The 286,037-nt window shown below is 42.4% G+C and overlaps 17 protein-coding genes and 2 long non-coding RNA genes across 36 annotated transcripts in view; 10 read left to right on the top strand and 9 right to left on the bottom strand.

Annotated features, from left to right (window-relative positions):
- Positions 1-12: 12 nt before the first annotated feature.
- Positions 13-6,077, top strand: LOC109644451 (polypeptide N-acetylgalactosaminyltransferase 15). The gene is made up of 10 exons (XM_069516814.1): positions 13-1,712; positions 1,813-1,979; positions 2,319-2,523; positions 3,416-3,583; positions 3,787-3,904; positions 4,343-4,537; positions 4,637-4,768; positions 5,123-5,224; positions 5,306-5,449; positions 5,542-6,077. Exons 1-10 carry the CDS (start codon positions 1,183-1,185, stop codon positions 5,731-5,733), a joined length of 1,953 nt encoding a protein of 650 aa, XP_069372915.1. The 5' UTR covers positions 13-1,182; the 3' UTR covers positions 5,734-6,077.
- Positions 6,078-13,726: 7,649 nt separating this feature from the next.
- kcnh8 (potassium voltage-gated channel, subfamily H (eag-related), member 8) lies at positions 13,727-75,789 on the bottom strand. Of its 2 annotated transcripts, XM_069515806.1 has the most exons (17): positions 75,651-75,789; positions 70,803-70,901; positions 45,659-45,892; positions 42,230-42,361; positions 39,907-40,034; positions 38,990-39,227; positions 38,647-38,804; positions 34,786-34,990; positions 31,759-31,968; positions 29,937-30,136; positions 27,698-27,947; positions 24,499-24,713; positions 23,630-23,668; positions 22,247-22,518; positions 21,287-21,402; positions 21,021-21,100; positions 13,727-15,898 (listed from the first exon to the last, which is right to left on the bottom strand). In XM_069515806.1, the coding sequence occupies exons 3-17, from the start codon at positions 45,861-45,863 to the stop codon at positions 15,350-15,352; spliced, it is 2,997 nt and encodes a 998-aa protein (XP_069371907.1). In that variant the 5' UTR covers positions 45,864-45,892; positions 70,803-70,901; positions 75,651-75,789; the 3' UTR covers positions 13,727-15,349. The 2 variants fall into 2 exon arrangements, with proteins under 2 accessions (XP_069371907.1, XP_069371906.1); XM_069515805.1 differs by lacking the exons at positions 70,803-70,901; positions 75,651-75,789 and adding an exon at positions 58,356-58,834.
- satb1a (SATB homeobox 1a) lies at positions 65,500-80,072 on the top strand. 4 transcript variants are annotated; one of them, XM_069515810.1, is made up of 11 exons: positions 65,500-65,716; positions 67,634-67,863; positions 68,112-68,288; positions 68,370-68,496; positions 69,468-69,591; positions 70,770-70,881; positions 71,356-71,885; positions 73,225-73,422; positions 74,158-74,313; positions 75,685-75,888; positions 76,706-80,072. In XM_069515810.1, the coding sequence occupies exons 2-11, from the start codon at positions 67,647-67,649 to the stop codon at positions 77,609-77,611; spliced, it is 2,751 nt and encodes a 916-aa protein (XP_069371911.1). In that variant the 5' UTR covers positions 65,500-65,716; positions 67,634-67,646; the 3' UTR covers positions 77,612-80,072. The 4 variants fall into 4 exon arrangements, with proteins under 4 accessions (XP_069371911.1, XP_069371910.1, XP_019946234.2 ...); XM_069515809.1 differs by lacking the exon at positions 65,500-65,716 and adding an exon at positions 66,562-67,240; XM_020090675.2 differs by lacking the exon at positions 65,500-65,716 and adding an exon at positions 66,562-67,032.
- Positions 80,073-82,746: 2,674 nt separating this feature from the next.
- On the top strand, positions 82,747-100,880 carry tbc1d5 (TBC1 domain family, member 5). 2 transcript variants are annotated; one of them, XM_020090676.2, is made up of 23 exons: positions 82,747-82,888; positions 88,424-88,476; positions 88,799-88,917; positions 89,858-89,915; positions 90,075-90,183; positions 90,410-90,499; positions 90,776-90,850; positions 91,188-91,255; positions 91,349-91,451; positions 91,866-91,954; positions 92,123-92,173; positions 92,317-92,386; positions 93,097-93,269; positions 93,368-93,510; positions 94,221-94,327; positions 95,975-96,060; positions 96,362-96,669; positions 97,099-97,161; positions 98,084-98,292; positions 98,445-98,544; positions 98,803-98,882; positions 98,977-99,237; positions 99,612-100,880. In XM_020090676.2, the coding sequence occupies exons 3-23, from the start codon at positions 88,818-88,820 to the stop codon at positions 99,906-99,908; spliced, it is 2,640 nt and encodes an 879-aa protein (XP_019946235.2). In that variant the 5' UTR covers positions 82,747-82,888; positions 88,424-88,476; positions 88,799-88,817; the 3' UTR covers positions 99,909-100,880. The 2 variants fall into 2 exon arrangements, with proteins under 2 accessions (XP_019946235.2, XP_019946238.2); XM_020090679.2 differs by lacking the exon at positions 97,099-97,161.
- Positions 100,881-101,970: 1,090 nt separating this feature from the next.
- On the bottom strand, positions 101,971-128,508 carry LOC109645910 (inactive phospholipase C-like protein 2). The gene is made up of 12 exons (XM_069515804.1): positions 127,589-128,508; positions 118,100-118,201; positions 117,781-117,930; positions 117,431-117,591; positions 116,169-116,637; positions 114,595-115,800; positions 113,359-113,608; positions 112,913-113,199; positions 112,019-112,222; positions 109,201-109,276; positions 104,463-104,572; positions 101,971-104,240 (listed from the first exon to the last, which is right to left on the bottom strand). The coding sequence occupies exons 1-12, from the start codon at positions 127,835-127,837 to the stop codon at positions 104,058-104,060; spliced, it is 3,447 nt and encodes a 1,148-aa protein (XP_069371905.1). The 5' UTR covers positions 127,838-128,508; the 3' UTR covers positions 101,971-104,057.
- Positions 128,509-130,649: 2,141 nt separating this feature from the next.
- dnah3 (dynein axonemal heavy chain 3) lies at positions 130,650-155,732 on the bottom strand. The gene is made up of 63 exons (XM_020090856.2): positions 154,993-155,732; positions 154,045-154,232; positions 153,303-153,404; positions 153,000-153,207; positions 152,804-152,846; positions 152,592-152,718; positions 152,304-152,496; positions 151,991-152,186; positions 151,538-151,663; positions 150,542-150,737; positions 150,266-150,442; positions 150,027-150,157; positions 149,823-149,928; positions 149,542-149,720; positions 149,255-149,439; positions 148,943-149,066; positions 148,553-148,706; positions 148,205-148,349; positions 147,855-148,066; positions 147,615-147,706; positions 147,371-147,485; positions 147,080-147,196; positions 146,293-146,472; positions 146,066-146,202; positions 145,478-145,679; positions 145,239-145,331; positions 144,996-145,106; positions 144,759-144,873; positions 144,476-144,674; positions 144,274-144,382; positions 144,058-144,171; positions 143,055-143,231; positions 142,853-142,944; positions 142,523-142,742; positions 142,278-142,412; positions 142,059-142,170; positions 141,661-141,902; positions 141,409-141,509; positions 141,221-141,326; positions 140,981-141,110; positions 140,649-140,885; positions 140,453-140,556; positions 140,085-140,379; positions 139,801-139,980; positions 139,596-139,719; positions 139,352-139,508; positions 139,124-139,267; positions 138,061-138,727; positions 137,812-137,977; positions 137,508-137,724; positions 137,223-137,405; positions 136,924-137,122; positions 136,321-136,834; positions 134,585-136,212; positions 134,272-134,497; positions 133,936-134,180; positions 133,497-133,613; positions 132,985-133,142; positions 132,570-132,737; positions 132,316-132,458; positions 132,011-132,215; positions 131,599-131,736; positions 130,650-131,522 (listed from the first exon to the last, which is right to left on the bottom strand). Exons 2-63 carry the CDS (start codon positions 154,060-154,062, stop codon positions 131,169-131,171), a joined length of 12,090 nt encoding a protein of 4,029 aa, XP_019946415.2. The 5' UTR covers positions 154,063-154,232; positions 154,993-155,732; the 3' UTR covers positions 130,650-131,168.
- Positions 155,733-155,866: 134 nt separating this feature from the next.
- Positions 155,867-161,511, top strand: dazl (deleted in azoospermia-like). 4 transcript variants are annotated; one of them, XM_020090853.2, is made up of 10 exons: positions 155,867-156,037; positions 156,709-156,831; positions 157,473-157,564; positions 157,902-157,953; positions 158,039-158,105; positions 158,210-158,346; positions 158,453-158,536; positions 158,774-158,824; positions 159,743-159,813; positions 160,121-161,511. In XM_020090853.2, the coding sequence occupies exons 1-9, from the start codon at positions 156,035-156,037 to the stop codon at positions 159,785-159,787; spliced, it is 654 nt and encodes a 217-aa protein (XP_019946412.1). In that variant the 5' UTR covers positions 155,867-156,034; the 3' UTR covers positions 159,788-159,813; positions 160,121-161,511. The 4 variants fall into 4 exon arrangements, with proteins under 4 accessions (XP_019946412.1, XP_019946414.1, XP_019946411.1 ...); XM_020090852.2 differs by lacking the exon at positions 155,867-156,037 and adding an exon at positions 156,139-156,441; XM_020090855.2 differs by lacking the exon at positions 158,774-158,824 and having other exon boundaries at positions 155,908-156,037.
- Positions 161,512-161,646: 135 nt separating this feature from the next.
- On the top strand, positions 161,647-188,210 carry rftn1a (raftlin, lipid raft linker 1a). 3 transcript variants are annotated; one of them, XM_069516067.1, is made up of 11 exons: positions 161,647-162,042; positions 162,347-162,504; positions 170,506-170,657; positions 177,652-177,835; positions 179,557-179,665; positions 182,609-183,350; positions 183,435-183,638; positions 184,602-184,711; positions 184,948-185,051; positions 186,126-186,201; positions 188,071-188,210. In XM_069516067.1, the coding sequence occupies exons 3-11, from the start codon at positions 170,510-170,512 to the stop codon at positions 188,101-188,103; spliced, it is 1,710 nt and encodes a 569-aa protein (XP_069372168.1). In that variant the 5' UTR covers positions 161,647-162,042; positions 162,347-162,504; positions 170,506-170,509; the 3' UTR covers positions 188,104-188,210. The 3 variants fall into 3 exon arrangements, with proteins under 3 accessions (XP_069372168.1, XP_069372165.1, XP_069372166.1); XM_069516064.1 differs by lacking the exon at positions 188,071-188,210 and adding an exon at positions 186,514-188,016 and having other exon boundaries at positions 161,649-162,042; XM_069516065.1 differs by lacking the exons at positions 161,647-162,042; positions 162,347-162,504; positions 188,071-188,210 and adding exons at positions 169,113-170,187; positions 186,514-188,016.
- Positions 188,019-196,180, bottom strand: oxnad1 (oxidoreductase NAD-binding domain containing 1). 2 transcript variants are annotated; one of them, XM_020109213.2, is made up of 8 exons: positions 196,041-196,180; positions 195,450-195,565; positions 194,266-194,332; positions 194,049-194,152; positions 192,398-192,539; positions 190,848-191,093; positions 190,558-190,666; positions 188,019-190,372 (listed from the first exon to the last, which is right to left on the bottom strand). In XM_020109213.2, exons 2-8 carry the CDS (start codon positions 195,557-195,559, stop codon positions 190,215-190,217), a joined length of 936 nt encoding a protein of 311 aa, XP_019964772.2. In that variant the 5' UTR covers positions 195,560-195,565; positions 196,041-196,180; the 3' UTR covers positions 188,019-190,214. The 2 variants fall into 2 exon arrangements, with proteins under 2 accessions (XP_019964772.2, XP_069372174.1); XM_069516073.1 differs by having other exon boundaries at positions 196,006-196,142.
- A 1-nt stretch (position 196,181) lies between these two features.
- Positions 196,182-200,205, top strand: LOC109631679 (homeodomain-interacting protein kinase 2-like). 6 transcript variants are annotated; one of them, XM_069516070.1, is made up of 10 exons: positions 196,332-196,436; positions 197,760-197,797; positions 198,055-198,230; positions 198,384-198,569; positions 198,657-198,838; positions 198,962-199,085; positions 199,199-199,303; positions 199,417-199,497; positions 199,606-199,909; positions 200,023-200,205. In XM_069516070.1, exons 2-10 carry the CDS (start codon positions 197,764-197,766, stop codon positions 200,106-200,108), a joined length of 1,278 nt encoding a protein of 425 aa, XP_069372171.1. In that variant the 5' UTR covers positions 196,332-196,436; positions 197,760-197,763; the 3' UTR covers positions 200,109-200,205. The 6 variants fall into 6 exon arrangements, with proteins under 6 accessions (XP_069372173.1, XP_069372172.1, XP_069372171.1 ...); XM_069516069.1 differs by lacking the exon at positions 196,332-196,436 and adding an exon at positions 197,526-197,646; XM_069516072.1 differs by lacking the exons at positions 196,332-196,436; positions 197,760-197,797 and adding an exon at positions 196,182-196,307.
- A 968-nt stretch (positions 200,206-201,173) lies between these two features.
- LOC138405860 (uncharacterized) lies at positions 201,174-203,848 on the bottom strand. The gene is made up of 2 exons (XR_011239531.1): positions 202,862-203,848; positions 201,174-202,460 (listed from the first exon to the last, which is right to left on the bottom strand). It is a non-coding gene; the product is annotated as an uncharacterized lncRNA (long non-coding RNA).
- Positions 203,849-204,899: 1,051 nt separating this feature from the next.
- LOC109631644 (proline-rich protein 15-like) lies at positions 204,900-207,016 on the top strand. Its single transcript, XM_020090513.2, has 2 exons — positions 204,900-205,260; positions 205,729-207,016. Exon 2 carries the CDS (start codon positions 205,749-205,751, stop codon positions 206,136-206,138), a length of 390 nt encoding a protein of 129 aa, XP_019946072.1. The 5' UTR covers positions 204,900-205,260; positions 205,729-205,748; the 3' UTR covers positions 206,139-207,016.
- A 903-nt stretch (positions 207,017-207,919) lies between these two features.
- On the top strand, positions 207,920-215,098 carry wipf3 (WAS/WASL interacting protein family member 3). The gene is made up of 8 exons (XM_069516837.1): positions 207,920-208,214; positions 209,808-209,911; positions 210,958-211,093; positions 212,263-212,424; positions 212,721-213,425; positions 213,740-213,877; positions 213,974-214,084; positions 214,178-215,098. The coding sequence occupies exons 2-8, from the start codon at positions 209,828-209,830 to the stop codon at positions 214,216-214,218; spliced, it is 1,377 nt and encodes a 458-aa protein (XP_069372938.1). The 5' UTR covers positions 207,920-208,214; positions 209,808-209,827; the 3' UTR covers positions 214,219-215,098.
- A 548-nt stretch (positions 215,099-215,646) lies between these two features.
- LOC109631893 (peptidyl-prolyl cis-trans isomerase FKBP14-like) lies at positions 215,647-218,815 on the bottom strand. The gene is made up of 4 exons (XM_020090936.2): positions 218,526-218,815; positions 217,525-217,676; positions 216,928-217,055; positions 215,647-216,356 (listed from the first exon to the last, which is right to left on the bottom strand). The coding sequence occupies exons 1-4, from the start codon at positions 218,723-218,725 to the stop codon at positions 216,198-216,200; spliced, it is 639 nt and encodes a 212-aa protein (XP_019946495.1). The 5' UTR covers positions 218,726-218,815; the 3' UTR covers positions 215,647-216,197.
- Positions 218,814-224,546, top strand: LOC138405950 (uncharacterized). Its single transcript, XR_011239613.1, has 3 exons — positions 218,814-218,958; positions 222,598-222,730; positions 224,388-224,546. It is a non-coding gene; the product is annotated as an uncharacterized lncRNA (long non-coding RNA).
- On the bottom strand, positions 219,552-228,280 carry LOC109631892 (acetylcholinesterase collagenic tail peptide). 2 transcript variants are annotated; one of them, XM_020090935.2, is made up of 18 exons: positions 227,923-228,280; positions 227,069-227,222; positions 226,881-226,969; positions 226,639-226,758; positions 226,398-226,442; positions 226,225-226,251; positions 225,237-225,308; positions 225,027-225,089; positions 224,924-224,950; positions 224,792-224,836; positions 224,531-224,566; positions 224,368-224,448; positions 224,049-224,145; positions 223,830-223,969; positions 223,604-223,723; positions 221,977-222,106; positions 221,386-221,488; positions 219,552-220,407 (listed from the first exon to the last, which is right to left on the bottom strand). In XM_020090935.2, the coding sequence occupies exons 2-18, from the start codon at positions 227,169-227,171 to the stop codon at positions 220,338-220,340; spliced, it is 1,368 nt and encodes a 455-aa protein (XP_019946494.2). In that variant the 5' UTR covers positions 227,172-227,222; positions 227,923-228,280; the 3' UTR covers positions 219,552-220,337. The 2 variants fall into 2 exon arrangements, with proteins under 2 accessions (XP_019946494.2, XP_019946489.2); XM_020090930.2 differs by having other exon boundaries at positions 226,860-226,969; positions 227,923-228,279.
- A 934-nt stretch (positions 228,281-229,214) lies between these two features.
- On the bottom strand, positions 229,215-232,082 carry LOC109631651 (cytochrome c-a-like). Its single transcript, XM_020090523.2, has 3 exons — positions 231,933-232,082; positions 231,331-231,508; positions 229,215-230,132 (listed from the first exon to the last, which is right to left on the bottom strand). Exons 2-3 carry the CDS (start codon positions 231,497-231,499, stop codon positions 229,987-229,989), a joined length of 315 nt encoding a protein of 104 aa, XP_019946082.1. The 5' UTR covers positions 231,500-231,508; positions 231,933-232,082; the 3' UTR covers positions 229,215-229,986.
- A 161-nt stretch (positions 232,083-232,243) lies between these two features.
- On the bottom strand, positions 232,244-235,634 carry npvf (neuropeptide VF precursor). The gene is made up of 3 exons (XM_020090588.2): positions 235,459-235,634; positions 234,194-234,561; positions 232,244-234,061 (listed from the first exon to the last, which is right to left on the bottom strand). Exons 1-3 carry the CDS (start codon positions 235,612-235,614, stop codon positions 234,007-234,009), a joined length of 579 nt encoding a protein of 192 aa, XP_019946147.1. The 5' UTR covers positions 235,615-235,634; the 3' UTR covers positions 232,244-234,006.
- A 46,950-nt stretch (positions 235,635-282,584) lies between these two features.
- nfe2l3 (nfe2 like bZIP transcription factor 3) overlaps positions 282,585-286,037 on the top strand; it is a 6,769-nt gene continuing 3,316 nt past the window's right edge. Inside the window, exons 1-3 of the mRNA XM_020090659.2 lie at positions 282,585-283,478; positions 285,427-285,507; positions 285,953-286,037. The exon at positions 285,953-286,037 is cut by the window's right edge and continues 26 nt beyond it. Of these exons, the coding sequence (XP_019946218.1) occupies positions 282,975-283,478; positions 285,427-285,507; positions 285,953-286,037 (670 nt within the window). The 5' untranslated portion in view covers positions 282,585-282,974. The remainder of the gene's footprint in view (positions 283,479-285,426; positions 285,508-285,952) is intronic.

Here is a 286,037-nt window from a genome sequence, read left to right on the forward strand (position 1 = left end):
CCACCACCCAGGAAGGGGGGGGGGGGTCTTCATATAGGGATGGGATGAAAAAACATTGGAGAGGCTGCAGTCTGACCTCACATTGGCCACCAGCAGAAAACAATATAACCCTGGATCATGTTTTAGGAAAATATTAGACATTGAAACCCTGACTTGACTGTTGGGTGTTTCCCCTTGAACTCCTCGTTGACAGCGTCACATTTGCAGTGTGATATTCAAATTCACTACAAAACACAACTGTGGTGTTTTCCACTTCTCAAAAGACAGAAACCTCAGGCTGGGACGCACGGACCTCTTTGTCTCTATATACTCGGTTGAAAACAGGAGCCCTGGCTGCCAAGATCTCCTCCGGAGAACCAGGGGAGATCGAGGCTGTGAACCGCCCCGCTTCCAGGCACCGACAGACGGTCATGGGACCGCGGGGCCCGTCGCCAGCTGGCCGGAGAGCGCGTCTTTGATGTGTGACGCAAGGAGAGACGCCTGCACCACGCACACACCCTCTCTTCCTCACACATGCACACAAACTGGAGGAAATATAAAAAACACACTGTCTCATTCCACAGCAATGTGTTCTTATTTATAACCTACTGGTAGAAAACAATGAGACCTGTGTCCATTAAAAACACTTGGAATAACTTCGGGGATTTTGAGGATTCTGTGCATGTCATCGTAAAACCAACCACTGACTACGCTGCATCAAGTCCATAAAGAGATTTGTTGTTACAGGAATGCAACTTGAAACCAGTGCTTGTTTTGTGCGTTCCTGGGGAGTTGTGTGGCTGGTGCTTTAATCTTTTAGAAGCTGGTGCTTGTGAGATTCGGCTCCACGAAGAGCAGGTGTAGAGCAGGTGGATGTATCAGGTGCATTTCGCAGCTGTTATCTGTGATCCCATCTTTGCGCAGGCTTTAGGACCCGCGGGATGAGCTGGATGAAAGGTTAAAGTCTGCGCACCTCCAGCATCTAGAAGTGAAGGGTTGGTCCTGAACTTGCCTCGTCTTGTCCCTCTGGTGCTCCATGGATGCAGCTCCTCTCCTTACAGAGCTGGCGAATATGTGCGACGTGTTTCTTTTTCTTGGATAATCCCTCATCACCTTGGTGAAATGCAATCCACTTCAAAGTTCAAGCAATGCTCGGCAGCTATGCGGGGCTGAGTTCTGAGTTTCCGCTGTGCGCTCCCCAGTATGAGGCTGTGCAGAGCTACTGCCCGGAGGAGGATGCTCTGCCTCTGGCTGCTGCTCCTCGGTTTCGCGCTTGTCACTCTGGCGCTGTCGGACCTGTTGAGCCGCGACAGATTCTCCAGCCATCAGAATCCTGGTCCTCCTCGTCACCCCCTGCAGCGGTCCCCGAGTCCACCGGACCTGGAAGTCATCGTGGACTCCCGGGACCCTGCCTTGGAGCTCGGCGTCGACCTCTCCCCGCTAAAATCTTTTCAAGAGGACCAGCTCTTATTCGTGCCAATGCCATCCATACAAGGCACCAGGAGCGCGCCGCAGAAGAAGGGCAGCTACAAGGTGCTGCTGCCCGGAGCTAATAAGGACAACACCTTTCCTGCGGCTCCGACGCACGGGGAACCGGGCCAAGCGCTGCGGATACACCTGGAGGGTGTGGAGAGGGAGACGGAGGTGGCTGCTGTGATGAAGTACGGATTTAACGAGGTGGTCAGCGAGAGGATTTCACTGCATCGCGGGCTGACAGAGGCGCGCCATCCGGGGTGAAAACCGCAAAATAAACCACACATTTTTCTCTGCAAATCCATTTTGGAGTCAGTTAGTGAAGTTGTTGCCTTGACGGTGCGTCTTTGTCCCCAACAGGTGTCTGGGGGAACAGTACAGTAAGTCTCTGCCGTCTGCGAGTGTTGTTATATGTTTCCATGATGAAGCCTGGTCCACGCTCCTGCGCACTGTACACAGCGTCCTCACCACTGCGCCCAAACAGTACCTGCGTGAGGTTCTGCTGGTGGACGACCTGAGCATGCAGGGTATACCCAACACATCCATCATCCATCCATCATCCATCTATCAATCCTTCCATCCATTTATCTACATCATTCATCTATCAATCCTTCCATCGATTTATCTATCCTTTATCCATCCATCCATCCATCCATCCATTCATCATCCAGTTATCCTTCCATCCATCCATTTTTATTTGAATTGGATTTGATATGTTTAAGAAGTGATATAAAAATAAAGTTGGAATTATCCATCCATCCTTCCATCTATCCATTCATCCTTCCATCCATCCATCCATCCAATCAACCATCCATGCATTCACTCTAGCTGACCACACATTCTCGTCTACGCTGTGCACTCCTTAGGTCACCTGAAGACTGTGTTGAGTGAGTATGTGTCACATCTGGATGGGGTGCGTTTGATTCGCAGCACCAGGCGCCTAGGCGTCGGTGGGTGCCGCACCCTGGGTGCTGCCAGGGCTGCAGCGGAGGTGCTGGTGTTCATGGACTCCCACTGTGAGTGTCAGAAAGGCTGGCTGGAGCCACTCCTGGAGAGAGTGGCCCAGGACAGGTAACCATAACCCTACTCACTCTAATGATATCTACAATCTAATAAGTGCAAGATTCCTATTATTGGATTAACATCTGGTCAGGTACTATCCATCCAGCTGTTACCACTGTCTCCTATTTTCACCATTATTTTCTGCTTTTTGACAAGACAAGAAAGATGATGGAGGGCTCAGCGTTATCAGTTGTCTTAACCCATGAGTAAACAGGGGTCTACATGTGCTGTGTGTGTGTGTGTGTGTGTGTGTGTGTGTGTGTGTGTGTGTGTGTGTGTGTGTGTGTGTGTGTATCCAGCTCCCAGCTCCCATGATTGGGCTCCAGTCTCAGGCCGCCTGCAGCGTGGCTCTAATTAGTCTCAGTAATTAGGCTGAACTCCTCAGTCTGGAATCTGCAACCACTCAACTCTCTCTGCCACATATCTGACCCCTCTCCCATGTCTCGCTCTCTTTCTTCCCCCTATTTAATCTTTTCATTTCTTTTCCTCTGAGCATCACATCACACACATTTATGGCTTATTGGTGGAAATATTATAGCAGACATGAATGTGGCTATGTGAACCAGAGTAGAGCCCAACAGAGGACAGAGCACATGTTTGAACTTTGATTGTGATCTGAGACACACACACACACACACACACACACACACACACACACACACACACACACACACACACACACACACACACACATTGATGTGATTACGAAACATTTCTTTGGGACTGCAGTCTGACTTTGAATGATAAGTGAGGATCAGAAATGGTAAAGGAATCTAAATTCTTCCAAATGTCTGACTTTCAGCAGCACATTTACATTTCACACCATCAACCTCCTTCTAAGTCACTTTACTTCATTAAAAAAGTATTTGACTGTTTAGATAAAAGTGTTGTCTCTCTACAGGACCAGAGTGGTGTCCCCTATCATGGATGTGATAGACTGGCAGACCTTTCAGTACAACGCCACCCAGTGGCCGGTGAGGGGGGTGTTTGACTGGAAACTGGACTTTTTCTGGGAATCAAACCTTCTGCTGCAAGACAAGGATCCAGAGTCTGCTGTGCAACCTTTACGGTATGTTTATCAAGACAACCTAATCATGGCTGGCGCTTGAGAAAACCCCAAGGACAAGCAGCTACTTGATTTACTTTTGCAAGGTTATGTTTATAGATGGAGAATTGACCTCAAGCTTTTAAAAAATGGAGAAAGTATGTCTGTATGTGGTGGCCCTCAGAGGCCAGATGCTGTGAAATTTACCTTTTTGTTGATTGTGACAGGACTCCAGCATTAGGAGGAGGCGTTGTGGCTGTCGAAAGATATTTCTTCCAGAAGATAGGAGCCTACGACCCGGGGATGCTGTTGTGGGGAGCAGAGCAAATTGAGCTGTCAATCAGGGTAAATTAAAAATTATTGATGTTCAGTTTTCCAGCTTTAAGTCCTGTTCACACGCTCCAGCAGGAGAGAGAGATGAAGTCACATACTTTATTTCTGGGACTCTCACCCCCTGAGTGATTCAGTTGCCTTCTGTCAGGGCCTCAGGAATGTTGTGCTGGGACATGATGCCTTTTGCAAATGGAAATCTCAGGTTGAAGGTCTGGGAATGTCTTGGCCAGTCGGCAAATGCACAAGCGTGAGAGCAAAATGTTATGAAACCACTTACTTGACAAAGTGCAGATACTTGTAGAGAAAGTACAGCCTGTACTTTTCAATCTAATAATCATGACACAATTTTTCTACCAATACTTAAAGGTATTTAATGTAATGACAGTTTATTTTTCCAAAACAAATTAATACTACTGAGCAAAAAGGCTGTGTTTTTATTGTTCATGTTAGGTGTGGTCATGTGGGGGCTCCATGGAGGTGGTCCCCTGCTCACGTGTGGCCCACCTCATGCACCACCACCTGCCATATCGCTTCCCAGACCAGGAGCTGCTTCAGAGGAATAAGATCCGCATTGCAGACACATGGATGGACGCCTACAGGAAGATATTCTACAGGAGGGACACACTGGCTCATTTCATCAGGCAGGTGTGTGTGTGTTTGCGGTGGAGCATTTGCTCATAAAAACTGGTGCATGGGTGAGTGTGCTGAAAAGCTCATCACACACAATGTCTTTCTTTGGCACAGTCTGAGAGCCCCAACATCACCGAGCGTCTGCGGCTAAAGAGAAGTCTTGGCTGCAGGAACTTCCACTGGTACCTGACAGCAGTTTATCCACAGCTGTACATCCCACAGGACAGACCTGCACTGTCAGGCGAGGTAACACATACGCACACACACACACACGCACACGCACATCTCTAACTCTAACTCCAACCCTTACCCTAACCCTAACCCCCCTAACCCTAACCCTAACCCTAACCCAACCCTAACCCTAACCCCAACCCTAACCCTAACCCTAACCCTAACCCCTACCCTAAACCCAACCCTAATACTAACCCCAACCCTAGCCCTAACCCAACCCTAACCCTAACCCTAACCCCAACCCTAACCCTAACCCTACCCCCCTAACCCTAACCCTAACCCTGGCCCTCACAACTATAGATAGACATAGTATACACTCCTCAGTGGTGGCCTGACCAATTGACGTGTCATATTGGTGTGTGTTCGAAGCTATATAACGTCGGCACTGGCAGCTGTGCAGACTACCCTCGAGGGCAGGGGACACACGGTGGGCCCATGAAAACAGCACCGTGCAGTGGGACGGGCAGCCAGGTAACCATGACTACTGATTTGTTTTAGTGGTGAAAGTGTGAAAGAGACATGTGACACAGATGATGTCTCTTGCCATCGCAGCACTGTGATCTAAACTCTGAAGGTGAAGTGCGGTGGGGTCCGATGGGGGCTCTGTGCCTGGACTCAGAAGGGGAGAGGGTGGTTCTCTCTCCCTGCCCCACCCACAGGTCAACCACCAGCGGACTCCAGTGGAAGTTCATGAAGGCAAGGCAGTATTTTGTTGTGCACTTTATCTGATAACATTTACATTGCCATGCAGGTTGTTTGGCTGACGCGGTGTCTGTTTCCTGCTTCAGCTCAGCGGCCAACTCATCCACCAGCAGTCTCAGTTGTGTCTGGAGGCTGTAAAGGAGGGAGGACCACCGCAGAGCAGCCCCAGAGAGGTCAACACCCACACCAGCACAGGTAGTCTCCTCCTGCGCCCCTGCACCCATCACCCCAGACAACAGTGGCACTTTGAGCAACTGGTGGCACCTAAAGGTGAATGATACAGAAAGTGGCATAAAATGGCATCAGTGGGATGGTGTCGAAGAAGATACAAAATATAATCCTTTTATATGCCACTAAATGTCTATGTTCCTGTTTTAAGGATTGCAAATAGCATTTATTTTGTTAAATAATAAAAACAAATGATCTTTTAGTGATTTTCATTTTCATATCTTTTAATGTATCATGTATTTAATAATGTACAATGTTAAAAACTTGTGGAGAAAATTATCTAAAATCATCTATGTTTTTAATTCTTTTCTTTCATTAATTCAAGTTTAAATATTTTTTTGATAAGTTTTAACAGTTTGGAAGACAGAATCACATTAAAGACAATCCATTATAATGAACTGTGTACTGGATCATGGCCAGGTCCCCACAATTTAAGTCTGGACAGAGGATAATACAAAAAAAAATATTCACACCTAATCTGTTATCACCAGCAGAGGGAGCCATGTGCTTTCATAATCTACAGCCCCAGTGGATCACTTTGTTTCCCTTATGATGCTCTCCTGAGGATTTCCATAAAGATGTTCTTTATATGGCTATTCTACAGTCAGACTACCATGTGGCAGCGATAAACATCCAGAAGAAATGTTTTCTGTTAATCTATCTAATTCACAGCCCATAATAAAGGTGAAAGTGTTATTTGATCTTAAGGTGAACAGAAGACAGAAGAGGCCTTGAACCTGTGTTCAGTTACTCGACTGATGGGCCCCAGGCACCCAGCACTATAACTGCCTATACTCTGTCACACAGTAATGCTCTTCTTAACCCATGGTGCACTTAGCCCAGCCAAGTACACAGCACCTTTTCAATAAAACCCAGTCATACGTCTGCAGCTCCGAGGCATAGGTCAAAGACAACATGTGGTAGATTAGCATGTTTTTCTCCCGGTTACATAACCACCGGCTACTGAGCTGCTGTCAAAGACAGGAAGCATCTCTCTGCTGTGGGTCTTCAGCAGAAGACAAGAGGTCAGAGTCACTGCGCGGTCGTTTTCAATGTACACTCAACCAGATGGCTACAGATTGCAGGGGATACTGTAAGTGTCAAGTAAAAGAAAGAAAAGATAACCCTGGGCCTGATCATAAATCAATTTTAAAACTGATGGCCTGTTTCATAGTCCAACTAGAAAAATATATTTGCAGTGTGGGGTTTCACACTTCTGTAGAATCTGGTTAAAAACTAAGGATTTGTAATAATTGTGCCATTTTTTATTTAAAGAAAAGGGTATTTTATTTTGTCTATAAAAGCAAACAGGTCAGATATGAATTTAAATACGGCCTCTGCTCTACAAGTACAACTTGAATTGAAAAAGTGAGTAAACCTGCGACCACTTCAAAAAATTGTGATTTAAACAGGATTGACAAAAAAACTACAAATACTGCAACTCCAGTTTTGACCTGGGCTGTGTTTAATGCACATTTTATCTGAAAGAAGTCAGAGAGTGAAACTTAATCAATCTGGTAGAGGACACAAGATCATTGATTACTGAACATTAACTGAGGCACAGGAGGTGCAGGATGAACCATACTACAAATAACAGAAGCATTGCTTTGATTATATTAAAAAATAGACTTATAAAGGACTTTGATTCAGTGATTGATAAGATAAGATTTGACAGAAGACAAATAAGTAAATAAATCATCATTATTTATGTTAATTTCCATGTTTATTGTCATCTTGTCCCGTCTCCAGCCTCGTGGCAGCTTGTGGAAAGGGCTACAACTTCAGAACATATTGGAGTTTTTATAAGGTCCGACTGAAAAATAAAAGTACCAAGTTTTTCAAATTTCTTGTCTACATATGTAAGTGTTAAAAACTTTAAAATGGCCTGATGAAGCTAAAGTATAGCTGGATATGGTTAATGAAAGTCTTTCAGGCTGAGAGAGAAAGGTAAAGTGGGCCATTCTGGGAGCAATTAGATCCATGTGTCAGACGAGTGCATTTTCAATCTGAGATATTTCACCAGAGCACCATGACATGTTGAAACTCACTGAAGCAGTGGATACTCAGTGGATACTCAGATTTGCTTTTTTCTTTTCTCACAGTGAGACTACTAACTACCAAACTGAACCCTATAATGGAGCTTCATGTTCAGATTTATGACATTTATTCCATTCAGTCCAGCATCGTGAGTTCAAACTGCGGTAGTTATGTGTGGCAGAGGTGGCGACTCAATGGGACAGCACTGACTCATGCTTCATTGACTTCATCACCTCTCTCTATGTTAAAACTTGCTGCACCTGAGTGTGAGAAAGGACCTGAGAATGTTCCTGCTGTCCCGCCTGTCACCTTTCTACATGTTATATGACTCTGGTTTATGTGAGGATGAGAGGATGTGTGACATATTTCCTAAAAGAGGAAATGCACTGTCATTCACTGAAGTCTTTCACTAGTCAAGTCAAACACAGTGAAAAGCCAATTGCATTTTTCAGCATGTGTGTTCAAGTAAGAATACATTTCTACATGTTTGATAATAAACATACCGCTACCAATGCCCCAAAGTCCTCCTACATCCAATCAAGCTGCACCAAATTACACACACTCATAGATATACATTTCCTGAGTATGTCTGATTTTATTTCAAGATCTATGAATTATTTTCTGTAAAATCAATGAAAATGTTGGAAAATTGCCTCATCTCCTTAAGTTAAAGAAAGTGGAAAAAAACGTGATCCCTGTCGTATATGGATCCTCACAATGTTTTTTCCCTTTCCATCAAGTTTCCTGGTGATCAGTCTGTGTTTTTTTTCGCATAATAATGTTCACATACATACAAACCGACCAACAAACAAATGAACAGGGGTGAAACATTACCTCTTGGCAGAGGGCATACAAATTTAATCAAACAAATACCTTTGCAGTAGGAGCCAATACTTTTTTTTCAGTTTCTTTGAAGGCTGACATGTATTTAAGACTCAAAGTTTTAGTAACTGATTCTGTAATTTACTTAAAAAACGGAAGAAGAGCAGTGAGGGAGCAGCTTCAGAGATAAAGAGGAAATTTTAAGTGTCCTTGAGACATTTTGACTTTTTTTAAGGTTCAGTGTAAGATTTAAAAAGGGATCTATTGGCAGAATTAATTATATTTTTACTAGTGTTTCATCAAAATTGTACTAATTGTTGTTTAATTTACCCTTGAATGGGTCCCAGAAATGGGTCCTCTCTACAGCGGCAACCAACGCCTTTTGAGTTTTTATGACAACTAAAGGTACCACAGGTTCTCTTGCGTGAAGGGGAGGGTGAGGAGAGGGCTGCAACATGTAACTTCACCACTAGATGTCACTAAATTCTACACACTGAACCTTTAATCCACGTAGGTTATCTAAATATCTATTTGTTTTAATCTTCAACAAATGCTCTGAGATGAGATGCTGCTCCATCTCTATTTACTTTTGTTAGTTCCTGTCATTTTCCAAGAGCAAACAACTGTATTCATGTTTTTCCCTCATCCCTGTTCTTCCCCACAATCCCCTCCTGGATGTACACAAATAAAGACACACATCTTCCACAGAGCCCTGGTGACTCAGATGGATGTGAGCTGCTGCGGTGCAGGAAGCTGCCGCCTCTTTATAAAGATCCATGGGGCTATTCCACCCAGGACAGAGGTGGCTGTACTCTTACTCAAAGAGCCTCTGGTCTTACTCAGACACTGTTGTTTCTAGTGATTTGTAATGCGCTTGTTGTGCAATTAGGTCTGTGTGGATAGGCCTCAGGAGCCGGCGCTGACACTTAGCAGAGATTAAACACATTCAAATGTGACAACAACAAAAAAAAATACTTGGCTCACGGCAGCAATTAAGATAAGACACAAAAGCGGCTTTTGAACGTCTCATTTAGAAAGTTCCCGGTGACACAAACACTTTATCTTCCTTTAGAGGCTGTTTATTCTGTAACACATTATATTCTGTAGCTTAAAACTGCTCTTTCAGGTCAAAAAACACATTAAGGAATTTTCTCTTGAGGAAATGTATGATGGTATAGATGAAGAATCTTTATCTGATGTCAACATAAAGATTATAATGGTGTAAATGAGACTTAGCTATAAATGCTTGCCTTACATTTAAAAACTAAAATTAAACTGAGTAAATAAAGTCAAATTTTTAAAAGTTAATTAGATACATGTGAATCATTTTAATCTGCCCAGGACTCTTCATGAGTGCTGGACCTTTGGATGTTGCATCTGTAACGTTGAACTGCGGGACGATAGTAATGATAAGAATTTGTTTTGTGCTGGATGTGTGCAGCGTCGTGACCACAGCAGCTGCAGGTTAAGTGTTTACGCATCATGTGACCTGCATTTTAAACTTTGGCCTCTACATCAGCTAATAAAACCAGGCCAGTGCTTGTTGTGGTGACCTGGTTACATCCACAAACCTTTGAAACCACCCACTGTAACAGTAACATTCATGATAACGTCCTATTACATACAGCAATGGAAAGGATGCTTTAATTTGTTTTTCTGTTTTTTCTAAAAAATATCAGTGGCGTTTCTTTCCGATGGCTTTGTTCGATCCATTTCCGAGACCCTGGATTTTACTCAACTATGAACTACGAAAAAAAAATGTCCTGGATCCACAACACAATTTAAAAGGGGTGTTTTCTGACCCATACTTCATCCGTAAATTTACAATCAAACAAGCGGGGGGGGGAAACTTGCTTGTCATTTTAAAACAAACAGAACTAACACAGACCAGAAAGATTTTTGTGGTCATTATTGTGTCTAAGAGAGTCAAAACAAAAAAGAGGATTTAAAAACACAACACCTTCATCCCAATAAAAGTTGCATTAAAATAATTGATAATCCTTCAGTAAAAATGGGCCCATATTGGCTGGGCCTCTGGGTGAGAGTAAATACAGTTAAGATGATGCAGTCTCGCCCTCTGTTCACCACTCTGGACAAATGTTCACATGACATATGTTTAAATTATTCCTAAATATATAATATGTCTAAAGGGTGTGTATAAACCATGCAGCCATTAAGCGAGCTGGTAACCTGGGGCTCGTATTTGAGAGTTAAGCTTTCTTCGTCAAGCGATCGTTCAGACAAACTAATTGGGGCTAAATGGGAGGGAAACAGATGCTGCGACAGAGCCCCGCCGCTGTCTTACCACATAGTTGAACGCTTTTCAGGTTATGAGATGGTCCTTGATGAGATGGTTGAAAAGAAAAATCTGCAGAATGGAAAGTCATGTCCAGCTGTCTGACAGGTTTTTAAATGCTGTCAGGTGATCACAGAACAGCCCCCCCCCCCCCCCCTCACACCAACACAATGGGAGACAGCTATTCACCACGAGCTCTACATGGCGGCGACCCTCCTATGCTCAGAAACACCACGCTGCTCTCCGACAGGTGAGCAACAAAAGAGGTAACTCATCAGCCGCCGCAGAATCCTCACTTGATGAGCATAGCCTACACCTCCACCAAGCCACCATTAATCTCCACTTCTGACATGCGCATTGTTCTGCTTCCCCTCCCACCACCACTTGTACCACAGCACCCAGGGGAGAAGCCCACACTCATTTATCAAACACACAACATGTCCTGCAAGCTTCCCCTCCCTCGCTGCAATGCAAATACGACTGTTTGGATTTGCAACAACCACCGCCGTCTCCCCCAGAGTGGAACCGATTAATGTTAAGCCTCAGTGTGGAGAGGCTTTTTCCATATTTTAGTTCTTCTTACACGTGAATATAGGTACAGACACTGGGCACACACGGACATAGACATAACCAGACACCAACACACGTATTCAAACACAAACATAATGTGTCTTTGGTTCAGCACACAGCTCGGCCTCTTTCACTGGGGGGGGGGGCAGCCTATCAGAGCTCAGAAACGGGCTGAATGGAGGAACCACACCACAGCAAGCAGGTTTCACCATATCTCCATTATGTCCACAGGAGATAAAAAGAGAAATGGGCATATTTTCATTACCTGAGAAAGAAGTTCTGGGGTGAAGGACAAGTGGAGAGGCTCCTTTCACATGGGGCTAAAGTGCTCATTTGAATGGGAGAGCATGTGTGTGTGAGTGTGTGTGTGTGTGTGTGTTTGGATGAAAAGAGTGCAGGACGGGGGTTGAATAGTAGCTGTATTTGGGTCAGGGCCATCATCAAACAATGTGAATAGAGTGAATTAGGCACATGTATAGACCCACAGCAAGCAAGGGAATATGAAACGCAGACTTATGAGTATGTTAATCATAAAAGCGAATGCCCAGGTATCAAATCGGTCCACATCCCTGCTGCTTTTAGCATTTCTGTGGGATTCTCCCCCTTTCATTTGCTCTTCCCCCCTCCCCTGAGTCGGACTCAAAAATGTAATCGAAATATCCTAAGTGGAAAAGAAGAAAGCACAGGTTAAAAGGAGGGAGGCAGATGGGCCTCAGTTTGCTAATGACTGATAAAGTGGGAAAGTGAATAAAAGATGAGTTTGCTAGCAGGTGGATAAAAAGATGCATAAACAGCCAGGCTGGAATTGTCTGCACACCATTAAATATGGATGGGGTCCTCCAGACCCAGGGCTAAATAACAGCATTTCCACAGATGTGCTGGAGGTGCTGCTAAATACACAAATCATTCTCACACACCACCCACCTGTCATCTCAGTAAATACACAAGAAATGGTCAGATTTGGGTATATTTTCACTATGTTTTCTAAATTCATGAACACCACTGCCTCCTGTGGAAGCATTTACACACATGCATGCATTCAAAAACATCGACACAGTTGCACTGTCATCTACACCATGATCAAGAGAAACTCTGCAACTGTGTCACCTTCGACCCTGCTGAACCCCATGCATCTTAGTCACATCCGGTGTTCCCCTCATCCACACACACACACACACACACACACACACACACACACACACACACACACACACACACACACACACACACACACACACACACACACACGCTCACACAGGTGAGAGCAGCTGCCTGGACCTCTATGACAGATGCGTTGGTGTGATCCCCCGCATGCTTACTCAGTTTTCATCCCCCGGCCACGTCACCAATGGGACATGACGACAGCTGCACTTTCACCTCAGATGAAGCGTAGCAGCAGCCAAACAAAAGACACACGCCCACACATGAGAGCGTGCACACAACAAATACACATTGCTATTATAAACAAAGTATGTACAAGCCACGCTCTTGCATGACTGAGATCTGCAGATATTAAACGTGTATGCTTTTTGTTTTTTAGGGGGGGTGGATGTGAATATACAATAATAATGTAGAGTATGAAAATTTGAGTTCAGGAACAACTTAGTCACTAGACGTATCGGTTTCACATGAATATGAAGTTGTCTCCTGATGCATTGTCATGACAACAACGATACCCAATGTGCATGCCTGTGGAACAACTAGAGATGAATTCATTCTCTTTGTCAGCATTTATTTTTGATCGTATGAACTAAACAACCAGCAGTACTTAAACCTGCACCAGTGTCGATGTTGAAAGGTGTTTGTGTTTTTCTGTCAAAATATAAGTTATTATGAGTATGAGTTTTTGGCCATGCAACACAGCTCTAGTGATGGTAATGTCTGCAGATTTACCACTTTTCCATAAAAAAACTGCATACATGGTCAGGCCCCTCTCAGGTAAATTGTAATTTACTTTGGAGGTCTGGGAAAATTTGAAAAACGTTCAGGTCAAAAATTAAATAGTCATTTTTGTTGTTTATGTAAAAACACCTACAAAGCTGACCTGCCACAGTCCCCTTAGATTCACTCAAGCTGCACACACTCATATATCTGTCCCTTAAATGTGCCTGATATTTTTCATCAATATCCATGAAATTTAGATCGGTATAGGTATTCAATCGAAATTGACTTCCTTCTAAACCAAAATATTTGGTTTAGAAAGGGAAGTGTGCCATTGTGCTAAACTATCCACTGACAAACAAAATACAATACCTGAGTAACCTCTCCAGCATGAATCTGTCTGTGAACAAAAACAAAAAGTCGGCACGTAACAGTCTTATTTGTTGTTTATTAGCATAACAGGTCATCTTTGTATCTAATAAATATCAAAATGTCGAGGGAGAAAGAAGTTTGATTACAGTACATTCCATTTGCAGAGAAGCAGAGTCAAACCTACGTGAATTCAAAAGAGAGCAGTAGATCTGTCTGTCCGGGAGTCATGACCTTTGTCCTGGTCCAGGATTGCATCGGCCGAACACCACTGCCACAACCTCAGGAACAACAGCATCATTTACTGCCGCCCTGCACTCTTGCATTTGTTAAGGTAAAAAAATACATCTTTACTATTGATACATTCATAGAAATATAAAAGCATCTTCATTCCTTATTGTGCTTTTATGTGGGGATATTGCCTTTGCTCTGAACAGCTGAGAAAATGGATCTCAGGAGCTGGTAACCCAGGGTGACGATCAGGGGAAACGGGACTGCGTTGTGAATCGTGAAACCAATTTGTTATTGGCGGTTTACTCCAGGCCACATCGCAACATGGGGTAACTACCCTGCTCCTGAAATTACCCAGTTGTTTAAATCGAGCCCGTTCCCAATAAATATGCATCAGTAAATGCAGGATTCAGTCGCTAAAAGGGCAAACTGTGTTTTCCTCTAAATAGGTAAGATAAATGGCAAGCTGGATTACCACAGGGGTGACATGCAGCATGTTAATGTGTGTCTACAGGCACTACTTCAAAAGGCTCGGAAAGGCATGCAGAGAGAAGGAGGGAGAAGGAAGGAGAGGGAGAGAGAGAGAGAGAGAGAGAGAGAGAGAGAGAGAGAGAGAGAGAGGCAGGTATGGACAGAGAGACAGTGGAAAAGAGAAACAGTCCCCGTGCTCGGTGTGACAGACGACAGCAGGGGCTTCACTGCCCGAGGTCGTAACATGCCGCCACCCCACCCCCCGCCCCTACCACTTCCATAACCAACATCTTCCACCCCCCCCCTTTCCTGAGGGCCAGCGGTAAAGAGCACAATACGTCCCATCTCTCTCCTCACACCATCCTGTGCTGCCAGTACAACCAGTCGTAACCAGCCATGCATAGGTCCATGCAATCCAGTGCATCAGGTTGAGTGAGCAAGGAGAGATGGGTTAAAAGAAGATGAAATGGCAAGGATAAGGGGGTGGGAGGCTGTTAACTGCCTCCATCCCCTCCTTGTTTCCAAAGCCCAACGCCATCATCCACGATGCTTTCTCCTCCTCTGGCCAACCCAGTCGACCTCACACCATCTCAGGCCGGGAGTAAGAAATGAGACGACAGAAAGAGCTCTCTCCAGCGTGCCCCCCACTCCTACATTATGGCATGTTGCTCTCTTGAGGAGCCTCAAGGTGTGGGGGGGGGGGCAGGGGTTGGAAGTAAGCTGCACCAAGAGACGCTGAGCTCCGCAGCAGAACCAACACCGCTATATCCCATCAAACAACACTACGTTTCTATAAACGGTAAAGCTAACACACCTAATCCTTCTGTACTTGTTTTCATGCAACTGGATTTTTTAAGACGTGCCTTTAAAACAAAAGAAATCTTAGTTGCATCCCTGCAAATGTCCTGCAGTGATGTGAGAGGGACCCCAGTTGATCAGTTCAGGAACTTATCATAGAAAGTGTCTCCTGCAGAGTCCAGAGAGGGCTGCTACAAACCCCTGGTGGGCTTGTGATAGCCCCCCTCTAGTCCAGTTTGGGGAGAACACCCAGCGCTCTGATGGGGGCCCTCATCTCCTCCGTCCTGCAGAGGCGGACTGTGCACCCTTGACCTGATGGAGCCGCAATCTCCGTCTCTGAGGTTAGAAATCTCCGGCGAGCTGAGGGAGGAGGAAGGCAAGTGAGGCTGCAACTGAAGGATCGACGAGATGGGGGTCGGAGGCGGAGTTGAGCTGGGGATGGCCGAGTACCCAAGCTGGAGATCCTGGGGTCTGTGCGCGAGGGAGTCCATGTGGCACATCGCACTGTGTTGGTGGGGGATTGTGAGTGGAGAGGAAGGCAGGGACAGGGGCGTGTTTGTCCACATGGTCGCAGTCTGAGAGGGAGAAGGGTGAGGATGGTGAGGATGGGGCAGGTATGCGCAGTGCGTCAGGCAGTCGACTGAAGGTGGTGGCATGGATGACATGAGGGTTTCCATGAGCTGAGCCATCCTCTTCATGACTTGACCTAAGTCAGCTACTTCCTTCCCCAGGGAGCTCACCTGCAGACACAAACAGAAGGATCAGTAACTTTAAATAGGAAGAAAAGCCTCAACATGGATGATATGTGGCATAAAAAAACAAATTCAGACACAGAATAAAAGTAATCATCAAGACTATAGAGAAGTACGATATAAATTCTGACCATATACTACAAACTGCTGAATCATATTAACTTAAGGTAAACTCTGGCATGCATTTTCGTTTGGAACTAGAGATGTCGATTTTTTCCACATCACTCGAAAAGGAAATATTGCAAAATAATCTCTTCAATTATATTACACAAACACAAACAAGAGTGTTAAACCTTTCGTGGCTCCAGATGAAGCATCACGATAAACTGGTTGGATCTGAAGAATCAGACGTCTGTAACCCACCTCCTATCTTTTTCTGATGCTAGCGTCTTAGAGCCACATCAGCTGTTACAGCTGCCTCTGTATCTGCCGTGCTTCATTTGAAATAAACAAAACATTTTACAGGAGGGCAGCATGTTGAGGGGGAACTATAGCAGCAAGCTAAATCTGATACAGTGATGAAAACGGTTAAACTATCCTTTAATGTAATTGCAAGCTAGGCTCCATCCGACAGTAATTATTATGATGATCCACACTGTCCACCTGTTGTCTATTGGGGAAATCGGGTAAAGTTAAGTCCCTCGTCCAGGCCTGGGTGTGTTCCAGCTCTGAGACTGAAGCTCCTAAATGCCCCTCATTGCTTGAGGCACAGTCTGACTCTGACACCATCCACTGCATTCAAATCAATGTCCTCTATGTGCTCAGGGCGCAATTATGGTGGTGGGAGAATGGGGGGGCTTGTTCCACAGCTTATACCAACTCTGGACCCCCCAGACACCATATCTTACTAAATTTTAAACCTTTTGAAATAATATTATAAAATTAAAATATTAGTAAGTAAGTTACTTTCAGTGTCAGCATTCTGGACTTCTACACATTGACAGCAAAACATTAGGTTTCTGCTTCTTTGGGAAAACTAAGTCTAGTAAGGCATAAACTATATTAGTTCAGAAAATGGGTACTGCTCCTGTAAATAACTGCAGTGTATGTGTGTGTGTGTATTTGTCAGCCAACCAGGTCAGTTAAAATGGCAGGGAAGAAAACTGATGTGTGCAAAAACAGACATCCGAACATTTTTTTGAGCACCCGAAGCACCAATTAAGTATAAAGACCCCAGTAATACTGAAGGCAATTTAATAACATCTTCATTAAAAAGCAATGAATGAAGTGTTTCATAATGGTGCCGTTAGGGAAAAGCTGCACAGAGAACAGAGCTGGGCACAGAGCAGCAGATGCAGGTAAGAAAACGTATGAACCTGCTGGTACAACTCAAATGATAATTACTTACCAGTCATTAATCAGAAATTATGCAGTTTCTGCAAGTTTGAATAAGTTAAATTTAGGATATTTTCAAGACCTTCATAACACCATAATAAATTTAATTCAAGACCTATTTCAAGTAAGACATATGAAGGAATATCAAAGAAGTTCTTTCAAAAAAATGAGGGGAAGTAGCCGAGTAGAGAATAAGGACACAGTCAAACATACGATAATGTGAAGTTGCTCTTCACAGGAAGCCAATGTTTTATTTGCTTTCTGCTTGCAAAGATTGGAGGTGACTGGAAGGTGAAGGTTTGCCACTGATACATTTGCTGAAGTGTGTAGAATTTAGTAATTTTAGTAATTTAGTCGTGAATTTGCATGTTGCTGCTGAATCCCCCTCACATCACCCTCCCCTTCGAAACATGAAAGAGAACCCGTGGGAGCCTTCAGCTGACATAAAAACTCAAAAGGTTTAGTTTGTCCAGTCTGGACTAATGTAAACAATTCATACAATTTAGATGAAACACACTAGGAAAATTTTACATTAAATTTTGTGCCAATATATCCCTTTCACTTAAATCTTACACACTGGAACTTTAAATGAACATTAGGATAATTAAGACCCACCTAAGTAGGTTATAGTTCAATATACTTTAAACTTTTCAAGGGCTCAAATTCAATGATTTAATGTCTGACCCTGCAGAAACCCTGTAATTAGGACTACAACTCTCAACATGGAGCCACAGTTGTGTAGTTGTATTTTTCTGGTTATGTCATGAAGACAAACTTTCTAGGAAAGGCCCAGGGCTATACAGTACAGTACATCACTATGAATTTGTTATTTTCAGGTCAGTAAAAATTTTGGGTCACGGTCTTCTTGCCCTCCCCCTGCCGGCTGTTTAGCATGTAATATCGTGCTGCTATAATTGGTCATTACACTGATGAGGGGATGAGGGTGGGGGGGTGGTGTCTGGTGATTAGTGGCAATCTGCATGTGGCGTGTCCACAGAGGGCACGATCGTGGAGCCCTGCCAACGGTGCCATCTGCTTCTGCCAGTCAGGGCACTCATGACCATTCGTCACACATCACTGCTGCTGGATGCACATCAGCCCTCAGCAGGACACACAGCTCCAGGTGGGATCAAGTCCCATCGCTGCGTGATCCCGTCAAGAGGTGATCAGGCTCCGTGTAGAAATATACTACGATCACGATGGATCAAATCAGCCCGAGAGCTCCTGCTTGCTCACATGTACACAATGTACAGCATGTGACATACAAACAAGAGTGTGGGAATTTGCTTATCTGACAAATGTTCATATACAATAACAATAATTATCAATATAATATTTTTATTTCTACTAATTAACAATAACTAGAATAACTTCTGACACTGTTATTTATATTCTTTATTATATATTTGTTGCCATTATCATAACTGTTTTGTTGTTATAGACTATTAGACTTTAAACGAGCAGCAGCCATCACACGACTCTGACTTGGTATTTCATACTTAAGTCTGCCTGTCTGTCTGTCTGTCTGTCTATTTCCACCCTTGTCTATCTGTTTTCATGCATGCACTGAACACTGGAGATCCTCTGGAGATTTCTCTGGAGGATTTGTATATACATTTATTTGTACTTTATGTGATGTTGATCTTCCATACAGAGTTCCAAACAATAGTTTTAGGTGAGAAAAATGTTCTCTGGCCTCTTTCTCCCTTCTCTGAGGGGCTGATAAAAGCCTGGATGTAAACTCTGGCTCTGATAAAAATAGAACAGCTGAGAGCGACAGGACAGTCCAATCTGACACGCTGTCAACATGATTCCAGTACTCACACCTCAGAGAGGACCAGCGCACCAAACAGCAGCAGTGGATGACCACAACCCCTGCAGCCACAGGTACAAGGTGTCATTAACAAGCGCAGTGAATTTTGTAAGGATTATTCCAATAATTAATTTGCTTCGTACATTTTCCAGAACTTTTACCGTCAGCCCGCTCGGAAAATGTCCGGAAAATGTCTGGATAAGGAGAATACAGCATTTGATGCTTTAAAAACAGGGTGAAACGTCATGATTGACAGCTGTGACAGACTTGATTGGTCGAGGGTGTGTATCGACGGGACCTTGCTACAGCGGCTTTATCCCCCGATGATTAAGTACAAACAGTATATACAGTTTGTATAATATTAATTATACTCAGCTTGTAGTATTTGGTTTTGTTGATTACTTTTCAGTCCCTGAAGTCGGTCACTGCCGCTGTGCTCGGATGTGTGTATGCATGTTTCATTCTCAAGTGTGTCTGTGGTGCATCATGTTGTTGTGTTTCTTTAGCGTCTTCTCAGAATTATAAGAGCAATTACTCTCGCTGTACATTATGATTTCCATGACACAATACAGACGTCGCCATGTTACAGCCTCTCTTCAGTCCTGTTGATGCATTATTCATCTTTCACTATAATAAACCCTTTCACATGCACAGACGTCACCTCAGAGACAAAGGTCATAGGTAAGAGATCACAGGTCAGCTCCACATCATCGTGGGTATCAGGACTTTAAAAAGATTGTAAAAGAAAATGAGTCAATTCTGAAGAAAAAAAACACATATTTGAAGTCAATTGCCTCTTGAGTGCTGGAATAAATGTTTTGAAGTGGGTAACTGGAAGGTTGTCCTTGTTTAAGTATGGGTGTAAATCAAAGGGGAGTAATAGTTTCACAATGAGATTGGTTCAAGATATTGCATCCAGAAGTAGTAAAAATCTGGCAAACGTGGCTTCTACAGCTTCTTTTTTCCCTTTATTCTTGTAAAATTATGGTTGAGCAATTACAATTTATTCTTCATAATTTTGTATTCTAGTAATATCACAATTTTATTTCGCAATTTCAGGGTTCTTTTTCTCCTACATGGCCATAACACTCTGTCATACAAGTGACTCTTGATCTTTGATCTAAAAAGGATTAAAAAAAAGATTACCTTATAATGAAGTGCAACAGCAATCATAGGACACAGTGGATCATTGGCCTATTCTGCATTGCAGTACATGAAGCTGATGACTATAAATAACCGACAGTGTGTACGTCACAAGCTGAATACCAATCAAATGTCAACGCAAATTAAAATGAATTTATGAGTTTTCATTCACGATAAATCATTTTCACACGTTTGGTGAAAACGCTTTCATGTGCCGGGTAACATACAATGTCCTCATTTGTCAGTTGTGCATGTGTTCGTGGGGAGCAGATCGGGTTTAACCCCCCCTCTTCATCTCCTATGGTGATCGGAGTGGATGGATGCAAGTCAGGATTAACAATCTACAAGACCCCGCTGAGAGACTTCCTGTCAAACAGCGGCCGCCCACAGAGACAGAGAAAGGCCAGCGAGGCCAGCGTTTATAACCGTGAAGGTGCCATGCCACCATCTTTCACACTCCTCTCTTTTTATCCCTTCCTTTTTTATTGCCTTTTGTGACATCCGCCTTTTTCTCCTCTTCCCCTCTGGGTCGCTCTTTTTATTATCTTTTTATTTAACATCCTTGGGACTGTGGCTCAGTGGGAGGAAGCAAACACTCCATATATATTATACGCCGCTGACCAAGTACAGCACATCTGTTAAGTCCTGATATAGAAATAAAAAAGAAACAGTGGATTGTTTGAGTTTACATATTCATTTTTTCATGGTTCATTACTTCTCTCAATCCTATCACGACATGCTGACATCGCCATGTGTCCCAGCCCACCTGTCCGTCTCTCTCCCATCGCACACAAACCACATACACACAGATCGTTCTACCTGCTGGTCAAGATGTCGCAGTTGCCCTCTGGTCTCTTCGGCTTTTGCTGCTAATTCTGCTGTGCTGATCTGCAGCATATCTGTGACACAAATTAACGAGTTACAAATCACTTCCAGGCTTCGAACAAGAAGTACAAATTTGCACCTAGCAGTTATTGCATTGAGGCAGCTGATAAATCTTCTGAGCATCCACAGAAAATGGTGAAGGTAAATGTATTGGGTCATATTTGAGATGTAAACTGCTGTGTGGTGTTGGATGGGAGGACCTGTGGCAGACACTGAGGCACTGGTTGGTTCACTGACAGGAACGCCTTGGGTGGTGGAGAAAGAGAAAGCCAGGGAGCTCTCTGTCCCCTCATTGTCTTCTGTACCGTCTACGATCCTGCAGAAACACAGCAACATGGTGAGTGAGCTCTCTCCAAGGGTAAAATAAATCTTTACCACACCTTGTTGTTTCCACACTAGATCAGTTGTTGGCCCCTGTTACCAGTCCTAGACTTTATATAAAGATGGATGACACATTTTCACTTCCTCCAACTATCCGAAAGTGAAGCTAGAATATCCTGGATGCCGCCTTCTTAGCCATTTGGAGCCAGAGTCTAGTTTTAATATCAATTAACTAACTAACAACTAATTAAAAACAAAATTTACTGGGAAAATGCGCACTTAAACAAATATCAACGTGATAAGAACTACATAAAATGATAAAATAACATATTTTTGAAAATGTATTTGACATTTCCTTTATTACGTTTTAGTTTGGTCTATGTTCCATCCACTATCATGGAGGAGGTGGGATTTATGACTTATACTGCAGCCATTCACCAAGTAATTAAAAAATGTAAAGACATGCAAGTTCTAACTCAGCATTAGAACTTGCATGTCTTTACATTTTTAATAGAATATTGTCCAATCTAATCATTTGCTCCATCTCCAGATGAATTGGCTTGTGTGAGTGGCCAGTGGTGTAAATTGTGACCGAGCTGAAACCCTCAGAGCTGAACCCTGATCCGTTGAGCACAAAGAAACTCTAACCTCTGTTTCACTGTGACATGTTTAGTAAAGTAAACAATGAGAGGACTTACAAATATTGTTTCTCACTTTTGTCTCAGACCTAGTTTTGCACGACAGGCTCTGTGCCGAAGAATGACCAAAATAGACACAGTGGCCCACAGAGTCACAGGCCTACACAGGCTGACGGACAAATCAATGGTGATCGAACTCACCTGGGGCTGAGGTTGGAAGGGTCTAAAGTGGTGAGAGTAATTTCCTGGATCTTCCTCAGAGAGCACCTGGAGCCCTGTATCGTGGTCTTCTGGCTGGGTCCGCTCAGCAGAGACCTGGCACTGGCGTCCCTGAGGTTCACCGCTCGGTTCTGCTCCGATGACAAAGACACAGATGTGGCCCTGTCTTCCTCCTCATTGTCTTCATGTTCCTCCTGAGCCTCAATGATGGACGGATAACCCTGCACCACTTGGCCATTCCTTCTCACCCCTGACTGGAAAATACGAGAGGAATTGTTGACAGCAGCAAGAGACATTGTTCACCTGAGATTTCAGGACATTTTCAAACATGGCATTGGAGTGTGTAGAACTTTTGCAGATTATATAACTATGAAATAAAGCAGAGAGCTGGCAAAGAATTAAAATCCATTCATTTTGAGTTGAGTCATCTGAAGCATCAGCCTTGATGATGTCAATGGAAATTTGCTTGAATGCGACTTTTTCAAAAATAAAATAAAAAATCTCTGTATTGCGTCAAATGTTGCCCTCCTCCCTTTTTCCTGCTTTCTCTAAAGGTGCTGAAGATGTTTTTGTTCAGTCATGACCCTGGAACACACAGAGGGAGTATTAACACAAATATATGCACTAATGACTTGTAAGTGTAAGGAGCACAACACTCGGCTGGATTTAAGAGTGATAGCCCCAGGCATGGGCTGCGAATGTGACCTGCAGAATATGAACAAAATGAACTCTGACATGCGGTCATTTATACACAGAGGCCTGCACATGTCCTCATATGTCAAAGGTCTGCACTTGTGCTGAATTGCTGAACAGTTGATCAGCTGCAAGATTAGGATACAATGAGGTAATGGGTGAAATAATGTTGACAAAAAGGTATTGATCTGTGGCCTCTGACCCCCAGCAAAATAAAACCAGTGTGTGGTTAATGACTCCACTCAGCCTAATTGATTTTTCCGTAAAATACCTGACTACAGATTAAGATATCTAGGTAGATTCTCAAAAATGAAAGGATACTGAGCATTTCATCGCCCCTCCGTTCTTGTTTACCCGTGATTTAATGATTGTTAACTCATTTCTGTCTAGCATTGATCTCTCGCCTCTTCAACCTGCCTACCAAAGGAAAAAAAAAATCCCTCTTCATCAGTATCATTTAGTCTAAAAGAGGAATCGAGTCCATTATCAGTGACAGGCGTCTATTGCTCGGCCTAGCTCGGCAGATTTCTCATAGAATAGAATTTTTTTTTGAGGCTGATTAAAAGGAGTCTTTTGGGTAAACGGTGCACTTGCGTCTAAGTGTCACACTTTTCCTTTAGATTGTAAATGATCAAATCTGTGTGTGTGTGTTTGAGAAGTGTGGTTTGTTACCTGAGGATCAAGAGCTGTTGTAGACAGTTTGGCCTTAACCTGAAGCAGAGCCAGAGAGGAAACACAGCACAGTAAATGATCTGCAGGAGCGAGAGCAATCAAGATGTGGCCTTTCTTTCTTAGGTTATAATTTACAGAGGAGCCATTTCACAAGGCTCGGCAGTAAATTACAATCTGAAGTGGTTAAGAGAAAATAGCATGATTGTATGGCTTGCGGTGATGCAATGCTGCAAAATAATTCACCTTAATACAGTGATCCTCCTGTGCTTATATGCACAACAGAAAAGCCGAACGACATCCCAGCCACAAACACACCCTGAGCTGCTACCTTCCCTTTGTCTTCATCCCAACTCTGCTCAGACCTGTGATTTGGGCTGCTCCTCTGCACATTAGTGTCACCTTAAAGCCCTGCGGCAGGTAGTGTGTGTGTGTATGTGGGGCAGTGGTGTTTGGGCATGAGAGGCAGAAACACCTGACTGTAATTACAGCAGCAGTGCCATGGCTATTTTTTGCTTTCATTCTCTCTCTCTATCACACACACAGAATCACACTCTTCTATTGTCCTGCTGTGGTTCTGCTCACAATTATTGTTTCCCCCAATACAAACACAAAAAATTTGAAAGTTATAACTGATGCAAGGAGGACAATCGGGGGGGAAATGGTATCAATATTTTTGTGCACTGAGTAAGATTCTAGATCTATTTCATACAAACCCAGTTATTTTTGTTTTGTTTTGGCTACTTTTAAGACTTCTTGTGTAAATGTCTGCACATACACAGTATGAGTTTGCACAGTGAAGCTCAAACATCCAAACCTACCATAAACATTTTTAGTGGAGGGTGAATCTCAAATGACTTAGATGGACTTACGTGTGTCTCATGTCCCTCCCTCAGGTTGTATGTGAGGTCCTGCTGGATGTCCTGGACGAAGTGGTGGGAGTACTCAGGGTAAAGGTCCAACACATCATACAGGCCCTTCAGGTTAATACACTGCAGGTCACAGTAGGTCAGAGCTTTCACGTCCGCATTGGTTTTTATCACCCGGTCATCTAAGGACACGTTCGCCCCAATCAGGTCACCTTTACCTGCACAGACAAAGAGGGAGATATACATGTACGGAGGAGGTGAGAAACATCACAGCATAATGTTTACATGCTGGTAAAAGGGGTTGAAGTTGTCAACCCTGGTGAGTCTCTCTCTAATGCAAACTGTGAAGCATCAGATCTTCCATTTGCTGAGTAGTGTCTGAGAGGGAGTGCTCAGTTTGGAGAGAGTGAGAGATTTGGAGCAGTGCGGTGTTCAGGCAGTGGGACGGCCACCTGTGTGTTCAACACCACTTTTAAGGCCTCATTTCTGGAGGCATCTGAGCTGCTGATGTGTCTGTAAGTTAGACTGAATAAAGTTTTTTAATAACAGGAGGGAAATGTGTCCATCGATCCAATCAGAGTGGGTAGGTAATGTTATACCTGTTAAAGTAACCGTGAGCAACACACCCACAGCAGGGGCAGGGTTATCATCACTACACCTCGCTTGGTTGAGAAATCTTGACAGACTTGTTGCAGGATTCACTGCGAGGAGAAGATCTGAAGCTCAGCTCTTGCAATCCAAGTACAAGCAGAGTATATTTGAGTGCAAATGCAGGATTTTGAGTGAAAGCGTAACAAAAAAATCAGAACGTGAAATCCAGACCTCGCTCTTATAGCGAACAATCTCCATATAATCTTTTAACAATAATGTCTCCTGCTAATTAACACTTGTCAGGTGATGTTACAATTAAAACGTAAAAGAGCACGATTGGTTGAATGCATCGACCACAAAGAGAGGAAGATGTGACAAGTGGAAGTGAAATGTGAAAGAAGAAAGTTTTAAAAGACAAAGAGATTTGAACTGTTTACAGTCTGAGATTGTTATTTACGAAACATACTTTGTCTTTGTGTGAATACATTTTTAGTGATTGTGATGGCTGCTTCCTGTTGTCCTGATACATATACTGGACGGGGTTGAGCTCCCCTGTTAGTGTTAATGCCCACAGAGCTGTGATCAAACGTCCATGGTCATTGTGAATGCTGCTCAGTTAAAGCTGATGGAGGGCCAGTCGTGACCGTTCTTACTCTGTTTCTCTCAGTCCACTCCCCCTGCCACTCATCTCTTCTCACCCTCCCTCCCTCTTTCTGTTTTCTCCTCCCCTCTGTGCACATTTCCCTTCTTCCTTCCTGTTTGCATCCCTCTTCCATCCCTTGTTGACTCTTCTTCATTCCCTTCTTTTTGCTTTTTTTGTCCTCTCTTAGGTTCCTACTCCGTTTTCATTTTTCATTTTCATTTTATTTTCTTCCTGCATTAATTTCTTCTTTTCTACCTCCACTCCTTCATTCCTTTTCTTATTGTTATTTTTTCCGTCCTTTTCCTTCCCATTTTTTCCCATTCCCTTTCTTCTTCCCATTCTTCAAGTTTAACTTACTGCCTTCCCTTCTCCACCTTTGCCTTCTATTTCTACTACTGCTTTTCTCCTCAATTCTCTCTCTATCTTCTGTTCACTCCTTCACTCCTGCTGCTTCTGCATGTATTTTATTTCGTTCAGATATTCCACTACATACATCCTGTCTTTTTCCTCTCTGTCCATCAACCAAGCTTTCTCTTCAACCTCTCATTCTCTCGCCCCTCTTCCACTCTACCACTCTGCCACTCTCCATTATGTGGCACTGAGCCGTCACTGCACACTGGTGTTGTGACAAGGAAGAGGAGGATCGAGGGGAATGGACGCACACAGAAAGAGAAATGGAGCGAGAGAAGCTGTTCTCTCCTTCAGTCAGACACTGTCAGCCTGACCTTCTGCACAGTCAGCAGACGAGCATAGAGACAATGCTCGGCATCTGTCAAGCCCACCCACACCCACACACACACACACACACACACATGCACACACAGCATTTTGTGCACAGGTAAACAATTCCAGATACTTGATACGAACATGCACCAAAACATTCTTCAGCAGAAGCATTAGCATTAAGGTGCCGACAGACAACAGGCAGACACACACACACAGGTTTTAAGTGCCACACACAGAGACAAAGTCATGAATGTAGTTTCAAACTCAGATATATGAAGCATTGCGTTTAGTTGATGCAGGACACAGAATCATAGGAATGAATCCTTCAGCGCCAATCATAACATTTGCAACAAATGGGTAAATCATGACAAAGTGTTCCTGGCTGAATTAATTTACTTTCTCTCACACACACACACACACACACACACACACACACACACACACACACACACACACACACACACACACACTTCCTCCAATAGAAGAAAGTGATAAACCTTTTTCATTTAATTCTGTTTGTGTAGCAGAATAGTTGCAGCTGATATTATAATTAGCCATGAACCTGGCCTCAGGTAGCGTAACCAGATTATCTCCAGGTGACAGAGCTGGACAGCCTTGAAGTGCTGGAATAGATGGAACTGAAATGACCTGACTTTAGTGAATTGAACTGATGAAAAGGACTGGACTGAGCTGGACAACACAGATTAAACTGGACAGGACTGAATTACAATCTACGGGATAGACCTGACCATAGTTAGGCTGGACGTCTCTGGATTGAAGTGGTTTAACCTGGATGGAACTGGACGATCATGGATTGCTCTGAATGGATTACTGGTTCATAATATAAACCAGTCTGCAGGGGCTGAATGTTCGTTTCTATTGCCTCTGCTCACTTTTACTGGAACAGCCAAAACAAAAGCGGTTATTATAATAATTCTATCCCCCAACTTCAAGGAACCCATCTCCCTCACTTTGTCTGCACAGTTATAGATAAGTTCTTACTGCAGAACATATTGTTGAAAAAATGACATCTAACTGGAGTTGATTTAAGGGAATTATTACTAATAACAATGGGCTCTGAGGATGAGCGGTGGCCTTTAGGACACTGTATAGCTCCTTCCTCTAAACAATGAGCTAATTTACAGGACACAGCTTTATCACAATGAGCCACCTGGAGCTTATTATAAAACCATAACAGTGGCAAACCCAAGTCTAAACCCTGTCACCTTCCCTGTATCGTACCCAGGATGGCCAGCACCATGCCGTCCTTCAGCACCTCCATGGAACCCGAGCACACTAAGAAGATGGCCTGGAGAGCGTCGCCCTGACGGAGGAGGTACTCTCCCGGAGCGCAGAAGGAGGTCTTGATGTGCAGGGACAGGGAGCGCAGGCAGCCGCGGCTGGCGGAGGCAAACAGCGACAGCTCCAGGATCTCCTTGTTAAGGTGCATGGTGATGTCGGACCGCAGCTCGTCCGGGAAGTCCTTCAGAAGCTGTGGAGAAGATTAGAGAGGGAGTCAGGCAGGAAATGAGATGGAGGGAATGATGAAGAAGCAGGCGAGAGCGAGGAGAGCATGACAGCTGTGAAAATATCCCATGCTGCAACTCAGTGGTTAAACTATGCAGCTACTGTACAACAGGAAACATTAATATCAAGTTAAGTTTATTTAAGTGGACCAAAACCAATCGTTTGTCTCTGAGGGTTTTATAATCTGAGTGAAAACCACTTCCAAAAATCCGGGGCATTATTTTATTATTATTTTGGTTGTTAGTTGCAGAATTGTTGCAGATTGCTTGAATAACAGCTTGTCAACTACACACATAAGCCCAATCAGCAAGCGGTAGTGTCAACGTTTCCTCTTGTCTTCCATCTCAGTTTCTGCTCGTCCAGACTAAAACATTGGCCAGGAGTTTTCAAACTAAATCAGCAGCATTTCCAAACGCGTTTCCATGTGTTGCAGATGCATTTTCAAACAAAAACGTAGTAGTAGTGTGAATGTAGCCCTAGCGTTGATATTAACTGAATGATGGTCTCTCCAAAGAAAGACCTACCCAAAGCGAACGAAGAGATTATGAACTGTGCACAACATATGCAAACAAACTGTTTAGAAAAAAAAAATCAAAGCCCCACATGCCATTTATCCGCCTGTCTCCTTGTCAGAACAAAGATCTGGAGCTCACCGTCGCACTGAGCCGATCAATGAGTCATCAGGGCCAGGCTGACTTTAATCAACAGGCCCATCTATTATTCATCTGTCTGGGATTCATCACCATCATCGCTCCATCTAAGCTCTCATCTGGGTTCTGACAGCTGTCTCACAGGCATCCACAGCCTGGAGGGACGAGCTGCTATTAGACTACTGACTGACTGGCTTCCCTGGGCTTGTTAAGAAGAAGGTGCTGCTCACCCTCCTGCTCTGTTTGTGTTTTCTCTCAGCTGTTTTCACACCACTTTGGCAAATTGAGCCCCTTCTCTGCCCTTTTCAGTTTATAGAAATGTTTAAACCATCTTATTTTCTCATGACATAGCCTGCAATAAATGTCACCATAACATAAACAAAACTCCATGATCATCATCATTAACATGCACCACAATGTTTGTTAATAGAACGTGTATGAGCTAATGTCTACTTAAACAAACAGTGTCATACTCAGATTCTTTGTGTCTTTCATGTAAAAGTAGAGACATTGTAATAATACTGTTAATACAAAGTCTTGCATTTAATATATAAAAGAGCAGAGGCTGTTTTAAACCAGCCTTTTTGTAATGGGCTGTTAGTTTGGCCTGTGGTGATGCTGTTTGCAGATTTCTTTCTGAAACTGTAAAAGTGACCTGCAGTAATTGAGCCCCGTCCAGTAAAGACCAGCAGCAGGACTCAGTCCACAGAACCATGAAGCTGCTCCACTGCTGCTGCAAACAGAGCTGTTCACCTGTTTATTCTAAATTCAAGAAAGCACAAGTGCCATGCTGAAGTGAGTATACTCCAGTTTCACGTGTTGACATGGACCTACTTGCTCATGTCGCCTAAATTACCCACTTATCTCAAATTTCATACAAATTGTACAGGTAACGTGAGTTTGACAAATGCTACAAGCTGCATATAAAAGTGTCTGTAGGGGGTTTAAACCATTCTATCATGTCTTTAATTTGTCTGTTCTCGTCCTCCGTCCTGTCCTTGTCATTCAGCGCTGAGGAAAACCTCAGTTGTGGGGATCATTTGGTATCGATCATATTATCACTCTGATGATGACTTTAAATGTGACTGATCAGTGAGAAGTGAGAAGTAGGTGATTTTTAATGAAGTATTGATCTCTGTATATGGGTTAGGGGAGCTGCAGTGTCAAAATACAAGTTAAGTGAAAAAGGACAATAAGGATTTATACAGCAGGGGCCACTTTCCCCATGTGGATGTGCTTGTGGTGTGTGGAGGCACAAAAACACTTAGATGGCCCTCATTTCTTCTTCTTCTCCTTTTTATTACCTCGTTACAGTCGATGCCATTGTTGACCGACCAGGTTGTCTGAAAATACTCCAACATTCGCTGCTTGAGGCTCTGCGGCAGATGATGGACACGTATGAAGTCCTTGAGGTCTTTGGTTCTGGTGTGATACTGAGACCAGCGCGAGTACATCCTCTGGATGATGGCTGTCACATTACCGAAGACCAAGGCATGCATCAGTGCTGCGGGCGAGAGGAGGACGAGGAGTGAGGAAGGGATGAGGGACAGTAAGCCAGAGATGATGGGACATAACCATGAATGAAATAGAATTTGCCCAGACAAGAAAACAAAATAGAAAAAACAAGTGGATGATGTTTTAATAGCACCAAGAGATTCATAAATTTTGTTTCTCACTAACAGCAGGGGTCATTTCATTGACAGTGGAGAGCAGGTCGATATTAACGTGAGCTGGGATTTGAAAACTAACCATTGCCAAGGAGGCCATGTCTTCATCTGTATTTGTTTGTATGTTAGCAAAAGTTTGAAAAAAGACTACCAGAGGGATTACATTGAAAAATGGAGTTTGGATGCGGAATGCGTCAGGGAAGAATCTGATACATTTTGGTACAGATCCAGATCAGGTGGCAGAATCAGGACTCTTTTTTCACATCCTGTTACATTGTGAGATAGAAGGTTTTCATAATCATGTTTAGGGGACTGATATTTCTGAGTGTGTGCAATTTGGTGCAGATCCAAATAGAAATCTGGATGTGGTAAATTTAAATGTGGTTTCATAAAGGGACTGTTGGGCCTTGGTGGAGATACGTGCTCTAAGTTTTGTTCTAGTTCACACTGATTTTTACTGACTGATTAAATCCCTGCAGCACTGACAAAGAGCTCTGTAGTGGCAACCACAAACATGAATATGATGAAGCATACGTCTTATTGGAAGCTGTCAATTCATGTGAGCAAATGAACAGAGAAATAAAACAGTCAACAAGCAAATACTATATGTAAATTCACGTCTCGCTTTTCCGTACCTCCCAGACAGAAACACTGGTGTCAGGACTGAGAGGAGGAGGTTTGAGTGGAATGACAGATACCTGCCCTTTATACACCCACACAGATAATGCATTCTCCTAATCTCATTCTCCTGCGTCGCAGGTGTGTCGAGCATCTCGGGACACCAACGCGCCAAACACAGAATTCACGTTGATATACTGTAACCGTCGTGTCTGCTGACTCCTGTTTTCAGACACTGCTACCTTTCAGTCACTGCATTTAAAAGCTGTTTACAAAACTCTATTTCAATCTAATACTTCATCTCTACCGTATGGCAGGGTAAAGGGGGCTTTGCTGTTGAATTAATCATAATAAGGCAATAATCCAATTCCTTCCACAAATTTACCTGATTTGACCTGTGGTATGCTATAAATACGAACAGGTGCTGGGTGTTTGTTTTCATTTTGCGTTTAACACACGAGGGACAGTATGGATGTGTGTGTGTATGTGCAAGCATGTGTGTTAGTGGCGTGTGTGTATGTGTGGGACTGCTTTTGGCCCCGGGCAATCAGGGACATTTAACGTTGAGCTGAACCAGCATGAGAACTGTCCACAGGGGAAACCCCCCCCTCTCTTCATCCCCAAAAAACACACCTAGTGTGACGATCCAGTTTAAACTGGATCAGAGCATCCTGCAAGGACAGTTTCATCTACATTACACTTGCAACTGGATTATAATGAAACAGTGTTCATGTTAGAATGTGCATGTTTTCTTTGGAGACTCTGACTATAAATTGACCATAGTGGCCATAGATAACATACATGTGATCATTGATGTGAGTGCGTGCGTGTGTTTGTGTACCTCCTACTAGCATCACACAAATGGAGAATATCTTTTCGGCGTCTGTGTTGGCCGACACGTTGCCAAAGCCCACGCTGGTCAGGCTGCTGAGGGTGAAGTACAGCGAGGCGATGTAGACGCTCCGGATTGGCGGTCCGCTGCCGGTCCCGTTGACGCCTCCAATGGTGAAGTACGGTGACTCCAGGCGCTTCCCCAGCTCGTGAAGCCACCCTGGGTTTAAAATGGTGAGAGTGGGGATATTGATGAAATAGTTCCAAATAACTACCAAAATGCATTCATTCATTCATTCATTCATTCATTCATTGCGTTTTCCCAAGGTAGCAACACTGACTCTGTCTGTCACAACAGCACGGCCAATAAGATGGGAAAACAAATTTCATTAAACCCTTCTGATCTGAGGAGGCTCTACGGTCATCATTGAAAGAATAAAAAAAATAACTAAAGTAAAATTCACACCATTAGAATATTGACACATTTATTCTTATATTTTTAATCTTATTACCACCATTAATGCTTCAACGCTTGAATCCAAAGAGCTTCAGTAATGTGAGACTGTGCAGTGAAGTATGTCGAAAACAGCACCAGGCTCTGGAAACTTCATTAAGCAGCGGTCCCCTCCATGTAACTGCAAGAACAATGGATGTTACAGTAGAAACTGATCTTGTGCATGAGAACCAGAACTGATCTCTGGTCAGTACAGTGTGGAGACATGCGGCTGATCCCAGGAGAGGCTCCCACAGACACTGATGAATGGTAATTGGATGGAGGCCCCTCATAGCTGCACGACTTCAGCATCAGAAACGCATAATTAGGACACAACACATTAATCCTGTCTCCCGTATACCGACCTGTTATTTTATGACACTGAAATGCAGTAATTGGTGCAGGAGAAATCTGCATCATTCTCATGACCCCAGTCGATGCTGACCCAGAAGCAGTTATGAAGACGCAGAGGACCGAGGTAACGGCGAGCGACACGGCTCATCGATACCGACCAGAGATCAGCCCAGGGGGCCTCATTATATGTGGGACCTGGAGGCGGAGGGGATTCCTGTGGGGCTCCATCATACGGTATATTACAAGAAGATTCACGATATTGGCCAGCTCTCACACACACACACCCTGGAGCAGTCGTTCGTGTCACATTTTCCCTCCTAAATTTCTTAACAGACACAGGAATCAATAAATTGACAAGGAAATCATGAACTTAAATTAGCTGTTAAAACACACTGTTCACTGGAACATTAAGAGACCCAGACAAATATGCAGAAGTGCCTGTAGCGTGCAGACACCCCCTCCATTTACATGACAGCATGATGAATCTGTAACCCACCTGCATGTTTTCACTGATCTATGAGCATCGTTGTATCACTGTGGAGCTCTGACACCAAACACCGCATCAATACTCGTGTTTTAAGTTCTTCATTTATTGCCAGACAGTTTTTAATTTTGGTGAATGTATATATATACAGCATGTAGGAGAGCCATTATAAAAACAGATCGACACTGCAGCTTTCACACATAATATAAAGAGCAATGAAGGCCCAATGTGCCACGATACTGATAAGTCTTTGCTCCTCCGTAAATATATGTGGGATTTATTTGATCAGAAAAACGACTTCTTCATCAAAGCCTGGGGATCAATAAAGAATTTAACATTCTACATTTACAGCTACGAGCCATTCATTCCACAGATGTTTCAGTCCAGTGTTTCCTTTATACTGATTCAGTGCAGAGCTTGACAAAGCTGCAGAATGGCTCCCTCAGATAGAAAAATGAAGATGAAATGGCTTTGTCCTTTCTCGCTGTTCAAAAACACAAGCTATCAAAAAAAAATACATTAGCATCAACAGCACAACTGAACCGAACTGCAACACTTGTGTAACCCCACCTAGTCTCACCCAAACACCCACTATCCTACAGTTCCAGGTCCACGATTGGTGTTCGCTACCACTGCCCACATTCCATTAGCACCTCCAAACAAAGTTGACAACGACCAGCTGCGGACACACTTCACGTGCCACTCAACTCTCTCCACAGCAGCAGGTAGGAGTCATGTTCCCGTCATTTAGATTCACACTTTAAGCTTTAATGTCTCACTTCATCGAACACATCATGTGTGGCTGTTGTAACAGTTGACACGCTTTTAGGCTCTTTTTTTTGTTTTTTTTACTATTAAGAGAACTTGGTTCTATTTTCCTTGTGATTATTTATTTACAGCAACCTGATCCCTGTTAAAACCTTTTATTTATCACAGAGGGAGGATTTGTAGTTGTATTATTTGCAACGAATTTGGTGAGAAATTAAAATTCAACAGAGGTGACACAGTGGTTTACACTGTCTATCTGTGTGTTTGCATTTTCTCGTCCACGTGTGTTTTCTCCAAGTACTGCAGCTTCCTCCCACGGTCCAAAGACATGCAGACTGAGGTGAGATTAAAGAGACTCTAAATTGAGGTGTGAATATGAGAGTGAATAATTGTTTGACTCTGGCCACAGCCATCCTAATGCACAACAACGCTATTCTAAAACAAAAGACAAAGTGTTGGAACTGTTTCTGTAATTGTTTACCACAGTTTGTATTAACCGCTGGTAGTCAAGTTACTGATAAATACCAATCAGGAAGCACATTTGTCTTTGTCTCTCGGTATAATGGCTCCAGCTCCCCCTGCGAACCTCAAAGGATAAGCACTATGGATAATGGATGGATAAATTCAACAATCACCTGGGAGTTTTATTTGGTGAATGTCCACTGTGTTTTTAAGTGTTGTGTTTTGATTCATGCTAACAAAGCCAAAAGGAAATCACAAACATTCTATATACATTCTAGAGGAAATAAACCACAAATCATATTAAAATCCTTTAGTAACACTGATCCAAGCTGAAGATGCTCCACCTGCATTTGGCCGAGGGCCCAGTAGCACCCCCAGTGGACTGAAAAGGAATGGTGCCATCATGAACAGCAAGGGAGTTGGAGGGTGGTTTTGGATTTGAGGGCAACACTTGGCATCCCACTCCCTGCACTCACCGATATCCCAGTTGTAGGTGTTGGCCTCCATCTCCATCTTGCCGATGATGTACCAGATGCAGGCCATCCAGTGGGCCAGCAGAGCGAACATGGACATCAGCAGGGTGAGGACCACAGTGCTGTGCTGCGAGTAGCGGTCCATCTTCTGGAGCAGCCGCAGCAAGCGGAGCAGACGTACCGTTTTTAACAGGTGGACCACAGACACCTACGAGGACAGGGACGCAGGGAGAGATTTATTTTTAGGATTCAGATGAGGAGTTTTTCTTTAAATAAAGGGCATCTCCTCATGTGTTGGAACGACATTGGAACTGTCTCCATGCAAAAAAGCACACACCAATGTCATCACTATATATCAGCAGCGCACTGTAGACAACTACATCTCCTGAAGGCAACATGCTTCATCCCTCGTTAGATCACAACGACATAAACCAGCCTTTTATTTTTTTTATGTGTGGTGTTGTTCTGTGGGCACAGTCAGGCAGAAGCATAAACTGAGGCTCAGACTGTGCACGTCTCTTATTTCGATGATAAATTATTGGGAGGACTTCCATCTCGCAAACATTCTAATACACAACCCCACGTCAAGAGACAAAAAGCTCTTGAGCATGCTTCAGGTCCTTTCTGACGTAAAGGGCCACTCCAGAGCTCTTGTTTTCTATAATTACACATGCTCGTGAACACATCAACAGTATGATCTATATATGTGAATATTTCTTGATGAAGGATCCTTGAATATAAAACTGCCAATTAGAGCAATCAGGCGTTTGCCGGCAGGTGTTTGTTTTGTTTTTTCAATCCTCAACAACGCCGTACGAGATTTCACTGCAGCTTCCTTCATATGTCGTCTTCTCTCATGCCGTCTTTTGTACTTTTACTCTGTCAGTCCATGACAAATTTACTATTGTCACAACCCACTACCTCCCTTTACTGACTTACACACACGTTTGTACTTCTATCTTAGTGAGGACACTCATTGACATACATTTCCTGGCCTCTTACCCTAACCTTAACCATGGAAACTAAATGCCTAACCCTTATCCTAACCCTAACCCTAAAACCAAGTCTTAACCCTAAACAGCCCATTGAAAAAGTGAGGACTGGTCAAAATGTCCTCACTGTCCAAAAAATGTCCTCCCTCTGGGTTTATGCTTTAAATGGTCCTGAAAAAGATGTAAGTACAGGAATACACACACACATTTAAGTTCCCGTTCAAGCCTTTGACGCACTTGTAGATGTGAATGTCATCCATCGTGCACCTGCTCCTCCAGCAACAATCATTTGGGACTTGTATCCCCATTGGCAATACACAGACACACACACACGCACACGCACACGCACACACACACTAGATGTTATTTAGAGGGATGTAGGACAAGATATTTTGTTACCTTTCTGTGAGGATGTATGGTGTGTGTGTGTGTGTGTGTGTGTGTGTGTGTGTAGGGGACTGACAGCGGAATGGGTGGAGACTGAGAAAGTGGAACAGAAATTCCATAGAAAAGTACAGTATATGTAATAACTTAAACAAATAGACTGTGGAAGACAGAGGATGTGGAACATAAGAAACAAACAAATTATGAAAAACGATATTGTGTGTGTGTGTGTGTGTGTGTGTGTGTGTGAAAATGACAAGATCAGTGTGTTAAGTAAAAGGAGGATGTGTGTGTGTGGACACTACTTATCAGAGCTGCTCCTGCATGTGTCTCCAGTATGTTTTATGCTGGTCCTTCCACACTCTCGCTGTGAGAAATAGAGAACTGGTGCAAGCACAAGTGATAATGAAGCCTCCTACTGAGCCTTGGGGAGAAGCTCCATCTTCTCTCTGTCATCTATCACCACCCCACATCCCACCTATGGAGAGAGGAGGCTGCGCCACATCCCATTCTCCTTCACCGGCAGCACATCGTAAGCAGTAAGCAACATAATGTACTATACAATGCATTCACACCACATGCCACTTCCTCCCTTTAACTTCTGTCCCCTTCACTCCCATCTCACACCATCCATTCACATTTTCATTTCCTCTGGTCATCAGGTGTGAAATTTACATTTAGCCGCCTGATTGCTTACTTTCCCTCTGCTTTTTTTAAGGCAGCGCTTGTGCACACAATACTGTAACTTTCCAGGAATCCTCATTATTTCTCCCCCTGCAGCCATGACTTCAGCCCTACAAGCCAATCGCAACAGCACAACCGGCCACATTTATTTTTATTCATTTTATTGATGCAGCAGTATCAGGCCAATAAGCATGAATAATGTTGGTCTCCAGTAGGATCTGTGGCTTCAGGCCTTGGAAACATAGTGAATAAGACTTTTAATTATGAGTGTAGCAGTTGAGTTCAGCATAATTTACATATCATCAGTAAATTAGACGTGCAGGGATAGACAGTGACACCCTTGTGTTTAACATCAGGAACAAAACACAGGATTAACATTTGTGTTTTGGTTTGTCTTTTCATTGAATACATTTGTTCGGATTTCACATTCATTTCTGTAATGTTGGGAAATATGAAAGCATGACAGCTAGAGTCAAATAAAGTTACTCGACAATACAATATGACAGAAAATCTGATACAACATCATGTTGGTGAACAGTCTCTGCCGTCCTCGAAGGAGACACGAGTATGAATGGTCTGTCCTTAGAGGGGACATCATGCAGAACGCTCAGCAGTTACTAGCCATTTCCGCTCTCCCCGGCGGCAGCAGCAGGGGAACCTGTGGCCCAGTAGCCCCAACACCCTAATCCTGACCTACTGGGAGCACATGGTATTTCCATTAATAGCATCTGCAACCAAAAAGGCACCTTCACCTGGAGCTGCCTGGAGCTGTGCCCACCCCTCCACATACAACAACTCCCCTTCACAGTGTAAAAGGCACCGTTTATTGTTTTGCTTTCTTCACAAGGAAGATGTGTTTTTACCTGTTTCTATTAGTTAGTTTGTCAGAAGAATTGCGTAAAAAGTACTAAACTGAGAAGCCAATTTATTTTGCTGTGTAACAATTTAGGCTTTTATAGATATTATTCATTTGTAACCATTGAAAGTTCAATAAAAATGTATGTGACAAAAACTAGCCATCTTTTCTCCTCCATTATCTGTCACAGTCCACTGGGCCTCCAACCTGGATTGTGTACTGTACTTTACTGTGTCCTGGATCCTGGTAAGTGGTTGAGTGATGACAAACAGCATGAAGTCACAGCTTTCTCCAAATTGGAAGCCAGGAAGCATACACTTCCATAGGCAACCAATCAAAGCCTCCCTACAGTCTTAGTGCTGCCAATGGGTGATATCATTCAACCAGAGACGAGACAAGACGTTCTATCTAATTGCTCCAGATCTGTGCTTCCTCTTCCACTCAGCTATTCTTGAGGGGGTCATGTATTCGACTGGAGCTGAACAGGAAATGGTTTTAATGATACAGGTTTGATTGTTTTCTCAGCTAGAACACTATGTGGAATCAATACACGAATCAAAGAGGCACTGGAGCAGCGCTGGGAGCAATCTATGCGATCCATTCTTATGAAATGTTAAATGTGGAGGTGACAGGATTTCCGCCACTGGTTGATCCATCAATCATGAATATCTATCATTGATATCTATTTTGTCCATTCACGTTTATATCTCCTTATTGTTTTTCTGTATTTATTTTTACAATCTTACATTGTAGTACTATATACACTATATTAAATATATAAAATGGAGTTTGAACCTAATGCTTCATCTGACCATTAGAATCTATATTCTATATTATAAAAAGTAACAATTTATAATGACAATGTACAGTCGACCATTGATTGCGTTCTAGATTAAATCTCTGGGGGTGTGGTGGTGGCGGTGATGAATCGGTCCAAAGGCTACTCACCACGCTGACTTTGAAGGCATAGAGCAGGTCAAAGGGCAATGCGGCCACAAGATCGATGATGAACCATGTGGTCAGGTAGTGGATGCAGATCTGCCGAGCGTCAAAGATCACTTGGCCCGATTTGCTGACGTAGGTGGTGCGAAAATTGAAAACAATGTCTGAGAGGAAAGCAGAAAAACAAAGCAGAAACTGAGTTGTGAGTTTGGTGGTTGCAAATGCTGCTTCTGTATCTGAAGAACTGATTCACACACATACACATACATACAATCTTACTTAATCACAATCAGGTCAGAGTCATATAAAAATCGTATTTGCATCTGCTCCCATCTACCTTACAACGCACCTATGATGAACAGTATCTCCACTGCGATGTCACTGACAGTCGTGCTGCGAGTCAGGTCGTCGTCGTCACCGATGAAACACACGTTGTACGGCACCGTCACAGCGACGTAGAACGTGGCGAGCAGAATCAACCAATCCCACCCGGCCTTGAACGTGCTGTAGTGCAGTAAGATGAATTTGGACTTCTTGGCGTCTGCGACCTTGTACTCTGGCAGAGCAGGCAGATCGCCAAACACATTCTGGACAGGATGAGACAACGTGGAACCTCAGTGGTGAGGTCCCGCCAATACACATGCTTGACCAATCAGGAGTCAGTCTCAGCTGTCAAACGTGACGTTTAACCCGGTTTTTATAGCATCAACTAACTAAAACCACACTTATTGGAAAAGGAGCACTTTAACATACACAACTTTTTAGTTTGGTATATGTCCTATCCGCCAACATGGAGGAGGCAGGATTTATGACCTATATTGCAGCCAGGCCCCATCTTTAATACTAGAGAGAGCCAGGAACTTCACAGTAACACCAGCCAGCTCACTAACTAGACCCATTATACCTTTAACAGAGCACACATTTGTTCTGTTGTCTAAACTTGCATGTTCACAAAGCTTTTTGACAGAGTAGAATAATTGTGTTTAATTCAGACTAAATTTAGCTGCAAATAATTGATGCTCTTGCTCCTTCAAACTAATCTGTGGTACAGAGCGTCGGCTAATGCGACTGGAGAGTTTTGTTTACAGGAGAGCACCTCTCCACCCAGAGACAATTTGTCTATTCACCTGCCTTGTGATTTTATCTACTGTGTAACAGCAGTTGTCCCCTCACTCCCCAATGTTTTTACAGTCCGCCCCCACTCGCTCTTCAAAGAGCCTTTATCGTGTTACATCCTGTCCCGTTGTTTGATGTGTCAGATGATACCTTGTTGAGTTTAATCTTGCTCTTCTCTCTGCTGTGTAGGTGACCGGAGATGTGGTAGAGCACCGTGCTGCTCCGCAGACGCGTCGAGCTGAATTGAGAGCCTGTTTTCACCCTGCCGCGCCGTCGCTCTGCAAACACACATACACACAAAAGTAAGTACACACCCCACCTTACAACACTTTACCCCCCGTGGTTAAATCCTGATGACTGAATGTTTCATTATGCTTGATGAAATGCATAATATTCTGTCCTGAATCCCTATTCAGGACATGAATATGCAACAGGAACATTGTGTAATTTCTCTGCAAATTGCACAGTTTATGAGTGAAATGAAAAAAATTGAGTATTCACTCTCATTTTGCCTGTTTGTTGATGATGCCTTATTGTGTACACACCATCTCCAACAAAAGCCACAGCAGTTTTCAGCTTTGATAAGTCAGCACTGGGGCACAGAGCCAGTTAAGTATAGTGTGGTAGATTAGTTATGATGGATTGCTACTGGGGCTGGTTTTGTGTGTATGTGTGTGTGTGTGCGTGTGTGTGCGTGCCCTTCCAAGTGTATTGTAGAAGTAGATAAAGTAGCTGTGTAGGGCAGTGCGGGAGCGACCGAGAAGTTGGGTAATGGCAGAGGGCACTTTATTGCTCATGGGTTCTGAGCCCCATTCTCAGTGTTACGAACCCACAGGAAAAGATGCCGGCCAGATTGGCTCGGGGGCATATAACGGCAATAAGAGAGCTGAGGAATTGAAGTGATAACTGCGTATGAGCGTGCTTTGGAAAGTGTGTGCACTCGGTGGTGTGTGTGCTGCTGGTGTGTGCACGCAGACCCCAGATGAGGTCGAACAGACAGGGCCCATCCATAACACGGCGCAGCCTTGGGGGACGCGATAAGGCAGGAGCACCGAGACAGAGACACGCTTATTTTTAGATCTAACGAATTTCCCTCCGCGTTTATAGCCATTCATGTGAAGGTAGAGGTGTCGTGTTTAAAAGGGGGGAGGGCGAAGGCATGTAGGGCATATGGGGGAGATAGATAGGGTGGAAGATCAGGCAGAACAGATAGAGGTGATGGAGAGTGAGAGAGGGGGTGAGGAAAGGACACCAGAAAGCTAGAAGAAAAAATCGAGACAGAAAAAGATAAAACATAAAGAAAAGAGGACACGGAAGATGGAGAGAAGACGTCAGAGACGGGTTTCCCTCTTTTGCAGGCATTGGCCCGTTGCGTAGGACAGGAGGCTAACTAGGTCACATCTGAAGTGTCTGTCCGTCCCAGAAAGGCCTCCTCAGCATGGAGGGTGGAATACCCCACTGATGTCATACATACCCTCAAGGCATCTCCTGCTGTTACCTTCTTTCTTTTTAGTTCTTATCCATTCACTTGGTGTTAAACAAGCCAAGTTCGCTTCCAAATATGTTAAAGCATTAACTCTTAAACATGAGAAAACAAGTTCAGTCCTGTTACGTCTGCGCTGAGAATGGCAACAAAAAATGCAAATGCACTGTGAGACTTACCAGGCATATTCTCATTTAAATGAGCTTGTCAGACCTGCACCCATTATAGTTCCTGCGCTGCTGTCAGTCTACACCGCGTGCTGCATCAGCCTCTTTCCGTTTCTATGAAAAGCATTTACGTGGGCAAAAATAACTTTCTGCTTCCTGCTCTCACTCATTTACTGTGATGAGAGTAATTAAGCAATCCAGGGGAGGGGGGCCTTATAGGTGAGAAAAGTCTATTTGCTGACACACACACACACACACACACACACTGACCTTCTCTCTTGCTTTGTAGGTTGCTTCTGGCTTTTTGCTTAGATGTTGCCCTTAAGGTAATCCTTTGAGGAAATTGATTTTGAGTGCAATTTTTGCAACTTAATTTCCTTTAGTCGTCGTTTGTATTTACAGTTATGAATATCATTAAAATACTGGAAGGGCAAAGTTCTGACAAAGATATCTGACTCGTCATCATCAAAGTAGGTCTGTACTTTGCAGTGCAGTATCCGCCCTGACCACCTAAAGCACCTATGATGTGTGCAGTATGAAAACTCAGCACTTGCTCTAATTGCTAAAGGTTGAACATTTATGAGGCAGAAATTATGTTTTTCTTAAGAGGATATGAGGATATATGACTACTGTCCTTACTGTTCATTGATAAAAATAGTCTCACTCTACTGACCTGTTACTGTGTGAGTGAATTCATAGTGCTGCTTTCACACCGAATTCGGGAAGTGTGTGTGTGTGTGTGTGTGTGTGTGTGTGTGTGTGTGTGCACTCTGGTGGAATTTTGGTCTTCATAATTGTGGAATTTCACTGGTATCACACTGACCTTCCTTCTTGTCCTCTTGGATGGCTTTAGCTTTAGTGTCTGTGATGTCTTTAAATGAAGCCAGAAAGAGCACCACGTCTCCCTTCTCGTTCTTAATTGGCACAATGTCAAGCAGGCACCAGAACAGCACAGCTGCAAGGGGAAAAAAACACTTATTAATACAGTTATACTATATACAGCAGCTTTGGTTATAATATATTATCAGAATGTATTTACAATGTGTGTGTGTACACCAGTGTGTATGTGCACAAAGATCGACAGACAGACAGATCCCCAGACTTATTAGTGAGCCTATCTACAGCTGGAAGTCCCCTGGGAGAAGCAGAGCCTTTAAATAGAGCGAGTCATCGTTCCCCAAGCACAGCGAGAGATGAACCGATCTCTGAGGTCCCATCTCCTGCTAAATAGATAGTTTTTCAGAGGAACTGCAGGTCAGTATTTGTGAGGCTGCGTTTGTCTGCAGCAACATTGGTGTTCAAGTTTCCTTTATCCAAAAGATATAATGGTACATGGATTATTCGGCTTATGACAAACTCCTATTTCGTAAATATTTATGTACGTTGGGGAACCTCAAAATGTCATCTTTTCTCTATTTTTACCTGTGGATACATTTGGTGGAGATGAGCGTCTTCACAGCAGAGGTCATCCTCGAGCGCTCATTTTTGAATAAGCAGTGAATAGAAACGCTGATTAAGAGGGATTTCCCACGGAGTTCCCTCCCATCACGCCCCCTCACTAAATATTCCTGGCCTGGGGATGAGTCAATTACAGTGTTATTTGTCTGTGTCTGTGTGTTTGTGCGTGTGTGTGTGTGTGTGTGTGTGTGTGTGTGTGTGTGTGTGTGTGTGTGTGTGTGAATGTGTGTGTGTGAATGTGTATGATTGAATATCTGCATGCCTGCAAGACAAGGAAGTGCTATCGAGCACACACTGTGAGAAAAGAGAATTCCTGATTGCGAACACGCAGCTTTCTCTCTCTCTCTCAGGCAGACAAGCGGAGGACCGAGTCAATCAGCTAAGCATGGCGAGACAGACAGCCGGGCCAACTGGCACAAACAGTACCGTGAGGGAATAGTACAAGAGGCGGGAGGAAGAAAAAAAACAGTATCTCAAAGAGAGAGACACAGAGGAAAATGTAAAGTAACAAAGGTAAAGTAATGGAGAACAGGAGGGAAGAGGAGCAAGGGGACGTGTGCAAGGAAAAGACAATAAAGTGAGACACAGAGCGGTTTATAGTAGACAGTCACATCTGTGATGGTATTAGCAAAGCTGTTTCTACGCAAACTGCACTGAGCCTTCGGCTAAATCTGCTTCAGGAACCAATCAAGGAGAAACTATAGAAGTGTGGCACAACACCTGACACATGCACACACCATCATACCTGTATTGATCAGTTTAGAGCAGCGTACTGCATCATAATCAGTTGTTAAAACACTGGGCCTCATGCAGGTTTATACATGTTTATACTCTTATCCTCTTTTAATTGTTAGTATGGTGAGTTTGTTTGAACATACCAAATCAGATTTAACATGCTTCTATCTTCAGGAAAGTGTGTAAATGAGGTGCTTAAGCACGATGAATGCCACCTCAGCATTCACAAGGACAGTAAATTAGCATAATTAACGCAAATTAACATGAAATTTGGTGAATGTGACAAGTTCTCCTTAATCCTTTTTTTTTTACTTAAAAGCAAATCTGTTTGTACAAATGCTTCTTGAATGAGGCACAATGTCACCACATGGTGTATTTAATTCGAAGCAGCAAGTATATTCCAACTCAACATTTACTTTTAATCAATACAGAAAAGATTAATTCAGCTTCAAGCAACGGAATCAATCGGAAAATGGTTTCAGATGCATCAGTCATAAACAACTGGCAAAGGAAAAACAAACAGCTCTCTTTCCCAGATCACATCTCAAATCGCTCAATTGCCTAGCTGGCTGGTGCAACTTCTTCAACAACCTCAGAAACAAATGGAAATTTGGATGTCTGTATTTCCATGACAACTGGGAAAAACTCCATCTGCTCAGGAAGATTATGTAATAAAATCAAAAGCCGGAGAACAGCAGCTAAATGGACCTTGCAGTGAGAGCGTTTTGTCAACATGTTTCCACGCTCAAGAATGAATGTTTAATCTCACCCTCACACTCCACTGCTCTGCACAAATTACAACGTATGCAGAGCTGATAACAATTTTTTGTCATGGTGTAACTGCAGAGAAATTCACACCAAAAATCAAATGTTGTCGGACTTAATTCAAACAGTTTTGTTTCCTTTTATTTGATTTTTTTAGATTCACCAAAAATTGGATCTGCTGCAAGGAACGGCCAAAACAAGAAGTCGGGAAAACTGCAGTAAACATGGAGAGGGCACACGGCAACCGTCACACATCACAGCGAGCATGTTTCCAACTGATGCCGAGATGTGCTCATTAGTTTTGACTCCATTTTGTTCAGTGGCCAGCCGGGTAATCAGAGAGGGACACTCCAAACCGCACCATGCCACAGCCAGCTGCAGGGCTCGGTGCATTTCAAGGAGATGGGGTTAAAGAGTCACTGGCTGGCAGCTATGAAAGTTTAATGTGTCTCGCCATTAAATAACAACTGAAGGACTTTAGTGGCTGTTTAATCACCTTTTAATGGGAATGAGCCAATTACTAAAAAAGTTCCGTCCATTCCTCCAAGCATCACTTCATATATTCATGGTCCCATCTACGCTGATTTAAATGAAGCTCCTTCAGAAATAGCTGCGGAGAATGGTCATCTATTTATGGAAAAAATACAGGAAAAGTCAGACATGATAATCCCACTGTGCATGTGCTCTCTAATGGTTTTCTGTGCTTGTCAACTTGCCCTGGTTTCATGGTGACATGACTGAGCACAATCACAGAAGAGCTGAAAATTAACTTTAACTGAGAAGGAAGGGAAAAGGAAAGAAAGACAACCACCGAACCAGAAATAAAAACAAAATTCTGCGTCACTTCGGACATCTTCTGGAAATTTTTTGACCAGGCCCCAAATACAAGTTATGGGATACATATGATGCCATATTCCAAAACTGAAAAAAGGTTGAAATCTAATAGAAAAGGTTGTACCTGCTGTTTTGAAAAGCTGACGAAATTTAAATCTCTGCAAACATTATTTTCCTATTTCCTGCAAACCAAATCAATCAAATTGTTCTCCCAGTGCATCAGTTTGTTTCCCAGGTTTAAAACCTTGTTAATAAACTGGTATGTTGTAAGAAGGTTTTCAAACGTTGAAACTTGAGTTTTGAAAGAGTGAATCTTTATTTTGTAACTTTGCTGAAATACACCTGGACTCTTGTTGTCGTCTGTTATTTCTGGGGTGGAAACACCTCTGTTTCAAAGATTTGGGAAAAGAAAAAACTTCCCATTTGCAAAGTTTACGTCTGAAAATGGCTCAAGTCTCACCCGTCTTTTTATAGAACATGATCTCGTCCTTAAACTCCTTGCGCTCCTCCAAGGCTTCGTCGATGCTGAGGATGATGCTTTCGCTGGTCTCTGGCCCAAACAGGAACTTGCAGGCACAGCTCTTCTGCATGACCTCAGCCCTGGAAAACCCTGTGAGTTCGCAGAAGCCATCGGAGCAGTAGACGATGGGAAAGCCCTTCGACATCTGAGCGTTGGCCAGGATGAAGTTGCTATCTGCAGGAGAGAGGGGGAGAGGTGAGGAAGAAGGCAAGGAGATGAGGCGATGACACTTTAAAGGGAAGGTGGAGTTGTGGTACTACTTAAACTACTTTTCTCACGTACCCATCTTTAGACAAACTAGTGGATGTCTCTTTGCTCTTTTTGCTGATTCTCTATGGAAATACCAAGTTTATCCTGGCATAGCACAAATCTCAGGTCCTGCTGTTAAACTTCCCCAGAGGCAGTTTAACATATCTTCACACTGAATGCAATAAGTAAAAACAACATGCAGTGTATTTTTATGACTCAAGGCGAGAAGGAAAAATTGTAAAGCTCATCACAGACCAAACTACAGTTTTAAACTATTCATTACTTTTGCTCCTTTGAAAAACCCTGGAGGTTTGAAGACCAATCCCTCAGATTCACAGCACAGCAAAATGTAGAGTAAAGAAACTATTAATATATGTAAATATTATTAATTAACACTAGAAACATTAATTAACATTACCAATGTTTAATTTAAATTGACTAAGAATTCAATTCATGTAATTAGTATCTTTGTTTTAGCCATTTGCAGTATAACGAGCTGTAAACAGTGCACTAACATACAGTATATATTCTTCTACCTTACAGTTTAACTATAGTAATCAGGAGTCAGTTTTAGTCTCTACTTCTGCTGCTCAATCCTCCACTACGTTCATTATCTAGCTGCTAAATGTGCTTGTCTGCGTTAATGCAGAGCAGATACCATGCAGTTTAGCTTTTACTGAAACCATCTGTCTGACTTGGCTGAATATAATGAGAGGAGTGACAGCCACACTAACAGTGACTTTGTGAGCTAGTGAGCTGAGAGACGAGTGGAGGAGCAGTGAAAGGGTCATGAAATTTGTAAATTAAATGAAAATGAATCTTTTTTTATACTGATTTCGTCACATGAGAAACATATGGAACCCAAATTTTGTGAGTCTCAGATTCTTAATTAAGGGAGATATGGGATAACCAACCAAGCACTTATTGGGGAGAGACTTTCCCAATTTCTTCTTTTTCTGAATGGTATGATATACTCGATATAAGAAATAACAACACTATGAGTGATTATAAGTTTAATAATATTTTACTACTGATCAATTTTCACCAAAGTTAGTTGTCGTCAAGACCTCCAGAGTTTTGGTCTTTGGTTTTTGAGAATCATCATTTATCTGAAATAGCATTACCAACTCCTTACAATGTTACTGAACAGGAGTTAGTCATCAGTGCAAATAGTGGTACTCAATATTGATACTTTTAAATGATCCAGTAATCTAGAGATAGCCTGGGGGTAGAGAAAATAGCTCTTTATTGAGTTCATTTATAGATATGTAATAGTTCTGTGAGTGTAAGTAAAAGCATTTTGGTGTCTCCTCTTTTTGTTTTCACACATTTTGTATATATGGAATACTGGAAGAAGATCAATGTGTTTGTAAATTAGGGCTGTCTCATAAAGGCAAATTCATAGTTTCTGTGTCTGCCAGGTACCTAACCCCAGCCCTGTACGCATCGACCAAGCATGCTCCAAGTACAATACATCACTTACTGGAAGAGATACTGGAAGACCCATGCAGACCCTAACTTTCGCTTTTTGGAGTCAGTCGAGGACGTTGCCCCGCTACTCTCTGGTTGCGAGACCACCGCTTTAACCTCTCAGCGCCTGACCCCCACTGTTTGAAGCTTCAGGTAATAAAAGTGGAAACAAATCTGACTGGTAGAGGGGTGCCTCTCTCTGGGTGTTAAACTGAATCAAGCCACTGGCACTAAAGAGGAACTTTTAACACACCGATACAAAGGCTGATTGAATCCTCAGCACGGGCAGATGAAGGCCCATGTGGGCTGCAACATGAAGGTCATTTACCTTAATAAATGTCTTATCTGCAGAGTAATGGAATCCTGCTCTTGAAAGTCATTCCCTTGAGTGAAGAAACCAACCCTGAATTCACAATAAACTCTGTGGGAGCGGCAGTAAAGAGGAGGTTGTGTGTTCAGAGAGGGAAAGCAAGAGAGAAAAAGCAAAAGTGGAGGATCAATAGTGATTGTGCTCGAGTGATGACAGAGAATAAACAGGATCGCATTAATGCTGAAGTCTATCACAGTTAATTAGCCTATTTGTGTCTGGCTCTAAATACCCAGGTTTGAAGTCGACCAGCTGTTTATACCTGAATCCACAAGCACGCATGTACGCACACATGCACAGTGCCAGTGTAGTGCAAACGTGTAGAGCTCTGCTGAAAGACAGCTAATGTTTAGAGTACAATGCCCATTATACAAGACAGTGGACGACTGTGGTTTAGCAGATTCTATAATGTGTGTCTAAACAAGTGTGTGTGCTCTGTTGTAATTTGATAAGCAGTAGGACCTGTTCCAAGTTGCATAATAACTGTATGACTACACACAAAGTGTAGCATTAACAAATCACACCCAATATATCCTGAGACCATATTAAAATCACAGCAAAAACATGACACACACACACACACACACACACACACACACACACTCATATGCATAAACACATGCAGCAACATGAACTTGCTTATAATCACAGTATGAGATGTCCTGCAAAGAGACTTGTCCCACTTACATTTCATTTCAAAAATCAATTTTCTGCATCAATAATTCCTTCTTCCGCCGACCGCCGGTGTTTAATTGTTTTATGTTGTACATCAGGCTTTGCTGAGGGGAAGTACCTCTGATCTGAACTGGGAATACAATGACAGAGAAAAAAACCCTTGTATGTGTCCCTCAAGAGGAACGAGCAGCATGTTCATCTTTTATAATCCCATTCAGAAATCAATAGTCGCTTCTGCGAGCTCGCTGGCACAAAATGTGATTCTTGTCACTTTCAACTTTGAACAGGAGGGAAGGTACTCCAGGATTATGTAAAAGGAGGATCATGAATAATAATCTTTTTTTTCATTATATCTGTTGCACATACTCAGCAAATATATGTGTAATAGAAAAATGCAGAACATCACCAGATCTTATCTTGTAAAGGATAATTTCAGTTCATTACAACATTTTATTTTTTGGTATCTGCGAGCACGAGCACAGTGACATCCCAAATTCTGGTCTGACAAGTAAAAAAAACCTTGAATCATGTTATAAACAAGCCTTTTCCATAGTATAGCCAGAGATCCACTTATTTATTTACTGATTCATTACTGAGAAGAATCATTAGGATTTTCTAAATAAATGTTACTATCAACCCTGTCCGATCCACTCATGATTTCTATCTCATCAGATTTATTTTAGTTGATGTCACAGGGTTCCTGCAACTCTCAGTGTTCCTGCTACCAATAGGAATGATGAACTGATAGTCGGCATCGGAAAATAAAATGCAGTGATAGTGATACGAAGGAGAAAAACTCCTGGAGAACATCGCCTGTCAGCAGCAATACTCTGACTGCACGACCCAGACAGATGGTCAGAGAGAGTGTCAGCGTTGCGACCGGCTGTCAGATGTGAGACCCCTCAGGCTCGGGGAGTAAGCGAGAGAGAACGAGCGACAGGACCGCTGGCGTCTGAGGGACCTGCAGCAGAGGCCTGCAGCTCGTCTGGTGGCAGCTCCCAGAGCACGAGTGGATGGTGCTGACAGAAAACTAATGTTTATACCATGAAATACTCACTATACTGTCTGACAGTGGATTCAGTACGGTGGTTCAGTTCATAGAACAGACAGTTATGCAGATGACAGATAGCAAGTTTGTGTAACATAGAGGGGAGGTAAACTGATGTAAAGTTACTTAAATGATATCCGCACTCAGCTTTTATAGCTTGATTTATTTTCTGTTTTTATGCTTTTTTTCCTTTTATATTAAATATCATTTTAACTTTTACACTTTAACATGTTCTTACTGTTACTTAAAACGTGCACCACGACTCTTGCCTAAAATCAGCTGGGCCCCACTATGAGCCTAAAAGGATAAGCAGTATAGATAATGAATGGATGGATGTTTCAGCATGTGTGTTTTTGTATATTTAAAAAAAAAAGAGAGTCGATGTCAGATATTTCCAATCATCACCATATAGATAAATATGTTATGACAGATGTGCAGATGTTTATGTTGACACAGAGACCTTATGAAACTGAATTTAGTATATTAAGTTAAAAAAGAAAGTACTATAAACTTAAATAGGTGTTAGTATAATGTTCCACCCTTTGTTTGTTTTTTATAAATTAATTTTTCACATCAAATCTTGGCCACTGCCTCTGTAACTGGCTGACACAGAACATAATTACCATTTGCTTGACCTTTCTCCTGTCTCTTTTGCTTTGTCCTTTACACCAAATTCCCTCATTTTTCCTCTTCTCTCCATCTGTACTTCCCTCCTACTGTCCTACTTTCCCCGACCCCTTCCCCGCCTCCGTCTTTCCCTCCCTTGCCCCTGCACCAGCATCACACCCCTGTTCTTGCCTTTCCCCACCCTCCAGTTTTCCTGTCTTCCTTCCTTTCCTCTCAATCACTCCCACTGCCCTTTGCTCTATCCCTCCTTCCCTTCCCTGCCTCCGTATCAACCTTTTGCTCCCTCCATCATTCCCTTCCAGCTGTTCTGTTGGTCCCACCTACAGTTTTGGATCTCTCCACCTAATTACTCTTCATCCCCTCTCTGCCCTTGGAATTCCAACACATGATCCATCTTTCCCCTCCAATCCATTTATTTCCCTCTCTCTCTACACACATTCACCTTCTTCTCCATCACCTGTATGAGGACATCATCCACCTTCTGTTACTCTCTGCCCCCCCAAAATTCTACTGAAGGAAAAATCTGAATCATCTCCTCATCTCTAAATTCTTCATGTATTTCATCTCCCCTCCTCTCCTTTGTCTCTTTCTTTTTTCTAACACTAGATATTCTCTCCTCTGTCCCAGCCTCCTCCTCATCTTCCATTTCTCCTCCATTTCTCACTCTCCATTCTGAATTTCTTTTGGCTAATTGCTCCAGTGTAGAAGCCCATAGATCATCCCCCTTCATGCTCACAATATTGCATGAGAGCCGCTGGAGAAACCCCACAGCGACACGGATAGGAGAAAGATGAGGAAAGACGGAGACAAAGAAAGAGAGACAGGAAGGGCAAAAAGAGAAGAGGGCAGGGAGAGAAGGAGGACAGGAAGACGAGAGAGATGGTTACACAGACTTCTTACGCAACAGACATCAACTGTGTCTTGTAATTGCAGGTGAATGAAACATTTGTTAGGTCTGTGTGAGTTATTATCAAAAGATGCATGTGAGTGCAATCATACCATCAAAACACCAGCATGAGAAAGATATTCCCTCTGCTCAAAAAACATTTTACTGACAACTGACCCTGTGCCATTATGGAAATTATGTTTTCTGTGAGAAGCAGGAAGGTGGGAGTAGCATTGTTAGCAAAACAAAGTTGTGATTGCATCACGGCTGAAATGTTGTCCTCTACAGATAAAGACTGGTTTCTTTTATGAACACAATGTTTTCTTAACCTTAATCAAATTTAAACAAGCTGTCATTGCAGCTGGTTGAACTAAAATATCTCTAAAACTATTACTAGATTGCAATGAAATCCAGATACAGACATTCATGGTCCCCAGAGGATTGGTCCTATACATAAATATATATATATAAATTTTGGTGTTGCTTGAATATATTCAAGGGGACTGTTGTTCCTTGGTGGACGTGTCTGCTCTTCGGGGGCCAATCTAGTTTTGGGGACAGAAAACACTGACGTCAGTTGTTTTTGAGCACAAGGACCAGTTAGAATCTAGTTTCTCAACGTCAGTACTACATAAGTAGGTGGGTCAGAGAGAAATCCAGAGCAGCACAAACTATGCCATCAGGTGCATTCCTTCAGTACACTCACATAGGTTTTTCCCAGATTTCCAGGTCTTAAACAGACTCAAATGTTCTCCATATGTGTGTTCAACAGCTCCTCAACAGCCCTGTTCCAACACTTAGAGCAACCCCAGAGCTATTTCAGGCAGAACTATTATGATTGGTGAAAAAGGATGAGGAAGCAATGGAGAAGTGAGAGAGCAAGAGAAGCAGAAACAGAAACGCAGAATGCAGAAAAAGATGGATGACGAAGCAGGTGAGAAAATGAAAGAGCAAGGTGAGGGGACGGGAAGGGGAGGCTGAGATATACACCGAGGCAGACAGATGAGGGTGGTATAAGGGACGGAGGGCGAGGAGGTGACGTGAAAAGTTGAAAGTAAGTGCGATGGAGCTGTGAGGGGTGGAATGATGAAAGATGGAGATGGAATGTGGTTGGAAAAAATTGGTGAGTAAGTGGAGAGAAGGATGGAGAGACCTCACCTCTTCGCCAAACTCCACTCAGGCCTCTCAGAAACTGAGCAGTCACAATATAGTCGCTCCAGAGTTGCCATAGTTACCACTGACTCATACCTGGGCAACCAAGGTTACAACTGCACAATTTGCCTTAGTAATAGCTTCTGGATCTAGTCAACACATGAGATTATGGTATTTGTGTCATGATAATTTAATTCAGGTACAGGTTTCTGTTTGGGTATCAATTATGGGATAATTTCACTTAATGAGGTCAGAACACACACACGCACGCACGCACGCACGCACGCACACACACACACACACACACACACACACACACACACACACACACACACACACACACACACACACACACACACACACACACACACAGATAGACAGACACACACATCAGTGGTGGCAATCCTCTCACGCCATATAACTGAAGACAGAAAATCAGTGGACAAATCTACGGCCTTAATCACTTCTGTGTCTCTTTATCATACAGGCCCCCAGGCTCACACCAACTGAAACATTACACCAGTCATTACAATCCTGTAATTTCCCAGCCTGCCTCGCTACTTCTCCTTCTCTCTCTCATGGTCAATTTCTCTTTCACCCTCCATTGTCTGCCTCCCTGTCGTCTTGCTAAAAATAAATCTGCCGTAGTTTTTCTCTCTCTCTCTCTCTTTTGCCTTCGTACAAAAAAACCCAATCCTCGCATTTGAAAAATTAATTGAGTCTAAAAATGGCCGACTTGGCCCAGACTTCCGTTTGTGAAAACCCCATTTGTCGATCGTTTTGGACAGTCCATTAGAGACGGTGATTAGGGGAGGAATCTCACTCATTAGGTGGGTTAACAAGGCAGAACATCCGCGGTGACGGGGGAAGCTCTCACGCAGATGTCCCAAAAGTTTGGTGGAACAGGCCAGGTCGGCGTTCTAATCAAGGTCTAGTGACCTCACTGTGAGGACAGCGTTTGCCTGCTGAGTCTGTGCTGATGATGGTGGCTGTTTCCTCTTAACTGCATAATTTGTCAGAGCCTTGTTGAAGCCAGTGGATGCTATTCATTTGAAACACTAATTTAATGATTTTCACACTTGCGGATGCCATTAGTTATGATGGTTTGCAATGACTGAATTGTAAGCGCTTGACCAGTATAACTCAGCTGTCAATCATAATGTTTCACCCCGTTTTTATAGAATTAAATAATAAAAAACAAACTTAACGGAAACATAAGCAGTTAAACATGTGTGATAAGATCTACCTAAGATGTTTTAGTTTGCTCCCATCCACCAACATGGAGAAGGTGGAGTTTCTGACCTATTCTGCAGCCAATATAGACTGATTCACAACTAGTTGAGAACACAGGTGGGTGGGAACTTAATACCACGATCACTACTGCGAAGACTCTGCCTCCAAATTACGTCAAAAGTGAAAGATGGCGGCACCCGTACACTAGAAATTTAAGCTTCCGATTTTTGTTCATTGAAAACTGTTAGCATCACCTATACTTCACAAGAATAATACTTTCTAGTGTACTGCAATATGAATAAGGAAAATCTTTTTTTGTTACATTGTTGACTAGGATACAGCGCAGCACCATCCCTTCTCTTTATGTGGACCCTAAAATAAAACCGTCTCATTATTAAGTCGGCTTCGGAGAAAATGGGAACAGCAGTGCCAATCCACTGCCAGTAAGTGAGAGCCCCCCTGCACCCTGCAGCACTACAGTCAATGATGATTGATTACTTCTCCACAGTCTCATAACTGCACTCATTACTTCTTTTCACAGTCATTCTCTTGCCCAGGAAAACATCAGACCTGCCTTGTCAGGGGTTGGTATAATCATATTGTGAGAAATTAACATTAAACCAAGAGTCTATTAAGTGGAATTAAAAAGTAGCTGGTGTCCTCCACTTAAATAAACCTTGTTCAAACATATGTGTGTCTGTGGTCTTTCAAAATCAGTAATTAGCTCCCTGGGTCTTACTTCATCAGGTTGCTGGTGAGACTGAGCATTTGGGGACGGCTGTATCATATCCACTGTCTTCTTGGAGACAGCAGGATCTGATAGCAGCAGCTTTTGTATAATGTGTGTGATACTCTGATGAGGATTTAAACATTCACCTGGCATCTTTTTAACAGCTTAATTAGATGTACGGCAATTAAAGAAAGTTAATCAGTGGAGAGGAAACTTCAGCCCTCGTGTTCAAAGACGGAGACAGCTGAGCACACACACGCACAAACAGAGCTACTCACATTAAGTTCTGTGACACAAACCAGAAAAGTGCAGAAAACGCTCCACCTTTTTCTTCTCCTCTGTCTTCATCTCTCTTTTACACACATACATACTCTTTCCTCCGTCTCTTTTATTCACATACACACTTAAACATTACCCCCACCGCCGTGCACTTACTCAACGCACAGCTGTTCCAAGTCTTTGTGCCAGTGATTGTGACAGTAATTACCTGCCTGGCGTAGGTGGAACTCATGTGTGTGTGCAGAGAGCGAGAAAATACTGATCTAAAAGGAGTGGTGCAGGGACAAGGAGGACACAGCACACGTCAGGAGACTTTACACACCCCTCTGCCACAACTGTACCACCAAGACGTCGGCTGCTTGATTAGGCGGAAGGACAGCCCATTATGGTCTCAATCTCCCCAATGAAGGCCAATATTGGCTGACAGTCAGTCAAGTCAGCAAGTATTCTGTAGTGGTGACGAGGCTGCAGTAATGACCTGAGTTCACAGGTATTAACTGAAAGTTTCAGTTATGGAGAAAGTGACTTGCGCTGCACTTTTGTGACTTGACCATTTGAGTACCACACTGTAGGTGCCAAATAGAAAGCAACTGAATTCTAAATTTGGATTTACATATGTACAAAATAAGAACACATTTTCTCTTTAATTGTATCAAAAATAAAACAAGCATGTTAAATGATGTTTCTCAAAAACTATTTATAATATCTTCAAATGACTGCATTGTAGTACATTATGATTTACAATATTTTGGGCTTGTGTGAACCCTTAAGATTTGGCAAAATCAACTTAGGAGACACAGTGGCAGGATATTGCCTTATAGGCATTGACTGCACTTTCAGCGTTTCAGGTCTGATCCCACGTTCCATTTTTACATCAAACAACCATGTTCTTCATCTTCTATTCTCTTCTTTCAAACCAAACCATGAGGGCACCACCAGCTGGACTGGAGAGTGTTATACCTAGAGTATACGCAGCCACCACGTACAGTCAGCGTGGTCACAAATTTTGGGCTGCGCATGGATATCCACAAAGGAGTCTCATTGAATTCCCTATGGGTGGATGACGGCATTTACGTCGCAAGGACCATACTGGAGCTCAGTAGACTGGCTGATGGCAATTTATTAGCAGTTTAAGCGACCACGACTTTTGCTATTTTAGGGACCAGAAGAAATAAAATAGCTAGTAATTCAAACTGAGAAAAAAGGAGAAATACAGTGAAAAACAGTAACATGATTTTATGTGAAAAAATACTTATTCCTCGCTCACCCCTGTAATCTTCTTGTGGTTGCTCAAACTTATTGTATATTATGACTCTAAGCAGGATCTCTACCCAAAACTGAGACCCACTGCTGCAGTATAATGCAAGGTATAGAGCGAGTGACAATGTGTGAATCTGATGAGCAGCACACCATTAATACAGCGCCAGTGATGGACAGGTGATGAGATAGTCACCTGGTGTAGTGATGACACAAGGTGTCACAGCACTCTAACACAGCCATCACAGTGCAGAGCAACAGACCCATTCTGTTATTCTAGTAGCAGTGCAGGTAAATAGGGACACACTGAACCCAGCACAGTGATCGGGGGTGTTTGTATGTGTCAACCAGTAAGTTGACAAAGCACGCAGTGAAACACACAAACACCGTTGGTGTTTTGAAACAACAGGAACTGAGCTGGGAGCTGGGAGATGACTTTGTTTTAAAAAAAAAAATGGAGCAGCAATTTACCCTGAGTCCGCTGTAGGAATATTTCTGTTTATTTATATTTTCTCCCTCATCCTCCAAAGCTGCTGGTTCCTCCAAACATGGAGAAATGATTAAATGTCTGAAATACTTAACATCTAATATCTAAACAAACAAAATGTCAGTGTCTCCTATCGTCTGTTAATGGAATTAATGCTAAAAGTTTATAGTAATTAATTGAATCAGGAGACACCAGATTAAGTCTTAAACCCTAATTTATTCAAATAAGCCTGGGTCACAACATCTCTCTTTGTGAACACTGAAACGTTTAATGCATTTTAAAAGGCTACCAGCAAACCTACAAGGCCTTTTCTCTGAGTTTGAATCAGATCAAGTTAAATACTTTTTTACTTTCACTTTTCTCCATTAATCATGCAGTGTTTCCAGGTCCCAACAGCCTGACCAGGCTTTGCATGACGTCAGAGGGGATCACTCAACGCTGAACCCAGCACTTCCCCTTATATTTGCTCGCGGCCAGGCCATCAGACACGTTTTGTCCCGTCAGGCTCCACTGCCTCCAGTCTGCCCCATCTTGCAGTCCAAATCCAACATTAATTTCCTCCATCTCACCAACTCAAGGACGGCAGTTCATTCTCTGTGGCTTGACAAACCACTTGTGTTGGGTACAGTACCACTGAAATTCCCTTGAATTAGAACAGAGATCCTGCGGCGGGCAGCTGGATATTTGTTGCTACTCCACATACAGGCCTCTCTACCATATACAGTGGGTGCTCATACTGAAGATGGATGTCTCTGGTTACTGTTGTGTTTCTACTGAATAAAATGCTGCAGGAAATGTCCCAGAGAGACGGTTTGAGCGAGGTCAGGTGATGAGTCTGCGTTAGGTACAGCCACTAAGGGCATGATGTAATATGTTACCATTATGGAATTATAATAGAATGTGTCATGTATTAGCAGATTGAACAATAACATACAATAAAAGTGATTTAAAAGGATGTAGTGACAAAATAAGGCATATACAGTACTAGATATATGACCCAGTATTTGATACACTATGTCACACTGATATTGATTACAGCAAAAAGGGTCCTAGTTCAAAACCTGGTTTGGTCTGTTTGTGTGCATTTTACATTTTTTTCTCTGGTTTCCTCCCATAGTCTAAAAGATGCAGATTAGGGTTAGATTAATTGTCCTTTGCTATGAATGTGAGTGTGTAAGATTGTTTGTCTCTGTATGTTGGCCATGCAATACACTGTCAACCTGTCCTGGGTGTACCCTGCCTCTCACCCCACATCAGCTGGGACTGGCTCCAGCTCTCCGCATGAGCCTCAAAGGTTAAGCAGTGCAGATAAAGTATGGATATAATCTGAATTAAAGAACCTAGATATGAAACTCAGCAAAAGAGATAGGAGTGTCAGACGCTCAAACATGGAGCAAACCGCGGCTGTAAAACATTTCCTTCCAAAAATCCTCCAAGAGAAGTGAGGTGTTCATTATAAAAATATAAGACCACTGAGATGAGAGGCGAGAGTTCAAACAAAAGTTGTCTTTTAGAAATTCCTGTTAGTGCCTGAGCCCTGCAGGGAAAGACTCGCTGTAATGCCTCCACCGACCAATTAATTTTGATAAATGATATAGAACTTTCTGGTTTTCGGTCCGGCGGGAGGAGAGATCGCACCATAGCCGCAGGACAAAGAGCGAGGATAACAGAAGGTGAGATTCACAGACAACGAGTGGACAACTCAGAAGACTGGGGTTTGTGCAGGTGTGGTCATTCATATCAAACATGTCACAGGCTGCAACTTGTGAACAAGTCCGGAGGTGTGGAGCAGAGAGGCGGGATGTGTTAACCCTTCTGTCGCTGTCCGTGGTGCTGAGGCTGGAGCGGGTTTCAGCACCGCGGACAGCGACAGCCTCAGCGCAGTAATTGCTACATGAAGCTTTTTCCACAACTGTTCGAATCCCTGAGACATGAACCACCCTGGATTCACAGTGAAGTTCAGATCTGTCTCCGGAAAAAACACCTGGAACACCCAGATTTCACCTTTAATTCAAAGGCCACTTGCATCAAGGGAAATCATCTTTAAAACGAACCCTCCTTTCTTTGTTTTGTTGCGTGAAGGATCTCCAGGAAATAAGCGGCTCTCTGCTTTGTCAAAAACATGACATTTACATCAGAAACTAGAACAGCGATTAAGTGATTAAAATGGAACTTACGAGTGCCATCAAAGCGTGTGGCTATAGTGTCCAGAAACGTGTTCTGTGGCGCTAGTAATCCTTTCATCACAGGCATTTTCCCTGCTCAGTGTCGAAGTCCCCATCAAAGTTACTGACGAGAAGGTGCGCGTCGTCCCAATGTGTGCGCTGCTCCCATTCAAACGCCGCTCCACCCATATGCACTAGCAGCCATCCGGTCAACTCAGCACAATGCGATCCCCACGGTCTACAAGGGGTGGGGTGAGGGGGGGGAGGGGGGGATGCGCGCACCCGTGAGTCTGGACTGGATGGAGCTCGCGTTGCGTGCGTGAACGACAGGAGGAGATGAAGCCCCACAGGTGCAGCTCAGGTAATAGCCGGGCACGACCGAGGCTCTGTCAGCGGTGCCATTATTATGCAGCCCGGATTCAATGGTCGTCTCTCCTCAGCGCGCAATGGTGGGAGGCATCAATCACTCCCGACAACAACCAGCGCGGGGAGTTCCTCACAGCACAGAAGCGTCCCAACTTTTATTTTCACCTTTTCTGCATGTTCCTGCAGCTTCAATGGAGAAACCAGCGAGTCTTTGTCTTTTCAGCGCATCACGTCATTATTACTTTCTTAGGATGGAGGGTACAATTACGCAACAGAACAACAGAGGCCGATTAATAACTCAATCGACAGAGAAATCCAGGGAACATTATATTATTGTTCATATATAACTATATCTTTGACCCTGTTTTTATTGGGCTCAGTAAAGTTTTGCTCGTCTGCAACATACTGAACATTTTTCTGTTTCAATTGATTGAATTTGTTTTGAATTAAATTTTATGCACTGTATTTATTCTTACAATTTTTTACTGGTTCCTTTTTCGTTTTTTCTTAGTGTATTGGAATGTTTTGTTCATGTGCTCTACTGCAAATGTTTACCGAGTAAAAAATAAAACGTTGAGATTCCATACAGCACGGTATACATTGTAAAATGAGCTTAACGGCAGCTGACGAAACATTTCAGGTGTCAGGGATTCTCCGTGGGGCAAAAATATATAAATCCATTTAAAACAAATAAATAACAACTGAAAATAGAACATGTATTGTTTGCCCAGGTATTATGCAAAAGACAGAGTGATGGACAGAATTTGGGGGTGAGAAAGAGAGAGAGAAAGAGAGAGAGAGAGAGAGAGAGAGAGAGAGACAGACAGGTACACATTTCCAATAAATAGAAATGAAATCATTGCAGTACATATTGCAGAGTAATTGCTTCCTCAGACCCGTGCTTCATTTACATTGTCAGGCTGTCAACATGTCCACGTTGCTCTCTCTCTCTCCCTCCCTCTCTCTCTGTCCCTCTCCTTCTCTCTTCCTTTCTCCCTCTCTTTGCCTGGCACGCGGCTGGCAATATTAACAATAACAAATACTTTACACTAGTTTTTAGCGCCACCCGATGGCAGAAGACAGGCACGACACGCATGTGTGTCACGACCAAGGGGTCGAAATCGATCAACGGACCTATCAGTGGCACAATAGCGCCCTCGTGTGGACGGTGAAGTGAAATAAAGAGTTCAGACTCGACTTCAATGAGAGAAAAAAACAGTCAGAGATTTTTGAAAACAAACAGTGGAAGTTACAAATGCAAGTTCACTGATAAACAAAACCAACACTACATGTGCAATATACTATTCATATTATCACTTGTTTTCTTATTATATTATGTTCAATATCATGTGCAATAGTCCATACTACTTATTGGTATTATCATTAATACTTTCTGCCACTTTATTAGTTTATTGTCTCATGTAACTCACTATTTCAAGTGTCTTATTTCCTTTTAATTGTTGTTATTTCACTGGTTCTGCATTTACTCTGAATACACTTCATATTTTTACTTTTACTTATAATTTGTAGACTTAACACTATAGTTTTATTCTCTGCACTCTATTATATACTGTTATTTTAATAACAACTGCATTCACTGTGACCTCTGACCTCTGACTCTTCACCTCCTGAGCTGGGGCACTCGCTCATAAGATACAACAGCACAGACCAATCAAAAACTAGAGTAGCACTCAGAGAGCACATACCTCTTCTAAGGCCCAAAATATCCTCCTATTTAATCACATTTAAATTCAAGAGATCTGAATTTTTATTCTGCACCAAAATTGGACACATTCATAAACATCAGTCCTCTAAATGTGCCTGATTTTATTCACCATGATCCATAAATCATTCTCAGGAAAATCCCAAATATCTTGTTTAAAACAATGAGAAAGAAAGTCCTGGATCTCCCCTTGATTTAGATCTGCACCAACCAACACTGACTTTCAAGTTTCATAGTAATCCATTCAGTAGTTTCTGCATTATTCTGCTTAAAAAAACAAAATGCTTTGGACATACCAGTATCTCACAGTGGATGACTGATGTATCTGAGTTTGAGCTTTAGGGCAGCACACAGGAGTGTATGTAAGGAGACAAGCAGAGAGAATGATACCACAGTGTATTAAACTGACAGTGAAACATGGTGCTGGGAATATTACAGTCTGGAGTTGCATACTGACCAAAGAGAAGTACCACTCCACTCTTCAGAGCTGTACCCTCTGGTCCACGTCCTTGTGTAGACAGATTCACACTGCTTCAGGGTAATGACTCAGCACACACTCCTTTGCAAAAAACCCTCAAAAACCAAAGAGACCTGACTCCACTCAGTCACCTGACCTCATTGCACATTTATGGGGGCACTTGAAAACTAGAAAAACAAAGTATTCTGTGAAATCCAAGGAGGCTGTGAGAAGTGTTGTCAGCTCAGGATAATATGACTCTTCAGATTTGCAAACTTGTGGAGTCCATATTCCTGCTTGAATGCATGCTGTCGTTCAAGTAAAAGGGCAGAATACAAAACATATAATGAAACTCAAATACATTTTTCAACTTTTCTTTCAAATTGCGAAGCTGTTATAATCATTTGTCATGAAAAATCGCATATTGCATTTGAAATTAATGCACATAAGAATTATGTTGACGAATAGACTCAAATGTTTGGACTCAGCTGCCGATGAGTCCAATGGATGGATGGATGGATGGATGGATGGATGGATGATGGATGGATGGATGGATGGATGGATGGATGGATGGATGGATAAATAGAAAGATAGTTTATTTGACCGTCCTTTGCTTCAACACTCAAACTTCTGCCCCATGAAATCGTAGCTAATCATATAATCCTGATTTGCGCAGCCAAACTGTGATGTAAATCCATAAATGGGATTGTATCCAACAGTTATTCATATGATGAACTTGTGAAACACCTCCAGCGAACAACAGCAAACCTGGTGTACATTCACACACACACATGCACACAGATGCTGGCACGTATACCAGAAGCAAAGTTAACTCCAATCTAGGTCAATCCCATTAGGCCCACTAAGAGTGCTAAAGCATTCGTGGCACCAAACACCAAAAGTCAAGCTCTGTGCATCCTACTCACATTCTCAACTTAAGTGAAGCAGCTGTTTTATCACTTGGACAAAGTAAAGTCATCAGGTGCTGTGAGGCTGACTGCTATAAACCATATATCATCTCGGTGGCCTCAAACAAGCAAAGAAACGGGACTCACATAAGAATGAATAAAGAATATATATTCATAGAGAAAGAAATAATATCTCTGAGATGAGGCACTGTGAGGCAGTTAAGCACAGAGATACTTCCTTAATCATGTCACCTAATAAAAATAAACAGACAGCCACCACACAGTGATGCTCCACCTGAGTAATGAGCAGCTTAATGCATCATTACAGACTGATCACAACTGCACACACACATTCTGTGTGTATGTTTAAATGTGACATATTTAGCTTCACAGAGAAGTGACAGGTTTTTACCTCATCACAGGATCTATATCCAGTCATTGTCATGCTATAATCAATCACTTATTTATTAGACTGACGTTATGTCTCTGAGATCTTACCAGGAAAACCACTTGTCATTTCCCCCTTACTCAGTATCTACAATGCTTGAGATAAATGATTCCACAGAGAGCAGAGGTAGGTTATGGGTAGCAAGGCAGAGAAAGAGCGATCCTGGAAACAGACAGTGAACTGTTGTTTATAGTGAGTGACATGTTAGTGTGACTGATGGGATCATCTATGCGGGCGATGTGCTGACTGGCTCAGCTCAGGCATGAAAACAGGGTCAAAATTTGAGCTGGCAACTTGTAGCTTGTAATTTCAGTGTCACATGCACAGATAACAAATGTGTGTCTCCGTCTAAAGACTTTCTGAAACCTCACTGTTAAAAATATTCCTGCACATAGTGAATTATACATTCACATGCGCAAAATATTTATATAAGTGTAAAACTTAATTACACTTTGTATGAAACTTTGTGAAAAAATTTGTGAGACTTTTTAAAATTTTCAGATTAAGCTTCACGAATGCATTATTTTCACATTTAGACCTTACATTTTATTAAACGTGATTTATGACTGCATGTAACCTTTATTCTCTGGGTCTGATGTCTTTTTGGATGCAACCACTAGAGGTCGCCAGAGTTGCAAATGATTTAATCCTGCACAAAGGGGCTTAAGGCTTTAACACAATTCATAAATTGATCAGCACATTACAAACCTGTTTTAGATTTAATTTAATAAAAAAATATTAAAAGTGCTTAACTCCATATCTGCAAAAGTGCTTGGTTTACCTACAGTAGATGTGCAATAAGTTTTGGATGAGTGATGTCATTTCAACTCGTCCGTCTGTCTGCTTTGGTGTCATTATAAAGCATCCTTGTTAAACTCTAGTCGGATCTGGCCTTGTGTCTATATAACATACACTCCTGCATCTATGCTTTAAAACTCCCTCGCTGGGTTGCAGAAGCTACACTGTGCTGACATTTTAACTTAATGGTTTTTATGATGCCCACTGGTGCTATACAGGAAATGGGAATGGCTGTTAAAAGATACGGCATAAGTTCATTTTACATACACACTTTGACAAAGCTAATATATATATATATATATAACCACACAGCACAAGCCCTTCTATTAGCAGACAATATAGAAATGTCACATGATATCAGGCCCCTTCGCCCTCTACTAACCCAATTCTTCCACCCACTATCTTTTGTCCTTTATTCCATGTGGTCATCCGTATCTCCCCACCAAACAAAACCCATCCGTTTTTAAATCTAGTGGGGAGGGAGGGGGCATCACTTGAGCTCACAATCTTATCTGAAATCTTGAGGTCCTCTGCTTTCAAACTTGAACCTCTTCTGTCAGAGAGAAAGACTTTCTGACTTTTATTCATGCACCACCTCAACCTGAGGGCGTGTTTTTTTTTTCTTGATCAGTGTTTGATACCTGATCTGATTCTCATGCCGATGAGGCCGTACACACGGCAGATCAGGAGAAACCTGAGGAGGGGTGAAAGCTGCCTTCACACTCATCTCTGATGATTGGAAAATGTATATTGTAACAAGTATAACAAGGAGAATGGTGGGAAAGTAATTATTAAACCTACTATATTACACTACACTTTACTATACTTAGCTTAACTATACTAATACTGTACTGTGCTTATATCATATTTATAGATTATAGGTGTTACAGTAGCGTGGAACCGCATGGCGCATTATACTATGCAATACTACTATAATATGCACTGCTGTGCTGTGCTATACTATACTACACTATGGTATGTTTATGGTACCAAATCCATAACACTTGTGGTATACTATACTGTACTGTGGATTTGGTAAAATGCAATTTATTAATTACCTTAAGTCAACAATATAAAACACAACAATATAATAATACTCATTATTATTACTCCTTATTAAGTACAAACTGAATTCAAAATCCAATCTGAGCAAAAGCAGAGCATTATCAAACATTATAACATGTTAATGGTTCTGCAGAAGAAAATGAGCCTGTGCAACTGAAACAGACCAGATCATATTTTCTTTGTTATAACTTAATTTGTGAAGTTACTAGTAACTACAGCTGCCAGATCAATGTAGTGAGGGACAAAAAGAGAAATATGTACTGCAATAGATTCACAATATAAAGTAGCAATAAATGGAAATTCCAAACTAGAGTAAAAATTGCAAAATGGTACTTAAGTACAGTATTTGTAAATGTGTTACTAAGTAAATGTACTTTTGCCCAACTTGAACAAGAGATGAAAGTGTACATCTCGAGATGACAGATCATTCGAGGTGATGTGGTATAATGAACACAAACACATGCATGCATTAGTGAGTGTCAAGTGTGTGTTTGTGTATCTGCAAATGTACTTCAGATTGAAAAGTATGCATCAGCAAGAGAAACAGAGATGTGCGGCACAGAGTGTTGGCAATCCATTTCCCTTTAACGTGCCAATACGATGCCTCTCCCCCTCTAACAGCAGCAGACTCACTAACCATATCATGAGTTTATAATAACCACATCACATCCATGGCGAATGAGGTAGAATGAAAATCTAACCTAATTTGGAGAGATACACGACTATGTGAGTATCAGGGCGTCCCCTGAGATAAGGCTGCGATTGAGGGAGCCGTGTGCTGCACTGGTAGCATGCTCTGTGAGCGTGTAATGGTCTTAATTATCATTTAGCATGCCAGCCTCATTGACGACGTATCAAGCCACTGACAAAATAGTGGAGCAGAGGGTAACAGAGGGGGAGAGGGAGGGAGAGAGGGAAATCTGAGAATATAAACACTTGAATGCACTAACACAAAATCATAGGAGACATCACTAAACTACACACACACATAAACAAAACAGTGGACATATGGGAGTATGATGTAAACACACACACATGCACACAGACACTTGCACCCAGCTGAGTGACATCTCTCTCTTTGGATTAGTCACCATGAATGATGTGTAACCAGCCATGACTCGCTCTGGCTGGGGAGATAGCTAATTCACTTTGTTTAATTAGTCAAAAGTAGTAGAGCATGCTCTCCCTCCCCAAACATACGCTCCCACGGCACAGCATCGACCCAGCGACGTGGCTGCAGAAAAGACCTGTTACCACACCGGGGGTAACATTTCATGAGACAAGTCCTTGAATCTTATCTGTCTGCGTGAAGGATCTCTGACTCTTCCGGTCTCTCTCTCTCTAACAGTCACACAACACACACACATACACCTGTGTGTGTGTGTGTGTGTGTGTGTGAGTGTGTGTGTCTGTGAGTGTGTGTGTTGGGACACCTTCACTGAGATTTCATGCATGTTTGGGGGATCACAGCTCTGGAGGTGAAGTGCGTCTTGTCGGCAGTGGACTGGATGGGGGAGGTGAGCTGGTAGTTGGCTGTAACTTGAGGTCTCTGCGAAGAGGACGAGCTGTTGTCTGGCAATACTGATTCAGCTGGAGCAAAACTTTGAGGTACAGTGATGGATTTGTAAGCATTACAGTAGTGCAGCACTATACACCATACTATGCTACACTATACTATACTCCATGTTATGTTCCATAGTATGTTTATAGTATTATAGGCATTACAGTAGACCAGGTGGTATACTATACTATGTAAAAGTACTGTAATGTAGGAATAACACTATACTAAAATATGTTTATAATTCTATGGTCATAACAGTAGAACTGCATAGTATACTATACTATGCTAGATATATTTGCCTACTATATGCTACTATGTCTGTATAACATCATTATAGTAGAATAGCATGGTATTTAACACTATACTATTAGGCACAGTTATACTCCAGTCTTTTATCTGTATTTATAGAAGTCTGCTATGGGATGGATATGAATAATTTACTCTGGTCTGCGATATAATGTTGTAATGAGATACAGAACACATTATTGGCTGAATGGAGTAAAAATGTGATTATCTACGCATTAAACATGAGCCACACTGTTGTGACAATAACACATCACCGATCAAAAGTTAATATCAGTCAGCCGCTTCCACCTTTCTGTCCTGCTCCACTTTGTTACCATGGAGAGCTCCGCGATACCCTAAAGACAATAATAAGTGCGTGCACAGCATGCGGCAGAAAATAATAAATAGATTTATGCGCAATTGTCACATTTAATACATTTACGCAGCGCGCTAGTGAATTCATTATTACACCATATGCTAATGCAGCTGGGTCCGTGTAGCCTATTTATGAGTGTGTGTGTATATGTGTGTGTGTTGGGGGGGGTCTCTCTCTCTCTCTCTCTCTCTCTCTCTCTCTCTCTCTCTCTCTCTCTCTCTCTCTCTCTCTCCGCGTGCGCACAGGGCTTTGAAGTGTAACCAACAACAGCCGCTGCCCGGCGTCAGAGCTGCAGCCTCGTACATGACACGCAGAGAATAATGTGATCCTGGAGCTCAGAGCCGTGCATTGTTCTCCCCGTGCCGGGGCTTGATCCACGGCAGCAGCTGCAGCATGCCCCGGTGCTCGATCTGAACTTGCACTGAGGCCAGTAGATGCATCGTTAACGCCGGAAGATGATATAAAGCGTGGTGGGTGAACGGTGCAACAAGGAGGAATAGACGCAAAACTACTTGGACAGTAAACAGACGATCGGCGCGGTGAGGAGGACGCACGGGAGCGTACATGGTCGAGAGAAGCTGGGGATCAATGGAAGCGAGCGCGCGTGTGCCATATGGATCCGGCGGATGTCTGCGGGAATGGGCTGCTGATGCGTGATGGCAGGTCGGGGGACGCGCGCCGCCGGGTCTGTGGCTGAAACAGGTTTGTGGTTTCGCCTCCATCAAACTTCAGCAGAGCCGGACGTGGGACGATCAGCGCCGCTGAGGATGAACTGAATCACTGTCACTTTCAGCAGCGCGTCTGGAGATGACAGCGGGTTTATTATGAGGAAGAAAAACTGCGCTGTGTGCCATTCACTGGAGTTTAACTGGATTTAGAGGGTCGTCCTGATCGCTGCATCTGTGTGAAGGTCACCACCTAATACTGATCCGGATATCCTTCTGATCCGAGTGTGTGTTTGTGTACGTGCGCGTCAAAAATCTCATTCCCTTGTTTGACACAGACAGGTCTCATCACCACTTTTGTAATTCTTTATGTACTTTGTATGCTATTACTTAATTAGGCTACAGGCTGGAAATGATGGATGTATGTAACCTATTCTGTCCTGCATGATACAAACATTTTAATGTTCTTGTCTTGTCACTTTAAAACATATTGGAGCATAATAGTTCAAAACACCAAAGGGTGCACAATAAAACCACTGACCATTTGCAGATATACTATCAAGATAATGTGGATTGTTATTCTATGAAGCAACTTGGCACAGTCTTTGGATTTTTATGTGTCTGTGTCTCTGTATTAGTGTGATACCACAGATGGACACCCTGTGTAATGGAGCCAAGAAATCCGAGGGCAGTGATCCCGTTGTAGACCCCAGGCCCCCTCCTGCCAAGCTGGCTCGTCTGGAACAAAACGGAGCGGGACCCTCGGCCCAGGAGAGGAGCCGGCAGGGGAGTCCTGTGGCCAAAAACCCCTGTCTGGCACAGAATCCCACCGCAGGGAGGCCACAGGGCAAAAGCGGGCACAGCAGAGGTACGATGGCTGACATTGGAAAGGGGACTTAAATACTTATTTACAGATTGGGGTTTTTTGTACAGTGAATAGAGACTCCTGCACGTCATCTGCTATGTCAAATAACTGTCTTTGGTTGACTTTGAGGATGTCACACCATCACTATGTGTGATGACACAACAAACTCGATAATGAAATGAAGTGTTATGAATTAATGCTGTGTTTTTTCTTCTCAAATGTCCTGAAATGAGTTTTCTCCCTCACCTTAGGGAGCGTGCTGCCAGTGTTCTGTGTGGTGGAGCACAGAGAGAGCCAAATGGACGGAGAGAGGAAAGAAGAACATGCCGAGTTTGTGTTGGTCAAGAGAGATCTGCTGTTTAACCAGCTGATAGAGATGGCCTTGCTGACACTGGGCTACTCTCACAGCTCTGCTGCACAGGCTAAAGGTACACACACGCAAAGAGAGGCAGAGAAACAAAAGAGATCGTCTTTAAGTTCTCACAGTTTAAACTTGTGTGTGTGTTCAGGTCTGATCCAGGTTGGCAGGTGGAACCCTGTGCCTCTGTCCTGTGTAACCGATGCTCCAGACGCCACAGTGGCTGACATGCTGCAGGATGTTCACCATGTCATCACCCTGAAAATACAGCTGCACAGGTAGAGAGCAGACGTTACACCTATTCATCTAAGTTACTGTCAGGCTCTTCTTCTTCTGTCTGTGTGGAGTCTAACTGTGGTTGTGAGACTGTGTGGCTCCCTGTGTTTTTTCTGTGAGGGACTATCTTATTGATTTGTTTGGTATTTCCCAGCCTCTCAAAGCTTTTGGAAGACACCGCAGCAACCCACCATCTCTAATATGAGTAAAAATAACCAAAGGGCATGGACTGAATCGGCCCCATACAAAATTGGTTTTCCAAGACAAGTCTCCAACAGACTGACAAAACTATTAAGTCCCGGTAGGAGAAATCCTAACAGTACGACAGTGAACCATCGCGTATAATGCGGCCGAAATCAGCCATCATGGATTTTATAATTCAATCATCTGCACCTTTCTTACTGTGACAGGTTAAAACAACTTGTTTTGCTTCAGAGAAAGCACAACCTGTGTAAGATTTCTCTGTATCACATGAGTTTCCTTAAAGTATTTTCCTCCCACAGCCCAGACCCTCACACACACCCTTATTAAAGAGTGTGTTTCTTTAACACATGAGAGAGTGCAAGTATGTGATCTTGTATTTACACAGGAAGTCCTCAGTGTGGGTGCGAATGTGTGATTATTGGGGGTGGAGGACGAAGAGGAGGGGGCTCTGTAATGGGCAACATGTTCAAAAAAGAAGACGGCATCTGTGGCTCTGGAAGTTTCTTACATCACAGTACATTGCCAAACAGTCCCCTTACAAAACCACATTTAAATTCACTATATCTGGATTTTTATTTGCATCTGCAACAAATTGCACAAAATTAAATACTCCCAAAATTAACCCCTCTACAAAATGACATGGATATGGGCTCTGTGTTTTTTGTATAATCCTGCTGAATAGCAAACAATCAGACAAAAACAACCTCCTTAGCAGAGGTACATAATGGAATTATATATTTCAAGTCTTTCTACTGTGCTCTTTGTCCAGCTGCCCAAAACTGGAAGACTTGCCCGCCGAGCAGTGGAGTCACTCCACAGTGAGAAATGCTCTGAAGGAGCTCCTCAAGGACATGAACCAGAGCAGCCTGGCTAAGGAGTGTCCGCTGTCCCAGGTACAATACACACGTAGTGCAAAAGAAAAGAGAAAATAGAACTGACGTTCACCGTGTGCATTAGTAATGTCTTTGCCCTTCCATGTCCTGCACAAGTGTGTGTGTGCTTGTGCATTACACAGAGTGAGTGTGTGGTCCAATAGTTAGACAGGAAGTCCAGATGCGGAGGTAGATAAGGCGCGGGGGCAGAGCTCAGGAGCGAGAGGCAGATAACAAGAGATGCTTATCTCTTAAAAAGCCACGCTGCCTCGGCTGCTGTCTATCTTGATTCCGCCGACGGCCGACCTGTCTGCCTGTCGCCCCATCCGTCTGCCAGCCTCAGCCCCCGTCTCTCTCTCTGCCCATCACCCTCACTCTTCTTTTTGTATTTGGCTTTTCTTTTTCTGCTGTACCCATTACATTCAGCAATAACATCAGAATCTGGCTGGAAAATCTCCTTCAGCTCCTGTGCATTTAATTAAGCAAATACAGACGCAACTGCAGAAATAATTTTACATAAATCTTGCAGTATTTGGGGAAGGCCTCTTTATGAATAATCATAAGTATCAACTTGATCTATCTGTTATTTTGCCTGAGGGTGCTTAGGACATCTACAGTTGGATAAAGAGAATATTGCTCTATCTCCCTCTCCCTCTTCTTTGGATTCTTTCCTTCCTTTTCAGTGTTAAGATCAGATACAAATCAATCTGCCCCCCCCCCAGTCTCTCCTCCATCTCTCCATGTACCTACTCTAGTTTGGTAGAAGCAGATTAAAATAAATATGAGAAGATGAAAGGTGTAATCAGATGTAAAGATTGCACAGGATGGTCTTTGGGGAAAAACTGTGTGTGTTTTCATGTGTGTGTGTTTTCTTGTGTATATATGTATGCGAATAAGACACACTGAGGCATAGTCTCTGGTGACCTCTTGTGTTTTGTTTGATTACACAAACACACACACACACACACTCACTCACTCACTCACTCACTCACTCACACTCACACACACTCACACACACACTCACACACACTCACTCACTCACACACACTCATCTGTCTTTATTATCCTATTTACCTGGGGGTCTTTTTAATAACACAGATCTGAGATCATTAATATCAGATGTGTGAACAGCTGAGACACCCAGGCAGGAGCTCAGACGATGTAATGAATTTCCACTGTCTTTCCTCCCTATCTTTCAGAGTATGATATCATCTATTGTAAATAGCACTTACTATGCAAATGTCTCAGCTGCCAAGTGTCACGAGTTTGGTCGATGGTACAAGCACTTCAAGAAGACCAAATGCTTCAAAGGTGAGGGATTTCAATCCAGCCTGCAAAAGACAAGCGCCCATGATTAGTTTTACAGCATGTCTGAAGTCCACATACATATACTGACTCTACACTTAATATACTGCATACTAATTGTATGTTTTAGCCAGCAAATAAAACCCCTCTAGCATTTCATATCGACAGGTACTAATATAAAAAATGTGTTCTAGTCAAAATCAAAATTTCTCCCTTAAGATATAAAGCTGATTTTCTTTTATTTTCTAAGATTCTTTTAATAGTGTCTTGCCTCCCACAACTTGATTCACAGCACACATAAAATCAATCATATTTAGTAAGCAATTCATCCTGGCTTGAATATTTAATATGCTACATTTCCAACATGAACATGTCATACTCAGAACCTGCCTGGAATTAGTAAGTAGTATGGATTTCGGGTGCACTGTTAATATTACATGTGTGTATGATTACATCTTTGCTTTCCTTTTCCTTCACCAGAGATTGAAAGCTTCTCTGAGCAGTCTGCACATATCACCCTCACCCAGCAGCCAATCACAGGTACTGAGCAGAGCTCGACCCTTCTCTTCTCTCGAGGAGGAGTAGCCGGCATGTGTGCTCACCCACCCCTCGGCCTACGCCCTCCTGCGCTGGTGACCCAACCTCTCAGCCCCCAAATGGTTAACCAGCAGCTGGTGATGGCCCAGTTTCTCAACCAGCAGTATGCTGTTAGCCGCATGCTGGCCAGCCAGGGCCTCTCACCGTCCCCGCAACAGTATCTCAACCACCCCCCTGTGGTGAGAGCTCCTGCCAAGGTCTTCTCTAAAGCCTCAGAGTCCCAAGCTCCACAGCAGGGGCAGTGCTGCCCGGGGGGAGGCCCTGCTGCCGGGCCTCCGAACCAGGCACCGGCTGGCTCTTCGGTGGGGCAGTGCGACGTGCCGGGTGACATCTACCACTGTGTGAGGGAGGAGCTGAAAAGAGCAGGCATCTCCCAAGCCATCTTTGCCCGGGTGGCTTTTAACAGGACCCAGGTATGGAAAAGAGCGGCAGCCAAAGACTATGATCTGATGAAAATTAAAGAAGCTTTGTAGCAACAGTAAAAGCCTGTTTTCTGGTGATTATCTGCTGGAAGGGTTCTCTTGTGTTGCAGTGGTACGTAATTGTGTTCTATGTGAATATGTGTGTTTGGAGGTTGGCATGTTGGCATGGCCTTTGCCGCAGTGCACCCCCACAACAATGCACATGTGTGTATGTATGAATGTGTGTGTTTGTGCCAACTCTCTGCAGCACAAAAGCTGGTGCCAGCGATGAAGCAGCTGCTGGGCCAACTAATCACAAGCCCTTGGAGAAATTCTGTCTCCCTCTCTACCTCTTCCTCTATCTCACTATCCCTCCATCGTGCCACCTTTCACTCTGGCAGCCTTTTTTATTCATTTAAAATCTACCTCGTACTGCCAATCCATCTCTTTTCTAATCTTTCCCTTCTTCTGCCTCTCGTTCCCCTCATTTCGCATCCATTATCTCCCTCTACCATCGCCTCTAACACTAAAATGCAACGTTATCTGCGTCCATCATCGTACATTCACCAACACACTAATATAGCTGAAAGGACGGGCTAAGCCCATTGTTATTATTATTATTACTGTCATCAGTTATTATCCACCCCCATGTCTCCCAGTTGCCGGATCCAAGGTGCCAGGCATACAGGTTGGGCATGGTGCCAAGATGCCATCTAAAAGTGAGGGAGCCATTCGTCATTTGGCCATTCATGTAAAGCCTCTGTCTATTTGGAAGGCAGAGTTTGTTGGTTGGATTCTAAGATGATCCAGGATTTGAATAAGAAGGCTGTTTCCCTCTTATGTCATTTCATTGCCAGCATGAAATCTGATTTCTTTTCAGGAAGGAAGCCCTGCAATCTGCATGGGACGTTTGAAGGCTTTCCTGCACAGGCAGATACACCCAGAGTGATGCTAACACTAGAGACAAGTAGTGTGCTTAGCACCGACTGGGACCTGGCTCTGGATCTTCTGTAGCTGTGAAACACTGCAGGAGATCGAGCTGGATCTGAGTGTTTGACAAATTCCTTGGGGTGTATAAGAAACTTTACGTCTATGATCTTTACATAAAGATAAAGGGAAAAGAACTTAAATAAAAGTGGTTCCCTGTGAGATATTAAAGGTATCAATACACAAAATCAGTCGCTATTTGAATGATTATGTATTTATAGATTTTATTTTGATCATATAATTTGCTGGAAGCCAATATACAGACTGTATGAATTTTGTATGTGGCATTATTTATCCACGTACATGTTTGTACTTGCACTAATCAATGAGTGTTGATGTTTGTGCTTGTGCATGTTTTAACCAGGGCCTGCTGTCAGAGATCCTGCGTAAGGAGGAGGACCCCAAACACGCCTCCCAGTCTCTGCTGGTCAACCTGCGAGCCATGTACAGCTTCCTGCTGCTCCCCGAGGCAGAGAGGGAGCGCATCTACCAGGAGGAGAAAGAGAGGAGCCTGACCGGATTCACCCCCAGCTGCAACAACACGCCACCGAGATCTACGCAGGTCAGCCAGCAGACGCACGGAGAGACAGAGACATAAAATCCACCAACACCAACGCTCAGTTTTACTGAAGTTCATGATGTGAAACAAGCATGTTCGGCTGTGAAAGATTGATTTGATGAAGATGTGCAAGAATACTGAGATGATTAGGTTATTTTAAAAGACATTAAAATGGTGAAGGAAATTATAAACTATTAAAAATCACTATGGGAGTTTAAAAGTTGTTGATGTTGGTCATCCCCCAAAGATCTTGGATTTCCAAGCAGTGTCTCCTCCTACATTTAGTGTTCCCTTATAATCACCATCGTACTCGACTGAAAATTAATCAAAACATTAAAATTCACAAGATCCAGATCTTATTTGGATCTGCACTAAATTTCACAAACTGACAGATATCAGTTCCCTAAATATTACAGATTTTTCATCAAGATCCATTCAATTTTCTCTGAGAAATTAGAGAAAAAGTCAATAAACATCCGATCTTGCAATGTTAACAAATTCCTGGATTTTTTAAACTCTGCTGTTCATCCCCCATTTTCTTCCATTCTTTGTGGCCAAATTCAGGCATTTTCCACATTGCATAAAGGATAAAATCCCTCCCTGGCTTCCCTTTCTTCAAGACTTGGAACTGTGTTATTGAAAGTGTATTCCAACAAATGCTGGTTACTCAGTTTAACGTAGCTTGCATTTAAACCCACTCTCTCTGTCTTTCTGTCTTCCTGTCTGTCACTTTCTAAGGCGAGACTGTCCCCGGTCTCAGCAGACAGGGGGCTGAAGACCGAGAGCTGCGTTCTCAATGTCAGCTCCAACATCTACGAGGAGATCCAGCACGAGATGAAGAGAGCCAAGGTGTCTCAGGCCTTGTTTGCAAAGGTGGCTGCCTCCAAGAGTCAGGTATATCCGCATGAAGGTGTCCAATTTTAAACACACATATTGCTCCTAATCGTTGCACGGCTTGATTGCTCAAATTTAGCATTCCCGGTTGAGTCCGTCTCCCCAGTGAAAGCAAGGATGGTTACTGTGTGTGGAGGGAAGCCCAGATAATCAAGCAGCAGCTGTACTCTGCAGAGCACTATCAGTGCATCAGACTGCTATTGTGTCCTAAATTATCGCTTTAATAGCTGCCATACACACGTACACACCACTTATTTGTGCACATAGACATACTGTACATGCAATTGCACAAAAGCACACGCATGCACACAAATGCACTAATGCACATACACACAAGCATGATTTGAGTGTTTATTGTTCTCATTTTTATGGCGGCTGCATAAGCTTGTTATTGCCTTTTGTTTTGAGGATAATTTCCCTTCATGGAATGGGGGGAGTTTAGCTGTCTCGTGCATCTCTCCAGTTTCCAGCTCTCTCTTTCTTTCCTTCCTTCCTTTGTTTTTTACCGCATAACCTCTCTCTCGTCTCATCGCCATGATGTTTAGAGGTCATTCAGCGGTCATGCCAGTATAGACAGGTGGTCAAATGCCCTGAGGTTCTTTTTCTATCTCTTCACTGGCCTCAATTTCTACCATACTTTCTCTATGTACTCTGTTCCTCTCTCCTCCTCACTCGCTCGCTCTCTCTCTCTATTACCCGGTTGTTTGGCAGGCAGAACCATGCTGGATCTCTCTGTTCTATCTGTACTGTGCATCTGGATGGCATTGTGTGCTAGAGTTGGGCTTCAGCCAGGTGTGCGTGCATCTGCATGTGTGTTGGTGCACATTGGGCCAGTGTGTTTGTGTGAATCAAATGCGTGTGTATCAGCCTCCTCACGAACGTAATCATGCTCTAGTTCATGAATCTGAAACTAGTTTGGCTCCATGTTCCTCAATCTGCTGCTCACAAGTTTCCACTGGCGTGATTCAGAAACGATTCCAGCTAATAAGAAAATGCCATAAGAGCAGTTTGCTGCATGGTGAGGTTAGCTTCACTCAGCTTTATCATCAGCTGTGGGATCAAGTGACAGATTAAGATAGTAAGTTATTTTTGAGTTATATAAGATTAACTTGTTGAGATCGAAATATTCACTTCACAGTTTTATGTTCAGTGTTTTCCACTTGCTCTGTGGAGTTGTCAGATCAGGTCAGACAGATCTGCACCACAGGAACTAGCTGGACGTCACAGTCTTTTTAAGAACACCACAGGAAAACAAATGTGTACTGACAAAGCGTCTTGACCTGGGTGAAGGACAGAACATGTCTTCCCTATGTGCTTAGTCCAACACAGTGGGTTACCTGGTCAGCTCGTGTGTGTGTGTTCCTCCTCTAGGGCTGGCTGTGTGAGCTGCTGCGCTGGAAGGAGGATCCCAGTCCGGAGAACCGGACCCTGTGGGAGAACTTGTGCATGATCCGCCGATTCCTCAGCCTTTCCCAGACCGAGCGAGACTTCATCTACGAGCAGGAGAGCAGCAGCACAACGGCACAGCAGCACTGCGCTGACAGGCTCGCACTGCTTAGCAGTGACAATTCACTGGTGAGACGATAAAAAAGGAAGAAATGATTATACGTGGGCCACTGTTATAATCTCTTAGTCTCTGAGAGATGTTCCTGAGAATAAATCCCCAGTGTCACATACGTTTTTTTTATGTTACTACTGAAATAGCAGCCATGAATTGGAAAAGGTTTGTAATAAACAAGCGAGCAGATAAATAACTCTAAGCCTAGAATCAACATGTTGAGGGATGGCTGATCCTGAAGGCTTGAAGTGACCAGACTTTATTTCTGTAAAAATCTGAATATGCCATAGTAAAGAAACACAACAGCTAAATGCATTCAAAAAAATTTTAATTACACTTCCTTTTTCAGGAGTCACTTCCTCTATCTTTATTAATGATAAGAAATGGTAGCATGGAGGGTTTTAACTTGTTTTGTCTACTTTGACATGAGTTGCACATCTAAAATGTGAGCAACACACATTTTTTTAGCAACAATTCCTATTATTTAAGAAAATAGAATCAGGAAATTGTCAATAATTTTGCATAGTTCTTTAATCATACTTTTTAATCATTCTTTTTAATCATTCTAAATATCATCATTGTATGACATTTTTTTTAATTATTAGATAATTATATATGCACAAAAAACACTGTTCTTGTTTTTAAAACCTATCAAATCATACAGATACATTTCTGCTGTCTGCTGACTTCACATCACATAATCTCCTGTTTAAGGAGACAGTGAATATCTACATTAACACAGTGTAAATTAGTTGGTGTTTAAAATCTAAATTCTGTAAGACCCAGTATGGCTTGTTACTCTAATTACCTCTAATTTCTCTTTTCTGTCATCAGTACCAGCGCAACTCCCCTCTTCCACAGCAGCACCATCTGCAACCCCATCAACCCCTGCAGCCTGAGGCGGGACCTCACCTGTCTCCACGGCAACCGTGCACCGCATCGCCAGCCGAGTCCGAGGTTGGGGTTAACTGGGGGCACCTGAGAGTGCGTTTGCAGAGCAGAGGCAGCAGCAATGGCGAGAGAGGGGACATGAAGGACTGGGCTGAGGGAGGAACAGGAGAGAAGGGCAGTTTGGGAGGAGACTGGGGTGGTTCTGGGAGAGTGGGTGAATTGGAATGCAAGGAGCAGGCAATGGATGGAAGTGCGGGTGAAGAAGGCACAAATGAGATCACAAGAAATAGCAAAGAGGGCAAGGTGAAGGACAAGCTGTCTATGAAGTGGCCTAATGTGAAAAATGAGAGTCAAGGTAGGGCTGGGGTTTGTTCAGACGCAGATAATAATGAGGTCGAAGGTGGAGATGAGGTGCAAGGCGAGGGGCTAAAACTTTCCTGCGAAGCCCTGGGAATCCTACAGAGCTTCATCCAGGACGTGGGCCTCAACCCAGACGAGGAGGCGGTCCACACCCTGTCGGCTCAGCTGGGTCTGCCCAAACACATCATCCGAAGCTTCTTCAACAGCCAGGACCAAGGACAGGGTCAAGAACACGACCGGTGTCAGCACCAGAGACTGAGCCCGAAACACAGTCGAGACGACCCGCACGGCTGCACAGACACAAACCTCCCCCTGCTGGACAATTCTACAGAGGAACAGGAAAGTGATGGAAAGACTGAACCAGAACAAAAGGAGGATGAGAAGCAAAGGGGGGGAAATGAATCAAGCGATAAAAGTGCTTTGAAAGAACTGGATGCTGGCACTCAAACCATTCCCCCTCTGAAGGAAGAGTGGGAGAGCTACATCTAACCCAAATGCATCCATAAGCTTGGATGAGCCATAGCTTCTCTGTGAGCCTGGACATGCTCACAACACATCATTGGTCCCCTTACAACTCAGCCACTGTTCTATACTGTACAATTACTGACTCACAGTGTTTTGGTGTTAGAGTGTTATTTAGGCATTTGTCCTAAAAGACTGAGGGAAGGCATAGAGCAGAATAACTGTACCAGAGACCTTCATTACCCCAACTGTACCCTATTATTTACCCAAAATGCACTTGAGACAGAAAGTAACTGTGACTATACTGTATATACAGATAATGTTACTAAACAACTCAAGTGTGTATATACATATGTCTGGATTAATAAGAACCAATACAATGAGCCTCAGATAACATATCACTGTTTCAAAAGAATAATTGCAATTGGTTGACTGATGTAAATCTAGATATGTTTATACCAGAAATGCCTTGTCAAATGTGGCACTGCCAGTTTGCTTTTCTATGATCAATATCACCAGATTTCTGCTTGTTTTTTTGTTAGTATTTATTTTGTGTCTTGAATCAGAATTTGTCCATTTAAAGTTCAAGGAATTGAATCAGGAATCGCACTGCTATTACCTACACTGTTCTCATCCATGTTTGTCACACTGTTCATGTAGCCACACTGCACATACCTCTACTGAGGCAGTCCCCTTTGAATTCAATCAAGACACACCAAACTGCATTCACTCACAGATATCAGTCCTCTAAATATGCCGGATTCTTTCCATGTAGATCATTGAATTACTCTGTGGGAAATCTGTGAAAATGTAAAAACAAAATAAACATCAAAATGTAAAACGCCCTTTCTCACAATGTTAAAGAAAATAATCTGCAACAAAATCTTTCTACCAAGTTTCGTTGAAATCCATCAGGTTTGTTTTTGTGTATTTAACAGAAAAACAAACAAGGATGAAAACATCACCTCCTTAGCAGCAGTGAAAATCAGGTTTAGATTAAATGTTAAAGAAGAATCACATATAAAACAAGACGTCTTATGCTTGATGAATTAATAAATGAAGCAGTGTATGAGTTATCTGTTATCTAAAATGTCCCTTACAGCATAATCCTCTTCTGTTTATTCACAATATCAAGTTTTTGTTGTGTTTATCAAAGAATTTGTGTCTGAACACATCATGATTTACATAGAGTATTTCTATTGATGCATGAATTTGTCTCTCAAAATATAGCTGTAAGTGTTACATTTACACATCTTGTGTTCTTTGTGTTATTTATCATACAAAGCAAACGCAGACAATTCAAAGACAAAGAATAATGTTTGCTATTGCTCTCAGTTGTTCTCATAGTTCCCACACTCTGTGCTGTATGGAAGTGAAAGACTGTGGACTACAAACAGGACTTAGGTCATGCTGTGTACATAAAAGAGTTAAAAACAAAATGTCAGCATTTTTTATTTGCAAAATATAAGTCATTACAACTTTGTCCTAATTGTATGTTTGTGTTACTCTAATTTGTTCTGTCTATCTGATCTTCCAGTGGGAACAAACTGATTATCAGATTATCTGCGAAACAATCCGACATAATAAAGATTTATGTGTTTTGAGAGAACGCCTCCACGGATAACTTTTAACTTAAAACTAGAAAATTCCTCCCAATAAATTTTTAATGCCGGGTCCAGAGACTGTTTTAGTTTTAGTTTGAGAGAGAGAGAGACACTGACTGACTGATTTAAGAGAGAGAGAGACAGAGGGTAACAGAGAGAGGCTTTTATTTAACCTCCCACATGTCAATCAAGCTCTACCACTTCATCATGATCCAGGTTAGAGTGAGAGACAGAGAGACAGAGAGAGAGAGAGAGGACTCCTTATGTTTCTATTTAAAAGACAATAATAAAAATAAAAATATTTTTGACCAGAGTTAGTTTTGAACCAACAATCACTTAATCACTGTACAATCACTGATTGCTGCACCCTGTGAAGTGCATCAGCATTCTGTCTTCTTATCATCTTGGCACTTTTATTTCTAAAATCCAGCCTCTATTCATGCATCCTGGCAAGGGATGGGGGGGCTTTTACTTTGAAAATCCAAGCTCCTTTCGTGTCTCCTGGTAACATCTTGTAACTCTCTGGGGGCTTTTATTTTTGAAAATCCAGCCTCTATTCTGGCTTCCTGGTAACATCTTGTAACTAACTAAGGCGTTTTATTTTGAAAATCCAGCCTCTATTAGAGAGAAAGAGAGAGAGAGAGAGAGAGGACTCAATATGTTTCTATTTAGTAGCAGCAGTAAAAAGCAAAATAAAACTACTGCCCTCACTTGGTCTTGAATCCACAACCACTTAGACACTGCTCAAGAGTTTCATCTAACTGATCTAAACACAATGTTGATGAACATCTGGGAAAATTATTAGTTCAACTGTCCCCCTCTGACCCCCCCTCCTGCTCTGCCTGTGTATCACGTTGCCATGAAACGTGATACGAGCAATAACAATATGTAATGCCTGACAGTGGAGGCATCATTAATGGAGAGGGGCTCCGATAGATTTCATAGTGACATTTCAGCGAAGCCAAGAAGTTTTCCTATGTTTTGATCTAAAAATCTGGTATGACGACCTCCATTTGTGGCTTTGAGAGCAGTTTAAGCACAAAAAAGTACATGAAAAATCAGTCCTTTTCCAGTGATGCTTTTCACCAAGAAACTCAGGTTTGAAACCTTGTGACAGAATCTGCGGGAGCACCACAGCACGCAGGGGTAGCTGCAAGGGCATTGAGCTATTTCTGCATTCTCCCAAATAAAAGGATGGTTGTTTTCCTCCTTCTAGCATAATATCAGCAGATCACACTTGCACTTTAAATATATTTAATATGTGTTTGCAATGTATAGAAGCTGGATTTGACAGCCTGTGAGATCTGCCAGGCCAGAAAGACATTTTGGTTTAAAAGAAAAAAAGGCTGATGCTACTAATTTAAGACAAGCAGAGGACTGCAGTGACAGACACATAATCAATGGTTCTGACGTGGTGTTTACTGTCTGTATTAGTGTTATAGAATTAGTACTGGTGATTTCCTCTTATATAACTATGTCTATGTTGGTGAATTGTTGCCATTGTTTTCCAGCCGTCACACAGTATTCCTCTGTGCTGATCAGCAGGCCTCTCTGTACCAGTGGATCTGTGTCTCTCTACAATCACATGGTCCTCACTGTGTTTTCTACCTTATATCTCCTTTCTTTTTCTTTCTGTTCATCTCCACGGCTCTTTCTATCTGGGTTTCCTCCCCTCCCTCTTCACCCCTGATTCTCCTCTGCACGTCTCACATTGCCTGTCCCTCAGACGATGCAACATTCAAGCCCCATTTGGTCAGAATGGCTTCATAGAGTAATTCAATAAAGCTATGCTCTTTTCTGTCATCTGTTTCCATGACGATGCCTTAGTTAGGGCCAACAAGAGGCCACGAACACCTCATCATCAGTAATATTAGCTATAATAATGATGATAATGGCGCTCTTGAAATGCCATGCTTGCGATGATGATGGCGACAGTAATGGCAACGATGATCATTACGACTGCTTTGTGTTAACCCCCACCACCACAAAAACGCAATCACACAGTGCACACATTTGACTCATTAATGCTATTTAATGTCACCACCTGTACACTGTATATCTTCACATGGACTCCTGCCTTTTTCCCATCATGCCTGTCACGCTGCTCAGTTTTAGTTTCCATTGTTTAGTCTGTGTGAAGCCGTTCAGGGTGAATGTGTGCATTACAAGCTCTTTACAGATAAATCTGGCTTGTCTGACTTCAGAAATTGCTGCAACTAAGTCTCCATAAAAGATCTTGATTAACTCTCACGTTGAAGAGCTCCTGCGGTGTTCTTGTTTATTCAGGATGTATTTTATTTCTCCTTGGTGCCGTCGTCCACCACAACTTTGTGCTATAACAATGCACTTGTTGGAGAATAGTTTTCAAGCCCATTTATGCTCAGTTTCCACTACATTTCCTTAATTTCTCTCTGGATTCTTAATTTCCTCTCAATATAACCCTCCTTTGTTATTTTGGTTAAAGTAGGAAATGTCTCTCTTCTTTTATTATATAAATTAGGACACAATCCATGCAGTTGTATGAAGATACATTTTTAAATGACTTTGAACTCCCCTATGTTATTTTACCTGAGGTATAGGTTGGTAGTTCACAATCACAATTCCCATACATCTGACAATGAGGTACTATTTTTCAATGTTTTTAATATAAGTGTATTTCAAGAAAGGTGGAAGAAGTATTGAGATTCTTTACGTCTTCACAAATAATCCAGTGTTAAAATACTGGATTATTTATAAAAGTAAACATGCAGTATTATTAGTAATTTTATTTTTAAAAACAAGAATATAGATAGGGAGTACTGAACATTCTGACACCGGTATACAGACTAATATGATTGCATGTATGAAAAACTAAAATTGGCAATGATTCTTATGATGTTATCAAACCCTTTTTCCAAAGAAATGTAATAAACCTCATACTAAATTGCTATAACTATTGAGAAAACAACTCTTTTTTCAAATTAAATCTAAACAGAAATGCTCATTGTGTGTGTGTCCTATTATATTATTATGTATTTGTGTTTAGTTTATTGAAGTATTACTATGTAAACATTGAAGATGGCTGTGATGTAGCTAATATTTATCACTTTCAATGTTGTTGCATCTGTTGTTATATTTTATGTTTTGAAAAAAACCAAACTTATCTGCAAAGTAAGTGGTAAATAGCAGCCAGATACAAAAAACACAGTGGTACACAGTGGTAGCATACTTCAAAATAGTACTGAGGAAGTTACTTACTTCAAAAACTGTTAACTGCACCTTTGTAAAAGCCAAAAAGACAGGGAACAATACAAGCACAGAACATCTGAGAGAAATATAAATACAAATTCTAAAATGAATTAAATCGCACGGTGGAAAAGAGCCTCTGGGGCCGCGTCTACTACCTGGAGTGTGTGGGCCACAGTGGATGAAGCGCTACCTGCAGACGGAGGCCCCGTCACATGACCAGTCAGCTGGTGTTCAGCACATCCGCCTGACCCGCCACTGTTTACAAACCAGCGGAGAGAACCGACGCGGCAGAATGAGGAGTCCTGCGTGAACCGAGCAAAGTATCTGACCCACACCGGGAGTCTGGTCACCGCTGACGGGCTGTTGTTCCTCTGTGACACCGGTCACACTCCTCCAGCCTCCGGGGAGAGGGAGCTTTTCTCTGCTGCTGCAGCTGCTGCGCGTGTTATCGGAAGTAACGACAGGCCCGTGGGTGAGCAGCTCGCTAAACATCCAGGCGGCTAACGACACGTTAGCTCTACCTGCTGCAGGGTGTCTCCTGCGGGCGTCACTGTCACCGTGTGCCCGGGAGTTCATTCAGCTAAGTTAGCCTGCGTTCACTTCACTAGCTAACGTGACACAAGTTAGCTTAGCTGCTGTTTGGCCCCCTCCGCCTGCATCGATAATCCCTCTGTCTGTCACCGACCGTGGTGCATCGGACACTGTGTGCTTTTAGTCTGCAGGGACATGACATGAGCGGCACCATTTCCAAAACGTTCATGAAAAGTAAGGGTTGAATGTGATCTGGTGCAGAGTGTCGTTAGCTCAGCGCCTCCATGGCTAACAGGTTTGGTGATGGGTTTAAGAGCAGTGCGGATTGTTGGTAAAAGCTAACACTGTTTAATGCCTTTTCCCACAGCTCTCCACACTAGTTCACTGTAATTTAATAATAATAATAATCATGATTATAATAACTTAACGTTACACTTATTTGAGGGAGAATCACATATTTAAGGTGACTTGATTTTAAGTATCCCAGACTGCGTGACTGTCTGCAGCCTACAGAGAAGTAGAGGTTGTGTTGTCAACGTGCAGAGAGGAACACAATATTCACATTTGTGCATGCAGCACATAAGTAGTGACAGGAAGTTAAAAGTTGTAAATCAGTACTGAGGTTTATGTTGTTATAATTGCAGCTGTTGTACTTGCTGAACTTGAGTCTTCATGTTCCTGGTAGTTGGATAGTTTCTTCCTTGTTCTTCGTGCGCTGCAGGCCTCACTTTGGTGCAGTGATACCCAACATTACTGACTTGTGACCGGTTAAAACAAAGCTGTTTTCCATCTCTGTGCACAAGTTGAATTAGTTGGTAGGTTGTTGAGTGGTTGCACCCCACCCCCCTGCACTTTGTTTTATTAGGCCATCTCTGCACAACTAAATGTATTTCTACGCTCTGAATTTGATTTTACACAGTAAAATTGCACACAAGATGTCCTGTATTATATGTGTAAAAAAAAAAAACAACAGCATCTTATCCAAAGCTGGTTTGAGTTTATGTTTTCAACTGTGTTTGTTTGTTTGATTAAAAGCCATTTTCAGACATGTCCTCCAGGGGATCTAAAGAGAATTGGATCTGGACTTTCTCCACAGTTTGTTTACGTGAAACCTACAGATTTCCACAAAACTTGGCCGAAGGAAGAACCCATTGAATTTTGGGGCAGATTTACTTATTTTTATTGCAAAATAAAGCACTTTTAAAAAAAATATTTTCTTCCCAGGGAATCAATTCATTGATTTTGTTTAAAAAAAATATCAGGCACACTCAGGAAACTGATACCTTGAGTGTGTGAAATCTGGTGCAGCTTGATTGAATTTAAGGGCCTTGGCAGAGGTTTGCGCTCTTCTGCTCTCCATTTTAGTTTGAATAGTCTGGAGAGCCCTAAGGAGGTAATATCGTTGATTAATCCACAGGGAAAAAAAACCCGGATTAAAGGAAAAACATTCCATGCTTCACATTTATCTTGTGACACAGGCGCCCTCACCCCAACGGTTTTGCACCACTGCTCTGGTACTTGTATACAGACAGATTTCATTTCTAATCATGTATTTGAAATGTGAAACAGTCAACACCCTGCAAGTTCATAGTATTTTGCCAAGGTTGAGGTCCCTGAGCATGTTCTCAGCCTCATGGAGCATGTGACTACTGTGAAGGCTCCTGGGCTCTCACTGTGTGCAGAAGTAGAGACATGTGAGTTTGTTTAGCCGGGGTGTTTAACTTTGACTAAACAGCAATCTCTCACTGCTGGTTTGCTAATTCCTCTTTGAGCCATGTACCATTTCTTTTCCTGAATCTATTCTAGATTTGATTTCTCTGGTAATGGTTTAGCTGAAATAAATACAAGTAGACCGGTTCAGCTGTTGACTAATGTTATTATTAAAAGTCTGAGAAATGATTGAAGGCATTTTCTCGGGCTGAAAACAAGGCTGCAGTCTGTTCATTTCAAACGAGCTGCATTCATCTAGCTACATCTCTAAATGGAAATTCTACAGATCACTTCAGCAAAACATTTAATACACTTGACTTGACTAATCAGGGTTTAGTTTCTGAATAGTTTAGCCTTTGTGCCTTTAGGCAACGAGCGTTTTCTTGTTTTTTATTTCACCTCACAGTGAAAATGGGCTCTTTAGTGCCAATACGTGACCAAAACCTGCCTCTATGCTTTAAAGAGAGAGAACGACTTTTACTTTGTCAGCATGGCTGCCAAATTGAAAGTGGACATCTTGCTTTTGTTGCTTTGCAGAGAGGAAGCAACCCTAAAATATTCTCATGACACTGGAGAATGAGATGCTTCCTGCCTTTCGAAAAGAAACAAAGAAGTGGAGAAAGGTTTTAGACTGAGATCCAGTGATGTTTGTTGTCCCTCTTAAGATTGAATGTGTGCAGAAGGAAAGGGAGAGTGAGGTATTGTGTAGCATACATTGATAAGAATTATTGAAGGTATATTGTTGAAGCTAGGCCATCGGACCTTGTATGCGTTTAGAGAGCTTGATGTAGTCCTCAATGTTGACATTCTACCTTCATAGTCATACTTGAGGTGTTACCTTTAAAAAGAGTGTTAATGTATGTTACCAAATGATGTATTTGAATTTAGCTTCATGGGTTGTTAAGCTGTAAATCCCAGGAACAGATCCTCGACTTCAGAACAGATGGACGCGGTGTTATTTGTCTGCTGATTTATTTATGCATTTCATTATGTATTGATTTGATTATTTCATGAAAGATTCGTGATTTGAATTATTGAGGTGTCTCCAGGTGCTGCGGAGTAAATTATGCAGAAGCTAATTTGCCTTGATTATTATGTACTGTAGTAAAGTTGGGATGTCGTTGAGGAAGTAATGAAGGCAGCAGAAGGCTAAGAGAAGACTCTGCTCCAGGCGAGACTGTGCCAACGCAGCAAGGCCTCGAGTCTTTCACCTGCATCATCCTTCACTCACTCGCAAAGACTTTCACATAGACACAGGACGTACCTCCTCAAAGCACAGTGAGTGATCTGTGAACGCCCCCTCAGAGAGACTTTTTATTTTTAGAAAGAAGCGACAAAGCGCTGGATGTGTTTGCAGGCCTTCGGGAAAGAGAGAGTCTTAAAATATATTTTGATTCCTCTGTAGGTCAAAGTTAAGACAGATATAGTGATAATGTGAATTATCACTTCGTGAGAGAGGTGACTACTTTTGTATTTATGGTTGCTCACTTCTATATCGTTCAGGTCGATCTTTTACAGTCAAACTGAAAGACAGGCTCTTATTGGAGGTACACATTCACAACATTCCTCTGTTTTTTCCCTACGGTTGTGGATTAGTTCCGATTATTTAATGGTATAATGTGGTTTTTATGAGGGAAGGGAGGAAAAGCGCGCTGACTTAAGGAGAGCATTAGTCTTCGTGGAGAACAGATGTTTCCTAACAAAACAGGCACATACATTATGCATATAAAATCATTTCTATTTTGATGGCATGTGTAGCTGATTTATCGAGCCGTGTTCCATTCACATGGTTAATAGGTTTAAGAGATGCCTTTGTTGTGTTATTTCCACAATTTATAAGCAAAAAAAAATCATAATGCTCAGTGGAAGCGTGCTATTCTGTAGGCCTGTGTATTAGGCTAACCATATTCATAAACATATGAATAATCTCAAGCCGGATGAAGAACGCAGAACTGGTGGTTAACCCAAATTGTGATGTCTCAACAAAAAGTTAAACTTTTCTCAGAGCTGGGATCTGTTTTCTTGCATATACTTTAAACATTGGTATTTGTGTTGAGCGCATGATTTTTCACAATTATTAAAGACCCTGAGATTATTAAAATACTGATTTTTACATGGAGGCTGGGGGATTTTTTACCTCAAATGAAGTTCTTCCAGTACTAATTCAAGCAATAACTGTATTATTTAAACTACTTTTTTTATTAATCAATTAGGGCTGAAAGTAACAAATATTTAATTATCGATTGATCTGCAGATTGTGCTCTTCATGGCTTGATTAATACTTTTGACAATAAAAAAAATAAATCCCCAGAGGCAAATGTGGCACCTTCATTTGTCTTGCTTTGTCTGACCAACAGTTTGGAAGATATTAATACAATAATATAAAATAAAATAAAGTAGTAAATCAGTCCAGAACCAGACTGAAACAGATCAGCAGATTAATTGTCAATAAAAAAAATTCAATTCAGGGTTTCGTCTTAATGTTAGAAAATAAGGATATTTTATAAGGATAAAAAAAGACACAACAGGAGCTAAAACCAAAGATTGTTCTGTACTTTACTTAATATATTATATAACTAATGAAGAAATTCCTGAATAATTATCTGTTGATCAGTTAATCAATTGATGTCAATTTGTTTCTTCACTGCTCTCTAGACACTTTGGATTTTCTACACGAGCACATGGTTTCATTGCTGCAGTTGTTTGTTAAAAATGTTTACAGGGTTAAAATTTACAATCTCCTCATCTCTTCGAACTGAGCTGATTCGTCAGTTAGATGTTATTGGTTGTTGCAGCTATCGTGACTGTCTATGCAAAGGTCTTGTGGTAATGATTTAAAATTACTACCTGAGTAAATGTGCAGTATATTTGCGTTTTATAAGAAACAATGGATTCTCCTGAAATAGTTGATAGTTATTACAATATCCGATTCAGTGTTGTGTTTGTGTTATGAGAAGACAAGGCTGTTGACATCAGAATATTTAATTAACACACTAATTTGCAGACTTAATGACCTCATTAGTATTACTCCTTACGTTTAATATATCACAGTGAGCATGGTGGAGCATCAGGCACCTCAAGTGGCTCTTGTTATTTTAAGCCGTTCTTCACCGACTGTCGTCAGCGTCATGGTTTTATTTGATGCTGCAAAGTTCTGTTAAATGCAAAAAGTGGGAAAACTGTCACAATGTTACAAAAGCTTTTTGACATGTATTCTGTTATTAGTGCCAAGTCTGATATCTGTTACTATGTTGTACGTAATGAATGCATCCACTCATTATCTGTACCGCTTATCCTTTGAGGGTTATTGAAGTAGTTGGACACTGGGCGAGAGGCTTTCTGGACACGTCCCCAGTATATCACAGGGTCAACATTAGGAGACATTCAACCTTTCACGCTTTAACCAATTTACACCCAATCTGACGTCTCAGGACTGTGGGAGGAAGCAGGACTACCCAATGAAAACTCACACAGACACAGAGACAACATGCAAACTACACAGGGATAGACCCCCGAGCTGAGATTCAAACCAGGCACCTTCTTGTTGTGCAGCGTCAATGCTGACAGCAGTGCAAAGTGAATGTGATGTTTAAACGATGGATTTACTATCGATTAGCTCATTGATTCTAAAACTAAATTGTGTCGTCACTTTTATCACTGGCGTTCAGAACATTCAACAACTGTTTATTTCTGCTTACTAATGACATAAAGTTATTGAAGACCCTTGTCGCCCCCTAACTTTCGTAATTGTTTCTTTCTTTTGCAGAATCATCCTTTTCCTCTGAGTCTTGTGCCGTGGAGAATATTAAGGCTGTGACAGTAAGTGCTGAGATAACAGTTCAAGTGGGATTTCACTGTTGGATATTTTACTGATCACAGCGGGTTGTTGCGGAGAGGGTCAGGGGTTGGCTAGAGTTAGGCCATAGATCAGCAATCAACTTTGAAAAGATTTCAACGGGAAGGTAACTGTCAGCAAATTCTCTGACTGAAGGTCAGTCTCCTTATCAGTGGAGTCAGTGGTCGAAAGTCATGCATCGCATCACTGGAGATGTTCGTTTGTCTCTTCTTTATCTGTTATCTGTTTTGTTTTACTAATCTGTGATTTAATTCTGGGTTTCATTTATCTTTTCTCACTGTCAAGGTCCGGCTGGCTCGTGGCCATGCAGCATCCCAATTTTGAAACTCGCCATCCGCTCCAGACAGACGAGCAGCAGGAGACGGGGTTCGACCCGCTTCAAAATTTCAACAAGAACCACAGCAGTATGTCAGCCTTCATTTCACGTTTTCGTGCAGTGCGTTGAAAGACTTGCATTTTGAGAAACTTAACATGTTTTCAAACATGAACACCAGAGAAGGTCTGCGCTTTCTCCAGAGTATCCTTTCACTTACAGAAGAATGCAGTAGCAGCTTCTCCGGTCAGGCGTGATTAACACAACGCAGAAATCTCTGGAGCGTTAGGGTGGGGGGTGGTGCATGAGGCATGACTATAAATTCCACTGCTAAGATCCCAGGTTTTTGTTTACTGCACATTGACACTAGCACGTCTGCAGACACTGCTTCTGATATTTGCGTTCTAACACACAGCCCCTCCAGATAATGTCAGGTGGCCTATCACAGGCTCCTATCAGTAGACAAGCTACAGAGTGTAGCACAACAAGTTGAAGAAGTAGATATGAAAAGATAATGAAATCAATTTTGGAGCTGACTGTGAGTCACAGACATGGATGGCGACGCCCCCGGGCTGAGGTGTTTTTATGTTTACGCGTGAGAGAGAGATAATGTTGGGGGTTGACATGTCGTGGAACTGATGAATATTCATGCTGAGTGTCCCTGTGGAATGATCTACTCCTGTAACTAATGTTGATAGACAGCTCCATGACTTGGATGTGTGTTCACCTGCAGGCCAAATTAGACTTATTACCCACCAATAAAGACAAAGAGAATTACTTCGTGCTGTCACTTTTCCTGCTTCCGGCTCTTTCGCATCTCCTGCATGATTTGAAAAAGTAGCTCAGAAAATAAATCATGTGTTGTTAGGAAGCAGTAGACAGGCCAGTTTGTTATGATGGTTTTAAAAGGTTATGTTTTTGTATATGGGCCTGTGTTCACAAGCTTTGAAATTATTGATGTCAACTTTTACTCCCCATCACTGGTTGTTTATATCACCCCCTTGTGGTTGTGTCTGTGCCTGTTTTAACAGGAGGATCTCTTGACAGCAGCAGTTACTCACAGTCTCAGTCAACCTTCCTCTCATACAGGTGAGTGTTTTCCTGTAGTTTAGTGCGTGAGTGCTTTTCCTGGTCCAACACACAGCCCAGCCTTTACTGCTGGATGACACATCAGATGGAATACCGTACCCAATTTGGGTTGAGAAGCTCATAAATCTCCTGGTCCTCTGCCTCCCCTCCCTTGCACAGGAATGAATGGGACGACCTGTTCCTCAACAGTAATTACCTGGCCAGGATCCGGCAGGCAGGCATCAACGGTCGACTGAGGAGCAGCCGCTTTCGGAGCGTCTGCTGGAAGGTAACTGCCAAATGGATCAAGCCATCCTATCGAGTTAGATTAAAGGGGCTTTGCCAATTTCTCTGCCTCAGAAAAGTCTGCATTCCTGGCATCTTGCAGGGCTTTTATTTTATTTTTGAAAATGCAGCCTATAGTTTAGTTTTGAAGGTGTCAGTTTTCTACATGCTTGTGACTTCTGAGAGATAGAAATTCTTGTTGGTAGCATGAAATGACTGTGTGTCTGCAGCTGTACCTGGAGGCTCTTCCTGAAGACAAGGGGCAATGGATCAACAAGACCAAGGAGCTCCGAGCCCGGTATGAGAAGATCAAAGAGACGGTGAGAGCACCACTCTGTGGCCAATTCCTGCAGCATGATGGGAAAATAGGTTGCAGTAGCTTTTTGTGATTCTGCTGTAATTTGTGGAGCATTGAGGCGTTAATAACCAACTAAATTATTTTGTGGATATGGTGATAGTTTATATTTTAGATTTAAATTTTTGAAGACTGTCACCTGCCACAGATATTTTAAACTAAATAGAACTTTTTTCTTCTACACTGAAGGATAGTAAGGTCACAATATGTCACTGATCTGTTCTGCATTCTTCTGTCTCAGCACATCACTAACCCTCGCAAGGCTGCAGGCCAGCAGGACCTGGTGGTCAACAACCCTCTGTCTCAGGATGAGGGGGTAAGTTTTGCGTTTGTCTCCATTGCACTCAGATTTAAACTAATAACATAAAGACATGAGAACAATAAACAACAGGGCATTGGCTGAAAAAAAGTTGCTATAAATATAGAGAAAAGAGTGAGGCACCAACATTTAGTTTCTGTTAGTTACTAGTATTACTTTAAAATCCTTTTCGTCAGTTTACAGCAGGTCAACTTTAATCATCTTAAAAATGGAAATATTTCATATTTGTCTCTATACAAGCAGTTGCAGTTCAGTAAGTTTCTCAAGTACGTACTCAAGTATTATTCTGGTATTGCATTTTTGACGCTGTCTTATTTTCTCCTTCGATTTCCAGAGTCTGTGGAACAAGTTCTTCCAGGATAAAGAGCTGAAGGGGATGGTCAAACAGGATGTGTTAAGAACGTCAGTATCATCATCTTTCTATTTATTTGCTGTCAGAAAGATGTAAACACCTGCTCTCTTCATTGTATTCATTTATTTTACCATTTCCTTCAGGTTCCCTGAGATCCGTTACTTCCAGGATGAGGATGTGAGGACCAAGCTGACAGACATTCTCTTCTGTTATGCCAGAGAAAATGAACAGTTATTATATAAACAGGTACTTTGCCCTAACAATGATTGATTTAACTGAAAGGTTTGAAGTCTGAACATTGTTGTTTTTAGGAACAGCGATCCTTTAATGTCCCTGGATGCTGATACTGTGTGTGTCTCAGCACCCAGTGTGTTTAGACAAAAGAACAAAATGCCTTTGTAACCTAATCATTATCGGTGTCTGTAACAGGTGCCAGCGAATAAATAGTCTGCTAGAACAGCATCTTTTTTGCAAACTGGAAGTGACATATGGCCGGGCAGTGGCTAACAATATCTAAATTAAGGCTGTCATCATGGATTAGAAACCTCGTGCATCACCATTAAAGAAGGACTGACCACAAATGAACCATATTTTCTCCCTCCCCCTGCCCTCTCACGCCTTCCACTCCCTCTACCTCTGTCTCCTCCTGTCCGTCTGCAGGGGATGCATGAGTTGCTGGCTCCCATAGTGTTCGTGCTGCACTGTGATCATCAAGCCTTCCAGCATGCCAGCGAGACGGCCAGCCCCAGGTCAGCTCCTCACTGGTGAACCTGAAACTTTCACCCGTTTGTTGTCATAAACACCCTGAGACCCCTCTGGGCTTCAGTAGCTTGCGCTCTCTTCAGAAACCAAAATAGGTCTGTGTTTATCTGTGGAAGGATCAATCTAAGGGGTCTGTTGTTTGTTTTCCTCTACAGTGAGGAGATGAAGTGTCTGTTGGACCCAGAGTACCTGGAGCACGATGCATAGTGAGTACTGTCTGATAGGATGTGTATTTTTTCTTCTTTTCACCTCACAATATGTGACTTATTTGTTTTTTAGTCATTTTGTCTTACCCTCCACGCACAATACACACGTTCACACACTCACACTAATACACCTCTTTCTCTAGTGCCATGTTCTCACAGCTAATGGATACAGCAGAGCCGTGGTTCTCCAGCTTCGAGAGAGAAGTGAGGAAGGTCAGTGTGATCTGAAGATCTGCCATAATTGTTTGTGCATTACAACACAGTTTTAGCTCATTAATGTCATGTATTCAATACATGAATATTAATGTTTAATACGACATCAAACACAATAAATGGCATCACCTTCTCATTCTGGTACTCCCCTGTAAAATGTAAAACTGATCAGCTGTCAAAAAGAATCCTGCAAATGGCTGTCGTGTTGTTTTTTAGATTCACTGTTGCTGATAAACGACTGTTTTCATTCTCAACTTCAGTGACTAACACATTCAGTTTCAAAAGCCACTGTGTTTTTCCACTTGGATGCCTTTTAATTTGCACTTACAGCAGTGGTAAATGTTCAACTGTGAGGCTGGTATTAATAAGATAGAATTACTGCATTGTAATAGAGATATTCGTCATTGACAACAAAAACATTTATTGATTATTAAATCAGTAAATACATTACACTGCTATAATAGAAAAAAGCTGAATATTAATATCATTAGAAACAGACTTGATTTCAATAAATTCTTAGCATGACAAGCTCATAACATGGTCATACTTCTTAAACAGCAAAAACCTGCATAGAGTAAACTGTGGTCTACCCTCCCTAGAAGAATCATTTCATTGGTCCCTTTGTGTTAAATTGTTATAAATTGGCCGCAGATGCTGCAACTGTAGGTTTATATAATATATGCTAATTACATAATGATCTCCTCCTCAAGGGTAAGGAGGAGATGCTGACCAGCATCCCATTTGCTCGGCCCCAGGACTCAGGACCATCTGTTGCCATAGTGACCAAAGTTAACCGCATCCAGGACCAGCTGGTGAAGAAGCACGACGTGGAGCTGCACATGCACGTAAACCGGCTGGAGATAGCCCCACAAATTTATGGCATGTCAGTAGCCACACCTTTAGCTCAGTATGTCTGAACCTTTTCTTCTCCCTCGGCTTGTGCACAAACACACTCACCTTCTCCATCTTTATGTCTGTCAGCCGGTGGGTGCGCCTGCTGTTTGGTCGTGAGTTCCCTCTCCAGGACTTGCTGGTGGTGTGGGACGCCCTGTTTGCTGACAGCATCACTCTGGACCTGGTGGACTACATCTTTGTGGCCATGCTGCTCTACATCCGGGATGCTCGTATGCCCCATTTGTTACTGAAATAATCCAATAACGCCACGAGTTGTCTTTGCAGTATATCTAATAAGAAACACTTATTTCCTCCACCTCATTTAATCAGATGGGGTTATTTTGCTTTAAATAGAATACAGTAGATCCTTGCTGCCATATATAGATTCAAGCAGGATGTAGGTTTCAGCTTGAGGGCAAACATCGTCCCTGATTTGTCCTTTTTTAATCGGTCACTGAATTCTTGCTTTGCAATAAGCCTGTACTTTAAACTGCATGTCTAAGAATACTTTTGAGAGGAAAACAAAGAGGAAGCTGTTCATCAGAGAAGTGCTTCTCTGAAGGTTACTCTGAAAGGATGCTGGTAGAAGATATTCAAGGACTGATGGGAACTCTTAAAATATTTTTTGACACATTTGACTCAATTGTGTCCTAAAGGAAGAGATGCAGCTACCGTTGTTTTTGAAAGTAGTATATGCAATCATGTTTTGGAGGTCAGCGTACTAATACTATACATACTGTACGTTGCATAGGAAACTTTAATAGTGTTTGAGTGGTAGGTTTGTCCCCCATCCTGGAAAGAGCATGTCTAAGCCAGACAGCATATTTTAATCAAGATCAAACATTGACAAAGAAAATAAATGCTTCATTTGAATGCGTTCTTTAGTTAGATTGTTCATCAGGCTCCTCTAATGCTGCATTTGTTGATTTTCTTGTTTCAGTCATTGCTAGTAACTTCCAGACCTGCCTGGGCCTGCTAATGCACTACCCTCCGATAGGAGACATCAATGCTCTGCTTCAAAAGGCTCTGTTCCTTCGAGATCCCAAAGTAAGCAACCACACTAGTCTAATTACTGTAAACAAAAAAGTGGTATTCATGTATATTTTGTGTCCATGAGTAACAGTTGTATTGTTTGTTTGTTACACTTCAGTCTTCGCTGAAAGTTCCTGTGGTTTTATACTGTAGCACTTTCTTTATGCCCGAGCAGCCACAACTCTAAAAGGAGAAGGGAGAGGACATTTTAAATGGAAAACTTAGATACTTGAGCCATCTATATGTATATATCTATATCTTAGAAGAGCTTCACTGATCTGTAAAAAAAGGCCTCTAGATACAGTATAATATACTTGGTTAAAGGTAGATAAGACCTGAAACATTTAAATGTTATTGAATATCATAGTTTCGACATTAATTAACTGTGGTGGCCGGCCATGTTCTAATTTGTCCTCCCACAATTTCATAATGAAGCAAAACAAATTTACACTTCTCATAATAGCGTAAGAGATCTTAGTGTTTTGCTCCGTTGATTCTTTGAGCTGTCTGCAGCGCTATTGGCCTTGTGCTTGCTCTGTCTCCCCCCAAGCTATACAGGAACATTCAATGCAGCTCTCACACACAAGAACTTCTCATTCACTCTCTTATGTGCAGGTGCACCCTAGATACATCCACACACTAAATTAATTCTGCCACTTACGTGGTTTAACAAGATTTTTAAGAACCTGATACAATCCTCAGATACTGTAGCTCAGTGAAGCCAGCTGAAGGATTACGTCTTGCCACTTGTCTTTTACAGATTTGTTTCAGATGCTTAAATTCACATTTAGGTTAATTTTCAGTTGTGTGCAGGTAAGCTTGATAGTTCTTCGACCATATTACACCATCTTTGCACAAACATGACAAGATCGGAGAAAGATGCATTGTAGTGTTAGAGAAGAAAATCTTTTTCCCAATTATGTTAAAATAATAGTGATTTGTGGAGTCTGCTTCATTTTGCAATAATGGAATTATTATTTGTAAAGATGCTGCAACCTCAAAAAAGTGCAAAGCCATTGTTTGGGATGAAGCAACCTAAAAGAAGATTGCATATTTTTCCTTACACACACTTTTTTCACTGTCCCTCTCTCTTGCTTATCTCACACACACACACACACACACACAGCCAGATGGATTGTTCTGTCACTCTTACTTGTACTCATACTCAGATTCACATTTTTATATTAAGCAGTCGCTGACATGTGAGCGTTTAATCATTATATGTTCTTTGACCTTAGCTAACACCTGCCTGTCCCTGTATAAACCATATTGTGTTCATCCTCCCTATCCACTGACCCATAAACCCAAACACAACAACTCCCCACACTCCTGACCACTACGCTCCCTGGGATGAAACCCCAGGAAGGTGCTGATCCAACGTGACAGTGTGAACCTCAGGTGAATGGTCACGTCACACCACGTCCGCATCACAGTTACACCTGGGGGGTCGTCATCATTAATAACACGGAGGGTGGGGGCAGGAAAGTGGCTTGTTTACTCATGAGACATCAAGGCACACGTGTTGTTTACGTAGTCATGCATAGACACAGATTCTAGGCCGACTTGTTCACTCTCCTGTGTTATCACGCACAGCAGCAAGGATTGTAGATTTTTTTTGTGTTAACACAGAAAAAATAGTTTGCTCTGTTCTTCACTTTGTAGAACAACCCACGACCTGTCAACTACCAGTTTCAGCAGAACCTGGATTACTATAAAACAAGGGGAGCTGACCTGATGAACAAGACACGGTAAAATACACACAGTTGTTCTCCCAAACACACACAAACACTGTGTGAACCAAAGTTTTCCAACCAAAGAGTTTAACCAAAGGAATTTGAATTCAGTTTTTCACAGGTAGAAATTTCGATTTATAATCTGTTGTCACATTTGGAAAAAATTTAATTATCAACGTTATCAATGTTATTTTCTGAGATCTCACAATGTTAAAGAAATTTTAAAAAAATCTGGAAGGTAGGAAATAAATCCACACCTTGGAAAAACTAAGATTGATTGTAAAGTTTTGTTCTCTCTGTACGCCTCAACTTCCAGTTCCAGTACAAAAACTGCCCCCCTCAACATCAACAAGGTCTCCAGCAGCCTGCTGAGCTTTGGCAGGAAGCTGATTGCTCCGGCCATATTGGGTGGGTCCGGCGGGATCTCGCCAATCAACAGCGAAGTACACTCCTCCTCTTCCTCCTCCTCATCTACTTCCCCCGCCTCGGCCCCTGCACCCGTCCTGCCTCACCCACTCGCTGAGCCGCCGTCAGCACACGCTCCGACGCAGACCCAGAGCCACGTCCAGAATCAGCACTATCGCCTGCTCAAGTCAGAGAGCATGCCCGTCCAACTCAGCAAAGGTGAGTGACTGGACGCGCCAGGATCTTATTTCAGGACAGCTTTCGAGGAAGCAGCTACTCATCTGCTCAGTCTGGTTTGCTGTTGTTTATCTGGTAAATAAGCTGCATGTTCACGTTAACTCCATTGCAGTTGAGCTGAATATCAGTTAATAAAAGGACTGCACGATTAATCATCATTTTCATTCACGATCTCGATTCACACCCCTCTTCAATCTTTATTTTATATGACAACCATTCTGCTAAGTTTGCATTGGCAGGGAGATCCGCTCCCCTACCTGTTACACCATATGATGATCTATTGCTCACAAATTGATCTAGAATCTGATTTGAAAAAACAAAATCGTAATTCACCTATTATTCGTATTGTGCAGCTCTGGTCGGTCATTGGTTTGTTTGGCTTTGGCATCATCAGCCTCTCCTGTGTGTTAGATGCAGTTTCAGGTGAAGCGTCTCAGGTCTCCCTCCCAGCCCCGACTCACACTGACACACAAGGTAACTGCTGCCACGGCAACCGCTTGTGTGATTCACCAACCCCGTCCTCCGCCATTCGCTTGCGCTTGTTGCACGTCTGCATGGAAAGTTTGTCGTTGTTTGGTCAGCTGTTGTTGCTGCTGCTTTGTACAGTATTAGAGTAAATGAATATAGCATGTGATACTGAAGGGTGACCAGCAGAGGGAGATCACAGCTTGCCTCAACAGTGGAAATGAAGCCGATGGCACAGACACATCATGGACTTTTATGTCTTCTGCCTTTATTGCTTTTAAACTTGTGATCAGGCACCTATGTGCTTTGTTTTGAAAGTGGAAAAGGTTGCTGATGTCGTCTGTCACATCGTTTGCAAGTTTCCACATGTCCTTTTAATTACACAGAAACTCAAACACAGATTTTTTTTTTTTATCCTGTGCTTTGCCAATGGAATCCAGAATAATTATAGACCAGTAGTCTTTTAGTATAATTAGTTAATACATTAATAAATGGAAAATGGTATCAGATATTTGCATTTGCATGATGAGGACTAATTCAAAAATCAGCAGTGGCCAATCAGAGCTGCTGCTGCTGCTGCTCCATGGGTTTGACATAATTGAATCATCAGGTGACATAGTACTTACACATCTTTGCACTAGTTAAATGGAAATTCTAAAAGTCATTTAGTATTCTGTTTTAAAATAAATATATTCATCATTTGAGAGTCATTCATTTTCAATTTTAATTATCTATTTAATTAAACAATTTTTTTATTTGGATTAATAACTTTAAAAGTCTATATATTATGCCTCCAGGCTTCACATTCTTCTTGAACTCTTCCACTCTTTAATTTCAATTATTGGATATTAAAATGCTTTAGCTATAATATCAGTATTTCTTTAAACCAGTTTACCTCTTCCTCCTCTCTCTCTCTCTCTCTCTCTCTCAGGGCAAAGCTCCAGGACAGTCAGCTCCTCTCCGAGCATAGAAAGTCTCACTGGTGGGCGGGCTCAGTCCACCGCCTCTCCGCCCCTTCCTCCCTCCAGAGGCAGTGACGTCAGCACTTCCTCACCTCCACTTTCTGCCACCAAGAAAGACTCTTTCTTCCACATCACTCGCTCTCGCTCCCACAGCAAGACCATTGGCAAGAAGGAGTCGGTGAGCTGTTCGCTTTGTCAGACCCGTCGTTTTTTACTCGGCCTGTCAGAGTTGTGTGTCATCTTCCTCTCTCTGTCACTAAGCCCTTTTTGTCCCTCTCTAATCTGTTGTGTTTGTGTACTTAAGTGTTTACTTGTGTGTATTATCAATAGGAGGATGATCTGGAAGCCCAGGTATCTTTCCTCCAGGGACAGATCAACGACCTGGAAGCCATGAGCAAATACTGTGCCAAGATGATGAACGCACACATCTGTGAGTTTAGCTGTAGATCTGCTGCAATTATTAATCATAGTAATCTTTCATTTTGCTTCCCTGTTGGGAATCTTTTAATTTGATCCGTTGATTACAGACAGTTTAAGATACAATATACGTGTTGCATTCCATCGTATTGCTAAGTGGGCATAATGTTGGACAAAGATTTTCAGACTCCAAGTTGATCAGATTATAAATTCATCCGAATCTGAAGAATCACGTAGATGATGTCATAGCTCATTAACTATATGTCCACAGGTAAAATCCAGGAAGTGATTCTGCAAGAAAACCTGGAGAAAGAGGATGAGGTCCTGGTGTCACTAGCTGGTCTCAAACAGGTCAGTCCAATCTATGTGTGGGTACGGACAATGAGCATTAACGTTTGGTCTTAACGCTTGTAACATTTTCTGCTTTGTGCGTTGATCCTGTCAGATCAAAGACATTCTGAAGGGGGCGTTGCGCTTCAACCAAAGTCAGCTGGAGGCGGAGGAAAACGAGGAGATCACGATTGCCGATGATCACTACACCTCCACTGCAGCTGCTGAAACCGCTCTAGCTGCCATCAATCACCATGGCGACCGCAAACAGAAAGTTAGCAGCAGGCAGAGCCGGGACTCTGATCTGGAAGGCAGTGCGAGCACGGATGAGAAAGAGGAGCAGGAGGAGCAGGCCGTGACTCCACCTGAGCAACAGGTTAATAGTTGATCAGTCATCTTCAAAGCTTTCAAGTTAAGAGCCCCACACTTATTTTAGCTGTGTTACTATTAACTACATAACACTCAGTGTTTAAAGATTAGTTTGGGTTTTTCTAATTGTCTGAAGTTTTTGATTCAGTATTTAATACTTCTTTAAAATCTGATCTGATTGAATTTTTATGAAACATTTTTCCAATGGGCCAAATTTTGTATCACATGGTCTAATTCTGCAAAGAATACAGAATCACATCCTCCCTGATGTCAGATTTTTTTTTTTTTACCTTTGGATACTTTGTGCTTGAAGACTAAACAAGCAGCAGAGAGCAATTATGCAGCTTTTACTCATGCACACAATTTTTAACTTACGAGCAGGTGGCGTCTTTCCCCGGCTCAGAGGGTAAAAACTGGGACGACTATATCCTCGTGTCCCAGGATGGGGACCTGCAGGCTCCTGAGGGGGGAGGAGCAGAAGGAGGAAGAGCCGCAGCTGAGCAGACCCCTCCGATCAGGCGAGGGCGCGGCCTGGTACGTATGGAACCCGAGGGCGCAGCTGGGACCTTCCACGACCCGCTGATGGCCGGCATCACCTCAGGCTCCTCGAGCCCGGACGAGGGCTCCACCCACAGCAAGGACTCTGACTTCACCATCGTCAACCCGAACGACCTGTGAACAAGCAAATCCCGCCTCTCTTCCTCCTCTTTTTCTTCCTCTTCTTATTCCTGTATCATTTCCCCCTTTGAGGATGTGATCAAAGAAAACTGACTCTGGGTCAGAGAGGGGAACCTTGCAGTTTTGGGTGGATCACCACTGGAGCTGCGGTCAGCTAGAATATTGCACATGTGGACTGTGACACTTTAAGTCAAATACCTTATACTCCGTCTCTTTAACTGTCATCTGTGCCACTTCAGTCCTGTCTGAGCTAATGCTATGTTGATGCGATCTGCCTAATGCCCATCTCCTCATTCATTGTGTCCTGTCACTCATTTCATTGTAGTGCCCTGCTCCACAGAGAGAGGGAGCCACTGTTCTGCTTTTAACCGTGTCACTACATGATTACTCTGAAAAGCTGGACCTGAAACTGCAGTTTACTGTTAGGGAAGGACACTCTTCCCCTGAGCCTGCTGTACTGATAGAGTGTGATACTCTGTTTCTTCTCAATGTGGAGATCTGGCCTGTCTGTGTTTTTATGTTTGTCTACGTCCTCACAGAGGAAGCGCTCTCCTCTGACTCTGAAAACAACAGGATAACGTTTTCCTGTCAGTCGTCGAGAGCAGCTTTCTCCCCCTCCCAAACCAGTGCCTATGACCATTAATCTTCTCTCAACCAAACAAAACCTGACTCTGTGATCTTCTTCTTTTTTTGTTCGATTTTTTAAAAGAATATTTTTAACCCTTAAACATTTGGTTTCCTGGATAAAATGATTAAATTATGGAATACATCTGTTTTCCCCCCTTTTTGTTTTTAAAATCGATCCCAATGTGGACATTTTAATGTGGAAACTGACACTTCTCATTTCTCACATTACAACTAAGTTGTTCATCGTGGAAACCATGTAAAGCAGCGCACACAAAGAATGTCCCTCTAGCTGCTCGTTCAGCATAATTAACTCTAGACGAATAAAATGACATTGCTCTTGCTACACACTGAAGTTAACACGTTTGTTTGGGGAATGCTTTGCCTGCTTACGAGAGAATGACGCAAACCTTTATGTGTAAGCATCCAGGCTGAACAGTTGGTTTACGACCATATTTCATCAATACTCACATTATTGTTTTACTTTCTCACGAGAAACTGCAAAGAAAAGCTCAACACAAGATACAAAGCTGGTGACGAGCTTTCATGAATGTCACAGTTATTGTACCGCACCAGATATATGAGGAGTGTGGATAAACCTCACTTGTTTGCCTCTCGGTGATAGTGATGCTTTGGGTTTAATGCTAATATAAGCATGCTAACATCACTCACTTCACTTTTATAGATAACATTTGTTAATTAGCACCAAACCCAAAGGCTGTTGGAAGCGTCATTTGTTTTACAGGTAATTCTCCATAAACCCCAAATTAATATTTCGAGTTATAGTTTATCCTGACGGTGACACAAATATCTGCCAAATGATTGAAAGTTGTCCGATAGGTGTAGACGCTCCAAACCACAAAAATAACCCAGTGAATGCACAAATCTTCTAAGCAGTTCTTTCAATGGTTATTAAGAAATTTCAGTCTGGATCAAAGTGATGATCCGAACACTGAAACCGTTTAATCTCATCTCTGCCAAGGAGGATATGTTTTCACCTCTACGTTGCTTGGTTGGTTGGATGGTTTGTTTGTTTGTGAGCAAGATTACGTAAAAAGTATTAGGAGGATCAAAATAAAAATCTGGCTCTAGTTTATCAATGTGAACATTTACAATTTCATGACAACGTGGCAAACCCCTGCTGATGGAGACGATGTGATAAAATCAAAAGTTCAATAAGATATGAATTCTGGGATCATATGTCACAAAAAAGATCCAAATAATTCTCATGTCTGTTGGTCGAGATTGTGTCTTTAATCATCTGAAGCTTTCAATGGAGGCTTACTGGAGCTTTTATCTGCAGCACCATAGGTTTAATTTCCCATACACAGCAGATGAGTGTCCCCAGCTGTCATCAGGCCTCGTGACATGTGTCCGTATGAATGAATGCCCATCAGCGTGAAGCTCTTGCAGCAGAAACAGTAACACACACATTATGTCATTTGAAAACTAGTTTATTTCTAATATCTCCATCCTGACTGAAGAGGAAGGCGATCACCACAGCTGAACACGTTGAGCATCATCTTCTGCACCGATAACTTCTTTACTGGAATGTTTTCATTTAGCATCAATAACTTATGGTAAACTATGCTCCACAGCAAAAAATGAAAGAATATTACATAATAAAATACTGTACAGTGTTTTGCAAACAAATGAAGCACTTGGCAACAAAACAGCATTTTGTGTTCCCTAGAGGCATTTACATTTAGTTATGGAGATGTGGCAGGTAACATTTTTATTTTCTTATATTTACCAGGATCGCTTCAGGAAAATAGAAAAATATAGAATACTGTATGGAAGATGATATTTAAAGGGTGAAGTGGAGGATTTTTCTGGCAGGACAGAAAGGATGAGAGACATACAGGGGCTGCACTTGTCCGAGAGCTGCAATATTAAAACATCCTCCTTATCCTGATATTGCTGGAGACTGTAGCAGCTTAGTGAAATGAGGTTCAGCTCAAAGAGTTAGAATATTGTGAAAAAGTATTTTCATCAGGTATTTAAGAAAGTGAAAATTTTACATATTCTGAAAATAAAGTGAAAATAAATGATTCCCCTTTTTGCTGGTGGTCACTAGACCCGACTTTGAGAACTCCTGGCCAAAACTCATTAAACAAAAATTTTAATTTCAAAAATTACAGCCTACAACTAAAAATAAACATATCCCAAATTATAACAATATTTCAATTTGAGTGAGAGTACATTACTATTATATATATACAGTATAAATACTGTGTATCTCTCGGTGTAGTTAAGTTCACAGAACCACAATCATGGGAAACGGAAATGATCATTGATAGGGAGGAAAAGCTACAGGAGGTCATCGCTGGCTGTTCACAGAGAGCTGTATCAATGCAAGTTCATGGAAAGTTGGCTGGAAGGGAAAATGTGCTCAAGCAACAGGGATGACTGCAGCCTTGACAAGATTTTCAAGTTGAATCAAGAACTTGGGAGAGCCTCACAAGGAGCCTCATGGCTCTTCACACACAGACGTCTTCAGGAAACTGTTGCGTTCCTCTGATGGTTTTAGAACGTAAGACAAGATGGCTAACGTCCCTTATGTGTTTGAAGGTCTTCCTGCATTAGCTTGAAGTTAAGTTCCAACCACCAGCAGACGTAAGCAACCACGATGTTTTTGACATCTTCAGTTCTGTACCTTATTGGTTTTTTAACCACAAGACACCGTCTGATAAGGAAGGCCCCCCACAGGCTGATCAGACGACGGATGTTGCACCCTGCAGTCTACCTCCACTGGGCTGACTATTGCTTTCAGCCATGCTGTGGTGCTTCAGCTGTCATCTCTGCAACTCAGAGCCTCTTCCTCTCATTCCTGATCAAGAGACAACAGAACAAGCATCTTACCTGGGCCAAGGAAAAAGAACTAGTCTGCAGCTCAGTGGTCCAAAGTCCACTTTTCAGATGCAGTAATTCCTTTTTTGATGATCTTTGGAAATATTTGAATATTTTTCAAATGCTGGATGCTGTGATAATCAAAATTAAAACAAAGTAAGGCTTGAATATATGAAAGGTTTTCTATTAAAATTATATTTTTAAAAAATTACTTTTTCGCGATACTCTGGAGATATTCTTTGAGTTGCATCTGCACGAGCTGCCAACATTTGGAGGAGGCCGTTCTTCAAAAGGTTTTCCTAACATCTTCTGGCTCTTATTTCTACGTCTCAAATCTCAGAAACATTGCACATTAGAAGAGGATAATAATAATTTGGTGTATTTACAGTTTCATACAGTACTAACAGCTGAACCTTGGCTTTAAATCAAAATACATTCAACTCCTTCATTGTCATTCATCTTCCCGCCTCCTTACAGCGGCCTCTGACGTCTACAGCGACAGAAGCGTAGACAGCGTTTTTGAAGTATTACATTCATCAACTTGTCTGTTCCTTCTTTTTAAAAACAGGGTACTTGCTATTTAATCCCCGCAAAATTATAAATCCGAGACATTTGAAGGCTTTGTCACAGCAGCTACAGCTAAGGTGTGGTCATGTATCCTCTCTCCGTCACTTGCTATGCCGAGGCTCCTCCAGTACTTGTGGTGGCTTTGTCCTCCTGGCCTCTTCGCGTTTGGGACCGGACCCTCGTCACCCCCTGACTCTCTTTGCTGAGGTTTCCGGTCAGAGCCGCGTCGTGGACCTGCTTCGTGTTCTCCTGGACTTCAGCCTTGGCCCGCTTCAGCAGGTCGGACTGGCCCTGGGTGTGAGAAGGGAGAGGAAAAGGGGAGATCAGGAGGGAGGACACAATGAAGCAGGGAGCGACGGGGACAAAGGGTTGAAGTGGAGGGAGGGAGGTTGAAAGAGCAAAGAGATGAGCAAAACAGCTTCAGGCAAAAACAAGTTGTAATGGTCTAACTCCTGAGGCTGTTTGGGTTTATATGAGTGAGTATATGAGCGTGTGTGTGTGTGTGTTGCTGACCTTAAGGATGGTGATGTTCCAGCTGAAACTTTCCAGCGCTCGGGTGACCTTGCAACCTTTCAGCCCCTCCTTCACTGCCAGGCTCTGCAGCTTCTCGTGAAACTCCATCGCTAGAGTCGAACATGCACACACACACACACACACACACACACACACACACACACAGACGTCGGATTTACTTTATTCTTACTTTCACCTTAACGAGAGTAACTACTTGTCTAAACCTAACCCTTACCCTAAACTTAGCAATAACATAACCTTAACCTTAACCTTTACCTTTACCTTTACCTAAACCCAACCTTAAAACATGTCTTGTATGTAATGATTCATGTTTGTGTGTGTGTGTGTGTGTGTGTGTGATCACTAAAACTTACGCATAAACAAGAGTGAATCACTTTTGTATTCATGACTGATAGTAACACTAGTAGTGTTATTGCTTTGTGAAAGTATTTGAGATTCAGTAGGTGGTTCCCACACAGTACAGGACACACTCAGTAAACTCAATCTTTTCTATCCCTTTTTATCTTTTGTTCTCGCTCTTATCTCAACTGTCATTTTTCCTTTACCACGCTGTCAAGGTCCCAATAATCACATATTCTGATACCCCATATCTGATTATTGATCTGTCTGCCTGTGTTCCTCAAACCAATCATAGACTTTCCATTGTCCACCTGTAGGTTTTAATATACCACCACCAGGAGAGTCTCTTCTATCTCCCATCTTCATGGGCCTAATGCCACATCGAGTCTAATTGGTTCTTTCTCTTCTAATCTCAGTACATATTGTTATATGTGTCTAATTCATCTTAATCTTTACACTAGATGCCGACTGTGGAGCAACATGAGTGAACCAATGGGCTGCAAATGGCACTTTAAGTATCAGCCGTCACAGAGATGTGTGATGAAAAATTAAAAGGATGTAAAGTGGATGTAAAATCTGTGCGACAGATGAAGAAAGATACAGAGATAGAGAGAGAGAGAAAGAGAGAAAGAGAGAAAGCAGCATCAGAGTCAGGCCGCCGGCTAGCCAGTGTGTGTGCGCGTGTGTGTGTGCGCCATGGAGTTGTGTTGTGTGTCTGGCTTCCTCTGGCCGCCCAGGGCCACTGTCCCACTGTTACCATGGAAACCCGGAAGTGGGTTAACACAGGGCACACATCACTTTGAGCCATCGAGAGCCACAGACATTAAACATGCCAAGTTGGGGACCTCACACACACAGACACACACACAGACACACAGTAAACAGACTGAATGAGAGTATAATTTACCAGTTAATCAAGTTTATCCTGCTCTGTCATTAAATGTCTGCAAACATGAACACACACCTGCACACACACGCGTGCATGTTGTGTTATTACAGCTTCCCATCCACAAACACACACTTACAGAAGTTGCCTGAATAATAACCTTTACCATGTGTTGCTAGGCAACTCGAAGCCTACGTGCCAATATAGTGTGTGTGTGTGTGTGTCTATTTCACTGTGAAACCAAGCAAAGAAGATGGAGAGAACATTATTTCCAGGCCAATACTGGGACAGTTTGCACGCACACACCAAAAGACAAAGAGACAGGGGCCAATCAGGAAGAGTAGCAGGAAGGGCTTCACCTTCACTTTCACTCCTCTCTCCGAAACTTTGATGTGAAAGATGTGACTTCTGCCTTGAAACACTCTATATGAATATCTGATGAACTGTGAAATCTATATCGCCTGATGTAACTCTCACCACTGTACAGTTCAGGGCCCCGGAGGAGGAGCAGCTGCTCAGCTGAGGTTCTTAAAGGTTCAGTTCACCGAACAGACAAACATACCAGGAGGGAAGTCCCATTCTTCCACAAGATATCACCACATGCCGTCATACATTGCTCCAACATCTGCCCCAGGTCCTCTACCGAGCTGAGATGTGGTGGGTGTGAGGGTCAGAGCATATGACTCACATCAGTTTCTTACAAATCACAGAGCCCCTGTATGTAAGGTAGCAGCCCCATCTATGTTATTTTCCTCCTCTCAGTCATCACTGACATTTTCCACTGATAAAACATCCCTTTCAATACATATGTTAACTAGAATGTGACTCAGTAGAGCTAAGGCCCAACGTGCCCCTTATGAAAACACATTCATCTGGATCTGCACCAAATTGCACACATTCATAAATATCAGCCCCGAAACATGTCTGAATTTTTAGATTCTTTCATCTGCATTTGTCAGTAAGTTAGCAGGATTGCGCAAAAACAACTGAACAGTTTATCATGAAACTTGGGGGAAGGATGTGGTATGGGTCAGGGAAGAACCCCTTTAAAATCTTGATCAGGGCCACCCCCTGAGGGTTTTTCTTTATTTTAGATTGTGAGATGGTGAGCTTTTCAACATTTTGCGTTTCTCAGAGAATGATTCATGGATGTCTGTGAAAAAAATAAGGCATGTTTAGGTAGATTTTGCACAATCCTGCTAACAATCAAACAAACGCATATGAAAGCATAACCTCTTTGGTGGAAGTAACAATCACGGCTCTTTAACAGCTAATGTCACATGTCTAATTTTTAAACTCATTATCTCCCTAAAATAATCCACTATCCTATAAATCTTATTTATATATCTTAAAGTCTAGTGGACATCATATTATTTTCAAGATAACTGTCTCTAGGGTGAAGGTGAATGAATCTTATTTGTGATGATCATGTTACTGAAACATTCAGCAGCAACATGTCGCTCAATGTAATCCGTTTTGCGACTGAAATAAAACCATTGACAATGTTTCAACGTCATGAGTGATGAATGTTTGCAGGAAGAGTGTTGAGTGTTTCTGTGAAATGACTGCTCTTTCTTTTCTTTGCACACTGGTTAAACGTCTGATCTCGCAGCAGTGATGAAGAGGTGTGCTCCAGGGTGTGACATCACAACTGAGTGAGTGTGGTTTCAAGTGCAACAGAAGAGGGCACGTCTCACCACATCCAGCCACACTGATTCTGGGTGTGGTCTGGTGTGAAACACACTCCGACTTTGTTCCTCTTTAAAAACTTATTTTCACTGTAAATAGAGTTGAAAATCTCTAAACCTAGACGGTTATGTCCATGAGAAAGTGAGTGTTAACTGAGGAGAAGCAGCTCTTAAACACACCAGCACATAATGCTAACGAAGTTGATTCCCTCTCTCTTTTCTCCCTCTGTGTTCTTGTTTTCCTCTCAGCTTCGCCTCCAGCCATTCATCTTGCCACGGCTTTCTTCTCCCTCCCTGTTTCATCGCTCCAAGACTTCCATCCTCTGCCACCGGCCTCCCCCCTGAGACTCCCTCTTAGTGGCCTGTTTATGCTGTTCTTGTTGTACCCCCCCCCCCCACCCGACCTCTTCCCAGGCTGAGAGGTGGACCTCTTCACTTGGAATCACCTGATCGAAATCTTTTCTCTGTGCACACAGGAAGAGCTTTGTTCACGCAATCAGGCCTCGGGCTCTGCAGCTCTTTATCAGATGAAATGCAGCTGGTTGTAGGGCTTTCAAATCTCGCTCTGTTTACCAATAATACTACAAATGTGATCACATGGGAAATGAAAGATCCACAAGGGAATACAGGATGGAAAAATAAGTCAGTAGCAATATAAAATCCACCCCAACAATAAAGTTGCTCTATTTTCCAGCGCCTTCTTTTCATCTCTTGCACTTTTAATCATCTGTTTCATAATTCTTGCTTCCAACCTGTTTCTATACTTAATACAGCAAATTACTTATTTATTTTAAATGTTTTGTATGCTCCTGATATGGTTCTTTTATTTCTGTAAAGCACATTGTAGGACCACTTGTGAGTAATAATGCTCTATACAAGTATATGTGCTTGCTTTTATGTGATCAGCTGCAGCAACTCTCAATTTCATCTCAGCTTGGTTTTTATTTCTACTTAATTTCCTCTTTTCTCTTCCCATTTCTCTCAAGGGGACTGATTGAGCAGCTGACGCATGTTGCAACTCATAAAACTCACATGAAACACCCAGATGTTTAAATATAGGCCCCAAGACGACTTTTTAAAAATAAATAGTCGCTTCTTCCACCTAGAGAGCAACATAAAGTGCATAAATGTTTATTTTTGCACCAAGTTGCAGGTTAAAAAGTCCAAATGTCAATCATACTCTCTCCATGGGTGACGGCTGAAGACGCGATGTGATGTGTGTGTGTGTGTGTGTTGGTGTGTTTGTGAGGGGTTGTTTACTGTCACAGCGATGACAGTCTGAGGGACTAATGTCTCAGGACCCAAGGGCCGGGCTGAAATAAACAAACCTCGGCCAAAGATCACAGAAATGATATCAGCAGGTCAGAGACGGTGTCGTACGCTTGAGAGACTGAAGGGGGATCGGTGACGGGAGCTGTGCCAATTCAAACCCCCTCCGTCCAACACATACAGACGGGAAAAAAAAGACGTGTCTGGCCTCATGTGACACTGGCGATTAACCAGATGTTTGGGAGAGGGGAGGAGATAAGAGGAGGTGAAGGGAGAGCATGAGAGGAAAGGAAATTAAATGGAAGAGGAGAAGAGAAGAAAGGAAAGAAATGAGAAGAGGAATGGAATGACAAGCTTAATGTCAAAAGCAGCCACTGCAGTGTGGATAAGGAGGAGGCTGTGTGGGAGTTGTCACAAGGACTCGAAATATGGGCTCAGCCTTGTTTTTACTCATTACAAACACACATATCATATCACACACTCTACATAGCAGCGTCTGCTATACACCAACATACGCACACGCGCGCATACACACCCATTGTCTGTATGTGCAGGATCCTGTCGTAGATTCCATCGGAGAGATCCATCACTGCTCTGCTTGCCTGGACCATCTGCAAAGAGGCAAACATCTATTAGCACGAAACGCACACACAAAGCTTCATTCATTTTACCATCTTGTTTTTCGTGCATAAATTCCACTGTTGTGCACGTGCAGCATACAGTGTGTTTTATTGTCCGCTGTGACAACCCTGCATGCAAATCACACGGGTGGTGCAAGTTACAAATATAGAAAACACTGCGGTGAGGTTTTCTATGCATTCGTGGTTGTTAAAAATGACGAAGTCAATTGAGTTTGAACAGAATGAAGAATCACCTAATAAAATATGTGTGGATGTGTGGCAGTGTATAATGACGACTCCAAACACACACACACACATGCTTGTGCAACTATCCTTATGGACTTTGCAACTAACCTTACCGCTAACCTAAACCATAACCTAAACCTGAACTTGAACCTTAAATTAACCTTAACTTAACCTTACCTTAAAACATGTCTTTACATTTAATATTTTACATCAGAAGGACTTGCTTTTTGTCTCTACAACATACAGGACACACACATTCTTGTATTTCTGTATTCATGAGGACGCTCATTGGCATAACACATCCTCTAGACATACTAACCCTAACCGTCACACCTAAATGCCCAATCCTAATCCTAATCTAAACCCAATTCTAACCCAAATCCTAAACCTTGACCCTAAAACAGCCCTTTGAAAAGTGAAGTACAACCACAATGTCCTCACTGTCCCAAAACATCCTCACTCCATTGGGTCTATGCTCAAAATGGTCCTCAAATAGATTAAAGTGCAATTAAACACACACACAGGGATGAGTAGTTTCTGCCTGATAACTCTCACCCTGCGGGGACATGGCACTGCTGTTCAACAAACACAGAATTAACTACTGCCCTGATCCAATTCAACAAGACACACAAACACACACTGACACACTCCCCATCTCCTGTGTCTGTCGTTTGGGCGTCCCTCCAGGCACCAGGATTTAGGTGTGGAGCTGGTTCAGCCGAACCACATTCTAATCAATGCTAATGGTATTCTGCAGCAGTGTGAGCTTTTTCAACCCGGATCTGCTCGGCTTAACAAAAACAGGAAGTGGCCACACATGCAAGCACAGACATGAACACATACACGTTCTACCCACTAACGCCAATTCACGCGGCCACAAATGCTATTTGCATATCAGTGACAACAAGCTTAGTTAAATTAAAGCTTCACGGTTTATGTACCAGAGCCTTGATCATAATTTAATAAGGCTGGAGACATATTGATTCACCTCGGCTATAGAAACCTGGATGTCTGCCTCCCTCACGCACGCACAAAGCACATACACTCATACATATCCCATATGCTGGATGGCTAAATTGGCAATTCATAGCGCCTTTCCATCATCCTGCCCAAGAGACTGCTGGGGAATATCTAATATGAAACATGAAGAAGTACACTTTGAGCAAATACCAATTTAAAAAGACTATTGCTGCAGAGTGACAAATGACAAGTTCACCGCAGCAACAAGACAGAGGCTATATACAAGTGCAGGACCACAGCTATGTGGAAAACACACAGTCCAGCAAGACCCAGAGAGAGAGAGGAGGAAGGAACTGAGAGAGATGAATGATGGAGAAAAAGAGGAAAGAAGAGGCTGAAAGATGCAGACAAAGGGACTGTGTTGAAATCTACCGTCTGTATTTGGATTATATATCTCATGAACCGCTCATCTTATTGACTTCACACTTGGCATGTGTATCGTAAGTGGTCCATAGAAGTGCAGTGTTGAATTTGGTGAGATTTGGTCAGGTAAACTTCGGCAGCGGTCGCCAAAATCGCCTCCAGATAATTGCGATAATTTTATTTTTATTTCACCATATTGGACTGAGACCCACGACGGGGTCATGGCAAAAACATTCACAGAATCACTTCCTGTTTGGTCATTTGTCACCAAAGTAAAAGTACAGTGTTCGTTCTGCTGCTGTAAAACCTTATATCGAGCTGAACTGTCAAGCTTTTATTTTGGAAAGTTGTGAACTTGGGTCTGAGATTGTGTTGATTGCTTAACATAGAAAAAAATTGACAGTTCAGTAAACAATTCAAACTTAATATATAAACCACACATGGTTTGACTCACTAATGGCAAGGAATAATTCTGAAGTAGCTCCGGAGCATTAACACAGGACAAGAGAACACAGGTTTAGAACGGACACTACTGCTCTAAAACCTGAAAAACCTTTCAGCAGACCTGAGTAGCCTAAACCCACTCACAGTCACTGATTCACAGGCTTTATTGACTCGCTGATGAGGTAACTAATTGACCCCTCTCTAGTTCTTGTTCTCTCGCTGTGTTTGTTTCCACAGGGGAGTTTTCTTTTGTTTTTCACCGAGGGCCAGGTTAATTTTGAGATTAATTTTAATCTTTTACATAAACTGTCTCCTCGGTCGGGCTCCTCGGGGGGGAAACAAACTGTGGATTCAGGCCAAGGTGAGGATGTCGCTGATGTGTTTACGAGCCTCGTTGCAGCCGGGACAAACAGGGATGTCGTCTGTTACATAACAATGAGAGCTTGCTTCGTGTTTGAGAATGTATCGGCTGAAAAAGGAAGCTTTTGTCGGGGAAGGGGCGGTTTTCATTGTTGGGTCAAGTACACATGGGATGGGAGGTGGCTGACTTATTTCTGATCTAGTTCGCTTTTGTTTGGGCTTTCCTTCCTTTTGATGAATTGAGTTAGGCACCATGCTCCTTTTTACACGCGACCTGTGTTCAGTCTCTTCCATCCTCACCATTTCATAGGTGGAAACAACCCGGCGGAGGACGTCAGGCAGAGGCCCCCGGGCCTCCAGGGTGGGGTACTGGTCCCGGAGGTCAAACAGCAGCAGAGGCATCCCGTCTGGTCCGGACACTCTGGAGCTCAGAGCCAGGACACACTGCATGAGGTTTGCCACAGCGGACACTCCGCACAGCTCCCTGAACACTGCCACAGAGTTCTGTTCCAAAAAAACGGAAAAATGGACACATTAAATCTAGAGATTAAACATGAACACGTCTTTCCTCTTCTTTCTCTTTCTAATTTCCTGGTGCTGATGGAAAAACAGTACAAATGCAGTGAATGATATCCAAACCAAATCAACACAAAACCTGTGAAATCCCTTTTGCTCTCTGTCTCCGGCTTCAATTACTACTCTTTTCTCCATCTCTCACACACACACACACACAGGTAATCAAAAGCGAGCACTGCAACAGAGCTATTTGTCTTTCCCTTCAGCTGCTGATTTGTTCTCCTGCAGTTGTGCTGTGGTCGTAGTTTGGACTGAAATGGAACGAATCGAGAGATGTGGATGGCAGCAGTCTCACCACACTGACTGAACGTACATTATAATTACTGTTTAATTTCCACACAGTGACAGAAGCAGCCTCACACCAAACTGCTGCCTCGCTCATGGAGGTGAGCTGAGCTTTCAATATTTGGAGAAAGTGGAGATATTCGTGTAAATTCATCACAAATCCCATCATTGATGAATTATTCATCCACTGTGATAGTTGATGATCAACATTGTTGTTTATATATATATATAAATAAATATACTGAACTGCAAAATTGCCCCTGTAAGTGTGAATGGGTGGAAAAAACTGTACTGTAAAGCGCTTTGAGTGGTCATCAATATAAATACATTTACCTGCATGTTTTCCCTCAGGTCAGTAGCTTCCCTCAGCAGTGGAGCAACTATCTTGAAAACCTCGTCCACAGCCCGGACTCCCAAGTCCCTCAGAGCTGTGTAGTTCCTGCCCTTCCGGGCCTTCCTCACAGACAGGCCTCGCTTGTGAGGCTTTCCTCCTCCTCTACGATTGGTGAGGGCCACATGGACAAACAGCTTAGCATGGGGGAGTTCCTCCCCTGTCAGACACTGGAGTGGCACATGACGGTAGCCTGGCTGGAGACACTCTAAAGAGATGGTGTACTGCCCTGTGGTGGGAGGAAAATCACATTTCATTTCAAATATGTCAAAGGATTGAATGAAGGCAGGTGCGGTAATAACATGTAACAGTGGTACAAGCTTGAACTATAAAAGACCTTTCGTTTGAGTTGTGTATTTTAATCCCTTTACATGAAACTGACTCTGACCTATAAACTCGTCCCCTATGAAGTCATCATCCAGCACTACAAAGCGAACCATGGCGAGCTCCGGCAGATTGATCTGGAACTCAAAGCTCTCGTCAAAGATAGGGTTGTCCCCGTCCTGGATCACTGTCCTGGTGCGGCGCTCGGTGCAGTCGGCCGGGATGCCGTGGATCTCCACGTACACGTATGGGTCCACCACATCCCCTTTGGCCCCTGAACCTCTTGGCTTGGGCAGGTTCTGGCCACTTATCACCTGGAGGAATGACCATGTTGACAGTTACTGACACTTTGCTGACTATTGGAGCATAATCATAACTGTAGAGGAATTTTCCAATTCATTACATATTTGGTGGGTTTTTTCATGGTGTCGGCCATTATCTTTATCAATTAAGATAACACTATGCACATCCAAATAACTGATGTGGGTGACATTTCCACAGTGAAGTCCATCTTAATAAAAGCTGACAGGTTGTAAGAAAACCAAAGTTTTCAAATGGAGGTAAAAGTGCAAATGAGCAAAACCAAAATCAAATTTGCCCTTTGTCTTAACTTCTTAATAATAGTGGATAACCTGGTGGTTCATTTTACCCCTGTATGATCATATAGAAGAATACCAAGGTCAGGTTTATAGCTAGTTCCTGAAAAAACTAGCAAGACTACAGTCTGCAGGCTACACTTGTATAAATCCCAACCCCTCTCTTCAAAGCTACACCACATGAACGTGCACTGCCTCAAAACGGCTAGAAGCCGACTTTACCGTGACTCACTCGCTAACTTCTGACTCAGACCAAATTAAATTATTGGTCGTGTTCATCACTATCCTGCAAGGGCCGCAGACACAGGCTCTTTATTCAGACATTATATATTTATGGCAATCTGTACTGCTTCGGAATTACTTTTAGAAACAAGGTGTGGTAGTCAGCATAAGGTCTTTGAAGAGACACAGGAAGCTCAGTCAGTCCTCTAATTGGATTTGATTACCGGGAGGATGTATCTATATTCTGGAAATTTCTACTTCATTCACAACACACAACACAGTATTTCCACCTTATTCTCGAAATTAATTCTTCGACTTTCATTTTAACATTTTATCTTAACATTTTGATTTAATTCTCGAAATGAAAAAAGAAAAAAAACTAAAGGGCAATAATATGCTTCTTCTTGACCCTAGAGAATAATGTCCAAACTACAAATAAGATTGGCAGGATCACACATTATTCCACCTCCACACCATCCCACCTTCACATGAAGCAGCTGTGGAGACACACCAGGCACCGTCTCTCTGGTGTCGGCACTGAAATACGACACCTCCTGCCGCATGATGGCCGGGCGCAGGACGTAACCGCAGTTCCCGTTCTGCCGGAACCAAGCCGTGTTCAGGTCCATCATTAGTCCTGCTGTCTGAAAATTCATGGACACAATTTGGCACCCACACTTCCACAGGTCCTGAGGGTTCATGTTGCTCGAGTCAATGCGCATGGGGCTGGGGTACACCCGTGACAGAAAATGCTTGTTATGATTGACAAAGTCTCCGGGGCTTTCACTAGTGAGACGCACGGCCAGAGACTCGTGAAAGGAACACAGCTCCCAAGGTTTTTGGCTTTTGGATGATGTCGGGAAGTCAGTGAAGCTCACTGAGCGGCAAAGAGCCACAAGGTCGGAAAGCTCCTTCAAGAGCTGGAACTGTTTTGATGGAGGATGAGGAGGATGAGACTGAGTGACGCTTTTCTCCAACTCCTTCTCACTTCCTCCAGGCGTGGCCCCTCCGCTATTAGCTTCCTTCATCCTTTGACACGTCTCTGCCCCTTCATCCTCCTCACTTACCACGCCGTCCTCGCCATCAGAACCTGGACCCAACTTCTTACCCTTTAGTAGGATCCGATGGCGTAACACATGAGGTGACGGTAGGTAAGAGTCCTCTTCATCAGGCGGAGATATGTATAACTTATCCCCTAGTACTCCCATGAGGTGTTTCCACATTGTTTCCTGCTGATGAAGTGAACAGTGGTTCTCAACACATAAAATTAATGGATAATCTGATGCCGCAAATGCAAAACGTCCAATTGCTTCCAACACACAACGCAGGGACAGCGGTGGGGAAAGTGTGTGACCCGTGCACACCACTGGCTCCTCATCAGAGCCGTCCCAAACGTCCACTTCCACACATCGACAGCCCATCTTGAGGGCGCGGATGTAGCCGGAGATGTCGGAGGGGCCTTTGAACTGGTCCTCGATGAGGTAGGTGTTGTGGGAGGAGTTAATGTAGTAGTGGGACAAAGGCTGGGACATATCCTGGCAGACGGCGCCGTGCTCCCTGTCGAAGAGGTTGCACTCTGCTGAGGTGAGGTAGCTGGTGAAGCCATCCAGAGACAGGTATCCCTGCTGCCGGCCTTTCTCCGACGGCTCGTGGGACTGGATGAGCTTCAGACTAGTCTCCTCACTCACCTGGAGGACGCAGTGAGAGATGAATGGGAAGTCAGACTCTTCAAGAGGGATTAAAATTTTCCATGTACACCTAATCTCTATAAACAGGTTCTCCATGTGAAAATGCAGAATATTTATGTGAGCAGCAATATTCTGCAGAGATCTCGTGTTTTTGTTTACAGCACATTGAAACCTGCTCTTATCACCAAAAACTCTTAATCTTCGTCGCCATCTCTGGACTATATGGCTCTGCTTTTTCAAACTAAGATATTTGTATTCTTTTGGGTCATTTTCTGGTCTGTCACATGTAAGAAATGTCATCAAGAGGAGATTATCTGAAGTTCAGTGCATGTTGGAAAGCAGCTTATCTGCAAATAATTGTTACTCACTTGGGTCATGCCTTGCTCAGCCTCGAGGAACCTCATCAGGTCTTTGGTGTCAAGGAACTCCTTGTTGCTTGAAAACTGCACCAACAGAAAGTAGATCTCTGGACGTGTGCAAAAGTCGTGAAAGACCTCGATAAACTCCGGCTTGGTGACTCGCTCGTTTCTTCCCAGTGGTCTTTTGGTTTCGACGTGATCTTTAACACCGGATCCGTTATTCAACATGAGCCCAGACACCTTCTCCCTAACCCTTTGAAGCTCTTTAAACCTGTGCTCCACTTTCCCACTGCTCACACCAGGGTTCACGCTCTGTATCAGCTTGACGGCTGATCTCAAGCGGATCCCTTCGTCCTCATCTTCCAGTCCTTCTGAAACAGCGGTGGAGGAGAACAACTGCTCGAGCCAATCAAGACGAAGGCTGTCCTGGCTGCTGGCTAGCATGTCCAGGGCGTGTTTCCCATACTGCATCAGATACCTGGAGGCAGATAATCAAGGTTGATGTTACAGACAGAACGTTTTCCTTTACAATATTTCCATATTAACTGACTCTATATAAAGCACAATAACTGCAGCAAAAGAATATGTTTAAAGACAAATCACTTAACTTGCCTTTCATAACATAGAGTTTATCAGAGGGCCCTGCAGGATACCACTCTTCATCATAATACAATCAATACGTGAGAAAAAGCAAAGATCCTACAATTTACCGTTGGGCTGCCCTGCACAGCCACGCTGTCGTTCAACCACAAATTAAATTATTTTTGCTCTCTGTCAGTCAGACTGTATGTCCACAAAATACACAACACAGCTACTTATTTCAGTGGTGTACTCTGGTAATGCTGCTGAATGTTACATTAGAAATAGCTGTGAGATAATTTATATTGAAACAAATGTTGATTAAGTTTCTGGTAGATATACAAATTACATCCATCCATTATCTACACCACTTATCCTTAAAGGGTTGCCGCTGGAGCAGGAGCCAATCTCAGCTGACATTGGGCAAGAGGTAGTGTACACCCTGGACTGGTCACCAGCCAATCACAGGGACAAACAACCATTCATGCCCAGATTCACACCAACTGACTAGAGTCACCAGTCAACTCCGACCTGCATGTTTTTGGACTGTGGGAGGAAGCTGGAGTACCTGGAGAAAACCCTCTCAAACACTAGGAGAACATGCAGTCTCCACAAAGAAAGACCTCTGCTGAACCAGGGCTCGAACCTCTTGCTGTGAGGAGACAAATCACACAGTACCAACTGTCTCACACCTTAGTCCAGTCACCCAAATGTTTGCCACTTCAGCAGAGTTGGCCACCAGGTCCAGGTTTTCATACACGTCTCCATAGATGATGGAAAAGGCGCAGTCCTCTGATATCTGCTCATAAACTCCACTGGTGCGGAAGGTGTCCGTGTTACGACCTGTTCGTACCTGGAATTTGAGACCACAAGAGATACGGTCAAACCCACATCATATACATAAAAAGCAATATCTTGCCTTCCATATGGTTCAAGGCTGTAAATACTTTCTCCTTATCCGAAACAAATCACTGAGGTCCAGTCATGAAGCAAACAACCACAGAGGGTTGAACTTGAAAGCTTTCCCCCTCTGGAAACTTACCTCCCGTATGGAGGTGAGGGAGATGCGGGCTTTGTCTGATTCCTTCTTGGACGGTTCCCAGCACAGAGCCTGGAGCCCTGTGTCTAGCATGTAGTAGCGCTGGTAGACACGCGAATTAGGCCGGATCTTCTTCAGCTCGCTCCCCTCAACCTGGAAGCAAAGATATGAAATGAAGACAGAGCTCATTCCACTTTACTTTAACTGAGCGAGATCGCCAAGAAACCCTGTCTACGTATGCGCTTCACAATAAATATTTTGTGTGCAGTTATGTAAAGCTCAGGTTTTATATAAAGGGGTCACACTGTGCCTGATGACCCACCATGGAGTGGATACAGTCGGCGGCGCTGCTGATTTTCTTCTCTGACAGGCTGCTGCTGAAGGACACTGTCTTCTTCCTCTCACGACCCGCACGTGACCCATCCTGACGAGGAGGCAGAGGGGAGAGGATGAGACAGATAAAGAGACGAGGAGGAGGAAGAGAGTTAAAAAAATAAAAAAGAAAGAGAGAGAGACAGACAGCGATCCCTCTGACATGTATTCTTTGCTTAAGCATGACAAACATTTTTTTTCTCCCCGTCCAGAATGGATCTGAAAGGATTAAAAGGCATATCAGCTTATATAACCATACATAAACACAGATTATTTGGTCGACCACGCTGAGCCTCCTCCTCCCAATCTGTTATTGTTTTCCTGATACAACGCTAAAAGCTTCTGCGTGCCCTTGCCCTTCACCATTACACCATTAATCATACCTGCCTAGACAGAGGCGGCGGGCTTCGGCTTTCCGACTCAGCCCCCTCCGCAATGCCGCGCGCCAACCCCAATCAGTTTATCTGAGCGCACCATCATAGCTCCATCCTTCTGATTTATTGACCCATCAGATGTCACCCCCGCAGAGAACTTTTAGACTGATAGATAAGAGCATATATGTGGGCACAGTTATTTAATTAAGAATGTATTAGAGTCCCAGTGAAATTGAATCAAAGACTTCATAGAAGCTTATCTAAAGCAGGATAAGTATGTATGTGTAATTGTAGTTGATTCAATCCCGAGGAGAGTGATTGAAGATGCAAACACCCACATACTCAGCATACTTCCGTCTTAAATATACTCTGCATACGTATATGTCAAAAAGAAGGGGAATAGGAAAAACAAAATAAGAAAATAAATCAATAGGGCCGCATGTGATGATGTTATCTTTTTGTTAGTTAGTAGCATTACACAAAAACTGCAAAATGGAATACCATGAAACTATGCAGAGGGATGCGTCTGGGTTAGGGAAGATTCATTTAAATTTTGGTTTAGAACTGGGCCAGCAGTAAAACACTGATTGCTGAAGTGAACATTGATTATCTTGTTGTAATGGAACCTGTCTAGATGTTAAATATATTAGGCAGCAAGGGAACATTCTGTTCATAAAGCTAATGTGTTAGAAGCAGGAAAAATGGTGCAAAGGGACTTTGACAAGGACCAAATTGCAGTGGTTTAACAATTTGGGTCAGCGCATCTCAAAAACTGCAGTTGTCATAGGGTGCTATCAGTGTGCAGTGGTTAGTAAGCTCTACCTAAAAGTGTCAAAGGAAGGACAATCAGTGAAGCGGCAGCAGGATTATCGTCGCCCGAGGCTCATTGATGCGCGTGGGGAGCGACGGCCCATGTGTTCCCGGCCCACAGAGGAGCTACTGTAGCACAAACTGCTGAAAGGGTCGTTGATGCGACACGTGGCTGAATATGCGTTAAATAGTGTGAAGGAAATAAATCATGAATAATATCTCAGACAGAAAGATGAATTATTTTCCTGAGCGATGTTCTGAAATGATGATTCAATCAAAGACAATTTTAGAAAGATCTTTCAAATTATTTATCATCATTTCCTCACCAGTAGGCTGATCCACATTTTCACATTCACAGTGAACACGTAAAAAATGGTTATCAGTGGCTGATGAGTCCCGACACTCATCTGCATAACTCTGATTTCATTCAAAGACTTTTATAATCCTCAAGAGCACTTGGATCTTTCATATGGGGAACCCTCCATATGAAAGAAATGTGTGTGTGTGGGGGGGGGGGTGTAAGGCAAAAACACGAAAAGAAAGAGAAAGAGAGAGAAAAAGATGACCTAAGCTGTGTTTCATCTGAAGAACATGAATGAACACCAGAAAGAGGGGAAGGAATAATTCACGACGGGATGAAAAGGTTTCTCTCAGAAGGAGGGGACGGCTTCACAAATCCTCAATTGCCTCATTAGGACAGGGATGTGTTTTTTGTTTTTTTTGAGGTGACGGAGGGAGGCGGTGCTCCAAAAATACCCCTGGTGCCTTGGGGAAATGGAGTGGAGGTGGGGGGTGGAGATTGTTGACACAGGATGAGGAAAAGATAGGCCTTTCTTTTAAGACCCCCTTTATATCCTGACCCTGAAAAATGCAGGTAGAGAGATCTAACTAACTCAATTTTGGACAATTTAAAAAAAGGGCATTGGAATTGCATATGATCTATGAATAAGTAAAACCACTAACTTGTAAGTGAACTAATTGGTTGGGCGTTCCCATTAAAAACTCCAGGAGATCCAGGAAAACCTTTAAATTTAACTCTCAGGTGCAACTTTTATTTCCATACTTTAAGAAAGATAATATGGAAATAGAATCAGAATGCTCTCTATTTCTCTATTAAAAATAATTGATTTGGAAAGCAGCACTCAATTTGAAATGATTAAAAGCTCATTCTCCAGTGACCTGGGATGAGGCACCGCACCAGAGCTCATTGACTTGACTCAAAAATAAAGAAACTTTCCTTGTCCCTATGTCCATCCATCCATCCGTCCATCTATCCATCCATCCATCTATGCAGCCATCCATAGGATACACATAAGATTTGTCTCAATTAAGGGGCCACAGCCTTGGGAGGCTCCAGTTGAAGACTGATTGCAGCTGTGACCCAACCAAACAGCTAACAGTACAAATGATAAATACAACCAACTGCAGCTCTGTTGCTCGATGACAACAGTAGGGCAGGACAAGCTGGTGGCGCCGATCACAGAAATTCTATATAGACCAGACCCTTTCATTTCTAACAAACATGTCTTTGACCTCTTGAACATCAAGTCTGCTTCTCTGGGAGCTTTTCAAATTTTGACCAGTTTTTAACTGGACTCAAAGATTAACAGATTAGATTTCAGCAGTCAAAGGTCAAAGGTCAAAGGTTAAGGTGACAGACTGTGCTGGTTGGTGGAGGCATAGTAATTTGGAACATTAGGTCTTTATCTCTTTCTCTGTGTGTGACATTAGCAGTAATAGTCCCTCTGTGGCTGTACCGGCACTAATCACTGTGCACACGTTACCAAGTTAGGCAACTGAACCTAAATTGCATGACTACTAACAAACATCCCTTTCATGCCTGATTAGCAAACAAATAAGGACCAGGAGTCACAACGAAGCAAAGGGCCTCTTCTTTAAAAACTAATGAAGCTCACAAGGTGTGCTACTGTCACACTGTGTTTGTATCTGAGGAAACATCAGGAGTCTTCATGTGACCTTATCCACAGATTGGATCCAATTGTCCTGTGTCCTGCACATTCACCTGTGCAATCCTGACATCACACCTACACACAAAACAAGCTCCACCTCAATCCATACGTAAAATTCTGATTCCATTAAACTTCATTTTCGTGAGTCTGTAAAGCTCTGTTAAGTCTCACAAAGGCCCTATTTAGTTTTTCTCACAGAGACACAGATGAGTCTTCAAAACCGCCGTTATGCTTCAAAACAGGAAGCAGCCTGTCAGCCCATCGCAGAGAGCTTCCTGTGTCCTGGCTGAGAGGCGAGTGAAGTGACAGCGCTGAGAGAGAGAAAGTCTTGATACGTATACAGTATGAGTGAATGTGTCTGCTCAGGTGCGACTTTTCACACCTGACATTTTTTTCAGGTTTGACACATACTATATATACATATATCTTAAATATACATTTATGTTGATATGCAGTATATACTAAATATGCACATAGATGTTAATATACTGGGTGAAGATATAGGTTTGCTAAATGTATACATCGATATTCTAGATATAGATTGACCATTATCTGCCAGTTTTCATCTCTCATCATTGACTTTTAACTGATGATCCTGATTGGGCGTCTGCACCAATTAAACAGTCTAACATATCCGAGGACAGATAGAGGATGAGAGAAATGTGAGTGACTGGGTGGCAGAACAGATTAGGTGAATTTATCTGAGAAGGATGCACAAGATGACAGAGAGACATTAAAGAAAGTTGAAACTTTAGAAGTGGGAAAAGATAAACAAAATAGCAGGAAAAGGGGGATGAGTGAGAAGAAGGACGGAGAGAAATAAATAAAGAAGCTTGGCAGATTACTGCCATATCCTCATGTAGATAGTCATAGAGCCTCCTGGACTTTGCTTGCAGCCGCCAGCATGTCCTTATGCCTTCATTAGCCAGCTTACATGCATGCATGGTATGATGTACAAGAACATCTGTTTATGCGAATGCAACAAGCCCGGATGAAGATGTAGTTCATTCTGTGAGCATCGTTTTTGACACGCCAAGTTAGACAGACAGAAAATCGGAGAAAGAGGCTGTTAGGTGAAAGATAGAATAAAGAAAGGAGGAGTGAAGAAGGCTGAGCTGCCTGTGGCCTTGTGTGCTGGACAGAAGATGATGGACGATTGATCGTATTGGTTTATTCCAACAGCTTTTCCCCCTGGAGCACAACGCCACTTGTGGGGGGGGCGGTTGAGGGCGTTGAAAGGTGGAGGTGATTTACTGGGGTTTGTGAGATGATGTATGGAGAAAAGAGGAGAAAGGAAGGCACTGCTGTATGATGAGGGTTGACCAAAATTTTGCAGTGCAAGTAAAAATGTTTCATATCTTTGTCTCTAATTCAAGTTTCCCAAATGTGGTGGTTCACTGCTTCTTCTCTTTTTCCTGTCAGTGGATATAATATAGAAAAGTTACACCTCGAGGTATTTCACAGTTGGTTGGATAAAATTTTAAGACGACACCTTGAGCTCAGGAAACTGATGGAGTTACTATCTTTCTTCTTTTTTACTATATTTTTCTGACATTATCTTATTCAATTTAAGAAACTTTATAGAGAATAAATTATGAAACAGTTTGAACTTATTGAGTAATATTTATCTTGATTAATGTGTAATTGATTTATTTTGTTATTTGTGAAAAATAAATGCATGTTGTCTGTATTGATATGTTGCTTTTCTAGTCGTGATGTCCACTCAACCGTACAGTTTGTCCATTCAAACACATTAATACAGTGCATCTTTGTTCAGCATCTGGCCCTATAGCACTTGGCACACGGAATGGGGAGACTGGGATCAAACCGCCGATCCTGTGGTTAGTGGACAACCCGCTCTAACTCTTGAGCCACAACCAGATATCATAAAAAGGGATGGCCATCTGTATTTATGTTATGTGTAGGTGATAGAAGATTTCTCTTCTTCCTGCTTGTTTATTCATGCAATGCTTCTCAATGAACAGGTGTATTGTTTTATTTTGTGAAATTATTTTTGGATTACACTGAAATTAATGAAATAAACTAAAAATTAAACATCATCTGGACAATTAACTAATACAATCTGAGGGGAAAACAGTCAATATAATTGATAATAATAATACTATAATGTTCCTAATCAGGACATCTTCATGCATTATTACTCACTAAGTGTGTCATGGTTGCACACCGTGTGTTTCACAGAGGTTGCACGTGTGTATGATCTCTGCAGAATCCAGGACACTGGGGTTAAACAGGCCACAGGAAGCACTTTGTGGTCAATTCAATTCTCTGTAAGCTACTCAATGCATACAAATAACATTCAGAGAATATGGTGAGTATGTCTGTAAACCTCCGCCCTCGTGGCAAGAAGAGCAGCAGATGCGCTTTTACACTTGAACCCTTTGAAGTCCTGTGTGCACATAGGCACTCGCAAAACACACGATCAAACACACTCACACATACACAAACCACACAGACTGAAACAAGTAAAAGCTTGACTTGAAAAGGTGATCATGCTTTAACCGCAATTTTCATCTGAGACGTCACAGATGCATTTCCCGAAAATGGGAGGGCGCAGAAACCGTGAGCAAGTGGTGGCCTTGAGTCAGGCATCAACTGTGAGCGTGAATGTGTTGATCAATGTGCCGAGCGGGGTTTCAGAACATATCAGTAGTGAGGCTTTGGTGAAGCTAACAAACTGGTACAAACACTTATATCTCCCCCAGCACAACACATGCATGGCTCATTAATGTGGAGTGCATATGTGCCGCGACTCAATCACCAGAATTCCCTGCGTTTCCATCAGCGAGAGGGTTTGATTCGGCCTCTGAGACATGCAGGGCAGTGCTCATATGTCTAAAGTGGCTGAGGGCGGACTGAAGATGTTGATTTGAACTGCAGGGGGCGCTCAAGGCTTCTCTGACTCAAACAGCTCTACCATCCCCATTAGCTCCAGCTGTTCGCCAACACCTCTGGCTGAAGTTGCTCCCTCAGTCCGAACAACACACACAGACACACACACACACACAAAACTGCTAGACATGAATATAGACACACAAGATGTATGCATGTGCTGCACGTACACACTGAAACTCAAATTATAGAATATACATGTGTTTACAGTTGAAAACCCTAATGTCTCCAGATCAGGGCGTACACAAAGCCAACACACTACCCATGCAAACACACACACACACACACACACACACACACACACACCTACAAGACCTCATGTCACTATGTCCCTTGGAGAAATTTGACATTGTTTATTTCTTTCACTTCTACTGAGTACAAACATAAGAGAAACACTAGTCTAGATAGAGAAGATGTTTAGCTAAGCTTATCATAAACTGGACACATGGGGGAAGAGCTGTAATGGCTTGTCTTAAAATTAATTAATTATTATGAATGATTATTTTTAAACATATCCATTCTTTGGGCTAAGCCAAGGCAACTGGCTGCTGGCTGAAGCCCTCCACACTGAATGCACAGATGCAAGAGCGCTCATGTGACCCTCACTGAGAAATGCATGGACATTTGTACTTAAATGACTACGGAGCTAAAGTCTTGTTCATCAGCGGAGATGATTGCATTTCCGCTAACAGCATAAAAACCTCTTTAAAAAACAACTGGAATTTACAAACATTTACGTTATCTAGTGTGTTCTGCTTGGCCGAGGAACAGCTGATATTTCTTAGATAATGGGTTGAGGAAGACATGGACAGCATACACATACACACACACACACAAACACGCACACACAAATACAAATGCCAACTTTGTGTCTTATGTTGCCATACACAATTAAAGAACTGGGAAACAGATATTCATTGTGCTTAGCTGCATTTTAGAAGGCAGGTCTGTGCAAGTGTGTGTTTGTGTGTGTGTAAAGTTTAAACCCAAAACAGAGACAGAGAACGATGGTTATCTACATGAACTTCAAACACATGAACTGAGTGGGCACCTGATTCTGCAAATCCCTCATGCACACCAGAACAAGAGACGGAATAAATGAGAGGAGAACAGACGGCATGAAGTAGGCCTACATACTGATGAAATATAATTAAGGCTACTCTCATTAGCTTTGCGCGCACACACACAAACACACAGGACACAAATCCCCTGACTCCAGTTAAAATCAGTCTGGAATGTCATGTTTCCTGTTTATCTGCCTACCAGCCAGACTCCTATTGTGAGGAATCCTGAGTTTGACCATGGAGGTAGTTTAGCAAACAGTGGAACAAACTGCTCTGTTGACAGGTGGATCCAGAACTACAGAAGACTGAGCTCTATCCATCTAAAGCCTCAGGAGTTTATGATTCAAAACACAAGCACGTCTATGGTGAAAGCACAAATGCATGTGCGGTGCTGCAGCGCTGCTCGGTCCATTGATCACCGAGCGTTCACAGCATTAAACGTGCCCACTGAACATGTAACAGTCTAACACACCATCGTCATGCCACCGATGCATGCCACTTTCTGCTTCAATACATGGGGACGCACGTGCAGCATGTTTTCCCATGCTGCCCTGCACTATCACTCTTTGAAGTAAAGGCAGCACCCAAGGGAGAGGGAGAAGATCTGGGGCCATTAAGCTTCACACGGCGCTGCACAGGAGGAGATCTTTGATGCCATTTCTGATCCATGGTCAAGACGCCAGATCTTCACTGAAGCAAACAGAGGGTTTTTAAAATCCTCTGATGCTCGGCTGAAACCAACAGAGGAAAGACAAGAGCAGGCCTGTGTGTGGGCACGGAGGGGAGAAACATTTTTGTGTGTGTTACCCTGTAGGAGAAAGTGACGTGTCATCACCAACTGCTCGTGACTTCACAGCAATATTGCAACATGAAACGTTGGAGGAAATTGGCCAACTTCCTGTCTTGCCGTGTTTGGAAGCCAATTGCACACGGATGAAGCTACATGTTCAGAAAGTCATGTCTGTGCAGGCCTTCACTGTGGAGACGAGCAGCAACTGGAGATCAATATAAGACCTCATAAGCCTAAAGGCAGAACCCATAAAAGGGCAGGGGATGAGTTATTGATTAGACACTGGTGGTGTAACAGGTCTTTTTGGTTGGACGTAATCAGTGATTAGTTGTGATATTTCTATCGAGGGCTTTGTGCATGTACACACCTGACATTTTGTCAGATGGGTGGAGGCGGTGGGATTAATTGGACAGAGGTATTCAACTGTGAGCGACAGAGGGAAGAGGGAGGAAGAGTGAATGCATTTTTTCACTCTAATCAAAGACAGCAGGTGGCTTCAGTTATTAGTTCCTCCTCCTCCTCCTCCTCCTCCTCCTCCTCTCTGGTTAATGAAGTGCTAATATGTGACACGCCTGCTGGAGTCTGGCTGGAACAAAACCTTCCCTGCTCATATGTCTATATACACTTATTTATGGGTTTATGTGTGTATATAGCAAAAATGGTCGAAGGGTTCTAGGATTAATACGTCCACCAGGTTATGTTTTCAACCCTGTCCGTTTGTTTGTGAACAAAATCACAATAACTACTGAATGGATTACAAAACTGGATGTGGAATAGGTTCTTAAACATTGTGGAAGTATTTTTCAACATTTTCACCATTTTCCCAGGGAATAATTCATGGATCTTGAAAAACATGATGAAAAAAACAGGTTCAACTTGATTGACTTTAAGGGGACTGTTAGGCCTTGGTGCTCAACTATTCTAGTTCCAGTATGTTCAGGATAGGTCCCTATCATCATATCAATGTATCATCATATTCATTCCTCAACAGCATCATTGTGTGAGGTGAGATGAGGTGACAGACAATTCTCATACTTGGCACAGGTGGAGAGAGTCAGTGTGTGTGTTTGTGTGTGTGTATGATCCAGGTATTATTCATTGTGGGGACCTAAATTTGTTTAAACATTTACATTATGGGGACTTGTCTTCCTCATGGGGACATAAATCATGTCCACATATGGTTAAATGTTTTTTATGGTTAGGATTAGTTTAGGGTTAGGTTGAGTTTAGGTTTAGGTTATAATTGAGGTGTGTGTGTGTGTGTATGTATGTGTGTGTGGGGGGGGGGTCACATGATCTTGTAGTGATATGATTTTGACCCATTGCATCATCATTAGCATGTTTTAACCATATTCTACCACATTTAGTAGTTCTGATATAAGTAGAAGAATTTGGATTTTTGAGCTCTACTCTGCAGTTCCCACAGTTTGCATTCATTTAAACCTGACATTTAAAGTCTTTTCATCTTTCCAAGCTTGATATCATGTTTTCTTCTCCCTCAGGGGAACTGTGGCCTACCTTGATCAGACTGCTGCGTCGAGGGATCGCTTTGGATGCTGAGTCTGAGCCCGCGCTCTCCCACGTCGGGGACTCGCAGCTGGATTGCTTCTGGACCCTCCTCACCGGGTCCGAGGTAGCGCTGCAGTTCCCGTTGGACACCGGTTCCCCCCGGTCCACCAGATTCGCTCCGGCTCCTCCTGACGCAGCTTTCCAGTCCGCAACCGGTGAACCGACGGCGCATTGCTTCTTGTCCCTGAATTCAGCCATGGTGGGTGTTGACAGCACAGCCGGATCTCTTAGTTGATGTGACGGCAGCCTGGCTCCTGATGCCACGGAGCTGCTGCACACCGCGGACACACGCGTGCCATGGCGCGGAGTGAGCGATCTGAGACTGTGCGCCAAGAGCCGTGGAAACTTCTCTCTCTCTCTCTCTGTCTCTCTCTCTCTCACCCCCCTCTCCCCCCTCTCTTCTCTCCTCCCTGCACACACACACACGCTGAGGGGGGCGGGTGACAGGAGAGGACTGACACCTTCCAGACCTCCGTCGTCAACACTCCCATAGAAAGCTGGACGTGCGCCCTGTTGCGTTCAGGGTGGAAATTCAGATGAAGTCCTCTCCACACGCTGCGGCCACAGAATCACACAAACCGTAACGATGATGATTATGAACGTACATTTTCTCCCACATCCTGCTGTCGACACTCGCTCCCAGACTTTTCCTCCAGCGCCACGAGGTCTGTGAGCGCAGAGACAGCCGGGTGATAAAGTCATCATCTGTCACCATGATGTCCTCTGCAACAAAATTTAGATTGTTATACCATTTTGTAGTAAGGGACCATTACTATTCATTAGGCCTATTCATTGAATGCTTTTACTAACAAGAGCAATTTGACTCACTGAATGCATGTAAATTCATTAAAGGGGTATTTCAAAAATATGAAAATTCACTGATTATCTATTAACCACTATGCCGATGGAGGGGTGGGTCAAGCATTTGAGTCCACACACCTCTTTTGGAGTTTCAGGGGTAAACAATGTTGAAGCCAAATCCAATACAATTGAAGTCAAAGGTGACCACTTCTTTAAACGTAAAATGGCAGGCCTCCATACTGCTCCTGTGGTGTCATCCAAGTGTCTGTAAGCCCCAACATTCAAATTCGACTTGAAACATTGTCTCTTATACCATGGGTGGTAACTTGTTCCATTTCAAAATATACGATCCAGCATAGGGGGCTCACTGTCATCTTGACCTATTGCCTGTCGTTTTGACCAAGCAAAGCCGTCCTGAGATGTGGAAGTGTTTTGGCTTCTACACCTTAGATGGCAAAGTTCTCGATCGAAGGTGAGGCTGTTTGTTTACTTTGTACTGGCAACTACCTAATTTCTCATCTGTGAGCTCACCTGTTACATTCAAGTTAAGCAGCAAAGGAGGAACCACCGACAAGCACAGCAACATCAAGTGTTCATCCTTGACTTGTGTACTTCAAAAAAGCTTAGAAATGATAAATTCTGATAGTTTTGACCACATAAGAGATTGTCAACTTGTGATATTTATAGGGTATTTTGCTAGTCAGACTTACACTCCCTTTCATTCCTACAATGTACCATCCACAGTCTTTCTAAAATGCAATAGAAGGCAAGGTCACACATTTTGCTCGAGGATTCAGGGACAAATTATTGTGATGCATCGCTCAGGGATAAATGCCAAGATTCCTTGCTCAAGGGTAAATGCCAAATAAAAGGAATTAGTTCCCCTTTTTTTCAGTTGCAGTGTCTTCAGCGGCTCTGCAACAAGACAGGACAAGCAGCATGGTTTAAATAGTTGAAAAGACTTTGCTTGTTGACACAGTTATTCCAGTATACTTACACAAATCAAGGTCGGTGCAAAAGTCAGTGACACAAACGGATGAGCTGTGATATTTACACTGATCACCAATTTGTTTGGTCCATTTTCAGTGTAGTTCCTCCACAATAAAACACAGTGTCATATGGAGTATGACATGTGAAACACGTTGCACACCTTGCTCATAAACCTGAATTTTCTCTCATTAGGTTTTGGAAGATACAGTACGTCTCTGTCTTGCTCCTCTTGGCATGGAACCTTCAGTTTTGATTTTCATTAGAGGTCAAGTCTCTACTCCTGGCATCTGGCACGAGCTCCACACTCGGTCTCAATCACATTATCAGCAGCTCTACAAGAAACCTGTCTTCTCTCCGTTCATTGCCAGATTGTTCAGTCACCTCAGTGGTATTTACAGGTGTATGATACGTTATCAAGACTTTTACAGCCCTAAATCAGAGCAGAAATTGAATTAGAATTGTTTTTCATTGACAAATGAGGTCCGACAATTTGATGCAAATATCACAAATAAATGACTCAGTGGTCAAGATAAATTGGCAAAGTTTATGTTCATCAAAATGAAGACATTTATTTCCCATAAAAAATATTTATAGCTACACAAACATGCACGAAAACATTTTTCTAAGTTATCTAGATCTTTTTTTCAGCTCTTACTGAGGTATCATCCCCGGTCAACTATTCACTCTCACCTTTAAAGTGTTAAATTAATCTATAGATCTCTCACCTTTCTTTGTTTTCAGACTTTATTTCATATTAAGGTGTAATTAACACAAAGAAAGTCTTTTAATATTTGTTGGTCATCCACCACTCATATACTCTTCACCTCTGTCAAAGGATGAGATACGTGTGGAAAATACTGGTGTGTCTTTGCTGCTATCTAGTGTTTATGTTGAGAACACATTGCTGCTGGAACTGTGTCTCAATTCTGTGATTTGCATTGAGAAAATAGATTCAGATTTTAATTTCAACAGTGGTGGAGGAAGTATTAAGTAAAGGATGCTGCAGTAAATATTTTCAGGCTCTTCCGAATCCATTTTAGGAAAAATATACTGTTCAGCCAAGTAACATAAACACACAAATGGACATCACACATGGCTATCGACTATATGTTGACTATTAAATATCAAGTTATAAATCTTTATAATAGTCCACCACCCACTGTGAAAAAAATAGAACCTGTGATGGAAATCTGAAAATACAATAGGCTGGATTACCAAATTTGCCTTTGTGTATTTTATTAAGGGCTCTCTGCAGAAAGAATCAACACAGAGAGTCACAGGGATCTCAGAGTGTTGATGGAGCTAGACTGTTTGTCTAAGCCAGTTCAGACTGGTTCTGTAGGTGCAGTTTGAGACAGGAATTGAAACAGGAAACTTATTTGAATAAGTTTCCTTCAAAAATAAGTAATAGAAAGGTCATAAAGGTAATAGAAAAGTCATTGATTTTTCAGGTCTCAAATAATGAAGGTAATAAAAGTTATTTTTCAACTACAAACCATAAATAAACCTGTGGAGTAAAGTGCATCATAGTGCAAACACACAATACCACATGGTTTAATCATGCACTGCAACCAAGTACTAGAACTAGAGTCAGTTTTTTACAGTTTTAAACTAAATTATATCAATAGTACTATAGTACTAAAAGAATGTCTTGAATAAGACTTTTGCATCTTACTTTTACATGCAAACACAAAGGCTTCCCTTTGGCATATAGAAAGATTTGAGAATCAGCTGTATCTCAGTCATCCAGCTGGCAGAGGCATGCCACACCGCGGTTAATCCAATGTTTCTCTGGCTTGTCAGAGGGCAGCTCGATGGACATGACGTAGTTGGTAGAGTGGCCTGTGGTGGACAAGGTCCCTCTGCGAGCGCTGGTTTTGTACACGGGACAAACATAGTTGCCCTCATGTTGGAACTTGGCCATCTCACCGGGTTTAAGCTTGATGATGGGTAAAGAGTCAAAGAGGATCTTGGGGAGGGACTCTCCAATGACCATGTTCTCCCTGTCCCAGCGCGCACCCTCCATGAAGAGGCCCTTAACATAGGCTCCATCCTCTGGCTTCTCGTCCATGTGGGTCTCCTCTTTGGTTACCTGGGAAACGATGCAGAGTATTAGTCAAAAAATTCCTATGATTGGGAAAGTATTGAGGAGAGTAGAAATTTCATACCTCAAATTCAAAGCCAATGTAGTCTATGGGGATGGTGTACTTCCTGGCAAAATTCTGAGCCACTCCAGTTAGAAATGACTGCGGGAAGTAAAAACCAGAAAGCCAGAAGACCGTAGGTGGGCCGTTATCTATCCAGTCCTGTTGAAACACATTCAAGCACATCTATTGTTATGAGCATTTTGAAAACAAGCAATGTCATTCATGGTCTAGACTTTAGGTGCTGCGCCACCTAAATTTATAAAATTATCTAGTGCTATAATTAGAGAGGAATTTGTTCTTATACATGAAGATAATGAGGCTTGAATTTGGACTTTAACTACTTAGTATGTGTTTCGTCGATCTTTCCAGTCAGATTCTAAATGTGTTCCCATCATTCAAGGTCTGTGTGACCTGAAAGAACCATAATTCTTACTTGTAGGAACTGCAGTCTGGCTAAAAGATCGGCCACGTAGCTCCCCATTGGCTTGAGAGAGGGGTATGACTTGGCTGCCCATGCGACGGGCACCTTGCCCACCAGCATGCTGTTAAAGATGTTCTCGAGCTCGGCAGACATAACAATCTGGCCCTTCATAGCTTTCTGGATGTTCACCAGGCTGACCCGCACCACATGTGTGAGTCTGACAGGAAGAGAGAGTGATTCAGAAACAGGAGTATCCAGACACACAGAACATTTGAATTATGCAAGCTGAATTGTTGATTACATAGCAACACACGTACCTGTTGAAGCGGATTACTTCCTGCCTCAAAACTGTATTCATAGACTCCTCATACACGACAGGGTATTTATCTATCACCATCTCTATGTCAAAGTCAGCTGGCAGCTTCGACAGTATGTCCTCTGCAAGCTCATCCACAACCTCCTACAATATGAACAGAAGACAGATGAAGGTAGTGTATCAGACAAAATCTGTGACCTTGTATATTTCCTCTGGGAAATAAGCCAAAAATGTCTGTCTGCTTGCAGTGCAAACCTGAGGAGACTTAGCCCCGCCTCCCATCTGCCTGGGCAGAGTTAACAGAACGCCCTCCAGAAGCTGATTGGTCTCTTGATTATCCTTCGTGATGTCAGCATTGCTGTGAAGTCCAAACACGCAAGGATCGGCACAAATTGGCAGTTTGCGAATGTAGTCCACGTATGTCTGGAATAAAGAATTACATTAGATAAAATTAATTTCTTTATCAGCCAGGATGTTTATAGGATTACTTAATTTATAACGCTGGTCTTCAACAGTGGGATCCCTAACCCTAACTATATTTAATTTCTGACAAATACTGTACTGTGGGTGAAGTTAAATCCCCTGCTGCCGTGTTTTTTTCTTGTTTATTAATGGTGGATGTGGCAGCGGCACACTGTAACATTAATTAAGAATTTACAAGAGACAATACCTGATAGGGGCCATGAGCTGGGATGTGATAAAGATCTCCCTCACACAGGTGGTAGCCTTCCTGCTTTATCACCTCCCAACTGTAGAAGATGGAGAGGAGCGAGAGCAGCAGTCGTCTGTCTTTGTCATCTGTCACTCTGCCTCCATAGTTGCATTCACCTTTAAAAAGAATAAAAGCACTCATCAAAACCAGAGGAGAGGATATTCATGTGATGCTTACTGACAGGTTATAATTAAAGTTTTGAATCATAGATGTCATTGTAAAGAGAGAACAAAAGACAAATGTCACTGACCACATTGTATGAGCTCTAAGGGACTTTGAAACTTACGATGAGAATCTTTTCAGAAATGCAATAAATTCTAATAACATTACCTCTAAATGACCAAATCTAAAATAGGCATAGATATACATCAGCTCATATCGATCATTGATTCAAGGTTGACCTAACAACTGAGGATATCACTATACTGCCAATGTCACTGGTCCAAATAAATGACAGCTATGAAAGTCACCTGTAAGATATGTGAGGGCTGCCAGTGGAACCTCATCATACTCATCCAGGAACATCTGGATCTGCCTGATGCTGATCCTCAGGTCAGACTCATTGAACTCGTAGGGAATATTCCAACCTGAAGAGAGAATGGAGAAAATAGGGTTCGGGTTTATTTTTCTCAGTTATACTAATATAACTTAATACTTCATTTTCTCTTTCATACTAATATATAACCTACATTGAAGAATTTGTCTTGTTTTAATTTTGTATTGTATGTTTGGTTATATTTGGTTTCTACCACACCCCACACATTTTTTCAACATTTTATATATGCATTTTGTATTTATTACCAAAATTAAATTAAATTAAAAATTAGCAACAGGGTATTTAGAAAAAAAATGGATTACAGAAAAATACTTGAAGGCTTTAATTGCAGATAAATGTATTTTATGTCTTACCCAGAGGTCCAAAGTTCCTCCTTTCCTGTACCAGTGCATGGAAGAAAGTAAGACCAAACAGGAACTTCTGCCAGATGACTTGTTTCTTGGAGCTGCCAAAGAAGGTGGGGTCAGAGATGGGGTGACTCAGGTAAGAGCGCAGCAAGTTTGCTCTTATTCCTTTAGGGGGCTCATTGGTCATCTTCAGTCCATTCTGCAGGATACTGACTGGAAACTTGTCGGACGGATAACTAGTTAACCACAATCTGTGAAGAAAAGTAAAGAGGCTTGTCTTTATGATGTTCACCATGAAAGAAAGACTGTTGTCAGTGAAGTTTACTGTGTAGAATCTGTTACCTAAAGTTGGCGTGTGTGTTCTCTGGGGTGATATTTTCCTCACAGATCCTCTCCAGAGTGGGCATCCAGCTGGTGGCCAGATGGCAGTTCTGCAGTACCACCCAGGTCCCCTCTTTGATGGCTTTGGCGATCATCCCAGCTGCTATGGGTCCCTGTCCCTGCCCAAGCGAAATGGTTTCGGTCTTACTGCCCCCCATTTCTACGTCATCAGCAAACTTCAGCAGACCTGAAGAAACATAGCAAGGATACATTATTGACTTTTTCAAATCAAAAATAAATTCAGGAATGATTAGGAAAGTCTTTGGCTAATCACCTGCAGTTGGATCAGATCCTGGCGACAAAATAAAGATGAGAGGAGAGCAGCAGTTTGAGTCTTTGTAGCTTCCTGCCAGGTCAAAGGTTGGTGGTTCGATGTAAGCCTGTCCCATGTTGTCTACTATAAAATCCTGCACTGCTGGAACCAGCTTATCTGGCCTGAAGCATCTGATCACAACCATTCGGTCCATCCCCACCAACTCACTCCACTGGTCAGGCAACTGCTCTTTATGGGGCTGTCCTGAATCATAAAGCTTCTTCCATTTGGAGATGTGCTCTTGGACGTGTTCAAAGAAACTATCCAGGTTTGGAAGTTTAGAGGCCCTGACAATTTCAGACCAAGATTTGTCAGACATCCACTCTGTAGCAGGGTTGGGATAAGGGTTGTCTAATGCAATGCCACCTGTCAGGAGGAAGCGCCAGACTTGGTCATCAACCTGGCCCTTACCCTGCATTATGCCTACAGTGAGCAGCAGGGAGAAGAGCAGCTTATCCTTCTCAAAAAGTGAGCGGCACACGTTATTATAGATGCAGAGTGTAAAGTAATGAACAATGTTGTTGATTCTCTCAGGCACATCATCACTCTTTACGCTCTCCCTGATGGAATACAGATAGAGGTTGATGAACCAGGTCAGGGAGTACTGGTACATAGGCTCGATGTTGGCCAGTTCTGAGATGCAGAAAAACAGGATGGACGAGTGCTCAGCCACTGAACGGTAGCCCATGCGAGTGTCATCGATCTCTTTCTCAGTGACACTGGCAATTTTTTGCTTCTCAGATATCTCTTCTGAGAGAATCTTGGAAGAAGACAGGATCTTAATTGCTGTTTCATCCTCCAGAATATTCCCTTCAGAGGAAGAGAGCACTTGCAGGATCTTATCCTCGATATCCTTCAGCTGCTTGTTGTTGGCAGCACTCTCCAGAATGAGCTGGTTCTTCTTCTCTTCCAGCTCAGGTTTCTCTTGTGCCACTACAAGCCCTATAAGCTGGTCCTGTAACCCCTGGGGAGTGATCATAAAGTTCAGCAGACAGACTTTGACAGCCACCTCAGGGAGATAGTGAGGGTTCCTCATTCCAGTGGTCATGTAAAACATAAAGTCTTTAGAATATTCCACAATATTCTCTCCTATTTTCATGTACTCCACGCCCTGCTGTTTGAAGGTTTGCTTCAGCAGCAGAGGCTCAAGTACAGGATCAAGTTCCTCTCCAACATTCTCAAGAAGAACCGGAGTACCAGTCTGAATGCAGCTCTCCAAAACTTTCACATAGTTTTCATCTGACAGTTTGATGACAGTAAGATTATTTGTCTTCTCCATGTTCTTGATCCACTTGTTGGCCTGACCTTGAGGGTCAATAATCAGGGGCCAGCGACGGGAGTTAAACACAATGATACCATTGTCTGTTGAGAAGGAGTCGACTGGCAGCCCAGCGATCTGCCACGCCCTGACGGCCACCTGGTTACCCAGAGTGCTGTTGAGGGTGAAGTCTTCCGTGCAGGGGATTTTCTTCTCTTGGCAAAGGATGCGCCACCGTTCCTGACAGTTTATGCGGTAATCTACTGTAAAAGCCCCAAGGTAAGATACTGTTGCTGAAGAGAGGAGTATGTCACCTGTCAGGTTGGTGTATCTGCGGAGGGAAAATATTATCAATATGATTTGTGTTTAACTCCAGGAACACCACATCACACATCATAATTAATACATAAACATGCATGATAAGTATGTTTTGATTTACCTAATCCCTAGTTGTCTTGCAGCCTCGGTCCACCTGTCCTTCTCTCCTCCCAGTCCTCCAATCAGCTGCTCTGCCCTGATCAGCTTCTGAGAACACTGCTCAATGTTTTCTTCCAACTCATTCTTCTTGTTAACCATGGCTGTCAAGTCATCATTCAAGCTCTGCAGTCTCTCCTCTACTTCCTTCAGCTCAGCCCTCTTCACAGACAACATTTCCATCTGTACAGAAAGCTCTTCCTCCGCTAGCTTCAAACTCTCCTTCTTTGGGGCCACGATTTTAGATATGCGCTCATACACTTCCATCGCCCGCACCCATTTACAGAGGCCCTCACAAGCCGAGGAGACATTCTTAATAACAGATGGCTCGAATTCACTGTTGTTGATAAACTTATCTCTGATCTTCTTTATGTGAGCAGCAGGGATGTTGTCTTTGTCGTAGGTTTTGAGGCTTTCCAAAAATTTTAGGTCTCCCAGGAGTTTCTTGGAAGGGCCCCAGAAGTCATCAACCATCTTACCTGTAACACAAACACTTGATGTATTTAATCTTACAAACCTTACTACACGCTATGGATTACGAAGACTCTTTCAACTTAAAATATTTTACCTGAGCCACTAGGATCAGGTTTTCTCTCCGGTTTAATGCCCTTCATGATACAGATAGACTCCATGACTAGTTTGACTAGACCTGGTGGGTTCTGCATCGACTTAACTAATGTAATGTCGGAAGGTTTTACAGTGTCCAGGGCTGACAGGGCAGCTTCCAGTGCAGGCATTGCTTCTGCCAGGTCTCCCTCACATTCATCCTGAAAGAAAAGTGATGTATAAAAATCTCTAAATATGTAAATGGATACAAAAAACGTTATACTTTCTAACAAGCAAAATATGCCATTGCTCCTAAAATACCTTGATGGCTTTCGCAGCTGCTGCTGCTTCATTAGCCACTTTCTCATCTGCAGACACTAGTTCTTTCTTGGCGTCCACCTCCACTGTTTCTGCCTCGATCTTAACCATCATCTTATCTGTCTCAGCTGAGGTCTGGATGAGCTCTGGCTGCAAAGCTGTGAGCTCTTGCTGCATCACTGATACCTGTAAACATTATGAAATGATCATAGGGTGTATCAATACAATTCATTTAGTTGGACAAACAAGATAACATTTATGGTGAAAGTACTACAAAGGTTGAATCACCTGAGATGCAGCAAAGTCCAGTTTCTGAAGCCCAACGAGGTAGCGGTTCCTTACAGAGTCAACTTCATTCCTCTTGACTGTTAGCAGAGTCTTGAAGGTGAGGATGAGTTCAAGGTAGGAGGTGGGCGTGACATAGTTGTGTCTCCTCAATCTGGAGAAATACTTTTCAGACAGCTCTACAACACTCATCTGGAAGGTCTTGCACATCTCCACCACCCTGTGGCAATGACAAAAACAAAATGTAGGAAAACTGCACCGTGTTAAGCAGCTGGAAAAAGTAATATTTACTTATTTATGTCCTTACTCTAGTTTGATTTCACTCTCCATTTCCACATCTTCGAGGAACTTGTGGGCCACCATCTCCAGAGCATCATTTGGCCAATCGTGAAACCAGTCGATGGTGCAGCAGTTGATAAGGGAGGGGAAAATCCTAAGACGGTTTCTAAATGCGTCGCCGATGGGGCTCATGGCTGGTGAGCAAAATGATTCATAGTTACAACAACTTTGTAAAACTTGAAAAAACAACAACAACAAAAAACATGTTCCTACCTACCTAGTACAATATGAAGGTTGGCCTTCACACGGTCGATAAAGAAGTTGTACATTGAGATTGGGGTTGCGTCAATCTTTTTCCCTTCCATCCGAGCGATTCCCTGCATTTTCTCAAGGATTTCACCACGTTCATCAGCAGCAAAGATGTTCGGCACATCACCGGTGTTAAGCAGCATGTTGATGTCTTCCAACATGGCCTCATCCTTAATTTGGCTGTCGTTAAACAGGAACACTAAGCTCTTGCCCTCAATGCCTGCTTTAAGCATTATCTGCTTGAGGTCATCTCGCCAGTCTGACAAGCTGTAGTTTTTGGTCAGCTCAATCTGGAACAAGATGTAATCATTGATGAAGGTGCCCAGCTTGGTGGCGCTCTGACGCCCTGATCCACCAATACCAACAAGCAGAAGATGTCCGTTATCTTGTTTCAGCACACGGCAAATGCGTGAAATGTGCTCGATGGCAAACTTGAACATAACAAGAGACATGGGCGTCTTGCTGCAGTTGTTGTACTCATCCAGGTACGACTCCATCACTTCTTGCAAAGCGTTCAAGTCTTTGATTTCATCATAGACCTTAGTGTCCGAATCAGGTTTGGCATAGTCACCAAAGAGCAAGCTACGGATGCTCTCATCCACCACATTGCCATCTGGACTGAGATGACTCAGGAGCTGGATAAAGATAGATGAGATTTAGGATTAAACACAAGAGCTACAGTATTTAATCTGAACACTACTACATTACTCAAGGTAGCAGCTTCTCTAACCATTGTTTTGTGTTTTTTAAAAGCTTTGTTCCTGCAGTGCTGCTCAGTAGCTGACTTACTTTGACGTTTATTACATGTAGTTGTCAGGGACCATGTGTGAAATAAATCACATACAAAAAGAAAAAATATGTATTATTCCAGATTAAGCTCTTAACATCCCTTCCACTTAGAAGTCCTAAGATTAAAATTTTCCAACTAGGTGATAAATGCAGAAACTGTGGAAACTGATTCATAATCAGTTAGATTCACAAATTTGCCAGAATACGTATATGTGCATGTGTGTTTGTGTGTACCTACGCACCTTTTCAACACTCAGTTCAAAATACTTCATGGTTCTCTCTTTGACGATGCTAAAGAACATCTCTCTGTCGTGGCTGTCAATGAGTCGGTCGTAGAAAACACGGTAAACCTCGTGGATCCACAGGCGGATCAGTTTGTCTCCATCCTGGCATTAATGGACAAAATATATGAAGAGATGAACAATTCCTAACAATTAATCCATACATTTCTCTAATGTTTCTGCTCTTACCTGCATGTGTGTGTGTGGAGTCAGGAGTACACCACGTATGACTCGAGCAAAGTCTCGCAGGTTAAAGATGTAGTGGGATTTAGAGGGGGTGGGCAGGAAGCTGTCGATAGTGTCCTTATAGACTGCCATTGTGGCCTGGACCATGATCTTACCAAGCCTGGGACATAAAGCAAAATAAGCATTTGGAAAAAAGATAGTTCATAGCATTCCTCTATTGTACAATATTAAAAGATATATCAGTTACCTTTGGAAAGAGGCATCAAACCCTTTGCTGAAATGCCAGTCAGTGATGGAGCTGAAGATCGTTGTCAGTGTATTGTCATCAAAGCAGTCGATAGAAAGTATGTTGAAGTGACGAGTGAAGCGGCCTAGCATTTCCAAAAAATGTATTAATCAAAGTTAAATGCTGCTTCCTTCATCAAATTCCCTAACCTATTATTTCAACATACCTGTAATGTCATTCTTCCCACCACCAGGAGGCCCCATTGCAGACATTAACAGCACATCCACTAGGTTCTGTCTGGAGGTGTCCTTCTTGTCATACCAGTGGCGGTGGTCTATCCACTGCCTAAGCAGTTCAATTGGGGGCTGGGCACCATAGATTTCTTTAGCTGGCATGTTTAGGTCATCTGTGGAAAAGGGATAACTTTATCTGTAATCTGTACATTAAAATTACATTTACACACAGTCTCTTGTGTGATATCCTCTGTCAATAATAGTATTAAGTAATTACCGACATAGATGACACACTTCTTTCCCATAGGAGGTCCAAACACACCCTTCCGTCTTCGGTCCAGCTTTGCCATGATGATATCTTGGGTCTGATTTGCTGAGGTGCGGGCTGAGAAGTTGATACAATTAGGTGTGTACTTCTCCTTAGGCAGCGCTACCAAGAAGCTTTTGTTGATGACAGATTTGCCTGTGCCGGTCGGCCCCACGAATAGCATAGGTACTTCATGTGCAAGGTAGGTCCGCAGGAAAAAGAGCTGACGTGCTGTCTCCACAGTTGGAATGATGAGATCTGACACCTGGCAGAGAAAAAAATTGTTAAAGGAATCGTGGCATGCAGGAGAAACCTGCATGTGACCTAAAGATTCTCACATTGGCTCCAGCTGGGATGATGTTTTCTTCATTTGAGATTGAATCAGTCCATACATTCCACTGTCCTTGTCCATCTTTATCGAAGTAGAAGTCATAGACAGTGCCTACAAAAAATAAATAAACATCATGCACTAAAGTAAATATTTAAATTGAGATAACTATACATAATACATAATTATTTTGGAAATTTTCTGACCTCTCTCAGGAAAGATTTTGTTCTTTTTAAGTTTGATACTCTTCGGCCGAGGGTGTTGATCATCCAGGCCCATGACCAGATTGCGGTAGAAGATATCAAACTTCTTGCGACTGTCCCCAGTGATGGTTCCACCCAGAGTCCACACTACAGCAAACAGAAAGAGGCCCTGCAGCCACATGGTTAACTGCTGACTGGACAGACTCTGTGTGTCATCGGTTCCTGATGCAGACATTTCATCTAGCCATACAGAAGACATGAACGTCAAACAGCCACTCTGAGAAAAATGCATCGATTGTTCAATAAATTATCAATAAAATGTAATTATTACTAACTGATCAGGCAGGTATACAGCTTCATTAGACTACAAGCCATGTGGTTGGGAGATGCATGAATGACAAAGCGACACTCAATGTTTATGAAGTCCAGACACGGCTGAACTAGCCAATCAAACAGGTCCAATATCTGTGGGATGTCAAGACCAAACAAGCAGAAATGAGACACATCATCTGATATTATACCAAAAGAAATATAAAAGGCCTCAATGAGTCAATCGTGCATGTGTGTAATTTCACCAGCTCTCTGTGTTCAGTGCTCAGGCTTTCAGGCAGAGTGTTCATGTAAGAGTCTCTGAAAGGAGTCCAGCCCAGCTGCTGAGGTTCCATGTAGATCATCCCACACCTTCAGACATAAGGTTACATGTAAAAGGAAATACACTAACTTTATATAAAGGTTGCAGAATATATTTATTTGATTCACGTACCTACTAACTGTAGCTGGAGAGGCTTGCTCCAGATCAGCAGTTTCGAAGATCAGACTCATCTTGGGACTCATCTGGATGATCTCACCACTCATCAGACAAAGCTGGCGGTAAAACGAGAGAATAAGAGAGGATTCTCATTTGACTGTGCTAAATCAAAAGGTGAAGTCTAAACATACCATAAATATTCACACAATACCCACAATATCATGATAATCTGGTTATAAACGATGAAGGCAACAAAATGGATGATACCTTCTTGTTGTCATCCAGCACAGTGTTCATGTTCTCAATCCAGACAGCATCAATGGGCCCATCAAAGATGATCCACTGTCGCTTCTCTGAGGTGGAGATAGCCTGATCCCTGTAGGTAGTGGCCAGGACACCATCAGACCACTCGTGGCTGGTAGGATCAAAGCAGCCGTACAGTTGTCCCATGGTGATGGCCTTGGGGTTGATGATGCTGTAGTTCACAGCAAACTCATCCATCAGCTTGGCTAAATGATGAGAATTGGAGAGAATAAATAATTATACCAACTAATAACAAGTAATAGCTATAAATGTTATCATATCTATTAAAGAAAAGTTGTTTCAGTCAGAGTGTGTATTATTGGCTTGCTAGGAGCCAGCAGGTAAAAAAAGTAATACGCTACCTTTGTAAAGGTCTCCAAGGGCAGCAGCAAGGACCTGATAGGCACACGTTTTTCCTCCAAGAGGCTCTCCTACTATCATAAAGCCATGGCGTACCAACATCATCTCATACACCTACACAAAGTGAAAATCACAGTACATTTATTTGGATAGAGTATAGGAACTAGCTAATCAACGTTTATTATTGTTAAGCATTACACAGCAATGCTCCTCTTTAGTACCTGAATAATTTTGCCAATGAACCATGGGACAGCCTGGAGGTTGCGCTTAGCCATGTTGTCATTGACAGCCTTGAGGAGGAGATCATAGTCTGGCTTTGGAAGGACGACCCCGGGGAATAGATCAGAGATGATACCCTGTGGGCAGCAGATGAAGGTTTCAACCGAATAGTTAGTAAACCAACTGAGGCCCGAATAGAAAAAGTAAACAAACACACTGAAATTGGCTTTTGTATAAAATGTGTCACCTGAAACAGAGGCACATCCTGTGCGAGAAACTTGGCCATGTTGACGTCCATCAGTGCCCTGAGCAAAAGCACGCTCTCGTTCTCATCTGGGTACTTCAGCTTCAAATTTCCTGCTGCCGTCAGCACAGACTTCACAGCTCGCATACCATAGTCATAGTGGTGCTGGGAGGACAGCTGCTCGGAGCACAAACGGTAGGTGGCCACAATCTTCTGGGACAGACTGTCAATACAATTAGAGAGATTTGAGTTTGTTTCATGAACTAAATAGACCTTGCTCATAAAAAAAGCATGTGCAATAAATATTTCATAAAAGACATTTTCTATTCATACCTGCGAGATTCAATGAAGCCCATGGAGTATAGTGAGATCTCTCCAATGAGACCATAGTCTGGAACCATCATAGCCACCGTGCGGAAAAGAGCCTACAAGAGAGAATTGACAGGTGTATGTCCATTCTCAGCATTTTATTGTCTACAGCAGGATATTTACCTCTCAATTAGGGGTGGATCCATTTAGTGATAAAAGTATGTACCTTCAGGTTGTCAGGAAGCTCGGCCCTGCCAGCATAACCAGGGTTCATGGTGATGAAGACAGAGCAGGTTGGGTTTAGTGAGAGGGTTGTCCCCTCAAAATTGAAGGTCTTCAGGTCCTTGGCAATGGCATGTTGTATACAGAGGATTTGCTGTGCCACCACAGACAGCACCTCCACCTGTGACATATAAAAACATGTTGGGTAAAAGTGATTTTTGTGAATGTTTTGCAGTAAACTGTAATAAATAATCACAATGCATTCATAAAACATAGCTTTGAGTTTGAGTTGATAATTGCAATGTGACCAAATGTGACTGAAAACATCACAAGGACTTTTTCAGTCTCTGCTATTAGATCTCTTTCACCTGAATCTTTCACACTGAACCTTTAAGTGCTATAAACTAGTGTTGGCTGTAAAGTGTGTTTGTTGTTTACAGGGACTCCTCCATGTGTATTCAGTTTAACATAAATACTTTGGTGTGTAGTTTAATCCTTCCAAAGTTCAGATTAATATTATATCATTATTACAAAAGATAAAAAAGCAGACAAGTCAGCTCCAAAATTAAAGGCAGTTTCCTGTTTCTATGACGTGGATGATCTATGAGTGAGGCCTATTTTTTAAATAAATCTCAGTTTTTTTATTTTGTATGAGCTAAAATCTGTCAGTGACTATCTTTGTTCAGCCAGATTCACATTAAAGCAGAGGCTGCATCTCTACCGCCTGCTAAGCTGCAAATGATCCAAGTCTGGCTTCCTGCATTAGAGGAAAACTAATTTTGTCAATATGTAGAAATTAATTTGTGCCTCTAAAAACTATAATGACTAATAGAATAAACCTTATCCTTTACCCGAGGGGCCGAACTTAGCATATTTGTCTACAATACTAAACTTTATATTCATCAGATATTTATGTATAAATCTTACACTACCATCTATATATAACTTGTTTGCGTAAAATTGAGCAAATACACAGATTTGATTGCTGTAACAATGGTAGAGCTCACCTCAATCCGATTGAACTCATCAAAGCAGGCCCAGGCTCCAGACTGAGCAAGTCCTTTGAAGAACTTACTCATGGCCTTGTAGTCCAGCCCGTCAGAGCAGTTAAAAACCACACACTAGAACCAAACAACAGATGTAATGTCAGAACAGTGAAAAACTAAATAAAACACAGAAATAAAATGCAGATCAGTGTTTTACTGAAAACAGCTTCGGTATACCTGTTTAGCCAAAGCTTTAGCCAGATCTTTTGTGGTCTCAGTCTTGCCAGTTCCGGCAGGACCCTCAGGAGCTCCTCCTAAGTTCAACTTCAAAGCCCCCATCAGAGTTCTGTGGCATTTAACAAAATAAGAAGATAAAAATTATTAGAACTACCTTTATTTTTGCAGCTCTACATCCACAGATAAAAAGAACTAGCTATACCTGTAGCAGCGGTCTGTGAGTGGTGTGATGACCAGACGAGGGGAGTTTCCTAGATATTCATAGCCATATTTCAGGCATGTAGTGATCATGCGGATCATCACATCGCCACCCTCCCAGAAGTAACGAAGCTGAGAATTCCATGCAAAATCGTTCAGCGAGGAGATACGGTCCTCTCCCAGTTTCGCCACAACATCTCGAGCTTTGTCAAGAAAAGAGTTGGATTAGATAAATACACGATATCCTTTAAAATGTTTTGCCAGAATATTTGATATTTGGAAATTACCATGAACATCAATCACAGTAAGGGCACCAAGAGTCATTCTTGCTCCTCCCGGCAGCTTCCCACGTACTAGCTCCACAATGTCAGCAATCTGGTTGTTACACTTCTCTAGATAGGACTTTGGAATTTAAAGTCAGTAAACAGATTAGACTACAGTATAATAAATGCAATATATTGTAATTTTACAAGTTGTCTTTCTAAAGTGTTTGGAAGTTAAAATAAGTAGCTCTTAAGACTCACAGGCAGGGAGTTGTTCTGGATGGCTTCAGACACTTCAGTTGTCCAAAAGATGGAGGAAGCAGAAATGACTACTTGGCCCGGCCACTGCAACACCCACTCCTTTCTGGGCAACTACAGAAAAGAAAACATTAATTAAATTAAACAAATAGTCATGATAAACATTCATTTTTTTGTCACTCTACATATTAATTCTGCTCCAAAGAACTGATGGCTGGCTTCATAAGTGATACATAGAAATAATACCTCTGCATACTGCATTACTCCCTGATGGATGACATTTCGAACACTCTTGAGCATTAGCTTCTCAACCTGCAGGAGCCACTTCTCCACCATACCCTGAAAATAAAATGATAACAGTCGACCACATGCAGTTGTTCACGATGTTATCTCTTGAACATTTCTAACAAGATATATATAATATATGCATCCATTTAATATGAAAATATAGGAAACTATTGAGATAATTAACAAATCTTATTTACCTTGGCTTCGGCTGGATAAATCTTTTCTGTGAAGGGCACAGTCTCCTTCTCAGAGCTGATCATGCCAATGATCTCCATGTCCTCGTTGAACTCCAGCTTGGCAATGCCCTCGAAACACTTCTTCAGGTGAGGCTGCACACACAGGGGGTCTTTGGTCTGAGACAGAATCTCCAGCAGCTCGTCGTTTGACAGAAAGAAGAACCTGAGGAAAACGATGACGATGAAGAAGACAGAGGAAACTGACACAGACAAACAGGACCCTGAAAGTTGTCACCTATGTTTTAAATCAGTCTGTTTGGACATTCATCTCTTCTGCAATCATGAGTATGTAAACAATTTTGCAATTTTATCACAAACTAACACCTTGTTACTTTAACAATATGACAATGATGAGTATATATAATTTGAAAAGCTTTGAGTAGATTCGTAGCAATTTGGCTTTAAGGAAGAAAATACACATTTTGGGGTAGTGTAACTTCAACAATACCAATAAACTCACAAGGCTAGAGCAAATGTTCTTCAACAGCTTACAAACAAAATAGTGAAAATTATCATTAGTCGTGTTATTGTTTGTAATGGTTATAAAACCTTGGGAAATATAGCCTCTTCTTTTCCAGGTAGGTATTGAGACCTTTTTGGATTTCATCTAGGAACACATTGGACTCCTGCAGGCGTGCCAGCATGTTAGTCTGGCCTGTAGCCACCAGCACATGGGGATCTTTCATCTGGGATAGTGTGAACAAAGAAGTCAAAGTGAAATACATGAGATCCATTCAAGTGAACAACAACAAGAAACTGTGTCAAGAGGATCTTACGGCCTCTGCAATGATATCCTTCCAGGAGTTGTCCACAGTGGCAAACTTGCGTCCCTCCTCAGGCATCTGAGCAATGATGTCCTCCGAGCTGAAGATGGGCTCGAGGTAGAGCCAAGTAGCCTGACACTTAAGCATGGAGTCCAGGATATCCTGCATACTCAGCAGCTTATCTTCCCATTGCTGAGGAGAGTAACCACATTATAATAACTATCATTATATAGTTGTGTCTTTCTAAGGTAGAGTTTACAAAATGCTTCAATAATCAAACAAAAGCAAATATGATCAATGAACTGAACAAAAACACAAATATATAAAATAAGAGAAAAGAAAAAAATAGAGAAAGAAATGCAATACAAAAAAAAAGTATAATTAAACCCAATGAACGCAAATTTTAAAATGATAAAATGGATGTATTTCTGTGTGACTCTGTTGCTTCTATCTTACACAATTGTGTTGGAATGGCACAAATGAGGTTGTGTTCATTTAGATCAGGATATTTTATTACTTGTGGAATGAAATTATGCTTGGAGACTACCTCTCATTGAAAACACAAGTACAATGAAATATTTTATATTTTTATGTGGCAGAGCCCTACACAGAAAATGTTCCTTAAAATCACACAAACTGAATTTTATCCATTTGACTCATATCATGTTTGAATGATCATTTAGACAATAATGTCATCCACAGCTCCCTATAGGATGTATACAGTAAAACACCTGTATCCACCATAGAGTGTTACGCATAATTCATCTGCAGTGTCTAATTTGAAAGAATTATGTCTTACCTTGCATTCAGTCTCTATTGGCTTAATGAAAGGTGAACTTCGCATGGTCTGAGTCTTAATAATGTGGTCATCCAGAAGCACTTGGATCTCATCCACAGCTGATAGAATACTAGTACCCTATTATTAAAGAATAAAGTGAATTTAGTACAATGTCAATGTACAGTGTGAAAATTCATGGGCAGTTGACGACAACGTGACCAGCATAACAAGTCAATAGGTTGCAATAATTCAACATAAAAATGTAATTTGCAGAAGAAAATAACAATGACAATGTGTGTGTGCTTTTCTTACTGTATCTCTGTATGCAGAGAAAGAGAAGCAGAGGTCAGTCCATTCTTCTTTCTGCTTCTTCATTGATTTTTCTAGAGAATACTCTTTACTGGCTGCCGCTCCCATGTCTACCATCCTAGGGCAGAGGTAAGAAAAGAAAATCCATCACTTTTTCCTGACAGGGCCTGGTTTTTTAAATCTTCCTGACTTTGATTTGCTTTTTACATGTATTTGAAAACGCTACAATGAAAGTAATGGACATTACTTGTCAGAGAACTTGGACAGCCCCAGGTCCAACATATTCAGCAGGGAGCTGCTCACATCTGGTTTGACTTCAAAACCTACAATGCTGCTAATCTGTAGGAAGACCAAAGTGTCATGAATTATTCACAGTGATTTCATGGATCACAAGAGATGCAGGACACTTGGTCCTTACAAAGTGAACCTGACACTGGATTTCTATCAGCGTAAGAAGATCTAATGAAGCAGAAAACATGTACTCGACCTCCTCCCAGTGGCGGTCTTTGATACCAGGGTTACAGATCGTTGTCAGGATGGGTAGGTGCTGCCTGAACTTGTCTATCTTGCTTTTAAAGCTTTTGGCCACACGACAAGACCCAGGGAGACTAGAGAAAGTTTTGGTCATTTTATGCATCATCCTTTGCATGACATCCAGTTCATCAGAGATCTTCTCAGCATCCAGATGTAGGAAAGGACCTAGGAATGAAATGATGATAAAGTATGTTGAAGTGAACAACTGTGCATGTTGCAAGTACTAGCTGCATGCCACTAATCATAATTTGTTCCATCTAGAGCTTATAACATACAGTGGCTTTGGCAATTTTTTTTATCTACCATTCATCCACAGTTCAGACTTGGTCTGAAAGTTTAGGGCTGTGCCCCAGAGCTGTTCATATGGCTGTTTGTTGACTATCATGGTTTGCAGGATTGGGAATTGGCTGTTTTCTTTCTCCAGCAACGTTTCTTCCTTGTTGATATCCTGTAGAAATGACATTGGTGTTACTATTTTCAAGCTACTATCCTACTAGCTCTGAGTATGATTTCCACGATAAGTAAATACCTGCATTTTGTTTGGGTACAAAAGTTATCTATATTGTTATTGTGCTTTCAGAAGAAAAATAATCACACATGCACTAGTGGTATCTAAAACATCTGTGACTGTCATAGTGCAGTGTCTCTTACCTCTAGTTCAGTGACAGCAGACTCAAGGTTGGCAGTGATTTGAGAGAGAGTTTCCACATTGTTTTCTATTTCCATCATGATGATCACTTCTTTATTCTTGAAGGCCTGTATCTCTTTGTCCACCTCCTGCAGCCTCTGGTCAAACGCTGATATCCTGAGATAGTCAAAAGGCAATATAGCAGTTGTTTTAGTTGTCAACATTTAATAAATCAAGTATTTTGCTGTATACTATAAGAGGGAGGTGAGTAAAAAACAGGACATAGTGGATATGACATTGGCACCACAAAGTTCTTATGTTGAAGAAAGCTAGAGATGGAGAATTTGTGTCAAACACTACAATACAAATATGGTGGTTGCACGACAGGTGTGGAAAGTGTCCTTTGTATAAACCTCTTTTGAAGATAGTCCTTGGCCTGTTCTATCGTGGTGGCCAAACGAGTCTCGCTGTCATCAAGCTCAGTCAGGATCTGACTGGGCCACTGGAAAACACGGGAGTTCAGCCTCAAGTCCTCAGCTGGAAAAGTGGAAGAAAAGGAGACAGTTATATAAGCAATTGCTTTCTTGCACTTGTGATAAATACCATCATATGGATAGGGCTTCAGTCTAGCTACTGCATTGTATGTCATCTGTGGTAGTGTCTTTGTACATTATATGTCATTGCTTTCAACTTTAATTGCAGATATCATGAGAGGTTTAACATACATGGCAGAGTGGCATAGTCCAAGAGGAAGAGGAGGCGGTGTCGCGCTTCATCTATCTCATCCATCAGCTGGTGAATGGTCACTTCCCTGGTCTTTTTAATGTACTCGTTGAGTGACACCAACTCCTCTGTAGTTTCTGGGGTGCTTCTGACGGTCTCCATAATCCCCATATATTTTTGACAGATGCTGGAAGAGATCAATAACTCATACTTAAAATTGAATCTCTTTTTAAATGTATGCAAACAGGATAATGAATACAGTATGCTGAACCACAGAGTTCACTCTTACCCTTTGTTTAACTCTCGGTTCTGTTCCACTTCAGACGTGGCAATCTTGTCTTTCAGTTTCTTGGCAAGATCACACAGGTCTTCATTTAGCTTGCCAGTATACAGACAAAACATGGACAGATGCACCTTCACAGGCAGCGAGGCGCTCTCATCCCACAACTGATGGATGCTCTCAATTTTCTGAACATTGAAAGGGGGAGATAGGACATAACCGTAAATGCTTCTTGAAAGAGAAGAAAATGTTATAGGTAGATTTTAGAAGGAAAGAAAAGGTTTAATTACTCTGGTAGATCCTTCTAACGAGTGTTTCTCTTTGAGGAATACAGATATCTCCTGCTTCTCTGTATTGTCCAGTAGATTGCTGTATTTTTGATACACATTCAAATACCTAAAAAATTAAAAGTAGTTTAACTATTTATTTTTCACAAATAAAAATAATAGTATTCATAGTGCAAAGAAACATAAATACAGATGATGTTTCATTACTTTTTGGGTCCAACAGTGTTCCTGTTGAAAATATCCTCAACTTCATTGATTACATTTATAACCAACGATTCATCAGGGTTGACAGTGCGAAGGTACAAGTTCTTGATATCGGGAAAGAGGTAACATTCCACCTGGTCAAACAAACATGAGAAGCACATATTATAGTGTTGTATAAATTACAAAATATAGAAAACTTTGTGTAATATGTAGCAGTTTGTGGTGCTGAGGGAATACTGTACCCTTGGTAGCTTCTCAGCACTCTTAATGATTTCCATGAAGGCTCTATGAATGATCTCCCAACACTCCTGGAAGCTCGGACAAAAGTCAATGCCTGGCTCATCAACTTGTAGCTTAAGCAGCAGGACTGACTGAAGGTTCCTCTTCTCGTCAAAAACCTCCCCAAAGTCATTTCCCTCCTTAAAAACAAGGCAGACAATGATAAGTGAGGTCGGAATTCTTAGAAGCATCAACATGTTGCATATGCCCTGTATCATTTCAGAAACCATTCAACTGACCTGATGTCTTGTGAAGAAAGATAGCAGGTCTTGTAAAGATTCCGTGACGAGGCTTCGGAGCTCCAATGACATGAGAGCTGCCGCACAGTTGAAAAACTCCTGGACACAGACTGGAGCCTTCTGTTTATTCTTGGGTCTGAGCGACAACCACAGGTCCTTAGAGGTCTCAAACTGTGTTACACAGATGGGCAGCCACCTAGAAGATGGGTGCAGCTCAGTTATATACATATACAATTTAGGGTTGCAAGTTATATGCATTAAAAGATATCCACTAAATGATCTTATATTTATATGTTTCAAACATTTTACTAAAATACATTAATAACAAAAGGTTCAAGGTGGAAATCAGATTTAGAAAAAAACATTTGCAATGTAACATGTATATTAAACATTTCTTGTTTTCTACTTAAAGACACTACAGCTCACAGTCTGCTGCTCATTGTTTCATGTGTTTTTTCCTCATTTGTCATGGTGTTACATAACGTTATTGGAGGAGTATCTGAATTATAGCTGTTACAAGAGAGCTTTCACTCCGATAGAGATAAGGTCCCTTGAATTGAGTATGGTTGGCATGGGATAACCATTCTGCTGTGGAATAATGGTATCCAAGCAAGTAGAAATTCCAAACATGAAAATAAACAAATAGCAGCCAGTTTCAACAAATCAAAATGGTTCACATTTCAGTCACACAGTCAGACATTCTACAGGGCTGCTACATGGTCTAACAGGCTATACAACATGTTTTCAACAAAGGATGCAATGCAATCCTCAAGTGAGGTGCTATGGAAAGTAATCCCCTGAAAAGGCAGCCCGACACGGGGTAGGACTAAGTGGAAACTTGAGCCTGAACCTACAACAGGTTTAGCTGTATTGGTTGTGTACACATACTGCAGACCTATACACCAACGAGACAACACTTCACTAATTAAGTCTCACTTAGAGTCTTGCTGACAGACTGGCTGTTTCGAGACCACCTGGTGAGATGGCATAACTCACTTTTGGATCAGCTCCTCTCTGGTATTCTGGCACTGTCTCCGGACAAATTCTTCAAACTCAGATGGCAGGAGGGGGAGGCTGGTGGAGAAGAGGTCCTCAAGTCTGACAAATCTCAAAGATGAGAAGCTGTAATGAGAATGATTAGTTATTATTTGGACCGTCTTTGTTCAAGATATTTTTTACGTTTACAGTTTTTGTCTCATCAAATATGACAAACTAATACAGAAATTCAACATCACACCACCATGTTGATGCTATTTTGTTGTTTTATCTAACACCATATCTCTGGTGTCAAAGAGCAGCCAGAAGCTCTAGTGATTTAGCTCTAAAGCAATATGAGCAGTATCAGCTGGAGGAAATATACATTTCCTGTTTTCCTGTTTCAATCCCATTTACTCATTCAGTGAAATGTGGTATTCATTGAATGGACAGTGCATTACACGTCTGTATTACCTGTTTCGCCAGACATCTTGCAGTAGGACCATGAGGGGACTGACTCTAAAGAGATGCTGGCTTTGCCACGAGTGCGCTTCCCTGTAACTAGCTCCCCAGGGCACAGGTGCATGAATCACTCTGCATGGGAAGGGCTTGGGAATGTTGGATATTGACAGTCGCTGGCGTTCAGACGGGTCCATTAGAATGTAGTCCACTGAGAATAAACAAGAACAAATACATCAGTGTTAAAAATTCAAACTGTATGCTTTAAGTGTCTAGATAAAGCAACGCTGCCAATAACTGAAGAATCACTGGAGCTATTGTTTTATACCTATGCTCTTCTTGAGACCGAAGTCATAATCTGTTTTGATCTCCTCTATCAGGTTACTCCTCAAAGTCCGGATATTTTTACTTGTATCCTTAGTGTCAGGAGGCAGCGCGCGCAGGAATTTCATCATCTGTTGCTCTGGCTGTGGGGCCAGCACTGAACTGGCGACACCATTGGTGATGTAGTACATATACCTCTGTGTGAGTAAAGTCCAGTTCATCAATGCGTTAGAAAAACAAGACTCTGAATAATCAGCAAGTGTTGCTCTGAACTGAATTCGCTGATACTTGCTTGTAAGTCTTCCTCAGTAGGTTCAGTCTGTGTGGCCCTCATCTTCTCCTCTTGGCTGTGCATGATATCCAGCTGCTCCTCTGGACTCAAAGGCTGGCTGCTGGGGGTGTAAAGGTTTATTGTATCCCTGTGAAAGAAGGAAGAATTCCGATCAAGTGCTGGAAGATAAACATATTTATTAATGAACTTAGTTGTTATAAGGGCATAGTTACCTTCTTCTCGATCTAATTTCATTTCTCCTTTGTGGGAAAGATGCTAAATGCTTTATTAAGGTCAAAATCCATTATTAGAAGTTTCTAGGGCAATATTAAGTGATCACCAGAAAGCGAAGTAAAGACATATCCAATTTCAGACAGACCTCCCTTTGTCACCTATACAACAATGTGATATGAGAACTTTAAAGGATACAAGGCTCTGCTGATTTTGGCAACGACTGACGGTGCGTGCATCGTCTCTGCTGGAGCTTATTAATTTTCAGGTCCTGGGCACAGGGGCTGAAGTTGTTTGCAATAGACTCACTGGGAGTGCGGCTATGACGCTGCTCTTTCAAAGGAGCTGCCACAGTCATACAACTGGGCTGAAGGATGGGTGGGTAACTGCTGTGCCTCAAGTACATCTAAGGTGAAATAACAGAGTGAATGTTAAAGATTGTGGCACACAGGGGTTGACAACTTACATGTTCTTATGTAATAGAGTGATTGACATCCTTACTTGATGCATTTCTGAGGGTATTGCGCTACAAGATGCTGGGAAAGGTGGGGGTAAAAGAAATCCTCTGTTCTGACTCATATCACAGACAGAGTCATCCTCCATCTGTAGCTCACACAAGAACACAGAATGAAATATATCTTATGAGTTAATATTTTTTCTACACAAGGGACAGGTCAGTAAATGAATATTGACAACATCGCAATGTAATTTTCATCATTGGGAATATGACAAAGGTTCAATTTATATTTATAGAATACTTATGTTGTGGCAAGGATTTTTAACACATTGATCTGTCTACCTCAGATTGTAAAATGTTTTGCTGGTGTGTTATATGGTAATGTAATAATAAACTTTTATTATGTAGCACTTTTCTTAATATTACAAAGTTATTGTCATTTACTCAGGAGAAAAAAAATAGAAAATTAAACTTAAAAAATTAAAGTAATGTTTGACCATTACTACACAAGTCTTATTCATTCAACAGATGCACAACAGTCAGGTAAATGCCTTATTATGTATTTTTTTCATTGTAGTGTTTAAAATGAAATATTTAATCACGTGAGTGCAGTATAACATTCATACTTTTCATGCAGTATTGCAAGTGCACACAATTCTCTAATTGCAGAATTAATGTAATTCTGACCATCTAAACGTGGCTCCCTGGCCTCCTTGACACATTACATCCTGCTGATATTATTATTATTATATGGATCATTTTCACACATTAACGTGATGATGTCACCTTCGTCAGTCGCTCCATGTTGCTCAGCTTTTCAGCAGTAAGATCGATCAAATCGTGTCCGCGGTAACTCGTAGGGGCACTTCCGGTGTCAACGTAACCTGCCACAGTCTATGGTGTAAAGGCAGCTGTCTCTGATGTCACAGTGTTTAGGGGCAGCTGCCTTTGTTCTCACACTGTTTAAAGGCAGCCTGAAAAATGATAACAGATAGACATTCAAAATGTGTAAATATTTGCCTTTGATTTTTGATTTTTTTTTTGTATGTGTAATTTGTGCAAATGCAGATCATAATAAAAAACTAAATTAAATTATAGCATTGTCTTTGTTAATCCCATATTGTGTCAGTGATGGTAAATATTAATAATAGAACCTTAAAAAGCGCTACAGAGCTGCAATACCAGACACAAACAGCAGGTTTAGGACTGGATTAAAGTAAGTTCAATATTAAGAAATCTTTAAAGGCATGAACATTCATCAGCCAATGATACATTCATAACAGCTTCACACCATCAGCATTTCAGACACAGGAGTGAATGCATAGCACATTTGAGTCTTTTGTATGTAATTTATTGAAAATAAAGCAGTGTTCCAGTTTCAGTCATTAAGCATGTTCCATCGACATCACTGCCAAGTCCTACCACATTCGTGTGTACCAGATTGTTGTACATTGTTTTAACAGGAGCCCAACTCTCTCTCTCCATATATATATATATTATATATATATAATATATATACAAATGATGCCTGGCTAAAGGTCATTCCACAGAAAGACACAGTCAGTTTGAAGTTTGAAGTTGTGCTGACTCCACTCGTTGCTAAGCGGCGTTAGCTTAAATGTCTTCAGTCAAAGTTTCCGTGTAGAAGCTGCAGAGTGAGTGAGTATTACCGTGTTAACTGGACATTTACAGAACTAGTGTGAACACAGTCAGCTTAGTTTGCGCTCTTCATACCTGTGGCCATCGCTCTGACCGAGAGGGAACCATCACGTTGCCGTTCACACGCTGTTGTCAGGGCTCGCCACTGCCTCGTCGCTAGGGCGGACTGTTTTATCAGAGAGATGCTGTGGTGGGCGGGGCCCTGGGCGTCACTCCCGTACAGGTCACACATCCCCTCTGTGAAATACTCTCACAACTACATAGAACTACCATTATACTGTGATACTAGTACACTGGGTTGAATGAGAGTAGTTCCTTTACATGTCGGTGTGGGGGCAGAGCGGTGGGTGGAGTGGATCTGCTGTGTTGAGTGTTTACCTGAGAACAGTGTTCTGCCCTCCGCTGGCAGACAGGCTCTCTGCAGCTCCCTCACGATGGTTCGATATCACATAAATAGAAAAGTGGATGCAATGTGAAATTGCACAAAATTTCAAATATTCTATGCTCAAAATATTTCCTAGCGTGGATGGTTTAAGTTCTCATGCGTTTTGCACAAATAAAATACATAAATAGATAAATGAAGTGGGTGAGTGATTTATTTTTTTCTTACAAGTGGATTTATTAACATTATGTCCAAGCCTGGCATGAGAGAAGGAGGCAACTGGAAAGAACGATGATGTTAACATCATTAAGGGTCACTGTGCTCTCACAAGAATGTACATTTAAATCCTAATCAAACCAAATCTGTGCACTCAATGTCCATGAGCTTTTAAATGATGAATAACGACAGATAAGTGCCCAAGAGAAAGGACTGTGGTCTGATTGAAATGTCCCCCAGGAATATGAAATGCCCTGCAGAAACTATGGAAGTAAATTCTTAGCATGACAGTTTTACTGCTATATCTCCGTGTAATTATACACAGTGATTAGATCAGAACTTACCTGCAAAGTTAGATAAAACTTTAAATCATATATCTAGCATTTGATTGGACGGATTAGTCACGCGGTGTGGGCGTGGTCTCGATCGACGTGAGGTAGTTGTTGTCGGGCAGAAGAAGCGCCGCGCCATTCCCTTCCACCTTGATCGGCTAATTTATTCGTTTTAAAGATTTTAGAAATGGTAAGTTCCAGCCAGCGTGTCGCGTGTACATCGATGTGTTGTTACGCTGCCCGTCACGGAGTCACTTTGCTTGGCTGAAAGAATTCGCCGACTTGTCAATCAACACGTTAATTGCTGTGTCGGTTTTAGCTAACTTCGCCCTTAGCCACCAACTGAAAAAGGCGCACTAGCTGCTAGCCTAACGTTAGCCGGGGTGAGGCGGTTATGCTACATCAAAGTTAGGCAACAACTTTGATGTCAACTTGTTGCCGCAGTTTACCGCCAACTTTTTTGTCGATGCTATTTTCGTTACTTTGCAGCAGCATCTTTTCAGATCTGAGCTAGCTTTCCAAAAGCTAACTTTTTGCAGAATTGTTATGTCTGAAGATGTGCATTACGAGGAAGTAAAGGGAGCTCTTATAGATGTAAAGTTGATTTAATCCTATTCTTATTTTAATGGTTAGCCTGATCAGCACATGGAGATGTTAGCACCAGATTCATAAAATGCACAAGTCCAAGTTCATTCTCATGAGGTTGTTTAGCATTGCATCGGATCCTGAGAATTAATTGTGATTGATCAGTGATAGATCAGTGATAGATCAGTGATAGATGAGAGTAGAAAAGTGTGAACTTGCAGACTCTGTTTTACTTTCTTCATGTGACTCAAGAATTAAAATTGTATTGGATGTTAGGACGTGTACAAGCCCAGGGGCAGACGCCAAACTTCATCCTCCTCGAAGTTGTCCAATGGATACGTCCTGCCTGAGGGAAGACTGACTCCCAACGCACTGTTTGTCGGTGGGATAGACTTAAAGGTAAAAGTCTGACCTATTTAGTTAACACTTACACTGCTTCTTTATGTTGAGTATTTATCGCACACAAAATTGGGCCCAGATGTGTGAAATAAGATTTGATAGACTTCAAATTTCTGCTAGACTTCATTTAAATACTCACTTCACAAGTTTCCAGGCCATAGCTGACCCTACCTGCCTGTTTAGAAATACATACATTTAAAAGATGGATTAGTTTAGACTTTTAATGATTACTCACTAGAAATATTAGAAGGTGGGGGGTTGCACTGGTTGTGCCCACATGCTGCTAACTTAACCCACTAGCATTAACCGAGTGCTTTTAAGTATTTATCAGGTTCAAATACTGTACTTTCCTTCATGCTTGCTGCCCACACATTTAAAATTTATTCATTTCAAAGTTTTATACTACTTAATATCAAAGTTTCAATGTAATTGCATAGCGACACATTATAATATGTACACAAATTGGTCTCTGGGGTAATGAATAAAAGTTGAAAACCACTGTTTTGTTGTTTCTTGAACTGTACATAGAGACATTGCACAAGTGCAGGGCTTTGCTTTTCTTCTACACTTAATAATGGAGTGATTGTGATCAAGTCAGCTAATAAAATACAACCTTCACTTCAACTCCTTTTAACCTTCAGGTGGAGGAAAATGAAATACGCGACTTCTTTGCAAAATATGGCGTAGTCAAGGAAGTGAAAATTATCACATACCGTGGAGGAATCTGCAAAGGGTGAGTTTTACTGTGTAGAGATGTTCAGGTGAGGTTGCAAACTTTTGCCTTCGTTAAAATACTGATTTTGAGTTCATCTTAAACATTAAAGCAAATCTTTTAAACATAAGTAACATATCTGATTTATCTGCAATTGATTAATTTGACCTGAAGTTATTATTTAGAGTTTAGAATTTCCTTGTTATAGTGCTCATGTATGTGTTTGTTAATGTATCTGCAAGTGTATATGTGTAAACCTTTAGGTTATCTATAAATGAATTTGTGAATATTTTTTAACTTGTCCTGAGCTCTATTTCCATATTTAATAGAATATTATTGTTATTTTGTGTGTCCTTAGTTATGGCTTTGTGTACTTCAATGAGGAGGTCAACATTCCATCAATCATTGAGGTGAGTAGACATCCTTCTCTGAAATTCCCAACCTATTATTTTTTAGAGAGTAACGATTTTCCTGTTCATATTTTCTTTTCGTTAGGAACACATCAGTTTTAAGGGCCGGAAACTCAAGCTGGGCCCCGCAATCATGAAAGAAAGGAGTTTGCGTACGTTAATGTCATTTGGAACTTCATTTGAATGTTCGGTTCCCAGTGAAAATAAATATGTTTCCACTAAATACACATTTTATTTTTCTTCTTCTCCCATCCAGGGTCCATGCCATCCTGGTCTGGCGCAGCTCATTGGACGAGCCCCACCCAGTACTTCTACTGTGCTTGCTGCTCACCTGTAGGAGGTGGTGTGGCACAACCTTCACCCATCCTCAACGGAGGCAGCCCCTACCCTCCGGTAAAACACACACACACATATATATACTAGCTATCAAGACTTTTGGAACACTGTCTGCTACATAAACATCTCTGTTATGTGATTGAATGTGTTTTCACTTTTGCAGCCATACTCCTATTCCAACTTCGGAGGAGGTGTGATGGTCCCACAGATGCCAGTGAACTACCCACAGAATGTCTTTGCCTACCCGGTACATGCACTCACACCCATGCATTTATTTAACAGCATCCTACGTAGGGTCTACCAGACACTGCACATATGTTACTACATATGAAACAAAGGCCTCAGCCTGGTTTACTGCCTACCACCTGTAGGCCCGCCTACTCCAGACTACACACACACACACCCCCCAACATCCCTCTGTTTACCTGTCCGGGGTTCCCTGTTGCCCTCTGTTTGACCACTGGTCCTTCTCCCGCACACGCAGTACACTCCATCTCAATGGACGGCGGACCAGAGGACACAGCCTGTCAATCAGGTGACTCTATATTTACTGGGAATAAGAGTAGATGTCAGTGTAATTAAGTTTCAAAGCAGCTCAGATCACTTGTCATGTGAGAACCTCACATGACAAGGCCGTTGGCCTGAAAACACTGCATGCACCTGAGAGAATTTCAAAATCCACTTGATCAGGTTAAATTAATAATGTTGTATTAATCAATTGGTGAGTATCTTATTAAATTAAAGACTCCTAGGATGGTCACTGTTTCACCTAATACTTGTTTTTGGATTTTTCAGTAGTATTTGAAGGAAGAGTTCACAAACTGCAGTGTTTGATAATCCCACTAGATGGTGCTATCTGGCCAGTTTTTTTGGCTAGCTTTTAAAGTGGGAGGTGGGCCTCCCTAGAAGAGCTCCAAACTGTTTCTGGGGAGGCTCAATGAATGGAAGTGAAAAGTATTGCATTAATTAGTAAGAGGAGATCACATAGATTAAACTAAATGTATGTGATTTGGTTAAAGAGATAGTTCAACATACAATAGCAGATTTGATCTTTTTCTAATTTTCTGTGAGTCACAATCTAATAAATGCCTGAGAACAGATCTTTTCTTAACATGGCAAATCACTCAATTATTTAGTGTCAATTGGATTCAATATCTTAAGCATTGTCACATAGGCATCTATAAATTAAGCAAAAGTAAATGAGTAAACCAAGGTAAGGGTGAGGCTGCACCTTTTTCCAAGAAGGTCCATGCTTTCTTTATCTAAAAGTCAAAAATTAAAGTTCACTATCTAAAAGTATAAACTACATGATTCAACAGTGAATTCCTTTATTTCATCTGATGTACAGGACAATTAGTGGCACTTGCTATGTTTTTGGGAGCTTGTGTTATTGCAGCTTCTCTTTAAGGTTTCTGTTATGAAGCTCATTTTGTGATTTTACTCCCTTTTCTAGAGCTTTGTGGACTGTGGAGTCCAGACTATGTTGACTGTGCTGTAGTCTACAGATTCAGAGCCTACTGCCAGGTAAAACCCCAGCCAAACAAACAAAAGTGCTATCCTGCGAGGGATGCAGTAGCTATTGGTGTGTCAATGGAGGCGTCATCCCTTTATGGTGTAGTATTTAGATGTGGGGGCACTGCATATTGTTAGTTTCCATTTCACCTGGCAGTCAATGCCACTTTGCTCCTTCATCTATGTTGTTTTGCAGTCATGTCTAGCATTAATTAATCAATTTGTCTTCTTGTATCTACTGATAGATTAATACTGATTGTAGGAGGGAACGACCATGTGTATGCAACATGGTTATTTGTGTTTTGCTCCCTTTCTACAGGCTACAGTGCTGACAGGATGGACAGACAGACATGTTGATGTTCCGAACACCCAGGAGCATCTCCCCAGACCGATTTTCAATATGCCTTCCTTTCACCTCAATTTCTGAGACCCATTTTAGCACCAGACTGGGAACTCCCCACTTTAATGTACGCGTTTGATCACAGTCACTTTAACCACAATTGGTAAGGTTTTACCTGTGATCGGCGGCTTTTAATCCACTTGGATCACAGTAACAATTGCACAGGAAGAGCAAAACACCCTCACTGGACCAGCTAATATATGGGCTCAAGTTTGTCACTCTTTTTTGTGTTTTCTTTTTGTTATTTATCCCCAAACAAAAGGTACAAAAGACTTTTAAGTTCACAAATTGTGCCTATTTATATTTTATGTTGTATTTACTTTTTGCATTTTTTTGGTTTATTTATTTAAGCACCTGCAGTGGCTCGCAATCTAGTTGTTTGAGCATTGGAGTATGCTTCTATAACTCAATTTCAGGCCAATTGCTTCTCTGCATTCAAATTTCAATTAACTTGTCTAATATGGCATAACAGCACTTGGCCATTCCAATTAATTTGTCATTCATTTCAAGCACTCATGTTATCGTTATTTTCTGGGGGGCTGTTTTTATTCCATTGGGTGTCAGTCGAGGTGGTAAATGAAGGATGCCTGATCATTATTACTGAACCAAACTTTCCAGGGTTAGTTTCACAGAGCATGGCACACTGATCATCCTTTGTGACACATTTCAAACCATCTCCCACCCTGTGACCACACCCCATCCAACTTTACCAGGGGTTCACACTCAAAGACAATCACGGCATCAGTTTACAATTCCCATCACTTCATCAATCAACTTTTATAATGGGGGGGAGAAACGTGAAAAGCAGTTTTAATCCACTTTGAAAACAACTGTCACTATTTACATTAAGGTGATTTATTTCATCTGTTTGGGGCAAAACAGTCACAGTACAATGTTCACTTTATACTGAGGGAGATTCATAATAACATTTCTGGTTTTAATCCAGTCGCTGGTGATCTTACATAAATAATTTTACTGACATTGCAAGTGCGATCAATACTTGTTTTTTTTTTTTTTAATTCTTATTCATTATATGCACTTGGTATGTTTTAGATTTCATTTCAGGAGCAGCTTTGTTTGGTTGGAGATTCACATTTGGTGTTTGGTACACATCACCTGTTATCCTTTTAGATGGGCGTTGGCCTCAGGATCTCCTGTTTAGACATCTGGATTGAGTTATATTGTTTTGTTCAGAGAGCCTGGGCACCTCGTATGTTTGGGTAGTTAGTGTTATTTGTTAATGTTCATATTTGTGCAGGTTTGAATTTGTCTGAAAAAAAATAAAGTTGAAATGTTCTCATGTAAGCCTATGGAGGTCTTACTGGTTGCTGTTTTTTTCGCACCATTTTGAATACTGGCTATGTGTTTTTTTGGGGGGGGGAATATTTATTAAATGTTTTTTTACTTGATACTTAGAGTTGGCAGGTGATGATGCCGGAGTGTGGAGCATTCTGTCTGCTGCTGCCACCCCCCTCCATCCTCCATGAGCTGGCTGCTGGGTTTCAGTCAGGGTTGGATTGTCTTGTCTTCCCCTGGCAACAAGCCCCATCATCTCTTGGTCGTTTTGTTTTTGTCACAGTCTGGTGCTGTGACTGGGGTCCCCTGGGGTGTCCTGTCCAGGCCATGGCCACCCACCAGCCCCACCCACCTACCACCCAGTCAGACGTTTCTGAATTATGGATAAGTCTGGATAGCTACTTATGAAATATGAATTTTCCAGAGGAGACCTGAAAAACAAATGCCTCTAACCCTAATAAGATGGATGGAGGATACTTTAAACTTCCCACTGTGACCACTGGAGCAAACACATCAGGGAGCAGTTGAAGAAGCACATGCCCATGGTAATTTTTTTTTTTACTTATCCTCCTTCCTGGCAGCATTTTCAGTGATTCCTGATAATTTTACAGTAATCTGGTTATTTTTTTATTCTAAAATGATTCATATTGTTTTTCCAAAGTGTTTAGGAGGATCCAGCCTGGCGGGGGAGGAGAGAGGCTGTGAGTAAAGCCGTCCTCTCTCTCCCCTGCACACGCAACACAAGCTGCTGACAGACGAGGAGAGAGGTGCACGCAGTCTCATGAGCAGCAGTCACTCAGTGATAGTTTCTAAATGGAGCTTTCGTGTTTTCTTCCCATTGGATCACAGTATCAAGAGCTGCTGTGCGTCTTCCTGAAGCTGTGAAAGGGACAGAGAGAGCGTGAAGACATTAGGGAGGAGAGGAGGGACATACAGAAGACTGACTGAAGTGTGAGGGAGCTCTTGGTCCTGCACACACTTCACGCAGACTGGGAACAATTTCCTTGGTGAGTTAAACTCCTGATTATTCACTGTATGAGAAATGAAGAAAAAGCATGTCTACTTTGCAGAACTCAGTCTGAGACGGACTGAAACACAAGTGACCAGAACTAGTTTTAATATTTTCTCATTGTGAAATAGATTTGTATTGATTCAAAACTTTTTTTGCAGTCATAGATAAGTCTGAGGAAACAGTAGCGGATCAAGGATTTTTCTAAATGGGGCCATCAAGGGGCCCGGACTTTACACAGAGTAGGACTGTCACTTTTTATTCGAAATTTAAACATTCATACGAATGTGGGCGGAAACTCAAACTGTAATGATCTATTTGATTTAAAAATATACAGCCTTACAGCGCATCAGACCATCTGAAGCCGGTTGCTTTGTGATTCAGTTTATTTAAATATATTAAACTGAATTTTGTGTTGTGTAAAACTTAATTTATGGAAAAAGTGACAGCCCTAACTCAGAGGGGCCAACTAACACAATTCCTGATTCAGTTAGGTGCACATCTACATCACTCCTTGTTTACTGTTAGTTCTACAGCTTTCAAACAAAGCTACTTATCATTGAATATATTTTCAAAATTGTTTCCTGTTTAAGCAAATTTTGTGCTTCAAAAAACTTAGAAAAAGTCATATTTATTTATAGTAAGTGACTTGTTTATTTTGAAATAACTATTGACAGGCACTTTAGGGATCAATCAGATTTCAGCTGGGCCAAGTGCCCCCCTTGGCTCTGACCTTGGATCCGCCCCTGTGTGGAACTCTTTCCCAATAAAACACCCTGTGACAGAGAGAAATCCTTTTTGCTTTTTAGACTCTCCGCTCATTTGATATGTGTGATGTTGTGTATCATTTATTTCTTTATTCATGGAGGAACGGAATGAATAAGCCCTCTCTGCTCACTGTCATTGTGTTGAAGTGAAATCAAGATATGCGTGACTGGGTAAATGTGCAGAGCGTAGATGGAAGTGTGTGTGTGTGTGTGTGTGTGTGTGTGTGTGTGTGTGTGTGTGTGTGTGTGTGTGTGTGTGTGTGTGTGTGTGTGTGTGTGTGTGTGTGTGTGTGTGTGTGTGTGTGTGTGTGTGTGTGTGTGTGTGTGTGTGTGTGTCAGGACGAGACAGATTCAGTGCATAAGCCACCTGTCATGCATCATTTCCCGTTCACTAAACTACCCCCGTTAACGGGCAGCAACAGCTAGCCACGTGTGTGTTTGGAGAGAGGGGTTAAGGTTGAACGCACCAATGAGGGGAAAAAAGAAAAACCAGGAACATGTAATTTCAAGCTAGGCTGCACCCACTAAATGCATGTGGCATCAATTAGTTGCTCTGCATATATATGGGTGCTCTCCATATCGCTTGGAAATCTTTTTAAAAAACATTTGAAAGTAAAGCTCTCACTACTAGTGAGTGAGACCCAGTTTATCATACTGGCTGTGAAAGCACTACACTAAAAACTATTGCTTATTACTTAGGAACTGAGTTTACAATATTAAAGGATTGATTATAGTCCAGGGTTTTCCTCAATTCTTTCTTTGTTCATAAATTGTTCTCTTTAAAGCAAAATAGGTTGTGCATGGAGCTGCTCAACAGACCAATACATCAATGTCATGATTTGTTTTTATCCTCCACATGCAGCCTCATTAAAACATGCTTCGAGGTGACTATTTTGTTGCTTTGGGGGATCACACCTCCCTCAAGGCAACTTGACATGCTCCCAGTCTGCTCTGTGTCTGTCTGTGCCCACCCACCCACCCTACTCCTTTCTCTCTTCATTCTGTTCTTGAACTCCTTCTCTTTCCCTGTATCATCAGCATCCCCCTATCCCTGCATAGACAGAGAGGAGCTGCAACCCAGTGGGAGGGGAAGCCCACTCCTCAGGACTCAGTCTGTCACCTCTAATTGTGAAATGCAGCGGAACACATAGAATCTAACACAAGATGTTTATGATACCATCGTTTTCACAGACAAACACAACGCTTTTTTGTTGTCAGATGACCATACAACCATGAAACCAGAAAAAGCAGCTTGATTCAGATGAATTCTCAGTTAAAAGGTCAAACATTCCTTGCCTGTACAGTAGTTGAAATGCCACCCACTCACAAGCTGTGGGAATTATGGCCTCCAAGCAGGCCATAAAGTCCAATAATAAAGAAGCCCACACGCAATGAGTTTTATTTGTTAATACTTGCTGTCAGTCAGTTTAGTGCATCAGGTGCAAGCACCGATATTACATACTGCATAAATAACAACTTGTCTTGTCTTGTGCTGTACAGTAAAATTCTTTACCTTTGACAATGGCTGAGTTAAGACCCATGAAAGAGTTAACATCTGTAAATCCTGGACTCATCGATGTTTAAGACAATGTGTTCATATGAGAAAAATGTTCATGTTTGTGTGGTAACTGAACAGGTTAAGGTTTGGTAAAGAACGGTTACTTGAACTACTTGGTTTAGGTTAGGGAATCAATATGGTAATGGTTAAACAGTTAAAAAGCCTGTGCTGTTTGTTTGCAAACTTCAAATAAGCAAGTCCTTATGTACCTACTCAGTCTGACCCCCACTTAATGTTTTCAAAACAACTTCCTTAATGTTAATGCAAATGGTAATTTACTAAGAACATGATGCATAAATAAGTGATAGCAAAACGGGCAGAAGGACACTTTCTCTATACTGACTCCATTATTACTGGGACGATTCAAAGTACAATATTGTATTTATATCATAACCACAGAGTAAAGATTATATAAAGGGACTTGGGCTGTACTGTGATGTTATATTTGCTATTCTGACAATTAGCCTATATATTCTAGATATTAGATTTATAAATACTCTCAAATATCGATATCGGCATTGGCCTAGATAATCCATAGCTGTTTTTTACAGTTTAATTAAAGTTTAGTAGAGTTATATCTAGTTATTATTTCCATTATGGTCTTCTAGTTATTTAAAAAAAAAAATCCTCCTTAAATATCAAAAATGTGAATTACAATACGTGACAAATTGATTTCTCTTATTACCAATCAAAAGCCCAAAAATATTCATTTTAGATATATTAATATAATATATTTTCATCATGTTTAGTGTATAATATAAAACAGAAACTCAAAATTTACAGAGGAGAGAATCTTACACAGGGAATAAGTCTGTTTTCCAAGCAGGTATCATGTTTTGTGTGGTTTATTTTTCTGTTTTTGCAAGCAAACAAACAAAAGGGAATGACGTCTTCAGGAGACATGGCTGCCTATGCCCACCGACCCATATACATAAAATCACCTGGTGTTCAGTACCTTCAGAACAAAAACTACCAAAGCTAACTAAAAACTGAAACAATAATTTTTTTGGCATAATCTAACTGGGGAGGCAGTAGCTCAGTCCATAGCGACTTGGCTTGGGAACCGGAAGGTGGCCAGTTCAAGTCCAGCATGATATCTGCTCAGGTGAAGTAAAATGAGTGGATGTAAAATTAGCCCGAAGTTCAACCAAGCAGAGGCTGTGTCACCTGAGGTGTCTTGACTTGGATTGTAATGTCTTGCCTTGTTTCCTCATTTCCATAAACAACACAACAATCCAAATATACATTTTTGTGCACTAATTTCTCATCGTGTTAACCATTGCTACCTTAAGTTTGTCTGCCCAGTTATGGTCTATGATTGGTGGGTTAAGCAGCATATTTTTTTGCCCAACGCAGCTTTTTTTAATAAATAAATGCGAGGAAAATATAAAGTAGACATTAAAATGTGAATTTTAACTGTGGTACTATAGGAGAGGCTCCTCAGTGGTAATATCTATATTTACAGTGATTCTTCCTAAGCCTATGACTGTGACTCTGCTTAGATGAATACTACTTCTTGGAAAGCAGGCACCCCCCCTGAGTGGGAGCGAGCAGAGCAGTGGCATAGTGCAGACGGATTATGTTCTCGCGTAAATCTGCTGTCATTTCAAAACTCTCCGTTACAAGAGATTCTCTAATGAGAAGCCCTTTCCTGCTCTCTGTCTATCTGCCTCTTCACTCCGTTCTCTCTTTCTCACCTCTTTTATCTGTCTCTCTCTCCTGTCTCTCCCTGTTTAATGGATGTTTTTTTATTCTGTCAGGGCCCTTTTCTGCCTGTGTGTTTGTGTGAGAGCAAGCAAGAGATTCTGTTTGAAGTCAACGAGAACAGATAAAGGCCTCATATGAAGTGAAAAGGCCTCAAGCCTTGAACTAGTCTGAGTTCTGCGTTCTTTTTTCTTCATGTGACGTTGTGTCCAATTAGATCTGTTTTGAAACCTCACAGACATGAGTTCATCTTTTAAATCGAGGCCTTTGTTTTTGAAACAAAATTGTCAGTGTACAATGAAAAGGATGATGGCAAGTTGGATCAAACGGCAGAGCTGAAGGCTAGTCGAGACCAAGGCCAGAACCAATCATGTTTTCTTTGAGAGCAATAAAACCAACTGCTGAGAGCAATATAGTGAGGAAATTATTACAAATTGTCATGATGTCTTTAGAAGTGGGTAATGTACTGTGCAAAAAAAATAATAAGGACAGTGAATCAATTTTTTTCATTTTCTTTTTGAAAATTGACATAATCGGCATAGGGATATACTCAAGGCCAAGGGCAAGAAAGCTGAGAAGTAGATGATTAAAATCACTATAGACATTTCTCTCATTCTGTACACTAGTGCAGTGCTTGTTTGGAGTGGGCTGTTTGTCTGTGGTGATGCTGGTTGCAGCTTTTCTTTCTGAAACTGTAAAAGTGACCTGCAGTAATTGAGCCACGGCAAGCAAAGACTGACTGCAGGACTCCAGAACCCTGAAGCCACTGCTGCTGTACAAAGACCTTTCCACCTGTTTATTCAAAGTTCAGTGAAGCTTGATTCGGTATGCAGAACCCTTAAGTTGAGAATCCATTGTTGTTGCCATTGTTGTCTTAGCCCCCACCGCTACAGAGCTCTGGTCGCCTGTTTATTCAAAGTTTATTAATATTGCACATATCACGTGTCAAAATCAGCTGCACATTTGACACTGCACTTCTTTGGACCTTAAACAAATCATATGCCAAGCTGAACGGTCCTGGAGATATGCAGGTCACAGACAGACAGAGATTCCTGGAATTAATAGACAGTTGCTCCTCTTCGTGTCCTTGTCACCTTCATTATCATATTTTTACCACATCTACCTCATGCGTCACCCCTTGATGCTCTTTTCCATAACCGGCCAGAGTCGACGCCTTTTGAAGCGTCTTCACATTAACCCAACCTCTGCTCCTGCAGCACAGGAGACATATTTAAGCACAGGCCTGGGGGTAAAATGTTTGGGAGAAGATCTACATGCTCCAACGTAGACATAACCCAGGGCCTACTAGGCTGGCTGACTGTCTGTCTGGAGACATTATAATAGTTTTATGGGACTTAACAAGCTCAGCAGGGGAGCATTTCTGCTGTAAAAGCTCATTGAGGCTCTAGACAGAAGGGCCGAATGGACAGATGAGAGAATGGAGGATGGAGAGGGTTGCTAAAAGGAAATGTACTGTAGTGGGGGAGTGATGGAAAACAGCCGAGAAACAGTGTAGCATTATAATGTAATGACCATGAAGATGAAAGAAGGTAGCAATAGAGAAAGGATCTAAGGAGGGAATGTTGTGAAAGTGGAAGGATGGCGTGAAAGTAAAAGTCACGATGACCTAATAACGAGAGGGACAGTTGGGAATACTTGTAATCAGATGAACACAAAAAGAAAGCGACAAAAATGAATGGTTTTCTGTAAGACAATCAAAGGCCATTGTAGCAATAGAGAGACGGGAGTTGTCCTAATCAAGGGTGGTGGACAGAAGCAGAGAAGAGACTAAAGAGAAAAAGGGATGATTAAGGCCTGGGTCAAGACAAGCTGAAGAGCAAATGGTACAAAGAGTTTAAGAGGGGTAGTAGATGGGTTGAGAGGAGAGAGAAGTATGGAAGGAGGAAGAGAGGAAAGACAATCAGATAATGTTGTCTCGCTCATCATCTGTCTCCTCCCAGAGGGTCGTCTCTCGTTCGGTGTCATTACGAAAGAGCACGTCGTATTGAAAGAGTAATGACTCTTAATTGCTTGTTGTTTGTAGAATTCAATGATGGAGTGTACTGTCTCAAGATGGATGAGCTATGAAAACGTATCGAAGATGCTGCCCTATGCAACTTTCTGACCTTTGGAAATAGATGTACCATGCATTAAAAAAAGCTATAAGTCACCACCGACACACATTTTTTCCTACTATACCTGTGGGGACAAGTCATTGACATAATGCATACTCTATCCTCTTACCTAAATCTCTGAGCTTTGCGGTTATTGGCTGATGATGAGTTAGCCTCTGGGGGGGCATGGCCCCCTGTATTTTTGGGCTCCTGGTGTAGACAGTGGATATCCCAACTAAGACTCTGTCTTTCTTTTGCCATACACAGTTTACAGTCCAACGAGCAACAATAGTTGAATGTTTCTCCACACTAAACACAAACTGTGATACTAGGTCCAGACAACATTCTGGCTAATCTCAGTTAACTGCTATCTGCATATGAATGCAGATAAATCTTTTTAGAGCCTTTGTTCAATGTGTTTTGTCTAATTTAGTCTCCACACAGAATGTTTATCTGCAGGTAAAGGCTGCTCAAACGTGATTGGCCAAAGGAAACCAGAAGCTTTCTGGCACCAAAATCTTCATCGTCTACAGATTCTACATATTCAAATGCAGAATCTGTATTTAGAGCTTATTGTTAGTCTTAACATCACAAATAACCTTTATCTAACCTTAACCCGACTAATATAGCCTGAACCCTCAAACCAAGTCTTAAAAGCTGTCTCTGCCCATGGGGACCTCAATTTTGTCCCCATGAGAGACAAGAGTCCCCATGGGCTAGTGTGCGTTCAGTTTAAAGTCCCCAACGAGATATTTAAAAAAACGGGACACAGACACACTAGATTTAATGTAGTCTGTTAGGATCGTTAGCCGAGTTAACGTCCATGCACTTGGCCCATTGGGACTTGTGTCATTCTCTGTGCTCAGATACAGGGATACAGATATAGACCTGCCTTTGGGGACGGACACACACTCTCATGCAGATGCACACCTCAACGTGTGGCTCTTACAAGCCGTTCTATACAGGGATATTAATCGTTACTGTGGCGATGGTCTGAGGGGACAGACGCTGTCACATTAGATTAGCTTGATGACATTTGGCCACACCCTTCTCCTCTTGTCACTTACCCATCTCTGTTCTCTCTCTTCTCCCACCCTCTGCCAATTTGTCATTCTTCTGCTCTCCCTCCCCAGTCATTTGTCAGAAAAGCCACCTCTTGTTTTTCTTTTTATGCGACTTCGGGTCTAAATTGCCTGTTGAAATTCAGTATAGGAGGAATTTAAAAAGGGAAATGTAAGCCTCTTTCAAACTGTGTTTCCAATCCTTGAGTCTCTGCTGGTTTTGACACAATCTGGAGGGGTCTTAAAATAACATGGATTTCCTTGTGTTCCAAGACCACCCTTGGATCGACATGTATATTGGTTACAACATTTTTCTCTCCTCTCCTCTCCTCTCCTTGTCTGTCTCGTCTCATGTCGCTCTGCTTGACAGGGCAGGAAATCAGTCTCATTTCTGCTTTAATTCGTTCTGATCAAACATGTCGCTCCCAATCAGCCCTATTTGATTAGGAGATGCCCGTATCGCAGCCCACCAAGCAGGTAATGGCTGGCACTCATATTTCAGTGTTATTGAAATGTGTGTGTGAGATAGATTGCGTGTGTGTGTGTGTGCGTGTGTGTGCGTGTGCTTGTGTGAGAGAGAGTTGAATGCACACATTCTTTCCAACAGCTTGAGCTCGCATGTGAGAAAAGGCATTTCTATCACGCATGCTCTCCTCGAAGTGCTAATGTGTGCTGTATATTTAGAAACTCCATCTATTCAATGTCTCCCAGTCAAGTCTTTGTTAGCACCCTCCTTTTTTTCTCTTTTTATCTCTTATGATATGTTACTCTCCTCTCCTCTCCTCTCCATGACAGAAACATGGGGTGTAGGCTGCCTAAGCTGCGGAAGGCAGAGGAGAAGCGAAGCCCGGGTAATATCTACTCTACTCTCCGACGGCCTCAGGTGGAGACTAAAGTGGGTGTGTCGTACACCTACCATTTCCTGGATTTCCTGTTGGGGAAAGAAGGTTTGAATACTGAAACTAATATATACTGTCAATAGCCTCTGAGAGTTCTACTGTGTGCAGATGATATTGTGCATATTTCTTCTTTAAGTTTTTTCCTTGTCCTTCTCAAGACATTGTTCTCGGCCAATGAAACCATTGCAACATGTACTTTACTCCCTCACATACATGCTTGTTTTGTTATTTATTACTACTATCTTCATATTTTATCTCTTTATCAAAGATGGTAGACATATAGGTGACATTTACTTTTCTTTTTTTTTATTTTGTTGATCAAAGGTCAAGTTCACTGAATTCAAACCAAGTGTTTACTACATTTATTTTATGAATCTGGACAGACGTGGATTAAAACTGCAATTTCACTGGTTGGTAGAGGCATATAATCCCAAGCTGCCAATTATTTTCTGTCAATCGCCTTATTGATAATCGATTGCTTATTGCAGCTCTACAGTGGAGCAAGAGTCAGATAATTCCCTCAGGAGTTGGTGGAGACCATACCAGAGGTACAAGCAAGTGGAATATCTTTAAATTTGAAATATGATTTCAAATGAATGCTGCGTTAGCCAAATCAACATAAGTGACAAAAGGTTGTACAGAGGCCAAAACAAATGAGTAAATTCAGGTATATGCTAATTTTAAACTCAGTTACCCTCTGCACCCTCAGATATTCTTTTAGCTATTTCAAATTAGCTCCATAAGATTTGAGTTTTTTTTCCTTTTACCTTTAATAGGGGACACGGAAATGTTTAAATCCTGGTCCAAGTTAAAAATCACCTGATCATATTGTCACATTTCCATTTAAATCTTAATATCGTGTTCCGTTCATCTGTGGGATTAACGCTAACCCCCCTTGATTAAATGAAACCAAATGAGAGAACAAATTAGGTAATATTGACAGTGTGTACTAAAACCCTCTCAGTGCAGTGCTCATAAGCTGCTTTGCGTGACAAAAACTCTGTACTGTAAGGAAGCAGTGAATGAGGGACAGGGGACAAGGCTCAACCGAAAAGAATAAATATTGGCCATCAAATGCATCGGCTGAGCTCCATTCAGATATGATTCACATTTATTCCAGTCTGGAGGAGGGAACAGGCTTCAAGGAATGTTTCTCCACATTTGGGTAAAATCCAAAGCAATTCACTGGAATTCTTTTTACCCATCACCTTTTTCTGCACAATATGGTTGTTTGGTCAAGTTTTCTGCTCTGATCTCTGCTCTTCTTTGTCATCCCGAACCCTCGCTACACTGTTGTGTGTTCCTCTCATAAAATAGCCACAGATGCTGTTCCAACTTTTACCAGTTAAATGAAATGTTTAGGTCAGCAACTCTTCAGCAGTGTGTTTTCTTCATGTAAGTATCCCGAGGGCAGAAAGTGGCTTATAAGCTGAAGTTGTGTCTGTTAGCAGCTCCTGCTACAGGGAGTTCAAAGAGTTGACTAATTCTCAGATTCAGCTATATTGTCGATGGTGTAGTCATGCCCTCCAACTTCCCCCTGCCTCTCCCTCACACAATGACAATATAGTAAAGCTGATTTGTGTTTACGTGCTGTCTTGAGGACCGTGTGTGAGTGAATATAAAAAATTGTGGGTCTGTGTTTGTGTGAGTATGCTTGCAGTGTCTTGAGAATGTTTGATGAGAATCCTCTAGAGGCATCTGGTTTCTAAAAATACAAATTCTGCCATTGTGTTGGTGTGGATTGTGAGGAGAGAGAAGAGGAGAGGTGAGGAGAAGAAACAGATATTGTTAAGAAAAAAGAAAAAAAATCACCTCTTTTTCCTAATGGCTTAATGTTTCTACAAGCCGGCGCCATGCACTCCATCACCCGACAAGCTGAAGCAGGTGCAAAGTGACTCACTGAAGTCCCTTTTAGATGCATTTCCAATGTAACACTATAACAGACAGCAGGCACCGCACCACGGCCAAGTGGCAGCGGTCTGGTTGCCAGTCTGCTTCATTTTCAGCCAGCCCTGTCATGTTTGGCAAATGGGTTGGGCTACAGTGTTGGCACAGATAGATCTGGCAACCCAAAGTGGTTTTGGTGACCAAAACACACAATGGACACAAGGATTGCTCGTTTTTCTTGGTGCTGAAGGCAGTGGCAGATAAATGGTCCAATCGCATCGTTTGCCACAGTGGCAGGAGCACCATACATACAGGCATAGGGAGACCACACACACACACACTTGCAGTCAGGGAGGCTCACTCACACAAAACACTTTATAGCACTTAGTCAATAGAGTTTTTGTTATCTTGCAACAGGCAGGTAGGTCATTTATATGGTAAACTCAATGACACCACCTGAGCTGCCTTAAGATGGGTATACTCGTTTTTTAGGATAAACATGGCCACTAAGAATTGATTGTGTGTGTGTGGGTGTACGCCTGCCTCTCTCCATCTCTTTCCCTCTCTCCATTTGCGATAGAGAGACCAAGAGAAGTGAAGGATTCCTGAAGGATTATCTGATTGTTTGTGGAGATTGAGAGACCTCATTCCCAGCAAAGGGATTTATTTGTATTCGTGTGCATGTGCCTGCGAGTGTGTGTATGTAGGACGCAGATAGAGGAATCTGTATGTCAGTCCATGACATTGAGGAAACCCACGGTCAAATCCACGCTTTAATTCAATTTGGCTTCCATTAATATTATTATTTCCCTGCCAGCGTGACATGACGACTCCTACACAGTAATGAAAAACAAATGCTGCCCCTCCAAGGTATTCCAGACTAGATGGCTGTTTATTAAACTAAGTTGCGTTCTCAGGAAGAGGAGCTTAATGATGCGACTGAAGAGCAGCGTGGATTGGTTTCTAACTCGGCTTTTGACCGGCGAGTGATGAATCTCCCCAGAAACAATGTGGCTGATAAAATCATGTCAGCCTTTGTTTTTTCAGCTCCAGCAAAAGCTCCAGCTGAAAAAAGATATTTCCGTGTGACTAAGCCCAACTTGCTCACGCTGGGTCACAGCGACCCTGTGGTGAATTCAGGGGGAATGAGGAGAAACATGTTCAATGTTTCAGGCATTTGGCCTGCGATTCACACAAGGACAATTTATTTGATTCTTCATCTCATCATATGACCTGAAACCAATGTTATATCCCTCTGTGCAGTCTCGTTACTGTCAAGTCGATGTGCTGCACCTCTACACATCAGCCACCTTTATGAAAAGTGCCATGATCTCCATTATCCCCCATGTAACATTGATTGGTTACCTTGACATGTCAGCATGAATGTGGAGTATGAAATGCAACAGCCATGTGTGACATTTTAATCCAACCTCCTTTGTGTAGAGGCTGTGCGCAGATAATGAGCAGAGGAAAAGAGAGAGAGAGTGCAAGAGAACGTGAATAGGAAAAAGGGAGAGTGGAGAGAGAAAAGCAAAGTAGAGAGGAGAAAGAATAAAGTCAAGGAGGTGTAACTGAGAACTGCCGGTGAGGGAATGAACAGCACGTGAAAGCAAAAAAAAAAAAAGATACAGCGTCTGGGGAGGGTCGAGCGAGAGAAGAGAGTGAGAGGTGTGAGAATGAGCGAGCGGGAGTCAGGAATCTGCGGATGTGTGAGGAGGGAAGTTAGGTGTGGCGCTGTGTGACTAACGCTGGTCTCTGGAGCAGACAGCGAGGAGCTGAACTCTGCTGATGACTTTCTGCCACCCTACAGAGACGGGGACCCACACTCGTCTCATTAAAACGTACATGTGTCTGATGCTCACATGTGCGTGCCTGTGATTGTGTCAGTGTTTACGGTGGATTTGTACCTTAGGGAAAGTCAGTTTCTCTTGTGTGTGTGTGTACTGTATGTATTTGTGTATGTGTGTGGTGTCCAGGTATTACTCATGTTGTGGGGACATGAATTTGTTTACACAGTCACATTGTGGGGACTTGACAAAAAAAAAGTCCACCCAACATAAATTATTACATTTTAAGGTGAAGTCAGGTTTTAGGGTTAGCTCAAGGTTAGGTTTAGCAATCAATACAAGTTAATGTAATGACACCATGAAGTGTGTGTGTGTGTGTGTGTGTGTGTGTGTGTGTGTGTGTGTGTGTGTGTGTGTGTGTGTGTGTGTGTGTGTGTGTGTGTGTGTGTGTGTGTGTGTGCGCGTTCGTGCGTGCGTGATCTACACCTGGAATTTTATGATAGATATTTCCTCAGAAGTTAATATATATTCCTTCTACCCCACATGATATATGTTTGCTATCTGAATCCTTGTGATGTATTTACAGGCAAAGCACAAATCCGTCATTTTGTGGCATCTGCAGTCTTCTCTGCAGATTTCTCTTATGACAAATTGTTGAAAATGCTGATCTGACATCGCTCAAAATATTTTTTCTGGACATTTTTATTTAAGTGTTCCATTCCTTTTGGCATAGAGCCTCCAGAGTGTGCCAGCAAATATGGCAGAGAGCTGTTATGTGTCATAAGTGAGCGAGACTAGAATTCACACCATCACAAGTACATGGTACTGTGTGCGCCTTGAGCGCTGCACTCTGTTCTCACCACAGCAGACCTTTTTTTTCCAGCTTGTGTTTGTCAGCCGCTCCTTCTGAGACATTTCGTGTAAAGCGGGCGCTCTGTGGAGATCAGACCCCATTTGACAAAGCTCATATGCTGACCAACTACTGTCATAGCCGGTGGCTACATTCCCCAAACAGTGGGGAGCTCCTGACTCCAGGAAGTTGATTATTTTATAGTCGACTGTTTTGGCACATATCCTCACCTAAAACCTCTGCAAGTCATTAGAAGGCTATTTAAATAAACGTGAACCTCCACCAGGCAGAGGGATAAGCCTTGAGGGTGGCTGTGTGAGTAGTAATCCCCATGCATCACCTAGCAGGCTTAGTGCAAACTCTGTCTCATGTGCACGCACTCAGGCAACACTGGCAAAAAGATGGCCCATACACACTCACCGAGATAGCGTGGCACACATAACCCACAAAATCTGCTTTGCAGTCACACACAGAAAATGTAGGGATTGGTACAAGGAATTAATAAGCCCTTTGAAATCGCTATGGGAAGGGGATGACTCTGACACGCGCCCAAGCAGCTTGTGAAATCCTGGGGTCAAAAAGTGAGTGGTCGATCGCAGCACACAGTGGCTGTCATGTGGTCAGAGCTGCGGGTTGAGACGGAAATAGCAGGGGTGGGAATCAACAGCTGAACAGCCGCTATATGACGCTTCTTGTGCCCATCGAACAATGCACCCTTGGATGTATGCGTCTCTATTGCTAACACACACTCTCTCATCCATATCCTCACACACACATCACATGCACATACTTCACCATAGCACTCTCCCTCACCCTGAAGAAGGTGCACATACAGAAACACACAGCTACTCCATCACACACACTTCAAACTCATCAAATACATACATGCCTCTGCCCCCCACGCTCCTTTTTTTTTTTTTTACACGCTACACCTCCCTGCCCTCGCCATAAAACTCCACCCGCCTTTTTGTGCCCTGAGCCGTTCCCATTCTGAAGCAGCCTCCCTATTTAAATCCCACAGTGGCAGACAGTATAAATGAAGTTGCTTCCCCAGCCCGAAGCGCTGCACAACACCCTAATAACTTCTGTGCGCCTTGCCTGAATTAGCCGTGATGCCGGCGTTTTTTTCCGACGGTGGGTGAGTGCCAGCCGTGCAGAGCTAATGACGGCTAATGACTGTTTACGGTGACAGGAATCGTTGTTATCCCCACCAGCCCACCCCCGGTCTCCAGCTGTTATTATTATTATCACAGTACTGCTTTTGATAAGTCCCTGCAGACACCCGTTTAAGTGTTTGCTTGATGAAAGGCTCTCCTGGTTCCAAGCAGTTCATGCCAAGATGATGTGATGGTCGGAATTTCTCTGGAATTGTTTTAGTTTTATTTTCCTCTCATTGTTTAACTGAGTATGGAGTCAGGGGAGTGTGTGTTCATGTGGTGGTATCCATGTGTGTATGCGCCAGATGATGGAGAACAAATTGAAAATGAGATGGCTTGCACATCTCCTGCGTGTGTGTTTTGTTTTTGTGTGTGTGTGTGTGTGTGTGTCAAGTTAATTTATTCAGGTTATTTTCTTCTCCAGACCCATGCAAATGAGATTGAATGGGAAAGGATGACAAGCATTCAGGCACAGACAGCCTCATCTCTTTCTCTCTCCCTCTATTCCAACATTGCTATGCTAACTGCCTCTCTCTTAGTCTCCCTTCTCTTCACCTCTCATCTTTTATTCCCCATCCTCCTATTTCTCTTTCTCCCTCACACACAAACCCACCTGGCTTCACTCAGTGATACAGAAGTGCACACAGCCCATACATACATGTGTTCCCTTTAAAAACCTGTGAACAGAGAGAGAGAGAGGAAGCCTTGCCACAATGCACCGACCCCGAGAGGGCGGTTCTCGCCAAACATTGAGCCCACCCTGGTGGATTTGCTGTGACAGTTTCCCTCTATAAGATAAGCTCCACTAACCATTTCCAATGAAGTGAAGGGGTTTTCTTCCCATTGTGTTTGATAATAAGGCAACCAGCTCTGTGTTGGTGATTGCTGCTAATACCACATGCCAAAAGAGACACTTTGATAGCATTGTCTTCCAACCCTTTTGATGTGTGTGTCTGTGTGTGTACTGTGTGTACTGTGTTCGTTAGTGTAGGTGAAATGATATGTTCAAATGAGGACTTCCCAGCATGCATTGAAGTGCATGTGTGTGTTTTCCAAAATCCAGACTGCCAGGACAGAGGCTAATAGTCATGGTGTAATTAGTTTCAGATTTAGCGTGAAGATGCCATGTGTTGTTCCGTGGGGATAAGGATAAAGCAACATGCTCTCTGTCTTTGTTCCTTCACACCCTTTGTCTCTGTTTTCCTCTTTTTTCCCCCCCTCTTCCTCTTTGCTCCAGCTTTTATCCTCTTCCAAACACCTTGCCTTTTACTTCCCCTTTTCTCTCACATCCACATCATAACTAGTAGCCTCATCCCTTCCTGATGAAATTATTTTTCTCTCACCCGTTCTCCCCCCCACAGAGGTGCCAGTGTCATCGGTGCTATGCCTGTCCTCGGTCAGAGAGCTGCCGGTTCAGGTCAGGGAGCTCTATGCGCAGGGGTTCGTCCTGGTCTCGGTGCACCCATTCGTCCACCCCTCTGGCCCTAGCCACGCGCACATCCAGCGGCAGCTTCACCGGGCGGTGCTGGTCCGAGAGACGCCAAGGTACACAAGCTAAACACACCCTTGTCATCAGTGTCTCTCTACTGCAAACTGTTTTGACTTGAAAGATTTACACCGCAGAGTGATTTGATTAAGATAAATAAGATGATTTATTTGGAACCAGCTTCACGGAAAAGCTATTAGGTAGCAGCTTCTGCAACTTCATTGTTTGGAAGCCAATTGAAATCCCATTATCACAAGAACAATTCTGCGCTTCACCTTCTCTAGATTAAAATTAATTGCACACGAGACAGCCACAAAAAATGTCTAATTTTAGCTCATTGTCCCAGTTCTTTCACTTTTGGCTGTTCATGAAAATATACTGTTTGACATCCCATACTGCAAAGCTGTTCTTTAACTCAGTTCTTCACTTTTAACCCCTCTTCTGTAGTATCTTCTTCTGGTGACTTTAAAGACGGTCCGAGAGGCCCAACAGATCCGTTATGAAAACCACATTCACTAGATCCAGATTATTATTTGGGCCCTACCAAACTGCACAAACTCATAATTATCAGTCTTCTAATTTTTCTTTCTTGGGTCATGTCCCAACCCTCCATAACATTTCGCTGCTTATAGTCTCAGTTATTCAAATGTGAAAGTAATAATTACGAACCACAGGCACTTACCACATACCATTTCCCAACACATGGATATTTTGTGACATTTCCAAAACATGCAAGTGATCTATAATACATCAACTCTCTCCAGCGTATATCTGATTTCAGCTTCGTAGAACTTTATGATAATTTAGGTAAAGACAGTATCTGTGACTCTTGAGGATCAGTCTTTGTATTTTTTCACTCAGAGAACCAAAGTTACACATGTAGGCTTCCATTTGTTGTCACTTATTCTTTGCAATTAAAGGAACTACGCTGCTGACACTACAGTTTTAGGCATCCTCCTGAGTTCAATGTGCTCTTTCATTGTGAATTTAACGAATGGTGTGTTGCATGCGCACACACACACAAACGCAGTAATGCACGGGCAGGTGCTGGGCTGCTCCTTTGATGCCCCCCCTGCCAAGTGGTCCTGCTGCTTCTTGGCACCTGTCACCGTGGAGACGGCTGATTGCATCATCAGTGCTCGCCAGAGGGGAACGGCGCGCTGAATGAGAGAAACCCATCGCTCCATCCTTTCATCTCCTTTCTTCATTGATGGCTGTCCCCCCTTTCTTTTGTCCTCCTCGCGCCTCTTCGTCCCCTTTACTTCGCCTTTTATCTCCCCATCACCGCCTCCTCTTTCATCAAAAACCCTAAAAGTGGAAGAAGAGAAATCTGACAGATCTACTGTTTGAAATCTAGCCGGGAATGTCACTCATGCCTCAGAGCACAAGATATTGGCACGGCCTTCTCACTGACCTCAATCCGAATCTGAAGAGCCAAATCTGAATACTCCTTTTATGATGGTGTCTTGCAGCGAAGCAGAAAGAAATTCAGTCCTTTTTTTCTGTCTAATAAGTCTATTGTGATCATGTTGAATGTGTGCTCTCCTAAATGGAAAATTCATCCTGTTCCAGAATTGACATTATCTTTCTGCTGCGATCATTCTTGGCCAATGAGAGCACTTGAAGACGAGCATGTCAACCAGAATCTATACAGTCAAGGCTCATTTACACTGTAATGTTACTGTGTGCTGCATCTGCTTTGGCGATAATAAACAGAAAGCAAATGAAGCAAAGGAACATTTCATAAGAATGAATAGCTGTTTCATTTCTCACCCTGTAGTTCAGAGAAAAGCCAACTGAGGTGGGCACGACACCGTCTGGAGACGGATGTGTGTGTGGCGGGTCACCAGGCCGCAGACCCCGAAGTGATCCAGAGCTACGTCAAGAGGGTGAGTTCAACAAACAAACAAAGGTAGTCAGACTTCACACTGTTCATTTTGCATGGATTCGTCTTCAAATACTGTGGGTTGGGATAAAAATAATGATCTTTGTTGTGTTGTACAAACAAAGCACTTAGTATTCTTCTAATAGAATCTAGTGGCTGAGTTTCAAACTCTGTGAGACTGTAATTTTCAGGGTTGTTGGAATAGGAGTTCAGTAATGAGGCATCTCTTCGGGGTGCACAGGCTCCACATTGCTCGACTTATTTGAGGGAAAGGCCCTGCGGCGAACACACACGCGACGACAAATCTAACTGAAGCATACAAAATGCCTCAGTTACAAGAAGATGGGAATATTTTAAATCTGCACTTTTTTGCTTAATCCGGTGTGAGAGTATTAGGAACGCACTGATACATCTTTGGTACTCCTACCACTTATTATGCATCAGCTCAGTCAGTATGTTCAGATATAGAGTGCACAAACAGACACTACAGGGCTTTTTGTCCAAATTTAAAATACACATGGCATCATTTTATGTGAGGTAACACACAGGTAGGTTGATAAAATGTACCCATAAGCATATTTCAAATAAAATAAAGAGAACTGTTCCTAAAATCCAAACCTATAGAGGACCCAGTACCGCCTAACAAACTTACCACTGCTCCCCACATAAATATGAGGCTGGTCAATTGTAGGGGGAGTAAGGAGAATGGGACAATATTAACCAGAATGGCACTCAGTAGATTGCATATCTCCGCCCAAAGATCCTGAGCTAGTAAAATTCACTTGCTCAGGATCTTTATTTGGATCTGCACCAAATTACACACAATCATAAATATCAGTCACTTAAACATGTCTGATTTTCAAAATGTTAAAGAAAATGAAAACAAATCCAGGATCTACCCCCTGATCCAGATCCACACTATCATCTAATGAATTCTTTCTTAACCCATTACACATCCTTCTGGAAAATGTCCTCCTGCTAACTAACAAACAAGCAAACATAACAAACCTTGACGTAGGTAACAGATGAAATAAGAAAATGGTTAAGAATAAGAAAACAACCATCTAGTGATCGACATATTGAAGTTAGTCCAATGAGAGGGTTTAGAAGATACAGGTCATTGAAAGTTATGCAAGACTTGCAAATGGAAAGTCTTATCTCTTCTAATTTAATATGAAATATGTCTCTCACAAACTAGCATAACGGGATAAGGATTTTCATTCAGGCAAGATAAGGCAGCAAGCCAATTTGTAAGAGCAACAATGAGGCTACACCTCATCCCTACAGAGCGTCCACATCTAATTGTCCTGGAACTTTTTTAATCAGTAACACTGAAAATGCTGCTGGATTTATTTTCCTGAGTGTTCATCTCAGCACACTACAAGGTGGTAGAGTTAGTTTAGCACAGCGAGTGATTGGTCCAAATGACAAACATTTTCATACTAACTCAATGCAAAGACCAGTTTTGTATGTAAATGTGTTCATATAAAATTGTAACTTTAGTTCTTGGTACATTTTGATATTTTAAATGTCAGTCTCCCCCTCCTGCTGTACAGCACTAAACTGATGGAGTCTACACCCCTCCTGTCTGCGTACTTGTTGCACTGTGTGTTTCTGTGTGGCGCAGCACTGCTGTGCCAGTGAAGCAAACATTACGGGGCTCAAAAAGCTACAGGCAACTGCCTGTAATTGCCTGTGCATGCCATATGCTAACCCACAACCTGGCCCTGACACCCAGAGCCTCTCCAATTCAAATGGAGCAAATTAGATTTTCCTTTTTAGAAAATATTGTAAATTTACCTGACTGGAATGAGAGGAAAATAAACCAGCAACAGTGGATTCCAACTAGTTGCATCTGCTGCAACACTATTCAAGCTCCCGTGGCTGATAAACAAAAGGGAGGAGCTAGACAATGAGTGGAAGGTTACAGTATTTATGAGTGAACAATAGTGAGCGTTAACCCCGCGACACACTGCCAAACACAGCGTCATCGTTGGCATTTACCAGCTGTAAAACTCACTTTTAGTGTCCGCTCATGAATTTGCTAAAAGTCCTGTGATGGGAAATGAAAATGTGCTCTATTGAGTAGATTTGCATCTGAACACCCAGAGAGCACAAAGGGAAACCTGATTGGATGGAAATGCACATCACTGAGTATAATGTGATAGGCTCTGGCAACGTGACATGAATAACCAATCAGATCACAAGCAGCCAGAGTTCGAGATAAGAAACCAGGAGCGGTACCGGGCGGATGGAGTGCACTGGATTGTGTGTGTGGGTGTGTGTGGGAGTGTAGATGTGTGTGGGTGTGTATGTTTTAAGATTTTGTACCTCTATTTTTCTCGCTAGCTAACACACTCAATCAGTGTGTGGACATACTCATTTGATAAAACTGTGTGTGTGTGTGTGTGTATTGGATGTAATAGACACTGTTTATAAATATGATGTGTGTGTGTGTGTTTATAATAATAATGTGTGAGTGTCAGAAGATGTAAGAGATAGGGGAAGATGTGTCTCATTATTGTTATATTGCGATCTGATTTCTCTCCTGTAGAGTCTGTCTAAAACTGTCAGCCCAAATATCAACTGACAATTAACCACCAGAGCCTCCATGGGAGGGAGTGAGACACACACGCACACACACATACGCACACACGCAGATGTGTTGATATAATGAGGTCCTTTTGTCATTTGAATATTTGATCTTTGCAGATGATTAGGTAGGTTGTTATTTTGCAAAATATCTCCTCTGCATACGTCAGCCTTTGTTTGTGTGTAAATGAGGCTTTGTTTGTCTGACTGTAGTTGAAGAGACTGTCAATTTATTTCTGGTGCTGCGGATGTCGTGTTTTATATTCATCTGTCACTCAGATTTGATTCTAATTCAGTGTATTGGTGTGTGTGTATAGGTGATAATGTTGTGTGTGGGGGTGTGTTGCCTCTACAGATCCAGGATGTAGCGGAGCAAGGGATGATGTTTGTGGGCTTTCTTCAGCAGCCAGGTGGCGCACCCTGCTTTCTGGGGCAGTGGGACCCTGAGGAGCTTTCGTCCTTACACTCAAGCCCTTCGCCCATACATCGAAACCCCTTCAGCGCCACCACCAGCCCGACAGATCTAACAGAACCACATCAAAGTGGGGCCGAACCCGACGATCACCCTTTTGAACCTCAAGAGTTAGATCATGAAAAGGGAGAATGTAACACGCAGCCTTTGGTGCCCAGAGAACTGGACTTCAGCACTCTGAGTCCCACCCTGAGTTCAGAGCTCAGCGCAGAGGAGCCAAACGAACAGATTCAGACCTCACACATCATTTTGAAAGAGTCGCTGGAATCAACAAACCAACCTCAACATCACAGTAAGCCTGGCGTGGACACGGATCAGTGGTGTCCAAGTCCGAACCCAGCAGATACCCAAGGGAGCCAGCTGCGTCTCAGAGAGCAGCAGCGTTGCGTACCAGAGCACAGAGACTCCACAGAGAAACACTTTCACCTTCCCAACCAGAGAGAAAAACGAGGTTCAAGCCCAGACGGCTGGCTCAGCTCTCCAGAACTCGAGCGCAGCCATGAAAGAAAGTTCAGCTCGCTCTGTACGGATAGACAAAGCAGAGAAACGACACACAACAACAACCATATTTGTCTTAAGAATTCAGAGAAAGATAAGAACACAACTTCACCACCAGCACAGGCTCGTAAGTAACCATCCTCCTCTCTGTTTGACGAAGTGGATCTATCTTGGTCCACTTCCTAATTTCCCTGTTTTTTTGTGATTGCAGGGATGCAGCTCTTTGCCCTGTACAACCACACGGGAGAGCTGAACACTTCTCTGAGGTTCTACTCGCTGAGGGTGCCACTTCAGCTACAGAAGGAGGCGGGGCTAATCACAGAAGTCGATGCGCACTGGCTCGACCACATGACGCAGCATTTCACCAGCGGTGCCCGCCTCATCGACGGGTTTTTCCACCTTGGAGATGATAACGGTGGGTTGCAAGGGCACAGCAATAACACCAGACAGATGTGGTACAGCAAAACTCTTTATCACATCCTGGCAGAATAGATGACAGGAAGCTTAGGAAATTATTATTACCTGATTGTATAGGCTATAATATGATAGTGTCATTATGTAAGTGGATTGAATTTCTTTAATCTTTGGATTGTGCCAGTTGAGCTGTCCCAACTTTTAGTCTGTATGTTAAGCTAAATTAATCCCTTCCTGGCTTTAGTGTCAACAAACTTCCAACTATTCGCACAAAATAACTAGAAGGCCCAACAGTCCCCTTATAAAACCACATTCAAATTCACTCGCTTCGGATTTTTATTTGGATCTGCATCTAATTGCACATACTTAATATCAGTCCCCTAAACATTTTTTCTCATTCAGATCCTTGTAACATGTCCCACACCTCTAGTTGAGTAGTTTTTACATAATTCTGCTAACTAACTGCGCCTGAAAGTGGTTAAAGAAGGAGAAGTCATTTTTTATGATTTCCCCTCAGCCGGGCGGAACACTAACAAAATACGAATGCAACATATACCGTCCTTGGCGATATAAAAACTATTCCATTGAAGTTCACCTACGTTGAACTTTATGTCAAAGATGAAAACTTGAGGGATCACCAAAGTCAGTGCAGCAGCCACTAACATGACTGACAGCTGCCATTCCCCTGTTACTCGTCTTTCTTAAATGAATAGTTCAAACTCTTAGAGGAATTTCCTCCAAGAGGAAAAGCTGCTCAGGAGATCTCTGCTTCACTGGTGGGTAATGAGCATTTCTGTCATGTGCCGTAAGTCCACGGCTTACACTGTAAGTCACTGTTCAGTCACCCATAGAATAAGCAGGCTTATACAGGAAAGTGGGGATCAATAGTGAGAGATTGGAGCATCTGAATCACATCCATCCTCCACCATTCATCTGGCTCCAATTTGTCCCGGTTTCTCTGCAGACACAGGCGTTTCATCTGTGGACAGTGTCTTCATCTTCCAGAGCTCTGCGGAGGAGACCACAGACACCTCCTACGATGCCATTGTGGTGGAGCAGTGGACCGTTGTTGATGTGGGTCTTTTGGGATTTTAATACTCTGGAGAAGATGTGCACTTTGAGAAATCTTTTTGTGACTGAAGGCTTAAGCTGTTTTCTGTCTGACATTACGTAAGAGTGGAGATGAAGCAGAGAAGGGTGCACGTGCATGTGGCTCAGCTTAATTTTGCTTCAATTAAAGAGCACTATACTGTGTGAATGACTGTATGCAGTTGGTGTGAGTGAAGTTTCTGTCTCTCTCTCCTGCTCAGGGTGTGGTGGTCAAGACAGACTACATCCCATTGCTCCAGTCTTTGGCTCCGTATGGATGGAGGCTCATGTGTGTGTTACCCACGCCCATTGTCAAGACCAACAGGTACAGGACTGCATCCGTAGATGTCAATGTTACTGCCATCTACTCAAATCTCCTGTAAAGCCCTCCTCTGCAGCTTTTAGGGGTCGGTTTGGTGTTTGTCAGGAGGATTACGTCAAGACTTCTGAAAGGATTTCCACGAAACTTGGTGGAAGGATGAGACATAGATCAAGAAAGAATCCATAAAATCCTCCCAACAAAGGGGTGGATCCAGGAACTTTTTTTCACCTACATTTCTGAACATTCCTGTTTGGGCTTTTCTGTCTGTGGTAATTTCGGTTGTAGCTTTCTTTCTTAAACTGTAAAAGTAAAGACCGGCTCAACTGCTGCACAAAGAGCCTTGACCTGTTTTTTAAACTTCGGTGAAGTTCGACTGTCATAAGAGGACAGTTTTGGTGATCAAAAATTTTGAGTTGCAGCTGGGTCAGAGCCCCAGTCGCCACTTTAAAGGCGTGTCCAAATCCGACTCTGCACTTCCTCAGGTCCTTAACTACACAAGCCTGAAGCCAATAAGATGAATGGTTCTCGACTTGAGATGTGCATTCCACTCACAGACAGACAGAGATTTCTAGAATTAGTAGATAAACACCTTTCCCAGAGAATAATCTTGATGGATCTTGATGTACAAAAATCAGGTATATACAGAAGGACTTGAAGAATTTGTTGCAGCTTAAATGAATCTAAGGGGACTGTTGGGCCTTGCATGGTGGAGGGATGCACTCCAATGAGTCTCATTCTTGTTCCTTACATCTGATCATCAGAGCAAAGACTAATTATTACCTTGTTGGTTCAGACTTAATATTTTTCTCTCCTGTGTCATTCTGTTTTGTGGATTCGTGCTGACGGTTTAGACTCTCACGACAGATGGTTTGAGATCTGACAAACCACGATCACATGCTCATCCCAACATGAAACCACGTTTGAAATTCATCGGAGCTGCGAACAAAAAGAATCCAGTCGCTAATCTGTCACTTTACAAACCACAGCGAACAAAAAAACATATTTCAATACATGTAGCGATATGCCGGCTCATCAGATTGTAACAGTAGTGAAAGTGCTGCTCCTCTCTCTCTGCAGTGACGGGAGTTTGTCGACCAAGCAGATCCTCTTCCTTCAGAGACCCATTTTGCAACGCAAGAGAAAAGACTTCAAGGTTTGTTCCCCTTTTTCCTTCCATCTTCGCTGCTCATCTGTCACTTGTCTCTGTTGTACCTCCAGGATACATGACTTTATGTCACAAAAGGTGCCATTAAAAAGTCAAGTTGCTAAATATGGGATGTACAGCAAATATAAACCCGCTCCTGAAACATCTAATAATAGGCGACTAGTCGGCCTCAAACTGTACAGGAAAGAGGCGTCAATGAGAGAGGCTTTGTTGTGGTTTGGCAGGTGTCTGGAGACATAGGAGGAAGAAAGACGCGGCACAAAGCGCAAAACTGTCACACACACATCTGTTTGATTTCAGATGCTGAACCTCAGGGGTCGCAGCAAGGCAAAGAAAAACTCTCCCGGCGAGGACGAGAGAGAGATCAGGTCCCTGATGATAGAGGTAGAGATGGACAGGTTGAGAAGAAACACAAACGAGGAGGAAGCAGAGGCGAGGAGGCGCTGGGATGGCGGAAGGAGCGATAGGGCGAGCCTCCGGGAGCGCGGAGAGGAGTGGGAGGAGGAGGAGGAAGACGTGGGACATCAGAGGGGCTCCGTGTTCCTATCAGGGAGCAGGTTTTCTGTTGAGGACCAGGAGGAGGAAACTGACATTGATGTGATCCCTCTGTCCAAGCAGGAGAAGTGTGTGAGATGGACAGATGTGTGTCAGAGAGATGGCGGAGGGGTCAGGGAGGAGGTGAAAACGGAAGAGCGCATCAAACAGCAGCTGTTTTCCGGCGTCTGTTGAAACCTTGGGAACAAAAAGAATGAAACCTCCTTTAAAAGACCTAAAGAAGAGTCTTTTAAAGGAGTGTTTTGTTGAGCTGGATTTTTAGTTCCTCTGTGGACATTGATATCCTGTATTTATATCACGCACTGTTACATCAGTCTGCTCTGTTTAGGACGTGAGGCTTTCAGGTTGTAGCTCCTGTAAAAGGGGAACTTGTTGTGCAGTTTCTCTGCTTTGGGTCAGTGTTGCTGTTTGATGTGTTTGAGATGAAATGAGACTGAACCACACAAAGTCTCCAGTCTGAAGCCTTAAGTATTATTTTCTTGCCCATTGTTGTATTTTACTACTTTCTTGTGATAGGGCTGTTAGAAAGGGAGTATTGATTTCACTGGGCTGTTTGTATTTTTATATGTTAACTAAAAAAAAGACAGGAGAAAAAAGTGTGAAGTAAACCACTTTAGAGCTCATCTGATAAATCTGCATCTGGTTATGTGTTGGCCAATAAACCACAGTTTTACTTCAGATAAGCCAAAGATGTTTGAGGTAATTTATTATGAGTGGAGGTGAGTTTGCTTTAAAAATTAAAAGAATGGAAATACTGTATCTGTTAACTTATGTTTAGTCAAGATTTTATAATATTTAATTCATCTGGGCCAAAAGATGACATAAATTATGAATTCTCTACACTGCAGTAAAGTAGTATGTGGTGTATGTAGTACGCTCTATTGGGAAGCTAAATGTTAAAGGGCCGGTTCATGTAAATACTCAAAGTATTTTGTCATTAGAGCCAGTGTAAAAGTAGCTCTCAACTTGGCACTTTCCTTAGAAACTCTATCAGTTTAACGTTAATGCAATCAGTGCTGTGTGCAGTGACCTATTTTATTTTCTTGGTTTCAAAACCTGGACAAATCAAATGGTCCATTTGCTAAAATAACACAGAAATGAGGAAATGCTTTTTGAAAATTTGAGTGAACTGGCCCTTTCTACACTTGAAATAATGTATATTTACAATCAGCTCTTTATTACTTACTGTGTGCAAGTAATGTGACAAGCCTTTATATGAAAGCAGAGGTCAATATAAGTGTCAACCCAGATCGACTCAGTTTCCTTTATTTCCTTTAAATGTCACGCTACCATCATAAACAGTTTTCCTCACACGAGGAAGAAATGCAGCAATGACTCGAATGAGTCTCAACGGCGCTGCCCCCACAGAGACAACAACAAGAAGCCCGCTACCATCTCCGAGGGACGTTCAGTGATCCAAGCGAATCGGAGACCACCTGGAGGTTCCATTACAGTGCACCATGGGATACTCACTCCACCCTGGGATGGGAAACTGTTCATGGGTATGTGGATGTGTTTGCATGTAATAGTGTAAATGAGTAAAACAGGCCGGGACACTCGTCTGTGTGTGGGAGAGATGTGTTAAGTTTCTTTCTCTAAAAATACAGCGAGTGGTGGAAACAATCCCTCCATTGTAACTCAAACGACTCCAACCTCTTCAAGTCTGCAATTAAATAGCGCTGAGGTATTTCACTAAGTATATACACACGTGGTTTAAAACATTTTATCAAGTTAGTATCAGAGGTATTTGTATAAATGAAAATCACTCAAACACTTCAGTGCAGTGTAAAAACAGAAGACTTTGCTATTGTTCAAGGGTTCTCGGTTCTAGAGAATTGAAAGCAGTAGATTGACATTTAGAAAAATGTGCTTATTTGCTTTCTTGCAAAGTGTTTAAGGTAAAGATATATTTCAAGTGTTAACTAGAAACAGGGAGAAACCACTGGCCTGGATATTTAAAGACACATATCTAATTTTTTACCTCATCTGAGGAGGTTATTAAATCAAACAAATGGACAGGAGCAAACAGCCCATGAGGAGTAATAGAAATTGAGCTTGTGAAGTAAACATAAAATAGAGTAAGGAATTATTTATGATTTTTTTAAATTGCATGTTTTAAATAAATGTCAGTCAGGTTTTTGTGAATAATGGATGGAGGCACAGCACAGTTGATTATCTGAGCGATACAGTTTGAAAAGAAAATAGCAATGGTACAAACGGCTATACACCACACATTTTTCATCACCTCCATTATTAATTCTAAATTAAAACCTCAGTTATTTTGTGTTACTTCAACACTTGAGGCTGTTTACCCACAATGATAATGACAATTTTGTGGGAAATGATAAAACATGGTTATGTTTTCATCATATTACAACAGTTTTAGTCAAATCAGCTTTAAGTTAATCAAATCACATAATTCATCGCTCAAATTTGACCCCTCCTACTGTATTTGTTTTTATCAGTTAATCCATTTTTTTCCTCCTGTTTGTTTTAAACGAAAATCATGTTTTTATGGGGTGACATTTTCACCACTTCCCCAGGGAATAATCCAGAGATCTTGATGAAAACAATCAGGTATATTTAAAGAACCGATATCAACGAGAGTGGGCAATTTGGTGCGGCTTGATTGATTTTAACTGTTGTGTAAAAACAAATGTCAGTATTATGAAGGAGGTTATGTGCTGGATCTGGGTGATTGACATCCTGGCAATTCATCGACACGTGACCCCACGTAAAAGTACAAAAATGTCTGCTTTACACTGTACGGATTAATAAACAAATGAGATAAGCCTGTGAAATGAGCTTAGTTTCCTTTGGAGAGAACCTTAAAAGCAGTTTCTTGCTGTTTACTGTCTTTATTCTAAGCTAACTGCAGGTTTATATTTACCAAACACAGTGGCGTCATTTACCCATATAAACCTTGGCAGGAAAGCGAAGAAGTGCATTTCCCAAAATGTCAAACTAATCCTTTAAGACATGCTTGCATAGGTTAATTGGTGCGTCAATATTTTGGTAAGAATTCTGGGTAAAACTAAACATCACCTATTAATCTGTTTAAGCAGAACCTCAGTCAGGCAAGTGGAGGCTGATAATATGGAATCTGAAGGTATGTAACATGTGTCTATCATGATAATGAAGGGGTCACTTCAGCAAGGCAGTAAAAATGTCTTAAAGTTTTACTGTCTTTTTCAGTCTTCCTTTTTGAAGGATGAGAAATAAAATAAAAACCGCTCTCGGAGTCAGCTGATAACAGAAGCGTGGGCGGTCCCGGGGGTCTATTGCTGGTTCAGGCACAGGTTGCAGCAGCAGGGATCAGAGGATGAATTTCCTCAGCTGCTCGAGCTCTCATATTTATGTCCACATCGCTGGAATATCTCGGTTCCTTTCCGTTCTTGCCACACCTTGTGTGTCCTCCTGTTGATTTCTGCAAACTGTCGGAGGTTCTACCACCACTTCTCGAAGATGATCCTGTCTTTCGAGAGGCCGAGGTCCATGAGGGTTTTCGAAATGGCTTCGATCATGGGCGGGGGCCCGCACAGGTAACACAAAGTCCTCTGTGGGTCCACATGAGCCCGCAGCTCCTCCTCTGTGATTCTCCCACCTGAGGAGAGACACAATTAATCAAGAGTCAGTGCCCAGAGTCTCCCACGTGGAGCTTTGATAGTGTCTGTTCTACAAGATGACACAGATAAATCAACAAAGACAGGCTGTGCTACGATGTGACAGTCACTCAGTCATCCCAGCTATACAAATAAAAGTATGTGTGAGTGTGTGGGCTTTACTTACGGTTGATGAATGGCTGGAGGTGTGGGTCGACATCTGTGCTCTGTTGCGTGACGTGGAAGTCACAGGAGAACTTGTCAGGGAACTCCCGACACGCCTCCATGATGGAGCTCTGGGAACACAGAGGCTAGGTCTTAATACATTTGTTCCATCCTTACACACTGCAACTCACTTTCCTTTATATAGCAGACACATCGGAACAATGTTGAATACATAACTGAGATATTCAGAGATTTAAGTAAAAATTAAGGTCAAACGTTTCCTAAAATTCCTCCCACTGATCTCACACACACCTGGAAGAGCAGCTCGTGGGTGTTCTTGGCGCTGTAGCAGAGGTGAGCAGAGCCGATGTTGTAGTCAGCGCTGCCGGAGGAGTGGTTGAGATGCTGCAGATCTGCAGCGTGCAACAGAATGGAGTACAGAGGGTTGATCCCGACGCCGCCAGCCACCAGAAGCAAATCCACAGAGGGATCAGAAGGTGACGGGTCAAAGAAGAAGTCCCCGCCAACACGCATGGCCACCTGGGAGCCCACTTCACACTGAGATGTGGGAGGGAAGAGAAAAAAAACATTTCAAATGGAAAAGAAATATATGGAAAAAAGTGATGGCAGCAGACGTTAAAGAGATGGACGCTTGGACTCGGAACCTTTTTCGTGAACTCAGCAGCTGAAACCAAACTTTTCTGAGACATGAGAAGTAAAATCTTTGCTAATTTTTTAATAGGATCTCAGACACCATCAACAAAAGTTTGACAATGAGTTAGCATCTGGTGGCTTCCGGTGTAGACAGAGGATACCCAGGCCAAGACTCAATCTTCCATTTGTCGGGTAGGGAGTAGGAATTTATTAATTTACTCAAGATGCAGGAGCTCAAAGCAGTTTATGAGTAGCTGTCATCAAAACTGATGCTATGAAAATCTGAGTAAAAAGAGGGAAGTGTAATTCATAGTCACACAATGGATTAAAAAAGATCCAATGTTACAGAGCTATTACAAATTTAGAATTAATTTCTTTTAACTTTTATATATCCTGTCCTCTTCTAAGCGTAACTACAGTTTCAATCAACTCACTTTAACTGACAGTGATTAGACGACTGAAACACTTCAGAGGTTATAGGGCAAAAAATGTATTTTATGGCTGAATTACCCAAATATTGATTCAACTCAGTGCTTCTGCAGGGTCGGAACACAAAGGAAAGAATGAAATAGGAAATCTGAAAATATCATCTGGCTTTTTTTTCTTCTGACACTCAACATGTATAACAACCAGTGGTGTGATTATGCAGCGGTATTCATTTTCCAACTATAGCACATCCCCTTCTCAGCACCTGATCCTGTTGCTCCACTCATTTGCTTTCTGCATCTCTTTTTCTAACACTCACACCTTGAAATTACTTCACCTTCTCTCTCACACAGAAAAAACTGCAATCTTCCTTTTTCATGAACAAATCTACTTTCTGAGAATATTCCAACTCCTGGAAAGAAGCAAACCTAACAGCTATCTCGAATAACTTTCATTTCATCATGAGCACTGATAAACGTCTTTTACACCAAAATTAACAGGTATGCGAAGTTTTAAAAAAAGAAAATAGTATCATGTTAAAAAAAGGTGAAAGACGCCTTTGCCATTGCCAGTAGAGGAGTTTGTCATTTTTTTCATTTCTCTCACTTTGCTGTCTTGCATTATACGAAGAAAAAAACAAAAAAACATTAATGGCTATTTACCAGCTGAAAACTAGAAGTTCAATGTGCGTCATAATGTCGGAAAGGGTGTGCGTTAGTGTCTAGACTTCGCGATGCTGGTGCTTTAGTGCTTATTAAAAAGAATAAAAAAAGAAGAATTACCGTAGTGTGGACCCAGTGTGCCGGGGGGTGTTTGGTGTATTTTACGGCCAGTTCAACGACCCCTTCCCGTTGTAGCAAACACGGACTGGAGCACATGGAGAAACCTCCCACCTTCTCCACACCGGGGATGAAGAAATCCACCCTACACACAACCACAAAACATGATCGTCAGCTGATGAGCAATTCAATGTAACTGTATTGAAATGTATAGTATGTATCGCAGTAACATGCACATGGTCTGAACATAACTTAAATCCCTTGGTTGAAACCATAAACACACTTCATTTGAGCAGCAAAACAGTGGACTTTTCAGATTTTGAAACAATAGTTAAGAGAAGAGTATAACAATGTGCTGAACTGAAGGTCAACATGTGAACGAAGGTGGAGTGGTGACCTTTGACCTTGCACAACAGGTTCCAGTGGTTCCAGAAAAGAAGAACAAAACCAAAGCAGATGGAAAGTTGCCTACTAGTAAGTGTATTCAAAGTGTTCCATTAACAAGAAGAGTGGACTTAACCCCCCTCCCTCCAAGAGGAAAACAACGATGCTAACAGTCAGGCTCATGTTCCACCAACACAATGACCCACTGTTACACCAGAGAGAGACACTGACTCTACAACCCTCAGAGGCATCATAAATATGGATCTGCTCTGAAGACGCATATGTTCCACCCACCATAGCCTCCTTCTCCTCCTCCTCCTCTCCCACCTGGAGACCAACTACCAAACGCTATTTTTTATAGAAACACTGGAACTAAAAAATCCTCCATCTATTTACATTCATTATCAGTTGCCGCGGGGCAGCTGCCTGCCAGTTTTATATCTCACCACCGCCCACCTACAGTATGGCCCCATATACATATTCTGCACGTGCAGGGTACACTAATTATCACTACAAATACAGACTGGCAGACACAAACTTGGAAGGAAAACTCTGCCTAATTAAAGAAATGCTTAACTTTGTACTAGTTTTGATCAAAACTTATTTTTATAAGATGTATTTATTAAAACCTGTTCACAAAACAAAATTAAAACCCTCCAGCGCAGCTCTGTAAAACAAATCCTTGTGATGGTTGTGTCATTTTCATTTTGACACACTATGGATCTGCCTTCAACTGTTAATGTATTTTATTGTGAATGAACTTGACTGACAATTACCACAGATACAAATGGAAATGCAGAAAGGACAAGAAATAAGACTGAGCTAAAACATCCCATAGTGTCAGGCATCGATCAAAAACATTTTCTCCAGCATCTTTCAAGTCAAAGCTGCAGATATATTTGCAACACGTCGCATACGACAGTTCTCTTCACAAATCTTTGAGGAAACATGATCTTATCAAGTCAACAACTATTTTGTTTGTCCTTATTGGACAAAGGATTTTGAGTCTATAAATCCCTTGATAACAAGTGTCTTCATTTTATCAACATCAGCTCTGCATGCTGACTAACATTAGAAACTGTTCATGGTAAAGTTCAACTCCAGTGATAGAATAAATAAAACACAACACTCACACCTTGTGGTGACTGCAAGTAGTACAGGCACAATGAAATTACAAAGTGAGCTCAGGTCTGAATATCTTTGGCAGTTTCTGCAAATTTCAGAGAATGTTTAACAAGTTGGTGGAAACATTGTAAGAGCCTCTACTCACCACTGTCCCGCTTTAAAGCTGAAGTCTGGATGGACAGCTATCCTCAAACGTTTCACCGTCTCTGACTCATTTATCATTCCACATACTTGAGCAGGATACAGAGGCTGTTTAGAATGGGTTAATTTGTCAAAGGGTGGGTTATTCGTATTTGATGCAGTCATGTCACAAAATGTCACAGTTGACAGATACGTATATGAATCACAAAATATCAACTTACACTTTGTCTGGAGTTGCTTGCTGTCCTCTCCAGGTGGTCCATTTGTCTTTTGGAGGACATATTTCTTCTAATAAAGAATGACAGTTTTTGTCAGGTGCCTTGAAAGTCAAATATCCTCTTTAAGAGTTAGTAAACAGAGAGTGACAGTCTCGTATGACGAGTAACTTTGAAACAAACCTTTGCCCTCGCTGAGCCAACTTAAAGGGCCAGTTCCCCCAAATGACGAAACCACGTATTTTGACACTAACCTCTTGTCCAATCGAGCTTTGTGGATAGTTTTGCTTTTATGTGTTTAAATAATGGGATATTGACCTCTGACACTTGGCATCTGCTGCTGCTCTCATACAAATGGAGGTGAGAGCTATTTCATTTGTAGCATTATTTTAAAGAACAGACAAATCACATTTGAAAAACACCTGGGTACTGGGACGACAACAAAAGTCTATGGCGTTGGAACATTATTATTAAAAAGCCTGTCACTCCTAATCCTTGTGTCTTCGCTATTTATGATGACACAAATATTGGAGGTGTTGGTTAAATGCTCAAAACACATGAAAACACCAATTTTGTTTACAGCCTCCATGTTTTTGTGCCAGTTCCCCAGTAAAAAAGAACTAGTTTTAAGTTCAGTTCATACAGATGAAAATTAACTAGTTCACGTTAATAGTTAATTTCTTTGAATTTTGAACTAAGTTAAAGTGAGAGTAGGTCAGCAGGAGTGTGGAGGGAGGACACAGGAAACTCCAGCAAATTACAAACCAACCTTCTGATCATTGAGCAGCTGTGGACCAGAGAGAAACTCTGTGTTTTCACTGTTCGTTCCCACTGTTCTTCAACTAAGTAACTTACCGGATGGTTCAGGTTAATGCCCCTCTGATCTCACTGTGTGTGTGTCACTCTAAGCCAGTGAGTGGGGTTGGAGTCCCGGGGGCCTGATTTTGAGTGTGTGTGTTTGAGTGTGTGTGTTTGAGTGTGTGTGTTTGAGTGTGTGTAAACTCCAACCTGCTCCCAGTCTCAAACAAACTGGCTTCAGCAGTAGTAGATGCATCTGTATCAGGCTACAGATAATGTAACGTTGTCAAACATTCACCCACAGGATGAGTAAGTAACAGCAGATGTTGTGAGGGCAAACTTTGGATAGTCAGGACAACAGACACAACCTGTACTTCTCATAGGAGACTCACCTTCTGATGGAGCTGGGCTGGACCAGCAGCCGGCAGCAGAGCAGACCGGCGGTGGGACACGGAAGGCTAAGGCTTCGGGCAGCGGAGGACAAGAACCCCGGGATGCTCATCACGACCTGTTTGATTCAGAGAAGAACATCTGGCGTTAGCTGACAGCTGTCACTTACCTTTACCACGGATGATTGACCCTCCAGCTAGACCCTGAGCTGTGTGAGCAGAGTGGACGTGAAGGCACCACACACCAAACTCCTCTTACAGAATGATCTAGTATGTCCTCACATTGATAACAGCTACATAAATATCACCTAACTACACCAGAGACAGCCTCAGTACACATGGATGTTACTGACACTGATCGCTGCCACAGCCGAGGTTGAAGGGAATAATGTTTGAAACGCTACACACTGCCTAAAAACCGGTTCTGTGCGTTATTGTAATTATTTTTAGTTTTGACAGGAGCTTCTCCGTCATGCTGATGCTGAGGGTTAGCACACTAGCTAACGCTGCTAGCATGTCAACGCCGGTGTTTTCTATTGGACAATCAAACAACTGTAACCTGTAAACAACGAGCTGTGGCGCTTCTTCTCTCACCGAGACAAGACGACGCAGTGTTTCTGTCAGATGTCGTTCATACTCTCATCCGGGATCTTCGGTGTAACCTTGGTTCTGTTGTAGTTACATGACAGAGCTCCGTTTCTTCTTCTGCGATGTCAAGCGGCAGCCTGGCGTCTTCTTCTGCGGGAAGGTTGGCGATTTGGGTTCAGCTAGTTTCACCAGCGCCCTCTCCTGGACGAGAAGCTCCGAGGTCTATATTCATCCACTGACCAATCAGTCAGCAGCATGTAAACACAGTCTATGGTAAACACCTGGTAAACACATACAAGGGAAACTTTAAGTACAAGTTTAAACGTGTCATATTAATCTTTGTTGCTACGAGGCATGATGCAACTAAATGATGCACACATGTTAAGAGATTTTCCTCCAACAGTAAGAAACATTTGAAGAGTTTTTTTTGCCTATAATTCGCTCAGTTGTTCCATTACATTCTGCATCATGTTTCACACAGCAGAAATCTGCAGCGCGGACTGTAGTTACACACATCCTTAGTTTGTTTAACTCAGGTCACAGAAGAGATGTCAAAGAAAATATATTTTATGAAATGAAAATACTTTTTTTGAAAATATACGAGGTCACGCGTTATGTTTCACGTTGTGATTGATACGTTAACGTTACCTGACGAACGTAGCTAGCTTGCGCTAGCTTCACTTGAGCTAGCTTTAGTTAGTTTATGTTTACCAAAAAACGTCACTGGCACACTGAAGACAACATTGTTCTCAACAAAGAGCTGACTTTATAACCTTACGCTCGCGGACTAAAGTGGACTTGTCGCTATCTTTCTTGGGGACATGCAAACCAATTAGGCCTAATCCCATTTCACCCTGCTAGCGCGCTAGCGTTGGCATGCTAGCGATCTGTTTTAGCATCGAACCCGCGTACAGCCGCAGTGTTACTGAACTTAGCTGCTCCTCTAATAAAGGGTCCCGGCAAGGTTGTCTCCAGACCACTGCTAGCAGCCTGAAGCTGTGGGCTTAACATTCATACATGAAATAATGCAGAGTATCCAAGTTTTTTAATTTAAATGTCACTGATTCATCTGCATTAGCATAGATAATATTTGGATATTACAAGTTTGTCACTTTAGTAACTGTAAAACAATAGCATTGGTTTGATGAAGATCTCAACAATGTTATTAAGACATCCCAACAAAGTAAAATAACATTCAACCTACATATTATGGAGTGGATGGACATGGCTGTTGCTCCTCTGCTCTCATGTCAAGATTCTTTCAATTCTCATGCAACGCAATCGATATCAACAGTATTTAACTGTAACATGCACCATCTACAGTCAGAATACAACATGCCTGTAATTGTACAATGTGTTATTGTGGAAAAATGCTGTCAGGTACTGTAATTGTTTTGGACCCATGATGCATTGTGATATACAGATACAAGAAGTTAAAAACTTGGATTTCATAATATGCAAATTATGACTTTTAAGATCAAAGTAATGTACAGAGATTAAAGGACGCATCAATGTACATATTAGAGTCCCGTAAGAGTGAGCCTCAGTCCACCACTCTGATCTACTGAGAGAGAGTGTCCATTTGCTGTCGCTGTTCGCGTCCATTCTCGAGGTTAGCATTAGTTTTGCACTAGTAAAACCACGTACACTTTTCACGTGAGCCTTTCTGTTGTTGAGATTGATCATTCACAAACAGTTTGGATCACTGACCACCATGTCTTCCAGGGAAATGTCTTGGAAGTTTGAGGATTCAACGAAAAAAGGTCAATGTTGATAAAGTCAGATATTTAACAACAGAGACACACTTCAACTGTGATTTGAATCAAAATGTATTTGGTTATGAAATGAACATTGTTTTCATTAAGTTTTTGACCAAAGTAAATATGTCTCAGTTGGAAGCATTGAAAAGCCCTCGGACGATCCTTGTTAATGAGATGAGATGAAATTAATCTGCTGTGAGTTGAACTGTTGAACCAACATGTTACTTCATGTTGTGTCCATCTCATCCTGTCCACCACAGCCAACCTCCTGACCCCCAGAGGATCTCTGCTGGATTCCCGCTATAGTGTGGAGGGATTTATTGGCGAGGGAACGTTTGGCCAGGTTGTTAAGTGTCTGGACACTAAGATGGACAGGAAGGTGGCCATCAAGGTCACCAAGGGCGGCTTCTATTTGCAGGAGCAGTCTCTGACAGAGGTGAGGTACAAACTGTTGGTTTATCAAAACTGAAGCTGCAGTTACCTCTAGAAATATTTTGTCATTACATGGATCACATTTATAAAACCTTCCTAAATAATGACCATGCACTTTGCGTTTTAGGTGAAATCTAAACTTTAATTTCTTCCACAGATTGAAATTCTCCGACAGATGCAGATTCTGGATCACGACCAGTGCAGCATCGTTCAGTGGCACGGATCATTCGTCCACAACAACTGGATGTGTCTGAGTTTTGAGCTGCTGGACATTAATCTGGAAGACTACCTGCAGGAAGTAGCCTACATGCCCCTGGCTGACATCCGTCAAGTTCTACAGCAGGTATGTTGGATTTCCTATTTATTATTCCCAGAAGTTTCCAGTGCAGAATTGTTATTGACAACAACAAATATTTTTTTGTTTCTTCAGCTGGCAACTGCACTGGTTCACCTGGAAGCCCTGGCTATTGTCCACGGAGACATAAAACCAGGGAACATCATGGTGGTGAATCGGTGTCAGCAACCACTAAAAGTCAAACTAATTGACTTTGGACTTGCTTGCCATGTGGCCGACATAGACCAAGGGTCAATGGCCCAGAGTCTGTGGTACAGGTAAGGTCTAACACAGTCAGAGATAAGACACCATGTGACGAAGATGCTGTAGCTTTTTGTCACAGAAATTCAATTTCAGTTTGCATACATGAAGCTGATTGTTGCTTATTTTGTTTCAATCAGGGCTCCAGAGGTAATTTTGGGCCTGTCCTTCAGTCAGTCTATAGACCTGTGGTCTCTAGGAATGACTGTGGTTGAGCTGGCTCTGGGTTGCCCCCTGTTTCCCGGGGTAGATGAGTACGACATCGTAAGTATCTTCACATACGCAAATAGTCGCAGCATCCTCGATTTGTATCTCAAGTGTGAGTGTTTTTGTGAATAAGAGATCGGCTCCTAATCAGAACATATGTGTTTTTCCAGTTGAGACACATTGTAAACACACTGGGTGGACCAAGCATTCACCAGCTTGATGCTGGACTGAAGAGCACCCTGTTCTTCAATCTTCACGGCACATGGAGACTGAAGGTATCCATCCATTCATTCATCCATTCATCCATTCATCCATCCATCCATCCATCCATCCATCCATCCATCCATCCATCCATCCATGATTTAACCTAAACTCTGTCTCTTTGTAGACTCCAGAGGAGTTTTTCTCTATGACTGGGCTCTACCGTAAAGACACACAGTGTTTTCACTCTCTGCATGACTTGGAGCTGGTAAGTGATCTAATCAGTCAATCTTTTCAATGTAATGTTATTACAAGAATGTCTTCAATGTCTCAGGAGTCTCATTCTTTGACGATATTTTGAACTTTGTTGTTCCAGATGATGTATGAAAAGGGCAATGCTGAGAGGAAGGAGATGGAGCAGTTCATCAACCTTTTCAAAGAGCTGGTGCAGGTCAATGAAAATGAGCGGATCACACCTGCTGAACTGCTCAAACACCCCTTTCTGACTGTGGAGAATCACAATGACAGCAGACATGTGGCTGTTACCCATAAGGAGCCCACCGTACCTCAGCAGCCTTCCCCAAAAACCACAACACTCCTGCCCGTTGAGGTTGTCCCTCCTTCTCCTCCAGAAGATCTACCCTCTAAACTGAAGGAGACAGCAGTACCCGTCCAGTCTGGTTAGTCACATGTCTGAATCCCTCACAGTCTCCACATGTCTAAAACCCTCACAGGTTTGTGGTGTTTATTGTTCCAGTCAAACTAATATGATATTTTTCTTTGTGATTTTCAGAGGTCAAAGTTTTGACCAAGACCAGAAAGAGATTTAGACAGGTCAGGTCATTCGTCAGGAGCATTAAAAATGCTTGCGTGTCCTAAGAAATGCCATGAGATACAAATGGACATTTTTCATTCATTTATTTATTTATTTATTCTAACTGATTAAATATTAATTTATTATAATTATTTGACTATTTGACCAGTAGTTGAGTTAAGTTTTTCAGTATTTATTTATTTCTATATTTCTATGTTTTAATATTTATCTATTTCATTATTTGACTATTTCAGTGTTTCAGGATTAATTTTCAATGTACATATTAAATACAACCTTTTGAAACACACTGACAAAGTAACACACTGAGTTACACCAAATGAGTGCTGGAATCTAAACTTTGTAGCTTCCAGATCCAGTTTTTAGCTGAAAGAGACTGAGTATTTAAAACAGGTCTGCATGGTAGTGTTTTCTTAAAATAATATAATAATATCTCAGCATTGGAAAATATTAAAATGATAATAACAATTTGGTAACAATGAGGTTATTGCAACAGGTTATTTTCAGTTTTAAAGTAAATCAAAAGGAATCTGGCAGGTTTAAGATTAGGCACCTGGTGGTGTGGGGTTTATGATCAATGGAAGGTGCCCATTAGTGCAGTAACCAAACCTGTTGGTGTGAACTTGTTGTATTTTACACCTGTGCGTGTCCATCTTTTATGAGAATAGCATTTAAGCGAAACACCACAACAAATACAAAGGAAATAACCAGTAAGTGTTGGATTCCTTTCTGCATTCCTGAAGGTTTCATCTTTAAAGTCTGCAGGGCTAATGACACGCTGAGGCTGACGGTGACTTTAAACTACTTTAAACTCACAGTTTAATGACAGCACAGGGAGAAGAATGTGCCAAACAATACGATCCACAAATCAACCACACAATGCAACTCATCGAAACTAATTCCAGTCACAGCAGTACAAGTTGGCCCGCTCCACCCAAAACGCAGGGGAAAAGTTGTCAAGTACAGTTCTTCCTTTATTTCTGCCACGTGTTAGCGTCACTATTTGTTTATGATTTGTTTATGATGTATATTTGAGAGGACCAGTCAGCCAGGTCTATACTATCCTTTAATACACTATAGCCATTCATTCCCTTCAAGATATTTTCTGTGTGTGTGTGTGTGTGTGTGTCTGTGTCTGTGTGTGTGTGTGTGTGTGTGTGTGTGAGCTGACTCCACCAGTCCAACTGGCTGTCTTCCTGCTCTCTTTTTCCCAGGGTTAGCACACCTTGGTTCAACCTGTTGTTCAATGCGCCACATAGACTAAAAAAGATTTTCAGGTTTATCCTTTCACAAAGACTTACCAAACTCATACGCACACGGCACTTGCATGAGCCATGCGCTTTTCCGTCATCACATGCAAAGAGGCTAATGCGTAGACAGAGTGAACGTGTGCGTCTGAGTCGACATAAATAGTAACACACAGCGAATGTGTCACTTTTGTGCATTGAGTGTGTCAAAAATAGCGCTTAACTGTGACCTTCACGATAAGGAAAGTGATTATGGACAAACCTCTTCCCACAAACGATTGTAAATTGACAGTTTTACCTTTTTAGGATCAAACAATACTCTTAAAGTAAACAAAATCAAGACTAGAAGGGCACTCGGAGAGCTCAACAGTCCCTTTATGAAACCAGATCTGCCATTTTCTTATTTGGATCTACACTAAATTGCACACTCTCATCAGTCCCCTAAAGATACCGGATTTTCTTTCTCAAGATCCATGGATTCTTCTCTGGGAAATCAAGGACAATGATGATAATGATGAAGAACCTTTAATCCGACCCTTTATCCAGATCTGTGCCAAAATTTCATGTGTTCTTTCCTGACCCATACCACATCCCTCCACCTAATTTCATGGTAATCTGTCAAATAGACAAACAAACAAAGAGACGGAAAAGAAACCTTGATCTCCTTGATGAAGGTTATTACATTTGACAGTTACTACAGCAGCTTAGAGAAGGTAACTTGTATTTCAGCTCAGCCTTTCAGTGTCTGAAGGTAAGTAACACACTCTCCACTCTTGCTACTGACTGGTGTGGTTGTCATGGAGATATAAAAAGTGTTGATTCATGTAGTGATAGAATGTCAATCATTCCTCAGACAGAGACAGATGCTGGTGGAGGGAATCACCTTACGTAAAAATCCAAGTCACTGTTTCAATATCTCTCAACGTGTCATTTCGTTTTCTACACACATTCCCATCATACCTCTTCGTATCATTGGGCAAATATCCAGTTTTCACTCTGAGGAAACTTCAGCTTATTATAGATCATATGTGTTCTCTGGGTGGAGAGAGACTAATGTTTCTGTATCTAAAGAGAGGATCTCGATATCGGATGTTTTCTTTATCTGGCGTGGCTGAAGTTCACGATGAACTGTCAGTGAGACTGCCGTTGGTACTGTGGAGAGGAAAGATGAGATGTGGAGATACAGGAGTGAAAAGTGGAGCAAACTGAGAGGCGACATAACGAGATAACATCCTGTGATCCTGAAGACGTGTCTTCGGTGAACAGGGAACCATCAGAAAACACCAATCAATCAATCTATTTATCTGTCTATTTATACACACACTACACTCCAAGATCTTCCAGCAGCTATGTTGAATATGACACAATTATTATATTCTTTAAACTGTTTGTTCTGTTTGTTTTTTTTTTTCATGTCCCTATATAAACACCTTGAATCTACTTCTGTGTATGAAAGGTGCTTTATGAATAAAGTTGCCTTGTCTATATATTAGTATTATGTCTTCTTTCCACATCATTCATGTATTTTAATAGACAACTGCGTGTGAACTTACACTGAAGTTTGTGCAGAGTGAGGAAATGACTCCGCAGAGTTTCGACTGTGATGGGTGATGATAGCAGAGGGAGTCCCTCAGGTATTCAGGCCACTCACTGCTGACTGAAGGAGCGAGAGGGAGACAGAGAGAGAGATGTTGAACATTCCTGTTGCCACAACAGCAACTTTCACTGTAAATTTCGGAGGAGGGAAACAAAAGGCGATCCCAGATTCCTCCCTCCTCTCTGAGCGTCTCTGTGTATCGACTCTGCTGCTCTGCCCACACTGGGTCTTCCCTCTTGGCACAGACACACACAGAAACCATTTGACCAGGGATTACACAGTCATACCGGTCATACAGAGTCATACTGATTCTCGTCATCTCTGGAAAATGAAATGTCCTTACTCTTGAGGATCCAATGACAATTCGAAACTTGGCTTTTACACAAAAGAAAGACTAAGAATAAAAGATTATTCCAACTCTGTACTAATGTGATTACTATCTGACCTCAGCTATAAATTAAGAAGTGATCTATATGGATATGGAGATTGCAGTAAATGTAAATGTCTCTAAAATATGTACCATTCATGGTAAACACCTAACTGATGTTTTATGGAAGTACCTTCTATAGTTATGAAGAAGTTTTTATAACTTAGATTTTGCAGGTTCACAGTATATTTTGTAAAAGTTGATTTTGTTATAAAGCCTTGTTCAAAATGTAATATAAACTCTTTGGTGGAACCATTTTGAACAGTTTTAAATTTAACAGACTAGTTATTCAAGTGGCCTAGCTTTGTAATACTAGGCATGTAAATGACTTTCACAAAAACAAAACCACTGACTGCTACATTCTACAGCACACCTTCAATGGACCCTCTGATGGCTGTACCTGCAACACCAATTATCAAGTACAAACAACTTGATATAAATGTGTTGTGCTGTGCAACATGTGTCTTCGTGCTAGTCACTAAACTGTATTGCATTATAAATTAAACAAAAATGTTGGAAGGTGTGATGTGATGCATTAACCTGGTGATATAATTATGTAAACAAGACTAAATTACAGAGTAAAAGTAAAGGGGATGCAATACATTATCAGCACAATGTTCATAAAGTATCAGCAGAAATTATATATTTCATATATAATTATCATCTTATTGATAACTAAGTACCTTTTGTAACATGCTTATTTCATCCTTATAAGTGATCTATTCATTAATTGATGAACATGTTACACATCTGTTACACATTTTCTAACCGTATAATCGCAACTCAATGTCTTTTATGAAATTGTGGATGTGTAACTGAATTTCTGATGCTGTTGCATGGACATGGGGAACTAAAGCACATCTGGGTCATGGGTGAGGGATGTGTCTCAGTCGTGTGTAATTATTTTCAGCCAGGGAGTCAGACAAGAATGAAAACTACATGAAACCTTAGACAAACTAACGCTAGAGTCGGAGTGGGATCTAAACTGTACATTATGAGGACAAGGAAGGAAACATGACATGTGACAGGTACCCCATCAGGTTAGATAGGCGCCAGGCCAAACTGCTTCCCCTCTCATAATGTTAACTTACAACAACAACAATAACAACAATTGCAGGTCTGGAGCAGAGATGTCATTTCAACACACTTTTGACTTCCTCCTGTGCGTCCCCTCCAAATAATAAGCAATTCCAACACTTTGCACCAAACAGCCTGACTGCTCAGCGCAACCTGTTTCTGGTAAGTGGTTATTAATAAATACCATCAACACCACTGACTAAACACCTCCACTCCTTTGCACAGCAAGTCACTGAAGCCTAAACTGCAGGGCGTCCTAAAAAATCATTGGATCATTTCGCGTCCTTTCTTGGGCTGGGTTCAACTGATACAAAGGGCCCTGTTACTGAAGAAATGCGCGCTCCCATGGGCCCCGTTGCCACGCAACAGCAAGCCCCGCCCACCATCGCAAGTGTGGCTTCACCTGATCCGGTGCTCACGTGACAGATTCTGACGGCTCGTCCAATCAGGAGTGAGGACAGGTGCTCGGGCTCCAAGAGTTTCGGAGGCGGAAACCTGCTGGTTCAGTAGCTGGAAGCCGCTCCTTATAAATGTGTCAATTCATAAGAGCCTTTCTGGAGGGTTGCCGAAGAAGAGAGGGAATTGTTTTCCCAGTTGTGGAGGAGAAGGAAGAATTAAACGTTTTGACAGGTGGGAGATGAGTGTGGTCAGGACGCCTGGCTCGTGCGTAAAAATGGATCCTGCTGCGACGCGCTGAGGGACTGCTGGCACAGTTGTTGTGAGCGCTTCACCACTGAAGAAGAAAAGAAGAAGACACCAAACTATCCTGTGGATTTATATCTGAATATATTAAAGAAGACAATTTATATCCAACTTTTTATAAAGGGTCCACATCACCTGCTGTCGCACAGGTAAGGCTTCATGAGCTGTTGTTTGTGCATTGTTCACTTGTAAATCAGAGCCTTGGTTTGTTCTCTTGTTCTCACGACTCATTAAACCAGTTTCACGGAAAAGATAAATAGGGTTACACTGGTTATTCATAGAATTAGTTGGTTAAAAAAAAAAGCTGTCTGACCAGTGGATAATGGTGGTGGTGAGGGAGGTGAAAATAAATCAGGATATAACAAATCATTTCCAATCCAGACAGGGCAAATAATCCTAGTCAAACAGAGTCAAGATTTGTGAAAATATGAGACACAAAGAAGTGCATGTGTCAGCAATATTTAATAAATAGTGTAATGCTAACACCCTATTATTAGTTTTACAAACATTTATTTGATGTTTTGGATGAAATTTCACTTCATAGCATGCAAACAAGTTGTGTCCTCTCAGCAAAACAATTACTTCTGAATACTGAATACTTGTGCTTCCTGTTCTAGTATCCAACCTCCAGTCAAAGATGACAGAGAGAACCCCATGGTGGAAGGCATTCCTGACAAAGAAGAAGCCCACTGGCCCCAAGGATGCCAGTGCGTCCCACACCTTCGGCCCGGACTTTGACCCTTTTGCACAACGTCCGGAGAAGCAAAAAGATGCCTCCACAGGTGCCTCCAAGACCTACGGCGACCAGTCCCAGCAGGACTCGAGCAAGAAATCCAGCCTTGTCAGTGATGACACCTACGACGACTCCCACCTGGAATCCGTCTTCAACGAGCAGACGTGTCGCAGGAACATGAAGGTGTCGCGCTCGGGGCGATTCAAGGAGAAGAGGAAGGTGCGCTCCAGCCTTCCCATACAAGAGAAAGAGACACAAGAGCATGTGGCTCCAGGGAGAGAGGATAAACGGTGATGAGGAGGAAAATGAGAGAGAGAGAGAGACTCCTTTGCGAAGATGCTCGAGGAGCAGAAGAGGGATCTGAGAACGTGAAGATGCTTGAGGCATTCCAAACTGTTTGCTGTATGTTGTTGATGATGGAGAAGATGAGGGGCATTCAGCTTTTAAACCGATACTGCAGGATTTAGGTTATGTTGTTAGAGAAATAATGAAAATCTATTGAAGGACTTGTGCCAGAGAGACACAGAAGCAATAAGACATGACATGATTGTATTTGTTATGATGGTCATTGAATCATTTTGCCAACAATATCCCATACATCCCCGAAATGAAGAGATACAGTAGTCATGCAGTGAGCACTTAACGTCCTGCAGTGTCTTTTTTTATCACGGACACTGTCGTCATTACAGGGCGACTCATAACACTACCTACAACAGGCACAATCATCCAACGTAATTTACTAATGAAGTGTGATATGCTCCAAGAAAATATTGTTTTATAAGATGTTTACGTTATTTGTGTGATGAGAATAATATATATTCGACAATGAAGGATTACTGTAATGCTCCCTTTTTACTGTGCTTTTACAAAAACATGATGATTCTAAAGGGTGTAGAAGGATGTTTATGAAGGTGTAAAAGGTATTTTTTTTATAATGTGTGAAAACTAATCAGCTAATGGAAAAAATTGAGAAATGCTTGCGTGCAAAATGCATCAAATATTTTTTTAAATGAAGGATGAAATCCAGCATGTTTTTATAACATAATGGATTCTAAATAATTGAAGTCATGTTGTATCCAACTGAAGGAGAAAATGCCACGTAGCTAACGAAGTATGATCCAGTACCACTGTATTTTGGATCGCCTGCCAAATAAATCTGGTAATAGCTACAATCAGTTGTATCAGTGTGTATTTGTGCATATCAGCTTCATCATCATGTCAACCCGCAAATGAATGTGTCAGCTAAGGTGGTTATATTGTCCCCCCTTAGAAAACTGATACAGAATTATCACAAAAACAGAAGACAACCTGCACTCAAGACAAAGCATGAGCCCAAATGTGCAAGACCTGATATTCACAGGCATTCTACAAGAATAAATAGGCCTCATATGTGATGACTGCATTTTCTGATAAAGACAATAGGGACCTGTGCCATTTATATATACATATTGGGTGCAGTGTATGTCGTAGACAGGCCTTCAGCATAGGTTACTATTCTGTCACTTCAAGGGAGGAGCACGCCTGTGTCACCGCATTCCTCTGCCCCATTTAGTTTGAGGTGTGTACGTGTGTTTACGTAAGCGGGTTAAGACTGATGCGTACCTCTGAAGTCACAATATCTTTGTTAGATTTCCTGGATTGCTGTTGCTCATTAGTTCTGAATGCAATGTGGTGGAACCTCTTTATATACAGTCTGTGGGTGGAACACAGGCCATCAAATCAGGGCGAATTGTAGTGACACGTTTTACCACAAGAGGGAGAAATTGTGCCACTATGCAGCCAGAAAGTGAAGTTGAGTTGTAGTGAAATTTTTTCTTTATAAGCTGTGAAAGAAAAAAAAACACCCTGTGAGATCTTATTGCAGAACCATGGTTTCAAGCAGCTCTCACACATGCACATTGTTTATTCTGCTCCACAGGTGTGATTCAAGGTGAGGAGGAAAAGAGTACTGCAACTTCAGAGTCTCTCTCTCTCTCTCTCTCTCTCTCTCTCTCTCTCTCTCGCTCTCTCTCTCTCATTGGTCCAGTCTTATAGAGTGTGGGCTGGTTCTGGTGGGTATGAGGTGTGGCCTCGGTCTGGTTGTGCACCTCCTGCAGTGCTCGCACAGGGGAATAAACCCTCACACAGCCCGAGCTTTAAAGAGGCCATCGTGCACAGCCATTGCATGTTGCATGTTGTCTGCCTCTGAGCATGTTTTGAAGTGAGTGCAGCAGATCCTCGTGGTTTCGTTACTGGAGACGCGGTGTCCTCATTTGACTAAAAATAACTTGGGAACTCTCATTGGCCCGAAGTGAGGAGCGCACCATGAAGACTGGGAAGCTCTGAAGCTCTGCTCCCTGCTAACAGGTGGATTACTGCTCATTTCTGAAGGTAAGACACACTTCAACATTACTAATTAATCTAGGTTATTCCATGGATGACAGGTAGTTAAACTGGTATATATCTATTTTCAAATCCCAACATATATGCCCCTGAAATGGGGAATATCAGCAAATTAGGTTTTTCTTCCACCACTTTACTTCAGTATCATAATATAACTCTTAGTTTCTATCTATAAATCAGTCTAATTGGTGACTTTACACAGGTATAAATGCATACAAGCAAAAAAGGCTAATTTGAGAAAAAACAAACAAAGCTGCAAGTATTAATTCAAATCAGCTTCTTTCTTTTCTAATGTTCCTGCTTCATTGTGCTGTATATATATAGTTTCACAACAAGATGTTCAAAACATGACATGCTGTGTCAAAAGTGTTGTTAACACCAGTCACAGATACAAAGCAGATAACAATCCACTGTATTTAACCAGGATTTACAGCTGGTTAATTTATCAACTCCTATTGTAAAGATCCTGGGGTTCATCTTTTTTCATGTGTGCAACCCTCTTACAACCTTTGAGACAAAAGGTGTGAAAAACCCCTGATAAAGTTGTAACAGCTGCATGTTCCAGCTGCCTGTCTGTGTCACTTTGGATCCTCGTTGCTTCAGGGTGAACCGGACGTATTAGAGGTGCATTTCCAGCGTGGTCCACCTGTTCTGCAGGAGCTCAGCAGATCTGAGCCCCCTTTAAACATCAACACTGTGTCACTCACAGAGGCTGCATGACACAGATATGAAGATAGAAATAGCAGCAGAGGACAGCGTGCCAGTTGCAGAGAGGGGGAACACAACACATGAACTTTACACAAGTAGATAAAGGCGAGGGACAGATAAACAGGGATTCAGCAAACACACCATCTGCTCTGTGTATTATTAAATTGGAGGAACATGAGGAAATTCCTCAGAGAACAGAACATCCACAGACATTGGATTGTTTTCAGCCTTTTCAGCAGTGGCAGAGAACTAGTTGAGAATTTATGATGTCAAACAAGTGGGTGGGGGTCTCAGTGACTGTCAGTGGGGATCATTTACCAGCCGGGATGCCAACGATGTGGGGAGATTGAAACGTGTTGACATATTCCTGGAGAGCTGTCGTGGTGGTGCTTATAACCATGTTGCACCTGAAGACATGCTACACATAAGCTGGAAAACCTAACAATCATGTTCCTGTGGCGTTTCCTTAATGTGTTTTCCACTCAGTTGCTGCAGAGAAGGCCTTTTGTCTGTGGGTGACCCGAGGGTCTAATTTACTTCTTCACACAACACTCGCCATTGTTCCTCCCTCCAAAGTCCCATCACAGAGCATTGTGGGAAGAAGATGAGGAGGACATGGGCCCGGTGAGGGTGTGTGTGTCAGATTTCTCTGGGAAGGAAGGAGCGCTCGCTGTTTCCTGTTTTTTTGCGGCCCCGTAGTGGAGAAAGCCTTTCCTGTTTGGGGAAGGGGGGGGGGGGGGGTAGGAGGAGGTCAGCGAGGGCGACCCTTTACACAGTGGCAGTTTCTGATGTGAGAGATCCTAGAAGCTGGTCCAGTGGCTGCAGCGCATGCACATGGGATGGTGACTGTGTTTTTTGAACTGTCCTCTGCAGGTTTATCTGAGGCCCCCAGCATGCCAGCACCCCCTCCTCCCCCTCCGCCTCCCCTGGCGCCACCTCCACCCCCGCCTCCACCTGCCAGCGCCGCCCCGCCACAGGTACAACTGTCTCCTTCTTCTTTCCTTCTTTCTCCAATTCTCTCTCATGCAGTTGTAAACCCTCACCTTCTCATCAACCAAATACCTGGAGGTTATTTGCATTATTGATTGAGGCACACACACACACACACACACACACACACACACACACGCACACACACACACACACACTCCAGACAGCAGACTCTCAGTAGCAGCACAGTGTTATGTTTCCACAGTGTCCTCCTGTTAAATGAGCTCCTGCTCCAGGGCCACGCTGCAGACACACAGTTTAAAAGCCTCTAATCTAAAGTCACAATGGTGTATGAGAGAAACACTAACCTAAGACCTAATATCCTCTGCCCTCTTCTTTCTCCTCTTCTTTCTCTTCTTCACCAGTGTCTCCCTCTGTCTTATCCCTTTCTTTGTCAAATACTTTCAATGCACACACTGGCGTTTTTAGTTTGTTAGAAGAATATACCAACAAGAAGGGAAATCGTGGATGGCATGATGGTACAGTGGTTAGCATTCGCATTAAGAATATTCCCAGTTCGATTCCCAGTTCGGCGTTTGCATAGTCTCCCCGTGTCTGTGTTATTTGAGCCATTTTAAATTGACTGTAGGTGTGAATGTGAGTGTAAATCGTTGGCCCTGTGATACGCTGGCCACCTGTCCAGGGTGTACACCGCCTCTCGCCAGCTGGGATAACCCCCACCCACAACCCTTGAATGAAAACTGGTATAGATATTGGGAAGGATGGACTATAATCATGAAAATATAGTTTAATATCAGATGATTCAAGTTAAATTACAGTGATAGCATAGTTCAGTAAAAAAAAAAATAAGAGACAGTGTTTGAGAAGATGATTTCATTCAGTCAGTCAGTTTACTACTTAATCTCTTATGTGGTCAATGTCCTTTTAGTCACCGGCCTTGTCGGGTTTTTCATTCTTTTGTTTTATCTCTTGTTGCTAAGCAGTTTGTAACATTATTTACATTATCACATTACACACTAAAAACTGCTCTAAGTTATATAAAAGTGTGTTTCCTTATTTCTCTGTGTGACAGTGTCTGTCCGAGCCTCCCAAACTCCAGTCTGGAGGAGGAGGAGGTGGAAGGAATGCCCTGTTGGCCGACATCCAGAAAGGAACCAGGCTCAGGAAAGTCACCCAGGTCAATGACCGCAGCGCCCCTGTTGTCGATAGTAAGAGAAGCAGCACGTAAACAGACACACACACAGTCTGTGCTCAGACGTTTAATGGTGCTCACATGCTGCGAGTATCACTGACTCATCCGTTCTCATAGTGGAAGTGGAGTTTACTAGTGTGTGTGTGTGGTGAGAAAATAATGTGGTGTGTTGGAGTGAAAGCAGATGTAGTGGAATAAGAAGTGAGAGCAAGATACACACACACACACACACGTCCAGTGTACACTTCAGGATGGGATGCCCTGTAGCAGATAAGGATGCAGACACAGGAAGCAAATGTGCACAGTGGTGAACACAACAGGCATTGACATACATTGTGTCCCCACTATACGAAAAGTTAATATAAAAACTCATATTGGTTTATAAGGTAAATCAATATACTTAACATTAAAGACAATCTATACATTAACATAGGTAAGTCATATTTATTCAACAAACAAGTATATTTTGTGTATTTTCATCAATCAACAATTCTGAGGAAACATAACTTTTGTATGTGCAACCAAAGGATATATTTTAATTGAAATGTTAAGGTTTTCTTTAAGTCATTGAAGGAGGTTATGTGGTGTCTAATGTGTCTAATCTCCTAACCCTGCATGTGTTTAATGTACAAGACAAATATTCTCTCAGGTCATAATAATGTTAAGATTGCATTTCAAGTTCAAACTTTGAATTTAAAGATTAAATCTGATCAGAATGGTGTAAATGTTGGTCAGAAACACAGTCATACCACTAACCATTGTTCAGTGTTATTATTTCTATACACATTGACAACACATGAGCAGCCAGTGAAACTTTATGTGTCCATTCAGTTAGAGGATGAATCATCTTAATTAAAGGTTTGGATGGTGGATTAGTGGAACCTGTTGGCAGTGAAAGTCAGTGAACAGTAACAGTGACAGTTACATGAGTGAACCCCGGCCAGTGGAAACAGAGATGTAGTTGGCCCTCAGGGACATTATGTGGTTTGGGTGGTGCAAACTTGTTCCTGCATGAACCAATGCGTTTATCTTTTTAATTCACACAAGCATGAAACCACTGAACACAATCTCTCACAAGACTGTTTCTGGATGAATGAATCAGTACTTGATTGACAGTTTGATTTAATATATTTGATAAAACCCTCGTTGATAACTCTTAAGCATCTGTGTTTGTGTTTTCCCCAGATACTAAAACCAGCACTGGAGATGCATCCAGCAGTGTTGGTGCCTCACAGGGTTCATCAGGAGGGATGACACCCATGGCACCCTCTTTGGGTGGGCTATTTGCTGGAGGGTTTCCCACCCTCAGGCCTATAGGACAAAGAGACGTAACAGGCAAGACCTCAGGTTGGTGGTTCTTACTAGACACATATTCAGTAGAGCCTGACCAATATACTGGATCAGCCGATCGGTATTTGTGTTTGATGAAATGAAAACCTTTATTTTACTGGGGAAAAAAAAGTTTAAATTAAGTTTAAATATTCGGCTATTGTCAAGTCATATTAATTTTTTTATGATTCTTAACCAATATATTGGTATTGTCATCGGGCCCCAAAGCTCTAAATTGGTCGGGTTCTAACTTTCAGAAACCTTCTCTGGTTATTTTACCCTCCCACTGATGCTCTTTCATTCATGTGTGTTAGTGTTTCGATCGAGCTCTTCAGCGTCCCTGAAGCCGCTGTGGAACGCTCCCATGTCCACAGACCCTGAGCCCCAAAGGACAGCGGAGCTTCGCACCTTTGTTCACCGTGCACATGCTCCCTCATCCTCTGCTCCTCCCTCCCCATCTCATGGCAGCAAGCACCCACCTTTTTTTCCTGTTTCTACTCCCCCTCTGACTCCCCCTGCTCCTCCATCTGCTCCTCCTCCGCCGCCGCCACCACCCCAAGCCTTCCAGGACCGTCCAGCCAGCAGGAACCCACCGCTCCCCTCCTGTCCTCCCCCTCCACCTCCGTCCCAGGTCACCAAGCCCACCTGGCTTCCCATCCAACACTCCCCCCATACTTCCATCTCGCATCCATCTACTCCTCCTCCTCCTCCTCCACCTTTCCATCCTCCCTCCGCTGTCCCAGGGGACCGCTCCTCGGGATGCTTCTACCCTCTGCCTCCCTCTCCAGTCCACTCCGAACCGTCAAGGTTCCCCATCCTGCGGGACAGCCCTCTGGGACCTCCTCCCCCACCTCCTCCTCCACCTCTCCCATCTTCCTTTACCCCCACCTGCCCATCCAACCTCCCTCCACCGCCGCCAAAGATGGCCCCAGTGCCCTCCCCGGCCATGCGCCCTCTGCCACCGTCATACCCCTGCAACGCTCCCACCCGACGGCCACCTGCTGTGCCCAGAAGTGCAGGTAGGTGGACACCTCTCATTTTCTTTCCAATGACTCTTCTGCGGAATGACCATAGACTGTAAATAAAGGTGGACGTCAAGTGTCCACTTCCTCTCAATAGCAATGTAGCCAAAATAAATAGTGAAAATGCACAAACACTAGATTGTGATATAGATTAACATCTGTGTTTAAAACTGTTTGTAGTTATTTTAACAACAAGTACAAGACTGAAAAATCAATGTGTTTGAATCCATCACATCAGATTTGGTGTTAAACTTGTTAAGATGTCAGCTCCTTTGCTGATGCCAGACTCCTCTCGTCGCCCCTCGTGACAGGTGCTGGTCGGCTGGCTCCTCCTCCAGCTCCTCCAGCACGATCCCCGACCACGGAGCTGTCCACCCGCATCCCTCCCCCTCCGCCACCCCCTCCCCCGCCCCCATTCAGTCTAAGGAACGGACACCTGCACAGCCTGGGTGAGACTGAACATTTCACGGTTGTGATAGAGAATTAGACACCACGAGAAGTGTGTGCGATACGTGAACTAGTTATCTCACTGTATGTCCATGCAGCTCTGGCAGATGATTTTGAATCCAAGTTCCACTTCCACCCGGTAGAAGATCTACCTCCTCCAGAGGAGTTCAGGCCTTTCCCCCGGATCTACCCCAGCAAAGAACACAGAGGTCAGCAGCCCAGTGCTTGTTATTTCTCAGCTTTAATTAAACATGACTTCATCTTTATTTAACATCTTCTTCTTCTTTCCTCTTCTCTTTCAGTGAACCCCAAACCACCAATGATTAGGACACACCTCAGATGAGTGCAGGTCTGTTCTTCATCCCCCAAACAGCAAAAAAAAGACATTTTTCCTGCTCCTCCTCCTCCTCATGACAATAACACAATTGCCATGGACTTATTTGGATGCGAGCCCTGTGTGTGTTTTGTTTGCGTCCAGTATGTTAGCATGTGTGGATGTGGTGAGTGTCAAACAGGCTCCTGCCTTATACTGACTATGTGACCTTTGACCTTTTCCAGTGTGGAATGTTTTGAATCTGTGTGAGGAGGAGGGCGCTCCCTCCTCATAAACTACACACACACACACACACACACACATACTTTACTCCAAGGACAGTATCTTCCACTAGCTATATTTAATATGACTCTCGACACAGTGTAAAGGCTTAGGCATTTCAGTATCTACAAACAGTATAGAATATTTTTCATAATACCTCTTGTGATACAGTATATCTCAGAGAGACGTTTTGTTACGATGTATAAAGTGTCAATTTTAAAGTCTGATTTCAACCATAAAACAGACAATGACAAAAATATACAAACTGTCTCAAAAGTAATTTTATCAAAGATGGTTTCCAACATTTTAATTAGTTCTTATTATTTAATTTGTGGAAAGTGGGAGGTAGTAGAGATGTCATCCCTCTTTATACACAGTCTATTTTTTTAAGTTGTATCCGTTTCCTCCGTTACAGGAATTCTATGCAGCGAATGAGTCAGCCTTGTTTCATTGTAAACCTCAGTGAGGAGAAATAAAGTTGAACACATTTCAAGATTCACTCACACAGCTATGTTACCCTTGGTTGCCCATACATAACTGATCATACACTGCAGCGGTGCTCTCCTGTGTTTATGTGATTATTTTTCTAAACTCCAAAATAAAGAATTAAATTGTTAAAAAACAAAAGGTGATGTGAAAATTACTTACACTGCAAACAGTATGGGGGGGGTGCATCTGTTTGAAGCTACACTCAGGTGTCTTCTTCTATGAATAGATAATGAGTGAGGTATACAGTTTCCCATCTCTCTCTGTAGCATCTATTTCTAACACCTGTAAAGACAGTGCCACCTGCTGGTTCAGTGTGTGAAGTATTTTACTAAGGTATGAACCCCAAGTACAGCAAAGCATTCTGTTTGAAACCCAGTCACTTTATTAATCACATTTATTTAAAGATAGAAACTCATTTCCCAAATCAGAGCAGCCATTTGGTTATTGAAGTTATTCCTGATGTGTTTACAATAAAAAGTCCACCTCACAGAAACAGGGCAGTCTGAATTCTAGTCAGCTCTGTGGTTTTATGAGTCCTATTTGTAATATCTAAAAAACAGCTTCCAGCCCAGTGTAAAAAACAGGTACAGGTACAGTTCTGTGTCCTTGTCCATTCACACGATCCTTCTCTTAATAATATAGAGAATAATTCTTATCACAGCAAATATAAAAATGCTCACTTTAATATCCATTTCAAAATGTTTTTATTTAAAAAAATCTAAAAAACCTGTACTGAACAATATGTCCTTTTAGCAACATAAGCATGAAGGATATATTGACAGACTAATTTCATATTGTCTTACATTTCCTGCCCACATGGATTCACATCTTTTCTGCTCCCTCATATATTCTGTGACACTTAAAGAGATAAAAATCTAAATACGTGGACTTAAATGCAAGATGGAGTTGACAATTACCTGTTTGGAATAGTTTTCGAGGTTTTAAAAAAGAAAAGTTAAACTGACAGTGGTCCCAAAGGGAGCAAAATTAGTTTAAACACAAATAGGCTACGATTTGCAGGTGAAATTTCACTAAAAGTAGCACATTAACAAACTCACTGACTCAAAACCCACAACACACTGCTTTAAACAGGATAGGTTTAAGTGTCCCACACCATACAAACAGCGCTTCTACAAAACCACTTAAGGTGACCTGAGATAATCTTGGCTATAACCTCTTCATAGAAGTGCATCCACCATGAACCATGACTGAGCGAGTCGTGGGAGCCGGAGAGACTTTTACAGTTCATCGTGTTTGTAAGTGAACTCTCTGGAGGATATAAAGCCGTCTTTGTTCTCGTCCTCTTTTGCGAAGATGTCCTCCACCATGTTCTCATGCAGAGTGTCGTTGGGGGGGTAGCCATGACGCTCAAACTCCTTCCTCAGGTATATTTTCACCTGGCAGATCAAGTGACAATGAGTAACACACAGGGAAGTGTTAGGAGAAAAAAGAAACACAAAAATAGACTATGTTTTTACATCTCATCTGTATGGGGCCATTATTGTAGCAAAACCAAATAAAAATGTGAGTTTCAATCCATCTGTGATCAGATTTGTGAATGTGTAAAAGTATCGTCAAATATGTATTCAGATTTGAAAGTGTATTTATATTCATTTATCTATGTTAGTGCCTGTTTATGTAGTTAAATGTTAGTTTTGAAATAGCATGTACTTGTCACCTTGCTAAGAATAGCACATCATTACTCAGTGTCGTACTTTATATACAGTTTATGGTTAAATACTGAAGAGACTGATGGTCAAGCGACCTGCTGCCACATTACTGTATCATGTGCATGTACTGCCCCCTTGTGGTCAATTCAAACTTGCATTAATAAATCCTTTGTATACAAACAATTCAACCTAAAGTGGTGTTTAGTATAGAGCCCTACTTTGAGGAGATGATGGCTAATTCGTCTATTTGAAGTGAGGGTGTTTACTGAACACAGAACAGTGCAACTCTTGTCTTTACCTCATGTTTGGAGAGTTTCCAGTCATCGTTGAGGTCCATCTCCTGGAAGGATTCATGCGATCTGGGCCCATTTCTGATCTCAAGGACCTCAATGATAAAGGTTAGTGTGCTTTCAGGTGGGATCTTACCTGAAGGAGGATAAGTCCAAAGGACGAGAGGTCAACTACAACTGAGACTGGATGCAGCCAGGGGTTTCTGTGCTGAGAACCAGCTTGTTTGGTTATATGTTATTATATAGATATAAATATTGAAGAAGTATGTGGGTATTAATGACAGCCAGTTAGCCTTGTTTGTTGTGTGAGCAAAGGTTACATATGTGGAGAAGAAATGAAATGTTATTGGTTAGAGTGGCGTGTGCTTACCAGGACAGTTTGCATGCTCCATGTTGAGAGAAAGTGGACTAATACAACTGAATGAAACCCTCATTCAGTGTGGCAGTCCTAGAAATCCAACAAGACTGTTTTACATACAAACATGCATCAACATACTTACATCACATATTGTGTTAAACCACAAGCTTTTCTTAGAGGGGAGTGTAATGTACCTGTATAACAACATGCAGGGAAGCTTGCATGCACATGACCACAGCTACTGTACCTTTCCCTTCCTTCCCATAGGCCAGCGCAGGAGGTACGACCAGCTTCCTCTTCTCTCCAGCACACATGTCCTGCAGGCCTTTGTCCCAGCCTTTTATCACCTCTCTGATGCCCAGCGTGAACCACACCGGCTGCTTGTCGCCTTCGTTACGACTTGTGGGGAGACACAGAGGCAGTGGGTCGTTACAGGTTCTAAAGGGTAAAGTTATTGTATTTCTGTCTTCTGTTTTACATTTGAAAATAGCCCAATTCCCATTAGTTGGCCTCTGAGGCAGAAAAAGAGAAAATACAGTCAATGCTCACTCAACACTTGTCAATGGGATGGACAGCCTTAGCCCTCTTTGAGACAGCCGTTGAGATCTTACTTGGAAAATTAAGTATATAGTTTATGACGTGATTAAATTGTACTGTTATTGATTTGATCAGATTTTAAAGTGTTGATCACTGGTGGAGAAGCAGCATTGTCACCTGACACTGGAAGGCAAGACTTCTAATTTAGACATTTTAATATGCTGCTGCTAATCTAAGCATTTAAAAGGTCGTTTGCAGACTCAAGAGTTTTCATTAGGACTGTTCATAAGACTCAGAATCAGGATTCACTGGGTTTATTCAAAGTAGTTGTTGCTTTTGAGTTTTGTCCAAATATCATATTTGATGTATTTAAATGTCAGGTTTGTATTGTACCAGGGGGATTTCAGAGAAGTGTAATGTGATTGTTGATGTGGGGTCTTTGGATCACTCTCTTCTCAGCAGCACTTCACTGTCATCACATCAACACACACTTCCTGCTTCTCACTCTCATGTGCCTGAACTAACCAATAAGAAGGCAGAGAACAAAGGGGGGTGGGAGGCAAACTTATCTTAACTCGGGTGAAGCTGACCCTTTGGTTGGTTGTGTCACGTGACCGAACACAGTCGCGTAACCATGGAGACACGAAACAAACAACCTTTTATAATATTGTACCTTTGGTCACATCTTCAATCGCCCCGTGTCGAACATACCTGGAGTGAAACATGGTTCCGTTCTCGAAGAATCCGTCGTGATGCACGAGCAGGACGTCCCCGTACTTGGACTTCCGGTGACAGAGGAACGGTCTGTACATCACCTCCATCTGCACCTCGGCCTCGGGCAGCGCGCCCCCGCTGACCCCCGGCAGCAGCAGAGAGGAGCAGAGCCAGCTCAGCACGACCTGCAGCACCATGTCCCCGGCGTCAGTGTCCAGGACGAGACAGACAGTTTGGGAGGAAGCGAGCAACAGATGATCCTCGACGTGGCAGGGACGAGTGGTTGCAGGACCTGCTCCTCTGATTGGTTGCTTCTCATTTGGAACCCCGCCCACAGATGCGCCCCCTTACACGTGGTTGCCAGGGCCCACTGTTGTCCTACGGAGGCCGAGACAGCTCAACACGGTAACTAGAGAAAAACAAAGTTCAGGTAAAGAAAACAGCATGAATTTGATGTGCGCTGCAAAAACACATGCAAATACAGAAACGTGCAAACACATCACACACATACACCTGGCAATAAAAGCCATGCTGTTTTAAAGAAGTGTTTATTGACAACTGAGAGTGACTCGCCATTAATCAAGCATGCACATCAGTGTGACCTCTCTAGTAGGAGGATCAACCACTTGATCGTGGCAGTGCAGACTCTGGCATTAAAGATGGCGGCATTCAAAATTGGGATATTTTGGCTTCATTTCTGAGTATTGGGAAGAAGGGCAGATGTGTTGTCCGTCTTAATATACAGTCTATGAGTAACCACAAATCTACACCACAGAGCTATGTTTTATATTTCAAACATTTTATTCATGATAATATAGTGTCTAAGGAAAACATGGTCATTGTAGGATCTAAGTGAAAGGACGGTTTATGGGAAACTGATTTAAATGTTGGCACTACTTTGTAGATATAATTATATATTTGGCAATGACAGCAATGCTGCTGGGCAAATTCAGATTTCTAGTTTTGGGCTGCTTTTCCCAAACAGACCTGACAACCCGCATTGCATCAATTGAATGGGGACTCTTTTAAGTGTGGGCCTAATCTTTATTAGTGTACAGTGTTTTATGAATTATACATTCATGTCATGCAGTTAATCACATTTCAGTGAATTCATATTTGAGTCATCTTGGTGTCACAGAGCAGGGCATTCAAGCTGTTTAGAAATTCAAATCATTCGGCATTCCTTTTCCTTCTGTCACATTATTTTCTAGAGGGCCACACTTTGGCGAGTACATTTACAGCACAGGTTAAAGCAGTCTGCTGTGTACCGAAACACAATTACATGCAATATGACAGCATTGTACTTCATAAATATATGTTTTCTAATTCAATGTACAGACATATTTACACATATTTGCATACTACAATACGTATAGTATCCATAATGTCATTGGCTCTTTTGGAAAAGGCTCTTTTTATTCTGTCACTACAAAAGAAGTTGAGAGCACAGCTTATTTCTGCATTAACAGTCAGCAAGTCATACATATTGTAACTATTTCATACGTCATATGTTTTGTTAAATGTTTCCCACAATCAGTGTCCATAACAGTGCTGCAGCCAATGATGTGACAGTAACTGTTCTCCGAGGCCCAACAAAAGAGTTAAACCTCCAGCGAGGAAGACAGTCGATTCAAAAGCTGACTCCCGTAACCATCCATGGCTCAGAGCAGGCACCAGAGCATCTCTTTAATCCCCTCTCAGTCTGTCAGGATTTTTTAAGGGGTGAAACTTCAACAGAAATCTGAAGTTTACTCCCCGTGATCAGAAAGAGGAATTGTAAAGTCGCAATGCGGTTGTTAACTTTTCAGATCAGGTGAAGTACTTGCACCCGGTGGAATCGATGAGGCAGGAGTCGGTGCATCTGAGCTGCCCAAAGGATCTGAAGGGGACAGGGAAAAATATTTTTTAACAAGATTGCACTAAATGTACAGTAAAATTCTTTACCTACACTAATGACCGAAGATGTAATAGCTCAGGGTATTTGCTTCCTTGCCAAGAATTACATAAGAGGATTGGTGCATCTCTCATATCTGTACAATAAATATGTATTCAACATCTACAGCAGATTAGCTTTGCTTAGCAGAAAATAGGGACAAATTATAATATTAATAACTATATTGAAAGAGCACTATTCAAAATCTAAGTTATAAAGTGCTTTACAAGGGCAGCAAAATAAAAAAGACAGGTCATAAAATCATGAGTACAGCAAAAATTAAGGAATCACAAATATTAAAAGACAATATTAACTTAAAAGAACTCTAAAAGACATACAATTGCTTTAAATTAATTAAAAAAAATACAAGTATGTTTTAACAAGGAATTTAAAAGAGATCACTGACTTTTAAATCTAGTATTTGGGACACAGAGAAACTTCTGCACGAGGATCTCAATGTAAGTGACGGCTCGTGAACTACTAAAAGGTAGATAAGATAATTTTTCTAACTCTGGACTGAACTGGGTGTAAAGTTTCATATCTTTGTGCTGAGCTAAGCTAACCATCTCAAGCTCTAACGTCACGGTTAGTGTGTCAACATGAGATTGGAAAGCATCTGTGGACTTTATTTACCAAAGAGTCAAACTATTTCTCTAAGCATACGTTTAAAACATGCAATGCACCACAGTATCTGGATGGTTTCAGAGATATCATCGCAAAAGTACTTTTGTAGTACTTAAGTAGTACTTTACAATCCTCAGATGAACTCATGCAACTGATTAAAAAGGAACTGCATTGTGCAATCTTGGCACAGAAGATTTCTGTGAAATGCTGACCTACAGTAGCGAGGTGCACCCAAGTGGTCTGGCACATTTTGTGGTCAATGTAAGTGTGTTCATTTGTAGAAGCTGTGACTGAGCATACCCAGGAAGATAGGACTTGCAGGTCTGATAACCAAAGTCCTTTCCGTCGCACTCCTCCATGCCTTCATGTCGGTAGCCGTCTCCACAGTAGGCCCACTTGCAGTCTGAGGTGATGAAGTGGAGGGGATGAGGAGGAGGAGGAGAGTGTTGTGGGGAGAAGGGAGAGGGAAGATATTACTAATTGGTTTGGCACACCTCCGTGTTTCACAGATGCCAATACAGCGCTTTCCTGCTAATTTAATTGAACAGCCGAGCCCAGTGTAGCAGGGGGATGGCAGGAAAAAAGAGAGGGTGAGATTAATGAAAGATCAGAGAAAGGTCTCACAGGGAGTACTGCTTTTATCCTCTGCCATGTGGGCTCAGACTCTGTGGTGCACTGTAGTTAGGCTCTGCGGGGCGTCTCATGAGCAACTGGGTATATGGCAGCATGATGTTCATGCAGCAAAACGCTGAACTTACTTTGGAGCTAGAGAGCAGTGTTTTTTTCATTTAGCAGTTTTGTAGATCATTATTCAAGCATCTTTTTTTAAATCTTTATCTTTACATTGCTGAGCATGTGTTTATAAATGAGCAAGAGAAGCAGGTAACTCACTGAGGCAAGCGTCAGTGACAATCTGGTTTCCATCATCACACTCCTCTCCGTGCTGGGGCTGCACCTTCCCGTCCCCACACGCACCGACTCTGTCCGGGACTTCCTCTGTAGACTGGAACGCCTGGAAGGGCTGGACGAATCGTGAAGAGGAGAACAAGTGTTGACTTCAAATTTCAGGTGACCAGATGTAATGGCATCTTGGGCAAACACCAGGCTTAACCTGGTATATCTGGTTGATGTAGACTTAGGGTTAATCTATATTTCAAGGATAGGTTTTCTTCAGCAGATAGACTTGGCTTTGTTGTCATCTCAGCTGTTTTTACAACTGATCCATCTCCATAATAACGACAATAGCACTCAATAGAGCTCATACTTCAACCAAGGCCAAACAGCTCCTCTAATTTATTCGCGCTGCACCAAATTTCAAACACTAAAAAATATCAGTTCCCTAAATGTGCCTGATTTTTTTTCACATCAAGATCCATTAATTATTCTATGAGAAAACTGGGAAAATGCCAAGAAAAAACTGCTTTCACGCAATGTTAAAGATGTGTATCAAAATTTAACTGTGATGATTTTGTGCGTCAACCCCCCCCCCCCTTTCTGTTCTTTCTCCTGCAGGGCATGTATGTGGCAGGGGGAGTGGCTGGCTTCTCCTGCAGCAAACAGGACACACCTGCTTCCACTCAAATCCTCAACCTCTCTATAAAAGCCTGGTCTTCACTCCACTGCTCTGCCAGATTGTTCCGTCTCGGTCGGTAGCTGCTCTTTGTGTTTGTTCTTTGTGAAATCTTTGGTGTTGATTTTTTTATTTTCTTTGGGAGAGCCTCACCAGTGTTTTTACTCAGGTTATCCTTTGCCTTGCTGTTGCTTCTTTTTGAGCCATAAACTCTTTTATTTATCTTCACCTACATTCAGTCCCTGCTCAGTCTCTAATTCAGGACATAACATTAATGGGTTCCTCACTAACACACACTGCATCCTTCCTCACAGTTTTGTGGTAACCTGTCCAGTAGTTTTTTTGCGTAATCTTGCTTACTGACTAACAAACAAACAACTGCAGATGAAAACACTAAGCTGTACTCAGTAGAGCACATACCATTGCTAAGGCCCCTTCAATTTAATCAAGCTGCACTAAATTTCACACACTCAGCTGTTTTCAGACATGACCTGCGGGTTAAGGGAATTGGATACAGAGTTAACCCGCAGTTTGTCTTTCACACATGCACAACGCAACAGGAGGTTCTCCGCACAGACGCATTTACAACAGCAACATCCTCCCCATTATTCAGGTGAGGCAGAGGCAGGAAGCATTAACTCCTCTGTGGAGATGGTGGGATTTTCTTGCGACCACACAGACACTGTTGTCGACTCTTATCACCAAAAACTCTCTCGACATCATCTTCTATGTGTATGACACCGCTTTTTCACCGGAAGATATTTGATTTATTATTGTTTTTATTTGAAGCGTCATCAATCCCAGCAGGGGAAATTAATTTCTACAGAGTTTATACTAGGTGGAGAAAGTATGGAGGGTCTGCAGAGTTCAGTGAATGTCTGAAAGCAGCTATAGATAACAGTGTGCTCACTGACTGTTAAAAATATTACAGCTTCCAGCACTGGTTACCTGTATGGGCTTCCATCCATCTTTATCTTTAAAGTACAGCATCCTCTGATCCTTCCTAAATGCCAGTGCATTGTCCAGATGAAGACGGCCCATCTCCTCTTTGTTGTTGACCACAAATATCTTCAAGTAAACAACGATAGGACATGATGAATAATGAATGCTTCAGTAATGATACACTTTCAATTTGGTTGATAGAGGGCTGTGTTGTGAAGGATTAGAGTCTTACTGCAGGGACTTTATTGGCACCTCCCCGTTGTGTGTAGCTGCCGAAAGGAGCATTATTAGCTCCAAGCGTGGTGTCACAGTCACAGCGACCTGGTACACCGGTGGATCCCTTCTCTCCTTTTTCCCCCACAAGATAGAGACCTGCAGAAAAAAACATGCTGTATCACACAGTGCCTCCACCATACAGATTGTGTTTGTATGTGTGATGCATGTGAGTTACCTGAGGCAGGTGGACCAGGTGGCCCAGGAAGGCCATTGGGACCTGCGGGACCTGCAGGGCCTGTGACTCCTGAGGCTCCAGTCTGGCCCTTCATGCCCTTTGCAAACCAGGAAACATCTCAATATTAAAAAATACACACAGGCACATGCACTCACTCACTCACACATACACACGCTCACACACACAGGTGGCCAACATGCCACTCCCACTTGTGCATAGCTGTGCTAAACTCATTGAAACATGACTGTGTGTGTTTGTGTGTGTGGAGTCAGGGAGTCAAGCACTTGTGTATTATCCATCCATCCTGTCTCCCTCTCACCTGTTTGCCTCTCTTCCCAGGCCGCCCAGTTGGTCCTCTCTTCCCTGAGACTCCTGGCTCTCCCTTCGGTCCTTGCTCACCCTGGGAGAGGAGTAAAATTAAGGAACAGCCTTATGATGTTAAATCAAATATTCAAGCATCCCCAGGTTTTCATCTTTCTTACCTTCTGGCCAAGCATCCCAGGCAAACCAATGGAACCCTTTATATGGACCAAATGAGAGTTTGAAGTGAGACAACATGTAATTCCCTCCACAGATTAGTTACTTGAGTGTTTAAAATTGATTTAATCCAGCTCTGACACAGATGGTTTAATAAAACAGCTCGAAAGGTAACAACATGAGAGATAGCATTACATGAACCATTATAACACATAGAACACTTTCCAAAAAAACATTCCAGGCCCTGGAATATAGGAAACTCAAACCTTATCGCCTTTTGGTCCCGCTGACCCCAGGTCACCACGAGAACCCTTTCAAAGAAGAAAAAGGGTAAAGGAAGGTGAAATATAGGCTATAATAGTTGAGTAGTCACAGGCAGTTACTATGGCACATCTTACCTTATCTCCTTTGTAGCCAGGTAAACCCTGAAAAGGCAGATGAGTGAATGTTTAGACAGAACGATATCCAGCTTGTGTGTGATGATGTACAGATGTGACAAACCTTTGTCCCTGGTGGGCCCCTCAGTCCTGGTAATCCCATGAGTCCTGGATCCCCTTTCTCACCCTAATAAAAAAAATCAATAACATATTTTAGGGTCTGTGCTATATACTTGATTTGGTATGTATAAAGATCATCAAGGTGTATAATGTGCCATACCAAACCATTTTCCACAAAAAAATGTGTTAGTATTTGGAAAACCATGAGATTTACCTTGAGTCCCTCTGGACCAGGCCATCCTGATAGTCCTTGTTTCCCTGGGAGACCTGGGGCTCCTGTGCGACCCTGCAGGAACACAGACACATTTGACTCTGCTCCTTGAATATAAAATAGAACATTCTCCGTGTTTGTCAATGATCTGCAAATGCTCAATACGATGCCTGTTTAATGACTGTGCTGGCCTGATCTTGATGGGGACTAACTGGGGTTTAAAAAGTGTCACAAACAAATAAGAAATTCAAACTGTCTACCTGTGATGCCCTGATAACAACAGGACAAAGGCTACAGCCTCCAAACCTGAACAATGCCACTGACCTTTACTAACGAGTGGACTGGAATAAAGCTTTAATCGAGCAGGAGAGTCAGATATATTACAGAACACCCTCACGTCTCTGTGACACCTGGACGAGTATCCCAGAGGTGCTGCCACGCTTGCGGCGTGCTCTCGTTTAGCCGCACGTCATTAAAGCAGAGGCCTGCAGAGACAGTGTGGACCTGCTGCTGCTGTGTGGAGTGATTTATCATGGAGAGCAAAAGCACTCAGGGAGATTAAAGTGCAGAAGTGGAATGCTGGAGAGGCTGGATCAGCAGGACTGGAGTCCAGTATGGTGGGCTAATGGAGCAAGGCCAAGGAAAGGAGGGAGGAAGAAGGGTGGGGGGGTTGTAGGAGAAGAGAAGAGAGGGGGATGATGAAGTGGAGGACGGACAGGCAACATCCAGGGATGCAATCAGGTTTTGGTATGTGGCCGCAGTGGCTACAGAATCTAATGGAGCACGACCCATTTGGCAGCTGCCGAGGATATTTTGAGCGCATCAATAGACAAATCGCATCACAAAGATTGAGGACGCATCAGGTGGACAAAGGAGGCAGAGAAGGGGGAGAAATCTAGATCGCATTATTCCAAGGACACGCGAGAGACCGACCAAAGAGGGATGAGCGACAGACCCAGATTTGCGAGAGAGGAGAGAGAGAGATGCTCACCTTTGACCCCGGGCGTCCAATTTCTCCCTGGCGGAGGACAAATGAGGGGAGAAGAGGCAGAGCGCTCATTAGAGCTGAGTGGGACGCTAGGACACCCACACACATACTTTCATGGCAAAATATTAAATATAAATAATATTAGAGGCATAATTGAGAAATAAAAAAACATAAACCTTTTCTCCTTTTGGTCCTGTTATGCCAGGTAATCCATCATGACCCTGAAAAATTATAACAAATTTATACATGTCACACAAATCAATACAAATAAAGGTAATTTGATTTCCACACATTTTTAACAATATTTGAATCTACTGTATGAATACACTATTTGATGCACTGTGATTGAAAAGCACTGCAGATACTCATGGAGGTTTACAACATTGTGTGGTATTTTATTTTGAAACACAGCCTTACGTCTGGTCCCCGGGGTCCTGGAGGTCCGGGTGGTCCAGGCGAACACCCCGGTGTTACAGCTTTTTCTCCTTGCTGCTCCTCTTTTCCACTAACACTTGGCTCTAACATGCCAATATCATCCTTCAGACACACACAAACAAAATCCAAGAGAACAGGTTTGATTGTAAATGAGGGGGCATCATGCAGACAGGTTGGGTGAGAGTGCGTTTGTGAAGACCTACGGGGCTGCCTCGCTTCCACACCTGAGGCGGTGGAGGGTAGAACGGCGGCGGAGGCGGTGACATGAGACAACAGGGGTCGAACCTCATCCTCTCATCCAGCAACCTGAGGGCTGAGGGGAGGGGGGAGACAGAGAGTAGCAGCTGTGACAGGTGCAGGCTACGTGTCCGTCAGTCGGGACACTCACACATACAGATGGATGTCTTCTTACCTGACTGGGCAGAGAGGATGCTGTCCATGAAAGGGTGATTGGAAGAGGCCCACGCAGGACTCATGAGAATGTGGAAGGACACTGCAAATTTGACCAGGTCCATTCTGCTGCTTTAGTTGTTTACTCTAGTTTCCCTGAAACACACAAACACAAGCTGTCTCACACAAACACACACACACACACACACACACACACACTATTTATGCTGTCTGAGGTTAATGCAGTTACTGGCAACTGTCACCTCCCTCTCTTTACTCTTGAGGGTGCTTCATCACTCCCTCACTTTTGTCCTCTATAGAGTCTCTCTCTCTCTCTCTCTCTCTCCTCACAGCATAATAAACTTGTTGCACCTCAACACTGCAGCAGATGCAGCCAACGCTGTGATTCTAGCCGTGCACCCCCGCCCCCCCCCCACCCCCCCACTCCACACAGCCCTTCATGTGCCATGATGAGATCACTAAGTGACAAGTCATACCAAACATAACAATCATGCAGCTGTCACAGGTTCACCCACCCACCCAAACACACACACACGCGCACACACACACACACACTATACTCCCAGGACAGTTATTATTAAGGACAGTTATTGCTATGACTACATTCCATTACCTCTTCCAAAATCCACGACTAAACGATTAAGTGCGAATGAAAATGATAATCCGCGATGAACCACGTGCGTTTTGCAGAAAGGATGCTGCACAGGACGCTGTTCACTCCATCTTCACTCTTGAGGCTCACTCCCCTTCTATTAGTGTCTACACGCGCAGCCTGCAGCTCGTCTTAATGTCCAGAAGATGCACTGACAACAGTGTCATGCACACCGTGCACGGCTTTCAACGCACACCCCTTACCTTCCACTTGAAATTGTGCCGCACTCGCAGACGCGCAGTCTGTCTCCTCTCGCGGTGCGCAGTCCCACGCACTGTGGCTCCTTTGGCATCTGGCGCGCTGTAGCCGATCCGCACCGCCAATAAATCTGATCCACTTATCGACCAGTCTTTCCTCCCCGCCGGTCGATAACAACACAGCTGGGTGGAGGGAGGACCTGTAGCAGAGGCCACTGAGCGGAGCCAACACAGTGCCAGCTGTGGATCAGAGCCACAGTCACGGCTGTAACATCTGGATGGAGCTCAGTGCAGCAGGTTGAATGTCTGAGCTCACAGTCCGCATGCTGCCACTCGTTTGGCACGTTTCATCTCCACAGTGATGCTGATGGAGGCTTCATCAGCAAAATGGCCCCATCTCCTGGACATTTAGCTCCACGACGGACAAAATATTTTTTTATTCTTACCATAGATGGATTTAAACTCAATACGTGACAGAAGTCACTTTCTGATTTGTTGAATAATCTATGCTCAAATTCTTCAATCCATTTTGTATTGAGACAGGTGAGAGACAGGGCAGAGTTTATGTTTCAGCATAAATGTGCTCATTCATTAGTTATTGAACAGGAACCATTGAATGAATGTAGAGATACATAAACTATATCAGATATGATGAGGACAGTATTACTGCAGTATAATGCACAACTCTGTAGAGCACATGTAAGAGAATCTCTCTCCTGCGCGGTCAAAATAATATTTACAAACTGTGGAAAATTGAATGTGACTGTCTATTCTTTATTTTAATTATTCAGGTTGAGTCATCTTCTGCTTTAATTTCTTCCTTTTCCACGGAAAAGTGGGCAACCGTGAAGGCGCCCGGGGAGCAATTGGGGGGTTCGGTGCCTTGCTCAGGGGCACCTCGGCAGTGCCCAGGAGGTGAACTGGCACCTCTCCAACTTCCTTCCATGCTGGACTTGAACTGGTCACCCTCCGGTTCCCAAGCCAAGTCTCTATGGACTGAGCTACTGCCTCCCTCTCTATTTATTCTTTTACAATTTTATTTTATTTTAGAGCCTTTATATCTTTCATGAAACCCATACCAGTTTAGGCTACTTTTGCGAGCTGGATGCTACTCGATTTCATTTTCCTGAGCACTTCACTGGTGAATGGTCTGAATGACATAAAGTGGATCTTGAATCTTGAATCTTTACCAGCTCAGTCTTGCAAACCTCAGACGTTCTAGTTAATGGATTACCTGCCCTCGGTCCTGTTTGATTTATTATGACACAACAGAGATATGTAGAAAAAAAAAAAACAGGTTATTGTTTTGCATTCCCTGTATATTTTTATTTAAATGTAGTGTAACCAAAAACTATCACAAATTACAAATGCACATTAACATCACATTGTATATTCATTGACAACATTTTCATGAGCTGCAGGACACTGACTTCTGCTTTGAAATCTACAGTGTGTGGTATTTTATTTTGAAACACAGCCTTACGTCTGGTCCCCGGGGTCCTGGAGGTCCGGGTGGTCCAGGCGAACACCCCGGTGTTACAGCTTTTTCTCCTTGCTGCTCCTCTTTTCCACTAACACTTGGCTCTAACATGCCAATATCATCCTTCAGACACACACAAACAAAATCCAAGAGATTTTGGGGTCAGCTACAGCTTGTGACCAAAACGCTAAAACCTTTTAAAATTTACCCAAGTATAAAACCACTTATAAACAGAAAGAGACCCAACAAGTAATACACATACAAACATAACCCTATAACAATTACCATTACAGTTATAGTAAGAAGTAGGATTTAAAGTGGCGAAGATGCTAAGTGTGTGAAACCAAATTGTTTCTGTGCAAGTAGCAGTAGGTTTTATTAGTAAACGACAGCTTTTAGAAAAGCCCAGAGGAAGTCTGCCTCTTTAAGAAGCCCCGACTGAGAAGTGACTGGAGCAATGATAATTAAAAACAGTCTCCATGTGAACAAAGTTGTAATGCAACAAAAGGTAGTCCCAGAAATAAAACCAAAACTGTAAAGGTACAGTGTATTGCCGCGGTCTGCAGCTGCACGATTGTTCTACAGTATTTCTAGGAGGTGGCATCCTTTAAATAAGCTATAATATCCTGTCTCTCCTTTTTCTTCCTGATCCCAGAGAAGACCATCTTGGTGCCAGGAATGTACTTCTTTGGGTTTTCGAGGTAGACATTCAGCGTTTTCTCGTCCCATATGATACCTGCAACAGCAAACATACACATCAGCTGCATGTTAAGGTTTGTAATATGTTTTCATGTGTCTTGATACGAAAAGCATAAATTCACTTGGTTTAGGTTTTACTGCCTCCACAAATAGGTTTTGTTTTCCCCAGGAACACAAAAACTACCTGACAGATTAAAATTTGGTGCTGATCTGGATCTGGGAGCGAATCCAGGATGTAACTTAGGACGTTTTTATTAACATTGTCACTAATTTGCCTGGAAATAATTCATAGATGTTCATGGAAACAAATCAAGCCTGTTTATGGAACTGATATCTACAAGTGTGTGCAATTTGCAGCAGCTTTATTGAATAAAACTGTTTTGTGGTGGTATGTGATCTATCTGCCATTCTAGTTGCCTCATGCTGGAGTCAGGGGGGGAGTCTCTGTCACTAATGTCTGACCTGTTCAGACCTGCTCCTCTAACTTTCTGGTATGGAAAATAAAAGAACCAAGATGCTGTGCTGCACTGCACTTTTAAACATCTATCTATCTATCTATCTATCTATCTATCTATCTATCTATCTATCTATCTATCTATCTATCTATCTATCTATCTATCTATCTATCTATCTATCTATCTATCTATCTATCTATCTATCTATCTATCTATCTTCAAAGACAAAAACCTTTATGGTTCAATTGTTATAAACACAAAGCATATTCCACAAGAAGGAAACTGTAATAAAATACAAAAGAAGTGGAGGGAACATTTCATCTACATTATACTTATGAGACTTTTAAATATGCCCTAAAATCAACAGGTCACTCTCTGTCTCTGGGATGGCTGTGAAAATACCAAAAACATCAAACTATCCCAGTCTGAATTGGTACTTGCTATAGAATAATCATTTCACTGAATGAGAATCCAGTTTGTGGGGGAGATAAATACACATACTCGTGCATATAGGGCAACAGACACTGTGTTGACTTCATCTTTTCCTTAAAGTGCTAATAAATATTTCTGCTGGGTCTCCTGAAACATCAGACTTCAATTACTACAGCAACAGCTTGTGCTAACTATAGCTGCCACAAGCTAAAATATATCGAGTGCTGCCCTGTCCACTAATGAAGAGCAAATGGCCGGACAAATTCTTACTGCTCAAAATCAGAACACAATTTGATCTCTTGATGTCTCCTCTGTTTCAGTCACTTTTGTTGCAGCAGTGATCCATACCTTTCTCAATGTTGGCCTTTGTGTAGGAGAAGCCGGACGCCTGACCCGTCTTCCTCCCGAACAGACCCCACAGGTTGGGTCCCACCTTGTGGCGTCCCCCCTCTTCCACTGTGTGACACTGGGAACATTTCTTGACAAACACCTTCTTCCCTTTCTGGATGTCCCCCATGACCAGTGGCTGCAGGGAGGAAAGAACACAGCTGCAAATGTGGAAGTGTACGACAACACATCAACTTAGTGGAAAAACACAAATGAGACAGAATATGAGACACAACCCAGGACACAGAGGAAATCCAACGTTACCCTGAAACTTCCGGATTGCTGCAGAACAAGTCGTGAAATGTGAGTGATTGTGTTGAGAGAGAAGAAAAAAATGCAGCAGGGTTGTGTTGTGAAGCAAATGAAGAAACCAAGTCGCAGCTTTTTTTACTTGCTGATAATAGAGCATGTAATACAGACGTCCCATTATACTGAAAACATCAGGGAGGAAACCACAGCAGTGAACAGTTTCAGAGAGAGGGTATGAAGACAACAACACGAGGAAGAGAGTGAAAACACCACACACCAGCGTAAAACAACCAAACATAAACTCCACTGTGTACCTGACAGGATAGTGAGGTTCCAGGTGGAAGTTTCCTCCCTTTTGCCAAACGTCTTAGATTCCTTTGTTGTGGCGATTTGTCTGGGATAAGACCCGATGTAAAAACTCGAAGCAACACAGATCAAATTTCTGGAGGGAGGGTTTGAAATGTTTGTAATGGGTTGTGCAAAACATATTGCGCAACCTAGTGTGTCACACCCTTCTACGCTGCCAGGTGAGGTATGTTAAATATGTTATGGGAAAAAAAAACATCTGCTGCAGTTGAAGCTTTGAAATAAGATGGTGTGATCTCAGATTTACTTTTTAGAGCATTGGACAGAACATGAGTTGAGGTGCCGATGCATGAGTGAGTGAAAGTATCGTTGCTTAAAGCAGGAGGGCGAGTTCTTATTTATTATCAGTGAGATCTGGCACCTATCCATCCTGTCCCCAGTTCCCCTGAACTCGCTCAGTGGATGATACATGTTTTAAACAGCCACGCTCTTTATGCAAATAATTACATGGAGACTGAACATGCAGAATGAACATGCACCATATCCATCATATTTGAAGCAGATGACAACAGGCACCGTAAATAAAATTCAGTAAATGCGCAAATTGATGGAGTCGACCTTGGAACTGAGTGACACACCTAAATGTACTGCAGCCATTATTCATGTTGTGAATCACACCTGTGCTTTTTTCCTGCTGTGACATGTCAGAACGTGAGGTGTGAAAAGGACCAGATTCTCTTCTGTTGTTTTGTCATTGAGTCATATTCAGACAAGTGATTAGCAGCACACACACACACACTGTCTGGACAAATCATGATTCATCTCTTTCAAATCTGTTCTTAGTCATCATGTGGAAACCTTTGACAGTGACCAATAGTTTAATTATGGATGTGGTAGTCATGCGGACATGCACCTCAGGAGATGGTATTAATACTTTTATTAAAAGATGCACATGCTAATTTGGAGCACAGCTCTCTGTGATGTCTGCAGCACACATTGCCACGTGAAATGAAAATTGTGAGGCATGTAGCAAAATATGTCTTATTCAACAGTGTAAAATGTACAGCCAAAATCCCCGTTACATTGTACATGTCAGTATCCACTGTGTTCAAACTGACATGGCCTGCAGGAGTCCTGCTTCGTGATTCATGTCGTCCGGCCCCTAAGAGTCCAGATGATGTGGATTATGGATTAACAGCATGTCACATAGATATATATAATACACAAGGATGGCTTCCTGACACATTTTCTCACCTCTGACTGTTGAGATATATTCTTAATCCAGCAAATTGTGTATTTTACCTTTAGAGTTTTCTCTCCCTCTAGTGGTGTATCACTGTAATGAACAAGCCCTGGCAGTTCTCATCTTTATCTTTATTTTAACTAAGAATTCATGCTACACTATTTTTATTTTTCATTACATCTGCATTAACAGAATGTTCATCCGTGAGTGTAAAGATTCTTGGAATAATTATAATTTCCAGATATAATTTTAAAAGCCAATAACAAAACTAGAGAGTATACCTCAGCCAAGGCCCAACACTTTCCTTTTCAAACCACATTTACGATCACTAGATTTGGATTTTTATTTGGATCTGCACTAAAATGCACAAACTAATAAATATCAGTCCTCTAGAATATACCTGATTTTTTCATCAAGACCATTATTATTCTCCAGGAAATCAACACACTCGTTGAAAATCCCTCACAATGTTAAAGAAGGTGGAAAAGAAATTCCGGATCCACCTCCTGACCGGATCTGAACTTAAATTTTAAAGCCCAGACAATCCTCCAATAAATTTTGTGATAATCTCTCCTCTGGGTCTCTATGTAATCCTGTTGACTAACAGAAAAACAGACAACAAAAGGACAAAAACCTCATTTGATACTTTTATTACTATCATCACTTATGTTTTCCATCAAAACATACAATATAACTGCAGTTAAAGGGACTACAGAATTTGAAAATTTGAAATTCACTCTTTTTAAACTTTGATTTTAAACATGTCTTTTTTGTAAAAACACTGTATATTGATATTTACATGCTACAGTCGACCTCATTGTTGGCCTGTGTATCCCCCTTCATGCTTCAAAGGATTTTTCTTCCACCTCTGAACTAGATGTAAAGTCTTCAGCCCTACGGGAAAAGAACACGCAGTTTGTGTTTTGCAAAACAAAACAGTTAAAAAAGGACATCACCCTTGTGACAGACTAGTGACCCGTACAGTATGAGATTGTACCGATGAAAATGAAGATACCAGTTGTTTACCAGTGCAATCCAGTTTTAAGCAGCCGTTCAGTGGCCAGAGTCTTAAGGAGGCTCCAGTAAAGACTACTTCTCCCAAATCTCTGAGGCAGCTCAGGGTTTGGTTCTATACGGACAGGAGGACACTTGGGGCAGATTCGCCCCCTGGAGCGACCAAACCTCTGTGGCATGTTGGGGGAGTTTGGTGCCTTGTCTTCATTGGAGTCGATCTGTCTCCCAAAGCGCATGGGCATGTTGGCGTGCATGTGGACAGGTTTGGTAGTGGGCGGGTAGAGCTTGATGATGGTCGGGAGGCTGATCTTGCTGGTGGCCGGGGTCACACGCATGTTGAAGCTCTCCAGATCCAAACTCCTGCGCATTTCACTTTTTGTCTAGAAAGATAAACATGTTGTGTAATCTTTGACAGCTGTGTTACAGAACACAAGGAAAGTAGATAAACAAGGTTATGATTGATTCATTGTTGTATCTTAAAAATGTTTTTGTGTTTTGCAATTATTAAGGAAAAGCACCATGATGGTTATAAAAGCAATAAAACAAATAGTACTACTACTAATACCACTTCTACTACTACTACTAATTTTTTCTATTGCAGTTATCTAAACAAACCTACCGATTGCTTTACAAAATACAAACATCAAATAAATAACACAGAACAAAAAATGGAAACTATAAAAAATAAGAGAGATAACAAAACAAACAACATTCATTAAAATCTGTTAAAAGCCTCCCTTTAAAAAAGTAGGGCTGGAATAAATGAACAAATAATCAATCACCAAGTTAATACAGCAACTGATACTTTAAATAAATATAAATTATACATTTTAGCACCTTTCATACAAGAAATGCAGCTCACAGTGCTTCACATACAGTATAAGGAACATCCAATATAATATGGAGGACCAATACAGCCAAAAAAAAGCAAAGAAAGAAAGAAATACAAAAAATTACTCAATAATTCAGACATAAATAAATAACAAGGACATCTTCAGGTAATTAAACAAACAATGTCAAAATGTATTCAATATTATTATGAGCATTTTTGGCATTATGCTTGTTTATCTATGTGTTATCGAGTTGTTCCATTTATTAATTAATCAATTAATCATTTAGTTGATGTATTCATTTATTTACTTATTATTTATATATTATCAATTTGTTCATTCATTGATTGTATATATATATATATACATTTTGGCAGTTTTGATCCTCCATACAAAGATAAATTCAGCAGCCACAAAGAATTTTCTGAAGTATTACATGATTCTTACTTGTTGGTGCGGCTGTCTCCTCACCGTGTGTCTTACATCTTCGCCCCCCAACAAAGTTCTATCGCTGTGGATTGATTTCCCGTAGAGGTCAGACACCGCCGCCCCTCCAAGACCTCCCAGCATCAGGAGCGCTGACAGAAACACTGTGGTCAACATGTTACCAGCAGGAAACTTCCCTTATTTCCCACTGACCACAGTGTCCCCTGCTATTAAAGACCCTCTGACCACGTACGTCACCTGTGCTGTGTGATGAAGACACCTACACACATGTACAGATGAACGCACACGCACATACATTGGTCATAGCTTCATTTACATGGAGCAAATTCCTGACTAAGTAATCACCCAGCTCTGTAGAATATATTTGAAACCAGTATTTAAGTCCTAATTGGGCTCCTGAATGAACGCTCCTCAGTCTGGGTTTTTATTTTTTATCAAACAAGAAATGAGTGAGAGAAGAATAGAGAAACTAAACTAAGAACAAGGGTTCAATGGTGGAAAAAAGGATGCAGAAGAAGAAAGAAAAGAACTAATTACAAGTGGGTTATGTCAGTTAGGGACAAATTATTTTCTACACTAATGAGCAGGGAACTTTGAAAGGATTAAAGGCATAGTTCACCCAAAAATGAAAATTCACTCATTATCTACTCACCCCTATGACGATGGAGGGGTGGGTGAAGTGTTTGAGTCCACAACACACTTTTGGAGTTTCAGGGGTAAACAGTGTTGCAGCCAAATCCAGTTTAATTGAAGTGAATGGTGACCACTTCTTTAAACATGAAAAACAGAAGGAATAAACTGCCCACTTCTTTTTTTCCCAATCTCTTCTTTTCATTACTTTTGGTTCTTTCTTTTTTTTACCTGTCCTCAAGCAGCCTTCTCCTGTTTATAATTAATAACCTGCTTTAATCTCATCTGCTTCTTATGATAATGGAACTTATTTAAAGGTCCAGTGTGTAAGATTTAGGTGAAGATTTCAACACTAGATATCACAAAATTCTACACACTGTAACTTTAATGTGCAGGTGCATGTTCATGTTGATTCATCTCAATACTTATGGTCAAAAGAAAGTAACACTGGTTATTTTTTGAAAAGTTACAAGAGCAACACACCATATTTGTGAAGGTTCAAACAAATAGAAAAACGAAGACAAATGTTTAATGTAATATTTTGGAGACTGAGCCCTCACTAAGGATATCTTGTCTATATAATGAAATAAAATAACTTATTTGTTTTTGAGACAAAGATGTAGAATCCTTGGCACTGTCTTTTTCTTATCATATCATATTAACCAGGATCATTTATTGTCTGAGACTATGTCTTTGGACGGGTCTGTTCTAACTCCATGTCAGGAATGGATGTAGGAAATACAACATCCGACAGCAGGATCAGGATGAGTAGGGGCCAGTCTGATGTTTATTTCTGTTATTGTTTTGCAAATCATAAAAGACATAAACTATATGCATTAGCCAATCTCTCAATATTCCAATCATATTCACCCCTACAACAATATAAACCGTTAGAAATGGATAACAAACATATCATTTAAAATATCACAGCTGTTGAGGACTATTTTTAGCTGCGGTGTGTCTCTTTAGTCAGGAGTAAATCCTTCATTGCACTACTTCCAAATGACAGACAGTTTAATGCATCCAAGGCCAATTATTCTGACAATTATGAGCAACAGGGTCCTGCATTCACGATGATGCAGCTCCATGACATCCTCTCATTAGACCCTGCATGACGAAAAAACACACAAACATCTTTTTGCTATTAACTCCTTCATTTCCAGAGGCACAGAAGACATTGTTGAACCGGTTGTGTGGAAAGAAAACTAAGGTGGTGTATTTGTGAAGTAACTGGAGGAACCTGCACGCTTAGCTTGGGGAGCAGCTGCTCTTTGTGTCATGGATTTGCTGGATCTAGTTTGTCAAAGGGGTTATACTCATTGACCTAATTAAATCTTCTTCATAAAGAGCTTCCATTTGCTCATATTCCATCTTGCATGTCTGTGTTTTATGTGTAAACCTACTTTAAAAAAGCACAGATGACAGGCGATCATCTCCTCCCTGTTTGTTTTACCTTGAATTCACTCAGTAAAGCTCCGACCTCTAGCAACCATTGGACTTTGACAAATATTTGCAACACAGACACGGGGCTGTCGTCAGCCGCCATTCCTGTTACGAAGGTATCAATGGTGCATTGAGATTCACACGTGACTCACTGAATCTGCATTTGTGTCCTCAATCAGACAGAATGTGAGGAATGCCTGGTGCAAGACACAGGGTGATAATGACAACCCTCAGGGAACTTTAATTTGATCCATGCGTCACGACCCTGACATTTTTGCCATTTGCCATGTTGCTGTATCCTGTCCTCAGCTCGGAGCGCAGCGAGCATGTAGCGCAGAATGTATCTGGTTTCAGTGATTCAGTATTAACCTTCAAGATGTTTTTTTTATGGTTATGGTTTCAGTCTATCTTTCTGTACGATCACCTCCCACCTCTCCGCAGCCCCTCTCTTTGTGCTCTCCCTCTCTGACCCTGGCCCCCAGCTCGCCGACTATGGGGTCTGGGATTTACGAGCCTGTCTCCGACACTTATCCAGGGTCTTATCCGCAGAGGGCTTCCCTATACTTCAAGCTCTCCCTTTGTTCTCTCACCAAGCGATCTGAGCACTCCCGCAAAGACCTTGTTCTCTGCCAGTGTAATTCTCTCATGCTTAATGTTTTTAATGTGCATCCCTCTCCACCCCGACGGCCTTTTCATCTTTCCACTTTCCTGCTTTTGGCCTCCTCACTCTCCCCTCCTCTGTTCCTCCCCATGTAGCTCACTTTCCTGAAAACAGACGGTGTCTACTTGACTGAAATATAGCCATGCACGTTTGATTTAATACACGGCAGCCTTCCATAAATAATAATGTGTTTTGGAATAGTGTTGCATCCATGTTTCATACACTTGTACAGCCTATTCTGTATACCAGACATGTAGCCTTTCTTGAAATGCTCATTTGTCTGCAACATTCATTAACTTTTTGGACTCCAGGAAAACTAATCAAGAAGGAGAAGCAAAAATAAGCACATGCAGACCCAAAGAAGGGAGGAGAAGGGACAGAGACAGGAAGCAGAGCCAAAGAGTCGACAGTGACACTGTTGATCCTCGCCCGTCTCTTTGTGTCTGGGATCTGGCGGCGTGCCCAGAATTCCTTGCCACGACTGCACGGGACACCCTCAGATTCCCGGGATGATTTGTGTGAATGTGCTTCTATCCCCCTGTTGAGCAGATTTATGTCCAGTTTTATCTTCCCCCTCACTTAGACATCAGCCGGGTCATCATCACAACACTTTACATGCCCGTACACTCAGCGAGGAGACACATTCATCAAGGCCTCGTGACGGGTTATAGTATTATCAATGATCAAATCCATTTCTAGGAGATCACTGCATTATGATGTATGGGAAGACGCTCTGACGCCGGGTAGACAGACACACAGGCTCGTGCTACAGTGCTGTACGTGTGGTCGGTTGCAATTGTGAGTTGTGTTGTTGTGATTGTGGCTGATGATGGTGATGATGGCTCCGGGGATCTCACATGACCACATCCAATAAAAAAAAGTCTCAGAATTAAAAAACAACTTTGAGCCTATAGAGGGTCCAGTAGACAGAACTGGGACTAGACAGGACATGAGTGTACTTTTCTGTCTTTCCACGGAAAGACAGAAATAGTTTTATGTTTTAAGTATTTAGCCTGACACATGTGCTGAGGTCTGAGCCTTTTGGGGCTGTAAGCACAATCTGACAGCTTCCACACTGAATTCTGTTCAGGAAAAGGTAATAAACTATCTGAGTTGGTTTCCCGACAGGTGGTAAAAGTGTAGAAAAACAGGATGAGACGTGATATTACTTGAAGGATGAAGCTGGAAAAATTCTATACGTTTTTTCTTTTGCCAAAGATGTGGGAACAAGAAAATACGAAAAACCAACAATGTATTTGTTTCTGTTTCCAATTTACCCCCATGTCAGTTGCTCTCAATCCCAAAACTATAGTTGCTGTTAAATCATCTTTGAAAAAGGGATGAATATGTCTTATGTACTATATGTATATTTACATTTTTTAACATGGCTCAGTATTTGTCAGAGATCATTTTCAACCTAATGTGAAGGCTTCTCTGATAAAAAGGGAAATTTTTACTTGTTTCTGAACAGTTTGCATTTTGAAGTAATAGGTTTTTATCTGATAACATCAGGTTCTAATTTGCTGGTTATTTAAAAGTTATTAAAATTAAAAAGTTTTAATTATAATTTGTAGCAGTGAAATTCAACGATAAATATATATACAGATTAGAATGAAGTTTTTTGTAGTTGTTTTTTCTTTTTCTTAACTTGAAATGTTAGGTAGGTTTGTTATGTAACCACTAGATGGCGCTCTAGGTTTGACTGATCAAATGAGTTTACAGATTTGTTTGTGGGAGCTGTTTGTCTGTTTCTTTATATTAAACTGCATCATAATTCTATGTTTGGCAATCATTTAGATTTAGTATCTGTGGATGAGATGATTCATTTTGTATTTAATGCAGAACAGTGTGAGTTGTCAAGCAGCATGGAGCACAGTGTGAGAGGGGCTGTCCACTAGGTGGCGCTCTAACCCACCCGTTCTCTGTTTGCAGAGTAGGAGGAGGATCCCTTGAGAAAGAGGTGGGGTCAAAGGAGGAGGTCCATCTAAGAAGAGGAGTGCCCCCCACCAAAAAAAAAGAGGGAGGGGTTTTGACCAGTTAAGAAAGGGAGGTGCTGGGAGAACTGACCAATCAGCTTCTAGCAGAAATGCACCAATCAGAGAGGGAGAGGTGCAGGGAGGCATTCAGGAAACTGAGCAAATGACCCTTGATGAGGGAGAGAGGGGGGAGGATGATGGGGAGGAGGATGAAGAGAGGAAGAGGGGTCCTGGGAGAGGAGTGTGTGGGTGTGTTAGTGTATGTGTGTGTGTGTGTGTGTGTGTGTGTGCGCGTGTAAGAAAGTGCTTTGTATGATTTATTTATCCTTTTTTATTTATCAAAAGATATATTCCTTTTATCAGTTGGTGCTAAATATCTTCTCAAGTGTAGAGAGAAACGAGAGAAAGAGAATTGACAGAGAATTAGTTTTAGCAGTTTCATGCGATCAGAAATAAACAAACCCACAAAACAAATATTCATACAAATAAAAACAGAAATGAGTAAAATATGGAGAAAAACATAATAGAGTTTGCTAAGAATTATACTTGTAACTAAGGCGGAACAATATTATGAAGTTCCTGCTGTTTTGATTGGAAAAAAAATCCCTGAGATTTTGCTGTTTTACTTTCCCCGACTTGATTTGAATGTTTACGTGGTCATTTATCTGTTGAGTGACTTTCATGATCCTTGGGCCCTGGAAACCGCTAAAAGTCCTGGTGCATAAATCCCAAGCACACCAGTGTCAATAAAAAATAAGCATCTTTTACTTCGCTCTTGTTGTTAAATAATAATAGTTAATGGTTTTGTAAATAGCATCAGTGCAGTTTACTGTGATGGGAGCCCGACACCATGGAAGTTCGTTCCCTCGGCGTCTCTCTTGACCTTTGGGGGCGTCTCTCTGATGACCAGTTTGGCTGCTGCTCAGAGAGTTGGGGAGGGTCAAAGGTCGCCTGAGACACCCACACGGAGAGCTGTGCTGTGACCTCCAACCCCCCTCCCCGCCATGCAGCTGAACCCTGCACAGCGCCTAAAGCAAAGCAAACACATACACACACACACAAACACACAGAAATATCTAACTTGTTTTACCCCATAAAAACATATTTTCTAGTTTTTTCAATTAGCCATGTGGAAAAAGAATCAAGTGAATCAGTTTATTTTCAGGAACTGTCGTCCCCACTGTAACCATATTGATTATCAGTAATTGAATTCATGAGACTTTGGTACAGCGATGGGAGACATGTGCTGCCCTGATTTATTTACTGAATTTTATTGATTGTTCGAGAGGCAGCAGGCGGCTGAGAAGAAACAGGAAAAAGAGGAAATACCAGAGATTAGTTTCAGTCGAAAGTCTTCTTTTTCATAATTTCTCTTTATATTTATCTGCAGAAAAACTGAGATGTGGGGTCAGATTTGATACCTCACACTTTGTGGTATTCTTCATATCCACATTTCAATCTACATTGAACCCTTGTTAGAACATCGACCTGCATGTCTGCATTAAAAAGAACACAGCAGTGACTTCTCTCTTCATGCAGCTAAAATACTTATTTTGACGCTCTGGTAGAAGAGGAAAGTTTCTACCGTAACCAACATCCTTCATTTTGAGAAAATAAAGTTCTCTCTAAAGAATCTAGCAGCCTCTTGTCTGTTATCTTGAAAATAATCCTAGTGTGGTTTGTACAGTTTTTTGCTGCATTTATGTTGGATAAAGAAATCTGTGGTAATTAGTTTGTAACTTGTTTTCTCTATGGAAACACTGACTGAGTTGGTGTGCTCTGTCTTTGATGAAAACATAATTGTGGCAAAAGAAAAACATAAAGAAAAAAGTCCCCAAAGAAAAAGGCTTTGTTAAAATAATAAAGGAGCCTCGTGTGCATGGTAACATTCATGGCCTGATAACATCATTTGAGTAAAATATGACTTTTATTATAAGAAAACTGTTTTATTGTGCAAACACCACGTGAAGAATCTACAAAAATGTACGTACTTTGCCCAATTTGAACAATGAGCTTTGCAGTTTGGTTTTATCTGTAGTTTATAAGGCTAAATAAAACTAATGCAATGTTAAGTAATGCTACATGGGGCTTGGGTTGCACCAGAGCATATGTTAATATATGTACTGTATGTCCTATTGTGATGGAAGAAGCAAACAAAGCCAATAATTAAATCAAAGCACATATTATATAACAGCCCTCTAAAAATCTTCCACTAAAAAAAACAAAAAAACAGTTTAAATACAAATATTGAAGTGCAGGCACTTAACAGTTTGTGTACAGTTACAGCTCCAACACTCATGTTTCACTTCCAGGAAGCTTTCAACCTCTGATGCGTTAACTTCCATAAATAACGAGCAGAAAGTAGTCATGCTATATTAAATGTGCTGTGGCTTTTTTCCCGTGTGTAGATACATGTAGTCTCCTGGTACCATTTTGAAAAAAGAAAATGAATAAAAAGTGATGTTATTTTTTTCTTTACAAATAACAATAAGCACTGAATGTGTGTAATGTGGAGATGCATCTCTTTCTCTTCATGGTGTTTTGTTAGCCTACTTATTTCTTTCCTTATATATATTAATTATAACCAATTAAAAGGGTTGATGAAATATTTGTTTTAAGTGTACATCATATTTAAAAAGTTAATGAGATCAGTACATTTTTGTAATTTAGGGCATTTAAAGAAATATATATGACAAAGCATGATCTAAGGTTTTTCAAACATTTATAGGGGACCAGGACACTTTTAGAAGACACAGTATTGTAAAAGAACATGCATCAGATCAGTAATGTCAGTGATAGTGGAAGATCTCTTTTTGTATTGATCATCCCCAAAGTTCTGAACATAAACTCAATTGCAAAAAAGTAATGAGTAGGTCACAGAGCTTTAAGGCTTCAATATGAAATATGTAAAAATACATATGAGAGAAATAGGGTTAACCTATATGTTTACAAGCTGAAGTGATTTCTGCTTTAGAAACAATGCCTTAGTTGAAACATTTTCATGTACACTCTTTAAAGTGGGGGTGCAGCTGTTTCTAAGCTGGCAGGAATTCAGTCCTGTAAGTGGGAACGACCATGCTTCATTCATTAGTTAAACAGACAAACTGCATCCACGGAAATTCGAGGATTAAATCTATTTCCACTCTATTTTTGAAAAATTCAATCACCACAATTATCTTTAAAAGTAATTTCATAAAAGTTGTAATTTATCACCATGTATTTTATCACCATGACCAATGGCAATCATTGAGCCTCCTCCTCTTTTTTTTAAGGGGAAACCAGTAAATTGCTTTGAAATTGAAGAGCTAAGGTATTAAGTTTGACAAAACAGGATGAGAGAGGCACGCAGGCTTCCAAACAGCACTCAAATACGACACTGTGCATATTGAGTTACTCTCTATCTCCGCACACGCTCGTGCTCCGAGAACAGATATGTGTGAATAAAACGATGTTATCCTCTGATGGTTTGTGATGGTTCTGCTGTAAAAGCATCCCAACTTCTCCCTCGTCTCCCCTCCCTTTCCCACTCACTTCTCATGCCATTCCCGGCAGCTACAATTGGAGTTTACAGTGAGTGTGTCTGTGAGAGAGGGACTGTGTGTGCGTGTGTGTGTGTGTGTGTGTGTGTGTGTGTGTGTGTGTGTCTCGTACACACAGAGGGAACCTGAGCCGAACCAACGCTTTCAGCACGGCCTGTCGGATCCCTGGAGTTTTGAAAGAGGAGAGGGAGACAGAGAGAGAGAGTCCAATCAGTCGAGATTTTCACATGCACACACACATGCACACACACAGCATAGTGAAGCACTGAGTGGTAGGGACAGCTGTGGGATAGTGACATCATTTTGAGTTGCCGACTGGTGCATTTGATCTGGTCTGAGGGGGAGATTGAAGCTGAAACACCAGACTGCTCTCTGGACCCACATCCCCTGCCAGACAAACCCTGTGGGTGTCTGTGTGTCTGTGTGTGTGCATGTTTAAGAGCACCAATAAAACCACAACACTGAACATTTTTTCTCTCCCCTCTGTCTCTGTTTGCCTCTCGTTGTCTCTCTCCCACCCTGCCCCTGCCAGCTGATTGATGCGTTGTATATATTCCTTGTAGTAATCAGATCCCTCTCTTCCAGGGGTTGCTGTAAATACAGTCTGCAGAAGTGCCACGCTGCCCCGCAGACAGGCTGACTGTCTCTGGCAGGGCTTTAACCAACACTCTGAAGCCTGGCATTGTGCTGCGGGGGCCCCTGAGGGCACGAAGGAACACATGATGCCTCCCTGTGACAAGATTAGTGCTCGCTAATGGTGGTGTGTGTGTGACAGAGTGAGGGGTCATCCCAGGTCTGTGTTAGCATAGACGTGTAGATTCATTAGACATTCGACTTGATTTGAGCAGTAAATTAGCTGCTACGTGAAAATTAGCGGAGCAGCGAAGTGGTGCACTGATGTGACTTTTTGCGGCTCGGTGAAGATGACATAAACCGCACACACACCCTGACATACCCACACATGCATCCACACCCACACACACCTACAAACACACACATGTCATAACATTTGAATGGCATTCCTTTCTATCAACTGATAGATACCTAGAGAGAGAGATCATCACTCAGATCCTCCAATGCCTTCACCACCCGTTGCTCACACACACACACACACACACACACACACACACACACACACACACACACACACACACACACACACACAGACCCATCTGTGAATGTATGGCGTGTGCAGTTTTTGACATTAAGCCAGAGCATGGGAAAAGTACCTCCTTAAAAGTAAGTAAACAATCACTACCACAAATACCAAATTCCACGATCATAAACAAAACAACATGTTTAGACAGCTGTGCGTGAACACACCCAATCACACGCAGAGGAAAGATGCTTTCAGCATTTAATAATGCTCAATAAATAACAGGGCCTGACACTTGTTTAGGTCTTGCCAAAGTAAGTTTCACATCCAACAATAGCAAACTGAACAATCAAGCTGAACATTCTAATTAAACTCTTCACATAATGATAACTGAAACGCTCCGTTTCCCTGCTTTTAATTACTGTGTCTGCATGACTATGAACTTTATGGTAACTTAGCTAAACTGCTTTTCTTGAGCTTTCAGTTGCATCACATGGACCTTTTTAGTCTGAGCTGAAAAAAGTCATTACTATGGATGAAATCATAACAGCTGCTGAGTTTACACGTCAACAGATGTATCGCCATGACAACTGAGCAAACTCCATCCACTGACGAAGACCATGTGATTTGGTTTAAAGCTCCCGAAATAAGAAATGTGGAATGAGATGAGACTTTTAAAACTTTTAAAGACCAAATTATCAGTTTGGTGCTCATATGAAATAGTAACTTGAGTCCGACTGATGTTGGAATTTTGAGGTTAATATTGATATTGTTATTGGTGAGTCAACAATGAAATCTGTGGTAATTTACTGGCTGATTTTTTTGTAATAAAAACAGATACATCTTTTTTTACCAACATTTAATAGCATAGATATTTTTGATGAAGAATCAAGACACAATCCTTATTGATAAAATGCAAAATGAACTAAAGCTGTAATATGTAACAGTCTTCTTCAAAAATACATATTTATAGAATTTATTGTTGCTTATTTAATTAACATGAACACATTCCCCATGTACTGAGTTGGCTTTTAGCCGTATAACATCCTGGAAAAGTTGTGGTAAACTTGTAACATCAATTATTTTGTCCTGGCAGTGTTTCTTCACCACCGTGCCAATAAAGCTCATTTTAATTCAGCCGAATTGACATGTTGAGAAACAAGAGAGTTAGAGACAAAGAGCGGCAGAGAGGGAGGCTAATGGAAGCGAGCAGAGGGCTACCACCCACCGGAGCAGACAGCGCACACGGTCTCACTCTGCAGAAAGTCAGCACAGACACAAAAGGTACAAAAGCCATCTGGGCTAGGTGGCTACGCTACATCCAGAGACAATAGGGGCTCATTCACGCAGTCCAGCCCAGCCAGGGCCATCTGCTGTTGGTGAGAGTGAGTGGGAGAGAGGACCCCCTGTTCCTCCAGGAGCCCCCGACTTCCAAAATGCAGAAGTGTGTATATCTGAAAACAGCATAAATTAAAATCAGGGGTATGAAAATATGAATGAAGATGAGCCTCTTGACATCATGAGCCAACACAATGGATGTGGTGACTTAATCAGGCGCCCACGGCCGAAGTTTGCAGAAAGCCTCCCACTTTGGGAACGAGAACATGTGTGGTGTTTTTCTGAGCAACAATAATGAAAAGAGAGCAACTGTTACAACAGCGGGGGGGCAAGGAAGGCAGAGAGGGAGTGTGGATTCATGCAAACGTCTATACGTACAGCATGCAAGCACAGATGCACCCAAACTGCAACATAGCAGTGTCCATTCATCATGCAGAGCAAAAAGAAACAAAGAGAGATGTGAGAGAAAGAGAGGTTACATTTAATGATTTAGATTGTAACCGGGCGTTTTAGCACTGCATCAGTTCTAATCCCTAACCATCCTAACACGCCTTAAAACGCATAGAACGCGACCACTCATGCACACTGGGCATGTGTGCTGGTGTACGCACAATTTGGTTGTTGGTTGCAGAAAGGGCTAGGCTACAAATTAGAAACAGTAATGGCAAATTATAGCTCATCTCATATGCTCGTAAGCAGTTGTATCCTCGTAAAATGCAGAATTGAACCGCACAACAGCTGTTAGCAAAGACAACAGGGTCAGCAAAGCTTGTAATTGATTATTCATATTGAGCTTTACACTGGGAGCCGAGGGTAATTCCAGTTGTTTTCTTCTGGAAGGGGGGTCATGTGATAGGAGCCTGATGAATCAGTAAAGGCTTTGTCGTGACCAAGAAGACCCAGTAATCGAACAGTTGTGTCTACGTTGAACGGGGGCCAGCAGCGTTTCCTAACTTCTCTATTTTATTGTAGTAGTGTGGGTGCCAATCGTATCTGTAGCAGAGATGATGCATTTTCAAATTAAAACATGGAAGTAGCTTGAGAGTATCTTGTATGTTATTCTATTCATGAACACATATCTATCCTTTAGCATAAAACCATGTGATTTCCCATTCAAATATTGTTGTAGCCTACGTATCGCCTAATAAACCTATATGAAAGAAAACTACTGTTAGAGTTTTACACTTATAGACATAAATGCACAGTTTTAAGCCTGACTGGATATAAAATTATAAAATCACTGTCTCATGACTTCATATACTGAATGAGCTGAACTGAAATGAGGACAAAACTTGGTGTGTGGCCATTTTCCTCCAATTGATCACTCTCTGAATCATCTGGCTTCATTTTAATAACAGCTCCGACGGTTTCCCTTAAAGCTGCTTTAATCAAAACTTTTATTCTGTGGATGGAATCATTGTGTATTATGTGGGAGAGGTCGCTCACTGTGACAAACCCTCAGAGGTTTATGGCACCACGACTTTACTGTCATGGTTCATTCTCACTGATCAGCATCATTTCTCAGCCACAGCAGGCGTCTGGTTTTTAGTGGAAAGCTCTGTGAAAACAACTGTGAGCAAAAATGACAGACAAAGTTGGTAGCTATAGCAGCTAGCCACACGTCAAAGTCCAGAGACAAGAATATTAACAGGATTAACTCGTAGACCCACACTTGCCTGTCATCAGCTGCTGTGTCAGACATGTCAGTGTTTGCTCTCTATGGTTTCTATGTGTCAACGGTGTCCGCTCAAGGCTTTTGTGCATCAACTATTTTCTGTCAGTGACTGTTTGCATTTACTAATTGTGCAGACAGAGGAGCATATTTCCTATGCCTGAGTTTGAAGAGACTTGACGACGACTGTACACCTGTAGGTGTGAGAGTCAGTGGGTCCAAATGCATAAGGTGAATGATGGATTAACTGTATTCATGTAGTGCTTCTCCAGTTTTTCATTTATCTCACTTGCAGCACTTTTTTCCATCACACACCATTCATTGCATGTCGGTATAGCCGTCAGGGCCCTGGAGATCAAACAACCGTGCCTCTGGTTAGTGGACGATCCGCTCTACCTCCTGATTTACGGCGTGTGACGTGTATGAGCGCACAGTTCAAACGCAGACACGGAAACATCCAAGTTAACTCGTGGACAGCCACTGATGAGATACCGCATGAGGATTTATGCCCTGTGCTAATGAATGGTTTTGTTCTCAGACACTAGCAGCAACTGAAAGTGTGGAAATCCCCTTCAGCTGCTGACAGACACTTGTCAGAGGCTTCAGATTAATGAAGGAATCTCTCAGTCAGCTGATTCCCCAAAGACCAATGCGGATCCTCCCCCTGGGGCATAAATGATCTTTAACTGGTCAGAGATTGTATGTTAACACAGGAGCTGTGAACCAATACACACATGAATTTTTAATAAAACCAAGATCCAGCACTTAAATAGCATGAATATAGAGTGAAATAGAATTCACAGTCACAGCAGATAAGCTAGTCTTGATGCTTACAGCGTCTTTGATGTAATAAATTATTCTGCAAAGAGATTTGTTGATATACAGTTTATTGCATCCAGGACCGATTGTATTTGTGGTATTATTATGTATCTGCTCCATATCTGATGAAGCATCTGCATCACATCACTGTGTGTGAAGGATGACAGATGATGTGAAGACAAAGAGCAAAGAGGAAAGGAGGGCTGACTGTTTCACTTCATTTCATTTTATTTGTCAATGAAAAACCTGAGACCAGCAGACAAAAAACAAAACAAACAATTCACATCACTGGTTTCTAGTTTGTGTTTTTTGTTTATCTGTTAGTTAGGAAAGTACCCATTACATTTTTGGTTCAGATCCAGTTCAGGAGGTGGATCCAGGATTTGTTTTAACTTTCTTTAACATTGTGCGGGCGTTTTCCAACATTATCCTTGATTTCTCAGAGGATAACATGGATCTTGATGGAAAAAAATCAGACATGTGCAGGGGAGTGAGTGTGTGAGGAATGTGGTTTCAAAAAGGGACTTTTTTTTTTTAAGTGGAGCTATGTGCTCCACTGAGTGACATTCTAGTTTTGGCAGTATAATTACAGAGGCAGGCTGACACACAATGCACAAATCACCAATCCTAGAAGTAGAAACCGACTTTTGTGGGTACCCAGCGTGAAGGAAGTCATTAGAGATGGATCCAAGATGCAACTTTGTTTGGTCGATGTGGTGACAGTTGTGGGTACATGTTCAATTATGTGAAACGCTGCTCTGTGGACAGACTGAATATCATGGTTTCATATTTGCCAGTCTATGTATCGTACATATACATTCAGTACCTTCATCTACCTTCATCTCTTTCTCTCTGTCTATGCACGTGTGTGTGTGTGTATGCGCGCATACCCGCAGGGGCAGAAAGAGGCTTGTGACAGGCTTTGACAGGTACTGCATGGTGGCAGACCTCTCAGCTGTCAAACAAACAGAGGAACCAGGGAAACCAGAGATAAAGAAACCAAAGATAAAGAGCGCTGATGCAGGGAGATTGACGGACTGACAGCTGAGAACACGGAAATGAATGAGAGAAAAAACATTAGTTGAGTCCTCAGTCACTCCTCATATTCCTCTTCCCTCCATCCCACCTCTCATCTCTTTTCCTCCCTCCGCTGTATGATTTCTCGCTTAACTTTCTCGCCTGTCGACACCTGGCCTTCACCTAGACATATGCTAACATTGCCCCACCAGGCTGCTTCGCACAGGCAAATCCAAATACGTCTGAGTGCTGTAAACCTGCCTGAGCATGAGGGTTGTTGAGCTGCGAGTGCTTAGAGCCGCCACCATGTACAAACACGCTGTCTGAAGATATGCAGACACAAGAGACAGAGTAAAAGAAGAGAATGTGGGAATGAGTTATTTGGACGAAATCACAGAAAGAGCATTCAGGAAAACAAAACGTGGAGAGAGTGGGCAATGGGAGTTCTGTTTGTGTGTGAATGTGGGTACTCGTGTGTTACCTCTTCAGGAGCTTTTCCAGTAGACCTACTGGGGACCAAAGCTCAGTCCTGATGAGGCAAAACTTCATTTCTGTGCTCCTGGTTAAAGTCAGGGGTAAGGTTTTGTCAGGCTGTCCACAATTAATGGAAGTGAATGCAAAGTCCTAATAAGGATAGCTTTGCAAACCTCTGTGTGTGTGTATTTGGTTTCCTTGATGAAAGGCTGTTGATGGTTTAGTTGGAGTGTGCTGTCTGGGCCTATCACCGTGACAACCAATTTCACTCACTCACTAAAGAGAGAGGCAGGGAGAGGGCTCGTGGTTTTTGTTAAATCAATGTACACAAGCTTGAGATCCATTTCACACAAATTACTCAACCTGTTTACTGAAATCCTCCACTGTGTTTGTGAGGCTGCAGTAGCTCACCTGGCAGGTAAGGTTGTGGGAAACAAGCATGACCCTTTGTGTGTCGCGAGGCACACAGGTGTGTTTGGCCTTGCACCGAAGTACGTGAACGCATTGTCAGCTGAGCTATTTTCCTACGTTGAATCTGTCACCGTATCTCAACGGAGGAGTCGAGATCACAGCGGCAGCCGCAACAGCATCGCAGCGCACAAAAGCCAGGATGGACAGATAAGGGATGCACGGAAAAGTAGAGGAGTGTTCAACTTGAAAGACGGATGGTCTAATAGACAGATGATTTAAGTGACAGGAGAAATGATAGATGCCACCAGATGAATGGACGGATTGACAGACGGAGGGAAGGGCGGACAAATGAATAAAGGCGCAAAGTGACAAAAAAGCGAAGAAAGACAAATGGAGGCAACAGACAGATGATCTCTCGGGCAACAGCAGAAAGAAGATGGCGTGTTTAAACCAGTGAGTGATGAAAACAATAACCGCTAAATCTGACTGACTGTGTTGAAAGTGATTTATTTTCACACGTTTAACGCCTCAACCTGAGGCCTGAAGTGTTGACATGCTTCGGAAGTAGACGAGAACCAGCGTCTAAACTAGTCCTGGCTCTCCTGTCTCGGAGTGGACTTCCGATTTGTTCTGCTTGACTGGACGGGCAGAAAGGCAGGATGGGAAGGTGGGTGGGGGGCGGAGAGGAGGGAAAGAGCTAGCATTCCCTTGCTTCCCCTCAATAGAGCCATCTGACTCTGAAAAGGCTGGATTCCCTCTCTCCCTGCTTCGACTTGTCACATCTATCAATGCCGTGGCTGACGAGAGAGAGAGCAAAGGCAGCGCTCTCAGTGGCGCACACTCCCCATCAAGCTCACGAGGGAGGGGGGGAGTGTGTGGAAGTTTGACTAATACCTCATAATTACATTGCGTGGCTCCAACCCTCAAAGGGCTTTTGTCAGTGTCTTGCTGTGAGTGTTGATATCTTGTTATTTATGTCCCTGGTGCTGCCCCGCTTGTTTTTGTTGCTTGCCTCGGTTTACTGTTTTCTGTCATTTGAGACAAACTGTCTTGTCGCGGCTGTAATAGTAATCAGCTGCAGCGCATATTCATCGTGGATCCAGCACACAACAGTCACATCACATAAAGACAGACAAGCACTACTTCATTTCTGGCTTGTAACTGTCAACGCTTACAATGGTTTAAATCGCAAATCCCCTTTTCTCCATTGCAAGTTTTTGTTCATCTAAATTGCTTTTCAAAGTTAAGATTTTTCTGTGGACCCACAACATGAGGACGTTTTCACACCTGAAAGTCCGAACCACTGTTCTTTGTTACTTTGTATAAATTTGATTCAGTTAATTTTGGTATCACATTGCAAGTTAGGAAGCACACTAAAGATTATGTATGACATACGTACTTCCTCATAATCACCTATGCGGGCTGTGTTTACCTATGCTTGATATTAATAGGTTTACAGGTCAATGTTAATCTGATGTCGGCGTTCTGTTCATACGGCTATTGTATCCGCTAAATTTTTTTCAAATTAAGTTTGTAGAAAAAAGTTATCTTTCTGTTTGAATGTAAAAAAATATAAATTATTTCACTTTGTTAATTTCACTGCCTTAGTGATATAATCATTGTATCACTAAAAGCAACATAAACGTCCTGGTCTGTGTTCTATTGTCGGAGGCGAAGACTACCGGCAATCCTGTGAGGCACTTCCACATCATTTTCTTCTTCAGTTCTTTAATGTCCTAGGACTGAGCCCATCAGGCACATGTCTCCTTCTACAGGGTCTCCCACATTGCTCTACCATGTTTCTACAGAATGGACAAACTCTAGAAAGGGGCTTTTGACTTTTCTGGTTGAGGGATGACAGTCATTCATCCTCTTCTCCCTCCCTCATCCCATTTTTATTAATTTTGTTGCATGTCTCATTGTGGCTATTGTCTGTCTTTCGTCCATTCTTTTTTCCTAAACATCCAATTTCTACTCAGACGTTCAAATTAAATGTAGTTATGTGGCCCTTCCCTTGTGAAGATGCCATAAAATCCTACACACTGCGGATTTACACCTGAGGCAACATGTTATTACCAGCGTCTCATTCAAGGCATTGAATTACCTTTATTAACCAAATAAGTGTTTCAGCAGCTGTTACCCTGCAAAAGTTTAAGGTAGCAGTTTGAAAATCATTAAAAAAGTCACTGCAATTTCCTATTAGGACACTTTAATGAGGATGCATGAGAAGTTTGGGAAAGTGGTTGTAAATTGAGTTGTATGCATGTAAATACTGTCACAATGAATCACTCATGCAGGGAATGTGGAGCAGAAGAGTGGCTACAGTAGAAGAAAAGCAAAAGCAAGAGTTGTAGTTCAAAGGTTATTCATGAAAATGTCAAGAGGCAAAGGATCACCATACTCTCATTTGTTACTGCTCTGTATAAAGTTGTACACACGCCACTCCTGTACCAACAACATATTTGTAGTACAGAGATAAAGTTTTATAGTTTATGCTCCTTGGCTTGGCAGAGCAGTTTAACTTCCTTCAAGGGTTATTCAGCGTTATTCTGATTTACAGTCTGTTTACAGCACCATCTGCCAGCGATACTGAGCTCAGTTTTAGCTGTAATTTTCTTTTGATGCACGGACTGATTCATTCCCTGTGAGGTGTAAATCACAGTTGTAGCTATCATTTTTAATCTGTGCATGGGGAAAACATATTTTTTTCTCTGCACATTGATGGATGCAGAGCAGCACTTGTCAGTCAGTGAGTTTGATGTTGAGATTGTTACAAATGCACATGTGCAAATAATCATCTTCTCACTTTTCCTGTTTTTTTTTCTTTTCAAAGACATGAGAGACAAACACACACACACACACACACACACACACACCACATATAGAAGTAAAGCAGACGTTTTGAACTTGTTGATTTGTGAGGTTTTAGTGAAGCTTTGTGAGTTTCTCTCATGTCACTCTGTGCCTCACAGCTGTGGAACAAGAGGTGGTGAAAACTTAAAACAATATAGCCTGACACACACATACACACACACACACACACACTGTAGGTATCCACAAGCTTAAGTTTGTACACTCTGTGACACATTCCCACTGACCCTTCAGTCTTGTCCACACACACACACACACAAACGCGCACACACTCGCGTTCAAGTCTCTTATTCATTAATCTTCATTTCAACACACACTCTGGCTGCCGTCAGCACATATGTTCCCAACAATCACTTGGCACTGTGCACTCTCTCCCTCTCTCTCTCACACAGACACACACACACGGACAAACACAAAAACAAGCTCTCAGAGGGTGAGATCTGATTGCTGACATTGATACCAGGTCCCCTCCTGCTGTTGGGCTGTCCATCTGGCTGCCTGATCAGAAGACAGAGTGGGGTCCTCACAGCGGGGCCCCTGTCACTGTGCATTAGGAAAGGGCTGATGGCAGATCCAAGCTGACACTGAGGACAATATTGGAATCAACAGAATCCTTTGGTGCCGGTATCACATTGGGATTACAGTGCAACATGATGACATGTGAGGTGGCCGGGTTGAGTCGTTTCAGGGGCACAGCGTTCCCTCGATGATCCCGTGAAGATCTTCTGCAGGAGTTTGGGCCAAATCCAAGGAACAAATCCACGTGATGTGTGTGTGTGAACTACAAGATGGCCTGCTTTCAGCCACAATGTCCAAAACTACACTTGACAAGAGACGCTAGTTTATTTTTTCCCATCTTATTTCTGTGGTTTGCATGGAGTTTTACTGAATCAGAGCCGAACCTCTTGAAAGATCTCATGTTTGTAAAAAAAAATAAAAAAGAATCACGTAGCCCACACAGATGCGATGCCAATCCACTCAGTTTTTACAATGTTGTTTGGAGAGATTTCTAAATAGTGGGAGCTCTGTTTGTTTGATTTGTGTTTTGACCAGGGGTGACTAAATCTAGCCCTCTTCCCCTTCTCTGATTCACTACAACAGAGACAAATAAACTCCAACCTCGTGTTTGGCCAAGCAAATCAGTGCTGTTGAATGATTCAATCCCAGCAGTTTATTATGGTTTTTACGCCATGCATTCCAAATGAGGGCCTGAGCACGAACAGGCACGTAGGAAAAAAACAGGCACTTATGCTTTGTATATTTCTCTATCTTTCACTTTTCTGTCTGTGGGCTCCCTCAATGAGCCTCTTGTTCTGAAAGATGAATTTAACTTTTTCGTCATAGTGCTGTAATAAAATCAAACAATGAGTAAAAATGAGAAAAACTGCACCCTTTGTTTTTATATCACTGGCCGCTCCGTCACAAACTGCACTGAGACGACAGGGCTGTGTGAGCTGTCGTATTTTACGCCGGGGTCCCCGGCTGTGACTCAGCTGTCAGTGAGACATTTGGGGTGCTGGATGGGGGGGTGGGTGGGGTGACAGGAAGGTTTAGGTGTTGTAATCAAACTCCCTTTATTCCCCGAAGGCTCGTTACGATGCTCAAATTCTGCACTAATTGGCCAGCGAGTCACATGGCAGCCAGGGACCCTGTCTGCCCACTAACCCCGAGAGAGTGAAAGCGACGAGAGGAGGGAGAGAGTTTTATGATTTTCAATTTGTGACAATATATAACCTTTAACTTGATTTTCTGGGCTCGTACAAAAGTGTACATCGTGTGAAATGTGGCTGTGGAAGCAACAAAAACCCCTACAGCTGTGGTTCAAGTGTGAAAAAACACATTTATTTGAGAATCTAGTCCCAAGAAACGCTGCAAAACTACACAGTGAAAAAACATTACTGACTCAGGGGTTAAACATTTGCTTCACTGTCATGTTCACGCTAATGAAGAATATAGGTTTTCATGGGAGATTTCTGTTTGCAGATGGATTTTGAAGCTAAATGGATTTGGACGTGCCCCGGTACTAAAGATAATGAAGTGTAACACATAAAACTGGGTGATGCAGCCATGGTTTTTCAATAATTGGACCTGGAAGATAAACAATCTCCCTTTATCTGCTCCACTATCTCTGTGAGCGTCTCCTCCTCCACCTCCTCTGCCCCCACCTTCAATCTTCCTCGTTCCCCGAGAGCCTCCCTTCCCGAGGTTTATGGCTCGCAGTTCTTTGACTGCTGAACCATTACCCCAAAGAGCAACAAACTGATCTGTGGTCACACTTTATAAGCTGTCAGCTGAACCGTGCTCCTCTGCCGTCAGGTGAGGAATGTTTTCGTTCACCTCTCTGCCTCTCTGTGGGTGTCTCTCTCTCACACACACACACACACACACACACAAACACAAACACACTCACACACACACACACATATACACACAGAGTTAAACGCATCTTCTTCTCTGCACCTGGGCTCAGCACTTTAAAGATGAAAGGAGAGGGACAGCAGTCGGCTGAAGATGAGAGGTGGAGGAGGAAGGGAAATACGATCCATCATCACACTGGTCTTCTTTTTTAGTTCCTGTGCTGCATCCCATGTGGAGGGGACTTATCCAGGGGACTTAAGCAGACTTATCCACCTTTTACAGCACTTTACCCAACTCAAACCAAATTAAACAACAAAAGATGTTCGTCCATATTCTCCTAAATTACACATTTACAGCATTTACTCATCTGGCTGCAGTTTCAACAGGACATTTGTCTGTCACTTAACTGTTGAAAAGTAAATCAGCTATAAGACTGACAACTATATAGTTAGGTTTTAAGAAAGTTAAAATGATTGTTAAAGGAAGGTGTTTCTGAAACACTTCTCTTCACGTCCCAATAGCCATCAACAAAGTCCTCTGACAAAAAATACCTGTGGCCCTCGCAGGACTGTGATAAACACGACCAATCATTTTATACAGACTGAATGAATTGATTGCCTGTCTGCGTGCACCCTGCCCTTGCTATCACTACGTATGAGTCTGCATAAAGCCTGAGAGACATTGCTGAAGCAGAGATATCAAGAAATTAGAGAGCCAGTCTCAGAAAAAGTCGGCTTCTAGCAGTCAGTCAGTACGCATGTGTTTTGGGGGGTAGCTTTGACAAGAGGACCAATGGGATGGGGCGGGATGTATCAGTTGCATATTTTCATAGTGTAGCCTGCTCTTGCTAGCTTTGCCAGGATTACCAACTGTAGCTTTAGGGGGATAAGGCAGCATTATTTGAAGGATGGTTTATTTTTTTAAAGAACATTTTCAGGCAATTTTCATCTGAGAAATTGGAGGAAGCTGAAGCAAAGAGCTGGGTTGGAATCAAACCCAAGGCTGCTGCAGGAGGTCTTACTGTAAGCCTCCATATGTTGGACACCCACACTCCCAGTTTCCTTTTACTGTACAAGAGCACTGGTTATTTTTTCAATAATACACACACAAGAAATAAACACACAAAAAGTGCAAAACCGGGCTAAAATAAATGAACGTCCATAATTTTGGTCTCAGCTCTTTGTGTTGATGCACATTAACTGTGAGTTTGTTTGTGCCCGTGTGGCTGATTAGTGCATGTTTGACGCAGGCTAAGGTTTCACTTGTCTGACTTGTTGCCCACCCAGCAGCCATCATGGGTAGCTGCTTACGGAAGAGAAGGATTTCGGGAAAACACGAGGCCCTGGGGTTGGCGTGTCACCATTGCTCAGCGTCCTTTGGCCTTATTGCAAGTCCCACATACATACACACACACACACGTGCACGATAATGTCCCAGCCATCAGCTTGTATGTGACATCAGACTTCTTGACAAAGACAAGCTGGCCCAGCAGTCTCGATTTTAACAAGCTCCAGCTGAGGGTGGTCATACGCCAGTGTGTGTGTGTTGGTACCCACAGTGACACAAGGCAGCCTGTATATGTGTCTGCTCCTTCATTTCCTGCTCCTGTGAGACAGACTTTCCTCTTACAGAACATGGCAGCTCACCGTTGGGGGGCAAATTTTCCTGTTGTGAGTGTGTGTGTGTGTGCGTTACCAGCGAGAGTGAAAACTCGCGCTCACAAAGAGGAATCAATCGTACATGTTGCTGATTGAGCAACGACTCCACCCCCTTGCTCTCGTCTACCCCTACCTCTTCTCCCTCCTCCGTTGCGAGCTCTCCTCAGCTGTGAGTGATTAAGTTGATCCAGTGGGGCGGGTGATGGTGGTGGCGGGTGGGGGTTGAAGGGTGAGAGGAGGGGACAGGGTACTCACTCACTAGCTGAGTAATGGCTTCCAGAGACCCCCGACTCCCTGGCTCTGTGCAGCACGAGGGCTAATCAGGAGTGACGGCTCGGCCCGTTTGGACAGTGTAAAGGCAGCCCCGCTCCTGTCAGGCACAGACATGGAAAGCCCCCCCCCTCACACCCTCTCCCTTCACCACAGGACCCCCACTGCTAGGCTGCTAGTCCCTGCCACAACCATGTGATGGTGAAATGCTGAAGGGGAGGGGGGGGGGCGGCTGTGGAGAAGAGGGAAGGCAAGAATGAGAGAATAATTCAAGCAGATTTGAGATTGAGCAAGGGAAAAGGCAGCCAAAGAATAGCGCACAGGGAGATACATGGAAGGCCTCTGTGCAGCCAAGTGGTTGAAGCGGCGTGCTGGTTTCATGTTTGTGCGTGCTTGTGTGTCAGACTGACTGTGTGTGTTTAATGGAACCTCTGAGCAGCTGGGGGAAGCCCATCATGTTCATTTAACAGTACAGATCTCAGGCAAAAAGCAATACTGAGGTTACCGCGCCTGTGTGGGTGTGTGTGTGTGCGCGCATATACTGTATGTGTTTGTTTACTAGGGTTATGATGCGGTCTGCTGATTCGTGCTGTTTCCACGGTGATTGGTTTCCATCACGCGTCCGAGGGCCAAACCATCGACAGCGCTCCCTCCTCCTCAGCGACCCGACTTCTTTTCATTTTTCAATTTCACTCTCATCAACCACTGCCGCCTGTTTTTTCCATTTTTCTATTTGCGGCCGATGACAGAAAGTGTGTGAAGTGTGAAATTAGAAAGAGCGTGTGTAAATAATGGCGTGTAACACGGAGAACACACACGTGAACAAATGCGCGTGAACGCACGTATACGCTATTGCATAAGCCGGGAGACAAAACTCATTACCTTCAGACTGAGCGATGGGAAAAAGTGAATTGAATAAATAGACTTGCCTCCAAATGACATAATTACAAACAGAGGATGATAGTGTGCATTCTTCTGTTGTGCACAACATGCAAAAATAGGCCTGTGTTACTTTAAGGCATTGACCGAGACATTATGAGCAGAGTTTAAGTGTGTTATTTCGTCCTTTTGAGGTCTCTCTGTGAAGGAGCCCCTGTTCTATGTCGCTCTTTGGCACACACACGCACACATCTTGTCTCCCCCACCCGGGTTTAACTGTCTGACAGAGTGAGATGTTGGCGTGTTGGAGGGCTGGAGAAGGAGGTCAGGGGCGCAAGGGCAGTCAGGTCCCTCAGACGTCCATCAAAATGACAGGTACCCCTGCCTTATAACTCCCTGACCCACCCCAAACCTAGTTTCCCTCCTTTTGCAGACACACACACACATGTGGAAACACACATACTGAAATACCAGGCCTAAAAAGTAGCCCCGCAGCGAAGGAGACCAGCTCTCCGCAATTAGGACATTCTGCGGCCATGAAATCATTCTGAAAATTAGCTCCAGGAAGTGAGAGGAGGGAGACAGATTCTTAAAGAGAGACAAAAAGAGAAGGGAAAAAAATGAGAGTGAAAGAAAAGGGGTGAAGTTAGGGGAGGAAGAAAGTGTTCTGGATCTCCTCAGCAGTCAAACGAACTGGCCACATGTGCTGGCAAGACGAGAATGAAAGAATTTAAAATTATCCCAGATAATGACGGCTGTTAAGATTAACAATTAATCCTCTGGCCCCCTGACATGTTAGATTTGGATCTGGGGAAACGGCTGTAAAAGGTGTGAAGGGTTCCAACAAGGACTCGACTAAAACACTCTGTGTGTGTATCAGTGTGTGTCTGTTTGTGTGTGAGTGCGTGAGTGCCTCCGGTGGCTGACAGTGTCCAGGCCCCGGGTCCTGACAGGAGAAGGAACCAGGGTTCGGATCTCAGCTCACGACTGAAGAGACCTGCTCTATGTTCACCATTCGTCCTCCACTTGGCCACAACGTCTGTTCTATTTTCTGCGGATCTGCGGCACTCCTGTCACCCCCGGTTTACCCCGCTCTGACCTTCTGCCATTACACAAACAGCATCTGCCAGCGATCAGCCCCTGACAAGCCCTAAGTAACACAGGGACAACATTACCCAGTGCCACCCACCCTCAGGCCAGCCTGTCTCCTATAAGCTAAGCATTTAGAAGATAGACTTGGGGATCGCTTGCTGCTGGACAATTCTACAAACTTTAGAATAAATGGATGTGTGTCTAAGTGTGTGTGTGTGTGTGAGACGCCAGCTGTGGGCTGTTAGTAGCGAACTCAGCTCAGTAGGGAAGGGGCACCAGATGGTTGGCGGGATGGAACGATTGAAAGTTGAAAGGAAAAGGTGTAAATTGCAATTAGAGCAGACGAAGAAAAGCCTTCAGAACGGGGGAAATTGCAGAGCGCAGCACAGGCTTGATCCACCACTGAACCTGAACGTTTCCACCGCCTCCATCCAGCGGTATCCTGCCGAGATACACAAACAGTCACATCAAAATAGACACGCAGTTGCTATGCAATCAATACACATCAGCTTCATAAACTGAGGTACATGCCCACATGTGCGCGAGGGGATGTTTACATGTTTGCATCACACGTCAATGAAAACACATCCTGCAAAGATTTCTATACCCAGACATGTTCTACAATGTCCTGACTTTTCCCATGCACCCCTGCTCCTCTGTGAAGGGACGTTTTCACATGGACATTGCCGCCACAAGTTTTTTTTCAAGTCAGATCTTGTATCGTTACAACAACACATGTTTTTCTCAACATGGGGAAGCTGACAGCGGTGCAAGGATCACGCGATTGGGAGAGCTGCTAATCAAACCATGGGAGAGGTTGGGAATTCCTCTGGAGGCAGACAATGGAGGCAGCAGAGTGTTTTTGTGGTATCCGGAGCAGCAGGCATTGGGAAATCAAGTTCAGCTGAACACACACACACACACACACACACACACACACACACACACACACACACACACACACACACACACACACACACACACACTCAAACACACACACCATAATTTGACGAACATTTGGCAAGAAAGGAGCTCATCCTGATTAAAGGCTGTAGACTTGTGTGATGTATGTTTCTGCTGATGACATGTTTCTCAGCGTGTTAGGACATGTTCACTTTTCTTCTGTGTGAACGCTCTTCTGTGTTCATTACTGCGTGTGTCTCCTTTTTGATTAGCTGCTGTTTCTTTCAGGTGTCCCTCATTCCTCTTGCTCTTTAATCAGAGTTCGGGCCCCTGTCGTTGCAGGAAGGAAACCCTGGTCTAGGAAGTGCCTGTCTGATACTGTGCAGCTGGCCTCACTGCGGCTCCAGTGCCAATCGGACATCTATTCATCTGAGGAAAAGGAAAACTGCCATTCCCATCCTCAGTTGTTCCCAAATCCAGTTACAGTGGAATCCTGTCCTGAATGGGAGGTGCGGTCCATGGCGTCTTTGTTTTGAGCCCAGTGATTGACGTCTTGTTGATGGATGTGACAGAAATACACACAAGTTTCAATCCATGACTCAACACCCCTGCATAAAATTTTCTGAGGAATGTTCCTTAAAAAAAAACTGGAGTTGCATCTAAAGTGCAACATGGGTCATCAAGCCCTCACTCAGGCGCTGAGTGATGATGTCATTCTTAGGAAACCACTGCTGGGACAGCAGAAGGAAAATAAGAGCTGTAGCATGAAAAGAGGGGGAAAGACAGAGATTGGAGGCGACGGGTGTGATGTGAAAGAGTGTTTCTGGGCGCCGTGGTGGAGAGCGTGCAGTGCGGTTGCTGGCCAGCTGAGTGTTTTTAATAAACAGCCTGTTGAAACATGACAGGAATATTGGGCGAAATCGTGGTTGCTTTACTGTGATGACTGCAGTGACTCCTTGGACCTAACCCTGGGAGACCAAGCTGATCGGGGCAGGGAAAGAGCACGAACGTCGGTTTACATGATCGTCAGTGGTGACACATTTGGTTCCAGTACATTTCCACAAACTGGTGGGTTCATTTGTGACCATCAAAACTCTTCCAATTCTTATACTTATAGGATTAGTGTGCTCGAGGCATGTTCTTGTCAGATTGTGAGACAGAATCTAAAACCCTCCACCAAACTTTTAATTTGCACTTTAAATCCCGTTTTACACATCACTGCAACTCAGAGAATGCCTAAGAAAACAGTCTAAAAGTGTTTGATCAATCACTGCATTCTCCTCCTACGACAGCATTTTGGCCTTTGAGTATTAAAAGGTATTCTTACCTGTAGTGATCCTTACAAGCCAATAATTGTGTTAGGATTAGTGAAATCAATGAGTCATATTCAAAGACACAAAAGTTGAAAGTAGGAGTATATAGACGTTTTTTAAACCAAGGCTTATTCTAGCAAACAAAGTGAAAATCTGAGTCCAGGTTAGATTAAGTCAGTTCCTTTGGTTTAAAAGGTAAACAGGGAATCCAGGCTGAAACCTGGAAATCGCTGTTGCATTGTTTCTAAGAAGTGCTCAAACCATATGGCTATTCATGCACCAAGGTCCAGAAGTTCAATGCACTTCATAACATTGCGCAGGAAAAGGTGCCGCATCAGTATCTAGACTGCCAAATTAAGAAGAACAGGAAATGAACGTGTTCACCCGGGTGTAATGATTCTATCATTGCCAAAGGTAGCTGGAGCCGATAAAACCTGTGTCTACTGCAGAAACATTTGACCAAGGAGTGAATGCGGATTGAATGCACTCCCATTGCAGACAAAAGCCAGAAATGACAAAATATACATTTGTTGAGCGGCTGAAGTGTGTTGAAATTGACCAAGAAGGTATTGCCTAACTTTCTTTGCAGAAAAGTAGCTGCTTGGATTTACTCGTTTTAAACCCCCAAAACCCTCAATGTACATATGTTGTCTTTAACTAGCAACATATGTACAGATGTGCATGTGGAATAAGAGAAGTCACTATAATTAAATTCTGATAACTCCCTCATGGCCGCTTTCATTTTTTTCTTTTGATTCTATACAACCATGTGCTAAAATCATAAGGCCTTGAAATAAATGTGATTTTTTTATTGCTCAAGTTGAAACATTGTCCACTCATGTTTTTCCATTGACAACCGGCCACCACAGCACCTGTAACACTGGTGTTCTGTTCCCCCCTGACCACACCGTCTGGTTCTCAGTGGAGTTACACAACAAATTTCCACAATTCATACACTTAGTGTTGGTGTGTCAGCCAAGCGAAGGCTGAAACCATGGGAAACAGAGCAAAATAGGGTATGAGCCCCCTCCCTCCCGATCTCGCTCAGGATTTTCAAAGGTAATTTAGAGGACAGAGAGGATGCTGATGTGAGCAGAAAGCAACCTTGCCTACCCCCGATCCCTCAACAGACTTATTATGCTGCTGTGAAGGTGAAGGGTGAGAGGTTAGAGGTGAGGGGGAGGGTTTGGCGCTGCAGGGGGAGGAGACTTGCCTCTGGATGACGGCTCTCTCCCTCATCCGCACGCCAGCTGCCTCTGACGCAGATACACACACACATATATGCTGACATTCATGCATAAGCACACTCTACACATTAACCCACTCAACCTCTGTCCCCTCAAGCTCCAATCACTTCTCCCTGTTTTCAACAAAGTCTTTTCTCATTGTTTGATGCCAACATTATTCACCCGCCTTTTCATGCAGGTGCTTCATGTCTTTTCCAGATCTGTCCCGCGGTCACGCTTTGACATTTACTCAGTCTGCTGCTCTCCCTATGACGGCTAATGTGTTGCATGAAACAAGCACTGGTCCATGTTGGATGGTGATGCCACGCAGAGCCAAAATGGCTCTGGTTGATATCGGTGTGACTGCAGGGCATCACAGAGCTGGAACGTCAAGGGTGCTGAAAGGCTGTGAGAGGTACAGGCCTGAGGGGCAGATGTTAAACACACTGTGACTGAGGGGAGACAGGGCGAGAGACAGGGCTTCTGTCAGAGCCTGACCGCAGCACAAAAACACACACAGTACCTGCCATGGAGGGAAAGGAAGGATGAAGGAAGGAGAAATTATTTAGTTGCTTTAATGAGAATGAGTTCGTCTTTCAAGATCAGGTCTGAGTGTTGAAACATCTGCACACTGAATCAAGTCTAATCAAGCTGTGATCAAAGATCTCTCATCTCTGGGAAAGGAATTCTCGGAAGTCTGGGGTAAAGGGGCCATATTCCTGAAACCTTCCCCGGCGGTGCGATGTAGGTCTGACTCGTCAAGCTGATGGAAATGAGCACAGGCGCTGATCCGTGGGCCTGATCGACACGTGTGCTGGCCCGTGAGTGTTCCGAAGATCTCCAATTCTCCTCCTCCTTCTCTGTCATCTCTCCGTCTCTCCCATGGTTTCCTCCCATGGTTTATTATTACGGTATAATCGTTTCCATCTGCCTGTCAAGCCACCGGGTAGACCGAGATCGGGAACAAAAAGAGAGCGAAAAAGAAAAAAAAGGCCAAGTGCAGGAGGGATTTTTCTCTCCAACACAAACACATCTCCTCCCCTCTCCTCTCCTCCTCTCAGAGATCCTCGTCATACCAAATCAAAATGCTGCAGAGTCACTTTTCTCTTTCTGTCCGTGATATTATAATTTAGCATGACTTCTGGACAGTTTCATGCACAATTAGGAATTCAGCGGCTCTGGGCAAGAAAATGTGATTCAAATTAGTGCTGTATTACATTACTGTTTACTCATCATCTCTCCTGGCACCTCACACCCTCTCAGTTTCTCTTTTGCGGCCGCCTCGTCTTTGGATGCATGAATGCACCTATACACAACGTACATACGTACCCAGCAGGGATTTATTCCAATTTCAATCCCTATCAACGCACAACATTGTGAAGGATGTTTTGGCTAAACATTAAAAAAAAGTATCACACAGCAATGACTGGTAGCAATCAGCTGTGTAACAAACGTGCATGTTTGATGTGTACATCTCGGGTCAGCAGAGGGGGCGAGGGAATACTCACTCAAACAAACCACACAGGACCCTCAGTCCTCTGATCTCCAATCAGATTAGTCCATCACCCCAATTACAGCCAATCAGAGCCAATTAAATCCAATTATAACCAATTATGGATAATTAGAATGCCCCGGAGATTGATAGCTCAGAGAGATGGGGCAGCAGGCTGTCACTTTCAAGAAACCGTGATACTCATCGTTTTTCTTCCCCCTCTTTCGATCTCTCGCTCCATCTCTGTCCAAAACATAGCTCTGCATCTTTTCAAAGGATGCCTGCTGACTTCAAACAGACTTCACGATAACGAGGCAACCGAGAAATATAAATAACGCAGGATGAAGTCTGCCTTTTCGCTGGCCCAATGCGCTCTCCTCTCCATTACTCCCAAATTATGGCGGTTCCCACTGAACACTGAAATAATGCGGCTCTGAAATGAGCGGCCTACGATCTGCAGTGTGCCGTTACCGCTGCCAGTCCAAGGTGGTTTTCCTCTGCTGCTTTTCTAAGACGTATGACCAATTTGATTGTCAGCCATTTACCACAAAACAATCCGCTCTTTCGACAGTTGGGTATTTTGGTAATGTGGTTTGCAAGCCTTAAGTAAGAGGAGGAAAAGACTTGCTTTTATTTCCCAACTCCAGATCGTTTCAAGAGTAATGCTCTTAAAAATATCAAATGCCCTTGCCTCGCATTTTCTTGGGTTTCCCTCTATGGTGAATGTTTTTGCAGTAGTTCAAGCCCTCTCACTGGGTGCTATGGAATGTCTATGTCCCGTGTTATCGTATGGATTTGAGTTTCGGACTGCCAGGGCGTTGATGTTTGAATTGGGTCGATGCGTGGTGTATGGACATTTAATTCCATCTTTTAGACATTGCGCAGACATGGAGAAATATGGAAAAAAAGTTCTTCGGTTAAAAACTCAAGCTGAGATTCTTGGAGCTCGGACGGCCTATTTTGTTTATCCATCAAAGCGGCGGAGCAGCTGTCAGTCAAAAGGTCAACCTCTGACCACGGTTCTGTCCCACTTCACGTTATCGGTCAGTCCACTTAAAGAAGTTATAGCGTGGCCTTTCATTTCAACAATTCTGTTTTCCATTCCACAGAGCAACTGATGTTATCATTTTGATTAAAATCGCTGCACAGATATTCAACTCTAATGGCTGACAGAGAGGAATGAGGCCAGAAAAAGGTCCAGCCAAGATAAAGTGAATGAAATGCGGAGCATATAGTCTTTTGCTGGTTTGAACATTTTCAAGATTTAAATAATTGCTCCAAAATACTCGCATAAAAGCTTCCTTCTGTTTGACTCTGTCAGATTTCCAAGATAGTACCTGCAGGACTGAAATAACCTCAGCCACAGAAAGCTGGACGGTGACATTCACTCTGGATGAACCTCATCACTCGTCATCAGAAAAAGGTTTGGGGTGTTTTTACGTCAATAAAATATCTTTCTGTGCATGTCCCTTGTTCTCTGTCACACACACACTTCACCCACGTCTCTGTTTCCTTCTTTCTTTTGGGTTATATAAGTTTATATATATCTGTGTGTGTGTTTGGGGTGGGGGGGTTCAAAGGAAACATGGAGGGTAAACAAACAGACTTGCAGAACCGTAGAAGGCCCTGCACTGATTGCACGGCTTAGATTGACTCAGCCCTGGTTTATTTGTCTATGTCACTGAGATAAACATCACAGTAACCCTTTGACAAGAAAAATGAACCCGCCAGAGGAAGAACGCGCACACTGGTGAGCAAGAAACCACTCACACATGTATACACGTATGTGTTCCGATGTTCAAATGCACCCACAAACACATAGGCTCCTTCTATTTTACACACACAAACACACACACATTCCTTCCTGCCTTCCCCGGCCCCTGCGATGAAGAGACCTCTTTAAGAGCTGTCAGTCAATGCCGGTCACCATGGAAGTGACTCCAGCTCAGAACAAAGACCCTTAAGAGTTTCTCACAAGGCAAAAGGGAAGGCACACAGAGGAAAACAACAAAGAGGAAGACAGGAACAGACAGCGAGAGACTCACCGGGAGACACATCAGTGCTCGTGCAGGCACGGAGATTGACTGGCTGGGTGAGTGAGGTGCCACGCAGATGAAGATGGACTGAAAGGATGTGATGGACAAATGAGACAGAAACATGTTGAGATAAAGAGGTGGGGAGGCAGAGTGGAAGAATTGGCAAAGAGGAGAGAGCTAGAGAGAGGACAGCGGATTTTCTTCTACTGCCAGACATCTGAAGAATACATATGTACCCTAAACACCAAGTCAACACACAAATACAGTCAGTGCATGTGTGCAAAACAAGCTTTTTATGGTGCATTTCAGGGGTTGAAGGCTTGTGTGGGTGTTGGTGATGGTTGGCTGAGGTGGCAGAGGGAGCGTGGGACAGTGGGTCAAGAGGTGAGGGGTCACAGGGTGCAAAGGGGGCCAGGGCAATAAGCCTGTGGCTACGGGGGTCACATGGGTGTGTGGGCCTTGGGCATAGTGCCAGGCTGAAAGACACTTTGGGTGGGCTCACCATGGGTCTGCTGGGAGCGAGGAGCACGGAGGAGGATGGAGGTCCGGAGGGTAAGGGTGGAGATACACAGTGGAGGGGTTTCCCTAAAGCCAACTGAGCATTAAAGTAACTCACCCGTGTAATGTTTTCAAAAATGTGATGCTCCAATAAAATCTCACCCGACAACCTTAGCCAAGAAACCTCAGACTCGGAGTGAAACGGCTTTTTTACGCTGAGCGAAAAGTGGTTTTCGATGGGGGAAAGTGCAGGTGGAGAGAAGAGAAGAAGAGAAGAGAAGGATTTATACCCAGTATAAACAGTTTGACATGAAGAATACCACCCCTGTAGCTAAACCTTCTCTCTCTTCTTCTCTGGCACACACACTGCAGGTCTCTCCGTCTCAAACGCTCTGCCTGAGAGGCAGTCAAGCTGCTCCTTAAGACCCGGTGACACGGTGATAGAAAACAGTACAGAGCGGTGACGGACAGAGTGAAAGGGGGAAAGAGAGGGGAGGAGGAGAGACAGTGATGAAAAACACAGAGGCCTTCAGTGGAAGCGAAAAATACCCACGGAGAGAGACAGAAAAAGAGAGGGAGACTTGTCTGAAAAGGGTGAGGAGACGAGAGGGAGCCAAAGGGAGGAAAGGGAAAAGGCGGCCAAGAGGACGGATTGAGAAAGAGTGAAGAGTAGCGCGGGGGAAAGAGAAAGAGAGTGAGTTAAAGAGATTACTTTCAGGTTCAGAGACGCTCTTTCTGGCTGCTGACTGGCTGTCACTCAGTGCCTGGCTCCTAGGGGGAGGGATGGCTGGCTCTCATTGGTGTCATTCACCTGTCAATTGGCCTGACAGGCGGACTACAGGGCCCCATGTTGTGGTACGGAAACTGTCTGTCAGCCACGCAGCAGCTGCATATGACATCATCCAAGATCGGGTTTGGAACACGCATATGCAGTGTGTGTGTGTGTGACAAAGAACATACACGCACACATGCTACATTTGGTCTACGGTAATAACATTCCATCAAAAGCTTTCTTCTGGCCGTCAACACACGTGTACATTCGGACACACGGCTCGACTCCCTGCGGATTGCACCTCATGGCCTTGCCAGTCCCCTGGCTGTCCTCCCCTCCACTTTGCTCCCCAAAAGCCCTTGTTACTGGGAGGACAACAACCCTTGGACATCTGCACGCCAGAACACGAATATACACACACATGCACTCACTCACGCACATGGATATCTGCACATACGACAGCTGGACAGTTAGACAGCCAAAGAGGGACGGCAGACTTGTGCATACATCTTAGCTGCAATTAGCCACACAGACAAACGTAGAAGGCGATCAGTGCATGAATAAACCCTGTCTCGCTTACCTACACACACACACACATACAAGCACAGAACACACACGTAGCTCTCACAGACGTCTTGGCAGCGAGACAGCACCCATCTGTTTTAGGCTAATTTAACATGGTCACTAAAACAAAAGAGACAAAGTCCCATCTTGTGAATAATGATGAAGTGAGTGTCCAGTGAAAAAACACCTCTGGCGCTTGTGTGTACGATTTACTCTGTCGGTCTCTATTGGTTCACAATGCAACGCTTTGACTGGAACACTGGCACAAATAAACCAGAGAGATGTGAGCTCACTGGTTCGTGTGTGTGTGTGTGTGTGTGTTTTGTAGTTGTTGTGCACGGCTCACTGGGAAATTAACACAAACTGTAGTTGTGTACTTCTCTGCATTCTACAGATACAGAGCCACTTCACAGTAGTTGTGATATGTGAAAAGTTGGTTCAGTCATGGTCGTGCACAGACGATGTTTCTGTCTCTGTGTACAGACCCCATATAGGCATTTTTCATCGAATATATTTTTACATGTCACAGCAGGAAAAGCACACAAATTAATGTTGACTGAATTCCATTACTCACACTTACACTGCCATAGCTTACTGAGACACAACAGTCATTCTTACCCTGTGCTTTTCATAAAAGTCAAGACTGCTGCGAATCGCATGAATCAAACAGTGGTGGAAGTACTATTCAGATCATTTACTATGTTATAGGTAGCTGAAAAATGCAGTTAAAGAATTAAAATAATTATGTACAGTATAATATGCAAGGTAACTGGATGCATCTGAGGGTTTTTGAAATTATTAATGTGGGAGCAAAGAATAAGAAAAATAAGTTTAGATTAACACCTCTGTTTTCAGTGTTTGGCTTTTTATCTAATCTTGGATTTGTTTTAGGGGAGAAATGGGATCATTTGAGCAATTACTGAAATAAAACCATGTAAGAAGTTTAGAGGGAAGACACTAATTGACATCTGCAATGTGACTCATATAACTAAATGTAAACAGAAATGTTGAACAACCAGTTTACTCTTAAACAATGTGCTGCATTTTAAAAGTGAGTGAAAGAGTGAAATCTTCATCTTAAAAGTAATTTGAAATGTGATGGAATAGAAGTATTAAGTATTAAGTCACATATAATGGAAGTCAACCACAAGTGCCTCAAAATTGGACTTAATTTTCCTCAATGTTTGCGTAGTAACTAAGTATGTTTACTCAAGAACATGTTCTATACAGGTAATTTAATGTGCTTCATTTAGAAATTTCATTTTTGTTCTACTTGGGAAAATATTGTGCACCATTGTTAAAGGTGTAACTTAGCAAAAGCATAAAAAGTTGTTTAATATGGTTGTAATGATCTAATAAAATAACACTGACGGGAGTAAATCTCATTAATAAGTACTTTCACTCTTAACTACATTAAGTTTGGAGTACTTCTGTACTTTTACTTCAATAAGATTTGGAATGCTGGACTCTTTCTCTTGTTTGGAGCGTATTTGTTTTCAGTAAATAAACTTGCATCTTTACATCTTTAACCACTGATTAAATTAAGTAGTGATGAGAAATAAAACTGATAGAAACTGAACAACCATGAAATATAGATTTGGCTCCTCATTCTGCTTATAGATTTATAATTAAAATAATAATATAATTTAATAGATAATAATAAATCTTTACTGTGAGTGTTTCTATAGGCAGTACTTCTGCACTGCAAATACTCAGCTTCTTTTACAAAGGTAATCACGTACTTCTCAACAAAAGTACTATTATTAGGGATATCTATAACATCACATCCGGCTTATGTACACACACATCCAGACACATGTGTGTTCATGCAGCCTCACTTGACACACACAAACAGACAGACACACACACACACACACACAGCAGATGGGGAAATGGGAACTGTTGAACCATATCATTGTGACAGCTATTATGACGGATGACTGTATCATCTTAGAGAGGAAATCCCTCTCTCTCGCTCCTCACTTGTATCTTCTCAGGTCTGATTACTCTCTCTCTCTTTCTCTCTCTCTCTCTGCCTCACTGGTTTGTGGTTGTGTTTTTGTATTGGGGTCAAAAGGTGATTTTTCAAAGGTTGTGGAAGAAAATAAAGGGACACGCACTTACATTTGGCAACACGGATTAAAGTCTGAACAATGAAAAGGCCTCTGTGATTGGAGAGATATCATTCTAGCACCTTTTTTTTTATATCTTTATTTTACCTCAAATTAATTAAGGTTAAATATAATTTTCTCTATTTTTACGGGGAAAATAGGAGCTTTTTTAAAGTTTACCCACTGGCTTTTCACAGCTAATATTAGAGGGAAATGTTTATTGTCTCTTTATGACCCCATTGATCTTTGGTTTGCACCAATCAAACACAGGCATGCAGACATTCTTTGCAGAGAACAGACTGCTCTGCTGAATGTCCTCGCCTCCGTCTGTGATGTGTTGCCTGCTGACAGTTTTGTCCATTGGCAAAAAGCAACCAGGAGGCTGTTCACACACCATGACAGTCCACAGATTCTTTGAGTGCCTTGCATGGATGCTCAGAGGGCTCCGAATGGTTGCCCGGACACTGTTGCTCACAGTTACGTCTCACTCGGATCACATAAAGTTGCCACTCACAGAAGGACACCCAGCTATTCATATACAGCTTTATGTAACTTTTTGAATGTTACGCCTTGATGTATGAGCTGAACGCGATCAGGCCGATGACTGTAAATTTGTGCTCTTATGGCAGTAACCTTTGAAGCAATAAAAATGATAAACAGCACGTACAAAACCGGCAATTTCTTATAAGAACTGCTGAGTAGGAATGTTCCACTGCAGACATGCAGAGATATCATGAGCTTTTTGTGCAGATTTCACTGTTCTTTTCTTCTTCTCCTTTCTTTCCCTCATCTGCCTCTCCTCCTTGGTTCTGCAGCTTAAAGCGATGTTGTTATTCCAGATGGCTCGGTGCTACATGAATAACAGACAAGAGAAATACTTCACTGAAAATATGTCAGCATGCGGACATCATTATGGCAGCCTAGATCATTTAAGCACCCCTAAAATTACCTCCAGGCCTCACGGAGAAAAATAATAAATGTGTGTGTGTGCATGCATGATGGCTCACATGTATGCCTCTGCATTTGTACAGAACTCAGATGTGAAGATTTCAAACACATGTCTGTCCATTTATCAGAAAGCTTAATAGCAAATCATATCTAGCACAAACAATTAGCTTCACATCTGGTTTAGAAGCTGAAATCACATAGAGATAAATAAAAGAAAACACAAGAGAAACAGTCTCCACGGAATAAGTGACCTGCAAGGGTGAGATGTGTGTTTTACATTCCTCCTCTGCTCACAGTTTTATATCACTCAGATTGGTGGAGGGGAGCTGGTCTCCATGTGGGGCTCAGTCTCTCCCTAAATCTGTCTCCGGTGGGTCCTGAAAATGCCCCTGTGCCAAATGAGCAGTGTAAAGCATGCCCCGAGGCATGGCCCAAAACGACACCCAAACAGCATAGCTGTCAGCCCATGAGCCAATGCACTAAAACATGAGTGCAGCCGAACTATTGGTTTTATAGCCTACAAGTCCTAGTCACAAGCCCTCTAATGCCCTGTTTAACAAGCTGAAAATCCTCCATTTATTCCCACTCCATCTCCCTTTAGGAGCTCCTCCATTACCATTCACAAACAAAGACAGGCTGAAATAGTAGCACATAGATCCTTGGATACATGATGTTAATGAGCGGGTTAGGTGTTGTAGTAGATGCTGCTCTGTGTGTGCATGAACATATTTGGAACCACGCATATCGTGCATGCAACAGCGTTTTCGCAATGATTTCATCTTTGGCTACAAAGAAAAACCTCCTTAAAAAAAGTTAGATCATCTTAGCTCACTAATAGTGCAGTAAACTATATGGTGATGACATTGATTGAGCAACTTTTTTAGGTTGGGTAGGTTTGTGGACAGTAATTTTACAGTCAGACAGTCAACAGTCTGTTGGGTTAAAGCAGGAGAAAGAGGGAATTGAGGGAGGAGGAGGAGAAGAAGGAAGAAAGGAGATGTGCGCTGTGGGGTTGAGGGGTCCGACGAGGATAAGGGTCACTCTCTCTGCTCTCCTATCATGGACACAGCAGATTGGATGAAGTCTTCATCAGCATTACACTCCACCGGTCACAGTCCTGTGATACCAGCGCTGAGTCCCCCGCACACACACGCTCACATCCCTCCTCCCTGCTGCAACAATGTTGTCACTCATGGAGGCTGAAGGGACCCAGGGAGTGCTCCATCATGGGTATTAGCTATGGGGATCAGTTGCTTTAAACAACAGAGGAGGGGTGTGGGTTTGCAGCCGATCGTGTAACAACTGCAGATGAACATCTTTGAAGTTTGGTCTCTATTTATTTGATGTTTTCCCCATTTAAATTGCCTTGTAAGGACAATAATGTAGCAGCACAAATACTCTAAATTACCTGTGCCTTCAAAACATCTTTCCCTATTTTTATGCATTTAAATCACCTCCGAATGTGTTTTGCAGTTTGGTTTTATTTTTCATCATAGGTTAAAGCACTCTTTCCACTTCATTTCACTTTACTAGACATTCTGTGGGGTCCCGTTTTTTACCATCTCTAGGAAACGAAATTAAATCAATTTCCAATGCACAACACGCAAAAACAATGGAAGCCCTGTGTTAAGCAGATCTGACTGGATGAGTGGTTATATTTTCCGATGAGGTTTTGTTTGCTTGTTTGTTTTTGCTGTTTTTCCACCCTGAAATACGAGCGTATACTGTCTCAGTGGCCTAACGAACCAGCAGTCTTGGAGTGGAGAACATGATTTCTGAGCCAAATTGTTTTTCCCTCATAACACCATCTGTTTTCTCCTAGTCGAGCATGGCAAATCAGGGGTCATCATCATTAATATGCATGTTTGCTAAGTCCCTGCTCCGCAATCTCCACGTGAGCCCAGGTCCGTTTAAGGTAATGTGATTTCACCAACACTTAAATTTAACTCACTGTGTACCAAACTTTGCCTTTGAATTTCCAAACAGTGTCTCAAAGGAAAAGGTGTCATCAGACGTGAAGTTATGGGGTGAAAAAGCGTCCCAATGACCCAAATGGGAGTTGTTAAAATGTCAATTTGCATGTGCATGTGGCAAGTTTGAATTCCTCCATAATTTTTTAAGGATGTCGAGCAAGCAACAGCACAGACCGGATTACCCACACCTATCTTCACCGATACACCTTCGAACTATTTTCTTTGAGCCTGTGTTTATAGCTTCTGGAAGACATGTTTATGTTCAATACCGTGACAGGACAAGAATCCTCACGAGTGCTATGATGTGGACAGGAAACTCTGAATCTCTCTGCCTCACAAACCTCGTACACATTTTCCCCTCTCCTCACCCAGTTTTCTAAAATAACAGCTTTGACACGATCCGTGCCGGGCTGCCGGTAACTCGAGAGCAGCCCGCGAGAACACGGAGCGTTCTGAGGAATCCTACGGCGGTGAAAGAGAGCCAGTCAGGGAACCGGTCCACGCTCAGGCGGGTGGAAATCGATGGGATGGATGGCAGAAAGGGAGGCCCACACAGGACCCACTTGGCCTGGGCCCCTGGCAAGATAGACCTGAGCCATCTGGATAGGGGGCTGAGGAGGCTGACAGGGGAGCCCAGTGTTTGGGTTTTTTTTGTGCCACAGCAAAAAGGGGCATTCACCACATGTCCCTTACAGCAGAGATGGAGAGGACTGGGGTTTCTTTTTTAGTGGTAGTGGTGGTCATGAAGTGTAGCATAAGCACACACATAAAATCCTACTACCTTTCCTTATGGTCACACAAGTGCAGTAAGGCTTCTGTAAACATCTGTCAGCCATTGCCTGCACTCGTCCACCCCTCCTCCCCAGACCCCGTCAATTCGCCGTGCTCTTTGACCTTCAGCTGAAGAAAGAGCAACTGTGACTTTCTGCCAAAAAACTGGCAAAGACTTCAAGTGTCTGACAACAAGAGTGGAGGCGTATTTAGCCGCATGTCTGTATATGGATAAATCAGTGTTATCATAAGAGTAAATACGTGTTTGGCTCATGGATCACAGTCCAGGAAAGAGTAAGTAATTACTGCTGAATGTTAGTGGAAACCCCTCAGGTTAGTCTTTTCAAGGGTTTAGATAATTGGCGACACACATAAAAATGACCAGAAGAGTTTATTTTCTACTCTATTCTTCTATATGACTTTTACTTGCATATCCCAGCAAGAAAACAGAGAGAATCTTATTCTTGACTTGTAGATTTTCTTTTTCCTTCCTGATTAGTTAACTGGCCTCTTCAACTAATAAGATTTGTCTGCTGTTTAGACAATCAAATCTGTGACATACTCATCTCAGCCATTCTACCTCCCACGGGACCCAGACCAGCGCCATGGACGCAGACCAGAGCCCTCATCAGCTCTCCTCATGCCTCTCTCTCTCTCTGGGGCCTCAGGTTTCTCCTCCAACTACTCTCTGTGCTCCCAGCAAGTACACTCCCCCCCCCCGGCCTCCCACCCTCCCCACATCAATTACAGCCTATCCCCTGTAGCGCCGGCCCCTCTCTCTGTGACCCTGGGGGGGTTGCCGAGTCAGAGGGGTCGGAGGTCGTTCTCCCCACTGCTACCCCAGGCATCTCTCAGAAGTTTCCGGCCCTGTTTCTGAAGCCCTGCTGCCCTGCCGGGCGACACCCACACGACCCTCGGGCAGCCGAGGGGGCACAGCCATCCCTCTCTCAGTTTCAGCCAACAATGGCCTGTTCCTGTCACTCTTCTCTGGCAGGCTAATTGTTTCTTATTTTCATATGCAACTCTGCATTGTGTAACTCTGTCTCCTCAATCAATCAATAGATCCACTCACAACATGCTCTATAATGTGATTGCTCGAAAGTTACACTGCAGTTTGCTCAGTAATCTCCCAATCTTGTATCTTGCACCTTTCACCACAGCGTTGTGAGAAAATCAATAGTTAGAAATATTTTATCTTTTGAGATTTTCCCTTGTAATTTAAATGTTAAATGTTTTGTACCACGTTGAAAATATGTGCTCCCTCTTGAATTTGTCATCCATGGCGTCATTCAGTGGATTCAGTCGATCAAAAGCCAAATTACAAAATCCATCTGACAGTATTGATGGTCAGAACATATGTCTATCTAGTCAGCTTTATCTACGTATATATTGAAGCACAGTGACAGAGTGGTTTGTTTCAAGCAATTAATCATGATATAAATATTGAAAAAGTGACCGTGTGACCATGAAGATCAATGGCTAATGGGATAAAATGGTTTATGCCCATTAGTTTCCTGGAAAAATACAAAAATATCTTGGATACCTTGCTGAGAAAAAGTGTCAATACAGTCAAATGTAATGGCCTGACATTAGTTTTCACTGAATGTTTGCCTTTCCTGGTATTTTTTTTATACACACTAAATCACTTTGAATGTTTCATTAGTTTCATTAAGAACTGATACTGAAGAATATGAAGAACTGCCTTTGAAATCCATCCCACAGTGAACAATGAGAGGACGGGACGTGCAGTGAACCTGGTTAAACAGCGAGTTGATGACTCAGGTCGCTTTGTTGACCACACGGTTCTGACGTGAGACCCGGCCTCAGTGAGCAGAACTGTATTTCTGTCATAGCAGCCAGACCTCGCAGTGTCAATACCAGACACATTATCTCTAATGGGAGAGAGTATGAGGGTGGAGGGAAGAGGAGACACGGAGGGAGAGAGAGAGAGAGAGAGAGACGTACACAGAGAGATTAGAAGGACGGTATCTCTATTGATTAACTGGGAGAGGACCTCCACTCCACCCTCTCCTGTCCAGACATATGGGGTAATAAGGACCACTCTTCTTCGCTGCCACCTCCCCCCAACCTCCTCTCCTCTCCTCTTCCCTCACCCCGGCTAGAAAGCCTTTTAATCAGCCCCCAGGGGAATACATAGATATGATATGGGAGAAAAAGGAGGGGAAGAAAGAGGGAGAAAGAAGGGAGACAGGGTGAGAGGAGTCCATTAGTGGAGTAGACACAATAGCTACAGGAACAGAGTGGTCGTGGGAAGGTTTCCTCTGTGCCCAGAAAAAAGATAGACCTGAAAACACACACATCCTGTATGCAAGCACATATGATACATGCTTCAAGTTTAAAACAACCCTCCTTGTCACTCATGAGGATTATTTTAACATGTCCGCATTGCCTCAGATGGTGTGCACGAGGAAAGCGTGTGTGCAGTTCACATCTGAGCGGACACCGTTCCAAAGTTACCAGGTCACATCATGCAGGGCTGTTTTTCTGCTTGGCCGGGGCCATTTTCCCTCTGTTTGTGTAGGCCCTTTCTGTTTTCTTTTCCAACGAGAAGCCTGCCAATCAAAGCGAGCCAGACCAACTTTATCAGGGCGGCCATCTCAAGACTCTGACATCAAATCCACGACTGCTTCTCATGCTGAAAAGAAAAAGGAGAAAAATCTGTCAGCGCCTCTCCCCACCACCGGCCCCTGGAGTCTCTGGACTCGAAGGAGTTGGTGAGAGAGGGAGAGGAAAGAAAAGAAGGGAGGAGAAAGTGGAGAGGAGACGTGAAATCTAATGATGGTTAAAGCAGCTTTTATATATATTTTAAATCTAGGTGGAACTCTTCTAATCATAATAATGTCTCCATTCACACAGAACATGGCGAGCAACATCTCAATTAGTAAACACAGGCTGCAGCTCCTGAGTGGTCACTAAGGTCAGGCCATGTGATTGACAAAATTTAGACATTTGCGCCCCCTTGTGGCTAAAGATGTTTCAGCACTTTAGGGGGAAAAACAGAACAGCTTTGCAAAATAATATTAAAGACTTCAGGGATTGGACATGGGAATAAAAGCGAATAAAAGATCATAGCTATTTTACTGTGATGATAAAACTTCTATAGCGCTGTCAATAAGAGCTGGTGGACGAAAAGCAGAGACACAAGTGGAACACATCATACACACACGTCTGTCCACTACATCAGCCTTAAAACTAAAAGCGTATTGAATAAGAAATAAAAGATGAAATAAAGCACAGTAAAGAGCGGTGCATTTTTCATTATTACAACTCAATTTGCAGAGAACGACCGTGATGTAAAATTACTTCCATATGCCTCCGCTGCGGGGCGCCACAGAGTCTGTCATCATTCTTCTTCTATTGATGGGGATTCGAGCCCTGTGATTGGTTAGGGTGGGTGACTCCAAAAAAAAAAGAGCAGTGGACCAATGAGAGGGCAGGATTTGAATTCTTTTGTTTGATTGGCTACAAGGAGGTGTCAATCAAGCGCGGACGGGGTCTGGAGGCTGAGAGCGGCCAGTCTGTTGTTTTGTTCTCCAGAGGACGGAGCTCCTGCACACACACAAACACACACACACACACACACACACACACACACACACACACACACACACACACACTCTTACTATTACTATTACTTAAATCAAGTTCAATATTTTATATAAATAGTAAAGGTTGTAATAGCCTATACACATTAAATTGTGTAATAAATCTATAGCCTATAAAATAAATGGACTATATTTGAGGATATATGTAATTGTGGTACAGCGAAACCTTTAGTATGTTGTAACTTCTATTCATCAGAAGCCTAATTACTGTGTAGGTATTAAATACAAACTTCTGTGTATTTTTTCGTCTATTTCAAATAGTACTACGACTACTACTACTACTACAGCTAATAATAATACTAATAATGATAATAACAATAATAACAATAATATAGGTATATAGATATAACATTTGAGTCATTACTAAAATTATTGGGGTATGAATTTTATATTTTCCATTAATATAATGTATCATAATGATGGCATTTTTATTTGCATTTTACGTTAATTAAGGGAAGAAATGTGAATTCTAAAAAAAATTTTAAAACTCAATTCATTCTAACTATTGACACATTATTGGATAGATATGTTGTATTGATAAATAATTCAGAATAAGCTTATTCCCAAATATTCTATTATTATTGAAAAATAGTGGCAATTACTATAAATGTTTGAAATAATTTCTAAAATAAAATACCTACAGAATCAGAGATAAAATGCATCTTCGTGGCTCATTCCAAAGTAACAGAAGCTTTTTTGATGCAACCAGTATTTTCTACCACTGGAAGTATTTTATTAGGTAACATAATTAGGTCAGTGATCAAATATAATATTTTCCATCCGATTTCTTTTAAGAGTTAAAGTAACGTCTGCCTCAAATAATTAAAAAAGTAGTAAAATAAGAATAGATAACAAATAAATAATATAATGATCAAATAAACTGAGAGTCAGTTTTTAATTTGCTTTCTCTCATCAAAGCCTCAGTTTTTATCCGGTGTATGAAACTGGCTTCAAACGTGAATTTAAAAGTTTCATTCCTTCAGTAAAAAGACAGAAAACAACAACAAAATAGTCCCGTGAAGAGCCCGAGCTCCCTTAAGTTTCCCATAAGTCTTTGCGCGGACCTCCGTTTTTTGGCGCAGGCGCACTGAGCCTCCTGCGCATGTCTCACTATCCCAACCAATCAGCTCGTTGCTCGGAGGAGCGCGTGGGGCTGATTTAAGAGCTCCCCCCCCCAATAAATCTGTCACAACTTCACAAAGTTGATTTAAACGTGTTTCACATCGTTATGAAAATACTTGTGGATTAATCAAGTGACTGCGCGCTGGCGTCACGTCAATCGGAGCAGATTAGTCGGCACAGCTTCGTTAAAGCGACGCCATTTGTTCTTTTTCCTTCGGGGCCACCAAGTGGAACCTGGACGAGGCGGATTCTTGACGTGATTGTCAGTGGGGCTGACTTTTTTTTTGTGTGATATACGTGTAATCCGTGTGCACAGGAGCGCAGCAGGTGTTGCAGCAGGAGTAGAAGTAGCGGTGTGGACACTGTGTGCATGTGACACTGGTGCAGTTGTCGTGTGTCTGTGTTGCAGCTGCTGTGTGAAGTGTGCTGCCTGCAGCCGGTTGTCAGCTCTGCAGCGGTGTCACTCCTGCAGGAGCTGCACTGTCTCACCAGCAGCTCACAGACAGGCGAGCTGACTGAGACCATGTGAGTTGAACTTGTTGTTTTGCTCCAGACTTAAAATGGACAGTCATCAGCTTTGTTTCTGTAATTTAACACGAGGTTACTGTCTACTCTGTGCTACGATGGCTCATTTAAGGCTGCGAGGATGCTTTTATAAAGGTTTGACTCTGGAGTTTGATCGCTCAGAAGTACACAGTAAATATGGCAGTGACCGAGAGGACCTGCTTCCACTTCAACAGCTGCTCTCACTTGTTTGTTTTGCATTTGTCTTCATATATTTCTTTTATACAACTGGTATGTATAATTTGTTGTTTTATTAATGTCACTTCAACTAAAGAAATACAAAAACAATATTACCTGAGTGTTTCTTATTTCTTAAAATGCAACCTTGACAGAAAAAAATATAAGTATATCTACACATATAATTTTTCTTTGGTTTTATAAACTTATCACACTTAAATTAAACACAATTCAACTTGAGTGCAACATAAGAAATAATGTATAATGATAAAATAATAAAACAAAATAATAACACGATTTTCTCGTTTAAATTGGTTTAAAAGTCTGCAAGATTTTTTTCATTTGTTATTTCTTTATTTCAAAATATGAGTCGCGTCGTTGCAAATGTTTGTAGATGTTAGTGGAAAAACTATAAATGGTTTGCCCTTGTTGTTACCACTTTTTGACAGCAGGGGTCGCAGTTGATCTAGATATCGAACCTCAGTCGCTCATTGGCTGTGGCACTGAGCTGCAGCAGAGAACCAGCACTCACTTTATACCCAAATAAAACATAGACATGCAACATGGATTTCTGTTGATCGAAACCCCACACTATATTTCATGTGTTCGCTCAGTATTGGGGAGGTACTTGTACTTGAATGTACTATTTCTACCTTGTGCTTTACTACATTTATCACAATTTCTGACAGTGACAATATTGAAATTATTGAATATTGATTTTCGTTATCATAGGTTAAACTACCCACTATGACAATTACCTCACTTTGACCAAGCTTCAGCATTTAAATGTCATATCAAGACATAACCAATAAAAAAATAAAACCATAATAAACATATAGTAGCACTGCATAAAGAGCACAACAACAACAAATCGACAAATAAGACATGATCCCACTACTTGACATACAATGCTAGATACTGTACACATTTTAATATTTCTGATAAAGGATATCCTCAATGTGAAACCAGTGTGTGTGTGTGTAATTGAATCTGCTGTCTTGCTTTCTGGTTCTATTCTTTTGATTTGACTCAAGGCTGTACACACCACAGACATAAGCCTACATAGGCCTTGGATAAATCAGCAAACAAGCGATAGTCAGGCCAGACAAAGACCCTGGATGTCTCTGTGTATCAGACGTGAGTGTTATGAAAACAACGCCTCTAATACTGCTTGGATACAGTCATACGCTGAGATGACAAACTGAGCTGCAGGGTAGAGTAATAAATATTAAGTGTGTAACAAAAACTGGGAAATGTACCACATAGCATTTTCTTATCTTGTTCAATTTGTGTCTCTGTTGCAGTAAGACTGTCTGCAGGACACACGCCTGTATCGGTGTATCAGTTTTGTTTAGCTGGAGGTCCCCTCCAGCAAACCTCAAAAAGTTACTCCATCACATTTCACCAGTTTAGGTGTGAGAGAAACAAGCATGTACATAAGGAATGAATACAAAAAGCAGACATTACAATTCAAGAGGCCACTAACTGTGTATAAACATTATGTTCCAGATTCGATGAACAGCATCCTGCACTCTCAAAACAAATCCCGAAAGCTGCCTCAAGGAAAAGGATAAGATGACATTATTATAGTTCCAACAACATCATGAGTCTGAATGCTACATCTTGATCTGAGAGCGACTAGCATTTTAATTCTTTTTAATAAACGTGTATTTTGTGATAACGTTTTGTTCACTCTAATATGTTATACCTTCGAACCATGAAAATGAGATTACACAAAATGAACTTTTCACAATTAAAATTCCCTCTTCTCATCTTCCCATCATGAACAGTGGTGGATTTATTACCTCTGCCAATGAGGCTCTGGTGGACGGATGTAGTCTGAGTCAGGGAAGAACCCTCTTAAATTCTGGTGTAGATCTAAATCCGGGGGTTGATCCAGGATTTTCTTTTTTACTTTCTTTCACATTGATTTCTCAGAGAATCATTCATTGATCTTGATGAAAACAGGGCATGTTTATGGGCCTGATATTTATCAGTGTGTGCAATTTGGTGCAGATGCAAATAAACGTGGATTCATCTGGGGACCGCTGCCTTGGCAGAGGTACATGTTCCATTCTTGATGAAAGTGTTTTGTTTACTTCAGCAAATACCATAAAGTTTTTTTCAATCCTTTATTCAACATTACAGTTTTATCAGAAATTGGACTGAAGTGTCCCATTATGAATTATGCTTTGATAGCAGTTTAACAACTTTTATTATAAATAGTTTGATCCATAATAGCACTTTGAATTCTCTATACTAACACAAATTTAATGGAAAACGTAGTATAAATAGTGCTATATAAGGGCTTCATGAGTGGATGTGAACTTCATTATTCCCCCCAGTGTTATTAAATTAATTATAAATTCAATTATCTAGGATACACAGCGGGTTAGAGTTATGCAGATGCCTGAAACCTGTTTTCTTAATGAAGCTTACATAGGCAAGTTAGTTGGACAAGTTCAAACTGTAATTTACTGAACCACCGACAGGGGGACAGTCTCAAGGGATAAAAGCAGGTCAGTAGCACAGTCAGGGACCAGCAGCCGTGTTCCTGTGAAAGGTGTCAGTGAGCAGCTGGATGGAAGGATACACCGTGCAAATCTAATTTAATACATGTGATGTGTATTTCTGAAAACACACCACGTTCATTTGTGGGATTTTTCATTGAAATAATAGTTTTTAGTTAGAAATGGGGTGGGGCTGCGGTGGTTACTAATGGTACCCTGCTCTCATTGGTCAAAACGATGACTGACAATCTCCCTGTCCAATCAAATCCCGATGCGATCCGCGCTCTGGTCCAATCTGCATGAGTTTCGCAAATGTGAAACGAAGTTTCCCCAGTAGCAGCAACTAGGGTGTTAGCATTTAGCTTGTCACATCCACCTCAGATGTCCATTTGATTAGAATAAAGTCAGTGGGCTCTTAGTGTGAGGATCCACCGACGAATCCCCTCCACTGTGCCGGACCGAAGAGCGGCGTGTTCGCCATGTTTGCGCCGAGAGGGTCCCAGTTAACCGGTAATTGAAGCTGATGATAGCTGCGTGCTATAAGCTAGCATAGCCATCTGAGCGTTTCACCGGTACAGGCGGACCTCTTTGTCTGACAGGGGAAGGCGTGCTCTTTTGTTAGGCTTCTCCCTTTGTCCGCTGGGTAAAAGGGGAACTGACTGGTCAGGCTTTCGCACTTATCTGCAGTTCTGAAAGTATTTGGAAAATGCAAAAAGCGAAAAAATATTTCACAGAAGGCCTGATTCAGTTGACGATCTTCCTCAGTTTGATTGGAGTTCGCGTGGACATCGACAGCTACTTGAGCGGCTACTACACGCCACTGATAGAGATTAACTTGGGTCCCAGCTCAGCCTACACCCAGACACCCTTCCACAGCCTGAGAGACACTCTTGACGGATACCCCGTGCACCCGAAATGTCCCGAGTTGGACTATTTCTTTGCGAGCCGCCGGCTGCTGGATGAGGTGAAGACCCTGGGCTCACCGCGCTTCCCCACACAGTTGAACGCATGGCTCGTCCACCAAGTGTCTGCCACTGACCAGGCTGACTGTGGGCCTTCGAGCAACGACAGCACCGATTCGGGGTTGCAAAGCCCCGGGGAAGGGGCCAGGGATGACCGTGAGAACCTGCCTTGTGATGGCCCAGAGGTGTCCCAAACAACCCCCGAACTCGGGCCTTGTAGCAATGGAGCCTGTGGCTTTCTCAAAGAGGCAAGTGTGTTGTTGTTGTTGTGTGTGAAGTGTAACACAAAGTCACCCAGAATCATCCACTTCAGTTAAATGACTCATTTATTTCAGTGTTGACTGACGGAGGTAATGACCTGGAGTTAAAACTTCCTGAGAGATAAAACAGGCAGCTAGCTAACTAGCAGCACTAACCCATGTTACACAATGATGGCTGTCTGTCCAACAAATCACTTATTATCTTCCAACATTTCCTGGTGCACCAGCCAGCAGTGTGATAAACTGTTGCCAGAACTTGAAGTGAACATTCACTTTCACATTTGTATGACTGAGTGTATCTACAGCTGTCTGCTGCACCTGTCACACTTCAACATGGATCTCTGTCGCATTAAACCCTCTATAGATGTTGACTTCATAAGATCAGTGGATTGGACCCAAACATTTTAGTTTACTTCACATATTGTCACAATTTATTTGTTGAAATATCCTATTCAGGGTAACTTCTGTATAATGTCTCTCTGCCATTATGTGTTTTTACCAGTTTGGAATCACACCCAGACCTTTCTATTCAACTCTTCCACTAATCCAGTTTTTCTAGCTCCGGGGCTCAAACAGCTGCTTGGTGGCAGTTGTTATGGTTAATTGTGTAACTTTATCCAGGACCCAATCGCCAGCTGTGAGCCTCAAGAGGTGGAGGAGTGAAGCTAACACCCACGCCCTGTTTGCTTACACAAAAGTGGTGGTCCATACTTGAACACTGCCTCCCATAGTGTTTGTTCCCATCGATGGGCCATGTTGACACCCTCCCATTGTAAAATAAGTAACAGCTTAAAGGTACAGTGTGTAGAATTTAGTGATATTGACTGTTGAAGTTGCATGTTGCAGCTGAACACCCCTCACCTCACCCTCTCCTTCCAAACATGAAAAAGAACCTGTGGTAGCCTTTAATCATCATACAAACAAAAAAGGTGTTTAGTTTTAGTCTGGACTAATGTAACATGGCGGCCTCCGTAGAGAGGGTCCCCTCGATGTAAATATAAAGTATTTGAATATAAAGGGCCTTATCTGGGGTAAAGGAAACTACAATTCATACAATTTAGATGAAACAAACTAATCATGAGAATTATTCTACATCAACTTTATGCCAATAGTTCCCTTTCACCTAAATCTTACACACTGGACCTTTATGATAGTGGTAGAGCAAGATTTTGTGGTTTGTGGAAACATAATGTTTCAAAAGATGTGGTCATCCCACATTTGTGATATTTGACAGTTAAAAAAAAAAATCCATATTTATCTCCATTCACTGCATCAGTTGATGCTGGAAAAGCTGCTCCAGTGACAGTGGACAAGCTGAGACAGGGCTCAGGCAGAACTGCGCCACTGTGATGCATGTTTGCCCCCAGCAGTTACAAAAAAAAAAACCTGATTCAGCAGTTAGTCTCCGTTTGAAAGTTGAGAAATTAATTTTCTCCCCCGGAATGGAGACATGAAGAATATTGTGTCTGTGGCAGGCAGCTGGTGACCTACATTAAAGGCTGTTCATGTACCAGAAGGGTCTTACAACATCTCTCCTGGTTAGGTCATCTCTGAAGATTATTAGCCGGACTGCTAGAGCTCTGAAATTAAATGCACTTTCATATATAAATACACCAACTTGCACATTGTTTGTGTCCCAAAAGGCAGCTGAAGTTAATTGACCTAATTTGAATTTAGTGGGGTCCGGTTTCTGCTGCAATGAAACCAACTGTTAATGATAACAAACGTCATCTTTGTTACATCACTAATCACTGCTGAAGATATCCAGTTATCTGCAATTGCTGGACTTTGGTCACTGAACCAGAAATGTAATGTTCTTCAGGTTCACTCGGCTAACAAACTGTGTGTTTTGCTTTTCCTTCTCTTCTATCCCAAATCCTCTGAATCTCCTGTGCCCCAATTCTATCTCTGCTTTTTTCTCCATCCATCCTAACAGGAAAATGACATCCAAATTAAAGAAGAGGAAGAACCTGCTCCGCTCACTCAGTTGGCTCACAGTTCCACACTGGAGCAAGAGGTATGATCCTGATTGTTACAGTTGCTGTCATAAATTGCTGGATACTGTTGATGATGTTTCACACTGCACAGTGTTTGTCAGTCTGTCACATTTGAAATGTACACATGTGATGGTGTGGAAAATTGCATTACTTCAGTTACACCATTCTGATCCTAGTGCAATTTTGGATTAGGATTGTGAGATTAGGAATGGGGAAGTAGAATAATTACCATCTCTCACAGAGAAAGACTTCCAGTTCCTTTATGTACTAATCTATAAAGATTATAAAAAGAAAGATAATCCATAAATATAAGGATTTAAGAATAATATTATGCCTTTGCAACAGGTTTCCCTCCTGCATTTCATGTAATTTTAAAATATGTTCCTTTAAACTCTGACACACTCTAAGAACAATACTTACTGTATGAATTAATGTTGTATTCTGTGCATGTTTTGCCTACTTCAGAGTTTACTCGAAGGTATTGCACTGTCTGACCCAGGAAGCCACCCTCCTCCTACCATTGATATTGACCAGCACTGGAGCAGTTTAC

Source organism: Paralichthys olivaceus, chromosome 20 (assembly GCF_024713975.1).
Source record: "Paralichthys olivaceus isolate ysfri-2021 chromosome 20, ASM2471397v2, whole genome shotgun sequence".
Classification (NCBI taxonomy): Eukaryota; Metazoa; Chordata; class Actinopteri; order Pleuronectiformes; family Paralichthyidae; genus Paralichthys; species Paralichthys olivaceus.

Bases quoted from the DNA above. Each gene is read 5' to 3' on its own strand.
- LOC109644451 (XM_069516814.1), top strand. From the start codon at position 1,183: ATGAGGCTGTGCAGAGCTACTGCCCGGAGGAGGATGCTCTGCCTCTGG. The intron at 1,713-1,812 runs GTGAAAACCGCA...TGTCCCCAACAG, and splicing joins ACAGAGGCGCGCCATCCGGG to GTGTCTGGGGGAACAGTACA. The intron at 5,225-5,305 runs GTAACCATGACT...TTGCCATCGCAG, and splicing joins GCAGTGGGACGGGCAGCCAG to CACTGTGATCTAAACTCTGA.
- kcnh8 (XM_069515805.1), bottom strand. From the start codon at position 58,431: ATGCCTGTGATGAAAGGATTACTAGCGCCACAGAACACGTTTCTGGAC. The intron at 38,805-38,989 runs GTGCGTTGTAAG...CTTTCCTCTCAG, and splicing joins GGAGATACTGTTCATCATAG to ACATTGTTTTCAATTTTCGC. The intron at 27,948-29,936 runs GTAATAAAAAGG...TCTTCTCCACAG, and splicing joins ATGGCATCGACTGTAACGAG to CTTCTGAAGGACTTCCCGGA.
- satb1a (XM_069515810.1), top strand. From the start codon at position 67,647: ATGGACACCCTGTGTAATGGAGCCAAGAAATCCGAGGGCAGTGATCCC. The intron at 70,882-71,355 runs GTGAGGGATTTC...TTCCTTCACCAG, and splicing joins GAAGACCAAATGCTTCAAAG to AGATTGAAAGCTTCTCTGAG. The intron at 75,889-76,705 runs GTGAGACGATAA...TTCTGTCATCAG, and splicing joins TTAGCAGTGACAATTCACTG to TACCAGCGCAACTCCCCTCT.
- tbc1d5 (XM_020090676.2), top strand. From the start codon at position 88,818: ATGCAGCATCCCAATTTTGAAACTCGCCATCCGCTCCAGACAGACGAG. The intron at 92,174-92,316 runs GTGAGTACTGTC...CTCTTTCTCTAG, and splicing joins TACCTGGAGCACGATGCATA to TGCCATGTTCTCACAGCTAA. The intron at 98,545-98,802 runs GTGAGTTTAGCT...ATATGTCCACAG, and splicing joins GATGATGAACGCACACATCT to GTAAAATCCAGGAAGTGATT.
- LOC109645910 (XM_069515804.1), bottom strand. From the start codon at position 127,837: ATGGCTGAATTCAGGGACAAGAAGCAATGCGCCGTCGGTTCACCGGTT. The intron at 115,801-116,168 runs GTGAGTAACAAT...TGCGTCCTCCAG, and splicing joins CTGAGCAAGGCATGACCCAA to GTGAGTGAGGAGACTAGTCT. The intron at 112,223-112,912 runs GTAAATGTATTT...TTTTTGGAACAG, and splicing joins ACCTGAGGGAAAACATGCAG to AACTCTGTGGCAGTGTTCAG.
- dnah3 (XM_020090856.2), bottom strand. The intron at 149,929-150,026 runs GTAATGAAACAT...TTAATTTTTTAG, and splicing joins AACACTGTTGGACCCAAAAA to GTATTTGAATGTGTATCAAA. The intron at 148,350-148,552 runs GTAAGAGACACT...TCATTTCTACAG, and splicing joins CTGCTGTCACTGAACTAGAG to GATATCAACAAGGAAGAAAC.
- dazl (XM_020090852.2), top strand. From the start codon at position 156,394: ATGTCTGAAGATGTGCATTACGAGGAAGTAAAGGGAGCTCTTATAGAT. The intron at 157,954-158,038 runs GTGAGTAGACAT...TCTTTTCGTTAG, and splicing joins ACATTCCATCAATCATTGAG to GAACACATCAGTTTTAAGGG. The intron at 158,347-158,452 runs GTAAAACACACA...TCACTTTTGCAG, and splicing joins GAGGCAGCCCCTACCCTCCG to CCATACTCCTATTCCAACTT.
- rftn1a (XM_069516064.1), top strand. From the start codon at position 170,510: ATGGGGTGTAGGCTGCCTAAGCTGCGGAAGGCAGAGGAGAAGCGAAGC. The intron at 183,639-184,601 runs GTGGGTTGCAAG...GTTTCTCTGCAG, and splicing joins CCACCTTGGAGATGATAACG to ACACAGGCGTTTCATCTGTG. The intron at 186,202-186,513 runs GTTTGTTCCCCT...GTTTGATTTCAG, and splicing joins GCAAGAGAAAAGACTTCAAG to ATGCTGAACCTCAGGGGTCG.
- oxnad1 (XM_020109213.2), bottom strand. From the start codon at position 195,559: ATGAGCATCCCGGGGTTCTTGTCCTCCGCTGCCCGAAGCCTTAGCCTT. The intron at 192,540-194,048 runs GTGAGTAGAGGC...GGTTGTGTGTAG, and splicing joins AGCTTTAAAGCGGGACAGTG to GGTGGATTTCTTCATCCCCG. The intron at 191,094-192,397 runs GTAATTCTTCTT...CCCACATCTCAG, and splicing joins CACACTGGGTCCACACTACG to TGTGAAGTGGGCTCCCAGGT.
- LOC109631679 (XM_069516068.1), top strand. From the start codon at position 197,749: ATGTCTTCCAGGGAAATGTCTTGGAAGTTTGAGGATTCAACGAAAAAA. The intron at 198,570-198,656 runs GTATGTTGGATT...TTGTTTCTTCAG, and splicing joins TCCGTCAAGTTCTACAGCAG to CTGGCAACTGCACTGGTTCA. The intron at 198,839-198,961 runs GTAAGGTCTAAC...TGTTTCAATCAG, and splicing joins GCCCAGAGTCTGTGGTACAG to GGCTCCAGAGGTAATTTTGG.
- LOC109631644 (XM_020090513.2), top strand. From the start codon at position 205,749: ATGACAGAGAGAACCCCATGGTGGAAGGCATTCCTGACAAAGAAGAAG.
- wipf3 (XM_069516837.1), top strand. From the start codon at position 209,828: ATGCCAGCACCCCCTCCTCCCCCTCCGCCTCCCCTGGCGCCACCTCCA. The intron at 211,094-212,262 runs GTAAGAGAAGCA...TGTTTTCCCCAG, and splicing joins CAGCGCCCCTGTTGTCGATA to ATACTAAAACCAGCACTGGA. The intron at 213,878-213,973 runs GTGAGACTGAAC...ATGTCCATGCAG, and splicing joins CGGACACCTGCACAGCCTGG to CTCTGGCAGATGATTTTGAA.
- LOC109631893 (XM_020090936.2), bottom strand. From the start codon at position 218,725: ATGGTGCTGCAGGTCGTGCTGAGCTGGCTCTGCTCCTCTCTGCTGCTG. The intron at 217,677-218,525 runs GTATGTTCGACA...TCTCCCCACAAG, and splicing joins GGAACCATGTTTCACTCCAG to TCGTAACGAAGGCGACAAGC. The intron at 216,357-216,927 runs GTAAAGACAAGA...TTGATCTGCCAG, and splicing joins GGAAACTCTCCAAACATGAG to GTGAAAATATACCTGAGGAA.
- LOC109631892 (XM_020090930.2), bottom strand. From the start codon at position 227,171: ATGGACCTGGTCAAATTTGCAGTGTCCTTCCACATTCTCATGAGTCCT. The intron at 226,252-226,397 runs GTTTATGTTTTT...GTCCTCCGCCAG, and splicing joins CAGGACCAAAAGGAGAAAAG to GGAGAAATTGGACGCCCGGG. The intron at 222,107-223,603 runs GTAACCAGTGCT...CGATTCGTCCAG, and splicing joins ATGGATGGAAGCCCATACAG to CCCTTCCAGGCGTTCCAGTC.
- LOC109631651 (XM_020090523.2), bottom strand. From the start codon at position 231,499: ATGGGGGACATCCAGAAAGGGAAGAAGGTGTTTGTCAAGAAATGTTCC. The intron at 230,133-231,330 runs GTATGGATCACT...TTGCTGTTGCAG, and splicing joins AAAGGCCAACATTGAGAAAG to GTATCATATGGGACGAGAAA.
- npvf (XM_020090588.2), bottom strand. From the start codon at position 235,614: ATGTTGACCACAGTGTTTCTGTCAGCGCTCCTGATGCTGGGAGGTCTT. The intron at 234,562-235,458 runs GTAAGAATCATG...TTATCTTTCTAG, and splicing joins GGAGACAGCCGCACCAACAA to ACAAAAAGTGAAATGCGCAG. The intron at 234,062-234,193 runs GTAAACAACTGG...CTTTTCCCGTAG, and splicing joins CTTAAAACTGGATTGCACTG to GGCTGAAGACTTTACATCTA.